At 46.4% G+C, this 245,742-nt stretch overlaps 1 protein-coding gene across 4 annotated transcripts; it reads left to right on the top strand.

Annotated features, from left to right (window-relative positions):
- Nucleotides 1-25,492: 25,492 nt before the first annotated feature.
- Nucleotides 25,493-143,377, top strand: Rnf144a (ring finger protein 144A). Of its 4 annotated transcripts, none has more exons than XM_036170738.1 (10): nucleotides 25,493-25,703; nucleotides 45,835-46,106; nucleotides 51,047-51,232; nucleotides 103,110-103,255; nucleotides 116,646-116,750; nucleotides 116,913-116,973; nucleotides 123,612-123,819; nucleotides 127,083-127,230; nucleotides 132,006-132,095; nucleotides 139,327-143,377. In XM_036170738.1, exons 4-10 carry the CDS (start codon nucleotides 103,121-103,123, stop codon nucleotides 139,456-139,458), a joined length of 879 nt encoding a protein of 292 aa, XP_036026631.1. In that variant the 5' UTR covers nucleotides 25,493-25,703; nucleotides 45,835-46,106; nucleotides 51,047-51,232; nucleotides 103,110-103,120; the 3' UTR covers nucleotides 139,459-143,377. The 4 variants fall into 4 exon arrangements, with proteins under 4 accessions (XP_036026631.1, XP_036026629.1, XP_036026632.1 ...); XM_036170737.1 differs by lacking the exon at nucleotides 25,493-25,703 and adding an exon at nucleotides 45,148-45,374; XM_036170736.1 differs by lacking the exon at nucleotides 45,835-46,106.
- The last annotated feature ends 102,365 nt before the right edge of the window (nucleotides 143,378-245,742 follow it).

The following is a 245,742-nucleotide window of genomic DNA, read 5'->3' as shown; positions in this document are numbered from 1 at the left end:
CAGTCTAATTTTTTAGCACTTGGTGTATTTTGGTTCTATTTCTTCATTGTTTGCGTGTGCATGTGTGTGTGTGTGTGTGTGTGTGTGTGTGTGTGTGTGTGTGTGTGTGTGTGTTTGGATCAGAACTAAGAATTTGATAAGGAACTGGATTTTTCTCACAAAAGATGTTCGTACTTCAATTAATTCATTATAATTCAACTGAGACATACTTTTGTCTCATCAAAAATAGGTCAGGTGTTCTGTATTTTCTGTTTTGTTTGTATGTGTAGTTGTTGACCTATTTTATTTTTGCTTGAAACTATATATAACGATGTAGCCCAGGCTGGCCTGGAACTCATGGTCTTCCTGCTCTAACTTCCCAAGAGCTAGGGATTATATTTGTATATCACCTGACTCCTATGTAGACATTTTAAAGAGAAAATTGAGTCACATTTTCCCCTGCAGATTTTGATAATTTTCAGTTAAGTCTTGTGTACTCAGTTCACCTGGGAAAGCCCAGAGGACATGAGCAGATGCCCACTTGGTCATGTGACAGGAAAGCAAACTTGGAGCCGAGGCTCCATCTTCTGGGTTAGAGGGTGTTTTCTTCTAGCTGAGGGACCTATACGTCTCTTTCCCCTAAGGAAAACCAGCATGAAAAGTGTACACTTGGGAAACGAGCCGTTCTAAATGCACTCCCAAGTGTTTCTCTGACTCCTAACCCCTTATGTTTGCACAGGAAGTATGAGACCTCTATGTTTAAAATATTCAAATATCCTTCTTTCTTAAAGGGAAGAATTGTGATATTTTATCATCGTAGTAAAAATCAGACTTGGATTAGATCATGGGTTGGTTTGCTTTCTCAGTTTCAAATCTGGGTGTTCATTTTGTGAAACACATGCTCTTTACTGGGAAAGTGAAGAGCTATTTGGTTGACATTTATTTGCTAAGTGTTACGGACAGATAGTTTGTGTCAGGTTGACTTAGGATGGGCATGCTGTGAAAGGGAATTTACTTAAGAACTTTGGAGGGCAGGACATCCAAAAAGCCCCTAGTGTTTCTATTATATAGTATTAAATGATAAAATCATGGGCTATTTTCTTGTATGCTGGATGCCAAATGGTGTTATTTGACCAAATCGTCTGAAAAAAAAAAAGGTCTCAGGTTTGGTCTGCATTAGGTTTGGGGGTCTAATTGTTACATAGAGCAACAGCCAAACAATCAAACCCAGCCACCATTGGTTCCTTCCAGCAATAATTCAGCTCATGCTCTACCTCTTGATGAACTGATATTGTTTAATAAGCTCTTTTAAGACAAAGGACAGTAGTTCAGGTGACCACACATCATCTGAGTGTGTTCAAATAAGGTTTAGTGTTGGGAGATAGATGTATATGTGTTCCCCTGTAGAATTACACTGTGTTTTGAGGCATTGGTCTAATGTATAGTAACGTGTATTAAAATGTTCTGTCCATGACCTAAGATTCTGTGTTCGTCTCTCTTTGGCATGTTACAGTCACTGTGCACTTTTACATAGTGAGTTTGCTAGAGGTGAGTTCACATTAAAACTCAGCCAAGTTATGGATATGATTGACTCAAGACAACCCACTCTGCAGCAGGGCTGCATGGAACTGAGCCACTGGAGAAAATGTTCCAGCCTAACATGCAAGAACATGTTTGGGAGCCCAGCAATCCAAACGCTGATGATCTCAGAAGGACACTGTGAGCTGGTCAGGGAGGGTTGCCCCCAAGCCCTTGCTATGGCCACCAATGTGAAGGATACTACTGCTTGATAGAACTTGGTCAGCAGCACAGACCCCAGAGCTGAACCCACTCTTCTAGGCTGTCTCCCTGAGATGGCAGGGTCCTGACTCTGACAACTGTTGTAACTAGACTGTCTCAGCAGAAGTATGAGACAGCCACCGTCCAGCTTACTGCAGTCAAGCAAACCCAAAAGATGTTCACCTCTGTAGCAGCAGTCCATGCAGAAAGGCCTATTCCCAGCACCAGACCTGGACTGAAGATTTTAGAAAGCTTAGCCGTAACCATCAAACTCTGCTGATTGACAGGCACCTCTCCCAGGCACTTCCCCAGCCTCGACTCTGTTGAAAGCATCACTGAGAGATGCAGATATTCATGGAGTTCGCAAGAAGAGACTCCTTTAGATTCCTATAGCGCACACACACACACACACACACACACACACACACACACACACGGGGGAAGGGGGGCAGGCAGACAGAAAAAGGGACAGAGAGGGGGAGATAAAACTTCAAGAAACAAGACTCATTCTCATGTTTAAATGCTTTTACATTTTATTTTAAAATATCACATACAGCGGGGCAGTGGTGGTGCATACGTTTAACCCCAGTACTCAGGAGGCAGAACCAGGTGGATCTCTATGAGTTTGAGGCCAGCCTGGTCTACAGAGTGAGATCCAGGTTAGGAACCAAAACTACACAGAGAAACCCTGTCTTGAAAACAAACAAACAAACAAACAAAAAACAACAAAAAAAACATACTAGAGTGAACCATTTAGATGTGTCCTCCCTTTGAGAAATTGTTGTGTTTGGATAAGTAAATTTTTCTCAGAGCTGTCACAACATACTGTGGGAGCCCAGCTGGGAAACCTGCTCCCACATTTTACGACAGGGAACTCTTGAGGAGAGAGGGATAAGAGATATGAGGTTAGAAAGACCGAGGGAAGGGAAACAGATAGAAACACAGGATAACCTTGGGAGGGCCTGGATCCTTATCCACCAGCCCCTTCTGACCCTTCTAAATGGCTGTTTATAGGAATGCCAAGCGGTGGAGCATCCCCCTAGCTCAGCCAAGTGTAGACCCTTTGAATCACCTAGTAACTACTCACATGGTCAAGCAATCCTCTAATGCAGCCCTGCTGGGCAAAGCAAGCTCAGATCTCACTAGAAAATCTTTGTGGGCCTCCACAACATGTGACAAATAGGAGTCCCACATTGATGGCACAAAAGACACACATCAAAGAAAGGCATTTCCCACATATTTGACCAACAAAATGCAGGATGATGGCCAGCATGCTGGCTCAGCACAGAAAGGCATGCTACTGCAAGCAATAATTTGTTAACTGATGAGAAAAAGTTCAATAAATCAATAAATTGTGAAAATGAAACTGGGAAGTGTTCTTGAACGGACACACCACAAAAGATATCACCCAAATGTCAAACTGGCATTTAAAAATGTATTTCGCTGCCCCTGGCATCTGGAAGCAGGAAATGTATACACAACCAAAAGAAACAGAAAGCTTAACAATGACACTACCAAACAGTGGGGAGAATGTGGAACAGCCAGGACCCTTTATCACCCCTAAGACCAAACACAATGAGAAGATTATATGTAGTAAGATAGACATATGTGACTCTTATCAGCCAAGGATTCCATTAAGCCATCACCCGTATGGATCCATGCTTCTTCAAATGGAGGCATGGGAGAATGTCTTTAGTGTAATGGTGAGACACCCCGAAATACACAATTCTTGGTTACAATAGAGTAAGTGAAATGTACTGTGCAGACAGTGGAGCCTTTGTAGCTAAAGGGATGAGCAAACCACAATAAGATGGATAAATACAAAAATAAAGCACAGAGTGAAAGGAACTGCAGAGAAGGATGGTGAACTATAAGTGAATCCATGCAGTTTGACTGAGCTGGAACACGGCTTGAAGAAGCGAGACAAGCTTACCTCTGTTTTTGTTTTTGTTTTTTTGTTTGTTTTGTTTTTTTTTTGGGGGGGGGGCTTTTGTTGTATTTGTTTTTAAGAGAGCATCTTATTATATAGCTCCAGATGACTCAGCACTCACTGTGTGGACCAGGCTGGACTCAAACTTACGAAGAACCACTTGCTTCCACCTCCTGAGTCCTAGAGTTAAAGGCGTGTACTGCCATGTCTGGACTGGGGTCGTCTTTTGAGTAGAGGTAAAGGTTCGGCCAGAGAGAACGTACACAGAAACCATCCGTTCTGTGAATGAGTGTTGTGTTCCTATCTGTCACACCTCCTCAGTGCTGTGACAAAGTGCCTGAGAAAAGCACAGTAAGGAAGGGAGGGTTTGTTCTGGCTCACAGTTCCAGAGGACACTGCCCACCCTAGCAGAGAAGGCACAGCAGGGGTTTAATCACACCCTGCATGCATCTGCAACCAGGAAGCAGAGATAATGTGCATACTCATTCCTCACCAGTTTTTGTCTTTTTAAAAACAAAGCTGGTTTTGTCTGAGACCACCCAGTCCACAGATGGCGCTAGCCACATTCAGGATGGATCTTCTCCCTTCAAGTCATCATCTCTTCAATGCCCTCAGAGACACACTCAGAGGTGTGTCTCCTAGGTGACTCCAAGCCAGGCCCAGATGACACCAAGGTGAAGCATCCCAAAGCTGTGCTTTGATCACAGGTGCGCTCCCCCGTGATAATTCCATGACATATTTCCTAAAGACTATGACGTTCACAACTCAGCAGACAGATTCCATAACCCAGCAAAGCATCACAGCCCCTGCTGGGGCACTATCCCCACCAGAGTGCATGGGGCATGTTAGGAATGCACAGGTGCTCAGGGGTAAGATCCCTGGCTAAAGGGAAATGTTGGTGCCTCTGGCTACTGATACAATGTGTTTGAATTGTTTTCAGTATGAGACTCCCAAGGAGAAGAGAGCCAACAGGGGCCTCTATGATGCCAGCCATGGCCCACACCCACCTTCAGAGGTTTGCAGATGTGCTCACCCACCTTAACTTTTGCAAACCGTGACTAGGAGTGGATCTCAGTCCCTGGAGGCTGCTGGTTTCCTCCTGGGAAGACACAACAGCCATATGACAGCCTTTGCTAGAATATGGAGGAGGAAAATGGTGAGGGGGGTGGGGGAGAGTCCTGAACAGATCTAGAATTGGCCACCCTCGTCAGGCCTTAGCTTTCAAGGACCTGTCTTTGGAGGTCCCTAACCAGTACTTACAATCGTCCTATGCCTTAAGACAAATGCTTATGTAAAGTAGTGAGTCCCAAAGAAAGTCTACGCTATGGAGACCTGACTAAGGGTAATAGCACTTGTCACTGAAGCCTGGAGACCCCAGTTCAGACTTTCACAACTTATACAAAAGAGCACATGGTAGTGTATGTCTGTAATCCCAGCACTCCTACAACATGGGATAAGATGGGGCAAACTCCAGAAGCTCAAGAGCAGCTATCAAAGTATGTACGGTGGGGAAACCTTGTATCTGACCTCATACCCCAGCCATGGGACATGTAACTTACACTCACAGACACACTGGTCTGGAAAGATGTCTAAGACACACCTGGAAATAAAAAGACAATGTGCAAAACACATGCATAATAAGATTACATCTGTGAGCAGGACTGAAGACATACAGTTCTTCTAGAGGACGCAGGAGAAAAAGAGAAAGGGCGTCAGTGGTCAATTTAATCCAAAAAAGAATTGACTCCACACTTTGTCTCTGCCTGTACAAACTTAGATTTTTAGATGTTAATAATCTTTGACACAGTAAATTTTACCCACTACATTTTTTGTCTGACAAAAAAAACCTCACATATGCTACATGTAACATACCACAAACTCTGAGTTAAAACTCCACAGGAAGGGACTAATTCCTTTGCATTCCTGGCCACAGAAAGGAACAGGGATTTCCTCCTCTTCCCCCCAGTGTTCACTCTGACTTACACACACACACACACACACACACACACACACACACAAAAAAAAAAAAATTCTGATTTTGTTCTTTTGATTTTAAGTCTGCCCTTCCTCTATCTCTACTCTCTGCTGAACAGGAGTTAGGAGAGCCCGGGCCTGCACTCAGAAACAGCAAATGACTGACTTGTGAGCTCTCCACACCAGGGATTCACTTCCTCAATTGTATTAGTTACTGTTCCCTCTGTTGTGGTCAAGTGCCTGACCTGAACTAACTTAGGGGAAAAGAATTCCTATTGGCTCAGGGTGTGATGGGAGATGGTAGGGAAGGCATGGAGGCAGGAGTATGATATGATGCGGCTCAGTCACATTGTGTCTGGGGCTAGTTACATTGTGTCTGGGGCTGGTCACATTGTGTCTGGAGCTGATCACATTGTGTCTGGAGCTGACCACATTGTGTCTGGAGCTGGTCACATTGTGTCTGGAGCTGGTCACATTGTGTCTGGAGCTGCTCACATTGTGTCTGGGGCTGGTCACATTATGTCTGGGGCTGGTCACATTGTGTCTGGGGCTGGTCACATTGTGTCTGGGGCTGGTCACATTGTGTCTGGTGCTGGTCACATTGTGTCTGGAGCTGGTCACATTGTGTCTGGGGCTGGTCACATTATGTCTGGGGCTGGTCACATTGTGTCTGGGGCTGGTCACATTGTGTCTGCAGTCAGGAAGCAGAAAGAGATGCATGCTGGGGCTTGAATCACTTTCTCCCTTTCCTCCTTTTTTCAGTCTGGGCCTCCTGTCCATGGGAAGGTGTCATGATCATTAGGAATTGGTTGTTTTTTCTTAAACTTTCCATAAATACTGAAATACACACAACCAGAAATGTTTCCTATGTGATCGAAATCTATAGAATTGAAGAAGACTATCGCACACTCAAGCTTCATTCATATTAGCTATGGTTATAGAATATACTCATGGATGTGCTCAAAAAACACACACAGAAGGAAAGAAAGATGAAAGCATATATGATACCTGAATGAGTAAAGAATAAATGAATGAACGAATGAATGAATGAATGAATGAATGAATGAATGAAAGAAACTGGCCTTCACAGAGAAGTCTTACCAGCAAAGAGAAGGTAACACCATTATGGTGCAGTGTGGCCAGTGTTTAAACACCCATTGCAATCTTGCTTCCTGAGTGAGGTAGGTGTGCTAAGCTGTAGTGTGAATCAGCGTGCAAACTACCGCACAGCACCAGGCTCATAGGGAAGCAGACATTCCTCACTCTATCACAACAATCACTGCTCTTCATGCTTAACCTGCACCAAGCCCCTTGATATTATGATGCCATGTGTGAGCTAGGCACGCCTATCTGTGTTTCCCAGATGTATCAGAAGGTCAGGCAGATGAGTGGCTAGGGATGTGGTAGAGCACATGACTAAAATAGAACACTGATCAGGAATGAATAAATCAACAAAAACCTCAGATAGGAAAAGAATTCATCCGGATTACATCATAGCCACCAAGCAGGATTTAACCTTTAGATCATTTTTCTCCACCCAGGGTACATGGCTGTCCCTCTTAGCACCAGGCCCAACAATGCCATCATATGCCTATGTGGTAGAAGGAGTTCCTCAGTTGTGCCAGAGATGACAATATCTTTGCTTCTGATAGTTTCAAGTACTTGTGTGGGGTAAGGATGTCTTCATTAAACATACTACATTTGTTTTTAGTTTCCCAGGAGAGAAAAAGCAGAGGTTTCTGTTTCCCTCCACAGCAATGGCTTCTGTTCAGTGCAGGCGGCGTTCTGTTCCTTCAGGAAAATAAGTTTCCCTCTTCAAAAAGATCTCAGGATATGTTTGTTGGGGAGAGTAAAGTCCACAGTGCAATACCTCAGTTGCATTATACAGACCCTGGGCACAGCACCTCAGCTGCATTACACAGACCCTGAGCACAGTACCTCAGCTGAATCACCCAGACGCTGAGCACAGTACCTCAGCTGAATCACCCAGACCCTGAGCACAGTACCTCAGCTGAATCACCCAGACCCTGAGCACAGTACCTCAGCTGAATCACCCAGACCCTGAGCACAGTACCTCAGCAGCAGCATCCATCCAGCTCCTGAGCATGAGGTCTCTGATTGCCAAGGTTCGGCCCAAACTATTCCCATTTCCACCCAGACAGGCCATTCTGGTAAAAGTGGAATCAGAAAACAATGATATTTAGGACTCCACAGTGCTTCCTAAGAAAATGTAAAACCAGAGACCAGGCAGATTGTTTTTCAAAGTGACCATCGTGAACTCACAAAGGGCAAGAACCTGGAGGCAGGAACTAAGGCAGGGTGGTGAAGAAACACTGCCAGGTCATTTTCCAGGGCTTGCTTATTATTATTATCCTGTCTTCTTGTGCATCCCAGCACTGCCTGCCCAGGGGTGGCCCCACCCAGTGGGCTGGACCCTCCCACACCCATCAGCCATCATAAGCGCCCCACAGCTGCACAGCTCTCCTGTCCTGAATTCTCCCTGTCAAGCAAACTCATTCACCATCTCTCAACAGGTCCTCACACAGGTACTCAGAGCACAGGCAGGGTAGACAGAGCATCAAGTGAACGGTCCCTCAGCACAGTTCCTGATGGAATCCCTGCTCCCTTCCCAGATCATTAGCCAGGCCATCCTGCCTACACGCCTCTCAACATTATTATCTTCCAAGTTCACACAATAACTCATCATTGAGCTCTGCTTCTAGCACTCAACATCTTTTCTAGCCCAAAGTTCCCAACCCCTCCACACCCTCCCGCACTGCTGTTCCAGAGGCCCTAAAGCCACGGACGCCATCACCCTCATCAACGCAATGGCCCTACTTCCCGGGACTTCACCTTTTCTGTCTTAGCGCTCTCTGCTGTCATTGTGATAACAGAGCGACCCTGACGAAATGACTTCAGTGAGGAAGGGCGTTCGGGGCTCACACGTCCAGGCTACAGTCCATGGTTACAGTGAAACAGTCGAACTTGAAGCAGCTGGTCACACTGTTTCCACAGCAGCGAAGAACAGAGAGCGATGACTTCATGTATGCACGTCAGTACTGAGTTTTCTCTCTCCTCTTCATTTCCAGTTCGGGACCCAGCTCATGAAATGGTACTGCGCACAGTTAGGGTGAGTTCTCCCACCCCAATCATTTTAATTATGGAAACTCCTGACAGACATTTCCCTGGGGCAACCTAACCGAGACAACTCCTCATTGAATCTTCCCCTGTGGTTCTCCTCATGTTAAGACCAACCACTTCAGTCCCCATTTGTATTTTTATTCCTTAAGGACTAAAGCACTGTGCCCTTGGGTACCACTTTACCCTCCTCCCTCCGCCAGCTCTTTATGACTCCTATTCTACTGCCCATGGCAGTGGGTTTAAACATTCACATTACACACTGCAGATGAAGACAGAAATCATGGCCAGCACTCCAGGTACGCTGTGGCCTCCCTGTGCCTCCATGGGGACTCCAAGCTGGTTCTCTGATGTCCACATTATTAGGCTTGCCTGATTCTGTGCTGTGGTAATGAAATCACACGGTGTGTAACACTGCTCTGTGGGACCTGACTCCCTCAGCTCTACTTCTACCGGCTCATTATCCACAGCAAAGACAGTCTGCCTTGTCATCTCACTGGGACCTAGATCAAGGTCTGGTCTTTTACCACCGGGAATACTGTGGTGATGCCAGCCTCTTCACTTTCCTGGCTGAAAGTATGATGTTGCCTTCAAATGTAGCCTTCAAATTCCCCTGCCCACCTAATCTAAGACTTAGATAGTGGACAAAACCTGAGTGTGAGCCTTGACATCAAGGCCTTGGCAAGTTCACTGTCTCTTCCACATCTTTCCCCCAGATGCCTCTGGAATTGGCCTTCTGCTTTGAGCATGCATATCTAAGTGACTCAGCATAGCCTACAGGACCCCAACAATACATCCAAGCACATCATACATGTGTCTACACAATCCTGACACATGGCCCCATGGCTGGAGCTTACACACATCACCCACTGTTGTCCTACACACTGGAGTAGCAGCTGTATACACAGGGGCCGCACAGTGTCCCACCAGAGCCTCAGCTCTTCTGGAAAAACACAGGCTTGAGCAAACAACAGAATTGCTCTGTCAAATTATTCCTCCAAGAGCTGTGACCAGGGGACAACACAGAAGCACAGCTGAAGGTGGAGCTTGGTGTCAGGACGCAGCCATGGACTCGGGTGCTCGGCACACTTGTCAGTCAGCCAGCCGAGGTGCTCCTGGAAGGGACTGGCTTCTGTGTGTTTGGTTTTGAGCTTCTGTTTTCCCTCGGTTTTGTTAGAGACCACGTGTGTTGTTTCCTCATCGGGTGTGACACCCTTTTAGGAATTTACTTGAGGTCAAGTTTTGGAACATCTTGAATTGTTTCAAATAACAGGAAACTGCCTTATTTTGACTCTGGTTTGTGCTTGTTAAATACAGGTGACGTGAACTGAGGCTTGAAATAGAAAGAAACCCTGCTCTTTGTGATATTAGAGAACCGCAGTTGACAGGGTCTTCAAGACCCTCAGCTTCTATCATCTGAAAGGAAATTTAAGAGAAAGAGTACACTCAGCAACGTCGAAATTACCATCAGAGCTCAAGTTTGGCCATCTGCTAAGAACACCTCAGCACCGAGGATGCCTGCTCTTCTCAGGCAGAGAAGGCAGGAAGTAGTGAGGGAGAGAGGGCATCACAGGAAACACAGAGCAGAAAGTGAAGCTGGAGAAGCCAGTGAAGGGGAGCCAGAAGCTAAGATAATTTACAGTGTATCTGAGCTCCAATAACGACTGGCTTGAGAGTTCTTTGTACATGGCCTTGTAGAGTGATCTTGTTTGCTGCCTGGTTCCTGCAGGCTATGTCTGGGTTTTCTCAGCCTCTGGGTCAGTTGTACCTGACAAAGCACAGGGAGTCTCTAAATATTCATATTGTAAATCAAATGTACAAGACGTGTTAACTGGAGCTACCGAGCCCGGAAAAAAAAAATGCTAGATATCGCCGGGTGGTGGTAGCACACACCTTTAATCCCAGCACTCGGGAGGCAGAGGAAGGCGGATCTCTGTGAGTTTGAGGCCAGCCTGGTCTACCAAGTGAGTTCCAGGAAAGGCACAAAGCTACACAGGGAAACCCTGTTTCGAAAAACAAAACAAAACAAACAAACAGAAAAGCTAGATATCTTCTACAAAGTAATTTTATCTGTGTGATGGAAAGAGAAACAAATCTGTAACTGTTTTGTGTAAGAACGCCAAAGACATTACAAATAATTTTTAAAACTACTTTTGTGATCTCTATGCAATAATAAATGAGAAATTCTCCCTTAAATACAGGAACACGAGTTTGTGCAAACATGTGTGCAATTCTAAGTGATTGAATTCAATAGCTCCATCATTTATATGCGTATCTGTATTTGGATAGATATTTTATGTAAGTACTATGCCTAGTTCACATCTCAGTAACCTATGCACACACAAGAGAGAGTGTGTCACTAAAAATAAGAAAACAGATATAAACACATGATTTTTGCATAAAGAGTTCTAATGACCAGAGGGGTTGGTTTTTTGGAAAGAAAAAAGTAGTAATTTTTATTTATTCTTTGGGGATTTCATACATAATTCAATATAATTCTACAGACTCTTTAGTCACCACTCCAGCTCCTCCCAGGTCCCCCGCCTGTGGCCCTCTCCCAACTTGATGTCCTGATCTGTTGATTCTTAAATAATCCAGTGAGTTCAATTTGTGCCGTCCATATATTTGTGTATGTAACCCATCCCACTGGAGAATGGAAAAACTGCCAAGGGCCATACCCCTAAAGAAAACTGATTCTTTGGTCCCACCAACTGTCAATGACTCTTCAACTAAGAGTGGTCTTTATAGTCCCCCATCCACACTGGATGTTGACTAGAAGGTGGGTCTTCTCTAGGACACCACAGCCTTGTGAGTTCATGAGAGCAATGGTTGTCCTGTCTAGACATCTCCCCAGCCTTCCTTGATCTCTGGCTCTTACAATCTTCCTTCCCTATCTTCTGAAAAGTTTGCTAAGCTTGGAAGGGAGATGATGGGATGTAGATGCTCTATTTATGGCTGAGTGTTCATGGTCACTTGTTCTGTGACTGTAATTTTGACCAGTTATGAGTCTTTGTTTTAGCTATATCTACTACACAAAGATGCCTCTCTGATAAATACAGAGAACTGTTTCAATTATCTAAGGGTACAGAGAGATATGGTCAGAAGGTAGTTTGATGCTATGTTTTTTTTTTAGCAAAATAAGGGTGGTAGGTTTGCCCCTAGGGTCTGTGAGCTCACCAGCCATGGGATCTTTGCCAGATGTACAGTACCAGGCATATGTTTCATTTTCCTTCCTTCTAATGTGCATTAAATCTAATCAGAAAGAGGTTGGCCACCCCCATAATATTCATGCCACTCTTATATTTGTTGGGGTATCTTGCCTGGGTGGCCATTATTGTATTTTTCATGGTTCACAGCTGCAGAAGACAGTTGACTTCACTCTGAAGTAGCTGGCATAGCCCCTTCTGGGACCTTGAAAGCTAGAAAGAATGGAGGAATCTTCTAGGCTAGTGCCTACTTGATTTTTGTAAGTACTGTTGCCAAAGTTTGTGGTGGTTTCAGCACTAGGGTCTTATTGTGAAGTTCTTCTGGACAGCTAAGAACAGTAGCAATTGGCTGTGTTGATTTAGGTGTTCCTGCAACCAATAATTCAAGGGGAGATATTCCACACCTGGCACAGGGCTTTGTATTTGGCAACCTATGGCTTCTGGGAGGCCCATTATAAAGTAACATACATATATATGCATATGTATGAACTTTTGTATATGCATGTGTGTATATATATGAGTGTATGTGTTTGTATGATGTTTATAAAGTTGTAGGTTTACATATGGCTTTCCCTAGCATACTTAGTATACAAAGTTTTTGGTATTAAACCTGTAGGCTAGTATTTGGACATTATTGCTATCTCCTTTGACAGCTTTGATGACAAAGTCAACTGATAATTTTATAAGTTGAGTAAAATGCAAAAGGAATAATTTATCAGTTTTCAGTGTCCTTAAAATCCATGAGGAAAAAGGCTGTGGGCCTTCTCTGATGATGTCCTTTTTGTGGTGACTTCTATGGGGTAGCACAGAGCCAGTTAGCTCTACTAGAAACTGTGTGGCCTGCAGAGCAAGAAATGAGAGCTGTGCTTGGGGTGTGGTTCAGTTAATAGAGTGTCTGCCTAACAGACAGGGAGCCCTGGGTCTGTTCTCTATCTTTGCATAAAACCAAGTGAGTGGATCACACCTGTAATCCCAGCACATGGGAGGTCGAGGAAGAAGGATTTTCACAATGTTCACAATTGCAAGGTTATCTTCAGCTACAGATTAAGTTTGACTCCAGCTTGAGTCACCTGAGACCCTGTCTCGAAAAAGAATAAGAGAAATATTTGTTGCCTGTTCCTCAACAGGAGGAAAATACATCGCTGAAAACTTCACAGTGGACATTCCAGCATTATCTTGATACAAACACAGGTGACAGCCGTCTCCAGTCCTTCCAGAGCAATATTAGGATGTTCAGGGAAAGCTCCCCTTATTTCCTAGGTGACCTATTACAGCGGGGCTTCGCCTGTGTAGTGGAAAGTGGGGAGATTCCCCGTACAGTGGCCACTGTTGTGTGGCATGTCAGAGATAAAAATATCAGCTCCCCTGATAGCAGCTGAAGGGGCAGGAGAAGGAAGCCCGAGGTCCTTGTCAGAGAAAATTGCCCAATGAAGTTACCTTTCACCCTGAGGCAAACAGTCAAGGCTGCCTGGATAGACTGGACCATTCAGAGTCAGCCCCAAATGCATGCAAATTGGATGGGAAACATTGAGTTCAGAAAATGCAAGGTGCACACACACAGCAGAACCCACAGCAGAGCACACACTGAGTAGTGTATGTTAATGAAACTGAAGTTTGATTCTGTCTTCCACTACATGGAAGACTCCTTCCGTATTCTGGAGGAGTATGTGAGAATTTCCATGAGCTATACCATCACTGGAAAACCAGCAGCTCAGAACACCAGGGGTGTGCCCCAACGAGCACACTCTGAACACATCTGCTATGCCCAGTGCCTCTCTGGTGGCTCTATTGTCAGCATGGTACAACCCTGGCTTCACATGCCTGGTTCTCTCTCAGCTCAACTCAGGGCATGATCCTGGACCTGGATTGGTGTTAGCCACCACAAGATGACATCCCAGGTAGCCAAGCATCTGCAGATGTCATGAGGGTGTCACACTCAGTAGAGCCTACCACAGTGTGGTCTGGCATGGGGTGGAGGGCTGCACTGTGACAACACACGGTCACCTCCACTCCACACTGTCTTGGGGAACACAGGGGCTGCCAACATCTCCACTGCAGATGAACCTTGACAATGGGAGGAAGTCTTATTGTCCCCTCCAGACATCACCCCCATGATCTCTGAGGCCATTGCCTCCAAAGGAAAACCCGCCCTTATTAAAAAAAGAAGGCAGGTCACACTTGCTTTCCTCTTCTTTGTTGTTATTTAGAACTTTTGGATTTATAACTTCTGCTGATATTCCCAGCAGAGGACAGAGAATTCCATTTCAGGCTCTATTTTTTGTTTTGTTTTGGTTCTGATTTTTGTTGTTTTGGTTTGCTTTTTTTTAAAATGTGCTACAAAAGGAACCAAGGGTTCAGTACTGACCTTGGCATTTTGAGAACTATTTGTTACAACTTTTGTGTTTTGCCATTTTCAAGTAAATCAACAAGAAATTGTAGCAATTTTGTTTATTTATTGTCAGTTTGAATTTTATATCATCTAAGAGGGAAAGTAACCCAAGAAATGTTCGGTCTAAAGTTAAAAAAGAAAGAAAGAAAGAAAGAAAGAAAGAAAGAAAGAAAGAAAGAAAGAAAGAAAGAAAGAAAGAAAGAAAGAAAGAAAGAAAGAAAGAAAAGAAAGTTACTTTGGAGTATAAATTGTCATGATTGGCTGGAGATTTTAGCAATATTCCCCTAATAAGCTGTCTGATCCCCAGAGTTGAAACATACATTGACAAACCAACATTAACTTCTGTCAATAACTAACTGTGCCTCAGTGTGCACCACCTGATGTCCTACAGAACGTTCAGTGTAGAGACACACGAAGTGTGAAGACCTCCTTCCTGCCACAAAGCTGGAAAGGAAAGAGTCAGAGGAAGGCAAATGGATAGGGTGTGTTGGGGAACTTCTGTCCTTGGCCCAGCTCTTTGCCACCTCAATAGCCTCTGTCTTATCCCATCAGGAGAAGTCTCTGTGAGGGTTCACATTGCACATCGCACTGCAGCCGTTTGACTGAGATCCTTCAGCTCAGCCTCTCCACCACACGGTGACCACTCTGCTGTGCTCTGTGCTCTCACGTACCTCAGTGCACAATGTCTAAACAAACTCAGATGTCTGCATTTAGAGGAAGTCTGTCCTGCTGCACCCTGCACTGCCCTTAAAGGTCCATGTCCCTGGGTATCAAGGATATACTTCGAAGCACACTCTACTGCTCTGCATGTCCAAGCCACTCTGTCCATGGGCAGGAGTATGTGAGTGGGGGAATTCAGAATCCTGCTCAGCTTTCAATACCTATCTGTTGACACGACTGAGAGGTCAGAAATGAGGTTTTATGAATACTCACAGTTGTCCTAACTGAACGTTAAACCATAGAAAGGATAGCAGTTTTTATCCTCAGAGTCCATCTTGGTTGTTGGAGTGGAAGGTGAGATGTGGGCATTAGGTCGGGCCAGAGGTGAACTGGTGAGGGTCAGAGGGAAAGGAGAGCATCTGTGGGAGCCCACACACAGTTGCAAGGTCCAGGGCTGACTCTGCTGCACATCACATCCGATTGTCTGTGGATTATTTTTATTGAAAGGTGTCCTGATAGTTTTATGTCTAGTTGACACAAGCTAGAGTCATTTTGGAAGAGGGATATCAATTAAATGAATGCCACTATATTGGCTTATGGGCAAGACTGTGGTGCATTTTCTTGCTGGTTGATGTAGGAGGGCCCAGCTCTCCGTAGGTGGTGCCACTCCTGGGCTGGTCATCCTCTGTACTATGAGAAAACAGAGTAAGCCATGAAGAGCATGCCAGTGAGCAGCACCCCTCCGTGACCTCTGCATCAGCTCCTGCTTCCAGATTCCTGCCCTATATGAGTTCCTTCAGTGATGAACTGTGATAAAGAATAGTAAGCAAAACAAACCCTTGCTTTCCAAAGCTGCTGCTGGTCCTGGTGTTTCATCACAGCAGTAGCAACCCTAACTGAGGCAAAAAGGCAATCTGGCTTTTTCAGCTCTAACTGTGAGAGGTGTACCGCTCTGCTAGAAAGCACAGACAAGCCACCTGTGCACAGGGCTGAGACTGTGATCCACAGAGGCACGTGCGAGAAGGATGTTTCACAGATAAGAGCAGGGAGAAATAAAGTGGTCCTTTGTGTTTTCTTTGAGAATTTCACTACAACTGCCCTCTTCTTATTTTGAAGCTTTTTGCTTTCTTTTCATTGGAGGTGTCAGTGCTTTCCTGGTTGATCTGCTAGTTGCACACCAGGAAACCTCACCAAATGGGCCATGCATGTAATTACCACTGCCTGTGTTAAGACTTCCGTTCTCTGCTTTGCAATCTTGGAGTTTTTACTCAGAAGTAGAGCAAGAGTTGACATGCATCTCACAGAGCCATGAGTAAGAATCTTTTCTTTTTGTAAAGAGCATCTGGAACTCCCCGGGAGATGCTGTTCATGGCCCCAGCACCTGATGATGTTGCATGAAGGATGACTGTTCTACACTGTCACAACTCCTTCAGGATTCCTTACAAAACCAAGAGATGCTTCGCCTTTCATGACGTGGCCATGAGGATGGCACTTGCACAGCCTCGCCCTCCCGGGGATGAGGCTGCCCGAGTCCATCATACTAAAACAGGAGTTGGAGTAGAAGAAGGTCATTATCTCACTTTGAAAAGCAACAGTGGCTGCGTTGGTGCATTCCGCTGAAGTCATGGGAGCATGGGCAGGAGGGACTCTGCCGGGAATATGGAGTGTGGTTGGCTTGGTATAAAAGCACCTGTGGCTCCATAGAACATTTCCCAAGGAACTCCGAAATGAGGCCCAGTCAAGGTCAACACGTGAAGAACCAGGTCCTTCTCTTTACCCAGTAGTCTCAAATTGAAAGTCACTATGCTCTCTAGCTTTTTGTCAACTTGACACAAGCTAAAGTCATCTGAAAGAAAGGAAATTCAACTGAAAAGAATGCCTCCATCAGATTGGCTTGTAGGCAAGTCTGGGGGTCAACTTCTTGATTTGTTGATTAATGTGGGAGGGTCCAGCCCACTGTGGTGGTGCCGACCCTAGACTGGTAACTCTGGCTGAGCAAGCCATGGGGAGCAAGCTAGTAAGCAATGTTCCTCCTTGGCCTCTGCATCAATTCCTACATCCAGGTTCCTGTCTTGAGTTCCTGCCCTGACTTTCCTTCATGGTGGACTATAAGCTGTAAGATGAAATAAACGCTTTCCTACACAAGTTGATTTTGGTCAGTATTTTATCACAACAATAGAAAAGAAAACTAGAATAATCATGTAGTCAAAAGCCTCTTGCTGTGGAAACAGTGCATGAACTTTACTATGTAACCTAAACAGCATTCCAATTGCCTGTTTCCAAAAGCCATCACGAAAATGCTGCTGCAATTCCAGTCTCTGCCACTAGAGGGAACTTAGCCAGTTGATTCCCTTGAGTATTTTCCAGAAATTCTCTACTTTTTAATCTACTTTTCCATATTTGATGATTTTTTTTCTCATATAAAATATTGTTACTTCACTGTAATTCAACTAACACGTGCTTGTGTGTCATATGGAACAGGACAGTTTCCTGTACTTTGTAATTTTTAACTTTTTTTGTTTGAGATGGGATCAGTCTATCTATGTGGGAACTCAGGAGCTTCCTATGAGGCACACATCACCATGCCCAACTTTTACAGGTTTTTGAGAGGGGGGGGAAGAGAGGGGAGAGAGAAGAGAGAGAGAGAGAGAGAGAGAGAGAGAGAGGCCCTGTGGAGTTTGATATTACCTAAGCTAAAATGGCCTTGGGATAATCAGCTTACATGTAAAACAAATCTAGTTAAACCCAGTGTGCTCGCTTTAGGGATGAAAGCCCCCAAGACACTGACTGATGCTCAGTGGGAGATTAGGTCATGTGACCATAATGTAAATTTGAAACTGAGGCCAGAGCTCCTGTGTTGATGGTATTTTTTTTTCTCTCTCATTGAATTTTTCTCTCTCTGTATTTCTCTCTCCCCTAAAGGGGAAAAAAACAGTATGAGCCAAGCACATGTGCTAAACGAGGTACTTTAAATGCACCCAGCTGCTTCATCTATCCTGATTCCACGTGCATGCGCAGGATGTGTGTGGCCTCTACGCTTAAAACATTCAAAAACCTTTTTAAAGAGGCAAATAAGAACATTTCATCGTGAGAGTCAAAATCAGCTTTGGATTAAAGAGTGCTTTTGCTTACGTCTTTAATGAGACCTGAGTATTTTTTGGTGACACACATGCTGTCTCCTGGGAAACTAGAAGATAGTTTGATTTACATTCTTACGTGTTGCCCACAAATGTTTTGTGTGAGATTAATGTCCCGATTAGGATGACAATCCTGTGACTGGGATTTTATAATAGGAAGCTGAGAGGGTAGGACACAAATGAGCACGCTGTGCTGGCTGGTTTTATATCACCTTGACACAAGCTACAGTCATCTGAGAAGAAGGAGCCCCAAATGAGAAAATGTCTCCATAAGATTGGGCTGCAGGCAAGCCTGTAGGGCATTGTCTTAATTAGCAGTTGATGGGGGAGGGCCCAGTCCATGGTGAGTGATGCCATCCCTGGGCAGGTGGTCTTGGTTTCTCTAAGAAATCAAGCTGAATAAGCCATGGGGAGCAAGCCAGTAAGCAGCACCCCTCCACGGCCTCTGCATCAGCTCCTGCCTCCAGGTTCCTGCCGTGTGTAAGTTCCTGTCATGACTTCCTTCAGTGATGGACAGTGATATGGAAGTGTAAGCCAAATAAACCCTTTCCTCCCCAACTTGCTTTTGGTCATGGTGTTTCATCACAGCAATAGAAACCCTAACTAAGGCAGCATGTTTGTGGGGGCACTTTTTTCATTATTAATTGATGTGGGTAGTAGCAGCTGGTCCTGGGTTTATAAGAAATCATGAGCCAATGAGCCAGCTAGCCAGCAACATTCCTCATCAGTTTCTGCTTCAAGCTCCTGCTTGAGCTCCTAGTCTGTCAGTGATGGACTGTGACCTGGAAGCGTAAGCCACATAAACCCTTCTCTCTCCTAATTTTCTTTTGGTCATTGTGTTTGTCAGAGCAGCAGAAAACAAGCCAGACTGCCTGGGCTTGGAGTTTGCACGCTTGTGCCTCAGAGTTACCACTGGGCCATTTTGCAACCCCAACTAGCCATATGTTTAGGAAGCCAAATCATTCAAGTCTTGGAACATTCAGACCCACAGCAGATTAAGGAAAACACCAGCACCACCACAACAAATGCTTTGAGCACACAGTAATTCAAATGAAGTACTACAGGATTTTCTCCAGAGTCCCAGCCGCCTTGGTCCCAGTCTCACTCCCACAATCCCCCAGATCTTTTCATTGGCAGGTGGTGTCCAGACCCTGTGGATAGATCCTAGTTCCAGCCTGCCTGCCACTGTGGTCTAGTAACCATGAGGACATGTGCCCGAGGCTCCCTTAGCCATCTCTCTCTGGGGCAAGGGGAGCTTGCTTCCCCGACTTAGCTCAGGTCTCTGAGGAGGAGTGTGAAACAGACATTGGTTGGCAAGAACTCCTGTGGAAAATGTGAGGGGAATCGGAGGGCCTGGATGCATTTCTGTGCAGCTCTGAACCCGAAGAAGCCCTCTGTCCTCCTTCAAGGCAAGGAATGCTGGGTAGGCTTTGACTCCACCAGCAGTGCCTATTGGAAGCATCTTTGGGTGGGGCAGTTTCTTTTGGCTCCCTATAATGCCTAGGAGGGGAGTCTCCAGTATCCAACACACCAGTCAGCAATCAGGGCCTGGAGTACCTGGATTCTATCTATGTGGCATGCACACAAGACACTGGAGCATTCATTGCATTATAGAAATCTAAACCAGTTATATATTGCAGGGCATGCATTGCATTCTTAAAAACTCACTCAAACTTGGGTGTGGAATACCATATGATGTCTATGATGTCTTCTTGTTATCTTTGTTTTGAACCTTGAGGGTCACTTGCCATGGGGCAGTGTCCAACGTGAATGAAATTGGGGTGCTGAGTTGTCAGGGACACAGCCCTGGGGTTCTTTCCTGCATTCTCTTCCTGTCTGTATTCTGCCCGGACTCCTTCCAAATTCTAATATTTGAGATGGTAGCTTCTTTTTGGGGGTTTAAGATTGGCAGATGTGACTTGCTCATCATTGTTCTTTGTTTCTCTCCAGAGACCCGAGTACATACAAATCAATGCTGCTCAAAACTAGTACATGATGAATGTGTTAGTTTGGACCAGACTGTGCTGCAGTGATTTCTACAGCTTAACACATATGGACTTCTTAAGGAGTAGCCAGAGGACCATTGACTTCTCTGGGGCTCCCATGGACTCAGTATACACAGCTCGAAGGCCAATATGACAGAGTTCAGTGAAGTTGAGCATTTCAGACTCCCCTCTTTGTCTTATCCAGAAGTGCAGCTCCTATGTATGTACACCCAAGAAAGGAGCTGTGTGTCCTAAGGGCAAGAGAGATGGAACCCAGAGGGTGAGACTTTAACTCTCTGTCACAGCCAAGTTTACCTACATGGAATGTAATGTAATTATTCCTTCTGAGTCGAGAAAGCCTTTAAATTTGTCAAGCCATAGGGGCCAAATTCTATTGATTACTCTGGAAAAAGCAGTATAATAAAGAGCAAAAAGACGGCTGAATAAGCCAAGAACCTTAGGTAGCAGCATGCTGATGCCACTGGCTGGCAGTCATCTCAGAACTGTCCTAGGCTGCTTTGTGCCTCAGGCTTTCATATGAGTGATGAAAAGCCTGAGCAGAGGTGTCTCTGTTTTGTATTTTGGCTCTAACTAGATTCTACAGCACTTGGTTTTGAGACACACACACAGAGCTACAGAGGGCAGGATCCATAGACTTTTCTAAACAGGATCTCACATAGCCTAGGCTGTCTAAGCAAGGCTGACCTTGAACTTCTGATCCTTCTGCCTTGACCTCCCAAGTGCTGGGATGACAGGCATGTGCCACAACTTCTGGTTTATACAGTTCAAGGCATCTGAGCATGCTAGACAAGCACTCTACCAACTGGACTACATTGCCAGCCCCCACTTCCTTCCTTTGACAAATATGTATTGAATGTCTGGAACTTTCCCTGTCGGTGCTGAGAATGGCAATGAATAAGATACACCACGCCTCCATTCTGGAAGAAAACCAGAGATAGAAAGGCCTTGTTTTCATTCACAGCTCACCCTTTTCACTAAGTTCCATCGATTTTCCTGCCTTCGGGAGACACTTTTATTTTTAATACCACACTTTCCTACTAAATTTTAGTTACACGTGGGCATGTTCCAGGTGCTTGCCTTAGCTTGCTGGGTAAATCGGTGTCTGAAAGGTACAAAATTTATCGTCTTACAGTTTGGAGGTAAGTTGATTAGCTAGACTGGATTTCCCATAGAAACAAAATCACTAGAAAAATATTGTATACATTATATACACATATAGAATAAAGTCCATATGTATCTATATAATTATGTAGAAGTCCAAGATCTAGTGTGCACATTAGAACTGGCTCTTGTGACTATGAAGAGCAGGGCTCCTAAGATCTTCTATGGGCAAGCAAGATGCCTTAGAAGTTGCCTTTGAGACTCAGTCTGAGCCCATGGGCTGGAGAATCAGGATGGAGTTGTAAGGATAACGGGGAACAAGCCAAGGTGATTCCTGGACTCTAATGTTCAAAGGGCAGGAGAAGATGGAAGTCCATGCCAGCAGAGAGCGAACTGTCTGGTGCTTACCTTCTGTTCCCTTTCAGCCTTCAGTGGGTTGGACCATGCTCCTAGTAGGGGTGGGCCTTCTTTATCTAGTCCACTGGTTCCAGGGCCAGTCTCTCCCAACACTCTCAGACACAGCTCCACGGACATCCAGTAGCCCAGGCAAATTGACGCTATGCTAGGAGCTGGAAGTGTGAGCTGCAGGTATAAGCAGGGCTGCCTACCAAGACATCGAGTAAGCACCTGCTCCGGGCATCATCTTTGAGGTGTCCTGGTTTACAGACCTCCCATCCCCAGTTCTCAGTGCCAGCCCTGAGGAAGTGTGAACTCGTATTCTGATTTCCCCATTTCCTAAGGACAGCACTCATAATGGACGCGGACCCACTCTGCTCTGCCATGACCGCCCCTTAACCAATGCCACCTGCCTGCTGTCACCCTCTTTACCAAACGCTCATACTTTGAGATGCTCATGTTGGACTTTACACAAATTTCTTCAGGGTCAGGGTGGACACAGATGCATCCGTGGCAGTGTGGCTTAAGGACTGCCACAGAGAAATGGCCGCTGTGCTCACATCTTCTCCAATGTCCTCCACTTGGAGGACAGTATCTCTGTCTTATGTGCATGTGGCACCACAGACAGGTTTTCCTGAGATGTCAAAGCTGAGCAAGAGGAAGGCTCTGAGGCAGGTGTGGGTGTGGCTGGGAACCCCACCCACGAAGACCCGATGAACCGAGAGTCTCACGAACTTCCCTCCTTCTTGAGGCTTTGTCCCCCTGGGGTATGCTGTGTGCATCACCTGAAACAGTGCACCCTGCAGAAAAGCACACTGTGCCCTTGCTTCTGAGTGCCTTTCAGAATGAGACTAACAGGCCCAGATGGGCCAAGGGTGGGAGAGGGTACCCCCTGTCTCCAAAAACACGAAGACCCTCGGGACCCTGGGTTTCCCTGAGGAGAAGCTGAAAGAGGAAACAACACTCAATGCTCCACTTCCCTCTAGACACAGAGAGTCAGCTTAAATAAAAATATCGACATTAAGCTGGCGCAGGAGGGCACATGTTTGAGAGAAGCCTGGGTTAGATTGTGAGTTCCAGTGCAGGGTTAGACTGTCTCAAAAGAAAAAAAGAAATGAAAGAATGTGTATTCTATACTTAGAATGTGTGACCAGAAGTTTAAACAAATTGCATTGTCCATTTTGTCGTCCCCCCCCCCCCCACGCTTTTAACTGTAAAAGCCACAACCTAAAACTTCCTTCAATTGTGTCTGGGAGAAAGCTTCACAATGGGTTTCCATTGCTTTGGCCTCTAGACCATTTTCATAGGCACCGGTGCTCTGGCCCACTCCCCACCCCACCGGGCATCCAGTGCCCACTGTGAGTGATCATAAGGTCCCTACCCAGTGAGCGACAGACCCTAACAGTAAGGTCTTTCAAAGACGCCCAAAGTGAACACCTTGAGAGGAGATGGTCAGTCTTCCCCTGGCAAGGGGCTGGACTGAAGAGCCACTGTGAGGGAGAAATGACTTGAAGAGCCAGGCAGCCTTCTGGGTAGAAAGGCATTAGCTGCTGGGAACTCAGAGGAGCCAGCTTCATTCATTATGGAGCACTTTTTACGCTCAGGCTCTGTGTGGGATTTCATGGAAAGATTCTGTAGACTAGTGTTCTAAGCTTCGGAGTTAATACCCAACACAGGCAGCATGGTAAGTACCGTAATCTACATAAAAACAAAATAAATATATACACATTTGGAGATCCAGGGATTCCAAAAGCAAAGGCAGATTCAACAGGTTTCACAGAGAAAACTGGAAATGAGCTGCACAGTCAGCTGCAAACCCTGATTTCAGTGCCCGTGTGGCGGCCTCACTCCATCTATCCAGCGATGGTCGCATTAGCCAACCCATCAGGTCATGGGAGTGAGGATGCATAGTGACCACATAAGCACTACTAGGTGTCATTAGCGCCGTTTGATGATGGTGCGTTTTCCACCTTCCCCTAGATGTTCACAGGCAATATGTTTCTATTCCCTTGTGTCCTGGACAGCACAGAATCCCCCAATACACCTGCTTCTCCTTGCTGGGAGCTTCCAGTCTCCCCAGCGAAACTTCTTAATCCTTCATTCATAACTCTGCTCCCCAGCCAGGCCTGGGGAGGTGTGAACACATTTCTCTCAAAGCTCAGGCCTTTAGGCAAAACTATTTCCATCTTCCAGTGAGAGGCCGAAACAACAAAGTGTCCTTGTTAGGATCCTTCACACTGCGAGCTTTCTCGGACAATGGCGTTTATACAGAGTCTGGCACAGACCAAGGCACCAGAAGGCCAGCGTGGGTCCTTGTTTTGTTTAATCTGACTTTTTGCCGATTTGACATAGGGTCTCACTCTCTAGTCAGGTGGCCTTGAATTTGTGGCACGACCCTTCCACCTCAGAGCAGAGCTCAGAATGCTAGGCTTGCGTATGTGAGACACCTCCTCCACCAAGTGCATGATTTTGAAAACTAGAGACATTCAACACAATAACTGGTGAGGATGTGGGCACAGGGGCTCAGGAAAGCTCATTCACACAGGCCTGAAGATCCAAGTTCAATGTCCAGCATCCATTTAAAAATACAGGTGAGGTGCATACCTATCATCCTAGCCCTAGGTAGTGGGGGCTGAGGGTAGAAACATAAGGGCTCCTGGAGCTCTCTGGCTAACCAGTGTAGCTGAACTGGAGGGTTTCCATTCAGAATATAAGGGAGAGAAAGATAGAAGTGGACACCCCAATATTGACCTTTGGTGTGCATGCATACCCATAAACACATGTATAAGCACAAACGTGCACACACAGACGAGAATGTACCAGCTGAAGAGAGGCTGTACAGAGCTTTAAAATCCTGCTGTGGGGCAGGGAGTGGAGAGGAGGGGGTGGGGCAGGGTGGGTGACCAGAGAAGTCAAGCTAGCTAATGGAGTCTCTCCATTCCCCAAGCCAAACGGTGCCGTCTGCTTGGGTCCAAATGCTTCACAGAACATCTTCATAGAGGGGGTGTGTATTGGTCTGTTTGTGTGTTGTGTCCCCCCAAGGGACTTCCATAGTTAACTCTCATCCTCTGACATTCCCAGAACCTTCCAAAATATCCCTACCAGCTGGGGGATACAAAAATTCAAAACACTTGCCTGTGGGGACTTTTCATTTTAGCTGTCATTCATAATCACAGGCTTCGTTCATGTCTGCACGTTTGCCGTGGATTTAAGGCATGTACTTCCAGGAACTACCAGAGGGAGTGCGAAGACAATAACATGGGGATCCCCATCCAGTGGTGGATCTCGGGTTCAAAGAGAAAGAATTGCCATGTCGTGCCTGCTGCTTCCCATAGGTGTGCGGAGCCTCAGCCTCGGGCCATGCAGGTTGAGGCTTCTTCTCCATCCAACTGCATTCAGGTGTGAGGGTGAAAAGACGATGCTTGTCGTTGGCTTACAGTCTTCATCGTAAAGTATTCACAGACAGGATCATCAAGCAAGTCCTGGCAAGCCCAGAGGCTCCAATTTACATGGCCGAACTCCATCGCAGGTTCCCAGATGCCCAGCTGAGTGATATTCCCAGCTCCCGCCTAGTAGGGTCAGGCTGCTTCACGCATTTCTTTCTAGCTGCTGGTACTTGCTTTTATAGTATTGAAGCAGGGGTCCACCTTCCTGCGGCCTCTTTGCATCCTTGCTTTCTTCCAGGGCAACCCCATCCGTGAGCTGACCAGGGCTACCAGCCGGCTGGTCCTGGTGCATGGACTTTGCGGCACCTCTGGACAGCAGGGGGCGCTGACGTGCGAACTGGCTCTGCCTCCCGCGCCCGCGCTTAGTGCGCGCTCGCGCCCCGCCGACCCCGCGAGCACTTCTCGGGGCGCAGGGCGGGGAGGCATAAAGGGCGCCGCGCTGCGGGGCGGGCTGCGCGCGGGAGGCTGACGGGGCAAGCGGCACCCGCGAGCCGGCACCGGGCGGGGCCATCGCAGCCGCGCGCAACGAGGCCGAGCGGGAGCCCGGACCGCGCGGGACCAGGTGGGTGACGCGCGCGTCCCCTTTGTGTCGGCATCGCCCGAGCGGGCCGCGCGGGACAGGGCTGTGCGGGGGCTGATAATCGGTCCTCCCCAACCCCTGCTGCCAGGCGGTGACCCTCAGGCTCCGGAGCGGAGGTTGGAGGGCTCTGCTCCCAGTGTCAGCTCGGGTGGTGCCCGCGTCCCCCCGGCCGCTCGCACTTGGGGATTGTGCGCCGCGGGGCAGTCTCCAGCCGCAGGCGCATGGTGCCCTGGGCTGGAGTGGCCCGGGTGGGCGGCCGTCTGCAGGCCTTGGGTGGACTCCCGCCGCGACCTGGTCGTGGACCGGGTTGAGGGCGTGGGGAAGGTCGGGTCCGTTCCAGCCGGCGGCAGTGGCGAGTACCCCGCAGTGCTGAGCTGCGCCTGGCCGTGGTCATCGTCCTCTGCTGGCCTCTGGCCCAGGAGTCTCTGTGTCCCTTGCGCCCCGCCCGCCCTAGGAAGTCCCCTCAGGTCTCGTGCATCCCGCGCTCCGCAGCGCTCCCGGTTTTCTACACCATCTGTGGAGCCCAGAGATTTAATCGCTCGTACTAACAGGAGGCTTCCCGGCCGCAGGGCGGGAAGAGGCGAGTTCTTTACCTTAGGCGGGTCCCTGGTGGTCGTTTCTAAAGTTTGCTCTAGCTCTTGTTTGGTCTCTTTTTTCAGAGGGCATTTCAAAGGATGCTTCTTTTGAACAGTTACCTGCAGCCTGTGTGGTGGTGCGGGGTCAAAGGCCGGGTAATGAAGAGAAACCCTTCCCAGGGTGCCTGTGACCTAGGATGGAAGGACAGTCCCATCTTGCTTAGGACAGTTTTAGAAAGGAAGTGCCTTCCAGGAGTGGTGCCTGGGAGACAGATCCTTCTCAATGACACTGGCCAGGGTGAGAGTTTAGACTGCTAAGAGATGTGAATAATACAATGCCAGATGGAAGGCAAGGTGATCACAGCGCCCTGGGGTGAGAGGGCAGAGCCTTTCTAAAGGAGGGACGTGGGGTCAGATGACCAATGAGGCATAGCCAGGGTGGCCGGAAAGGCCCCAGCAAAGGAATGCAGAGTGTGAAGGACCTTTCCTACAGGGTTGCACCCTTGGCTCCCACAGAGCCCCAAAACTTGTTCCTTACGCCTTCATCAGTGATACCAGAGGTCCGTTCCCACCCGCCCCCCCCCCCAGTTTCTTCCACAGTTTTGCTTTTATTACATTTGAAAGACTGCTCAGGAAGTATGTCTAGAGAGGTTTTTGAATTGCAGGCCAAGACTCTGGACTTGCCTCTGTGGAGTGGGAACCGTGGGTGGTCTTTCAGAACAACAGGCAGTACCCACTTGGCTTCTGAGAGGCTATAGCCAGCCGTGTTGAAGAGGGAGGCCTGGGGCCGGGTGCCCCTTGTGGCCTCTAGAGCCAAATACCAGCCTTTCCCACACATACCTATTTCACTCGCCAGGGTTCCATGTGAGCCTCCTGGGAAAATGGGTGCCCGTAACTCAGCTACATGAGGAGGGAAATTTTCCAGACCCCACACAATTTGAATTCTGAAGTAAACATGTTGATATAAACGCTCTTCTTTAGTTTTTACTAGTGAATTTTTGTAGGCTCTCAAGCTCAGGCTGGCCCTATGTAGCTGAAGATGTTCTGAACTCTTCAGTTTGCACCCCTGGCATACTGGAGTTAATAGAATGGACAGCTGTACTCAGTTTATGTAGTATGGAGGTTCGAACCCAGGGCCTTGTGAATTGTGAATGCTAGTAGACACATACTCTACTAACAGCCCCTGGAGTTCATGTTTCTAAAGACGTTCCAGGTCTCATGTCGGTCCCCCAACCCCATCACAGGGAACTGCTGAAGGACGAACTCAGAGGCATGAAGCAGGAGTCCACAGCCCACGAGCAAATGGAAGCTCTGGACAGTCCTGGGCGTGTACTTTACAAGCATCTCTCAGAACTCCGTTTGCAAGCTTGCAATGCCTGTTTCCAGTCTGTTCCTAGACGACGTGGCTTCTCCTCGGGCCTTATTGTGGCTTGGGAGTTGGAAAAGAAATCACACACCGAGTTACAGAAGCTGCCATGTTCAGGGCTAATGTGCCGTTCTGCTCTCAAGCAGTGGTAGGGACCCACGCCAGGAGCCACGTTGCCTGACTGAGAAGGCTGTTTTTTCCACTGTGGTTCCTCACTTGGCCTTTCTGCCTCCTTTTTGTCCAAATATCTCCTCTGGAAGGCCTCTTTCTATAGTGGCAGAGAGAGCAGGCAGAAACCTGTCCTGAGCCACTGAGGGTTACAGATAGAGATGGGTCCCCAGCCCTCCTGTGACTATGAGGGCACTGTGGCTGGAGAGGAGCAACCGGGTGCCCTGGCTGCATGGGGCTGTGGTGGATCTGGCCTGGAATTAGTTCTTCTGAGTGTCTATGGTCCTTTCCCTCTTCTCTTATTGGAATAGGACAGGGATGTGTTTGCTCTCCTGGGGGCCTATGATCCTGAGCTATTTGGGAGATGTTCTTCTGACTTAGCAGCACCTCTAGTCCCCTGGGGTGTTTCCATATTGGGGCTGGTTCAGAGACTGTGTGGAAGGCTTTTTAGGAAGGCAGACTGTCACATCTCTCCTGGGTCTTTGTGGAAGGTGCCCTTCATTCCTTCTGGGCTGGAGAAGTTATTTGAGGCTAGCCTCCGTCTTTTGTTTCCCAAATGCAGATACACATGGATACTTTTTCTTAATTAGCTGGAGAAATTAATTGAAGCTATTGTTCACATGTCTGCAGGGCATTGGTTCCCCTCAGTGTTCCTATCCAGCTGTCTGACCTTGGCAAGTGTCTGCTTGTCTAGATGGCCCCAGTTCCCTCAGGAGAGCCCTAATGTGTTGGCCCAAATGTTCTCCTAGGTCCAGTAGCAAAGCTGCAGTAGTAGTTTCTAGAAGAATCGATGCTATAGACTAACCTACAGATGCAACTGTTTGTGTAGACTTTTACAAGGAAAAGGTGTATTTTTCACTCCCTAAAGGGTGGCTGTTCTCCAAGGCTGTGGGGTGAGTAGTAAGCTAGGGAAGGTAAAAGAACCTCCTAGCTCAGCAGAACTGGGGAAGGCTTCCTCTAGAGCAGTTCTCAACCTGTGGGTCTCGACCCCTTTGGGGGTCGAATGACTTTCTCAGAGGTTGCAATCAGATATCCACACTGTGATTTATAACAGCAGCAAAATGACAGTTATGAAGTAGCAATGAAATAATTTTATGGTTGGGGGTCAGCACCATATGAGGAGCTGTATTAAATGGTTGCAGCATGAGGAAGGTTGAGAACCACTGCTCTAGAATGTGTATTTTTAAGCTGGATGCAGCATTAGGGAAGAGTCTGCTTCTAGAGTCAGCTTCCTGTTGGCCTGAAGTCATGTGTCAGCCGGTGTTTGATTGTGCACTCTATGTCAGATGCTGGAATGGGAGGAGACAGAAGTAATGTCCACTGAGCCTTGGTCATGTGCAGGCTTTGAGCATCATATAGACCATAGATGCAGCTCTCACAGCCATAGGACAGGTATATGGTCTACTCCCACCTGATGAGGGCAGGCATATTCCAAGATCTCATGGGGTACACGTGGAAATCAGGCTCAGAAGTCTGCAGAAAATGAAGAATGTATGCCCTTGATCTACAGTGTAGATCAATGTGGTAGACTGTGGTAGCATCATGGGCTTTGGGATCAATGTGGTAGGCTGTGGTGCATCATGGGTTTTGGGATCAATGTGGTAGACTGTGGTAGCATCATGGGCTTTGGGATCAATGTGGTAGACTGTGGTAGCATCATAGGCTTTGGATCAATGTGGTAGACTGTGGTAGCATCATGGGCTTTGGATCAATGTGGTAGACTGTGGTAGCATCATGGGCTTTGGGATCAATGTGGTAGACTGTGGTAGCATCATAGGCTTTGGATCAATGTGGTAGACTGTGGTAGCATCATAGGCTCTGAGATCAATGTGGTAGACTGTGGTGTAGCATCATGGGCTTTGGGATCAATGTGGTAGGCTGTGGTGGCATGGGATTCAGGATCTTCTTGGGCCTCCAGCTTTCCAGCAGTGGTGGGATTTTTTTTTTTTAAATCTGTTTTCTGTCCCTGTGTTAAAACAGCATGACCGAGTAACTTAATGAAGAGAGTTAGCTTATGGTTCCAAAGGGATAAGAGTCCATGATGCATGTCAGCAATTGGCGGGCATGATTGGCCAGAGCAGGAAGCTAAGAGCTCACACCCCCAACCACAAGCAGAAAACAAGGTGAAATGCAAGTGCTATGAAGCTTTGAACTACCAACGTCCCTTCTAGCGACACACTTCCTTCCGCAGGGCCACATCTCCTGAATTGCCTCCAAGAACTCCAGTGACTAGGGACCAATTGGTCAAATGCCTGAGCCTATGGAGGGCATTCTCATTCACACTACCACGTGATGGCAGCTCGGAAAGGCCTCAGAGTCTGATGTGCATGGGGCTGGCTGTCTCAGCTGGGCTGTTGATGTCTGACTAAGGTCTGTAAGCATTTCATAGAAAGGCCTCAGAGTCTGATGTGCATGGGGCTGGTGGGCTCTGCTGGGTTGTTGATCTCTGACTAAGGACTGTAAACATTTGATACAGTGTTATGCTTCTGGGAGATGTGCTAATCTTTCAAAGAAGGAGTTTTCATGCAATCTCTGGATCAGGGCATGCTTGGGTTTGGGGTGGTAACACAAGAAGAGGGGGTGGGTCTTGAGGAAGGAACTGTGTGATAGATACATCAAACTAGGATGGCCCCTGACCTATGAACTGGCCAGGCAGCCCATCTTGGATTGTGGAACTTTTACCCGACCAGTGGCCTGGGAAGCTTACAAATTCTGTTTACCACCCCCGCTATGCGGCCCATCCCCATTATGGGCTCCCTGCACCTTCTTGTAAAGGTGATTTTTTTTTTTTTTTTTCTGGCATCCACCACTGGATTTCCATATCCTTCCCTGGGCTCCTTTATACCCTCCCCAATGAATCTGCTGTCATTCCCTGAAGGAAGCTAGCCTGCTGTCAGGGGCCACCACTGTCCCCAAGTCCTCACAGGACTGTGGGAGGAGAAGTTTCCCTTTATGGAAACGTTCAGCGCTTGGTATCACTGGCCCCCCCCCCCCTTCCCCACATTTCCACTCTTGAATAGGAGCAACATAGGTATCACTGGGCTTTCGTGCAATGCCTTGTGTTGGTCCCCTGCTGCCCCCCAGCCTTCTGTCCACTTACTCCTGGTTACTCCCTGCTCAGACACCTCCAGCAACCCCATGGCCTGTGAGGATCCCCTGGACCCCTGGGTTGAATAACCTGTGTAATGATATAATGTGTACCTCAATAAAGCTTGCCTGGGGATCAGAGGACAGAGCCAGCCACTAAATTAGATATAGAGGCCAGCCAGTGGTGGCACACACCCTTAATCCTATCACTTGGGAGGCAGAGATCCATCTCTATCTCTGTGAGTTCAAGGCCACACTGGGCTACATGAGAGAAACAGAACCAGGCAGTGGGGACAAACACCTTTAGTCCCAGGAAGTAATATGGTGGCAGGACACAGACAGGTATATAAGGCATGAGGAAACAGGAACTTACTCTCTTTAGGCTGAGGGTTTTGTAGAGGTAAGAACTAGTGGCTGGTTATTCTGCTTTTCTGATCTTTCAGTTTTCACCCTGATAGCTGGCTCTGTTTTTTTTTTTTTTTTTTTTTTTTTTTTTTTTTAATTAAAAGACCATCTAAGATTCGAACAACATCTAGCTCCCAGCATGGGGCAGGAACCCATGACCCGAGATTAAGAGTCTCATGCTCTATGGACTGAGCTAGCCGGGCTTTGGCTACAAACCTGTAATCCCAGGGCTGATCTCTCAGTAGCTGCCAATTTGGACCTTTTTGCTGCCGTCTGTGTCAAGACCAGACTTCAAATGATCTGCCCATAGATAACACCTTTTTCCTTCTCTGGAGAATTACTCATGCGTATTCACTTTCCCTGACACTGGTGTTTTGCAGAGAAGGAAGTAGAAGTATACTGAGAAGAAGCGGGACTACAGAGCTAAGGCCCAGGCCTAGGCCCAGGCTCCCCCGGGCTCAGAGTTCCTGTAGTCCTGGCTTCCCTAGGCTCAGGTCCTCCTAGGTTTACATTGCCCGAGGCTTAGCCCCCACCCTCCCTCCTCCTGTAAAGTAGATTTTCCCCATTGGGTACTTGATAATAACTTTCCCTCAGAACCCTCTCTTGCATTTATCTATTTTGGTGATCTGTGTAACTTATTTCCTCTACTAACCACCAGCACTGCAAAGACAGGAACTTACTCATTTGGGAACCCTCCCCTCCCCAAGGCCCATTATACCCTTCCTGCTCTTCTGTGCAATGAAATGATTGACAGTAACTCCAGAGCAGCTCGCTAGATGGGGTCTCTGGGTAGATCATAAGTGAAAACCAGGATCTTTGAACTGTCACTCTCCAGGGTGACTACAGCACATCCCATGTTACTGGCCCTTTGTTTGGAAGGTTGGGTTGGAGCCAAATTCACCTCAGCAGGGCCAGTCAGATTGGGGCGCTGGCTCTGGAGGAAGAGGGGTAGAATTCTGCCAGAGTGCACTGTGGAAGCTCTGGGGTCCTGGGCTTGGTATGCTGAGTGTGTAGACAACTCCATTCTGACAAGTGCTGAGGGTCTGATAGACAAAGGCTGCACATAGTGCAGATGAGGCATGAGGTATGGTCCTCCTCCTGAGGCATCCATCGTGTACCATTGGATGAGATTGACACATTAGATTAGGAGTAAGATACGGGCTGTACTCAGCAGGCTGGTCTGAGGGGAAGCCTTCTGAGGAAATGCTCGGTGGCCCTGCATTGGGTGTGATGGTGGTCTCTACAGGTTAGGTGTGAAGACAGGTGCTCTCTGGTGCCAGGACTGACTCAGTAGCAGCAGGTTTCCATTTGAAGGTGTTGAAGAGATGGGCTGGCATGTGAATCCCAGGAGCAGCAGGGTAAAGGAGTTTCTCGCCCTTATGTATGGAAATCCTTCTGAAACTAAGACCTGAGTAATCACCTCAAAGTAGTGGGCTGAGCTGTTCACAGGTGTGCTTGCCAGCCGAGGAGGAGGAGGGCTTGTTGTGCTATTCCTTAGGGAGAGAGCTGCCACGCAGACATACTCTGCCTTAGGAGAGAACAGCCTGTGGCCTCTGAAGAGTCCATCCATGAACTTGTGCACTCACAAGCATGGGCAAGTGTGTCCAGGACCTGTGCATTGGAAGTGGGCAAGTATGATCAGAAACACAGATTCATTTTTCTTGATCATCCGCCATGGCTCTTGGTGGTCTGAGCCTTGGGGTCTGTCACACTCTAAGGCTGAGCAAAGCAAGGCCTTCCAGATGACTGTGGGGTTTGGAAGTCCAGGTTGGGGAACTTTTCAGCTAAAAAGTGTCTATTTCTTCATGACCACATGGCCATAGCCAGGGTTTGGCACTCCAAGTCCTCAGGTGGGTGGGTCAGAATGGACTGGGTGTGTGTGGAGACCCTAATTCCTTCTTTGCTGCTTGGAGATGTAACTGCCATAGGCAGTCTGGAAGATAAAGGGACCAGATGTGATAGGACATTGAAAAAAAAGGGGAAAAGATTCCATCTGTTTGAGGCCCAAGAACCTGCCTGTCAACATGTATCCCCAACTTCTGTCCTTGCTCTCGGCTCTCCCCAAATTCCCTGTCCCTAGGCCCAGCACTTTAGTGCTTAGAGAGGAGGGAGAATGTCCCTGCTGTCCTAGGGTGAGAGCTGGCAGTTTGCATGGAGTGAGATGGGGGTAGGGGGTTGGCAGCCGCAGGTGATGGGCTGGAATCCAGGTCAAAGTGTTGCTCTGGTCCTGTGATCATCTTTGCCTCTGCCTCTTGTCTTCTATCTGTCCCCATAAGGGCACAATGATTGAAGGCCCACCCTGCTTGATGGCATCTTAACCTGCAAAGACTAACAAGGACACATTCACTAGTGGCCTATAGCATATGTGTGTGTGTGTGTGTGTGTGTGTGTGTGTGTGTGTGTGTGTGTGTGTTTGTGTGTGGTTGATGGATATGTGTGCCTGTGTGTAGTGTGTGTATGGTGTGGTATGTGTGCTGGCTAGTTTTAACTGTCATCTTCATACAACCTAGAAGGCATCCCTTGGGATGAGAGTCTCAGTTGAGGATTTACCTAGATCAGGTTGGCCTTTGGGCATGTCTGTGGGGGGGATGATCTGGATTGTTAATTGAGGTAGGAAGGCCCACCCTGGATGTGAGTGGAACTGTTTCATGAGCTGGATTCTGCACTGTTGAAGAGCGAAGGAAGTCAACTGAGGAGCTCGAGAGCAGGTAGCATGGCTGACTCTGTTCACTCTGCTCTTGACTGGGGATGTGGTATGACCAGCTGTCTCCAGTTCCTGCCCTGCGTCTTCTCTGTTGTAATGGACTGTAACCTGGAATTGTAAGCTGAAATAAACCCTTGCCTCCTATCTACTGCCACAGAGATGAAAACAGGAGAGTATGTACACAGCCTGGAGTACACACACTCACAAGCACATATGCACGCACATACACAGTGGGGGAGGGAGGCCCCTATACCCCTAAGTAACTGTTAGTGTTTGTATGTATTCATATAAGTCACCATATATTTTGGTAGCAGCAGAGTGTCTGCTAACAAGGATTTGAACCCACAGGTATCTGTTTACTCATCACAAGGTAGTGAGGGGTCAGTGGTTGGAGGCTGAGGTAGCTGCTTCTGTGTCCCTAACCATGCTCCCCTCTTTGCTTCTCCATCCTTAGGCCTCAGGATACTGGCTTTTCTTGCACACCAGTCTTAGATGGCTCTCCTCAGCTGTGGGCTTGTGTCTGTATTTCTAGGAGTCATGTGTGTGTGCATGGCATCTGCCCCCTTTCATCACAAAAAGTTTTCCGAAACCCCTGCAGTTGACTCTGGTCTGCTGTCGGGCTGGAGCTAGGAGTTGAGACATACAGAGACTCTGCAAGCATGCGGGAGCTCCAGAGGCTAGGGTGAGGCAGAGTTCATGGTGACAGCCAAGGGTGTGCTTGGCTGTGCTGGGCTTCCATAAACAGCTTTCCCTGTTATTCCTAGAAGAGCAGGAATCCATAGGGCGCAAGGTTCAGGTGGATGTTTGTACAGCTTCTGTGCTCTCGATGTGGTGGGGGCCCCTGTGTCTTTGTCCCCGGACCCAGTGTGAGTTGCAGAGTCTTTGTATCTATCAGCTGCATGAGGCCCTCTCCAGTAGGATTTAGTTGGGAGTTGAATCTGCATCTTTTCCCACCAAAGCCGTGTAAGTCCAAATGCAGTCTCAACTATTCATTATATTCGTTTATGCTATTAGTTCTTACTTTATTCACTTGTCAGGAAGTCCTGGTTCTGGGGATTTGAAGACTGGTTGAGGACTCTATAGAAAGGGTAAGGACTTACAGAGAAGTGGGGATGAGGGATTGCTGAGGCCTTTCTGTAACAGGTAGGGCATTATATTCTGTGGTCTGCAGAACATGAACTTCGAAATGATTAGCATTTCTTGCATTCCACTTGCCCTCTAGAAATCTGTTCAGCTGGAACCCACAGAAGCCGTTTTCTTCAGAGCCACACACAGCCTGTCCCTCACTGATGGCTGTGGGGTGGCTGACCCTGCAGGTGCGTAGATTTCCACAGGCTGAGTAAAAAAACGACAGAGCCCCACCCTCAGCCAGGCACTGTAGTATCCTGGCTTCTCTTGCCTTTGAGGCAGTCCAGAAATTCCTGCAGGCCAATTGGCTGCCCAGAGCAACTCTTATCTCTTAATGCCTTAATACTCCCTTGCTTCAGCCCTTTCTGGCTCTCAGCTCTGCTTCCTTGACAGTGACCTTGTTTTCGCTCTGTCCTGGATTCAGGCAACAGGTCCAGCTCCAGCTAGGAGCAGCAGCTCAACCAGGCCCATTAACGACAGATGTAGGCCTTGAGTGGGTCCTGCCTGTCTGGCAGATAGGGACTGTGTCTCTGGGTGTCAGGACCGCCCTTGTGTGGCTGGCAGCCATAAACACAGGCAGATGGAGGAGATGGGACAGCCCTGGAGCCTGTGTGTTGTGGGGCTTGGCAGCTGGCTGCTCTGGCTTGTCCTCTTTGCGCTGTGTGGAACGTGGGTGAACAGTGTGAAAACACAGTGTGGAGCACCCGTAGGGATTTCTCTATGAATCACATGTTGAGATAACTGTATTTTGGCTGCATTGTGTTAAATAAAACACGTTACTAATTGGACCAGGGAGATGGCTTGGTGGTTAAAATACTTGCCATATAGGCATGAGGACCAGAGTTGGAACCTCAAGATCTGGTTTAAATGCCAGGTGGGTGTGGCAAACCCAGGCTTCCCGGAGCTGGCTAGCCAGACTGATTGATTGAGGGACCCTGGACAGGTCTAACATCAAACTTCATATACTGTCATATACATTTGATAGGCCTTCATAGACAACATGCACCCACATACATGTGCTCACACATATGCACACTTACAAATACCTATGTGTGCACCACACACACAGACACACACACACAAAGAAAAAATACAGTACCTAAAATCACTTGGGACAGTGTCCCCCTCTTCCTACATTTTCTCCCCTACTTCCTCTTCCTCCTTTTCTTCCTCCTCCTCCTCCTCGTCCTCCTCCTCCTCTTCCCTCTCCCTCCTTCTCCTACCAGAAAATACACGTTCACCTGTGCAGCTGGCCTCCTCTTTCCCTGGACTGTGGTGCTGCTATGGAAGGAAGGTCTGAGATAAGCAAGCTCTCAAAGCTAATGTCCTTCTGACCAGGCCTGTCCCTCTCTGGAGAAGCCACTTTCCCAGGAATGGGCAGGCTGCCTGGTGGGTTCTGGTGCTGTGTTTTCACGGATAATTGTGAATTGGGTCTAGTTGACACTGTGGATTCCCACCCAGCTTGGCCGATCTGTGCAAGCCTGCAGCCTCTACCATGGGTACTCAGCTACTAACTGGGCTCAATTCAGCACCAAATTCGAGTCTAGAGTTCTTCAATTTATTTATTTGTTTGTCTGTTTTTAGTGTGGGGAGCATAGCCTTTCCCTTAACAAAATTCCTCAACTTTGGAATATACCTGACTGTTCTTCATCTTTGCCTCAGGTTGGTTGTCAGGTGACCCAGTTTTCCCTCCTCTCTCTTGCCAGCCCCTTACACAGCTGCTGGGGACTTTTTTTTTTTTTTTTTTTTTTTAATCATTCTGGCCTTCTAGGTTCAAAGCAAGTAGTAGCCATTGAGGGTTCAGGGTAGCTGGTGGAGAGGAGCTCCTCTCCCCTGTGCTTGGCCCTATGTAGGCACACATTCCTCTCCCCTGTGCATGGCCGTCATCCCAGCCAGCTGCTCCATGACCCAGATTCTACTCTCCTTCTGTGACCCCTGTGCTGCTGACCCCCTTTCTGAGAAGACTTTTTCTCGGAGTCGCTGTGTGCGCTTTCATAGCTGCCCCATATCTTATCCACGTCTCTGAAGCTCAGGGCTTTGCCTGGCGTGTGCACTGTACCCTGGCTCTGATGTACAACTCCTGGCTCTCCCATTTCCAGTCCTGTGCAGTGGATGTGTGTGTGTGTGTGTGTGTGTGTGTGTGTGTGTGTGTGTGTGTGTGCACGTGTTTCCAGCAGGAGTCAGGGCCTCATGGCTTCCCCAGGTGGCTCTGGCATGGTAAAGACAAATGGGGAGGAAGTCACGATCCCTCTGTTCCCTAGGTCAGCAGAGGGGCTTTGCCAAATGGGATATTTTCAGAGCCTGAAAATAAGTGCATTAGTTCTGAAGTACAGAGAGACAGACCTGGGACACATATGTTGTATTGTATCAACAAAATAGAGCGCATATGGGACTGAAGCCCAGGTACAGTGAGACAGATTACCCTGAAATGAGGTGCTGCTCAATGTTCAGGTCAGAGCTGGGGCGGCAGGGGGTGAGGAGGGGGTCAGGAGGGGGTCTGGCACACCCCTGCTCTGAACACTGTTTTGACCTGTCTTCCCAGGCATTGAAGAGCAGCTCAGATCTTTGGGTAACAGAGCAGCCGATGGGCTCCCGGGACAGAAGCGTGTGTCAGGTCCACTTAAAAATTTCCATCATAGGACCTTGTAAATCAGACTTCATTGTGCTGAGCTTCTCCCTGAACTCTAGGTTGAGCCTAGTGATGTCCTAATACATGGGACACTGAGACAGGAGGATAACAGTGAGTCCAGACCAGCACCAGAATGAACTCTAGGCCAGCTTGGGCTGCATTGCATGGCTCTGTCTCAGAAACCAAAAAGTAAGGGCAGGTTGGAGGAAAAGGAAGAGAATCCATTAAGATCACATGTAATGGGCTAAGGGTGTAGCTCAGATGGTGGAGTACTTGCCTGGGCATTACCTCTTTGGCACAATCCCTAGCTTTGCACACAATTATAATCTCAGCACTCAGGAGGTAGAGGATGATGATGAAGAATTCAAGATCCTCCTCAGCTACATAGTGGGTTCTAGGCAGCCTGAGCTCCATGAGACACTGTATAAAACAAAACAAAACAAAACTCTTGCTTGGAGGTATATGTTGGTGATTTTCAAAGCTATGCACAGGTATAAACTAACTCCTGATGAGCAAATAAGAAAAGTCACTTAAGGGTCACACAGTCCTAGTGTGTGTTGACTTGCTTAGATTTGAATCTCTCCATGTGTTGATTCCAGTTTGCTTTCTACTGGGTTCTGTTTATGCAGAAATGAGGTATAGTTATAGTGTTACTGTGGGCAGCCACAGTAAAGACCATGGGAGATAAGATGAAGGGTTTCTTGGTAAACATGAAATCATTAGTACTTAGAGTTTGTTTTTGTTTTTGTTTTTGTTTTTTAAAGGAACTAGCTTAAAGGAGCTTACTTTTTTTTTTTTTTTTTTTTTTTTTTTTTTTAAGATGAACTAACTGTGCTCTGAGAAGAAGGTGAAATGCATCATGCTGGAATGCTGGATTGGTCAGAGAAATAAATCTCTTGGCCTGAGCTTGGAGAAGGGCTAGATTAAGGAAGGATATATTATTTTTCTTTGCCATCTAGCCAGCCCCGGAAAACCATGCTAAATGTGGAGAGAAATAAATGATTTATTCACAAATGCTTAATGTTTTTATTTTCGTTTTTTTTAAATGTAATAGCCCCAAATGGAAAACATCTAAATGTGGCTAAATAAACATCATTCACTAATTAGATAAGAGTTTTGGAGATTTTGGCCCTGGGAAAAGGGTTAGCTTATGCAGCAAAAATGATTGTGAGACAGGATTTTGTGTAAAATACGGTTTGGTTTATCAACATGGAAAATATGCTAAAGGAAAGACTCATAACTCACAAGGGACAGGGTTTTTTTTTCCTGGTTCTTGACTTTTTTTTTTTTTTTTCTATTGTGGTTTTGTATTTGGCTCCCTGTATCCTCACTTGGGTTCAGCCAACCCTGGACTGAAAACACTTAGGGTTAGGACCTTTTCCTGTCTTGATTTTGCTCTTGATGTGATTGCCGAGGTTCACACTGTGTGAGGCAACATGTAAAGCATAGAGGGTGTGAGCTATGTGGAGCATGGGTGTGGGTTCTGTCATCAGTGCTGGGGACACAAACACAGCCCTTACCCCCTCTCTCTCTCTGCAGGACCCTGGGGAAGTTCTCTTCCCTTAGGGGACCCCCATGTTTGCAAAACCAGGACTCCTGGCTTCATAGATCAAGGAAAAGGGTTCCATGGTGCACTAGGATGAAGCAGGATTGGGAATTTACCAACTGACATCTTAAAGGTAGCTCTCAAGCAGGGGTTTTTAGAGAGACTGATGATCTGAATGCGCACCAGGAGGATGAAGGTGGGCTTCTCTGGGGCAAATCACGATAGGTTTTTTGACAATGGGTGTATATAGTATTCTGTTGGCTCTGGTGCTGGTCACATTTTTTTTCTCACCTTGACACAAGTTGGAGTCATCTGGGAAGGGGGACATCAGTGGAGGAATTGCCTCCATCAGTTTGGTGTGTCAGCAAGTCTGGGGCATTTTCTTGATTAATGATTGATGTGGGAGGACCAGGTCTACTGTGGATAGCCTCCTCCTCTTCAGGTTATCTGGGCTTGTATCAGAAATCAGGCTGAGCAAACCATGGGGAGCAAGCCAGTAAGCAGCACCCCTCCATGGGCTCTGCTTCAGTGCCTGCCCTGAGTTCCTGCCCTGACTTCCCTCAGTGATGGACTGTGAACTGGAAGTGTGAGCCAAATAAACCCGTTCCTCCTCACATTGATCACGGTGTGTGTCACAGAGGAGAGAAGCACACTAGGGTCACTCTCCAGTTACATCTCTAACGGTTGCTTGCTAAGGCCCCTTTTCCCCCTTTGTCCAGAAGGGCCACTTAACAGGAAGAGATGTTCAAGGATATTCATTTGGAAATGGAATTGTACAGTAGATTAATGGACATCGTTTGGATTTATGACAAAGAGTAGGAATTCAAGGTTGACACTGCTTGGGCCCTATGTCAGCACACTTCGCTTACTGTCCCTGAAGGGTGTCCTAGGAAAGTGTAAGTTGTCTCTGTGGGTAATTTGGGCTTTCTGGGCATTTCTGATGTTTTCTTATTCCGACAGCTGGAGGTCAGCTGGGCCAGCTGGAGGTCTTTCTCACTCTCTCCCCCATCATCTTCCGGCCTTTCTCTCCTGCCTCAGCAGAGACTGACAGTTTATGTAAGGACTGGGGCATGTGTAGATTTTGGTGTCGGGGAGGCAGAAGCTGGAGCCATCACTGGCTTGATCCCAAGTGATGACTGTATTTCATTTCAGAGTGAAATATATTATTTTAGTTAAAAGTGTTAAAGAAATTGTAAATTATATACTTTATTTTATATGTGTATGTGTATGTATTGGTGTGTATATGTGCATGCATGCATGCATCTGTGTGTGTGTGTGTGTGTGTGTGTGTGTGTGTGTGTGTGTATGTGTGTGTGTGTACAGTCATGCCATATAGCACGTCTGTGGAGGTCAGAGGATTTGCAGGAAGTTCTTTCCTTCTACCATGTGATTTCTGGGGATTCAACTCAGGTCATCGGTCTTGGCACAGACGCCTTTGCCCACTGAGCCAGCCTGCCAGCCCTCTACCAAAAAACTTTTAAATGTAAATTAAGGCTCACCCCAACACACATATGGTATTATCTCATACATGGCACACATTTCAGCAGATGAGCCAGAGGTCTAGAGGTAGGCGTTTTGCTGTGGTGGCTTAGAGAAAAATGAGTAATAGACCAGGAAGGAAGGAGCCCCGCTGTTATTAAACCAAACAGCAACGCAAACATCAGCACTGTTTTGGAAGGGCTGTTCGTTGGCTCCTGCGTGGGTCAGGCCCCTGCAGATCTGCCTGGGATGGTGAACCTCAGAAGGGAGACATAGCCTGCAGAGTCAGCATGCATGGCACCTCCCAGTGTGGCAGCTGTGGTCAGGGATTGTGCAAGCTGAGACAAGATGAGGTCAGAGAAGAAGGGTCTTGCCCAAGGCCTCAGCCCCAGTAGGACTTATGCAGAGGCCTTTGACTTCCACAAATGTTTCCAGTTTGCTCATGTACATGGTGAGAGTGGTACCAAGTTTACTCTCTTCATGGGGCTCCTTTGAGGACCGAAGACATTATGCCTCTGAAAATGTAAAGGGAGATATTAAAGAACAGTCCAAAAGGGAAATCCAGGGTGCCTCTTGGTGGGAAAGAAAGAGACCATAGCATGCATAGCAGTGGGGAGAGCATGGGCCTGGAGTTGTGCAGAGTACTTGACGAGAGGTCTATAGGCCCTGGGCCCCAAGCCCAGCACTGCATAAAATGAGCAAATCAATAGTAGAAATTAGAACCACTAATTATTGTCTTTAGTTTTCAGCTAAAGGTAGAAATACCTAAATGAATAACACCCCATTCTCTTTTTTTTTCTATTTTGAGCATTGTTTTGTGCTAAGATTGTAGTAACATCTGTAGCCCATGAATAACGTGTGTGTGTGTGTGTGTGTGTGTGTGTGTGTGTGTGTGTGTGTGTGTTAAGAGTGCAGTAACATCTGTAGCCTATGAACAATATGTGTGTGTGCAGACATCTATTTTTTTTTCTCTCTCTTTCTTTCCTTTTTTGTCCATACACTGATTGTTTCTCACAGTGTCGAGGGTAGCCTAAACATCTCCAGGATGGGGCTTTCCTTGGTATCCTTTGGCTACTGATTTGGGTTTCAAAGCAGGGGCACGAAATGATTTCTGTGTTTTTTTTTTTTTATTTATTTGTTTTTATATTTATGTGTCGCTTATGGCCTAGGATGTTTCATGGGAGCCAAGTAGAGTTCAGATGGGAAGATCAAGTTGATTGTTGGTGTTGTTCAGATCATCTTCCTCTGTTCTGGGATTTTTTTGTTTTGTTTGTTTTCTTTTGCTTTGTTTTGTTTTTGTTTTGCCTGCTGAACTTGTCCATTTCCCGTGGACGGTGTTAAATCTCTATCTAATGGCAGCCTCTCCTCTGCCATTTGACCAGCTTTGCCTTACGTGTTTTGGCACTCTGTTGTTGAGTGCGTACATGTTTTTATGTCTTCTGGTAGAATCTGCCTTTTTACGTTTTGCAGCCTGATAGGTCTTGTTTTAAACTCTTTGTCCTTCTGTTTTCTTTTGATCGGCTTTAGCACGGTGCATGTTTCTCCAACCCTTTACATTGAATCTGCTCCTGCAGCTTTTCAGTGAGTTTCTTAGAGGTAATGCAAAGTGTGATTGTCTTCTTTTCACTCCTGTACTCATATTTGAATGTCTTTAACAATTTGAGAATTTTGTAAACGTATACAGTGTATTTTGATTATATTCATTTCCCCCATCCCTCCCCTTATTTCCTCCCAGGTTTATCCATGTCCTTTATCCTCTCCTAACTTGGTGCCCTCTATTTTTTTTTTTTTTAATTTAGTAACCCACTGAGTCTAGTTTGCGCTGCCCATTTACTCCTATGTGTGAGGCCATCCATAGGAGCAGAGTGGACCTATCAGGGGTGACACCTTTAAAGCAAACAAACTCCCCATTCCTCAGAAGCCATCATTATCTCCTCAGCTAGGGTAGGGGCTGGAGTGTTGATTGGCTTGGTGGTATGCAGGCAACCACAGCAGCCCTGAGTTCCCGAGTGTGGCAGTCCTGTCAAGTCCAGAAGATACCAGGCCTCTCCAGCCCCTGGTTCTTAGAGTCTTTTTGATCTCTCTTCATTGCCCTGAGCCTGCAGGGCTGTGGCATATGAGGTATCATCTGTGACCAAGAACCACGCAGACACTCATTCTCTTTACTTTGACAAGTTGTGATTTCTGTATGAACAGCCACCCACTTCACAAAGGAACTTCACAGATGAGGTCTGATATCCACATGTTTTAACTGTGTGTGTATGTTTTTTTTTTTAAAGACCACTCGTGTTTAAAGTGATTTTTGATATGGTTGCCTGGCAGCTGTAATACCCTGTGGATGGATTATCAATTTGTTGTCTATTTTCCTTTTTGTTTTCTGACTTTCCTGCTTGAATATGTATGGGATTGCCAGGCTACCACTATTAATAGCCCATCATTATACTTAAAAAAAAAATCAGTTTTTGCCTTATAGTTTGAAGTCTGTATTTATAAATATAACACCCTTTCCAAAAGCATGGTGCCACCAGATTGTGTAGAAAATAGCCCTTACAACAGCATATCTATCCTTCCTAGCTCCTGCCCCTGTGATGGGTCATAGCCATGAGTCTGATTTCACTTCTCTATAATGTGGCTTTGTCCTGGGTCTTTATTTTCTCATTGTTGTAAGAAGTCTCTCTTTTGTGACTTGCCTGGCTTCTGCCTGTGACGATGGGAGTTTCAACCCTGTAGGTTTCCACACAAGGAAGCTGGTGTCTTTGGTTTCTACCTCGATTGTGTCAAGGTAATGCCGCATCACAGTGTCCTGCAGTCCCTGGCTGTGATGATGGAGAGGGCTCATGTCACACAAGGCTCAGAGAACTGTCGTGAGAAGCTGGGCTCTTTGGGAATTTTGAGACTTGACCTAACCTGTAAGCAACTTTAGAGATGACCTTGTTCTCCTGGCTTTGAGCCTAACGTTATCACTTCAGAATAGCTCTGGCACTTTTACATTGGTGAGATGTTTAAAAGGCTCTGAGAAGTGGGCAGTTACCAGCTGCATGCTCTTTGCATGGAGAGTTTCATCTTCTGTCATCTGTGGGGTTAGATATAACTGATTTAGACACACAGATAGCCTTGGAGAAATGTAATGCATGGCTTTGATGGAACTTTCCCAAGAAATATGTCATTTCAATTTTAGCTTTTAAACAGGAACTACAAAAGGAGCCAGACTTCAAAGGTTAGATTCTATTTGTATGAACTTTACAGAAAGACGCAAGACCATGGGTGCATACCAGAAGATGACTGGCTTACGGTGTGAGAGATCTGAGGGGTTTTATTTTAGATTTAAAATTTTCTTTATTTATTCATTTACTGGATATGCACGTATTCGTGCTGGCTGTACCCTCTCACTGGCCCTGAGGTCTTGTTTTGAGGTCATGTAGATGATGGTGTAGCTATATGATCCTGTGAAATAACCAGCCACACTGACTTGTAAACACTAAAAGCTCAATCTTATGTTATATGAATAACATGAATGTGATACATTAAAAACGCACATGCCGGACAGTACAGAATTCACAGTACAGAAATCCTGTCCAGGCCTTCCGTGTTTGGATACAGAACCATCCATGCCTGCATGGCAGTCTTCTCCTTGTGAGGGGCCCCATCTCTTCCAGCACACATCTGTTTTAGATAGAAAAATAACTCATCTTGCTCTTTTCAGAAATTCCCCCCCTGCTCAGCAAACACAAACCCACCTCATTCTTCTTAAAGACACGTCGCCCAGGGAACTGCTTTCTGAGTCCTTTAAAGTCACAGAGTGTTTTATTGTCGAATGTCTCTAAATAAATTAGTTTTTTTCTAGTGTAGCATCCCGATGGCAACAAGATTCTTATTTTGTCCTTGCTTCAGCCCTCAGTCGGGTAAATCAATTGGTTCTTTGTGAGCATCTTGAAGCTTGAGAATCAGTTTTGTTTTTTATGAGTGATTTCTTTGAGTTAGGAGTGATGGTTGGATAACCAGAGGCCTTTCTTTTCAGCAAGAGAATTAAAAACACAAAACAAAACAAAACAAAACAAAAACCCCAAACAGCTAACCCTCAATTTTAATTGATATCCAATAAGCCAATGAGAGTGCTTCAGGGCTGCCTTGAGAAATGCTTCAGTTGCTTAATTTACCCCAGAGAAGGCAAGTGTTAAATAGGTCCCTTCAAGACAACTCAAAAGGGATTGCTGTGGCGCACTGGGTAGCTTCCCAGTGGACAAGACTCTCAGTATAGGATGCATACAAACAGAGAGGTGCTTTATTGAAGCCAGACAAGATCCCCATTCATATCGAAGGCCAGAAGCTCACACATGTGGAAACCTCTGCCTGCAGCCGCTGTGAGAACCTCCTCACGAACAGTCGCACTGGGTTTTGAAATCCTGACTTTCAGGATGAACAGCCGCTAGAAGATAGTCCTGGGCTTGGGAATGGAAAGACCTGGGGAGAAGCAGCCGGGGCCTTTGGGTCCTTTCTGTCGTGTGTTTGTGCAAGGAGTCATAGGTCTTTCCTCTCCATGTGCTTTGTAGTGATAGCCACAAGCAGGTGAGCGGAGACTAAATGTCAATGTACCGAGTGTGAGTGTGTGTGTGTGTGTGTGTGTGTGTGTGTGTGTGTGTGTGTAGATGGGGTAGGCAGCAAAAAGAAGAGAAAGCAAGCCCTGTTCCTCTGTGGGGCCAGGAATGCAAGGCAATTAGGCTCTTCCTGTAGGGTTTTCACTCAGTTTGTGGTATGTTATACATGGTGTATGTGATGCTTTGTCAGACAAAAGGAAAAATGAGAAGTGGGTAAAATTTACCGTGCCAAAGATTGTTAATCTCTGAAAATCTAAGGTTGTTCCAAAGAGGAGCAAAGTGTGGAGTCAATTCCCTTTTGGATTAAATTGACCACTGACGCCCTTTCTCTTTTTCTCCTGCGTCCTCTAGAAGAACGGTATGTCTTCAGTCCTGCTCACAGATGTAATCTTATTATGCACATGTTTTGCATGTTGGCTTTTTATTTCCAGGTGTGTCTTGGACATCTTCCCAGACCAGCACGTGAAGGGCCAGCTCTTTCTTACTCATGGGGATGGCTGTCACTGATTCAGCCCGTTATCCTCAGTGACGTCTCCCAGTGTTTGTTCCTGCAACGACTCCCAGGGCTGAGACATCACACTTCACCATCGCTCCTCCCGTGTGAGGGCTCCCTGGTCTGGTCCTGTCCCCAGACTTCCTAAAGGGCCCTGGGCATCGGTTTGGCCACATCGATTGCTCCTGGCACCCTATGCTGTGTGTCCCTGTGAGTTGTCATTTCGAGGGGTAAGGCACATCTGCGCACGTCTGTTGTCCTTTCCTCTGGTGCCCATGCTCGGATGACTCTTGGCAGTCTCCTGACACACAGAGTTCTTCTGTCTGGCACAGAGCAGCCCAGGGACCCGTGCTTGCCATCTGCCTAGAGCCTCACAGGTGTACACGTGGTGTGAAGTGCTCTGCCACTCACAGCCAGGTGCTCCACGGCTCACAATGAAAACCTGGACGCATCTTTGGCCTTTTCGCTTCCTCCCTTTCTTTTCTTTCCTTCCCCACTCTCCTTCCCTCCCCCCTTCTTTCTCCTCCTTGTCCTCACTTCCGTCCCTCCTCCCTCTCCGTCCTGACCTCCCCTCTTCTTTCTCTACAGTCAGTTGCTCCGGAAACTCACTTCAGAACACATCTAGCTTTGGTTCCTCTGGCCACAGCTGCTAGGGCTCCCCTGAGTCCTGCACACCAGCCTTACTGAGCTGGTTCCTTCTCAGCTGTCTTTACACCCTGCTTCCTCATTTCAGTCATTCTGTTATCACTCTTCAGAGACCGTGAGACCAGTCTAAGAAATGGCCCCCTTCCCATGCAAGGCTTTACCTTACTCAGCCACTTAGGACTCACAAGCGTACACATGGGCGTGCTTACATATGTGTGTGGATATGTATGCCTAGGCACAGAGACTGGGAAGGTTTAGCAGGCCTGTTCCACCATTCCACAGGGCAACAGATTGTCATCTACAGAGTTTACATTTGTGCAATCAAATTACAAAATAAAGTTGAAAAAAAAAGTCTCATAATGTTTGTAGTAAGTATGGTTTTTTCTTTGTTTGTTTTGTTTTGTTTTTGTTTTTGAGCTGGGGATCGAACCCAGGGCCTTGCGCTTGCTAGGCAAGCACTCTACCACTGAGCTAAATCCCCAACCCGCAGGTATGGTTTTGTATTAAGCTGGCATGGCTATCCTGGGGCACACACAGCTCCAGAGCTATGGTTGGATGTGCTGGGAAAGGTGCCAAGTGATGATTCCAACTTTGTATTCTCCTCACAAGCATGGTTATTTTAGTGACTGCCTTTATTTAATAAGGCACAATCACATATGACACTTTTATATAGAGATGTGCATATACCTGGTGAAAGGAATCAGTGAGATCATTTCTTCATGTTTTCTGCATAAGCTTGGCCTTTGGGGGCTTTTATATTTGTGGAGGCATCCATGTTCGTATGAAGGAATGAATTAATTAGATGCTATTGGGATTGTCTGCCAGGAAATGAAAAGGCTCACTCCATAATTTATTATATTCGCTCACTGGGACAAACAGAAGTGAATTTTGTTAATTTCTAGAAGGGTCATGGGAAGACTTGGGGTTCCATGTTGTGGAGAATTCTTTTTTTTTAAATGATTTATTTATTTATGTATTTTATGTATATAAGTACATATATTCCTGTATGACAGAAGAGGGCATCTGATCTTATTATAGATGGTTGTGTGAGCCCCCATGTGGTTGCTGGAAATTGAACTCAGGACCTCTAGAAGAGCAGTCAGTGCTCTTAACCACTGAGCCATCTCTCCAGCCTCCTTGCAAGTAAAATTCATAAGTTTAAGGACTCCTTGCCCATCACTACTCCAGTCATACCTACCTGTCTCTCAGCAGGAGTCCAAGTACAGGTGAGGGACAGAGGGTGCAACCAACGTGTCCATTGCTGGTATCTGCAGAAGGGTTATGGAAACTGGCAGGGCTCATTGGATGCACACAGAGAGGGCTGAGCACCCACAGGTCTCATCACTGGCTCATGTTGCTGGGCAAGAGGTGCTGGATACTCTGGAGTCACAGTCCTTGCATGGGGACTGTATGCTAGAATATGTGTGACAGACAGCCAAGGAAGAGACAGACACCGGCACTTTAAAAAAAAGATCAAACTTTATTGCTCTTTATGTATTCTCTTCCCTAAATCAGTAAGCCAATGAGAGATAACTTAAAACACCTTTACCATTTACCACCATTAATAGTGTCTTCTGACAACTTAGCTCTAAAAATGCAAATGAGGGGCTGGGGAGGTGGTTCAGTAGTTAGTAGCTACTACTGCTCTTGCAGGGGGCCAGAGTGTTGTTCTTAGCACCAACACTGGGCAGCTCACCACTGCCTGTCACTCTAGCCCTGGGGAATCTGATCCCTCATTCTACTCTCCATATACACACATACCTGCCCATAAATAACAAAATACATTTAAAATGCAAATGACTCATCACTACATCTGTACATAATACATGTGTTCTATGCGCCTCATTAGCATATGTTAATTATACATAGTAACAGGGTTCCTTGTGGCACTTTTCACACGTGCATGTATATAATGTATTTTGGCCATATTCACCCCGTTTCCCTCTCTTGTTTCACTCCCACCGGTCTCCTTCTCCCCCATCGATCTCCCTAGTATTCCATGTCCCACTTGTGCCCGTTTTCCAGGGTAGATGCAAACAGGCTTTGTGAATGAGGGAGCAAGTGGGCTTTGCAGCCTGAGAGGTTGGAGAGTAGGGACACAGGGCTCCTAACTCTGCGCCTGGGCGGGTTTACAGCTGGCTGGCCTTGGCAAAGCTCATCTTGATGCAGCTCAAAAAGTGGCCAATCACCAGTGTGCTGTCTGAGCAGAATGCCTCTTTCCTGCTGGAGTCTCAATGCTATTTCTAGGCTCTTCCTATGTGGGAACACCAGCAGCAAGGTACATCTCTAGAAGGAATGTGTTGTCTTTTGTCTGAAGAGTCAGAAGTTATTGCCAAGTGAAGGCAGAGAATAGTCCAGTAGCCTAGTTGTGGCATCTTCTGGAATAGGCGTAGTGAAGCCTTTCAAGGCCAGTTGCATGCAGGGGAGAGGCTTAGGGGTAGGGGGTTAGGGCTCTGCCGGAGAAACAGGGTGAGTGTTGAAGTCCTTGGCCTTGAGCAATCAGCTCATGAGTGTTACAAGAGACGTGAGCATTTGTATGCTGTATGGGAAAAGCCTGATGTTCTAGTGTAAGGGAAGAGAGAAGGAAACACCAAAGAGACACGGGTCTGTCTACCAGGATGTCACCTACACGACTGCTCTCAAGGCCCTCATTGAAGGGACCAGGAAGTCTTTTCCTTCAGGAGCAGGAAATGGCCACTGGTGGTTTGTGCCCCATGACCGTAAACCCATCAAAACAAGCACAGTTCCTTCAGGAGTGTTGCAGTGAGCAAAGCCATACTTGAAGAAAAGCAAAAGTTTTAGAAATTCTGGTGCAATCTTACCCTATACTCCTGGCTTCTTCCAGGGGCTTGTGCTTACCCTCCCTCCCTCTCTTCTTCCCCTCTTCCTCCCCCCCCCCCCCTTTTTTGTGGTTTTTGGAGACAGGGTTTCTCTGTAGCTTTGGAGGCTGTCCTGGAAATTGCTTTGTAGACCAAGCTGGCCTCAAACTCACAGAGATCCACCTGCCTCTGCCTCCTGAGTGCTGGGATTACAGGCGTGCGCCACCACCGCCTGGCCTTTCCTCCTCTTTTAAGCTAATAGTTTTCCAGTCCTGCCACCCATAGCATGAAACTCATTGTCTTAGAGCCCCCCATGCAGGCGTTTTGAGTATGTTTGCAGATGGTCTTGTGACAATCACCATGACCTCATTCCAGAATGCTTTCAGTGGTCTCCAGTAACCCAGGACCATGCAATGCGTCTCAGCAACCCAGGCATTGCCTTTCTCTCTCCATTGATTTGTGTGTTGGGACATTTGGCACATGAGTGGTTGTATATAATGAAAGGCTCCTGTGCCCAATGTCTTTTACTTAGCATAGTGAGTTCAAGATTGACCTTCAGGCTGGGGGAAACGGCTCAGTGGGTAAAGTACTTGCCGAGGACCCAAGTTCAACCCCTCAGAACACATGTGAAAACCCAGCCATGGCTCTTGCAACCCTAGCACTGGGAGATAGAGACAGAAGAACCCTCAGGCTTATTGCCCACCAGTCTTGGCCAAATGGTGAACTTTTGTTAAGTGAGAGACCCTGTGCCAACTTTTGTTAAGTGAGAAACCCTGTGTTAAAAAAAAATGGGTGTGATAGTGATTTAAGAAAGACATTCCAGCATCAACCTTTAGCCTTCATTACTGTCTGCACAGGTGAGCACACCTACATACCACACACACACACACACACACACACACACACACACGTGTCTTAGTGTGAATCAGTACTGTAGTTCCTTTCCAGACCAAAACAGTTGCATGGTCACGCAACACTCACCAGTTATTGGACATGTGGGTTGTTTTCACCAGTACCCTAGTGTGAGGGATGCTACTTTGATCATGTGTGTGCAGGACTTAGTATGTAGCCATCCTTTTATTTATCTCAGGCATTTCCTGGGTCATAGGCCCCCCTAGCTTTTAAGATCTGCAAAGTGTTTCCCAAGCAGGCCTCACTGCTTCCCACCCTCCACCAGCCCTGTAGATTTCTCTGCATCCCATTAGAGCCATTTAATATAATTACTAATGGAGGCGTGCCTGCCTTCATGCTGTTTCCCACAGCTCTTGTTTCTCCTAATTCTGTTTTTCTCATTATGCATTCTCGAGTTGTGTTTTTCAATGTTGCTTTTCTTGATGGGAAGAAACTTTCCATTGGGTGTCTAGAGAGCAACACTGCCTGTCTCCCTGTAGGAATCCTGTTGGGACAGAGCTGGCTGGTTGAGGACTGGAGGATGGTCCTCAGTGATGGGCTGATCTGTTAATTCTTGGGTGGAATTTGCCATGGTTACCTGGTGAATCATCATTGTTTTTCTAGCACACTGTCATGTTACATGGATGCTTCCTGTGCTAAGTTCTCAGACAGCTGTTTACCCCGCTTGGGCTTGGAATTAGGAAGATCTGTGTGTCAGTGTGTCCTCCTTAGCATCTGAGCCTTGTCACCCTGCAGCTATTCCTGTGCTGACCTCTCCATTCTCTTGCTCCCTAGGTACCTTGTGCTCTGCTGAGTCTGGCATACCCAGGGCTCCCGTTCTCAGCTGGAGGGGCCCTACCTAGTACAGAGACCTCTTTGTTCTACTTAAGGGAAGAGGAAACCTGAATGCTCAGGAGCACAGCGGTACCCCAAGACCTGGCAGGAAGATACCGCCTCTCCTCACCTCTGCCCTTCTCACAGGTACCTTTGGACTCTGGAAAGGAAGGCTTAGAGCCCTCTCTTATCTCTTTCTCACTCTTAAAGTCTCAGTGGGGGGGACAGTTGGCCTGCCTCAGTAGACCTTTTAACCCTTCTTATGCCATGTAGGTGAATTCCTTGCAGATCTCTCCTGGATGAGTTTCAAGGAGTGCTGTGGATGCACTTACGTTACATTTATGCTTTAACATGTTTTGCTCTTTGGCTGCTGATTATTTTCACAGTGTGAGGCTGATGTCACTAATCTCATGTTGGAGCTAAGTGACAGGTTCAGAAAGCTGTTGTCACTTATGTGACTCACGGGGGTGGGGGTGTCTACTGTATTCATTCATGCTCTGGCAACATAAAGAATGAGTTGTCGTGTGTACCTGGTGCTCTTCTGACACAGCAACACCAGGGAGGGCTGCCTCTCGCTGTCTGTCAGGTGGTGAGAGGACAGGGTAGGAACAGCCGTGGGAGACGCCACCTGTAGCTGATGGTGTGAGGAAGTGACTTATGATGCTTGACAGGACACAGGTGTTGTAGAGAAAAGAAAATACAGGGAAAGCTTTACAAGTACACACATAGCAGTTTTTAATGGGTGGCCAGGACTTTTTAAACGGGTGGGATCTGAACTCAGACCTCTAAGGGCTGCATGCTTTAGCCACTTAGCACCTGGGCAAGAACGTTGCCGAGGGACACTGAGGTCACCAAGGGTGAAAGCAGTGCATCCTGGCAGCTTGCAGAAGCTCCATGGAAGACAAGAGTGTCTCGAAGGGAGCCTGGGAAAGCCAGAGTCAGGCTGGGTTCAGAGATGGCAGGAATCTGGTTTGTCTGACATGGCGGCCATTCAAAGATTTCAGGTTGCATCATGGGAAACCTGTGCAATTTTACTGAAGCAGAGGAGGAAGGGAATCCATATCCCACCCAAGTAGATTCACTTTGGTAGCTGAGATGGCGTCGACTCAGAGGGTGAAGGACAGACATACAATCTAGGAGGTGGTCCCAGCCACCAACCACTAGAAGAAATCACTGCGGCATCAGGGCAATACACAATGGCAGTGTATTATACAGGCACAGAAGACGTAGAGAAAAGTGAGCAGTCACTAGATATATCTTACAGATAGATTCCATAAGATGTCATGAGAAAAAGGAAAAAGGTTTATGAAATATGTCTTCATACAGCTGACCAGGAGGGAAAGGGTGACTGGGGAAGGTTTGGATTCCGGAAGGAACTGGAAAGTTCCTTTGTAGATGTGTTGAGTTTGTGATGATTCTGGGATACCCTAGTGTGGATGTTGCACTGGCCGCTCTCCCCAGAGCCTACGTTAAGAGACAGATCCACACTGAGACAGAATAAATGGGATTCTGACCAGTGGCCACTGTTTGAAGGAATAAGATGTGAAATGCCCGGTGAGGGAAAGATTTAGAAGTTGAGCTGTGGGACCTTCTAGCTTCAGGAAGAGCATGAGTGGAGGGTTGTCCAGTGAAGGAGACCTGCAGGAGACAACCAGGAAGGAAGGGGAAGCAAGGGCTGGCCACGTGAAGGCATTTTTCAGAAGGAGCCACCAAGGAGCTGTGTCAGGTGCTCATGGCCTGGGTGAGGTGAGTCAGACTGATGGATGCTGGGATCTGAGCCATCTGGGTCACTGGTGATGCCAGTGGTTTGGTCTGGTGGCTGTGACGGTGCTGGAAGGAGTGATGGAGAGAGTTGGGAGGTGCTTTGAGCAGCTTTACTGCAGAAAGACCAAGTTCAGAAGAGTTATTTATTGTTTGGCTGGGAACAGTCTGTGTGTGTGGGGGGGGAGAGGTGGGGAGTGACTGCGTCTAATGACATTGTGAGCGTACTGCTGAAGGCATTTTTGTCTCTGGCTGAGGAGGCACTGGGGCTTACCATGGGAATGCTGTTGGGGGATATGCAGCTATGCTGCGTACTGGGTGGAAGAAATCTACAGGTCTGCAGGTGTGTTTCTTTGTGAGCTAGGGTGACAGGTCGTCCGCTCCGATGGTTAATAGATGGTTAATATTGACTGTCAACTTGACAGGATCTAGAATCATCCAGGAGACATATTTTTGAACGTGTGTGTGTGTGTGTGTGTGTGTGTGTGTGAGAGAGAGAGAGTCTCTAGATTGGATTAATTAAGACAGGCAAACTAACCTTTAATGTGGATGGCATCATTCCATGGACTGAGATCTTGAACTAAACAAAAAGTTGAAAGCTGATTGGGCGCCAACATTTGCAGGCATCTCTCTCTGCTTCCAGACGTCAGAGGCAATGTGACCAAGCTACACCACGTTGCTGCTACTGTGAGCTAAAATATTAAACCTGGATGGCCCAGCTGGGGAGTCAGAGGCACACAGTAGGTCATGAGCTGAGTTGCTGTTTGGCTAGACAGTCAAGGGACAAAATGAGAGAGAATGGAGCTGCTGGCATGCAGGAGAGATGGGGAGTCTGCTCACAGTGGAGGCTGAGATGATGTAGTAAGAAGGGAACTGAGTCTAGTGATCAGAAGGTTCACACCCTGGGAGTCAGGACTTAGAGGAGGTGAGTGTGGGTACCACCCATGGCCCTATGAGTGATGAGGGACCAGAAATCAAACATCTCCATGGTACTTTCTCTGAGCCCCAGAAACACAGGCCTTCTTCTGCCATACACTCTCATTATTTGTTCTTTAAAAGGCTCTGCTTCAGGAATTCCATATCCATCCTCCATGTAACCATGTTACCAGCTTGCTCTTTTGAGGACAGTGATGCATTTCTTTGCTCAGTCAGTACCACCGTCAGGTGCCTGGTGACATCAAAGGTGACATTTCAAGGGATATCCCACTGCCTGTCTCTTCCTTGGAACAGTGTTGTGAGCTTGTATCTTCTCATCAACATTTTAGGATCATGGCAGCGCTGTCTGCAAGGAACTTATTGGTCCAGAGAAGCAGGCTCTCCCAGCTGTGGGGGTAACCATTAGGGAGCAGACCCAAAAGCTTTCCAAGGCTGAGCCGATCCTGCATTCCATCCAGCGTCCACCCACACCCATCTCCTAGGATGTTTGTTTAGGAATCTGTCTCAAATTCCAAAAAATATGAAATGGCTTCATACTCAAAAAAAAAAAAAGAAAAAAAAAAAAGAAAAAAATTCGGGCTAAAGAGGCCAAAATACTAGAAAATGACCCTCTGGCCCAAGCAAAAATTATTTAGAAGTATTTAGGGTTGAAATGACACAGTTCAAGATACCTCCAGATAACCTCCGTCCACATCTGGAGTCGGAGTAGTGGAGCGATATATAAATATCTGCTTTTCTTCGGATTTGCTTCCCTCTTCCTCCAATTTGGAGACTAGTCTTCATTTTAAAAAAGGGTGGGGCAAATCTGGCCGAGAAAGTTTGGCTGGGCCTTAACCATCCTTTGACCATGGAGACGGCTGGAAGTGAGAGAACCACATCTGGTTATCCTAGCTCCCTGCTGCTGTGCACTGGGCTTCCTAGCCTGCAGGGCCAAGGCAGCTGTGGACCTCCAGCTAGGTCGGCAGGTCTCTGTGTCCTGCTTCCATGGATTCAGGGCCATGGACCTGGAGAAATGAGGTCAGACAGGGTCTCTCACTAATCTGAAGCTTGATGTTCCAGCTAGGATGGTTGGCTAGTGAGCTCCTGGGGTCTGCTGGCCTCTACTCCCTAACACCACGCCCAGCTTTTCATGAAGATCGGGGGAATTGGTGTCAGGTGGTGCTTTCACACTGAGTGCTCTGGCCCAATGAGTCAGCTCCCGTGATCCTGTGGTTTTTTTTATGTGACTTTATTGTGGGGAATTTCTGGGCTACGCTTGCAGATAGACACAGGATAGTGATGGTACGTTTTGCTGCTTCCATCCAAGCAGCAACCTGAAGAGCAGAAGACCCAGAAGCTGGGGCATGTGCTGAAAGAAGATGAATGTGTCCTTCCTTTGACTTTAAAACTACAGTTGATTTTATTATCCCCTCAAGGCCAACAGTAGAGTTTTGTAGACACACATTCACATTGGCAGAAGTGCCGTGCAGCCTTCTCTCATACTCTCTGCATAAGTAACTCCCCACTTTAGCCCCATTTACTATTACCACATTAAATATAAACGAGAAAGCCATTAGTATCTTGGCCTTGTCCTGTGCTTCGGAGTGGATAGCACAATTCAGCCACTGCAACCTCATTTTAATCCTGACTTTATTGCTTATAATAATCATCGGACAAGTTGTGCCTGGACATGGATTTCTCAATGTTTTAGGGCCCCCATCTCTAGCGTTCATATTATATACATGGAATATATAGTAAAAATGAAACATCTGAATTCAAAATTTAGGTGAGGCTGCTTCTGACAGAGTACAGGTATAATGGATAGGTTCGAACATCATCTTCTTCCTCTTATATTTCTGGAATGATCAAAACAGCCAAATGGTCCTCACCAGCATATCATTAAAGAATGTTTGCAATAAAATCACAATCACAAGCTGAATTTCTCCCCTCCCCCCCACCTCTTTCTGTGTATATGGACCTGAAAAGTACATGTTTAAGAGACAAGTCATGGATACAGTTGGGTTATTTGCATAATTCCCATGCAGCCTTTTGATATGTTCCAGCTTTTTTTTTTTTTTTTTTTTCTGTTGCTATGACGAAACACTGACCAGAAGCAACTTAGAGGAGGAAAGGGTTTGTTTCAGCTTGTACTTCCAGGTCACAGTCCATCACTGAGGGAAGTCAGGGCAGGAACTCAAGCAGGACTTGAAGGAGAAACCATGCCACTCCTGGCTTTTTGTGTAGATTCTGGTATCTGAACCCAGGTCTGATGCTCTTCTTCCCCACTGAGCCAACCCCCCAGCCCATGTTCTAGCTTAATCCTAGGATTCCTTATAGCTATAGTTATGACCCAGGCACTCTCCTGTCACACACACGTGGGTTTTTTTTATTGTTCGTCTCGGCTGCCACAAGCTCACTACTATCAATATTCTTGTATATCTTTCTCACTTGCAAATGCATTTTTTTCCTTGATCAAATACCACCAAAGGGCATCTGTGCCAAAGAGAAGTGCATTAATGATCAGTTACGAGACCATCTTGGTGATTTCCTCAAGCATGCTAAGCTCTATGCTTGCTCTTACCATTGACAGAGTTTCCTTCCTTCAAAGTTGTGCTTTAAAAACATCCTGTTGTGCTGTACTGTGGGGCATGTTAGTTCTTCCCCAGTTCGTGCTGATGTGACTGGCATGTCAGCTCACACCTGCACACTCCATCCTTCCTATGGCTACTGGCTGTTTTGTCCTACTTCTGTCCTTCATCCGTTAGGCTGCATGTTCCCTCCCTGACTTGAAACCAGTCTTTATACATTCTGAAGACTACTGTTAGTGTTGCCTGCTAAAAATAGCAGCTCCCAGTTTGTGCCATTGATTATCATTTTCTGTGAAGTATCTTTTTGATGGTTGCACAGTCTTGACTACAGCATGCAGAATCTTATCAATTCTTCCTGAAAGTTAAGGACCCGACGATTAAGGGCATGTACCCGAGATGCTCTATATCCTGAGGTCCCAAAGTGCTCCTTTATTGTTTCTTTGGATAGTTTTGTAAATTATTGGGCACTACTTTGTGTGTGGGGTATTGGGAGCTGACATGATTTTTATCCATGGGGGACATACAGCAGGACTCTATTGATTAACCCCCATCCCTTTTTCTCCAACAATCCTGATGACATGCTGTGATGGTCTGAATAGGAATGTCTCCCATAGACTCGTGTGTTTGAATGCTTGGCTCCCAGGGAGTGGTACTATTAAAAGGTGTTGCCTTGTTGGAGTAGGTATAGCCTTCTTGGTAGAAGTGTGTCATTGTTGGGGTGGGCTTTGGGGTCTCAGAACCTCAAACTATGCCCAGTGTGGGACCTTCATCACTAAACTTGTTACCTTCAGATCAAGATGGAGAATTCTCAGCTACCTCTACAGCACCATGTCTATGTGCTGCCATGTCCCACCATGATAATAATGAACTAAACCCCTGCAATTATAAGCCAGCTCCAACTAAATGTTTTCCTCTATAAGAAAACATTGGTGGTCATGATATATCTCTTCACAGCAGTCTGTGTGTTGTGTATTTGTTTGGGGTTCCTCCTGTCACTTTATCTGCTCATCTCTGTGTCACTGCTTCTTATGGTGTCACCGTAGCTCCTGAGGAGCTTCCATATTTGGACTCCAAGAAGTTGTAACCTCCTCCTGGCTCTTTAACATTCTACAAAGTTATAGAGTTAGTTGATAAAGCATCATAGCATCAGAAGCAAAAACAAAGCAAAACTCACACTGACCCGGACAGCTTTGTCAACCTGACACACTCTAGAATGAACTGAGAGAGAAGTTCTTGACTGAGGAATCATCCAGATAAGATTGACCTTGGCCAGGTCTATGAGAGCTATAGTATCGATTGTTAACTGATGTAGGTGTGTGTGTGGCCCCATCCCTTGCTAGGCTGCATAAGAAAGCTCACTAAACTTGAGCCATAGAGCAGCCTCACAAGTGAGCCAGCTTGTGGTGCTTCTTCATGCATCCTGCCTTGAGTTCCTGCCTCGACTTCCCTAAATGGTGCACTGGGACCTAGGAGTGTAAGATGAGGTAAGCCCTTTTCTCCTCTAAGTCGCTTTGGCCATGGTGTTTTACCACAGCAAGAGAAAGGAAGCCAGAGCACAGCCTACACCATAGCAAGGACATAAAACCAAACCCAGCAAACCCTACTGAGGAATTGACTGGCTCGTGTTAACTGTGCAGGCCGACAAGACCTTACGGCCATTTTTTCCCCATTGAACTTTCTTATGGGGACATTGGGTCTCTATCATATGCCTTCTTAACAGCTTTGTTTACTTCAATCTTGTGCTCTTCTATAGATGAGCCTTGCCCATCTGTGCAGTCTAGTCGTATGTCAACTTGACACAAGCCAGAGTTTGAGAAGAGCGAACCTCAGTTGAGAAAATATCCCTATTGAGTTGTCTGTGGTGCATTTTCTTGTTTGATGATTGATATGGCAGGGCCCAGCTCTCTGGAGGTGCTGCCATCCCTGAGCTGGTGGTCCTGGGTTCTATAAGAAAGCAGGCTGAGCAAGCCATGGGGAGCAGGCCAGTAAGCAGCACCCCTCCATGGCCTCTGCATCAGCTCCTGCCTCCAGGTTCTTGGTCTGTGTGAGTTCCTGCTCTCACTTTCATGGATGATGGGACCTGAGAATCAGAAACTGAAATAACCCTTTCCTCCCCAGGTTGCTTTTGGTCATAGTGTTTTATCACTGCTGTGGAAACCCTGACTGGGACACACTCTGGTGTGGAGTTTGTCCCCAGCTGCCTGACTTGGGGAACGACAGCTATCAGAGTCCGCCTACACATTCATTGATTTTTTTTTTTTTTTGGCTGACCCTGCATGGAATTACTTTATTACATCTGTATTTAAAGTATTCTTTAAAATCTGTATGAAGATTCCCCTACCTATAAAATTCAGTTGTGAGTAATGAGAAATAGGTTACTCCACTTCGTTTTCTGTTTGTCATAGAGGAATTTCTGTTGGGGGGGGTGGGGGGGAGAATGAAAGCCGTGAAGGTGTTCTTTCCTTGTGACTGATTTTAATTAAAGCTGTTTGTTGTCGCTTTTCTCTGTGTGTTGGGTTTAGTAGGCTAAGGAGGTACCCCCCCACCTTTGGTTTGTGTTTCAGAGCTCTGTCTTCTGTTTTTGATCACAGATGCATGTTGGGGTTTCCCTCAGTTTGGTGGGATCAGACCCGTTTCCCACCGAGTTTTTTTTTTCTTCTTCCTGTGTTACGTGACACGTTGCTTATTGTAATGTCAAATTCTCTTGCTGTCCTTGGAGAAACATGTTTAAATACATGTCTCACGCACATCTGGATTCTATTTGCTCATATTTTGTTTTAAATTTTTCTCCCTTTACTCATGAGAAAGTCTGGCCTACACTTTTTCCTTTCTCTAACTGCTTTTTTATCTGATTTAAGAAAAAAGTGGTTTTCTTAACTCTCAGTTAATCACTCTACCCCATTTCCTCAGAGATTCTTTTGATGTAATGTGAATTACATGCTCCTGACTGTTTAGTTGGGCTCAGTTATAGATGAAGCCTAGTGATCCATTATGGGGAGACACTGTTGGGAGCAGCATGTGGGTGCTGGGAACTCAACTCTGGTCTTCAAGGTCAGCGAGTCTTCTTGACCTCTCAGCCAGCTCTCTAGATCCTCAGTACTTCATGTGAAATTCACCTCAAGTTTGTCCATTTTTTCTTTAGAACATCAGAAGGAAGCTGATTTGTCTTGATTGTTTATTGAATGTTCAAGAAGCCCCATGGCTCAAAGCTGACTTCATTGTGCAGAGCATGCACGATGGTGGCAGCCCTTCTCTGCTAGGAGGTATCTCACAACCATTGTGTACATGGTCAATGAAGACAGAATGACTAATAGCCAAGGTAGAAGAAGCATTTTTGATGAATTTGAGCTAAGTGGGAAGTTCAGATCTCACACCTGTGTAAGAGCAGGGTCTTCTGCCTGTGTCCTACACACATGAAGAAGGAACATAGTAATTGTAAGATTGGTAATTTTCTGACCAGGGGGATGGCTTAGTCGTTAAGAGGCTGCCATATAGGTCTGAGTTTGATGTCCCCAAATTTATGTTAAATAAAGTCTTAGTGTGATGGCATGTCTTGTTATTCTGGGCTGGGGGTGGGGGGCGGGGCGGGACAGAGATGGGTGAATCCATGGGGCTTGCTGAAAAGCCAGTCTAACAGAACTGGCAAGCTCTGGCTTCAGTGAGAGATCCCATCATAAATAGTCAGTGAGAGACCCTGCCTCGAACAATACGATGGAGAGTGATAGAGGTACTTGATGTTCAAATGCAGTCTCCACACCTTCACGTGAACACATGTACAGAGGTGGGTGATTATCAAGTTTAGTTCTGGATTTGTTTCATGGTTTCATATTGCCTGTTTTTTTCTTTCATCATCATAGAGGGACCTGAGACCTTCATCTTCCTCCTAAACAGTGAGTAGTGTATTTGATAAGTGCAGAAACTTCTTTGTTCCACTTTTTTCTCCAGTGACTTGAAATTTGGGCATACATCAAGGTTTCACAGCCAGATGCATTTACAAGGTGCCCATTGGATGGAGTGGGGTCCCTTTTTTCTGTAGGTCTTACTATGAGTTAATGTGCATCTAAGTGTGGAACCACGGAAAGTTCATCTTAGAGTGAACGGTTAAGATCATCCCATGCAGTGATTTCCAGACACTATTTTGGGCATGGCCATGGAGTGATCCTTTCTCACAGGTTACCTTAAAACTAAGTTCAAACAGCATTCCGCCCAGGCCCAGATTGGAACAAACCCCTGTGGCCTGTGCTCACCATGGGTCTCCCAGCTGATGCTCCCAAGACAAAGTCAGAAAACCTACAAATTCCCCAGGAACTTAATTTACTCTTTACCCCATCTCAGCAGAGTAGGAACTAGATGCAGAGTGGCTCAGAGTGCCTTTCCAAAGCCAGGCACAGTGGCTCCTTCATGCAAGGCAATTAGGAAATGGTTACATTTCCACTTTTATTACTCTCCCTTTTCCCCCCAAAGATTTGTTTATTTTTGAAAATTTTATATGTTAGCATGTGACCTATGTGTATATATGTGCATTGTGTGCATGCCTGATGCCCATAGAGGTCAAAAGAGGGTGTCAATTCCTTGGAGTTACAAATAGTTGTGAGCCATCGTGTGGGTGCTAGGAACTGAACTCTGGTCCTCTGGACAGGAAGCCCCTGCTGTTAACCCCTTGTTGCTTCTTTAAAGCCAGCCTCCTCTCAGGACAATTGCTCACACTTATTGCAGCCTGGCCCAGTCATCACAGTTCCAGTTCTGAGTCTGGTGTGTCCTAGACTTGGGAAGCCTTCCTGGTGTCCAGGGATGGGCATGGGGACAAAATTCCCTGCTTTCTGGCCTGTCCTTTATTTGCTGGTCCATGCTGGGCTTCTCCCTGTTTGTCACAGGGAGTTGGTTCTTCCCAAGCAGACAGACCACATGCTATTTCTAGGCTGTAAATTTCCAAAGCTGTTTCCCCATCCACCTCTCCAACCACACGCTGGAAAGAGACGTGTGTTTCCAGCTATAATCGGTACACTTAAATACTGGTTAAATTCAGGGGGAATGCAAAATCCGTACATATCCTGACCCTGAACGAGGCTATAAAAATCTGCCATGGCCAAAAACCCTCTGGGGGCCTTTCAAAATAAGGTGATCCTTTTTAACCTTTTAAGAGCTTATTGGGGGGTTCCAGAATAGCACAGACCACATTTAAGGGGTTGTCTGATTCATAGGGGACTGTGTCTGACCACTGAGGAGTCCTGGATGCTCACTGGCAAATTCCTTTCTTGTTTCTATTTTTACTAGAGATGAGGTGCCCTGAAAGGAGATCTTGCTGGTAAACTCCTGAGGGTACTCCCTAGCCTTGGGGTCCTTGATATGTAGTGCTGGGACTATGCCTGAAAGAGGTGTGACATGGTGGGCGGGGGTCTCAGGAGTCAGAGGCACCCCTGAGGAAGGCCTTGCAACTGTCTGCCTTACTGGCCTCATTTGTTGATGGGTGTGCTTTGGTATTTCAGTCTAGTGGTTACAGTATACATCCCTTGGTGGCTTGTGGGAAGCTGCCTAGTCACAGGCAACCACACTGAGGTACCCTGGGCTTCATATGCTTGCTTGGGAGTGTGATTGGCAGTTGAGTCTTAAGTCTGAGAATCTCTTAGACCCATATTCCCTCTGTTTCATAGAATCCTTGGGTTTGTCTGATACTCTGTCTGTTACAGTGGTATCTACAAGATTGCTCGGCTTCCAGCCAAGAACAATCATCCATGCTTCTAGAGGCATACAGGCATAGAGGGCTGCCCCTCGCATGTGATCTGATAGCCGTGCAGACAATTGACACACTGTGGAGAGAGCACAAGATGCTTTCCACTCACCCCTCACCTTTTAGAGTCTTCTCAGAATTGTCTGTGAAGCCACTCAGCTACTTCCTTCTTCTTAAAAAAAAAAAAATTACTTTATGGGGCTGGAGAGAGTTCTCAGTGTTTAGTTAAGAGCACTTTCTGCTCTTGCAGATAACCTGGCTTCAGTTCTTAGCACCCACATGGTGACTCAGAACCATCTGTAACTCTAGTTCCAGGAGATCTGATGCCCTTTCTTGGCCTTTGTGGGCACCAGGCACATGGTGCAATACATATATGCAGGTAGAACATTCATACACATAATTTTTAAAAATTACTTGTTATTGGTGGTGGTGGTGATGATTCTCTCTCTGTCTGTCTGTCTGTCTCTGTCTCTCTCTATCTGTCTCTGTCTCTGTCTCTCTCTCTGTGTGTGTGTATGTGTGTGTGTGTGTGTGTGTGTGTGTGTGTGTGTGTGTCAGGGACAACATTGTGGAGTTGATATTTTTTCTTCACACCTTGACATGGGTACCAGGCATCATACTCAACAGCAAGAGCCTTTATCCCTGAGTCCTCTTGCTGGCCCTACAGAATATTCTTAAATGTCAAAGATCTTGAGACACCTGTAGTTGAACACTCCCATCAGTGGCTCCCAGGACTGGGTTAACTAATTTGGACCCATGAAGCAACTCCTAAGGAGCATCCTCTGCTTCTCTAGGCCACCAACACATTTTGAGTGTCCTCCAGAGACTTCAGTTCACTCTTCAGGTCACAGGTCTGAGATATACCCGATCTTTGTACAGGTGTCTCTGGGAAGTGTGGGAGTGGCTTTTTGGAACAGTATCATGAACAAGATGGTTACTGGGCAAGCAGCTCATCTGATGTCCCGTGGGCATGGGCAGAGCTGGGACCAAAGAGCCATGCTGCACAGGTTGATGGTACGGGGAGTGAGCACCCTGTGCTGTCCATCCTGAGCCTGGTTCTAAGTAGCTTCGCATAGTTTACCCAGAGCCGCCTCTTCATGGTGTACCCGGGTTTGACTGGTACAGCAATCTCTTGGAGCAGCATCTGGACTCAGTGATGCACCAGTTCTCATTGTCCCCTGATATCTGGGAGAACACCTGGAGGCACACCCCGAGGGCCACCTCTTTGCAGATGCTTCTATTTTTAAGTATAAGAAATGTCTTCACTCCCTCCCACCCCGTTTCCAATCTTAGAACCGCGGATTGTCTCGTAAGTTCTGCAGGCCACCACGCACTCCACTCCCACCACCCTCCCAATCTGTCTGTTTTCGCCAGCTCCCTGTCAGATTCTCAGCTTTTCTTCTGAGGTTACAGCTGAGGCTTCTAAAGTTGGATGTATGCAGAGTGGGGATGGGAGAGCCAGCCTGGGATTCCAGGGATACACATGGATCGCTGGAGGGCTGCTGTCACCCTTGCTCTGAAGGTGACAGATGGGAGCATACGCCATCTTCTCTAGCCACAATGTAGGGAGGACATAGGGTCTTGCCCTCAAAGTTGGGACTTGATCACCACTCTGCTTGGCCTGAGCAGGCTCTTTCAACACTGCTGAGCTGGGCTGTGGTCCCTGGCACACACGCTGGTGGGGTGCTGAAAACAGAATGTCAAGATCTATCTCATCCAGTGAACTGCAAAGACAGGGACAGGGTACTGCAACACACCAGAGCAAGCCTTTCTCACGGTCTCACTGTCTCTGTTTCTGGGTGCTCACTCAGTCTGGGTAAGCAGAAGACAGTGGTATATATCCAATAGATCAGTGTACTCAAATGAACGTTCCAGATCCGGGCATAGAGATCTCCAGCCCCATCAGCATCTATCTTTATCAAATACCTCTTGCAATCCACAGCTACTCTTGATGTATCACTTCCCTTAGGGAGTTCTTGGCCCTGGGCTGTGGCTCCCACCTCGTGTCTCTTACATGGGGGAGCATTCCCGTGTCACAGTAGTAAGATCATGGAACTTTAATATGGTTTTTTGTTGTTGTTTGTTTGTTTGTTTGTTTGTTTGTTTTTGGTATGCCAAGTCATAGCCTTCTGTCCACCATTCTGGGAAGGTCTGTGTGACCACGATCAACTTCCTTGATGGCCTGATTCTCAGTCTTACAGTTATCTAGGTAGACGTCTCAGGGGCTGGAGCTGGAGTAGATGTGGGTTGTTCCCTAGGTTTGCCTGCAGCACATGGACATACCAGGACTCTTTCACCTTCCCTTGTCACACTGGCTTCTGGTAAGTAGACTCACTGTGTCTGGAGGAGTTCATACTTGCAGCAGCAGGGCATAGTCATTGTTTCTGATCCTAGTGCATCTCAGCAACATCGGCAGGTATTTACTTTGAGTGTCTGAGACACACATTTTCTGACCTCGTCCTCACAACAAGCATCCCTTCTCTTAGTTGTAGGGATCTCCATCATCTGACAGGAGCCACCTTGCTGAGATGTACTGGTCTAGCTTAAGCTCAGGTCTGCCTAGGCTCATGACTTCACTCACTTTCTCTTGCTCTGTCTGTTTTCTCCTGGGCTAATTCAATGCAGGATCTACCCATGAAGGTGCCTGCTGTATAAAAAGCATTTGCTAACACTGTAGGACAGGGGTTTCCTCAGCAACCTGGAAGGGACAACAGGGAAGGCTAAATCAGGACCTGGGTTTGGTGACACATGTGCCATGAATGATGTGCTGTGCAGAGGGCCAGGTTAAGAGCAGCCATTTGGGAGGCCTCTGGACGGACCTCTGGACATAGCCCAGGAACTAAGTGCATTCCACTAAGCAGCAGCTCCCAAGTTACTCTTCCGATGATCCTGTGTTTGGGGTGTGTTCGAGGTCATTGCATAAGCTGTCTGACCCTTGTTACTACCCTTGAAGCAGGCATGTGGGGTGGGGGTGTACATTCCCTCCAGAAGGACTGAGGCAGGCCATGTGGCACCTCTGCAGATCTGCAGCTCCTCTGAGAAGGTCTGATCGTGGGAAGCCTTAGAACTTTGTAATCTGCTCTTCTAGCATGATCTCTGTGGGTGGCCAGGAAGTGGGAAATGGAGAAAGGAAGCAGGGGGTGAGGTGGACATAGGAGGTGAACAGGGCCTCTCTTCGTACTCGTAGGGAGTTAGGAAATGGAGGACCGTGGCTCATTTCACAGCACAGTCAGATGGGGCATTGCTGCAGCAATTAGGTGAGGCCCCTGAGTGCTGTGGGCTCCTGTGACTTACCTATCACTGGGGTCAGGGTGGAGTTGTCTGGTCTCTGGGGCCTGCATGTACCTGCCCTGCCCTCATGGGAATCATTGTTCTCTGTATTCCTGTCCCTCTGATTCTTGGTTCCCTGGTACCCCCTCAGTCTTCACGTTCTGAGATCCTAAGAAATAGTTTTCCTTAGAGATGTGCAGTCCATCCCTCCTGACTGGGAATGTGTTCTGTGGCCGTGGAACCATTGGAAAAGTCAATGGAAACAGGAGGAGGGAAAGTAAGCTCTGCTTTGCTTTTTGCCAGGAGACGATTTTAAATCCTCTTGTCTCCTTGGAGAAGCCTCAGGAGATACCCATGCCTTTGTGGTGGAACCTGTGCAGCCCAGCCAAACCCTCCGAGGTCTCTAGATGTATTCAGAATGGGTCTTACGGTCTCCATTTCTCATCCAGCCTCGTTGAGGTTTGTAGCTGGCACTTGGGAAGGAACCTTCTTTGTCCCTTGGGCAGCCTTCACCGGGAACATCCTGTGGGCTGTGAGTGTGAAGAGGAAAGTGAAGACCAGAATGCAGAACATTTTTTTTCCCTTTGAGACAGGGACTCTGGTTGCCTAACCTGGCCTTCAACTCACTGTGTAGCTAAGAATGACTTTGAACTTCTGATCCTTCCTTCAGCCTAAACTTGCTGAGTGCTGCTGGGTTTAGGTCAGTGCTCTACCAGACCTGAGTTTGCATGGCATGCTGGGAGCCCTGAGCCCACAATTGCATGCCCACTCTGCAGACATTTTACCAACTGAGCTGTCTCCCCCACCGCCTGTACTCTCATGTCATCTGAAGGAGAAAGCCAAGGTTTAGGAGAATTGGTGGGGGTTAGAAGGGTCCCCACTCACTCTCTGCCTAGTTAGGCATTTTCTTCAACTCACCCGCCCTTTAGTCTCCTCACATGGCTGATGGGCATGTTTTGGGCATTTCCTTGATTGCTAATTGATGTAGAAGAGCCCAGCCCACAGTAGGTGGTGCTGTCCCTAAGCACGTGGGCCTGGCCTGTATAAGAGAGGTCGCTGAACGTAAGGAAAACCTGGAGCAAACGAGTGAGCAGCGTTCTGTGCTTGTTTTGTGTTTCTTCAAGCTTCTACCTCAAGTTCCCTCGCTGGACTATAACCTGTAAGATGAAATGAGCCCTTTCCTCTCCAAGTTGCTTTTGGTTATGCTATTCATTACCACAACAGAAAGCAAACGAGGATATGCCTCTTTTCAGGGACACCAGCTCTTGATATTTGGAGCTGCCCCCCATTGCTTTCCCAAATGGCCCGTTCACTTCCTTCAGCTTGGTGGGAAAGCTGAAGCCTGTAGGGTTCTGCCCTTGACATTGAGATTGGCAGTGAAGTCACTGGTTGGTGTAAGGCTGACTTAAACGATAAGGGAGCACGCACATCTGTAGTCACGTGTGCATGTGCTTGGACTGGAGAGCTTTGCTTAATGTTTGGAGTAAGACCTCGGAGCCCTCAGCTGCCTCCCGGCATGCGGATTTATGGTTTGTCTTTTGTATGCCTTTTCTGGTAATTTCTTTTGAAAACAGCTTGTGATGCTTTTGCAACTGAGAAAGAAATAACAAATGATTTCTTCTCCTGAGGCTACATCAGACCAGCCCACAGTTTCTCATCACCTCCTCTTGCATCATAGGGAGGCCTGTGGTTTCACAGATATTTGGTTTCTGCTCAGTTTATATATATAGAGTCTCCCATTATACACAGCTGTGAATGGTGATAAAGGCCACAGGCAGACCCGATCTGGCCAGGAAAGTTCAGACTCATCTGAAGGCAGAGGTCATGAGCTTCTCAGACCCTTACTGAGTACCTGCTGTTTCCTGGATGAGTGAGAGGATTTCTCGGGATCTAGGGAGACCTTTCTACATTTGGCTGGTTAAGCTTTTAGGTTTTTGAGCAGCACAGTTCAGCTGAGAGGCATCTAGTCTGAGAAAACAGGGTCAGCTGAGGAATTGGCAAGGTGAAGTAGCTGTGGCTTGTTCTGCTTCTCTGATCATTCAACGTTCACCCCAATACCTGCCTCAGGTTTGATTTTATTAATAAGACCATTTAACATTCATGCTACATCTATACCAAAGGTGTAGAGCCAGCCTTTGGATATTTGAACATGCTTGGAGAGACGGGAAGGGCATAATACAGATGTAACTAATGTTTTATGTTTACAGCTGATGGTATTCAGAGAGTTAGGTCTGATGGTGCATGGTTCCCCCAGGAACAGAGCTGGGCATCTTCTACCACTGTGGGACTTTCTGCTCCTTGTGCCTGGAAGCCTCTTCTACTCACAGAGGAGAGCCCTCCTCCAGCCTGAAGGCCTCCATAAGTAGCATGTTTGAGTGAGGCTATCCTGATGATGTCTCCTGGCATGCTCTGTCCCTACTCCTGGGAGTGAATGAGAAATGTGGAATATAATTCGAGTGTAGAGGGGTTTTTTTGTTTGTTTTGGGTTTTTTTGTTTTGTTTTTTAAACTGTGTCTGGTCTCAGCTGGTTTTAGCTGGAAATACTACTGTATATCGGTATTGGTATATTGGTATATCCAGGTGTAACCTTAAAATCCTAATCTTCATGCTGCTTATTCCTTGGTGCTGTGATTATAGACATGTATGGTATACCATATATGGTTTTATGCATGCTGGGGATTGAACTCGGGGCTTTGTGCATGCATACTGGGCAAGTATTCTCATCAACTGAGTGACATCCTCAGCTTCCTAAAAATGTCTTCATTGTTTACTAAATATACCTAAAATGTTGTGTAAACTATTGATCTCTGGCTGTAAACTATTGATTCCTCACTTGAAAGCCTATGCCACTGGCATGCGATCGGTTAACTAAGGTGACAGGTGAAATGCAGGACCCTTCCTAGGCAGCCAATAATCCATTAGTTATTTGCCCGTTTTTCTTGGTTACATAGGCACCTGTGTCCCTTCATCCTATCACCTGAGGCTGGGGGATGTGGACCCAGGACTGGCTGGCTCCAGAATTCACTTGGGGAAGTTGAACTGGCTACAGCTAGAAGGCTTTGAGATCTTTGGGACCATCCATGTCTTGTTGATCCCCTGGGATGATGATTTTAAGATATGGATGAGGGCTGGGGAGGTGACTCAGTGGGGAAAGTGCTTGCCCCACAAACCTGAGGACTGGAGTTCGGATTCCAGACTGTGTAAAAGCCACACAGGCATGGTGGCGGCCTCTACTCTCAGCACTCTGGAGGCAGGGACTGAGGATCCCTGGGACAAGCTGGCTAGCTCGATGAGCTGGCATGGGTGAGCTCTGGGTTCAGGGACAGACCCTGCCTATCTGAATGAAGTAGAGAGCTATTGAGGAACATACTGGTCATTTACTTTCCCCATTCATGCGTCCCTCACACTGTGTGTGTGTGTGTGTGTGTGTGTGTGTGTGTGTGTGTGTGTGTGTGTGTGTTCACGCTTGCATACATGTGAATATACATATATATGTGCATGAAAATCACACACACATACACAGGAAAGGAAGAACGATGGAAGGGTGAGAAGTCAGAAGGCCTGAGGAGAGTTGCACCAGCTTGCTTCCTCACTTCAAACTTTCTCCATCCACAGAAAGCCTTGATTTCTCTACTTGGGTGTAAGAAACAGTGGTGGTTTAAGAGGGTCATGTGAGTACACATGATATTAGCCAATAGTTTTAAATTGGAGTTACTCTTTAATGTTAGCTATTTCCCTCACCCGCCTACTAGGATGCAGAATGATTGACCTTGTAACGACTCAGCCATCTGTAGTTGCCATGACTACCGTGTCTTCCCAGAACCCGAGGTGGCTGTGTCCTGAGATTTGATTGGGGTGAATGATAAGTTACCCGTGGTCCAATCACAGTTACTGCTGTGTGCAAGGTGGTCACTGTAGACAGCAGCATTTTAGGTGGAAGCTTCTGGAACTCACTTCCAGCCTTCCCATGGCAGCCTCTATTCTAGCGCTTCTGAAGTACAGTGTGAGAAGATGTGGGGGGAGGGCATCCTTTCTGGGGTTCTGGGACTTGACTGTGTCACTCAGAATATTTCTGAGCAGTGGGTTGTGCAGCTGGCAGGAAGTGGGTGGCAGGGCAGGTGCCCAAGATGCTGTTTCAGGTGATTGCTAGGAAGGTGTTTCTCCAGGGCAGTGTTTCTCAACCTTCCTAATGCTGCAACCCTTTAGTACAGTTCCTCATGGTGTGGTGACCCCCAACCACAATATCATTTCATTGATACTTCACAACTGTAATTTCGCCACCGTTATGAATTGTGATGTAAATATTTGAGATGCAGGATATCTGATATGCAACTCCCCCACCCCCAAAGGGGTTGTGACCCACAGGTTGAGAACCACTGCTCCAGGGGGACAACTTCTAGCTTCCTCCAATGACAGTCTAGCTCATTTGATAAATTACTGCAATTCACCTGTCTTAGTTGCTGTTCTATAGCTCTGATGAAATACCACGACCCAAACAGCTTATGAAACAAAGCATTTAGTTAGAGAATTGCTTACCATGTCAGAGGGTTAGTCCGTGATCATCATGGTAGGGAGTGTGGTCCAGGCAGGCATGGTGCTGGAGCAATAGCTGAGAGTTTACATCCTGCTCCATAGGCAGCAGGCAGAAAGAGAGATTTGGCCTGGCATGGGCTTTTGAAACCTCACCCCTCCCTCAACAAAACCACACCTCCTCCAACAAGGCCACACCCACTAATCCTTTCCAAACAGTTCCATTAACCAAGCATCCAGGCATAAGAACCTTTGGGTGCTGTTCTCATTCAAACCACCATACTACACTTGAGAATGTTAAAAGAGACTCAGTTCCTCACCCAGAGACACAGCTCCTGTTACAGTGACTTTCTGTAGCTGTGATCGAATAGACAGACAAAAGCAGCTTAAGGGAGAAAGGGCTAATTTTAGCTTAGAGTTCCAGGGCAACACAGCCCCTCTCAGGGGAGAAAGTGTGGCCACAGAGGGTTAGGCTGATTGGTCTCCTTTTGTCAACAGTCAGAAAAAAGCAGAGACAGACAACATGAGGTGGATGGAGTTGACTAGGAAACCCCATGAAACTACTTCCTCCAGCAAAGCTACACCTCCCCAAGGTGCCCCAACCAACTCAAACAGTGCCACCCACCAAAGACTAGCTGTTCAAACGCATGAGCCTGTGCGGGACACTGCACATTCAAATCATGACAGCTCCTTTATCACATTCCTCAAGAAATATTCCTGGAGGGGGGGGGTGGAGAGATGGCTCAGAGTTAACAGCACTGACTGTTCTTCCAGAGGTCCTGAGTTCAATTCCCAGCACCCACATGGTGGCTCACAACCACCTGTAATGAGATCTGGCACCCTCTTCTGGCATGCAGGAATACATGCAAATAGAACACGGTAAACATAATAAATAAATCTTAAAAAAAAAAAAAAAAGAAAGAAAGACATACTCCTGGGGCTCCCTAGAGCACCCTGTATAGGAGGAGGAGACTGTGAAGAGAGCAGCTTAGTGTGTGAGTTGTGGGGATGCCAGTCCACCACTCCTGCCTGCCCTTACCTTCGGTTTCTGCTAGCCTACTGTGGGAACAGGCATTTGCTTACATGAGAAATGTCTCTGGGGAGCCCAGGCTGGGGCGGAATGGCAGCAGGATTCATAGCTCAGGCTCAAATGTAGAGCATCCTCAACTAATTGATGGTCAAGTGTACCGGATGCTGCCAATCCTTGCCTCCTGAAAGGGCCGACTGTGGGACTGAGTGTGAGTTGGCATCAAGCGTCCCCTAGGATTAAGCCTCCAGTAGCCACACTAGTCGCTCAGAAAATAGCCCCTTCACTGGCTGGCTGTCCTTGTCTGCGGCACTTCTCTATGTCTGTAACTGGGTTCTGTGGGAAACACTTCCCAATATCATCTGCCTACACTTGAACCATTGTGGGCTTTTGGGAGAGGTCCAACTCAGAGCCCTCTGCAGATTTCTTTATTCTTAAGTGTGAAGTGAGTATGCCCGGGAGCTTGTTGGGCACATGATTAAAGAACAGAGAATACAGGTGTCCCTTTAAACTCAAAACACTAAACCTTCTCGGTAGGGCTTTTGTTTTAGGTCTGAGTTCTATTTACAGTTCAAGGATCATAGAGGTTTTCCAGAAACCAGTCTGCGTGTTCTGTAAATTGTCCATACCCCTAGGGCAGGGGGGCATGGTTGCTTCTTCAAAGGATGCTTCTTTCTGGGACACCTCTGAGACCCTTTTAAACTGCACACTCCCATCCTATGGCCGACCTTTCCAAGGGTATTGTAGCCACGGCTGGAGAAAAAAGGAGATTGCAGTTGAAGGCAGAACGTCACTTCCCAAGGTGATGTTGTCCAGGGACAGTCAAGGTCAACATGGCTGGATCCAGCGCATAGATATCTTGTCTGGCCATTCCTTCAAGTTCTCTTTCCTCTAGAGATCACTCTTGAGAAGGGTGGGTGAGGCATGATCTGGCACATTTTGGTTGTCTTTAATTGCATTAGAAATCCTAAAAGAGAGTACTATGTGAGATGATTTTAGAGTCCGAATAGAGGGGCGAGTCATTTTGCAGGGGGTGCCAGTTAACACACAGGGCTTAGCAAATGGGTCAGCATGAACCACAGCATGGGCTCCTGACTGGTGTGGCCAGCTCTGCCAATTATTCCTTGCTTTCCAGCTGGGGGAAGCCAATGATTTATTCTGGGGACACTGAAGAGACTCCTGGAATTGAATGAGCTCTTGTGGCTGTGGGAGTAATGAGGCCAAGCCTGTGAGACAGACGCCTGGCCCCGAGGACTGAGCTCTGAGTATCCTTGCTAGGGAGGTGAGTCTGCCCTGAGCACAGGAAGCCAACACACTTGACAAAACATTCATTTTCTCTAGTTCTCTAAAATAGCAGCTGAAATGACCTGTCCATTTATTTATTTTTGTTTTGTTTATCTTTACAAATCAATTTAGCCACAGTGTTGGGGGAAGGAAATGGATTCTTCTGTGGAACAGAGTAGATACCCCAGTCTGACAAAGCAGCCACCAGCATGTCTGAGGATCATCCTCAGAGTGATGGTCAGCATTCACAGGGTCCTCTGTGGACCTGCAGTAGACCTGGGAGGCTGGTCAGTGGGGTCTAAGGTCAGTGACACTGTGGCCACAGCATGACTAGAGAGACCAGCACCTGGACTCAGGCATACTCTGATTGTTGCCTCAAAGCACAATATCCCATTGCTACCTTAGGAGATGCTTATCCTCGGGGTGTGGGGGGGGTGAAGCTCCTGGAGATGGCGATGAGATGGAGTGGGGGCAGCCATTCTGGAGCCCCCTTGATTGAGCCCAATCTTATGGCCTCATCTGTAACATTTGGATCTCCACTGGGGGATCGATGTTGGTGTGGATAAATTGCAACCCCCTAAACTTCAGGATTCATACTGCAGTCCTTACCCAGGGTCAGGATCTAAGAATTTGAGCTGATTTGGAAGGCAAATCTTGTGCAAAGGTTGTGAGGTTGAAGGTCACTTACTGTAGGGTCAATGCTTCAGTTGGGTCATGCACTTGTAAGTGGGAGACATGTAGAGACAGACACAAGGAGGGAGGAAGATGTGAAAGAGACCCTGAAGATTGCCACATTGCTCCTCCAGGTGCTCAGAAGCCAACTTGCAGATGCCCCACCCCCCTTTAGCTCTAGGGTCTAGAACTGTGGGACAACTCACTTCTATTGGGTTTAAGCCTGTGTGTCTGTGATAATGGGTTACAGCAGCCGCAAGAGACAAAAGTATGCAGATACCATTTTCCTCATTGTATGGACCAAGGCCCTGAGAGTCAGGGGCTTTATGAAGCCTGCAGAGAGTATGCTAGGCACTGTGGGACCCATGCCTAGAGAAGTTAGCCATATGTCAGCTCCAAGGTGCTGGGGCCAGTTTTCTCCCAATGGGTGATCCCTGGGCCGCCAGGTGCTTTCCTGCCAATAGTCTTTTTCTTTGCTCAGAGTTTGGAGCCCCATTTATTGCTGCAAAATTACAAACTACACAGAATTTAGTGCCTAGAATTTACTCCCCCAGCTTTTAAAAATCATTCTAGTGAAGTATGTTTGACATTTAAGAAGCTATACCCATTACCGTCTACTACTCTGAATTTGCGGATGAGTTAACACACATATAGAAATTACCATTATCTGAGGAATAAGCAAATCTATCATCAACCTTGATTTCCTCCAGCCTCACCAGTGATGTTTTTTGTTTTACGATTAAATACTGAAAGGCAAGGAGATGACTCACTGGCTAGTGTCCCCACATAGGAGGATCCAAATTCAGATCCCCGGAACCTATGAAAATACAAAACAGGCACTGTCCCTGCCCCTCACCAACAAGGGTGGTGGTGGTGGAATATGATGCCAGTGGTGGCCTGGGCACAGGAGAGCCGGCCACGCCCCTCGCAGGAGAACTTGCCCGGCCTTTCATGGGATAGATGGCTCTGCCCTCATATAACTGGCCCTGCCTCTCGTAGGAGAACAGACCTCACCTCTCGCAGAACTTGCACTGCCCCTCAGGAGAGCTGGCCCAGACCCTCACCAGCTTGCAACACTGCAGTGCATGCGGTGGTGTGCATACTGGAGAGCTAACCCCACCCTTCTTTGGCCTCCACAAGCTCTCCTCAGCTGATGGCTTCTGGAGCACATGCAGGTGGGGAAGGACTCATCGGACTGGCCACTGACCATGCTCCAGTGAACATATGGACAACACAAGATGGACTTTGGTTTTTTTTTCTGAGGGGAGGGTCACAGGGTAGAGGGAAGGACATGGGGAGACTGAGGTGAACATGATTGGGGCATATGATGTGAGATTACCAAATAATAATCATCATCATAAATAAAAGGCACCATAGTATGTATGTGCCTTCATACACATATGTATACAAATAAGTCAGTACATGCCAAAAAGCATTTTTTTTAATGTCAGGCAAAGATAGGGGAGGTAGACAGATCCATGAAACTCATTGGTCAGCCAGCCTAGTCCACCCTGAGCTCCAGGTTCACTGTCTCAAAGGGTAAAGATGAAGAGCAGTCAAGGAAAACACTCAACTTGAGTTTGGTCTGTTGCCTACACATATGTCCACATGTGTGTGGACACACATGTACACCAATGCACATATACACCCCTAACTCAAAAAAATACTTAACAAGAGATTTGCTGTCATATATCATCAAGCATTATTAGCAATCCTTCTTTTAATTAATATTTTAGTACTGGGAATTGTATGTTGACCCTTCTGCATGCTCCACAAAATTATGACAATAATCAAAGGCTCGGCATATGAGTTCTGCATACGAGGATCACTCCTGGCTCCACCACATATCCCTAAACATTTTGGGGAGCCACATTTTTTTTTCTTTGTTTCTTTTAAAATTAAGTGTGGCTTCCTAGAATTCCCAGTAACCATAAAAGAGCCAACTGCTACCATTTTATCTAACATTATGAATTTTTAAAGTACGTGTTTGAGTGTTTTGCCTCCATGTATGTCTGTGCACTGTGCACATGCCTGGCTTCTTCCAGAAAAGGGGATCTGGTCTCTTGGAACTAGAGTTAAAGATAGCTGTGAGCTGCCCTGTGGGTTCTGGGAATTGAACCTGGATCCTTTGAAAGAGCAGCCAGTGCTCTAACCTCAGAGCCCTCTCTGTAGCCCCTACCTCCTCTGGGCTTCCCACTGTCTTTTCGCCTGTTTTTTATTGCAGACCCTGTCATTGGCTGGATTCAGCAGCTGGATTTAGCCATTCACCAGGAAGTCACATGGGTTCCTCTGGGGACAGAGTGCAGAATTCCCCCGACCCCCCTTCCATTTCCAAGCCTGGAACCCTTGCCTGGTCTGCTATTGTTCCAGCTGTCTGGTTTCTTGAGACTGGCTATTGTCTTTGGCACTTGGGGCCTGGTCATGGTTGTGGGGAATGTCATGGGTGGGGACGCCGTGGCCAGCCATTCTTCTGGAGATGGTAATTCTTTGTGTGGTTCAGCCCAGACCCACAGAAAGGGAGAGAAGTAGGGCAAGGTGAGTTTACTCAATGCCAAACATAAAGCCACACCCAGAGAGTTCTGTTGGCAGCTGACATGCCAGGACTCCTAGAAACAGATAAGAAGACAGGAGTTCAGTTCCCAGGTCATCCTGTACCTGCTCACCACAGGGCGTCCACCTGAGTCCATAGCTACCCACTAGGCTGTTAGCAAGCTGCTGAGGACCACTGAGAGAGCGCATTGAGGTCAAGATGTGTGAAAGGATGAAGGTCCAGGAGAGCCTTTCTTTTGTATTGAGATGTAGCCCAGCTGCTAGGGTGCTTGTCTAGCATGCATGGAACCCTGGGTTCCATCCTCAGCACCACAGAAACCATGTGCGATGGTTGCATGTCTGCAAAGCTCAGGAAGTAGATGGAGAAGGGGCAGATGTCCAAGGCAAGTCTGTGGGCTGATGAGAGCCCATTTCAGAAAACACAACAGGAGGGCAGAAAACTCTGCTCATCAGGGAACTGTCTGCTCTCAGCAGATCCCCAAGACCCCAGTTGCCTGTCCCTGCTGATGAGACAAAGGCCTGAACCCTCCACATTTCAACTATGCCTCATTTTGCTTTCTCGCCTCGCCTGATTTTTTTTTTCTTGATAGTTTGCAAAGCGCAGGCATGGCAGGTTGGTTTTATAAGCAGAAAGGCTTGGAGAAGGAGCCCTTTTTTTCTACACAGCTTTGGGGGTGAACTGCTTCCCCCCATAAGGTTCTTATCAGTCCCACAGCTTTATGCAAGTGACTATAAATTAGGCTGATGCTGCTGGAACCCTCTCTCAGAGCCTCAGCAGAAGCCACGAGTCACGCCAATTCAGATCTAGCGTGGTGTCCACCTCCTCTTCTCTGCCACCCCCTCACTCAGAGCTGGGACTGTGGGCAGGCTCCCTTGGCTGCATTGGGTGCACGTTAAGCGGAGGGACTTGGCTGTCAAACTTGGGGAGCTAACCTTTCCTGTTGCTGGGAAACGAAAAGTGACGTTGTATAATTTCCTGCCCGCAGCCCCACCCTCCCTTCAGTCTTCATGAGGGCTTGACGATGATCTGATCTTCTGCTTTCATATGACCTTCCGTGTAGGTAGGGCTGAAGGAATGCAGCCCCAGATGGGTTGTTCTTGTCTTAGCTGATTCTTGCTTCCTGGGTCTAGATGAAAGGGTTGGGAGGGCTGTCTTGTCTGTCCCTAGTCCTCTCTGCTCCTTCCATTCCTTCAGAATGTGGACCAGTCTGTCTGTGATGGTAGCTGTTGGTTGCACTTGTTCCCAGGGACCACAAGCAACATGGCTGCAAGCTGTGGCCCCTGATCATGTGCCCTCCTAGTCAAGGGCACCAGATGTGCTGTTGAGACCAAGGTTTGGGTTCGTTTTTGTGGTTGCACCTAGGCCCATCCTCGCAGCAGAACCTTCTTGCAGATTTGGGTGTCTAGACAAGGCAATTTTGCGTGATGAATGTGATATGGTGTGGTGGTTTGAATAGGCATGGCCCCCATAGGAGGTGGCACTGTACGAGGCGGGGCCTTCTTGGGGAAGTGTGGCACTGTGGAGGTAGGCTTTGAGGTCTCACAAGCTCAAGTCTTGCCAGCCTGTCTCAGCCTTCACTTCTGCTACCTGAGGATCAAGATGTAGAACTCTCAGCTTCTCCAGCACCGTGTTGGCCTGCACGCTACCATGTCCCGCCATGATGATAATGGAGTAAACTTCTGAAACTGTAAACCAGCCCCAATTAACTTTTAAAAGAGTTCCCATGGCCATGGTGTCTCTTCACAGCAATACAACACTAAGGCATATGGCCAGCTGTTGGTTAGTCAAACCCAAGTCCTCTCCTGATGGTGTTGTGATGTCAGAACCCCAGGGCTTCTATTATCCAAGAGGCCCAAGAGCTGTGGGGTGTTGGGGCGGGGATTCACAGCCAACTTCCCTGTGCTTCAGACTCCGACATCGACTCATTTTGTGACATTGGGCTCCTGGTAGGATTCCAGCACCTTAGCTTTCCCAACCTTAGACAGTGTGGTTGCAGTATCACAGGGACAGATGGAGGACTCTGGGCTTTAGTGGAAACTTAGTAGCTGAGCTGTGGTCAGAGCCGGCTGCTTTTGATGCTCTTGGCTGTTTGCCGAGACTCTCACCAGTAGGGAGACTGCTCACTTCCCAGTACCGCATTAGGCTAAGGTGGCATCTTCGGCTGCTTGTATAGTCTTGACACTCTTTTCTCAGAGTCACCAAGGGTTTCACCACAGACAGCTTGGATTTGTTCCCCCAGCCTTCCTGAGTTTCTCCTCTGCACACTGTTACCATTAAACCTATACACGAAGTACTTCCCTAAGGTGGCTGGACCCAAGCAGGCTTATCCCTTCCTCTGAGAGCCGCACGGTGGGGGAATTTCTGTGTCAGGCTGGGTGGCAGTGCAGAGTCCAGTGGCCACAAGTGGACAGATGGTTCAGAATTAGGTCGTGACTGTCTTTATTCTGGGCTCATGGATTTGGAACCCAAGCCTCATTTCAGAAACTCGGTGGCATGACACATAAAGACTTGCACAGAGGGAAAGGCTTGGGATGGAGGTGTCTTTTTGAGAGTCACTGGTCTCCACCCCATAGGTTGGTATCTAGCCACTCACCTGCCTTTATAAATAAGTGCACTTGGACCCCAGCCAGGGCATGCGTTACACATTATCTCTGCCTGCTTTTATGCCGGAGCGTCAGGGTTGAGTGGTCCACAGGGTGCTGTGGTTCACCGAGCCAGAAGTATTGACTGTGTGTTCCATTATAGATGCAATCTGCTGACTGGTGGCCTTCCGGGTCCCACTCTTGCCAGGTACTCACCAGCTGAAGTAAAGATGTGGATTTCAGGACAGACTCAGGTCCAGCTCATTCCAGATTTGGACTTCACACACCTCTTGACTGTTGAACAGTGTAGAATTCTAGCCGTCTGAGCTGGGTCTTCATCCTGACGTTGGGAGCCACACACGTGCTAGTGGCATTTCCCAGTGGAGCCACCGAGAGTGTGGTGACCGAGAGGGTTTAGGGTGTTGCCACCGTCAAGGGGATCCTCATCAGTTCATCCTCTTCCTGTTTCAGTTCCCCGCCATCAAGTAAGGTCACAACATTAGCGTGTAGCTCCGGCCTATCATCCCAGCTGCTGGGGAGGCTGAAGCAGGAGGGTTGCCAACTTCCAGGCCAGCTTGAGTTTGCAGAAGGAGTTCAAGGCCAACCCAGACAACTTCATGGGGTCTCTCAAATTCTAAAGTTGAAAACAAGAGTGGAGCCGAAAGGCAAAGCCTGAACTGCAAAAGGCCGCAGGTTTAATGGGTGCCACCATGCACACACAGATGCACATGCAGCGATGCATGCCTAGAATCGCAGCATGGGGGAGGAGGACACCAGAGGGCCTTTGAGGCTTCCCAGCCAGCCATTCTAGATGAGTTTGTTGGTTCCAGCTCAGTTAGGGACCCCCACTTGGGGAAATAAGTTGGAGACCCACCCACCACTTTGATCTGGTTCTGCTTGGTGTCTGAACGTGTTGTGTGGATCAGAACTTCAGGTCAGTGCCATCGCTCAACCCCCATCAGAGAGGGATTAATGACCTCAATAAATGGTAATTAATAAGGGACCCCACAACTAGCCAACACATAGAGAATAAGGACTTTGGGAGTGCCCAGCCCTAAATAGGATGTCTACATCACACCCCTCCCCTCAAGGCTCAGGGATCTAGGCTGGATAGGAAGCAGGAAGATTGTAAGAGCCGGAGGCAGTAGGTGACTCTAAGGAAACATTCGACACAAGGTAGATGCACGTATGAACTCAGGAGACTGTAGCGGCGTGCACAGGGTCAGTACAGACACAAACAAGACAAGTCCCAGCATGGAGAGGGGCACGTGGGCATGAGGTCCTACCCCCAGCCAAGAAGTAGTTGGCATTTGATTACTACTAGGTGAAGGAAAGTCACCTTTCATGGAGTGAGTGACATGGGACGCACTGACCACACTCCAGGGCAGGCCTCACATCCAGTAGTCGACCAGCACAAACTGTGCTCCATGTGTTTGTTGTTGTTGTTTGCTTGTTTGGTTTTGTTATTTTTAAAAGAGAGAACATGAGATTTGGTAGGTTGGGAGATGGGGGCATATGAGAGGAGTTGGTGGAGGGGAGTGAATATGGTCAAAATATATTTATGAAGTTCTCAAAGAATAAGTTACTTTTAAAAAAGAGCTGTAGAACAATTGAGAAAGCCACCTGCTATCAGCCTCTGGCCTGTAGCCAGGGAGCCCCAAGGATCTACCTGTCTCTGCCCCCCACCCCCAAGTGCTGGGGTTACAGATTCTACATGCACCCCACATGGCAATGCGTCTGACTTTTCCATGGGTTCTGGGCATCTGAACTTAAGTCCTCATGTTCGGACAATAGACTTTTACTTAGCTGAGCCATCTCCTTAGCCCATCTAGTCTTATTTCTTAACTCTTATTAGAATTATGTTGCTTTTATCCCCCTCCTTCTTCTGTGGAAGAATTAAGTCTCTTTCCAAAGGCTGCTGGGCTAGAGGTTCAACTTAGAAATGAGAGACTCTTGAGTCACTGCTTAGCTCTGATGGGGATGAGTCAAAGGCATTGTTCTTTTTGACAATAGAGTAAATTTTGGATTTTAAATTAGGAAAAGACGCACAGGAGAGCGGATGTACATGGACACTTTTGGAACTCAGAATTAGCTCAGAAACGCGTAATACTGTGTCAACTGGAACTTGTGATTTAAATAATACCAAATGATGTCTCCTACATTCCTGGAAGAGCCAGACCGATAGAATGATTGGTCACCAACCTTTGGTTGAATTAAGAAGACAAGTTATAGACCATCTATTCCGAATGACCATAATGGCCTTCTTTTATTAAAATCTTTGTAACTTCTAGAATCTATGAAGTTCCCTGTTAAACTTCATTAAAGGTGTATATTTAGAATTCTGGCTGATCCAGTCAGTAAATTGCTTGTTGTGAAAGCATAAGGACCTGAATTTAAACCCAGTGCCCATGTGAAAGGCTTGTTCTAGTAGCATGTGCCATGCCTGGAATTCTGGTGCTAGAGGTAAGGAGGGAAATGAGAGGTTTCCTCGAGATCAGTGACCAGCCTAGCCTAGTTGAACCTGTGAGCCCCAGGTCCCAGTGACAGACTGTCTCAAAATATAAGGGGGAGAGTGCCTGAGGAATGATAATTGACCTCTGCCTATTATGTGCATAGACATACACACACATAAACACACACACACACACACACACACACACACACACACAAGTGTGCATATGTAAATACACATCAGCACACATAAATAAAAGCGCTCTCTGTTGGGGATCTTGCTGGCATTTGCATGTGACCATTCTGTGCCTGGTCCAGCCCTCCCCACTTCCTTAGGTACCAACTTCAGTTAACATTTTGACATCTTGGTCTAGTGCTTATACCAGTAAACACAGCATATACTGCGTATCACTGCATGCCTTGCATCTTTTACACACATGTTCTGCAACTTTCCTATTCTTCATCTTTCCTCGAGTAGCTGTGGTTGAAGTCATGAGCCTTTTCCTTGAGTTGATTTTTGTTTCTTGGCATTACAAGCAGGGACACAGTGACTAACTTTGGCCCAGTGCTGAGAAATGAGGTTACTGGGTCAGTGAGCCAATAGGTAAACTTTGGGTGATATTGCCGCACTCCTGGGTTCATAGCTCCTGTTATTTTGAACCACTCTCAGTGGGGTGTTCCAGAAGCTCATAACCTCACCAACAGTTTCTCTTGGCAGGCATTTGGATCGCTCCTCATTTGCTTACTGGAAATTGCATCTTCTGGCCATTTGATTCTTTTTTTCTGTGCACATTAATTGTTCTGTGATTAATAACCATTAAATCATTGCTATTGATTGGCTGATTTACTTTTTGTTATTAGTTTTTGTGAGACAGTCTTGCTTCAATGCTTTGCCTATTCTGGAACTTTATATGTAGCCCAGGCTGCCCTCAAGCTTTAGGTAATCCTCCTGCCTCTGCTCCCTGAAAATTGGCATGATAGATATGCCTTGTGCCTAGTCTTTTAGTTGATGGTTTTTGAAGCCTTGTATGGATTAAAGATGAATATTTTTGTTTTTTGAGACAGGGTTTCTCTGTGTATCTCTGGCTGTTAAGGAACTCACTTTGTAGACCAGGCTGGCCTTGAACTCAGAGATCCCCCTGCCTCTGCTTTTTGAGTGCTGGGATTAAAGGTGTGCATGACCACTTCCCAGCTCAAAGATGTGCTTTTTGCCTATGATCAGTTTTGCATTGGTTTTACATTTAAAAAAAATCTCATTGGCTTTGAAGTTATTGAAATTTATTTTTACAGAGGATGTTGCAGAAAGAAAAAGTCTCTCCTTTTAATCAGATAGTTTTCCTTCTGTGAGCATGCCTCCATCCCTTGCAGTGACCCCACAGTGAAAACCCCCCCTCAAAGTACTGGCTAACTTTTTTTCTACCCCTATGGTATGGTACACATTTCCCTTTTCTGCTTTTACCAATCCCTTTAACAGGCACATCACACTTGGAGCTTCCTAATATCATAGGAAATACCGTAAGGCATCATCCTCACATCCCTGATTTGTTCTGTAGATGAATTCCCAGGACAGGGGCTACTTAATGATAACATAGAATCATTTCTGAACCCTTGCAATACTGCCCATTGCCTATCAAAAGTGTCATTTCTCTGGATTTTATCATCCTCTACATTTGTTTATTAATTTCTTCAAGACTCTAACGAGGTAATTGCAACTTCATAAATGCTGGTTGATTTTACAGGAGGCCACTGGGTTTAGGAGGGAGCTAAGAGGTCAGGTCCTGCACCATGTGCACAGAGCCTGCCAAAGACAAGCCTGAGGGCCAGAGCCAGGCTTGTTCCTCATGCAGGGTCATCCCACCAAGGCTCAGATGACTGGACATGTTTCTTATAAACATCTCAGTGTGTATGGAGCCTAATCACACTGAGCCTTCATGTGCCTAGTTGAATGAGCATTTTTGTTTCCTAGAGAAGATGATACCTATTCCCGGCCATATACTCTGCATGTGTGCTCACACCACATGCACCATGCTAACTAGCTGGCACCACAGGTGTGTCCTCCTACTAGGAGGAGGTGAGGACACTCCAGCCAGGTCTCCTTCCTAGGTAGAAAGTTCTAGGGTGTCAAATGAATGTTACAGACAAGTGCCTACTCTGTGCTACTGTTGGGATACATTGCCAGGCTACCGTAATAACCAGGAACAAGGTGTGTTCAAATCACTAAGCTCTTGGAGAGTCTGACTCCAAATGAGAAACAAAATCAACATGGCGGATTCATAACAATGGACATCAAGAGTGGGAGGGATCAAGTCTGATAGTCACTGCCATTGGAGTCTCTGGGACAGAAAGACTGATGAAATGGTGTCACGGCATCCATGTGGCCGTTCGGACACCCCTGGGAACTACATCCCAGCCTCCCATCCCTCCTCATCTTCTCATATGGATCCATGGACTAGTGGAGAAAGGAAGCCTGCCATCCATTGTTGTCCTGGGGACAGGGAATCAATCCTGGAATGTCAGAGCCATATTGGTGGCCTTCATGTGGCAGAGGGCCATGGCAGCTGTGAGGGAGGCAGACATTGTCTGGACCGAGTGACCCTGTTATTGTAGAGGCTGTCATTGTGCGTTAATGGTTCTCAGGTGGGTCTCAGGAACACCTGGTCCCACTAGACCCATTACCATTTTTACAACTGTGTCCTTTCCCCAGATGGGGCCTCCAAGCACAGGGACATCTGGCCATTGTTGTAGGAATATTAACCCCAGGTTGAAGTGGGGTTGTAAATAAGCACCTTTTCTAGACTCTTGTTAAGTGGGTATCCCCAACAGGCATGCATCTAGCCTTGGGGACTGCGCCCAGGCTGTCTTCAGGTTTTCTTTGGAATAATTGGAAATCCACACCTCTGTTTCCCTTAAGGAGGAGTTGCGTCAGTTCATCTGGTTGCGTTCAGTTCCCCTAAGGTTGGGTTGCACACAGAGCTACACGCTTGGATGTGCACAGCTGCCTCTGTGGTCTGAGTCCTGACCGTTGGTCTGGGTTTTGCTTCTCTGTGAATATTCTCAATCAAGTTGTGCTCCACTTCTGCACCTGTGGGGACTGTCACCATGTCAGAACTCATTCTGAGTAAGTTTTGTAGTTTGCTTTTCTGTCTAATAGAACATTACAGAGTATTTTCCCCCCAAATGAAGTATTGTCTTCTAGGAAAAGGGGACACAGGGATCTGGCATATTGTTGCACTGTGACTCTTTATTGTGACCTTTCTACCCTTGCAAGCTTGTCTGAACTTGAAGTCTTCTCAGCTAGGACCCAAGGGTAGAAGGATTGGAATAGCCGTGGTGTTCCATTAGTATAGACTGGCAGACAGGGTCCAACAGGGAAGGGACTGAGGAGTGTTGGAAAGAGACATCTACTGAGCTCCTGGACAAGGAGGAGAGGAACTCAACTCCACCCTTGGTCAATCCTTTCTAGAGATGTATCGTCCTCCCAGCCTTTTTCAGGGAGAGGCAAGGATTAGCAGGTCCCCTTGAACCTGTGTGTTAGGACAAATGTTCGCTGGGATTGCCTGTGAGGGAAGGGAGAGGACTTCTGTGAGTGTGGTTGAAGATGTTGAGCCCTGGGTTTATAAGTCTGCATCTTGGTAAATTGGTTATTAGCATACCAAGGCTTCTGCTGCCAGCTGGAGGACATTTTGGTGAGAAGCATATTGCTGTCTCAGAGTGTGACCGCTTCAGTGTGTCTATGGATGAAACAGTCAAATAGCAAACACCCATGTGTAAGGAAATGAGAGTCAGTGTTTGTGAAAAGGATCCAGGGAGCCTGTAGCAATGGGTACATTGTCTTCACTTGGTAGACAATGAGTGTAGGAAATGGGCCCAGATTAATGAGTTGTTGAGGAAACTGTGTTTATATCATTCTTGCACCTCAACATTTTATCTGTTGACAGTGAACACAACTGATCTAAATTTGTCTCTCTGTGATTCACCATGTTCACTAGGAACTACAAAATACAAGATGTAGTGAAATGTGAGAAAATACTACAGATAATTCTAAGTGTGTCACAAGATGATAGGCAGCATTCTGGGTTAGAAACTGGGTGCGTGGGTGTTGCAAGTAAGCAGTGTAATAATACAAACTGTTACACTTATTTATCACTAAGTTTACAAGCTATGCCATTCTCTTCAGCTTCCCTTGGCTGGGTCCTTGAGGTCTCACTTGGAGTTGTAACCAGGGCAACTGCAAGATCTTTGTTCCTTTCTAATCTTACTCTCAATGTGCATATCAGCCAAATCATGGATCACAGGTTACATGTGGTGTATTGATTACAGAAAAGGCTACAGAGGAGTCAAGATGAATGGAAAGAGTCAATGCAGGTGGTTAGTGTCCTAAAGAAATAAAAATGATCATAGAGATGTGGGGGAAAGGGCATACAGACAGTGCCAAAGTGGGTGGCAGGGTTAGTAGGGAGGATTGCGCGAAGCTGAGTCCTGCCTGTCAATCTATTTAGCAGAGGCTGTGAGAAATATGTGGAAACAGTCACTGACAGAGCTCCAGGTGGGTGTGCCCTACTGCACCCTCCTTAAGTGTGTCTGACAACCTGCCGACTGAGAGTTAGGTGTGCCCAGCATCTGCTGGCTTAGGCTATTTGCATAGATAAATGGCAGCACACTCCACCTTGAGAGTTATTCTGCACATGGGGCAACTCCCAGCCAGCTGTTCTACACGGAATGGATGGGACAAGCCTCTGGTCTGTGTAGAATGCAGTGATTCTGCGCAGTGGGCCCTCTCCGCCTTATGAATGGCCAGGGTCCTCTCCGCCCTCCTCACCTAAGAAGCAGGCGTTGCCCAAGGGAGCCTAGTCCAGCTCTAGATCCCGTTAACAAAGGAAAGAGCAAAATGCAGCAGGGTGTTTCTTTCCCCTCTGAGAAGTTTCATCTTTTGTTGCTTCTTAAAAAAATACAGGTAATGTCAACACCAGTTCCCCAAGGGGCCTTTCTTCCTCAAGGCAGAGTGGGGCACCAACATAGGCCACTAAATAGATATCTGGGGTGTCAGAGAGTGTCTCTGGGTGAGATACAGAAGGGAGGGGCAGAGGGTGAAGGGGGATTGGACTGCTTTCAGCAAAGAGCAAAGAATCAGGTGCTGAAGGAAATGGGGGTTTGGAAATGTGAGGACCTCCCACATTGCAGACATCATGCTGCTGAGGTGACGGGGTTCTTCGAGCTCGCTGCACCTTTTTTTTTTTTTTTTTTTTTTTTTAAGAGAATATATATAAAAAGACAAAAGACTTAGGAGTTGAGGCTCCATGGAAAAGAATTCCATAGAAGGGCTCAGATGGCTTCATTTGAGCATGTGTGAGGACTTGACCTGAAGTGTGTGTCTGCAACCCCTCTGCACAGAATTCATGGAAACTGGGGGCCAGCTAACCTGGTGCTAGTGGCTCATTTCTTTTTCTGGGATCTGACCTCTCACCCACTGCCCTGGAGGATGTGAGGGCTGGAATTTCCTGACATGTGTATAAGGTTCCATTCAGGAAACCTCCCCTGTGCCTCCCCAGCAGCCCTACCCCAAAACCAGGGAGGGCAGATCCCTGAAGCAGGGGTTAGCAGATTGTTTCGTGCAGGGCCAGAGGGTTAACTATTTTGAGCTTTCACAGACTTGGTTCCTTTGTTTGCCTATGTTTTTGTTTACTTGATAATCTTTAAAAATATTGTGTGTATACTTGTTGGTGTGTGTGTGTGTGTGTGTGTGTGTGTGTGTGTGTGTGTGTGTGAGAGAGAGAGAGAGAGAGAGAATGAATTTATTTGACAATGGGTGTTTTCTGTATTTCTGTCATCACTATCATCATATGTGTGCACACATTTGGAAGTCTGTCTGTCTCTTCCCATCCTGGGTCCTAGGATCAAACTCAGGTTGTCAGGCTTGTGCAGCAAGTGCTTGTACCTGCTGAGTCCTCTTGCCATCCTGGTCTGCTTTATTTTTATTGTGTCTTTGTTGGTGTTTTTACTTGTTAGTATGTCTGTGCACCATGTGTGCGCAGTGCCCTCAGAGGCCAGAAGAAGGTGTTAGATCCCCTGGGACCGGAGATGCCATGTGGGTGCTAGGGATGGAACCTGGTTCCTCTGGAAGCCTGCTCTTTGCTGCTGAGTCATAGAATTTCCTGCCTAGTGCCCCATCTGGGGTGCTGACCCTGAGTCTTTAGTAAGAGAGGACCAGCATCCAGAAGAGGACATGGATGTTCCCAAACCCCTGTAAGTAGTAGTGATGCCCCTGATCCTATCCCAGCCTGCTGGGGATGGCAGCAGAGTTCTTCCTTGGGCTTCTGTGTCTCTGAGACTCAGCCTTTCTCACACACCATCTCCTGCTGTCAGCTATTCTTTCAGGGTGTCTGTAGAACAGATCTACTTGCCATGGGCTCTGATTACCATGGTACCTGTGGGGATACTCTCCCCACTTCCCATTGTCTTACCTGGACTGTCCCCAGCCAGCCACTGGGCAAGGCAGATGTCTTCAGGGACGGGCTCCTGTATTAACATATTGTCAACTCATCTATCTGTTCCTTTCTCTTAAGTTAAAGCTTTAAAGTGCAAGCCCAGCATGCCCAGGGGCATTCCTGTCTATCATTTGTGTCTTTTACACCTGTCTATGATCTTGGTTGGTCACACCCAGGAGTGACCAACTGAGCATGCTCAGGAATGGGCTCACCCTTCTATGAATATGTATGTACAGGTCCCTTGAATAAAATCACCATGCTTCTTTCATTCCAGGAGACATGGCTGTAGAAGAGACTTCCTTATCTCTTGCCCCCTGGCACGCTTCTGAGTCTTGACTCTGCTTATGTTCCTTTTTCACTCATCAAGAGGCAAACCCACTGCATCTGGTTATGCCTTTGTCTCCCATCAAAAACACCCTTTCCCGGTGATGCCTTGTCATTCTCCCTGGTGGACCCACGGCCAAGGCTGTAGTCACTATCCAGAATTCCATCCTGTTCCACCAGTGGATGAGCTGCATGATTTTCAAATTTGCATTGCTCTTGTCTATCATAGAATGTAAGTTCCTAGAGGGGGAATATGTTTGTTTTGTTGCCTCTCATCATTTCTAGAAACCAGTTTAGGGGCTGGGTCGAGCACACTCTCCTGATGGAGTTGGTGGGGTCAGAGCCCTGCCCTGGAAGCCCTAGCTGGGCTCTGTCACTCATCTTCAGCGAGCTAATTAAAGAGACAAATCATCATGAAAATCAAAGAAAGACTTGTTCCTTATGGCCACATTGGAAAGAGGCACAAATAAAGGGGTCCATCTTCAGATATCTGTCATGAAGTTTAGGTTCAAAAGAGGCCAAGCGACATGTGTAACCAAGCAGTCCTGGTTGAGGCATGGTCCTGCCCATTGTTGACTCCTCATTGTCTGGGCTCCTGTGAGGTGGTCTGAGCAAACTGTGAGTGACCTTGAGAAGACACGTTTCTCCTCTGGCTGGGTCTAGGCATCAGCCTTTTCCTTCTCTGGTTGTGAGACTCCTAGGGAAATTCCAGTTTCTTGGGGGCCACTTTTCAATGGGCTGTCAGTTGCTTGCCTCAAGAGTTTCTGCTCCCGCCAGGAGGGTTGTACTTTAGAAGGATTAGTGGACGAGCACCCTCTGTGGTAGAGCGTGTGAGATCAGTACAATCTTTAGCTCTGTTCCAGTTTTATTTTTTATATTTTAACCTGGCGCAAAAGCTGTACAAATCGATGGAATGCCAACATAATATTCCATGCCTGTGGATGCCATGTGATGTTTGGGCCAGGGGCCTCCAACGCCAGTTCTCGTGGTAAAATGCTTGCTTGCTACATGCTCGGGGATAGAAGGAAAAAAGCACACAGATGTTTGTGAGCGTGTTTATATTGAGTATTCCCCTGCCTCTGGGCCTCTGCATAGTTCTGAACACATGGGTGATGCTGGAAGATGAGGTGGCTTCATAAAAGGGACTGTTTTTGCCAAAAAAAAGCACTAACTCTTCCTTTGGGCTTGCAAATAGCCAATGGATCTCCAGCACCAAGGCCCAATTGGCTTCTCTGCCTTTGTTTGTGTCTGTCTCCTTTGCCCTAAACCTTGGGTTAGTTCTTGCTCAGCTCTGTAAGGAAGTTGCTCTACAGGTCTCTGCAGGAGACCCTAGCTGCTGCCAGGGTCCTCCTGAACCTGGTGATCTTCCCCCAAGCCTGGAGATGCAAACAGAGAGCAACTGAGCTTGTTCCAACAGGCAGCTGCCAGCTTTTATTTACAACATCCTGTTCCAGACCCCTGGAGTGGTGCCTAGAAGGCTTTAGTCATTGTCTGTACCTTCTAAGAACAGGAGTCCTTTGTAGACATCACCCTAGTGAGAGACTGCTCCTCCTGGGGGCCAGAAAGCAACCCCCATACCTCCACATCCCACATTAAGTAGTTTCTCACTGCTGTGGCAAAATACTGAATAGAAATAACTTAAGGAATGAGGGGTTTATTTTGCATCACAGTGTGATGAGGCAGTTGAGTGCTTCTCAACCTGTAGGTTGTGACTCTTTGGGGGGCAATCAAATCCCCCTTCCACTGGGGTTACCTATGGCCATCGTAAGATTCATAACAGTAGCAAAATTACGGTTATGAAGTAGCAACAAAGATAATTTTATGGTTGGGGGAGGCACAACAGGTGGGGCAGTATTAAAGGGCCGCAGCGTTAGGAAGGTTGAGAACCACTGGTGTAGTCCATCGTGACGGGTAAGTTATTGCAGCAGGCCTGTGAGGGGCTCAGAATAAATTTCAAATTTTCTGGCAGAATCGTGTCAGGTGACAGACACTGCTCTGTAACAAAATAATAGCAAACTTAACAGCCCTCCGGGTCCTCCCTTGTCATTTTGTCCCCCTGCCCTCGGCCTTCTGATGATATTTGCCAAGCCAGGTGCTCTGATTAGAGTAGGCAGAGAGTTCCCTTCCACTGTGCTCTGTGGGTGACTCCTGGCCTTGTTGGCTTTCGTAAGTCTTCATCCACAATACTGCTCCAAGCTTCCAAGATGCCTAATGCCCTTTGCTTAATACCTGCTGGAGAGTAAGTGGAAGAACTGTGTGTATGCAAATGTAGGAATAAGAAGAGGAATTGTGTGGCGTAGTGGCCCAGACCTGTTGTCTCAGAGACTGCACGAGAACCTGCCTTGATATCTGTCTCTGTCTCTCTCTTTCTCTCTCTGTCTCTCTGTATGTGTGTGTGTGTGTGTGTGTGTGTGTGTGTGTGTGTGTGTGTGTGTGTCTCAGTAGGAACTGTGAGGTTGCCATTTCAGGAGGCTTGGAAGGCACACAGTGTGGTATGTAGGATGATGTCTGAATAGAAGACAGCTCAGCCCATAAGAATATATCCATTTGACCCTGACCTGTTAGCTGAGTTTAAGTTTTGCAAAGTGTATCTTGTCTTCATGGCCTCTCCCTTTGAGATGGTTCCCCTTTGTATGAGGAGCACAGTCACATGACTCCAGGGAGGCCAGAAGCTGAGTATTTCCCAGCTCTGAGAAGATTTTGGCTTTGAGGAATGGAGCCCTCCCCAGCCAGCCTTCTTGGTGGTTACACCCGAGGCCACTGGTTTGTGAGGGTGCAGGCCCAGCTCCAGGTTCTCATGGTCACCGGTTCCCAAAGCTGAGGTTAGACCTGAGTTTTTTTCTGAGTCTTCTTAGAGTCCTCTCTCACCCCGATTACCTCCTCTCCACTCGGCTGCCTCCATTCAGTTCTGTTCGCCTCACTCAAAGGACCTAGGAGCTCTCAACCCAGAAATTTCCCAGGCTTGTTGCCCTGGCAGCAGGGCTTCTGTTTGTACCCTAAACAACTATTGTGCTCCCTCCTGGGCTGGCCACAGGCCTGTTCTAGACCACCGCTCACAAACACCCAGTTAAAGGAACCACAGGAGCTGCAGATGAGAAGACACCCCTCCCCCACCCCACCAATGGTTCTTTGTGCAGCCGAAAGTGTGCCAAGTCCTGTCACTCCGGGCTTTGCATAGCTGTGCCCGCGTTCTCCTGCCAATGTCTCAGTGTGTCATTATCTGAAAATAAAGCAGAGCAAAGGGGAAGGTGCAGTGCCCCCCGCCAGGTCTGAAATAATACATCAAAGGCCCATTTATTCCCCAACATGTGGAATCGTGGAATAGATGCTGAGGTGTCTTCCTGTGAGTGCTGAGGGAGTCTGCAAGCATTTGAAGTTGGGGAGATTCACTCTGGAAGCAGAGGTGATCTAGAGAACCCCCTTCAACCTCAAACATGTAATGACTCAATGCTTGATGTTTAAAGTGCTGCTCTCTGGTCGCCAAGTGTAATTTTTATCTGAGTACCACGAACTGCTGTTGAAATAATTAGCCCTTTATGTGTTCCTTTGCATTTTGTTCCTGGACATGGGTCAGGGAGCTTTGGCCTTCCGTGGGAAATAAGCTGTGATAATAACAATACCAAACGTGAATTTTTTGCTTTATTTTTGAGATTGTAGTAGTAGTATTCCATCATTTCTCATGCTCCCAGAATTCCTTGGTTGCCCATAGTTCTTTGTGTAGGGTTAAAGCCTTGCGGGCTTTCCCTCCCCACTCTGATGTGTTAGTTGCTATTGTCCTTTTCAGCTCCTATTTAGGTGGTCATGTTGGTGGGAGTTGACGGGTACAGGCTCTACCATCACTAGGAGACAGTCTCACAGCCTGGTCTCTGGCCTCTGGCTTTTACAGCCCTTCACCTCTTCTTCTGCAATGTTTCTTCTGAGCCTGGGCTTCAGGAGTTCATTTATAGATATATCTGTGGGACTGGACTCCACAACTCTGAATTTTGATTGGCTGTGTTTCTGTGTGATGGCATCCATCTGTTTTCAAAGAGGCGTTTCCTTGATGAGGCAATGAGGACTCTATCTGTCAATATAGGAACACATATTTAGAGAATATATGTTGGGGGATTTATTAAAGTTGTAGGTTCTCATTCTAGATCCTTGACTTCACTAGCCCTGGGTAGTTGGCTAGGATTCCTGTATTAGGTAAGATTTCCCTCCTTGAGTGGATCTAAAATCCAATTAGAGAGCTGTTGGTTACCGCTAAGGTATGTGCACTGCCACCACTGGACCCTTGGGGTTATTGTGCCATACAGGCTGGTTGTTGTTGAGGTTCATAGATGTCGTAGCTGAGGATGACAATTCATTGTTTAGCTCCTTTGGAAGCTTGCAAGGCACCTTCTGGTACCCTGAAAGCTAGTTCTTAGGGAAGGGGGGACCTCTGGCCCCTGTGTCTGAAGCACGTGGTCGTGTCAGCAATAGAAATTGATCTGCCACCTCTGGGGGGCCGCCAAGGACAACAGCAGTACTCAACCTTGCCCAATTGTGGGGGCGTGTTGGGAATTTTTATCACTAATGTTTTGGGAGTCTCTTGGCTAACCCTGACCAACAACTCAAGGCTTCTGTTTACTAGGTGGTTTGGCCTGTTGGAAGGACCTTTGTTATCCCAAATCAGAAAGTTTTATTTAAACTATACGTGTCTGTTTATATACAGACGTAAATGAATTGCAGGGGATTTTTCGGTAAGTAGTTAACAGTTACGATTCTTTATAACTTTCTGGCATCCTTACTGATATTTTACATTTCTCCCTTCTTCTTCTTCTGCATTTCTCTCTCTCCTCTCTATTGCTTTATGTATTTTCTTTAGGTTTGGTTTGTTGGGTATAATTTTTCTTAGGCTGCTTATATCATGGTTAAGTTTTCCTTTTGCCTTTCATTACTTAGCAGATAGTTTTGCCGGGTATATTGGTCTAGGCTGGCCATGGTTAGCAGTTTTGCTGGGTATTGGTCTAGGTGGCCATTGTAGTATTTTAGGACTTTGAAGGCATCTTTTGGCTCTCAACGTTTTCATTGAGAAATCAGCTGTTACCCTGAGGGTTTTCCTTCATATGGCACTTGCATTTTTTTTTTTCTCTTGCAGCTTTCAAGAGGAAAAAAAAAAACGTTCAGTGCTGTGCTGGCTGGTTTTATGTCAATTTGACAAAAGCTGGAGTCATCAGAGAGGAGGGGACCTCAGTTGAGAACATGCCTCCATGAGATCAGGCTGTAGGCAAACCTATAGTACATTTTCTTAACTGGTGACTGGTAGGAGAAGGCCCAGTCCGTTTTGGGTGGTGCCATCCCTAGGGTGGTGGTCCTGGGTTCTATAAGAAAGCAGGCTGAGCAAGCCATGGGGAGCAGGCCAGTAAGCAGCACCCCTCCATGGCCTCTGCTTCAGCTCCTGCCTCCAGGTTTCTGCCCTGCTTGAGTTCCTGTCCTGACTTCCTTTGATGATCAATGGTGCTGTGGAAGTGTGAGCCCAGTAAGCTCTTTTCTCCTGGAGTTGCTTTTGGTCATGGTGTTTCATCAGCATAGAAACTCGAACTAGGACAAATACACTTTCTTTGTTACGTATGTGAAGTGTTTTCACTGTGATATATCATGGAGATTTTCTTTTCCGGTCTTGTCTACTTCATGTTCTGTGTGCTTCTTGGATCTGTATGGGCGTGTCTTCCCTTAGTTTGGGGACGTTTTTGCCTATGATTTTCTTGAAGATCTGGTCTGTGTCACGGACTTGGGGTTCTTCTCCCTCATCTAGCCTTGGTTTTTTATCGTGTCCCACATTTCCTGTACGTTCCTTTCCTGTGTTTTGTTTTGCTGATTTAATTCCTAGCCCTTGCTTATTTGGTCTAGGTTCTTTCTCTCTTTTATCTCTGAATATATATTCTATTTTCTACTTGATTAATTCTGCTTGTAGGACCTTTCCTTTGAGATTCCTGGTTGTTATTGGGTTTCTCAACTCCATCTCCATTTCAGCTTGAGTCTCTTCAGTGTTTGTATCATCTGATTGAATTCCATTCCCAAGTCTTTGTCATTTTCATCAGCCCTACGGTTTGTTTTTTTCTTTTTGTTGGGTTGGGGAGCATCTTTCAGACATTAATTCTCCTTAATTTAATTGAGTTGTTACTTAGTGTCTTCTTTAAACTCCTTGAATTCTTTGATGAAATCTATTGTTGTTCATTCAAATTCTGTGTCCTGGGGTTTATCTAGGTAATTCTCCTTGCCTGAGGACAAGCTATAGCAATCGGCTCCCTCCAGCTATGTGCAACTGTTTCCAATTAGTCTGTTTCTATTTTGAATGCACTAGTGGGTCAGAACCCCCATGGTCTAATCCACCCTGGGATGGCCCTCACAGACACACTGGGAGGCTTGGTTTCTTAATCTCCTGTGAGTCTCTCAATCTCCGTGTCTGAAGTCAAGATTAACCATCATGATGCTTCCTCAACCTGGCCTGCTGGAGGCTCAGGCTAGTGTTGGACATGCACCCAAAGGCTGTTCCAGCATGGTTTCTTTCTGTGTGTGTGGCTGTCCCTTTGTTTTTATAACCTCCTGTGGGCAAAAAAAAAGAAAAAAAAAAAACAACAACAGCAGCTCTGGAAACCACATGGACATTTCTCTTTTGTGGTGCTGATGATACAGGTGCAGATCCCTGAGCACTCAAGTGGAGGGGAAATGTGGTCTGCAAACAGTCCCCTGCCATGGTTATGTATCAATGTACACCCCATCCAGCCCCACCCACCCACCCATCCCAGTGTCCAGTCGAGGCTGCTGTTCATGTCCTTGAGTTCCTAATGACGGACCTGTGACCTCACCTGGACAGGTGTGTGTTAAAGGTATTCCATGGCACTGGCTGTCTTTTTAGTGAGTGGTCTATGCCCAGCCCTGAGCCCTGTGGCAGGTGGGCAGGCTGCCTCTTTGGTCCTTTGCTCTTGGGTCTGCCTGGCTCTCCCACTGCAACACCTTAATTTAGGGATGGGCTTTATGGTGCAAAGCCATACATACTGGTGAGTTGTCTTCTTACAGAAGGTATTTCACAATCTAGTTGATCCCCAACATAGAACCATTTTGCATGTATCACACATTATTCATTACCATATCAAACAAAACCTTAATGGGTGTGATCATTCAAATTTCACTAAGAGACCTATAAACTTTGTTTCCTCTCGATTTTTCAGATTTTAGTATCATCTTGGGAAACCCTAGCTTAGAATGTCATTCTTCCCTTTTGAGTCTATATTTCTGGGATGGGGGTGGGGGGCTTTTAAAAATACACTTCATTTGGTACAATTTAGGTTGAGATTGGTAGGTTTGGATCTAGAGGTAGAAAAAGGTCAAAGATAGACCAGAGAGTTCCCCAACACGCGCGCGTGCGCACACACACACACACACACACACACACACACACACACACACACACTTACTTTCTTCCTCCTGTGACACCTTGGGTTATTATCATGGTCAACAAACCTATGCATTCCTCACTGAAACCTTCATGTTATTCAGACTTCCTTTACTTTGACCCATAATCCTACCTTATCTTCCAGGGTCAGAGTCACTCACACTTACATGGTTTCAAGGAAGCCACTGGCAGTTTTGAGGATGATTGGCAAGACTGGTGAGGATTCTCTAGAATATTTCTGAGCCATTATTTGCAACATTCTTCCCCCTATAAGACTGGGGTTGTAGGGTTAAAGGAGAGGGCCATGAGGCAAAGTGTCAATCTCATCCAACCCAGTTAGGGATGCACACTGTCACCTTGCCTGACCTCTGTGACACCCACAGTGTGTCTCCAGCAGAGACAGTGTGACATCACCCTGCCTGCCACCCTGCTCCCTGTACACCTGGGCAGGTGGTCTCTGTGTGCAGCTCACCCGAGTCTGAATTGTGCTCCATCTGCCCAGGGGAAGTAGCTACAGAGGCCAGCAGAACTTTCTCACACAAGATATGTGTCTTTTCTCTTTTTTTATTTTGAGACAGGGTCTCTCTCTGTAGCTTAGCCTGATCTGGAAATCACTGCCCTCCTGACTGTCCTCTGAGCAGTGGTGTGTCAGCATGGATGGTCATGCCTAGCTTGAGATTTGTGTCAGATTCCCTTCAGCTGTTTATCTGTTTAGTATTTTTTTTTCTCTGTAGCTGCAAGGGCATTAGATTTGTATTTGGGGTTCACAGTTCAACAGCTGCTCAGAGCGCTTAGATGTTGGCTCATTCAACTTTTGGGTGGCTTTCCATATCACTAATGCAAGTGGATCATTTTGAGCTTGTCCCTGTTTTGTGGCACCATGGGGTTTTCCGTGCTTCTCAGAACCCCTTTTGGTCTCTGCTAGAAGCAGCCATTTATCCTATGCATGCTGGTTTATTAAACTGAACTTCTTACTGGACTGAGGATCTGGGCATGGCATGTATTTTGTATAGAGTCCCTTTCCCTCTGTATCCTCTCAGCTGGTGAACACGGAGCACATGCACACGTACCAACCAGTGTGTGTGCCAGCCTGTCCCCTAGAAATGCTTTCCATCTGCTTCTATAGTAATCTGAACTTGAGTTTCTATTTAAGTTCCCAGTTCTGTTCTGTTATCCCGGGATTTCCAGCCTCTTTGCCTTGCTTATCTTTAGCCTCCTACCAAAAGGGGTACCTTGAGTTCAGTGCAGATGAGGAAGTGATGAATGAGAAAGATTAGCACAATTTCTTGAGCAGCTGTGTGCTTATGTGCACACAATGTAGAGGCCACAGGGCCCCATAGGGTGTCCTGATCTCTCACCTCCCACTCCATTCCCTTGAGATGGCATCTTTCACCAAATCGAGTTCATTTTATGACGAGGCTTGTTACCAGGGAAGCTGAGGTTCCCTTTTGGGGTGCTCACCAATACCATAATTTAGAAATGGACTCATGAAGCAAAGGACAGTTTCATTAGAGCTTAAGAGAAGCTGCTGGGAAAAAGAGACTGAGAGACCCATGCTGTTTCTGTTAGGCGTGGAAAAGAAGCAGCTTATTAAGAAAGAAAAGGGCATCCCCAAGAATGAGTTTTCCTGCTGAACTGAGAAAAGTACCCCAAAATTATCAAGCCTGGTAGCAGTATACTGTCTTTCACGGCCTTTGTAGATCACGGGCTGTGTGTTGTGCATGCACGCCCTATTCACTGGATGATGTCACTGGAAAGAAGGGTTTTGATTCTTCCACAAACTGCCTTCTTTCACACGCTAGTCTTGATGTAGCTGGTTTTGTTCCTGCTCTCCTATCCCAGACTTGCTGGACAGAAATACCCAGGGACCCCCCTCCAGTGCTGGGGTTACCGGTGGGTATGGGCTTTTGTAGGTGTTGGGGACTCCAGGCTCAGGTCCTCACATTTGTGCATTAAGTGTTCTTACCCACTGAGCCATCTCCCCAGCTCCCATTGTCTTTTATATCTTTGATTATTATAATTATGGACTACCTGCCTATGGAGATCCCAGTCTAGAAGAATGGATCAAACCACTGACCATTGCATAATCTCACTTGAAGGTAAGGAGAGAAACTGGCAGGTATCATAGAGTTCAAATACCACACCTAACCAGAGAGAGTCCTGGTAAAGAATGGTTGGACATTACTATGTATATTCAGCTCAGTGCCTGGAACCCTGAGCCTGTGTGGACCTTGAGTCATGTGGATGTGAGTGGGGACTCTCACATGAAATGATGCTGACCAGTGGTGTACAGGCTCTAGGGGGCGTCCCTATCTCCTAAAAACTCCTGACAGAACAGCCTACTGTGGCTGCACTCACCAGTTTCTGACTTAGTAGATCTGGGTTGGAGATTAACAGAACACTGGACAAAAGCGACTCAAGGAAGAAAGATTATATTTTGGCTCACAGTTCAAGGGTGCAGTCTAAAATGATGGGGTTGCAGGCATAGCAACCAAAGTCTGAGGTGGCTGATCACACCCACAGTCAGGAAGCAGAGAGTGAATGCTGGTGCTAATTCTCTTTTTTATGCAGTCCAGACTCTGAGTTCATTGAGCGGCACTGCCTACAGTTGGGATCTTCCTACCTCCATTAACCTAATCTAGATCATCACTCACAGGCTGCCAGAAGCTTGTCAGCTAGGGATAGTGGGCCCTGTCAAATTGATCTCACAGGTTCTCTGCTGCTGCTCCAGAGAGTGAGAGAGCACCGTGGGGCACACATCAGAGAGAGAAAAGAGGCGATAGCTGAGGACTCAGAGATGTCATGGGAACTCTGTAAAGCACCAGGCACAGAAGCTGAACACAGGGGGCAGCTAGAGTTTAGAGAAGTGGTGAGTGGGGATGGCAAGGGAGCTTGAATAGGAGGAAGAGACATGGCCTGGTTTGAGAAGGTCGTGAAATAAAGGGAAGATTACAACGCCCTTTTCTGCCCCTTCCCCATCTTTGCTTTGAAGATGTTTAGGTGGAAGGACCAGCAGATGAGTTGATTCTGGCAGACATTCCCATCCACGTTCTGTTAGTGTGCCAAATGTCTTCCATGGTGGGCAGTTGGTCTCTTTCAACTATTTCTTGCCCTCGAGTCCATTCCTGTCCCACCACAGTGCCCAGCCTCGTGCGTAACTTCAGTTGTGCCTAATAAATATCTTGTCCTACAAACATTTTGAATTACTTGAATCATGCTTGTAATTGACAAGACACCCTTAAAATTGTTTGTTTCCTAGGACTTGACATTCACATTAGGAAAAACAAAGACTTTTCTTTTTTTTCTTCTTTCATGGTGCATTGTGATTCCCTTAGCAAATTCCTATTGTAAGTTTGCAGCTGTGTAGTGCTTACAAAAATCATATTCAAGCCATCCCGTGTGTGTGTGTGTGTGTGTGTGTGTGTGTGTGTGTGTGTGTGTGTATGTGAGAGAGTGTGTGTATGTGAGAGTGTGTGTGTGTGTGTGTGTGTGTGTGTGTATGTGAGAGAGTGTGTGTGTATGTGAGAGAGTGTGTGTGTGTGTGTGTGTGTGTGTACACGCGCGTGCGCAAAATCCCCCATGGACTCGCACAATATAGGCATTTTTCTTGTGTCCTGTTGTTGCTATTGGAAGTGTGGTTTGTGTATAGCTCAAAGTCTATATACATAACAGGAAACAATACAGAAGTGGCACCTCAAATGGGAATATGACTTGCTTTTGAAATTGCTTATGAGGAAGGGGCAGGGGCAGAGGCAGAGGTAAGGGCAGAAGCTGACCTGTCCCATGCCCAATGCCGTGGGAAGCCTCATTGTCTAGGGGTCAAGAGCATGGACAAGCGAGAGAGGAAGCCAGACAGTTCAAGCCCTCCCAGCTGCTCCAAGGGAGGCTGTAAACAGGAAGAGGAGCCAGAGGAGCCGGGTGCTGAAGCTGGGGTGGGGAGGCAAGTCTTGGGAACAGCTAAGATGGGGTAGGGCAGTGGCCTGAGACAGAGGCTGTAGAGGAAGCAGGAAATTGCTCTACTTTAGGCCAGAGCCTATAGAGGGTGTGGGTGTGGGAACTCCGGTCTCCGTGCATTCAGTTCAGCTCTACTAGTCTGCATTCTGTAACCCACCTGGGCTGATGATGTTCCATCTTGGGCATTTTGTACAGCTAATGACCAATCAGGGTTCTGGTGTTTGCTTCTTGCAAAGGTCTCAGCTGTTGGATGGACTGTCCTGGAAGGGCCTCTTGTCTGGTCCCTTCTCTGCTGTTGTCTTTTCTTCCCCTTGCAGACTTAATGGGTTATTTTTCAAGTTCTTTGACCTGACATATGTAAATGACTCTTGCTTACCAAGCTGGCATTATCTGTCTTCTCGCTCTGCAATTCAATATGTACAGTGACTGTACATGCATTTTACAAGATGATAGGAGGTTCCATCACCTAACATGTGACAGAGTATTGAACCCAGGCCCATTTAATTCCACCCCGGTGAATGCCCTGCCACAGTGCTTTGCAAAATCGGGACCCTGTACCTATCTGGCGTTGTCAGCAGCAACCTTTTCCCCTGCCTCTACCCTCCAGGACCAAGAAATCAGTTAGCAGAGGCTGCTCCCTGTCTTGTGCATGAAGCGTACCAGCCCTCAACTTGAGGGAGTCTTGTTAAGGTTTGTGAACCCTTTAGGACTAGTGACCCTGCTTAATCAAAACCTAGTCACTTTGTACAGTGTGAAGTATAAACTTGTAAAAACAAAATTAGGGATTTAGACAGGAAAGATGCAGAGAGCTATAAAATAAGCAAGTAATTAGCAAACTATGGTCTAGGATCTGTAGACCTCAAAAAATAAAAACAAAAACATGCTGGCATTTAAATAATAATAATAAACTTTTGTTGCTGTTGCTCTTTTTGCTCTTTTTTGGGGGCCCTACCACCCTGTTTCCAAATAAATCACACACGGAGGCTTAGTTTTACTTTTGAATGCCCGGCCTTAGCTTGGCTTGGTTTCTAACCAGTTTTTCTTAACTTTAATTATCCCATCTACCGTTTGCCTCTAGGCTCTTCCCGTTCTCTTAATTCTGTAAATCTTACTCTTACTCTGTGGTTTGCTGTCTACCTGGGTGGCTGGCCCCTGATTCCTCCTCCTTCTCGTGCCCTTTCTTCTCCCAGATTTCTCCTTCTATTTATTCTTTCTGCCTGCCAGCCCCACCTATCCATTCTCCTGCCTTGCTATTGGCCATTCAGCTCTTTATTAGACCATCAGGTGTTTTAGACAGGCACAGTAACACAGCTTCACAGAGTTAAACAAATGCAACAGATACAAAAGTAACACACCTTAAAATAATATTCTCCTACAATAAACTCAGGGTGTATGGATAGGCTCTATATGAACACAACCTCAGGGTTGAAGAGGTCCATAGTCATAGTGTCCTCTTGTACCCCCAAACACTTAGAAACCTTGAGATCCTCTTGTGCTATTGGCTTAGGCTACATGAGGACCCATGTTTAACTCATCTCAAAGCCTCCACTTCATCCACCTAAAAGTCTCTTTATCTGTGTCAATGAGTCCTTTATACCAATGGAAAATATACTTAGTGTGGAGTAAGTTAATTGCAGCCGTTGACTGCCCTGGAAAACTGCTGGTTCATCCTCGCTGCTGCCCATTCTCTGCCCTGAATGCAGGTTGGTAGCTCTTATTCCTGAGTGATTCCTGAGCTGTGTGGCTATTCCTCTGTCTCCTTGGGCTCTGCTCCTGGGGTCAGGGCTCCCTGTGTGTCTACCCTGTCCCCACACCACTGGCCATTGTATCTTACCTGTCTTGTGCATTTCATGCTGGCTCCTTTTGCATCCCAGATACTTTGTCTCTCAAGGGTATCTGGTATCGAATCCAACTAGCAGTTGGCCCTAACTGAATGTTTACACACAGGCACCCAGTGAGCCTTGGCTGACTGAATGTGAGGGAAAGTGTAAACATGTAGACTGGATCTGACACCAACTATAGAACATGGTGGCATCATGAGAGTCTTCTTAGAGTTCTCAATCTGTGGGTCATGACCCCTTTGGGGGTTGCATATCAGATATTTACATTGCGATTCATAACAGTAGAAAAATTACAGTTACGAAGTTGCAACTGTGGTGATATTGTGTTCCCCAATATATTGTGCACCCTAATAAACTTATCTGGGGTCAGAGAACAGAACAGCCACTAGATAGTCATAGAGGCCAGAAAATGGTGGCACACACCTTTAATCCTATCACTCTGGAGGCAGAGATCCATCTGGATCTCTGAGTTCGACGCCACACAAGAAACAGAGACAGGCAGGGTGACACATGCCTTTAATCCCAGGACTTGAGATCTCATGTCTTGCTTGGGAAAGACACAGTCCTTTAATCCCAGGAAGTGATGGCAGGAAGCAGAAAGATGTTTAAGGCTTGAGAACAAGGAACTAGAGGCTTTTAGGCTTTTAAGCTGTTAGCAGTAGTTCAGCTGAGATCCACTCAGAGAGGACTTAGAGGCTTCCAGTTTGAAGAAATAGGATTGGCTGAGAAGTTGGCGAGGTGAGATTAGTTGTGACTTGTTATGTCTCTCTGATCTTTCAGAATTTACCTCAATACCTGGCTCCCAAGTTTTTTTCTATTAATAAGACCATCTAGGGTTTGTGTTACAAGCAACCTAATAATTATATGGTTGGGAGTCATCACAACATGAGGAACAGTATTAAAGGGTCACAGCCTTAGAGGATTGAGAACCATTGTCTTAGAATGATGAAGCCGTGTTGGACATGAGACATGGGGGTGGGGGAGACATCTGTATGTTCCCTCCTTATCTCACCCTTCCATGAACTGGGATTGTCAACCCCTTCGCACACATGTGCAGACTGAAGTCTACATGGGTTGAGGACCTGCATGCTACTATTTATAGGTGATAGTTTGGAAACATTAGTTCATTCCTAACCCAAAGCACACAGGGTTCTTCCTCAAATGCCAAGCCCTGTCTTGCCTCTGATTGGACTGTGTGATGGTCAATCTTTGTAACTAGGCAGGACCTGGAGCCACCCAGGAGACACACGGTGTGGCTTTGAGGGTATTTCCAGTGAGGTTTTGATTATAGAGACCGAAGTCCCAAATCAGATGAGAAGATCTGTGGTTAGAAATCCCCTGAGGTATCTGTGAATCTTTCTGGGATGCTGAAGCTGTTGTTTGCTGATAGTGGTATCATATTTCTTTCATTTTTTCTTTCCTGTATATGTCTTTGTCATTGTGTGTACAGCCCTAAGGGGTTAGAAAGGATACAGTCTTGCTCTCTGCTCTCACTTGGGGTATGCAGGTAGTCCTGTCTGACTGCCTCATTCAGAGTGGGATTTAGATGAGGAAGGTTATATGCCCTACCTCTGCATCAGTGTTGATATTAATATGAGAAGTGGCGAGTGTTCAGATGACTAGAGGTAGTTTTAATGGGATGCTATTCAGCTCCAAGCTTAGCAAGCATGAGTTTGGAAAGCGGACTACTAGAATCACAAAGCACATGTGTCATGGGTACCAAGTGGGTACATGGTGCTTAAAATCAAGTGGCAAGGACTGTAAATGAGAATTAAGATCACTAGATGCAGGAATTGGTTTATGCAAACAACAGGCAATCCCTGAGGGTGGGGTGGATCTTTAGACAGCTGTTGACCTGAGAGCTTGAAGGTCCACCTTTTTCCTCTCCCCATAGTCCTCTTGGATGCCTGGCTCAGCATCAATGATTAAACAGCCAACATAGCTAATGCAGCATAACCACTGTGCAACAGGCAAACACAGATGGGCAAGGGACACCAGCCCTAGGTGGCTTGGGGTGTGACAGAGGAAGTCCTGTGGTATGGGGAGTGAGCGTCACTGAAGGTCTACTGTACACATTTTGACTCCCTTATGTGAGCCTGACTGCCAAGCACCCCCTCACTGTCCAGAGCTGAACATTCTAGAAAATGGGCTTAAGAAGCACACAGGACTGAAGGTGTGGCTGGTAGGCCAGTGGGGAAACTGCACGCCTTATGAGGGCAAGAAGGGCCTTGGAGACGGGCTTCATTGCGTCCTTCCCCTCAGATGTTTCTCCACCACAAACTGGGGAAGAGTCAAATCCAAGCAGTTGACTACCTTAACCAAAGCCTCTCTTCTGTGGTTGCTAAACTTGACCCTTCCAGAAGGCACTTCCCTCAGAGGGTCGGAGGGAAGGGTGGTGTGTGTGTGTGTGGTCCTTTTCCAATTCTGAGGATTAGCACCAGACTGTAAAATTACCCCACACAGACCTGAGGTGGGGACCCCTGGATAGACCTCCCCAGAGGAGACCTTCTCTCCATCCACAGTCACGTGCTGTCCCCTCCCCAACCTGGTCCCATTAGAACCAGGAGGTGCGATTCGATTCTCAACTGTGTTTCTGTGGAGGCCACGGGAGGGACGTCTTGAGCGTGTACGTTTCTCGTTTCAGACTGTTCTGCGATGACCACAGCGAGGTACCGGCCCACCTGGGACCTGGCGCTCGACCCGCTGGTGTCCTGCAAGCTGTGCCTTGGGGAGTTCCCAGCGGAGCAGATGACAACCATCGCCCAGTGCCAGTGTGTCTTCTGTACCCTGGTTAGTCTCTCACTCAAGTAACGCGTTCAAGGAGGCTATTGCTCTCGCACCCAGACACCCCACGCCACACTTGGCACTACATTTTCATGGGATCCTAAGTGTCTATTCAGACTCTCACATATGAGGGGAATTCTTCAGGCGGGTGGCCAGAGAGGAAGCTTTCTGTGACAGTCGCCTGTAGTGTGGCGCACAAGCCGTCACTTAATCCAGGATTGTAGAAACCAATTAAAAATGCGCAACACAGCACACATTCTTCTGGTTAGACAACAGGCTTTTCCACACCTCGTTTTCAGTTTAAATGATAAGTACACACTTGACATGGTGGCAGGGCTAACCCGAGGGTCGTGGGTTGCTGTAACATGCCACCACCAGTGCCATCTTTGCCTGCAGAATGCTGAATGACAGTGTCTACCACTTGAGGTCAATTTTCTTACAGTTTCTTGGGGTCAAATGAGCTGTTCTCAACAGGAATATAGAGACTCCTAACTCAAGAGCTTTGGGTTTGGGCCTAATTCAGACATGATCGTTTTTCTTTTTTCTTTTCTATTTTGTTTCTGAATATATATATATTATGTGTGTGTGTATCTGCTATGTGTGTATTTGTGTGTGTGTGTGTGTGTGTGTGTGTGTGTGTGTGTGTGTGTGTGCTGTGTATAGGCCAAAAGAAGTCATCAGATCCCTGTAGCTGGAGTTATGGGCAGTTTAAGCCCCTTGGTGTAGGTGCTGGGAATCAAGCCTGGGTCCTCTGGAAGAGTAGCATGTGCTCTTAACTGCTGAGCCATCTCTCTAGCCCCAGACTTAGAATTTTTATCCATCATAAAAGAAACAACAACAACAAGAAAAACTTAGTAGGAGAAAAAAGAATAGTTTAAAAATGAAGAAAACATTGTTGACTTGGTTTTTCTGATTTTTTTTTTTTCCTGGTGCTTAAAGAATAGGAGTGGAGGAAACATTAATAGAGTAGGTTGGGGGCTGGAGAGATGGCTCAGAGGTTAAGAGCGCTGACTGTTCTTCCCAAGGTCCTAAGTTCAATTCCCAGCAACCACATGGTGGTTCACAACCATCTATAATGAGATCTGGCGCCTTCTTCTGTATACATAATAAATAAATAAATTTAATAAAAAGAAATAACACATTTTAAAAAATCAAGCAGAGGAGCTGGTGGTGTTTTATTAAAAAAAAAAAAAAAAAATTGAGCAGGTTAGACAAGGCGATGTTGCCCAGAAGGTACAGGTGCAACTGTGTGACCTGACTCTGATGTGTAGAGTGTCGGGATGGGTTAGACTGCTGTGCTGAGTGTGAAGCTGTGCTGTTCCAGCCCGAGTGTTCTCACCAGGGTGAAAGGCAAAGCACAGTAGCAACTGCAAGATTGTGATATGACCTTTGTTGATCCTTTCACAGTGCAGGGCTGGGGAGAAGGCTCAGTATGCACAGGGGCTGGCCATGCAAGCCTGACAACCCGAGTTCAGATCACCAACCAGAGCTCACATACAACCAAAAGCACAGCATGAGTGTCTGTAAGCTAAGATGGGAGGTGGGGACAGGAGGGTCCCTGGAAACGCCTGGGTCACCTGGACTGGCTTACACAGAGGAAAGAAAAGCAGCAAAGACACCCTGTCTGAAGCAAGGTGGAAAGTGAGGACCTACGTCATCTGAGGTTGTCCTCTGCACACACCCGCATTCGCACACATGAATGTACCTGCTACACACACACACATGGAAACATCAAGTCAGGCACCTGAAGTGTGCTGTTGGTGTTTTTCAGGTACATATCACTACAGCTGGATGGCAAAACTACAGTTACTTTAAAAAGTATAGAAGTGGGGAGAGAACCCTCTATAGACTATTCTTTGAAAAGGCCCATTGCTTCTGAATTTGACTGTTATTCTGACTGCAGAGTGTGGGCAGCTGCCTGTGGAGTTGAGATGAGAACATGGCTGGAAGTCTTTCCTACCTCCCTGCCTGGGTGTCTTCACTGTTCTGCCCGTGGCCTGCACCCTCTGTTTCATTTATGCCTTCAGATCTAGGAGCCTGAGCCTTAATTAATCCCACGTCTTATTCCCAGCAGGTTCTAGGCTGCCTCTCGGAAGCAAAGGAGACTTTCTGGTTCATTATGTATCCCCTCAACCCATAGCTTAGTGCAGGACTCATAATAGCTAATCAATAAAGGCTCAGGACATGAACCAAAGTGATTTGATCTCTCTCCGAGCTCAAATTCAGAGATACGTGCCTCATTAAAGCCCTGAGAAAAACTAGCATCAACCTGCTGAAAAAGGAAATTGCTTCTGGTGCTTTCGGGAGGTGGGGCAGAGCAGCTGGGGGAACAGGAGACTAGAAGATGATGGAGTGGTTCTCCCCATCTGATTAATGAGGGGCTCAGATCTCAGCCAGTTGGATGAGCTAGGATGGGAGCTTGCCACGTTGTGCTGAAAAGTTAGCATTCTGCAGAGTACCTTCTGATTGCCTGAAGGGAGATTTCTTCAGTTCCCACCAGTCCCCCCAAACCCCTCCGCCATCAGGGCTTTGGGGCACACCTGCTTCTCTCCAGTCACCTGGAGCCGTCAGAGCCACCGTGTGCTCTTTCCCCTGGGAAGACTTGTCTTCTGCCCTGGTGCCAAGCCTTTCGTTTCATTCTTGTTTTTGTTCCCGAGTCTAGAGAATTCTTGTAAAATAAATGAACAACTCTAACTCACGCCAAGGGCTTCATTTAAGTCGAGGAATGTAAGAAGCAGCCATTGTTTTCCTCAAAGAAGCCAGGCCAGAAGTACCAAGGAGTAATGTAATAATATGGCAGTTGTGATACCCCCCCCCCCCACCTCCCCACACCCCACCCCACTCCCCTGCCTCCGTACCTGTTTTCTAAAACTGAGAATGTTGGAGACAGGCGTCCTGTCTGTGTCTTGTCTGTAGCTCTGGGGTGTGATGTAATAGGGACACCTGTGTGTTGGCTGAGAAGGGTAAGTGGTGTCAACATGTCATATCAGTTACACATCATCTCCTCTGCTGGGGTCACTGGAGTCACAGCAGTGTGGATAAGCCATCAAGGAGCTAAGATCCCTAATCAGGCAGCCAGGAAAGCAGTACAGTTGTGTCACACTGAAGGAAGGTGCCCTGCTTCAAGACAGAGCTGCACAGGGAATGGTAATGTTGGATCTGGAGAAGGAAGATATTTTCCCACAAGACCCTCTTGATGCATGCATGGGTCAGGCTGACCTCTGTGGCTGGCCATTGTGTGGGGCCAAAATGTTACTGAGCTTAGGTACTGTGGTGGTTTGAAAGAAAATGCCCCCCCCCCCAAAGGAAGTGGCACTATTAGGAGATGTGGCCTTATTAGAGTAGGTATGGTCTTGCTGGAGGAAACGTGTCACTGTGGAGGCGGGTTTTGAGGTCTCATGTATGCTCAAGCCATGCCCAGTGAGACAGACCACTTCCTGTTGCCTGCAAGCAAAGATGTAGGACACTTGGCTACTCCTCAGCATCATGTCTGCCGGCATGCTCCCATGCACCATGATGATAGTGGGACTAAACCTTGGAAAGGGTAAGCCACGCCATTAAATGTTTTCCATTGTGAGAGTTGCTGTGGTCATGGGGTCTCTTCACAGCAATAGACACCCTAAGACAGGTACTTTTGTGTAGATGCACATCACATGGAAAACTGATGAGTGTGAACAGACTGTCCTGCCAAATGGAGTTAGGAGCTAAGAGCCTCAGGGTTAGCCTCACCCTGCATCCTAGTGCCCAGAGGTCAGGCCTCAACTCTGAATCAGAGAGGGATGCAGATGGGAGAACCAAGGAGCAGAAGAGGAGAGCATCCTGGTGTTGGTCCACCAGGTGGGGAAAGGCTAGCGGGATGACTTCAGGTGCAGCAAGTGAGTCTCTATGTCAAGAGGCTGCCCAGGGGCCTGAACTGACTTTTGCGTTCTGTGCTCTGAATAGCTTCGTGACCCAAATGGACTCCTCAAATTCTCTCGCACAACTCATGTGCCACAAGCAGAGCATTTCCATGTCCACCTCAGACTTAGGGACTTAGGGTTCTTGTAATACTCCTTCATTAATACTTCCCAGAAGGAGTTGGGGATAACACACAATGATGGTTTAAGGTGGTGCTGGTTGTTTGTTTTTTTGTTTGTTTGCTTTTTTTTTTTTTTTTTTTTTGTCAACTTGACATATAAACCTAGATATATCTGGGAAGATGGAACCGTAATGGAGAAAATGCCTCTGTAAGATTAGCTTGTAGGCAGGTCTGTGGGGTACCATCTTGATTAATGATTGATGTGAGAGGGCCCTGTCTGCTGAGGGCAGTATGCTACCCCCAAGTCCTTCATCCTGGATGGTATAAAAAAGCAGGCTGAGCAATCTGTGAGAATCAAGCCAGTAAGCAGCACTCTACATGATTTCTGCTTCAGTTCCTGCCTTGAGTTCCTGCCCTGACTTCTTTCAGTAACAGAGTGGGACCTGGGAGTTGTAAGTTGAAGTAACCACTTTGCTGCCCACATTGCTTTTAGTTGTGGTATTTTATCACAGCAACAGAAACTGAACAAGACAGAAATAGTACGAGGCACGAGGTATTGCTGGGACGGACCTGACCCTGTGATTTGGGAGGAACTGTGCAGGGACTTTGGAACTTAGGGATAGAAAAGCCATCAAGTGTTCAAAGCCTGCTGAGCTTCGTGGGAATTTGGAGGATAATACTGGGAGAGATGCAGACAGTGGGAGGCTTGGCTTGTGAAGTTCCAAAGGGAAATTTGAGAGTCCCCTAAAGACTGTAAGGGTACTGGTATAATATTTTGAATTCAGAACTACTAAAATGAGACCTCTGTTTTGCTGGGACAATAAATGCTGGTCATCTGAAGCTGAATAATCAGCAGTGATGAAGAAGAGAACAGAATCATTTAAGTAGTATCTTATGGGAAGTGTTTCCTCAGGGTCGCACACAGAAGTTGTGGTCTAGTGAACGTCAAGACTGTACCTCGTGCTAGAAGCCAAGCTTGGAAATGTGTAAGACTCTTCCCGTGTGGTACTGGTTTGGGAAACATGAAGAGGTCATGGAGGAGTGCTGAGGCTTGTCACTATGAGAGGTCAAGAGAGGCCATTGGTGGAGGAGGTACAGCCTTCGTTGCAATATATGCCTAAAGACTGGGTCATGGAGAAAAGTTGAGGCTTGACATGGTTTAGTTTCCCTCAGACAGCCTATGAGAGGCTATAGGCAAAGGTGCAGCCTAGTTATTGTAGAGACCAGAGCATTTTGAAGATGCCAGTACCTTAGGATGATGACCAAAAACGGCAACTGTTGTGGAGGAGATCTAGACCTTGGAGACAAGCTGTGTGTCCTGTGGATGGTAGAGCCAGGGAAGTGGAGCTCTCCAAGCCCTTTGGAGCCCAGAATATCATGAGTGGGTCTCACACATTAAACACTGGGCTCTTCACATTGTTGGACCTTGGTTTTGCTTTGGATTGATTGTGACTTTGGTCTGATTTTTCTCTCTTGGTGTAAGAATGTACTTGGATTATATTAGAGAGTCTTTAACATAAAAAAAAGACTTTGGATATTTTAAAGAGACTGAACTCTTAAAGTGTTTGCATTTTTAAAGACTAGGACTTTTAAAATTTGGAATGTTTTATATTATAACATTGATATTAATGTGTGATCATGGGATTAGCAAGAAAGGAAAGTTTATAGCTTAATAGGTGTTGTGTTTGTATGTCAAGTTGACAAGGAGTCAATTGTGCTGGTTGGTTTTTGTCAACTTGACACAAACCTAGACATATCTTGAAAGAAGGAACTTCAAGGAAATGAAAAATTGAGAATGTTCCTCTATAAGGCTGGCCTGTCGGCAAGTACAAGGAGTACAGTCTTAATGATTGATGTAGAAGAGCCCGGCCCATCGGGAGTGGTGCTGCCCCTGGTCTAAGAAAGCAGGCTGAGCAAGCTGTAAGGAGCAAGCCAGTAAGTAAGCAGAGTTCACCTGTGGCTTCAGCTCCTGCCTCCAGGTGCCTTCTGAGTTCCTTCTCCAGTTTCCCTCAGTGATGTAAGGGCCCTGAGTGTTGTAAGCTGAAATATATCCTTTCCTCCCCAAAGTTGCTTTTGGTCCTGATGTTTTATCATAGTAATAGAACACTGACTAGACAGGGCATGCTAAAGGCTCTCCTGTATTCCTTCTCTGTTCTGCTCCTAAAAGCCTATGGCATGGACAGATTTCTTTGTCTGGTATAAAGGACCAACAGATAGATGGGGAGGTTATAATGGGCTGTCAGGAGTGTTGCTCAGTATGCCCAGATTTCCAAGTCTGTGCCTCATCAACTTTAATTTTACATGGGACACCAGTGAACTGAAATGGCAAAAGTGAATACACACACACACACACACACACACACACACACACACACACACACATTCTGTAAGTGATCCCCTGGCAGCCATGCTGTGCTCTGTCCCACTGAAGTCCATGTTTCGTCCTGACAACTTCTGTTATGCAGAGTGCAGCCCATAATCCTGACTGAAGCAAGACAGTTTATTGAGTGTCCTTAGTGTTCTCAGTCCTGTCCTTGATTCTTCACAGTCCCTCCCTTGATTCTTCACTCATAGCCTTCGGGTGCTTTTGGTACAACCTTCCAAGCTGGCATGTCTGTGTCCTAATATATAATGTGACAGTCGCCACAAGCTTGAACGTGAGGTTCTTTGTGCAAGAAGAAATGACAGTTCGTGTCCTGACAGCAGAACACCACAGCCCATTCTATTGAATAGTCACTGTATAGTGACAGCTACTTGGCACCAGAACCTGAACATCAGTATGCCCTCTCCCTGTGTATTAGAAGACAAAGAGGGACAGTCCCTGAAGCTCTCCTGTCTGGTGTCCACCACGGCCCCCAAGGAAAGCTGGGTTCCTCTGAGGCAAAGCTACCTTCTAGCCCTTGCTTGTCTGAACTTGACTATGGAGACTTTGCCTCTACCTCCTAGTCCTTTTTTGTGCCCATGGGATCTGGCCGTTACCTGATGACATCTCCACAGATCTCCTCTGCCCTGGCATTCCCTCTTCCCATCCTTGCTACCAGCCTATCCAGTGACATCTTCTGTGGTAGACAATTGCCCTGTTAAACAAAGCTGAGTGGCATGTCCCAGAGAGGAATGCAGTATCTCTCCATATCTCATGATGGTCTTTAAGAATGTGTTACCCCCATATCACTTTAAAAAAAAACATAGCAAGGAACTTGGGGCTGCTCTTAGGCATTTTCTCACCCACTGTGGGTCAAAGTCACAGTTTCTTCCTACAGCCCACAAGCCCAGGTACCTTCTGAGAGGGAGCCAAGGTTACCTTCCTCCTTCCTGCTTTGGGGACAAGTCTGTCCCCAAAGTGACCCTTGTGTTCTTCCAAGAGGCCTGTCTACAACATGTATAAATAGATCCACCTCATATCCAGTATTGAGAAGACACTCTGAACAGTGTGCTCTGTAGTCCCCCAGTCCATTGCCATGATGTAACAAACTTAAAACTCCACTTTTCAGTATTTGGTAGAATGATTGTCCATTGTGTAAAAAAAATCATGTCTCCCTTGGTGAGGCTGAACAAACAGAGTTGAGGCCTCAGTGTTACCAGTCTGAGAAATAATGTGTGATCATGTGTCATGTGGTGATATGCTCAGACTTCCAGTCTCACCACACAGCCTGTACCCCTCCCCAGGACTTGTTACCATTCCACAGGCATAGAGTGTTCCTCTGGCCTCAGCCCCTTCCTCAGGTCCCAGCATACTTCCCTGTTAAAAAAACAAACAAACAAACACTTGTCTGTGTTGAGTTGACCTTGAACTCCAGACAGGGAGCAGATTAGCACCTGTTCCAGCCAACCATCAGTCCATACCTTCACTGGGCACACATAGTTCAGGCCCTCTGTAGACGCTAAAAGGTCTTCTCAGTGGGCACCCACAGCCATGAGCTTCTATGTGCAGCCTGGATGGGTGTCTTAGTTCACTCTTCACCGGAAACCTGCAGTTATAGGCCCCAGATATCCCATTCTTTCCTGGACATCAGAGAAGTCGTGGCTCCTGTGTAGAGCCTAGAAGGGAAACAGAGGGATGCAGATGCTACCACCTCTCACACTACCTTGTGTGTGAGAGAGTGAGATGTCCTCTGATACTGGATAGAGACACTGGATACTCCTCAAACACCAGGCTGGTTATGTCATAACCAGGAGGCCCACTCTATTTTGGACTAGTGAGCTGAGTAAGGCTGGGAGGTAGGAGTTTTTGTTTTAATAATCGAAACATTTTAAAAAGTAAAGCTGAAGGTAAGGAGTTATAGGAGGTAAATTGGTAACTATTTATGAAGTGTCTCCATGGTGAGAGGTGATACCTGCCCTTCTAACAGGGGGGGTTATCAGCACAGATGAAGCGATGATTGGAACAGGCACATAAGAACCAGACACTGGCAGCAGACATGCTTGTTAAGTACCCGTGTGCAGTTGAGATAACTCTTCTTAGAAGCCTTGGGAAGGTACCAGGGGGGTTAGTATCTGTTGATTTTTTAACAAAATCTAAATGTTTTAAACTAAATCTCAATCATTCAATTTTACCAATAAAGACTCAGGAGCCAGATGCTGGGGTGAAAGCCTGCTAGCTCAGAGAGGCAGAGAAAGCAGCCAGCTGACCTTCTCCTGCTGTCATCTCAGAAGGAGACTTCTCCCGTCCCATCTGAAACAAAAAACTCCAACCGGATGTCTCTCCCTTCTCCTTCCTGTGCATTTCTCTGTCCATCTTCCCGATTCTCTCTTACTCTGTTTTTTTCTTCCTGTCAACTGGTTGCTTGCTCCACCACTAGACCCATGGTTGACTTTATTTAATCTTGTTTACAATATTCAAGCAGAAAGCTCTTAAAGGTTAAAGGTGTGTGCTAGGGCTGAGCCACATCACAACTAGAAACAGATTTTTTTTTTTTAATAAGTGCAATCTCGGGGTTCACAGTGTGATCAGATATCCTGCAATAGGTACCCTGGTGTAGCAGATGGTGATGTGAACTTGACCAGTGGTAGAACTGAGCTCCAGAGAATGCAAACTACATTTACTTTGGAGACATGGTGTCCCTGTTTTGGCGGGAGCACAGACTAATAAAAGAGGAACAGTTTCCTTCTTATTTTTAAACAGGTAAAGTCTGGATTTTATTTTTCTTTCATTAATTTTCAGAGATGTTTCTATTTTGGAAGCTTGTGAGTGACATCAGGGCCTGTGGTTGTGGGGACTGCTCTTGCCGGAAGAGATGTGTGGGCAGTTTGCGCTAGCTCCAGGGCCATCCAAGGTTCTCATGAAATTGTCTTAAGAATGCTATGCTGTTCAACCGTCTCCTGATGTGCACAGTGCCAGTCTCGGACTCAGCAGCTCAGCTCACTGCAGGCCTGTGTTGGCAGCGTGCTGCGGGCTCAGGTTACCAAGTCTTCTGCAGAGACACAGCATGTTGGTGGCTAGGTTCTGGCTCAACTGTATGTTGATCTGTGCAGCACCAATTCCCCACTGACTGGCACTGTTGGGTGTGGATAATAGAAAGGAGAATGCTAAGCCATTCTGACCTTCAGAAAACTTGCCATCCGATGGAGGAGAAACAAAGAGTTCCTTTACTGCTAACTCCGGAAACGCTGGGAGAATGCTGACGTCCAGCCATCACCTGGGGCAGTGTGTCTCTGCAGCTCACATGCTGGAGAATGACATTTCCCATGTCTGCCAAGCTTAACCCACACCCTGTGGCAGAAGGCTCCCAGATGACGGTTTTAGCCATTTTGACAAGACTGGTTCATGGGTGAGCCAGGATCCAAACCCAACTGTGATTCCAGGGTCCTTGCTCCCGAAATGGTAATCTTGGGGTGCACTGCTTTTGTCTGCATCTACCCCCAAGTGGTCTTTGTAAACCGCGATTTGTGATTACTCAGGCCACCCGGGTCCGAGCAAGCCACAGTGTCTGGGATCTTGTCATTGCAGTGGTAGTAGCCAGGCAAGCCTTCCTTGGCAGGAAGCTTCTAGTGGAGTGGGAGTGTCCTGGCCAATCTGCAGAGCTGTCTGTCTTTTCAACTCTTTCAAAGAGTTGGAAGCCACAGTGGAAAGTGTAATGCCTGGAACATTCTGTGGCCGGGTTCCTGCTCTCCACTCCTTTCTGTAGTCCATGCTGCTTTCCTGAAGTCCCTCTTGTCTCCCAAGCCTTCGCTGACACCAGGTGACACTGTACCCTGATGTCTCGCTTTGTTTTCTGTTGCTGCGAAAAACACCGTGACCGGAAGAGGAAGGGATTTATTTCACAGGTTACACTCCATTTTTGAGGGAACTCTCTGGTAGGGCAAGAACTTGAAGCAGAAGCTTTGGAGGAAGGCTGCTTGCTCACTGGCTCATGCTATCTTTCTCACACAGCTCAGGCCCACCTGCCTAGTGAGGGCAACACCCAGAGCGGGCAAGGCCTTCCTATATCACTTGGAAATCAAGACAATCCCTCTTAGACATGGCCATGGGGTGATCCGATTGAAGCAGTTTTCCAGTTGAGGTTAGCTCTTCCCAAGTGACTAGGTTTGTGTAAAGTTGACAATAAAAACTATGTTTGTTCAGATGTCAGTTTAATGGATATAGTCTTTGTTCTGTGAAAATTTTTTGATGTAACAGAGAGGCTTCAAAAATGATTGCTTGTGCTATGAGAGCCTCTGTGTGTGTATGTGTGTGTGTGTGTATGATATAGTGTATATGTGTGGGGTGTGGTGTGGTGTGTGTGTGTGTGTGTGTGTGTGTGTGTGTGTGTGTGTGTGGGTTCTTTGAGATAGTGTTTTGCTATATAACAAAAGGAACTCACTGTGTAGCCAGTATGACGTTGAACTCATTATCTTCTTGCCTCATCCACTAAAGTACTGGGATTGTGGGACTGAGTCACCAGACCCAGTGTAAGGAGTTAATTAAGGAAGGTAAAGAGGAGGAAAATCAGACAGAAAACCTGGAGCCAACCTTGGAGTTAGGCACATGTGTCTGGGGCTCAGTGCTTATGTTTGTAGCAAATGGCCTTGGGTGACGATTAACTCCTGAAACCACACTTTCACTATGGTAGTGGTATCACCCCCCACGGTTTTGGTTTTAGGACTGTTTATTGATCCAACAGGCAACACCACAAACAGCAGTCTGATATTTGGAAGGCATTTGATTAAAGAAAGATGATACGTATATCAGAAACTGCGTCAGTTCCTATCTGGGGCATGTTTGTTTATTGTAACAAAAGTTTCCCTGGTTTTCTGATTTGTGTGTGTGTGTGTGTGTGTGTGTGTGTGTGTGTGTGTGTGTGTGTGTGTGTATGCATGTGCTCATTTTAAGACATCTTTTTGCCATTAGATTGGAAAACAAAGATTGTGAGTCATGACCCACTTAGTATCTGGAAGGGGGCCGCGGCTGGTTTTGATGGATGCAGGAGCAGCCACACTGTAGTAAGCAAATCAATGTTCCCATGACATAATCACAGTGTGTGCTGCTCAGAGATACAATCCATTGGTCTGCTGAGCTTGCTCTTGGGGCTGCTGTCTCCCAGACGTGACTCACAGCGAGCCTTTGAACAGTGTGGTTGTGAGACATCCCGAGGGCACACATCTCATACCTGGTTTAATTGTTGTGTTCCCTGTTTAGAGAGAAAGAGGCTGTGTCATTATATCGGACTCCAGCCAAAGTTGTCCGAGTTTTCTGAGTTCGGTTGGTTTAAGACACTCCAGGATCCTCCAGAGACCCGATTAGATAGATGTAATTATAGACAGTAAGTAATGATCTTGTTGCTAAGGATTTGGGCTTTTTTATGCCTGTGACTGTAAAAAGGCTTACCACACAGACAACAGCCCCTGCTTACTTAGCTGCTATACCAAGATTTGTGCCAGGCGTCATGATATTCTTTCTTTCTGTCAAGAAAGCCTCGTAAGGCAGGCATCCCAATTTTATTATCTAGGGAACTAGGGGCCAAAAGTATCAAGGATGTACCTCCCCCCACCATGGCCTCAGCGGAGGGACCAAGACTGCCTGAGTCTGTCTGACTCAAAAGACTGCAGGGCCATATTCCCTTTACATATTGCCACCATGGTCAAGGCATAGCACTTCCATGCCTTCCACACACAGAATAGACCTTCACTGCCAAGCCAAGTGTCATGTCACAGCAGGTCTGCAGTGCTGTTTAGGTTGGGGCTGGGGCAGCACTGTCACCCTGACAGGACTTGGTGATGCTCCTATATTTACCTGGCGACCTGCCCTCTCTTGTCTTGGGAAGGCCTCCCATGGATGACAAAGAGTTTGTTTCTGATAAACCCCACCATCTTGTACCTCCAGCAGATCTCCAAAGCCTCTCTCATCCACAGGTAGATGTAGGTGGGCCGTGTGCAGAGCCAGAGTCCTCATCAGAGCCCTGGCAGATGCATGAAGCTGAGGCTGATGGACAAGGGCCTCTGCTTGGAGCCGTGGTCCTCAACCTTCCTGATGGTGCAACCCTTTAAATGCAGTTCCTCATGTTGTAGTGACCCCCAACCTGAAATGATTTTCATTGCTACTTCATAACTGTAGTTTTTCTATGTAAATGTATTTACAATGTAAATATCTGATATGTGACCCCTGTGAAAGGGTTGTTTGACCCCCCCCTCAAAGGGGTCATGACCCACAGGTTGATAAACACTGCCTGAGAGCCCAGGGCGATATTTTGCACATGATATCAAGTCTCTGGAAAATAGATTTGAGAATGGGGGCTCTTAGGGAACTTGGCCTCTTTCTTCCTTCCTCACTTCTTCTCTCCCTCCATCTTACCATTCTCCCTCCTCCCTTCCCTTTCCTTCCCCTCCTTTGTCCTGCCATATTTGGTAATAGCCGTTTCTCTGCCTCTGGCCCTTACAGTCTTTCTGCCTCTCCTTCTCCAATGATCCCTGTGCCTTGTGAGTAGGAGTATGGCATGGCTGTCCTGTTTTAGAGCTGAACACTTTAATGTCTCTTATTCTGTGCACATTGGCTAGTTGTAGGATCACTCCCTACTGAGGAAACTTTTCTGATGAAGGTTGAGAGATGCACTCCTTTATGGGTATGAAAGTAAAAACTTAGGGAGCTGTTTAATATGATGTCCATTTAGCAGAAGAGTCATAGTCAATTTTATTATCTAGGGCCTATGACCTAGACAGCCACGTGTCATATGCAGTTCACAGTACCAAGTATGAGTTCCATCTTAATGACCAGACTTTAAATCCAGTCAGAAAGTGTTTGGTTGTTCCTGTAACATTCATACCACTATTGCCCCAATAGGCATATCTTGCCAGGCCAGTAGTTAATGTAGCTCTCAGGGTTAATAGTTAGCCATTTGCTCAACACATCACTTTGTCTCCGGTATTTGGGAAGTCCAGGTGTTTACACACTTTTCTTTCTTTCAGTGCCTGAAACAGTATGTTGAGCTCTTGATCAAAGAAGGACTAGAAACTGCAATTAGCTGCCCGGATGCTGCATGCCCTAAAAAGGGCCACCTTCAGGAGAATGAGGCACGTTCAGGGAGGGAACACACGGTTTTGTTGCCTGTGTATGGTGGGCTGTAGCTGGCTTCTCCGGACCCTGTTGTTTTCTGCTTGTCCTCATGTTGGGTTACATTCTAGCCCTCTGCATATGACAATCCTGACATTTATTTTATTTTTTCCTTTTTGCAGATTGAGTGTATGGTTGCAGCTGAAATTATGCAAAGATATAAAAAGCTACAGTTTGAAAGAGGTAAGTGGCCTGCTGTGTTGGCCGGTTTTGGATCCTACAACAGAAGGTGGATAATGTTTATGGAGCTTTCTCTTGGGAGACATGAGTGTACATCATTGGATGGGAGTGAAAAAGATTCAATAAGGGCTAAAGCATGGTATAAATTGCACTTCTGAAATAAGGTTGGCGTGGAATCCTCTGAGCCGCTCACAGCCTGGCAGCCTGGGCTTGTGACCTATTTGGCAGCCAGAAGGACTCAGGAGACACTATTTATATACAGAGATTGGGACTTCTTGCTGACTTAAGAAGATCCCTAGTCCATATTTTTCTTCAGCCGGGTTTGGGTCTAAAGGTGTGGCAAACTCTTAGATCCTCCCTGCTTTAAAAGACCCAGCAGTGTGTGAGGAAGTCCTGAAGCTTGATATTCCTGCAGGTACTGCTGTCAAGCACTGAATCGACATTCACCCTACTCATGATTCACTACCCCTTGAAGGCTTAGATAGCAGTGCTCATGAGTTAGTGAGCCTTGAGTATCAGTGAGTATCCCAGGCCTGACATACCATGGTCCACTGTGCTCACACCCATGGCAGCTAGGTGACCTCCATGGTTTCTAACTCTAGTGGGGGTCTGGCCACATCTCCAGCTCTGAGAGCCAACTTCCCGCATCCTGTTGGGCCCTTTACGGACCTCTCCTTTCTAGATCCAGTCCTGGTGAGGACAGAGATAGATGTGTGGAGCACTAAGACAGGCTGGATGCCTGGTGAGCCCTTCATCCTTGCACTCTGGAGATCTGAAATCATAAAATGCTGTTTGAAAGGACCTACAGACCCCATTTGCTCTGCTGTCAGGGACTTGAGGTCACCTGCAAAGAGCAGATGGGAGACAGTGTGATGCACACGGCTCCTGCTGTAGGGCTTCTGGGAAGGCACCAGTGAGTGCTGGCCCTGCAGGAAACTGCTGTGCCCACATCCCCTCTCCCTAGACACCGTGAGCCCGTATCACAGGTACTTGTGTTGAGCCAGATCCCAAATGATAATGCTTAGGTGGAAACACAAAATGCAGAGCAGGATGCAGCAGCAGCAGAGTGCGTGTGGATCTGCAAACGTGTGGGGTTTAAAAAGAAAACAGGAGGAACGCTAGAGGTCACCTCTAATATATACATGTGTGTGTGTATGTACTTTTGTATGTATTTGCATGGATAACTTCAAAAGCCAGTCGGGGTTGGAGAAATGGCGGCTCAGCAGTTGAGAACACTTCACAGTTCTTGCACGGGTGGTGACTCATGACCAACTCTAGCTCCAGTTCCAGGGGGTCTGATGCCCTTTTCTGGCCTCCATGAGCACGCCAGGTGGGGGGTTCACATACATCCATGTAGGCAAGCACATATACATTGCATACATGTACATAAAATTAGATTAAATAAATCTTTTACAAGGTCAATAAGGATTTTTGATGGCTTCAAAATTTGTTTTCCAGAGCCTGTCTCTTTAGATGGCATACATCATTCACACTGGCACAGCTTACCTTCAGTCTGATGCTGTGCAGCATTAAAGGGAGACTGAGGAGTTCTACAGTCGGTTAATTTGGATCTCTGAGAACCTCAGGCTCTTTTGAACTTGTTTTCATGGGATCTGAACAGAAACTGGGAGTTGTTTCAGTCACAGGAGTATGAACTTTCTGTGACATCAAATTTAATTCAGAAGTGCAGCTGGATAGATTTTTCTACCAATTAATTATAATCCTCCTTTTCCTTCCCAGTACTCTGGCTTCGTCTAAAAGATTCTGGCTCTGGTGTCAGAAATGAATTACCTTAACGTAGGTTAGAAAAATACTAAAATACTGAAAACTATCACTAGAGAACATCTTAGCAGCCAGACGCTGAGTGAGGCTTTAAAAGGATTTGGACTTACTAGCACAGAAGTGCTGGCCAGATGGAATGTTAGAAGTGGCACCTAAGACACAGCTGTGTACTCTAGCCAGCACCTCGGACGAACCTAGAGTTGTGATCAGAAAGCTAGCTTGGACTTGCTTCATTCCTTCAAAGTCTAGTCCATGGAGGATGCCTTAGGAGGAAACTCACTTAGATGACTTTCTAACATTGTTAGTTATGGAGAAGTCCTATGGTGAGTTTAAGCTTCAAAGGGCTCTTTATTTAGCCCTGGTATGTCTTAACTGACCCAGAAGCCTGGATTTTCCTTTTAGATTCTTGGCCTCTGCCCCTGAAGTCTTTGAACATGTGGAGGCCAGGGAGTGTTCTGGGGTACTGCCCTTGCTTTCTGGAACCTTCTGTCCCTCCGGGCTCACTCTGGCACCTGGGTGAGGAAAGGCTCTAGAGAGAGGTCCACGGAGCATGCCCTTGTGCATGCCTGCCCTGAAGCATCTGAGTGTATCTGGAGTCTGTTTGGAGGCTCATGGTATCCCAACTTGATCCTTTGGTGCATTAAAAGAAAGAAAATCTTTGAGTGATTAATAACATGGGCAGGTCCATTTCCAGCTCTGACAAGAACCAGGATCCTCAGTTTGCAGTGTCTTCCCAGCAGGACCAGGCCTACCACCACAGAGGAGGACCAGGGCACTAGGTGCATCAGTCAATACAGCAGCAGGGAGCACATGAGAGTGTGTGGGGTGCTGGTCCCTTGGAATACTTTCGCATACCATTTGTCTTTAAAAAGTAAACCGCCGTTATGGAAAGTGGTCGGACATTTTCTAATAGAGCTCTTGGCTCACTGAGGGTCCTTGAGAAACTCACGTTAACCTGGTCTCCTGAAGAGAAGTATGTCTTTGGCAGACTGGAGTTCTGATTGGATTCCTCGGCTCCCCCAGAAAACATCGCTTGCTTCATGTTAACATCTCTCCTATACATACATGTGTGTATGTAATATAATAGATATAATATACACTCTGTAAGATGCAGTGTGGACAACAGGTTATTAATAGATGCTGGTGACAGGAAAGCTGAGTGACACTTCCTATACATTCTAAGAGAAGCACCTGAGTGCTGTCTGCTCTGAGCTTTGTTACTGACTGATGCCTGCTTGTATGCACAGCTGGCAGAATCGAGCAGCGGGAAGAACAATGAGAGTATTAATAGATTCCTGCTAAGGGTTGGGGCTGCACTGTTGGCCTCACAGGGCACGGAGGATGCTTGTAGTCCGCTCAGAGGCAGATCACTTTGCCTGTAGGGAATCTCCCCGAGTGACAGTCGTCAGGGTCATCTCATGGCCCTGAGTAAACCAGTCATAGACTTGGAGTTGTTACCATGGAAACCTTCCTTAGGTCTCCCCCTCCATGCCACAGTCAAATGGGCCTTCTGTGATAAAGGTGCAAGGAAGCCTCTCTCACTGTTGTCAAGGAGTTGTAGCGCATGCCAGGAAGTGTGTGAAGAGAAGCCTGCCCCAACCCCCACTGATGTCTGGGCCTTCCAGAGCACCGGAGGATGAGCAGGCAGGACATGGGGGTTCCCAGGGTCTGAGACAGGAAGTGTACTCCCAGCAAGGTTCGACTACAACATGTTATTAAACAGCTAGCCAGAGGCCTGTGTCCGCGTCACATGTTCAGTACATTCAGTCCCTGTGTCCCCTCTCCCCAGAATGCTATTTGTAGTACATCATATGTGGTCTGGGGCCAGGCTAGCTCCCCCATCTCATGCATAGAGGACTGGTAGGTAAAATGGAAGTTATTGTGTGTTGAAGGCAAGAACTGCTACCAAAGAGAATCCTGAGGGTTTGGTGGCTGTGGGAGCTCCCTGGGGATTTCCTCCCAGCACGTACCTGAGATCTGTGAGTATTCTGGGTGAGCTCTCGGCATCCCAAGCCTGCAGGGCCACATTTCTCCATGTGCACCGGTTCTGTCTCCACACATATCCACACGTTCACTGGCCATGCACCTTCCTCAGACAGCAGACATTGACAGCCACCCAAGCTGGACAGTAGCTGCTGTTCACATTGACAGCCACCCAAGCTGGACAGTAGCTGCTGTTCACATTGACAGCCACCCAAGCTGGACAGTAGCTGCTGTTCACATTGACAGCCACCCAAGCTGGACAGTAGCTGCTGTTCACATTGACAGCCACCCAAGCTGGACAGTAGCTGCTGTTCACATTGACAGCCACCCAAGCTGGACAGTAGCTGCTGTTCATTTTCTCAGTTTCAGGGGCATCTCAGAGGTTTTGCAGTATTGTAATGGAGTCCAGTCGGTGTGTAATTCAGGTTCTCAGTCCTGGAGTTCCTCGGGGGTCACAAGTACCATCTCTGGCCCTTGCTGTCATATCAACAAGATCCTTTTATACTTTTGATGAACTTACCTTCATAAATAAGGCAAGGAGTTGCATTGGATTAAAGAGTCAGCCAGCCGTGGCTAGCAGACCAACCAATCTCTGCCCCCCAGCTGCTTTAATTTATGTTTCCTCAGGACCTTCATTTATGGGTGGTAGTCTGCTCTTAACCCCATTGCAAACCAAGTAGATGTTACAGAAACCCCCAAATCACATGGTCCTTAGGAATATAAGTAATCCCCTCCCTGCCCTTTACAGAGGTTGGCCAGCCTCTACTACAGTGGGTAAGGTCGTTATTGAGCTTATACCTGACAGACGTGCTCCCTCAGCACTGAACAGAGTGCCCCCTCTTATTGAGGGGCCTGGAACCCATAGAAAGGCACACAAGTGTATGAGGTCGGACTTTGCGGCTTTAGACCTTGTCAGTGAGGATTTATTTGCCTCACAGTTGGGAGTTCTGTAAGTCCACCGCGGTGGGGAATTAGTGGTGGCAGGGACATGAGGCGCCTGGTCCCATTGCATCTGCAGTCAGGAAGCAGAAAGAAAGCTCGATGGCTCCTTTTTATTCAGTCTGGGACCCCAGTTCATGGGAATGATAGAAGGAGTTGTCCCATTTCAGTTATCCTAATTTAGAAGCCACCTCATAGATGTTCCGAGGCTTGTGTGTGTGCTAGGTGATCAAGGCTCCTGTCAACTTGACTGTCGGTACTAATCATCACAGCCTTCTCCCATGGAGTAGAGCTCCTGTCCTTTTTGATGAGCCACAACCATGCCTGGCTTCCTGGGTAGGGCCCAGACATTTGCAAACAAGCACCCTTTGCCTTGCACGTTAGCAAACACCTTTTACACATTTCCTCATCACAGTTCATGTTCTCCAGATTGCCTCTCAAGATCAGCCCAACTGCAGAGCTGAGAGCCAGTGGCCCATGCAGCCTTGTGGAGATGGTCCTGTAATGGGCCATCTGGCCTGCTGTGGTCCCTGTTAGAATGTGAGCCTCCTGTTTGTGTCTCCTACCACACCTGATGAAAGTTCAAAGTCCACTAGAGAGGAGGAAGTGAGCTGCTGGGCTGGCTCACTATGGAGGCCAGCTAGGGACGAGTTATAAATGAAGGTTTGGGGTCAGGATGTGAAGGAAGGAATGTCACCATATCCTGTTTTTAAACTAAACTATTTGACCAATCCCATTAAGAAAGGCTTTGCAATAGCTTGGGCTTAATATGCAGGAAATGCAAGCTGCTAGTTTTACCCCAGTTTAGACTTGGCAAGAGAATCTGTCGTGGGCATGTGAATCACCCTATTAGAAGACTAACTATGAACAAAGTAAGACACCCAGTTCTGGAAGTGCCATAGCAAAATACAGTTTTGTACGCCACCTTAAACAGGTAGAAAGGCAAGACTAATCTTCCTCTGCTCCTTCCTTTTCACCGTTCAACAAAAACTTTCAAGTGGCTATGTGTTAGCCTGGCACGAGATGAGGTTTCAAGACAAGGCTCTCACCTGACTTCAGGAAATGCGTCCTGGTTGTTGTGGGAACATGGAGGGGGGTGGGGGTGGCACAGACAAGGGCCTGGTGATGTGGGCACTCAGAGACACTGGGCTGGGTGAGCACATCTCCTCTCCAGAATGGAATGGAACTGGAGACTGAGATGGCGGCTGTGGGAGCCCTTGGCCTACCAGGAACAACAGTGAAAAGATGGAACAAGCTTGGGTGGAATTGGATGAAATTGGGGGCACTGTGGATCAGTTTATCTGGAGCGTGTCTGGCTGGGTCACCTGCATGTCCTCCATTGTGACTTCCTTAATTGTCATGCCATTGTCAGGAGCCCCCAGAGGCCACCAGGAGTCCAGGAGTCTGAGTTCCTATGCAAAAGCAAAGAACCTTTATTGCAAGCTTGAACTCTGTCCATTCCAATACAGTGATTGCATCAGGGAGAGTCTCTAGCTCAGTTAAAGCGGGGGTGGTGGTGGTGGTGAAGGAATAAAGGATGAGGGGGTAGGGGAATTCTGGATTCAGATGGGGGTTGAACTCATGATTGGACAGGAGTGAGGTAGCACAAGCTTTGACAAACAGGGATTGATACTGGCGTCGCTGCAAGGAAATTGGCAACCTTTATACAGATTATATAAGCTATCCTTAATGTTCTGGAGCATCTAGTACTTATGTGTCTCAATTCTGATTGGTTCCCCACAGGGTACAGTTTGTGGCTTCTCCTGGTTATTGTAGTGGTGAGGCCTCGTCCCGGTATTGTTAGTCTGCAGCCTGTCATATCCGCACTGATGTTACGTTAGGCCTCTTCATCGTCAGTGCCCCAGAGGGTCTTCTCCGTGCTCACCCTCTCCAGTGCTTGTGAGGTCCTGAGTCTGACTTTTGTCTCCTTGTGCTAGAGGTTCTCTTTGACCCTTGCCGGACGTGGTGCCCAGCATCCACCTGCCAAGCTGTGTGCCAACTCCAGGACGTAGGACTGCAGACCCCTCAGCTGGTGCAGTGCAAAGCCTGTGACATGGAGTTCTGCTCTGCATGCAAAGCCCGCTGGCACCCTGGCCAAGGCTGCCCCGAGACCATGCCAATCACCTTCCTTCCTGGGGAGACCAGGTACCACTATATAGGAGCTGTGGTAGAATGAGTGGGCCGGGAGCTGAGAGCCGTGGGCCGGGAGCTGTGGCTGGCGGAAGGTAGTCTTCCTTCTTGTAAGTGACACCTGAGAGCATGTGGCCATAAATCACTGGCCTCAGTCCAGGGTCCACCTTTCTTTTAGACTTGTGGTTTACTTGTGAGAACATTTGCCAGGTACATCGCAAGTCCCTGGGAATGTAAAGATGTGTAAAAACCACTCTCTACTCCCTGCAGGAAATGATAGCTGCATTGTGGGCTACACACCTAGATTAAGTCCTTTGATAGCTGCAATTTTTCCATAGCTACTCTCTATGGGGGGTCTGAAATAGGAGTATAGGAACAAGAAGACTGGCCATAGTGAGTGCTGCTTACAAGCAAGATCACTAGTAGGTCCGCAGGTACCCGAAGCTAAGAGCCCCACATCTCTCTAAAACTGAGTCTATGAGCATATGGCAAAACACAACTGAATTTCCTTCCTCTTGTTCCTCTCAGTCAGATAAGCTCAGCTGCTTGGTCAGGTAGACTCTGTCAGTTAATTCCACGAACCGTAAAATTCAACAGAGTGAACTGTAAGAAACTGGTTCTATCAGGGGCATCTCTCCCCAACAAAATGTAAACTGTCGTGTAGTTCAGCTAGGCAAAGTGGCCAGCCGTGCTGCCGACAAAGAGACTATCATGACTGCCCTCTCTCTGCCCAAAGGGGTCTTCCCCACCTGGTCCCTGATTTCCTTTGTTTTCCCATCCTCAGGAAGATGCCCCCGCCATGCCCTGGCTACAGATCCTCTGTTGCTCTCCCAGCACAGCACTGTCCCCTCTCACTTTATACACTGTCCCTGGGCCCACAGGTCCTTCTTCCACCATGTTCCTTCCCAGATCCTCCTCAATGCCCTTTTCATAGGGCTCCCATCTCTTTGGTCATCTGTGTCTCCAGGGTAGGGTTGGTGACTGCATCCTTTGCTTTCTTGCTGCAGTTTGGATGCATTGACCACCATCCAGGACTTACTACTGTGTTGTAGGTCGCTGTTCCCATGGCTGATGCTTCTGCTGTCGGGGGCTCTGCGTGCTTCACCTTTGACCTGGCATATATCAGGCATTTGATGCAAGCAGGGATCACTGAATTTAGATGTAGGGTTACCGAAGTGACCAGACTCCAGGAAGAAACATACCTGCTGTGTGGCTTGGTTAAAAGTGATCAACAGAGGTTGATGTCCAGGGAGGGGAGAGCTAGAAGCAGATGAGGTGTCTACTCAGGGAAGCAACCCAGCTGTTTATCTCTAAGAGTAATCCCTAGTGAATGAGTGAGTGAGTCCTGCCTCTCAGCAGGAGAACAGGAATGGAGGACCCTTTCTAGTGGAATAAAGGAGGCTCCCAGCCCAGGCATTTTCCTTACCACAGAACTTCCTCAGGGACTAGAGAAGAGCTTGCTCAGTAGACTGCTTGCCTAGCATGCAGGAAGCTGCATGTTCAGTAACCACCACTGCATACACCAGACGTGATGGCACATACTTATCATCCTAGCATTCAGGTGGAAGTTGACACTGAGTATCTTCCTGGATTACTCTCCATTATATATTCTGAGGCAGGGTCTCTCAGTTGAACCCAGAGCTCATCAGTCAGCTAGACTCACTAGCCAGCTTCCCTTAGGGACACCCTGTCCTTATCTGTCTCTAGTGCTGAGATTATAGATAGATGCCACACCAACCCAGCTTTTATGTGGGTCCTGGTGATCCAGACTCTATCCCTTGTGCTTGCATAGCAAACACCCTTCCCACGGAGCCATCTTCCCAGCCTTTCTCAGAATTTCTTAACCTATCCCCTTCCACTGGTGGACAAAACAGAATCCCCTTCACTCAGCACACGAGCCTCATTACACTTAGGAAGCAGGTGGACATGATCATGAGGAATGTTCACCGCTAATCATCACACAGGTTGTGCTAAGGCGTCATTTAACTCATGTATATACTGTGGCCTTTTGGAATGCTCCTCCACCAAGATGCACACTAATAGCAGCCCTGCCTGACTTCAGCAACTGTGCATTCAGACAAAACACTGACTGGCATCTCTTTCCAGATCATACTGGAATGGTGGGTTCTCACATATGAACCCCCATAATCTATAGTCTATTCTCTTGGCCTTTACCATTTACTCTTCCAGATGTTGTCACATATAAGAGAATAGCCATCCCCCTTAAAAAGGGGGGAAAAGAATGCTATGGGAGATCTTCCTCTGCCTAAATACCTGTTTTACTTTCGAAACATTAATTAACAATGTTGACTTCTAGCTAGTTTGTTGTTGTTGTACCAGTTACTATCTTAGTAATGGTTCTATTGCTGTGAACAGACACCATGACCAAGGCAACTCTTATAAAAGAAAGCGTTTAATTAGGGGCTGGCTTACAGCTTCAGAGGGTTAGTCCATGATGATCATGATGGAAAGCAGACAGGCATAGTGCTGGAGCAGTAGCTGAGAGCTTTACATCTTGATCTGCAGGCTGGGGATTGGAGGGGGAAGAGACACTGGGTGTAGTGTGGTCTTTTGAAACCTTAAAGGCCGCACCTACTCCAAAGGCCACATGTTCTAATCCTTCTCAAATACTCCCTGGTGGCTAAGCATTCAAGACTATGAGCCTATGGCAACCCTTCTCCTCCAATCTACCATAGCTACTTTGCAGGGTACTTTCTTAGGCTCACACTGAAGACTGAGGCTTGTAAAGGTGTCTGAGAGCTGTTCTGTGCAGGAGCCAGTATCTGCTACTAGACTTGAAGCTGTAATAACCATTGCACATCCCTCCTAGGTCCTCAGGGAAGCTGTAGTGACAAGCAGGCCAGGTAGACCTTCTGAAGCAAGCCTGTATCTTCATGTGTGTGTTTATGACTGATTTTTTTTTTTCTGACAAGACCAAAGTGCATAAAATTTATTATCCACTCTTTGGAAAATGCACACATTTCTGAAGCCCCAGCACCATTCTTTGGGTTCCCCCAGTGCAAGTTTTGAGATTTATATGAGAGTTTCTATAGAAATCTAAAGTTAGGTATGTGCTGATATTGCCTTTTGTTTTTGTTTTGTTTTACCTTAATCAGGTCGATGTGTCCTGTTTGGGCTGTTTGTTTTCCATGGGCTTTAGTGACAAGAGGTCTGGGGTCCCTGCAGTAGAGAGGTGCTCCAAGGTACCCCCAGCACAGCCCTGCTGCTAGGTCTCTCTTGACCACCACTGCATGACCCTCATAGTGTGTCTCCCACAGCTCTGCTTTCAAGATGGAAGAGGGCGACGCACCCATCAAGCGCTGCCCCAAGTGCAGGGTGTACATCGAGCGGGATGAGGGCTGCGCACAGATGATGTGTAAGAATTGCAAGCATGCCTTCTGCTGGTACTGCCTGGAGTCTCTGGACGTGAGTACTGCGCAGCAGCCGTGAGCTCTGGGTTCAGACATGTGGGAGAGGAGGCTGGGGGCCCGTGCTGGTGAGTGAAAAGCACCAGGGGGTGATTCTCCTGTGTTTATGGGACTCTTGGTTTTTGGATGTGAAGCTTGGTCACTAGTGCTGGGTGTGGAAGCTTAGGGCAGGCTTGGGGTTCAGCTCTATACTGAAGAGTGTCGGGGTCTCAGAACAACACCAGGGCTGGCAGAGTCATGATCCACGTGAGGTAAGAAGGAAATCTGGTTCAACTTGATTTAGCCAGTGCTGGTTCAAGCTTCTAGAGTCTGACCCCAGGCAGTTTTGTCATATTTAAGCACAGTACAATTTGGGAAAATGTTTCCTGGTGTAACACAATCCTGTGTACACAAGGAGACACAATTACACTCATAGTGTTCTCAAGTACATGTCACTTTTCTGTGGAGATGGGTTCTAGAGATAGGCCCCATGTGTTATCTTAAGGGCCAAGGGGAGAAAATGGAATGGTCTCGGTTGTGCAGACAGCTCAGGTCCTTTTGCTCCTAACAAAAGAAGAGATCCTGAATGTTCTAGGGTGTCTTAGGGTCTGGCTCTTTAGGGCCAATCCTGATGAGCTTGGATGTTATGATAGGATCCCACAGGCTGTGTCACAAACAACAGACATCCATATCTCACAGTTCAGGTGCTGGAGAGGTGGACTATGGCCCCTGGCAGATGGGGACCTGATGAAGGCTCCTTTCTGATTCTTTGATGGCTGCCTCCTCCCGGGCCATGTTGGGAAGAGCAAGCTCTGGTCACTCCACAGACACTAGTCTTGTCAGGGACTCCATCCTCAGGACCTCATCTAAACTTAATCATCCCCCAAAGGCCTACCTCCTGACACCACCATACTGGGACTTGGAACTTCCATGAATTCCAGCATTTGGGTGGTAGAAAGCATGTTCAGCTAGTGGGGTAGCGGGAGAAAATGAAAGTGCATACAGCAAAGCAGGCCAGGCATCGGGAAGTGCCTGTGCTTCATCTACATGGAGGGAAACATACATTCCCTTTGCTGTCTGATGTTTCTAGCCTACTGTAGCAGACTTCTCCCATGTTCTCTCTGGGTCAAGCCCCTGATGCTGGTGCTGCTGTCACTATAATGGTGTCATACTCTTTCCCTCTCTAGTCTCCTCTCTGCTACTGTAGTAAAATGCTCTGCTCAAAAGCAATTTAGAAAAGGATTTCTTTTGTTTGCATTTTAAATTTTACAGGGAAGCCAGGGCAGGTACTTGAAGAATCCATGGAAAAATGCTTGCTGCCTCACTCCCAGCCGGGCTAGCTGATACAGGCTAGCTGATACCACAAGCCCAGTAAACCCTTCCTTCCTTATGTGGCTTCTTGCCAGGCGTTTGAGTGAATCAAAGAGTGAAGGAACAGTGCAGTCCTTATGAAAGTCCCTGGGTGCATAAGAAAAGCCTCCTTCAGTATGCGTGCATCGTATTCAGTAGGCCTGTTCTGCACCTGGGCAGTTCCCCACTGGCAGATGATGGGTAACTATGCATGATATCAGTGTGGAGGAAACATCAGTTGAGTGTTTCAAGGAGAACTCACATCAGGTGGAAGGGGCCAGATGCAGTTGAGGGAGCCAAGGTCATGGTCTTCAGGGTCCAGCCCTGGATGGGGAAGGGGGTTCTTTTGCCCCGCTCCTTGGCATTGTTATAAAAAGTCTTTTTGAAGGCAAAGAAGGGTCCAGCCCTTCTCATGGGGTATACTTGCCGTGGAAACAGACTTCTGGATCTGTCTGTGAGGGAGGTTCTAGATGGAGATAATTGAGGCTAGATGTGGGCTGGAGTCCTGGACTGAACAAGAGGCAGGAAGCTAACTGACTGTGGCTTCAGTGTGACCCCACTGCCTCAAGCTCCTGTGTGAAGCCATGATTTACAGATGTGGTGGTACTGTGTTCCCCAATATATTGTGTACCCTAATAAATTTATCCAAGTTCAGAGAACAGAACAGCCACTAGATATAGAGGCCAGAAAATGGTGACACACATGTCTTTAATCCTAGCATTCCAGAGGCAGAGATCCGCCACACTGGAAACAGCCAGGCGTGGTAACAAGAGCCTTTAATCCCAGGAAGTAATGGCAAAAAGCAGAAAGGTATATAAGGTGTAAGGACCAGAAACTAGAGCCTAGTTAAGCTTTTAGGCTTTGAGCAGCACAGTTCAGCTGAGATCCATTTAGATGAGGACTCAGAAGCTTCCAGTCTGAGGAAACAGGATCAGCTGAGGAATTGGTGAGGTGAGGTGGCTGTGGCTTGTTCTGCTTCTCTGATCTTCCAGCATTCACCCCAATACCTGGCGCCAGGTTTGTTTTTTATTAATAAGACCTTCTAACAATTCTGCTACATACAGAACCTTCAAACCATGAGCCCAAAGGGACCCCATCTTAATAACAAAGTAGCTAACACACACTGCCAGGCAGGAGATATTCTGGCATATGGTGAGGGCACATTCCAGGGAGAGGCTAATTTTTGATGGTCCACTACACAGAGTGACATGGGAGCAGAGGCTGGGGGGTGTGGGTGACTGGAACGTGAATGTTGAGCAAGAGTGTGTTCACTGCCAAAGAGAACAGGAGGTGTTGAAGGCAGCAGTTACCAAAGAACTGGAAACAATGAAAGGACGTGAGGGTGTGTGTCGCCTGACATGGCCGGAGATGCTGGTGGGAGGAGCCGAAGCCAGGGTGAAGTCGTGACCTTCCCTGTCTCTGTGTGTGAAGTTGAGGGCTCTGACCCCCAGCAGGGCCTGATTACCTCGTAAAGCAGCCATGCCAGGAGTCGTCTGGGAAGTGGGCATGCCCTTTGCCTGTGGGTCAGTATTATTACTGGAGCTGTTAGGATCAAAGTGTGGACTTTGGGTAGCTCTTACAACTAGGCTACTCAGCCCCAGTACCCCAATTAAAGACATAAATGAGAAGCAGAGAGATTTATTCAGTATAGTCACATTGGGAAGAGGAAGGGATAAAGGAGTTCAGTGGTCCCCACCCCCCACCCGCTCCCATAGACTCTTAGCTTTCAAGTATCAGCATGAGGTTTAGGTTTAAAAAGGGGGCAAGAGATAAGACAAAACTTAGCAGCCTTGGCCAAGGTGTGGTCCCTCCCATGATTGTCTCAGCTGCAAGGTAGCCTGGCAAGTTGTCAGGAAGGTGTGAACTCTTCCTGAGTGACATCACCTCCCAATCTCCTGCCAGGATTCAACCTATTTCTTCTAAGACTCCTGGGGAAATCCCAACTCTGTGGAGATCATTGTTTTCTGATAGCTGTATAGACACAGGGTTTGGGGGTGGCTCAAGGGTCTCTCTTTAGAATGGTTCCACCTCTGCCAGTGTGGTCACAGCATCTGTGGAGTGTGGCCTGGGAGGCTAGAAAGCCAGTAATTGCCACTGGCTTTCGAGGAGGTTTGGATAACCAGTATCCACTTTCAAGGATGAAAAATAATAAAGACTTGAAAGTAGGTGATGCCATGTGGCTTGGTGTGAGCTTTTGAAAAGGACTTCAAAGCCTTTTCGAGAGCCGCAGAGCAAGGGCAGTGTGATAGGCAGATTGGATAAACAAGATAAGTGCACTTAAACTCTTCTCTGGGTAACTGTACATTAACAGGAAAGGGTAATTCAGAGTCCAAGGGGAGAGCTCACAGCAGGCAGATATGGCCGGCCAGAGGGGTTTCAACAGAAACACACCTGGAGCTACAAGAGGCTGTGAGCTCACCTGTCTGGGGAAGGTCCGGGGAAGGTGAGACAGCCGCTGAAATCTGCCCCCAGTGGTCATTGTTTGGAACTGCATCATAAAAGCCAGGGTTTACTGCCACACTGCCATGTATTTGGACCCTGAGAGGCTTGACCTCAAGTCAGCAAACTCCAGGGTGGTTCCCTTTCCAGCACCAGAGACAGAATGGCTTCACTACCCCATAGCTCTAGCAGAGTTGACCTGAGGGGGCAGAAGTTGCTGGGTGGTATCCTAGGTTTCTCTGTTTTTTTCTTGTCCTTTCAGTCATATTGGACACTTTACTTCAAAGGATGCTTCCCGTGGTGGCCTTGGTTTCTTACCTGTTTCCTGTGGATGATGGACAGGCAGGGCCTCCTGTGTGCGGGGTGCAGAGTACCTGTCCCTGATACTCAGTGGTGCTGATACACATTGAGGGTCCTTGAGGGATAAGAATCCTCAGAGATGACCAACACAGTGAGCCCTCAGCCCAGCAACCCAGCAGTCTGGAAGAGACTGTCCTAAGAATGTGAATTCAAGGCCACGTGCACTGGGAAGGGATGCCTGCTCACTCTAAACAGGAGGAGACCGTGTAGGTAGAAGGTGGTTGCTGGACTGGTTCTTGAGTAAAGAGAAACACTGTAAAATGTTTCTGGAAATCTGAACTGAGGGAGGACTGGCCTGGTGAGAAGCTGGTCTGGTCTCGTGGGATCTGACACAGGCCGGCCCAGAGGAAACTCCATCTTCCTCTGCAGTCATCTGTGTTGGTACAAGTTCCAGAGACTGGCCCTATACCCAGGAGATGCTTCTCTGGCTCAGTACTGAAAGCTGGCCCCAAGACTTCCTCTATGGGACTAACAGTTCCCTCTGGCTGCTCTGTGGAAAGGGGTGGTGGCCCAGAGGAACAGTGTCCAGGTTTCTGCACATTCCCCTGCTGTCACTCTTGCCCAGGTCCACACACTGTGTATCTGGAATATAAAACATACCAAGAGCGGAGTCCAGCATTCACTGTTGACCTTTTTTCTTCGCAGGATGACTTCCTTCTGATACATTATGACAAGGGGCCCTGCCGCAACAAGTTGGGCCACTCCCGGGCATCAGTGATCTGGCATCGGACACAGGTAAGAGGCTGCTCACATCGGACTTTGATCTCCAGGAAAGTGTGTGTGTGTGTGTGTGTGTGTGTGTGTGTGTGTGTGTGTGTTTGGGGGGGTGTTGCCTGCAGTTGTAGGGTTGTCCGCATGAAGATGTATGATGTACAGCATTTCAAAGACACATAGGCCATGGGAAAGGGAACACAGGCCATCAGAGATTAGACAGGGATTGAAATGACTAAAAGCAGTGAGCAAACCAGGGATCAAGGATGAGGGAGGTTACCACAACAGTGACCTGAGTGTGTGAAGTGTGAGAGGCCAGCTCCCACCTTTTAAAGGGCTCCTATGAAGAGGAGAGAGGGATAAGAAACTTTTAGATAGAAAGAGAGTGGAGAGGAGACAGATAGAAACACAGGGTAGCTTCGGGAGGGCCTGGATCAACATCCACTGGCCCCTTCTTTGCCTTCAAAAAGACTTTTTATAACAATGCCAAGGAGCGGGGCAAAAGAACCCCCTTCCCCTTACTAGATCAAAGCCCACGGCACAGCCAAGTGCAGACTGTTCCACATACCTGGTGTCCACGCCCGTGGTCCAGTCATTCCCTTAGGTAGCCCTGCTGGGTAAAGCAGCTCAGATCTCACTAGGAAACCTCTGTGAGTCTCCACAGTGAACTAGCAGAAGCAAAAGGGAGACATGTGGCTGTCCATGAGGGAGACTGTGTCTAGGGAAGGTCTCTCCCCTCTACCTTGTACATTTGCAAGCAAGGCTAGGTCCGATGTTAGGTTCCCACAGCTTTCAATTTTATCCAAACCCAACACACCACAGAGTGTTCGTGACCTCCAAAGACCCCTTTATTCTTGTGGTTTGCTTGGCTTGGTGGCTTGCCTGGAGAGGCCTTGTTCCCCTGCCAGCCTCCTGGTTCTGAATCCAGTTGCACCTCCCCCATTTCCTCTTTGGACAGGCTTCCTGTCTTAGCTCTGCCTCCACAGACTTGTTAATGACACGGAGAGACAGGGTTTTATCTTTCATCAATATACTCATGACATCTTTATTGGGTGTTTACAGAGTACCCAGTAGTATAAGAGGGAAACTTAGGAATCCAGTCTACATCTTTCCCTGTGCTTATGGGCTTGGCAAAAAATACTCCTGTGCTCTCCTGCATCTGCATAGCCTTGGCCTTCATGACCCCTGAATCTCTGCTTCCTGCCCATGTCCAGCTCTGAGAGTGCATCTACACTCTCTGCAGCCCATTTAAGCCTTACATCTCTGACTCAAATATGTGATGTCATCCCCCCTCCCCCCCGTCCCTCAGGCATAGGCTGCACCCCTGTCGTGCCAGTTGCTTTCACATCTGCCTTCCCTTCTGGACCCTGCATCTGTCTTGCTTCTTGTTGTACATCCGCCTGTCCTTGAGGTGTTTGCTCATCCATGTAACCTCAACGCCTGGGTCCTGTTCCCAGAGCAAAGAGGTGCACCAGAATGGTTATCAGATGAAGTGAAGCATGGACCTTAGTGTTGCTTCATGGCCATGTCCCCAGCTTTCTTCCATTAGCTGCTTCCTGCATGGGTAGCATGTTTGAGATAGGGTAGTCATGATCCTTGTTCTGGCTCTTCAGGGTCTGTTCCTGCTGGACTGACAGAGGTGGAAATAATGAGCTTGTGGGTTCCCACCCAGAGGAGGACTGAACACCGGGGCATGGGAACAACTGAACACCGGGGCATGGGAACAGTGGTGACATTCCTTGAGAGTCTGGTGAAAAGACAGACAAGTTCCAGTGAAGGACATGAACCTGGATGTAGCTGTAGTTTTCTCCAGTCCCGCCCAGGCCCGCAACCACTCAGACCCAAATAAACACACAGAGGCTTATATTAATTCAAACTGTATGGCCTAATGGCTCAGGCTTCTTGCTAGCTAGATCTTACATCTTAAATTAACCCGTAATTCCTATTTATGTTTAGCCACATGGTTTGATACCTTTTCCCAGTTCTGCCTTCACATCTTGCTTCCTCTGTGTCTGGCTGGCGACTCCTGACTCAGCCTTTCTGTTCCCACAATTTTCTCTCTCTTTGTCCCGCCTATACGTCCTGCCTGGCTACTGGCCAATCAACACTTTATTTATTAACCAATCAGAGCAACACATTCACAGCATACAGAGCAATATCCATGGCATCTGAAGCAGTTGTGTCAGGGGAAGCAGAGCCCAGTGACAGATGTGATGTGAAATATGACATGTACACAGTGGCTGGAGAGGACATCTGTGCTCTCAAGACGCCCACATACACCTAGGTCCACCTTTCAAAAGTGGGTCCATCCAAGAGATGGCCTCTACGTCCTCTGCCTGCTTCTCGAATCCTGCAGGCCACTGGTGTTCTAGCTTGCTGCTCCATTGCTGGTCATACCTTCCCATTTGTGATGCTTTGAACACAACCCAGCAACCCTGCACATCCTGATTGAGCCTGTTCACAGGCTGGAACCCGGGGGTTCTCCTAATATTGCAAGGTGGTCTGAGAACTGGAAGCAAGGATATACCTGTTGATGATTCAGGCTAGAGGACGGTAATAGAGCAGAATGAAATGGGTGTGGGTGGGACATTGCTATATAAGATCACGCATTCTGAAGGCTGCAACTTGAAAAAAAAAAACACTTTAAAGGAGGAGAAAGTATGGGCAGAGACTCGATATGATGGATTAATGTCATTATGCATTTGGGGTGCATCTAATAGTAATTGGGATCAGACATGAACTGGGAAGGAAGAGAGAGGGTGCTATGGCATAGGCTAGGGTTAACATTGGGAACCCACAAGTTTCAGAGCCCCAAAATAAAATGCTCCAAGGGGGTCTAACTTAAAATCGCGCCTATCACATTGAGCATCATCTCTACCTCTACAAAGCAGGCTGGAAGCCTCACAAAAGCCCGATGACCTCTCTTGCCCTGCCCTCCCACTCACACCCCTCCCATCCATTTAAAAAATCTGCTCCAGTCCTGTCTCTTGCAAGGCTCGGGGTCTTGCTCACCTCAGACCTCCATGGCATTCATGATCGACCTCCAGTCTAGGTCTAGTGACCACAGTGTTTGAGGGTGTTGTCCTTAGTGTGAAATATGTTGATTTTGTGGGTTCCCGCTCCCTTACTCCTTTGTTATTCTAGCAGATTTGTGTGTGTGTGGTGGGTGGAGCCTCTGCTCCTTGCTAGTCTTTTATCAGTTTGCTGAGCACAAAATACTGTACATTACATTTTACTCAGCTCCCCAACCCCGCCTCGTCACATGCTCCATTCTAACACAACTGCATGCGCGCACACACACAAATAAACACACACACACACACACATGCACATGGTTATACACACACATTTATTCTGGCAGACAAGGTCTTCTGCAGAGATAAACAGGAGTGAAGGTGGCAGTGTCTGGGCTGGCTCTGGTGCTAATGGCACAGAAAGACCTTATGAGCTAGTAACTCAGTCTCAGTTGATAATGATAGCTATGCCCAACATCCAACCCTCTTTTGAACATTTAACATAAACTCCACCGCTGGGTCGTGTCTGTCGGCTTTGCTCGGTCGCCATCCCAGACACAAGCTGAAATGCAGAAGAGCTGGACACTTTTTTTTTTTTTTTTTTTCCCTCACTAGAGCAAAGCTCATGCTTCAGGACATGGCCATCTGCCAGGAGAGCCCTATCCAAGCTCCTCCTTTCCCTGTGGGTAGCGAAGAGAGACTTTTCCACTCAGGTCTTGTCTAGCCAGAAGGCAAAACTCATTTCAGGACATTGGGCCAGCCAGTTTTTGACTATGCATTCCCTTGTGTATGAGGATATGCACGAGGTCCTCCCCACCACCACCCCCAGGGTGAAGGACTGGGGTTCCTGCAGAGTCGCCTGACCATCTGAGGCTGGAGCAATATGGACCTTTGGAAAAGCATATTGGGTCATAGATTTTGCATCTGTAAAAGAAAAACATGGAAAGCTACATGCAGTAGTGCTAGTCGAGACTACGGGGAAGTGGAGACAGGGTCTTGCTGGCCACCCAGTCTAGCCAAATCCATGAGCTCAGGTTTAGTAAGAAACCCAGAAAGAAAAATAAAAAGTTGGAGAGCAACTGAGGAAAACACCCAACTTTGGCCCGTGACCTCCACACACGTGTTCACATACCCACAAAACTGTGCACACACATAGAGAAACAAACTTTAAAAATGAGAGAATTGAACTGTGTGTTAATCCAGACACCCAGTGAGACTCTGTCATCTTAGGCCACTGACATTTGCTCTGTCAGTGAGTGACGTTTAAGACACTGGCCTACCTTTTCCTGGCTTTGATTTGGACTCGGTCTTCCCAAGTTGGAATGCAGTTGGAGTCTCTGGGAAAACCATTGACCATGTGCTATTTTTCTGTCCAGTTGGGTCATCCTGGGACATCTGTAATCAGGGGGACTTGACGTGTTGACAAAGCTTGTGCTCTGATATAACAGTATTGGCTTATGAAACTCACATGGAGGCTTGTGGTGATTACCCATGCTGCTGTCACCATGTGTGTGACATCACCCTCTAGGGACCCTCGACCCATCCCTCTAACACCCACATACTTAGGGCTTGACTATCGTGTTCTGATTCATTTATCTAATTATTCTTATCAATAAAAACACAAGAGTCAGATGTTGTGGGAAGAACCTGAATGATCGGAGAAGTGTCAGAGAAGCAACCAGTGACCTCCAATCTTAGTCGTTCCTCCATCCAAAAGGACCAAGATCCTCTCTAAGCCCCGCCTACTACTTCCTGTGTCTATCTGTCCTCAGTCCTCCAAGACCTCTATGGTTAATGTTGGTCAGCTATTTCTGGCTCTTCCCTCTTATTCAAAGCAGACTTTATTGTCAGTCTCTGGAGCGACAGAATTCAAAGTGTCACACAACAGTGTTCCCTGAGTGAATGTTTGGTTTTGTGTAACCACTTTTGTCTGTCTTTTTTTTTTTTTTTTTGGTTTTTTGAGACAGGGTTTCTCTGTAGCTTTGGAGGCTGTCCTGGAACTCACTCTGTAGACCAGGCTGGCCTCGAACTCACAGAGATCCATCTGCCTCTGCCTCCCGAGTGCTGGGATTACAGGCGTGCGCCACCACTGCCCAGCTTGTCGTTCTTTTCTTCTGGTGATTTTCACTTCCACCTTTAACCGGCTGGTAGTGGCTTGGTAGGGCGACTTACCAAACAGCAAATGGAGATAAGGCAGGCTGAGGAGCTGAGATGAGCTGGTGCCTTACTGGAGAGGCTGTGAACGTGTGCTCATGGGTTTGTCTGTGGAGGATGTGTGGCTCCTTCAAGGCTGGCAGTCACCTGCTGTGAGGCTGGGGTTTATTAGGAGCTCCAGGTGACCTCACTGTGCCCTTATGGGCCTTAAATATCAGTATGAATGTGGTTTTTTAAAAATATTTTTAAACATTATTTGCCTGTGTGTGTGTGTGTGTGTGTGTGTGTGTGTGTGTGTGTGTGTGTGTAGCTCACCTGAGTGCAGAAATATAAAGAAAACATCAGCTTCCCTTAGAGCTGGAATTACAGGCACTTGTGACCTGCTCAGCACCAGTGCTGAGAACCCAACTCGGGTCCTCTGTAAGGGCAGTGTGCACATCTAAGTGCCAAGCCATCTCTCTAGCTCCCACCGTCGTCACGTGATTTTAACATATCACCTGACCTGCTTGGTGCAATCCCACCACCAATAGTATTCTTGTCAAATGAGCGCTCTGGATGAGACTCGGCATCTGCATGGCCTCATTTTCCAATGCAGTGTGATGTCCGTTATCAAATATGGTTTTATTTATAAATGTGGGCATGTGCATGCATGCAGGCACTGTGGTGTGGTGTGTGTGTGTGTGTGTGTGTGTGTGTGTGTGTGTGTGTGTGTGTGTGTGTGGTTTGTTTCCAGGAAAAATTCTAGTGAGGGAATTTTTTCCTTCATTATGTTGATTGCTTTACAGTAGAGTGGACCCTTAGAGATTGTTAGTTAATTCCAAAGAAGACAGGCTTGGGGAAGTCATGTTATTTCTCACCTTGAACACTAGGTGGCAGTCTAACTCCACATTCAGCTTTCAGTAGGAAGAGTAGGGTTGATCTAAGTCAGGTAGGACCTGTTCATTTCAAACAGCCCCACTGGCTGGTGTAGATGTCAGCAGGTCTTCATTTGAGCCTTATACCTAGAGGGGAGAAAAAGACCAAGTTTTTAAAAAATCAAAATATAGCCAGTTGGTGGTGGCACATGTTTTTAACCCCAGTATTGGGAGGCAGAAGCAGGCTGATCTCTGTGAGTTAAAGGTCAGCCTGGTCTACAGAGAGAGCTCCAGGACAGCCAGGGCTACACAGAGAAACCCTGTCTTGAAAATCAATAATATGATAGTAATAATAATAATAATAATAATAATAATAATAATAATAATAGCAGTCCATATTAAGTTTTAAACTCCAGAAAGGCAAGGGTGCCTCGGGGTGATATCTGATGTCCCATGTCCCTGCCACTCTAGTTCCTTTGTTTGAAGGTTTGTCCTTGCCCTCTCACATACTAAACCATCTGGGCATCTTTGTCATCTCAGCTGTTTCCTGTCCTCCTGGAAAAGTAGGTCTCTATTTCTTGGATGGAACTGAACCCACTTCCTGTTACTAGCCTTTGATGAAGTCTTGGTCTTCCCATTAGATGACATTTTCCTGGAGTGTCCGGATCTCAGGTGTCTTTGTATTTGTAATAGCTGGCCATTGTCTAATCATGGTTGCTCAAGGAGAAATCAGTAATTAGCTGAATGCATAGCAAAAAATGGATGCGGGGGCAGAAGGGATCCACAAAGGGAGAAGAGAAAGCAGGGGAGGGAGAGAAGTGAGGAAGGAATACAAGCAGATGAAGCAATGATGGGTTGGAGAGATAGGGAGAGAGATGGGTATGTGGGTGATGGTTAAAGAAGTAGATGAGTGGGTGTGTAGATGGTAGATGGCTATGAGCATGGCTCGGTGGATGACTGGATGGGTGAGTGGCCAAGTGAGTGCATAGACGGATGGGCAGTTGAGTAGGTGAATACATAGGGTGGGTGGGCAGACTGTATGGTGGACGGACGGATGGATGGATGGATGGATGGATCGATAGATGGATGGATCGATAGATGGATGGATCGATAGATGGATAGATGGATAGATGGATAGATAATGATTGGATGTATTGGTAGAATCATGGTTTCAACTTCTGCTGGGGAACCTACAAACCATCCCTCCTCACCTCTCCTCTGTTTCCCTTCTAGGTGGTGGGAATTTTTGCTGGATTTGGGCTCCTGCTCTTAGTGGCTTCCCCTTTCTTGCTCCTGGCCACACCCTTTGTTCTTTGCTGCAAGTGTAAGTGCAGTAAAGGTGACGATGACCCACTTCCCACCTAGAGGACTGCGTGATGCTGGAACAGACCCCTGCTTCGGGACGTGTGGCTCCCCTACCCTCCACCACCTCTCTCTCACTAAACCTGTTTCTTGCCTTATGTGCCCCTATGAGCTTCAGTGTCCGGCTTGCTGCAGAGATTTCAGGGATGATGTCAGCAAGTGGGCCGAGGCCTCAGGTGTGGTCTCCAGGGTGTGGGGGGAGGTGAGGCAGAAGTGTGTGGGGCGCATCCCACATCTGTGTCTGCAGACATGGCCTGAGGTGGCATCAGCCACATATCAGGCAGTTTTATTCCCTGGCCATCGTAGCTTGGGACCCACTCAGACAAAGGGACACCTTGGCTTCAAGATGGCACCATGTTGTCAGGAGAAGTCTTCAAGAATTAGGACTCTCTTCAGCCAGCACCTGATAATCTGACTTGAGAAAATCTCTCCGTTTGTGACAGCTGTTTTTACTCCTAAAGGCGTTTAGTAAAACCCTTTTTAGAAGGCTTTTTCCCCCTTTCTGTCAACTGAATAGTGAAAATCAACAAGGTGCGTATAAACCATCCTATGCCTTTTTTGAAATGTGCATTTTATGATGTTACAGATAAATGACTTTTCTGGCCTGACCGTCTTTTTTTTCCAGGAGCTACAGAAAGCCTTATGCACACTTTGTGTTTTTCTTGGAACCTGCTGTAATTACTTTTTGAATGCTCTGAGCTGTATACTGTTACCCACATGGGCCCCCTGTTGTTGCATTTCCTTGAAGATACCAACACATTTAAGAACTGTCTGTAGCTTTACATCACCCCCCCCCCCACACACACACACACCACTTCTCCAGTTCAGCTCACAGGACCCATTCCTCCTGTCTCCAGGTGGCAGCCAATGCCTTTGAATATCTTCAAACCAGATGTTTTACTCTGCCCGACTCTGCTCTGACCCCTTGCCCCACTCTTCAGGTAGGTGGCGAGGAGAGTTAGAGTCATCTGTCCCTGGGGACCTCTTGGAAGTTGGGTGGGAACTTTCTGAAGTCTCAGTTTGTTCTTGCTAGGGAAAAAGAAAATGAAAGGAAAGAAGGGTGGAGGAGGGAAGGAAGGAGGAAGGACCCTTCTGTTTCGTTGAATTATTCCGCTGTGGGAAGTTGGTGAATTGGTCTTTCCTAGGCTATGTGTTTCCATGTCGACAAAGTGCAAGATAATAAGAAGCAGGTCCTTCTCTAGTTGCCTCTGAAGACAGGAGAGAGTCCTTTCTTTCAGGATTGACTGTCAGAGCCCAACATGCTTCCCAGGAGCAGGGTGGAGGTGTAGAGGTTTGCAGGGAGGCAGTAGTCTGAAGGCTTATTAAGCATCCTACAAAGGAGTAAAGGGAACCCAGAGTCCTATCATCTCAGCCATTGTCTTTGCAAGCGCATCATATCCTTAGTGGCTGTCTGTGTGATTCAGCACTTAGGGGTCAGTGTCAAGTCCCAGCAGATGCTGCATGTGCGGAAATGATGTCATTTTCTTTATTTTAAATAGACAGTGAATGAGGTAAGACAACCACTGGCTTCTCACCCTCTAGGATTGATTTTCTTTATTAAGTGAAAGCCATTTAGAAGAAGCTCAGTCCATATCAAAACCATGCTCAGAAAGTCATCTGGTAGTTGAAATTTAAAAGTTCACTGATAAGGTGTGACCTCTGAGACCTTCATTCTGGCTGAAGCCTGGCCTTGTGCCTCTGTGGTTAGAAACATGGGCAAAGGTGGCCTGGCTTTTCTGGAAAGGTCTGACAACTTTATGTGACTCAGTGGCTGAATTTGAGACCTCAAGCCCATGATTTGTATGTGAAACCATCCGGCCACCACCCTTTAAATATGCCTTTCTGAGGTGGTGGCCAGCCGGGGCGCTGGTTCCAGCGGTGCATAGGCAGACTTCACACCATGGTCCTTCCTGCCTTGCCTGACCACCACTACTGTTTGTTTCAATGTTTCATCCTCTGTCCTTGTGGTGGGAGTGACAGCCTCCTGGAGGCTGTGTTCCCACTCTGCAGCTCAGGCTCTGTAACTGGAGATGGAGTCACCTGGTATCTGGGACGCTTCTGAAGCTTTGCACACCTCTGTAACCCCACCTACTCACACCTCAGCCTATGGCAATCTTCCCAAGCACATGACTGGACACAGGCAGGCACCATAGGGTTGCTATTGCCGAATGAGTGTGGACAGAGTATCCCTGTCTGCCCTGAGCCTTTGTATCAAGCCTACTTACTCAGTTAGATTTCCTAATAAAAGCTAACTTGTCCATTCCCTTTAGAAACACCAGCAAGATCACACTGAAATACGTAAGCTTGCCTTGTTCCCTGTGGGAGTCCTTTTAGCAGAGACAACCGCATCCATTTATTATGGACATTCAGCTGGAACCATGTGTGATGTGGAACCGCACATGGAATAGCAAAGCTGGCCCCCAGGTGCGATTGGTCTTGCTGTCAGTCCAGGGTAGCCTCAGGTGCTCTATGACCAGGAGTAGCACCATTTCTCTTGTTCAGTATAGGTTTTTCAGAACTGAAAATGGAGTTCCCTGAGACAGACCCTGTTCCTGATGGAAGAAGACTGTTCAGTCCTGAGCTTGTGGAAAACCCTCTTAATGACGGGCAGCTGTCTGGTAGGGCTCTATATCAAGCAGGGCTATCTGTACCAAGGGCCTGCTGGCCTGTGGGTTATCTGAGGCCATTCGGTGGCTAACCATGCCATAGTCTTACTGGGTGTGCTAATCCCTGCCAAGCTTAGCCCTCCAGTCTGTGACTTCACATACTCACCAGGGTGATGGCTTCAGAGGCAAAGTCATGATAGGTGTTTCTGGAGCTGGGAGCCAGCTCCTGTGGGGACACAGATTGGGACTGTATGAATTCTGGACCACCTCAGCACCTGGGAGTAGCTCCGATTGCAGGCCCAGCGCCTTCCCCATTTTGGTCCCTATCTTGAAGAGAACAAATACTCTCTATAGTGTATTTTTCCAGAAAACAGGTATGAGACCTTGGCCAGGTTCCCCGTTAAACACAGCCCCCATAGGAGGAAGGATCATCAGGCGTGAACATCTGACTTCCAGATGAATTCATCTTTTGGAATTAGAAAAGGGGAAAGGTTATTATTTTATGAATTAGAAGTGTTTCCCTCAGTTGCCTTTAAAAATTAGGGGATGGGAAAGGACGAGGGAGGACTTATTTTGTATACTTCCTAGATTCCTACGGATTAATAAACATACCTGTGAATATATATATATGTAAATCACACTGAAATCATCAAGGGAAACACTTTGCATGTATACAATTTCATGAAGGTTTTCTTAAAGAAAAAAAAAAAAAGATACCAAAGCTTGTTTCTCCCTCACAACGAGCCCAAACCCTTGTAAAGTTAAATAAAGTAAAGAAATTGTGACTGGCTCTTGCCAAAAAACTCAGCCAGGAGGGAGGGGCTTATGTTCAAACAATTGTCATTGCCCTGTGACTAGGAGAACCTGCCCTTTTGGTAGTTAACCCCTGTGGTCTCCAGCCCTCCTGACTTGTATAATCCTGTCTTCCAAGATCCTAGGGCCCCCCAGTTAGGTGTAGCTGTGTGCCACGTGCCTGACCTTTCTTTTATACTTTGCCTCGGGTGTATTTTAATCTTGTGTAAAAACATGCATGTGTCAGTCATACGCACGTGCACACATATACATTCTGTATTTGACAAGTGGTGGTAAAACCCAACACACAGACACACACACACACACACACACACACACACACACACACACACACAAGATCAATTGAAAAAATTGCATTTGTGGTTTTGGAAATGTGAGTACACTTTGTACCACTTACACTGTGATGTATAAGAGCTGTTTGAATGCCTTTTCATGTTGTGATTTGTACTTTAGAATCCTATGGAAATGTCGGATTTATAATTTCAATACATATTTTAAATGTATTGTGTCTTACGTCCTCTGTCTCCCCTTCCGAAGGGACTTCTTTTTAAAGATATTTTGGCTGGAATACAGGTGAACTTTTGTAAATCCTGCCTGTCTCCATCCTTTGTAGCTGCTCCAGTGACTAATGAATACGGCTAGAGGTGGGAGGGGAGGAGGGTGAGGCAAGAAGGGGAGGGGGGATGCTGTCACTTGGAACACAGCATCTATATGCTGAGGCTGGCTTCATTCATCGCTGTGAGAGAACACCGCACAGAAGCAACTTCAGGACCATTTTGGACCATGGTTGGAGGGGACGCCAGTCTCTTACCAAGGAGAGCAGAGGGTGCAGGCCATGCCAGCCTAAGTATTGCCTGAGACTCTCTACATTTCAACCAGGTTGGAAGCAAGAGAGGGACCTGCTGGCACCCGGTTGATTTTCTGCTCTCTCCCTATTCATTCATTCATTCATTCATTCATTCATTCATTCATTCATCTAAATCAGGGTTTCTTACCGCTATAACAAATCCCTGACAAAAGCAGCGTAGGTGGGGCAGGGTTTCTTTCAACTCCTAGGTTAAGGGCATGGCATCAGGAGTGTGGGATAACTGGTCACATGGCCTCCACCCACAGTCAGCAAGTGGGGTTGGGGTGGAGAGTGAGCCTGGGAGGCAGGAGGGGAATGCCGATGCTCAGCTTGCTTTTTCCAAAAATCTGCTTCATGGCCCACATTCAAGATGAATTCCCCCTTCAGTTAATTCCTGATAGAAACACCCTCAGAGATTCACCTAGAGGTCTGTTTCCATGGTTATTTGATGAAGATTGACCATCATACCAGCCCATGAGATCATGTCTCCCACATCCACCAGGGTGGACTTTTCCCCTTTGTGGGAATGTCTTTATAGACACACAGGTGTGCTTCACTAATGATGGAGCTGTTTCGTGGTCCACAAGTTGACAATGAAGATTAATAATCACAGACTCTTTCCAGTAGTGTTTGGGACGTCCAGATGGAAATGTCTTGGAACCTTCTGAGGGCTGTGGCGAAGACTCACATATACCTCTTTGCTTCCTCTTGGTGGTAGTATCTGGCAGCCCTGGGCCTTCTCCAGCTTGCACATATATCACCATAGTCTACCTCTATCTTCCTGTGGTGTCCCCACTGTGTACCTGTGACTGGCATTTATAGCCACAATGAGAGACTCAGCTTGATCAGTCAAGGGGATAAAGTCACGGATTCATGGGTTCCTGGGGTTCATCTTTTGGCATGTCTTAAGGGAGTGTAATTCTGCCTTAAACTGGCAGCATAGTTCACAGAACACTGCCCCACAAATCACCCCAGTAGCTCATTGATTCAGCTAGGCTGGTGGACCAGTGAGCTGCCAGGACCACCTACCTCTGTCCCATAACACTAGGCTAGAGACATGCTGCCGTCTCTGGCCTTTACATGGGTGCTGGGAATCTCAACCCAAGTTCTCATACTTGTACTGTGGGCACTTTACGGCTGAACCATACCCTCAGCCCCCAGGTAACAAGTTCTTAACTTCTGTTTACACAGTAGATGAGGAACTCCAGGTTAGGCAGGCAGACTCTCTCCCATGACAGACTCTCTGGGGATTTGACTTGCTGAGTCCACCGGGTACACAGATCCTCAATCATAACTCATTTGGGATCCACAGAAGGACAAGAGCCCAATTGTGCTCAGCTCTTCGAGGAGATCCCTTCAGGGCCGAGAGAACGAGGTTGCCCAGAGCAGAATGCGCTCCTCTGCAGAACTCCTAAGGCATTGTCAGAGCACAATGGATGGTAAATGATCACCGAGTGTTTTTATTAACGACAAAGGAGCAATCAGAGCCGTAGTGAAACTTACAGATGAGTCTAAACTGGGAGTTATAACAAATACCAATTAGGAGACCGAGACAATGAAAAGAGACCCCCCCACCCCACCCCAGAGAGAAAGTTACAACAAAGCAAGTTTCCGGTTTTTGCAAAATTACCACAAATGCACCTGCAGAGGATGCATACTGTGGGGAAAGCCCAGAGTGCTGAAAGGCAGACAGCCCCCTCCCCCTACGACAGGCAGGACAATGTCAGACACAGAGTGTCACCCGTGTTCCTCACTGAAGCATCAGTACAGCGAAGCCATCTCATTTGGGTGCACTTGGGAAGCTATACCCGACTTCAACTGTCCAGGTCCTCTTCTGTTTCTTGTGGGTGCACTGGGGTTGTCTTGCAGCTCTCCACCTCTGTTTTAAGGATCTTCCCGATGCTCTTATGCTTCTGCTGAAAGCCCTTGAAGATCACCATGCACCGGTGTGGCTGAATCATATTCTTTACCTATAAGACCCTTCCAAATAGGCCCACCTACTGGCTTAGTGTTCATATGACCTGCAGATGGGGGGCGGGGGCAGATGAAGTGGGAAGCAGTGTCTCTGTCCCCTAGAAGAGGGAGGAAGGGGGGCACATATCTGGTTCCTCCTAATATGTCTTCTGGCCTCTGCTATTGTTCCTCAAATATACAATAGCTTTCCGTCTTCTCTCCATAGGGATTCGACTTGGGGCCTGGCAAAGCCCTGCAGACCCCCCTCCCCAAGTTCTCTTGCCTCATGTCTATCCTCATATTGTAAGAAAGAAAAGACAGTGAAACGTTTGACAATAGGATTCATGCTTTAGGTTTGGTTATGACAAGGAGGGGTGACTGGATCCACTGGAGCGGCCAGGCTTATGGCAGTGGGAGCTTCCATCTAAGACCCCCTTACATCCTGGATGCACCAAGAATTAGAACCAGCGAGAACCCATCCCTACGGTGACCCACTTTCTCCAGCCAAGTTCTGCCCCCTTAAGATTCCAGGACCTTCCCAAACAGCACCAGTACCTGGGACCAAGTGTTCGAGTGAGATCCCACGGGTGGGGTTCATTTTACATTCAAACCACAAGGGATTTTGAATGCTAAGCCATTAGGGTAAAGGCTGAGGGCATCAGCTTTGCGTGTGAGAGGAGGAAGTCTCACCTGCTCTGTGGAGACTGGAGTGAAACCTTATGATTCCTAATACTTGGGGAGAACTCAAGTTCTGTCTGCTGACCATCCATTGAGGAAACAAACCCGAGACCTCTCTGCCAGCACATCAGCAGTCACTTAGGATGGATGGAAGGATGAAATTTGAAGAGAGTCACATTTTCTCAGAACTCTGCCCACCCAGAGTGGGGGATTAAGCAGGGGGCTGTGGTTGGACACGATGCCTTCAGAGAGCAGACCCAGCACAGAGAGTACTTCCTGAGGGGTAGCTAGGAAGTAGAGGTTAAGAGGTAATGGTGAGGGGAAATGAGAGGACAGGAGAGGCTGAAGCCGGAGGTTTGCCATGAGTTTGAGGCCAGCCTGGGCTATGTAGTGAGCTCTGAGCCAAGGGGAGCTCCAGAGTAAAACCTTGTCTCCAAAGAGAAAAGAAAGACATGGAAAGATAGAAGTTAGGAAGGAAGAAAAGAAACTTTGGATTGATTGTGTAACTGGAAGTACTTAAAGCCCACTTCCTGCTTTAAATTTTTTAAATGATTTGTTATTTTTATTTCATGTGCATTGGTATTTTGCCTGCATGTGTCTGTGTGGGTGTCAGATCCCTTGAAAGTGGGGTTACAGACACGTGTGAGCTGTCACGTGGCTGCTGAGACTAAACCTTGGTCCTCTGGAAGAGCAGCCAGTGCTCTTAACCCCTCTAGGCCCTACTTCCTGTTTTTGAATGAGGTTTTAAAGTCACTATTTAGTGCTCTAAATGTCCCGTGGAAGAAGTACTGCTATGTGTGTTTAAGGTCTTTAGTTGCTGTCAAGGAAAAATTGAAGTACTGTTCTCCATGACATGAATTTTTGAAGAATTATCTGTCCATCATCTGGAAGTTTCAGCCAATTAGAATAATATTCCACCTGTGTCCATTTCCTTCAGGAACTTGGTTCCTTTGGGAGCAGAAGGGTCCTGAATCGGCCCCTTTGGTTTCCATAGCGTCTCAGTGAAGGAGGCACAAATGGCTTCTGAAGAGGTGGATGGAACCTGTGGGATCATCTGTGGCACAGATCTGCTTTGGGGGTGACATCAGCAATTAGTAATTGTACTCTAGTTACCTTGACCACCCCGCTCCACCCCGTCACAGGTGGAAAGACATTGTCATCTTTTCAGACCCTAGCTTCAATCTTAAATCCAAATCAACAATCGGCATCCAGGCATCCAAGCGAACTGGAGCGCAGTATGTTCCCTGTTCTCCTCAAGCTTCTTCACGTCAACATTATTTTGCCTGGTTTATGCCTCTAAGTTGGTTTATGGTTGCCAGTGTCAGCGTGAAACCCTGATGGGAGCTTAGCTTCCCACCAGGCTTCAGTCGAATGTGTATGAATAGCCCATAGTAACTGCTTCTATTGTTCCTGGAAGACTTCTATTATGTAGAGAGCAATTAATCATTTTCTGAGGCAGCTTGAGGGAGCCAAGCACACAGTGAGGTTGATGATGGCTTTTTCTTCCAAGATGAACAAAATAAAAACCCCAGCCAAGGCTTTCCTGAAGACGGGCTTATCTCCCGCATCGATCGGCAACATTTCCATGCCAAGGTGGAATTCCATTACCAAACAGCCAGCTTACCAACGCAGCTGAAGGTTGGACCCCTGCTGCCAGGATCTGTGGACTCTTGGCACAGCTAGGCACATCGGCTCTGTGGAGCTCATGATTCAGGCTCAGTGCTGAGTACCGCAGCTTCCTCTTGCATTTATTGCCTTTGATAAAGGTATCATTGCCCCCTGGATCATCCAAGAATGAGGAACATTGCTAGACTTTGGGTGGTTGGTAGGAAGGGGTGCTTGGCACTTAGTGGAGTGCTAGGTAAAATTACCTGTACCTTAAAGATGCATGTATTTTATGCGTATGAGTTTTTCCCTGCATGTACAGGTATGCACTATGTGCATGCCTGCTGCCCTGGAGGCAAAAAGATGCCCTGGAACTGGAGTTACAGATGGTTGTGAGCTACCAGGTAGGTGCTGGGAACTGACCCTGGGTCCTCTACAAGAGCAACAAGTGCTATTAACCACTGAGCCATCTCTCCAATCCCACCAAATGGCTCACAGATTTTAATAGAACGTATATAATAGCCGTCATTTCCCATCTTACTCTGATGTATTTAAAGAGAGAGAGAGAGAGAGAGAGAGAGAGAGAGAGAGAGAGAGAGAGAGAGAAGAAATGTGCCAGATAGCTGCTTATAAGGAAGGCACCACTCCAAGATTCAGTGGCTTCAGTTGGTAAGCATCATTCATCACCCACAGTTTAGTGCATGAATTCTCACCCTCTGGATCATGGCCATTGAAAAACACATGTGTTCCCCCCCCCCCCAACCATAAATTTAGTTTTCTTGCTACTTCATAACTGTAATTTTGCTCCTGGGTGGTGCCTCAGTTCCTAAGACTATTGGAAATACATGTTTTCCAGTGGTTCTAACCCACAAATTGAGAACTGCTGGTCTAGCGGTGTCTGCAAGAGAAGGCAAAGTGCTGGGTGGTGGTGATGCACGCTTCTAATCCCAGCACTCAGGAGGCAGAGGCAGGTGGATCTCTGTGAGTTCGAGGCCACCTGGGCTACCAAGTGAGTTCCAGGAAAGGCACAAAGAGAAACCCTGTCTCGAAAAAACCAAGGGGAGAGAGAGAGAGAGAGAGAGAGAGAGAGAGAGAGAGAGAGAGAGAGAGAAAGAGAGAGAGGTTTATTTGGGAGACTTCAAAGCTGCCATGGCTATTGGTAAGGGAACAGAGAGAATAGTAAAAGGCAGTGACAGCCTTGCCAGTTTTAAGGAAACAGATTGTGAGGTGGCAAAGGGTGCAAGCCAGAGCAGCATGAGGACTTAGACATGTTAACAGGGAACTAGATACCCCATTGCCTCCGGTAGTTGTGGTTGGCTCTCAGGGAAGGGAAATGACTCTTCTGACAGACAGAAGGCCACGTCACAACTTTCTGAGGAGTGCCGATTTTAGGCTTTTGTTTATCCGCTTGTGGTCCTGTTTGCCAGGTTAGAGTCCAGGCTGAGCTGAGCCCAGGCTGTCACTTACGACATTGTCAATGGCACTGCCATTCGTGGGCCCCACGTTAACCCAACACTAACCTGGGGTGCTCTACCTGTGAAACAGGTGACTGACACACAAGTGGTGGTGGCTGTTGAGCTAGTGGGACCCTGGATTCAGTTCATGGAACCTGGGGACTCTCCTCCACCTGAGCCTCCATGTGACCTGAGCTGTTGATGTCTCCTGCCTCAGGGCAACCAGGGCACAGGTTCTAGAAAGAGCAGAGGTTAGCAAGAAACTCTAGTCTTGGGCTTGCACTTCATATTTTAATTCTTCTGCTTTCTGTTTTTCCTATTGATGGCATTTTTTTTTTCTTTTTTCTTCTCTTCCAAAATGAATCTCAGAACCCAAGAGTTACGGAGCAGCATGGTAGTGGTAGTGGGGTGTACGTTTTCCTTCCTGGTGGAGGCTGATGGGAAGCCCTGTTGCAGGGGCTTGTGGGAAGACGGAGCACTATGAATCAACCCCAGATGTATGTGAGAAAGCAATCACATCCATGTCTTCTGGATACCTAGGAAAAAGAAAGAAACAGAAAGGGTGTTTTCAGTCCCAGCAAAGTCACCGTGTCTGTGAGAGGAAGGGCATAGAAACCCACAGTAGCCCAAGAATATAGACAGGGAGACTGTGCTGTGTCAGGTTTGTGCACACACTGTCATCAAGAGGGTGGAATGTGTGCAGGAGAGAGAGCAGGAGGTGTGCATGGGAACGAGAGCAGGAGGTGTGCATGGGAGAGAGAGAGCAGGAGGTGTGCATGGGAGAGAGCAGGAGGTGTGCATGGGAGAGAGAGAGCAGGAGGTGTGCATGGGAAAGAGAGCAGGAGGTGTGCATGGGAAAGAGAGCAGGAGGTGTGCATGGGAGAGAGAGAGCAGGAGGTGTGCATGGGAGAGAGCAGGAGGTGTGCATGGGAAAGAGAGCAGGAGGTGTCCATGGGAGAGAGCAGGAGGTGTGCATGGGAGAGAGAGCAGGAGGTGTGCATGAGAGAGAGCAGGAGGTGTGCATGGGAGAGAGCAGGAGGTGTGCATGGGAAAGAGAGCAGGAGGTGTGCATGGGAGAGAGAGAGCAGGAGGTGTTCACAAGGGGCTTTTACCAACAAGGAATAGGCTCAAGGCAGAACAACACTGATGGACAAGCAGAAGAGGGGCCATAATTCTTAGAATTGCCGAGTGGTGGAGGGTGATACCGTGAGTAGCAAGTAGAACACTGGGAAGGAGCTCTGGACTCTCGTCTTATGTCACAGAGGATGCCTCTCTGGGGTCTTTTTGAATGCATCCCTCATCTCTGACTTTAAGGAATTTGTTGATGATCTTGTCAAACTCATCTTCATGGAAGGGGGTAGAAGCCAGAGACTGGTTATGAGAAATGGTGGACAGAGGATGGCTAAGGAGACACAGTACATATCCAAATGGCTGAATGAAGAATGAAAGAACTAGATGAATGTGGGATGTCTTTCTATGGGCTGTGAATATGTGTTGCGCCCACTGGTTAATAAATAAATCTGCTTTGGTCTATGGCAAGGCAGGATAAGAGCCAGGTGGGAAATCCAAGCAGAGATATAGGGGAAGAAGGATGGAGTCAGAGAGAGACGCCATCCAGCCTCCCAAGGAGCAAGATGCCAGCAGACCAGTAATGCCATGGCCACGGGGCAAAATAGAGATGGATAGAAATGGGTTTTAAGTTATAAGAGCTAGTGAGACAGGGCGGAACAGAGAAAAGCCTCCCATTACAGATGGATGCCTGGAAAGAATCAGCTTTTTGCAACAACAACAACAACAGTAAAATGAAATGTCCCTGATACGTTATAAATGCATGTGCTAAATAACCAGGGGCAGGCATTTGGAGGAGGTCCTTCAGTGAGGGGGCTTAGGAGGAGGGGGGTCTTCCACCATGACTAGAGGGTCAGAAAGCCCAAGGAGATAGGGGCTGGTAGAGTAAAAGACAGCATTAAAGGAAAGCCAAAGAGTTCCAGCCTCTGACATCTACTTTTTGGAAGCAGAGGTAAGAAGAAGATATGTCGTGTGCAAAATTATTTAAAACAAACAACAAAGAAGTAAAATACATAAAATGAGGACAGCCAGCATGCAATGACTCATTATGGCCAGCAGGGGGCGCACAAGCACTGTGTTGCAACTTTTGAGGCCGTGCTTTGCTTTTAACGGTTAGATTAGTTTGTGTTTGCTTTTTTTGTTTATTTCTTTTTATTTTCTTCTTTATGGTAAAAGACGTGGATTTTGTGTCTGCTCCGTCTTACACCCACCGAGTTCCTTTCCAATTTCTTGCAGGTTGTATTCTCTGTCCTGATCCAGGTCAGGCCCTGGCTGGAAGCCGGGATATCGGTAGACAGGGTAGGCCCTCCTGTTCTCAACTCACTAATTGGAGACCTCAGGACTGGATGGAGTTTAAGCTCATCTACTCCTGGGGTTGGATTTGCTGGGTGTAGTTCCATCACACAGGAAGATTGTTTCCCCTGAAATGAGAGAATGGACTGGGTGGAGCCAGGCTTGGAATCCTTCTCAGTCCAGAGGCCTAGGCAGGAGAAATGGACAGTTGGGGCAAGGGAGGAAGACCCCGAGTCAACACCAAAAGTTAAAAGAGGGCAGAGGATAGAGCCCACTCTGAGTGCTTGCCTAGTGCAGACGAACATACACAATAAACCACACACACACACACACACACACACACACACACACACACAGTGAGAGAGAGTATACTCAGGTAGGCTCATCTTTCTAAATAAAGCAGGTATGTTTACCTGGACAACCTTCTTGCAGAGTAGTTCTCTGCGCAGGTCTTGCAACCAGTGGCACAGTTTTCCCCATGCTTGGATGACGATGGCATCACTACCATCACCTGCTGGAACCTGGTCATTCTCCATTGCCTGGGCATTTTCAGTTAAGGATTTGCCACTGTTTGTTTGTCCTTGGGAACCAGGTGGTTTTGACAGCTTTATTCTGTCTGCGTGCAGAATGCCATCAATTTCCTCCCAAATCCAGGTTCTTCCCTTATCATCCTGGTCATGATTTTATCCTCATGCCTCTGTGAGACAGGTGAGGTTGATGTACTTGTAAAACACTTGGAATGAGCACCAGGCCCTGTGTAAACCTCAGCAAGGTGCAGGGGGTAGACAGAAAATGAACCATTCCTCACCTTGGACATCCTGTCGTTGTTCAGAACCAGGGTCGTGTGTTCAGGGGCTGAGTCGGAGTGCAAGCTCCAGGATGCTGCACACCAACCTGTCGGCCCTGCTGGGCGATGACATGTTTCCCCATCCACCAGCTTTGCATGCAAGCATTCATTGCCATGAGTCATTCGCCTGCTTCAAGGATTCTGGTTTCTGGGGCACCATAAATACTGGGCCATGAGAAGAAGACTCCGCTCGGATATCTGTTGTTGCTCAGAGTCAGGGTGATGTTGCAGCTATGCGGGGCATCCGCAGGCAGGTTCTGTGTGAGGTCCCCGCTGCTGCACATCCCCCATCCTCAAAGTCTGCTACTCCAAGGCTCGACAGGCTCAATCTTTGTGCTTGTATCCCGTGGGCAGCACCGCTGCTCCTCACCCTCCATTGCTCAGCAGGGCAAGGGGCAAGAATGGCAGCTGCAGCAGCTCCATGCTAGGTGCCAACTGGTAAGCTTAGGACCAGCCCTGTTCAGTCATGACAAGTTTCCGAGGGAGCTCCAGGCCACTGCACTCTACCCGCTGTGGAGTAAGAAGGACCAAGGGAAAACACCCTACCCCTGACTTGACCCCAGGACCAGTGCTTCCAATCCCACCAGTCCCTGAGCACAAAATCCCACCAGTCTCTGACCTTGCTCCAGAATCAGATCACAAACCCCACCAATCCCAAGACACCCTGGAAAAGCTCTGCCCCTCCCCCCAAGAAACCCTACGTAAGCGCTGTATTCTGTTCACTTTGATGTCGCTTCTCACCCTAGAGGTGGCCATCCTCCTGGATTTTGTGATTTTCGCAAGAACAGAGTCCAAACTGTATCTATCTCTATAGATATGAGGTAGATATGAATCTACTCTGAGAAAAAAGATAAAGAATAATAGGATAAATGGGTAGATCACCGAATCTACTGTAAAAAGAAAAAGGAAGATATGAAAATGACAAAAGGTAGATTACTGAATCTACATTTTAAAAAGGAACTACTTGTTTTAAACAGGATAAGTAATGAAAATTTTTTGTCTGAGTTTATCAAATGTTATTGGACTGGACATTGTTATATATTAATGGAGTTTTTATCTGAATCTGTCAAATGTTAATGGACTAGACATCATTAATGTAATTCTTGACTGTATAAATTGTATATACTTATTGAATAGTTTTTCTTGTATTAGTTATAAGCTTTTTTAAGATTTTAGACAAAAAAAGGGGAAATGTGGTATTTGTTTCCCAAAATATTGTACACCCTAATAAATTTATCTGGGGTCAGAGAAAAGACAGCCACTAGACAGATATAGAGGCCAGAAAATGGTGGCACACACATTCCAGAGGCAGAAATCCCTCTGGATCTCTGAGTTCAAGGCCACATTAGAAACAGCCAGGCACAGTGATATTCGCCTTTAATCCCCGAAAGCGAGCTTTTAATCCCAGGGAGTGACGGCAGGAAGAGAAAGATATATAAGGCGTGAGGACCAGAAACTAGGAGCATTTGGTTAATTAAGCATTTGGCTGGTTAAGCTTTTAGGCTTTGGAGCAGCACAGTTCAGCTGAGACCCATTCTGGATGAGGACTCAGAGGTTTCCAGTCTGAGAAAACAGGGTCAGCTGAGGAATTGGCGAGGTGAGGAAGCTGTGGTTTGTTCTGCTTCTCTGATCTTCCAGTATTCACCCCAATAACTGGCCTCAGGTTTGATTTTTATTAATAAGACCTCTTAAGCTTCCTGCAACATATTTATTTCTCAGGAGTGTAACACTTTTGCTAGGGACCCCCCCCCCCACGGGAACAGAGCTGTTACACTTACATTAGGACTGCCCACCCCCCCTCCCCCCCTCCCCCCACCCCCCACCACCACTCCCCCCCCACCCCCCACCCCCCCCCACCCCCGCCAGCAGAGCTGTAACACTTGGAGGTGGGGGCAGAGCTGCACAGCTTATAGAGACTTTGGTATTCCTTGGCTGCCGGGATACCTTCCCATCTGAGCTCCAAGGCTTACACCCTGGCCTTGATAGGTTCCAGCTGCCCCTCATCTGGGCCTACTAGGCACAACTGCCGAGCCTGTAGGCTTCCAGCTGAAGGAACCATCCCCGGGTAAGCAGCACAGGAACTCCAGGCCACCACACACCACCCTGTCCTCGGTGCACCGGCAGGCAAGACCTCTGTGCCTGCAGGCCACAGACGGCCCTGCTGCTCCTCGCCCTCCCCCAGCTCAATGACATCCAGCAAAGACCTGCTTTCCCGGGAAAAACCCAGAGGCAAAAGACAGATAGGTTAATTTTAAGTAAAGAAAAGCTGACTGGTAAGCCAAGGTAAGTCCAGGCATTCATAATGAAACATAAGCCTCTGTGTGTGGATTTATTTGGGAGCTGGTTGGTGGGCACCCCCAAAAGAGTAAACACAAACAACACTGGCCAGAGTTGTTAAGTGGAAGACTCTTACGTTGTCTCATGAGAGGTTTTTAAGGTTTCGCCTTATAACTCAGTATCATAATTCTTTATGCCATGACTATACTCTGAGTAAGTACTGATTTTTTTTCCTGTGGTTTAGTCAAAAGCCAGGTTTCAGGACTGTGTTGTTTTTGGCATGATGTTTATTTTTATAGCACTGAATTAGACCTGTGGCAGCTAGCTATGGTCCTAGTTTTAATTATTCTGCTTAAGTTTCTTATGTTAGTATTTTGTCTTTTTTTTTTCTTTTAAATGAGTAGTGAATGAATATTTTGCCATGGGTGTTTTTCTATTTATCCATACAGGATCTTTACTTCTTGCTTATACATGTAGGGGACTGGGGAGCCCAAAGCTTAGGTATGAGCTGGTTTGTGCTGGAAGCTTGGCTCTGTCCCAAGTTCACCCCAAGTGTGTTTGAACTGAGCTTCTGTGTCTAACATGGAAAGTGAATTGGTGGCCCCTCCATTCTGGAATCTTGATACAGATAAGGAACATGGTTTGCAAAATGCCAGGTTCCCAAAAGACATCAAGATGGTGTGCAACTTCTGAGGGCTGATGAATCCATTTTTATACGTATGCTGGGCTCACAAACTGTGGTGATATATTGTGTACCCCAATAAAGCTTACCTGGGGATCAGAGGATAGAGCCAGCCACTAAATTACCTCTATGAAATTCTTAGCCTCAAGAGAGCAAGTTCCTGTTTCCTCATGCCCTGTATACCTTTCTGTATCCTGCCATATTACTTCCTGGGATTAAAGGCATGTGTCACCACTACCTGGTTTTGTTTCTCTCGTGTAGGCCAGTGTGGCCTTGAACTCACAGAGATCCACAGGATCTCTGCCTCCCAAGTGATAGGATTAAAGGTGTGTACCAGCATTATCTGGCCTCTATGTCTAATCTAGTGGGGTACACAATAGATCACCACAACAAACCATCATGGTCATCTTTACCAGTGACCAAGTGTCATCTCCAAAGACAACATTCTGATCATTATTTCTTTGGTAGTTATGTGTATGAATGCTTCTGCCATGATGTCAGCGTTTCCATATCTCCATCACCCTTCCTATCTTGTGGCTGCAGCCTGAGAGTCCTCACCATTACTGATGTTTCTTTTGCTTCTGTGCTGTTAAAAGTAATTCTAAGCTGTCCAATGCCCACTGATACACCCAGTTTCTGTATCCTGATATTAAGTCTCTGCTGACACAGTAAGCCGACTCAAGCCGAATTAAGAATAAAAGACCAAGTTTATTGGGCAAAATATTTCTGGGTGATTTGCCTGCCCCCTGAGATCAGATGGGAGAGGGGACCAGACAAAGAAAAATGTGTGTTCACCCTGTAGGTGCAGTCTTGAGTAGCTCTAGGGAAGGAGCCTCCTCTTGGTATGCTTCCTGAGAGAGGGTGGGGTTTGAAATCAGAGAAAGAGAGGCTGGAGCAGAGCTTCTACCTTAAACATAGGTGAGGGCAGCTCTGCTCTGCTGCTACTTCCCAGCTGCCAAGAGAGTGGAGTAGCATGAAGGGGTGAGTCTCCACAGATACCTCAAGGTACTGGAAACTTTTTCTATCCTTTAAAGTCCAGCCAGAGCTTCACATCGTAAAATGCTAGTTTCTTTTTGTCCCAGAATGGGAACAGGGCACAGAGAAATGATGTTAGCACCTGGGTTCCCACATCCTAGAGAAGAAAGTCCTGATTCAGAGGCCAGGAGCCAGTACCCACCTGCATGTATTCTGCTTCCCACATTTGCAGCCTTATGTCTGAGCTAATGATCTGCATCCACAATCATCTAGATCAGGTTCTAAGACCCACTCTGTCTAATCTAAGACAGGACACTGTATCAGCTCTCAACAGGGTGAGACTGTGTGCCAATATGAGGCTTTTTCTGTGGGAGGAATTTTGAGGATCTCTATCAGCTCTGGGGCTTTGGCAGGCACTGACAAGCTGTTATTTCCCAAGGAATTATGCATTTAGAGAGTCTCCTTAGCCTTTCAAGTGACAGGACGAAAGTGCTTCTATGCCTGTGCCATCTGAGGCCAAGTGGGGGCTGAAGTTTGACCACAGCTGGCTAGCATGCTTTGGTCCAGCTATGCCTTTTCATTGTTGACGTGTATTTTAAATATTATATATGCAAAAATGTTTAAAATTAAATATGCACAGTACTTGCTACCCCCACAACCTTAGATGTTACTATTAGTTCAGGTCATGTCCCTGCCATAATCAGGATGCTTGAGAAATATTACCCTTTCCTGTCTGTGCTTCATCGTGATGGATGGAGTCCAGAATTGCACATGTGTGTAGGAGATGAGTCAAACAGGTCAGCAGAAGCTTGGAAGATTAATTGCGAGTGCAGTTTGGGCTGTTTATATTTATGGGCAAACACACCCATGTAGATACAGACTATCACACCCCACAATACTGAATGTGATCCTCAGGCCAAGTATACAGGTTTTTTTGTTGTTGTTTTGTTTTGTTTTTTTATGACAGACAGGAGGTCTTACCCTGGCTGACTGGTTTGCTGGGGCCGGGAAGGGTGCCATGTGCTCAGAAGTCATAGTGGGTCTGGTCAGAGGAAATGAGTGGCAGCATATTTTAGAGAAATATTTGTAGTTTGAGTGTGAGATATCCTGTACAGGCTCATGTGCTGCAGCCTTTGGTCCCCAGCTGGTATACTGTTTGGGAGGCTATGGAACCTTAGGGGGCTGGGGGTCTAGCTAGAGAAAGTAGTTCACTGGGAGACAGGCTTTGAGGTTCACAGCCTAGCCCTAAATAATACCCCTCCTCTTTCACTTGAACTAGGTGCTGCATGCACCGGGCATCATGCCTTCCCCACCATGCTGAACTGTATACCCTGAAATCAGGAGCCAAAATAAGACCTTCATCCCTTAAATTGCATCTTGTGACACTGTCTGGTCAAGGTGATGAGAGAAGGAGCTCATACAGCACCTTAGCTGGCCAGGTGGCTTGCTCCAAGTCATTGTCACACGCAGTGTGTTGGGAAGCAGCAGAAGCAGAGGCAAGTCAACAGAGAGAAAGAGCAGGAGGGAGGTAAGACCCCCCTGCCAGCGCTCAAGTGTGTGTCACTAAGCCTAGTCTATAAGGAGTCCCAGCTTGTTGCTACTGGTCGGGGGCTATGCCATGACAACTCAGGGGCCAGTCTGGACCAAGGCCAGAGGCCACATGGATGGGGTAGGGAAAGAGCAGAAATCCCCAAAAGAACTGCCTTCCCTCTGAGTCTGGAAGTTATCTGCCTGGTTCAGCTGGAGGCAGCTCAACCATCCAAGCCAGTCAGTTAGGAGGAGGAAAAGGCTCTTGTGTGGCTCAGAGGTGCCACACCTTTGTCCCAGGGCAGGAACACCTGAGCATGGGGAATTTTGGTACCTGTCATGAAGTGGATAGCAGCCCAGGAGGGGACCCCAGGGAGGCAAGGGCTCATGCAATGAGAAGAGATCAAGGGTGGCTACCGATGAGGGTACAATTTTTGCGTTGTTTCTCTTTTTAAAGTCTCTGAGTTTGCCGACTTCAAAAATGATATTTGGGGAATCTGAGGAGATGAGTTAGTGGGTAAGGATGCTTGCTGTATAGGTGTGAGGACCTGAGTCCAGATCTTCAGTACCCACAATATGCCGGTAATCCTTGGACTGGGGGGTGGGGAGTGGAGATAGGTGGATCCTTCAGGCTTCCTGGCCAGCAAGGCCAGGCAGAGTCCATTGTGTTCAGTAAAATATCCTATCACAAGGAGATATAGAGGAGAGTTATAGAGCAGGAGAACTGATGTCCTGTGCTCCTCTGGTCCTGTGTGTGTGTAGATATGTACATACATGCACACAGAGAGAGAGAGAGACGGGGGTGGGGGGAGAGAGAGAGAGAAAGGGAGAGAGAGAGAAAGGGAGAGAGAGAAAGGGAGAGAGGGAGAAAGGGAGAGAGGGAGAGAGAAAGAGAAAGAGAGAGAAAGAAAAAGAGAAAGAGAAAGAGAGAGACAGAAAGGATACTTTTAACTATATAGCAATATATCTTTTGTTGTTTAAATCTCTGCTCATAAACATCAAGCCATCCTGTTTAGCTGGTATGGAAGAGGACATGGAATTTCAGCATCAGTGGCTTTCCAGGTTGTGAGCAGCTCATGAGTGGAACACAGATGTGGATGGCTTCACCAATTGTGCTCTGTATTCTCTTAATCCCCTGGTACCCAATGTCCTCATTTTATCCAGGCTCCCCAAGGTCACAAAGGGGTTAGTTTCTTTTTTAAAGCAACCCATGGTAGTTGTGTCTGTCCAAACATTGCCAGCAGGCAGCTCAGAGCCGTGTGTGTGTGCTTGATGCAGGGGTATATTTGTGAGAGTGATGTTTACCTGTGCAAACACCAGATTTGACTTAAGGCAACCGGCAACCATTCCCATCGACCATACCCAAACACCCAGAGAGGATGCCTAGCTGGGTTCTAAAGCATGTGATGGAGGAGGTCAGCCTCTGAGGCATGAGGGGGCATAATTCTTTTCCATTAAGACCTGGAAACATCTGCTCTCCACAGCCCATTTAAAGGCTACACTTTATTAGGTATTGGTTAATGATCGCAGAGTCATTTGCCTTTAAAAACAGGTGCTCTTCTCTGCACTTAGAGCTGGTGTTTGAGGCCAATGGGAGAATAAATGAGTCTCTACACAAAATGTGGGTGTCCCCAAAGGAGCCCCAGAGAGTAGAAACAGTAGACTATCCAGTGGAGGATTCCCCCTCTGTCCTGTCTTCTAGCCTTCCTCCTCAAGACTATCGTTGCACTTAAGAGACAGATGCAGAGTTTGTGATTACGTCTAATACTGTGGGATGCTCTACTGGGACACACAGAAACAAGTGCCCCCTAGGGTGGGCCTAGTGAAGGCAGGCAGTTCCCCTACAGTCTCACTACTTCTGTATTCCTGTAGACCTGATCACTTCTCTGTGGTTGCTGGGACAGCATGAACTTGAGCTGCTGCCATTGGGCTGGAGACTGGGGATTCCCTTCAATGAGCTATGCAGTGCTTTCCCAAGTACGTTAGAGCTGGGAGGGCCTTCATGTTCAGGTGTGCCACCATTTTACTAGAAATCTAAAATGAAATTTTCATGATTCATGGGCTGAGTGCACTGCATGGTAGCAGGACAAGTGCCCAGTGTATAAAAGGCCCTGGGACCTGTGTCCAGCACCATCACTGCCAACAACAAAAACATCAGATGTTGAGATTCTTTGATCTTGATTTGTTCCAACTGTGGAAATGTTGAATGAGCTCCTACTCAAAGCCCAGTGCTCTGAGCAGTGTGTGATGGGAAATCAAGCTTAACACATTTTTAGAATTTCAACAAGTTTCAAAAACTTTTGGGTTCATCAAAACTTGACTCCCTATCTGTATGAATCTAGGCCTCTTACCCTTTTGACCTTGGTATAGACTGTAAAGGGGGGCCTTCAACATGCAGCTCTGGAACAAACATGGACGGCAAAAGTGGCTTCTTCAAGTGAAGGGTATGCAACTCTGTTGTTCAGTGGTTCTCACCTCAACTATGCATCAGAGCCCATGGGACTTTGTTTTCTTGTTTTTCTTAGGAATTCATTTTTTATTATTTTAACTTGTGTGTATGTTTCTGCATGTGGGTATGTGCACCTGAGTCCAGGGTCCCATAGTGTCCAGGGGCATCAGATCCCTAGACTGGAGTTACAGGCATTGTAAGCCCCCAGACATAGGGGGTGGGACCCAAACTCAGTTCCCTGGGAAGAGCAATACGTGTTCCTAACCATCGAGCTATCTCTCTAGCACCCATTGAACTTCCTACACACAAGGAAAAAGCCATATTCCAGAGACCGAGTCACAGAATGGAGCTGAAATGTATTCACTTCTTGGCCCCCAAATGATGAAAATATGTGACCATCATGGAGAGTCTTTGCCTCAGTGCTAAGAGAAAACAACAGGTGTGTCATATTAGAGAAACCAATTTGACTCCATTCTGAAGTGGCCAAGTTATTTATTTTTCAATAGCTTGGGTTGGCTATTGAATGTCATTTTTAGTTCCAACATCCAGCAACATAAAGCTCCTTGAACTTGAAGGGTGAACATGTGTTTAATTTAAATATGCATTCATGTGTCATTTATTCAATAATATTACTGAGGTGCTTTTTGTGCTAGGGAGGGTGCTAGATACAGGGATACAGGAGTGTGAGACAGTTGACCTCTGTGAAAGAAGTCCTTGATTTATTGAATGAAGTAAGTCAATGACTGATTCTATTGCAGGACAAATGAAGAGAAACTGATTGCATAACAATGGCCTCCATCACAGTTGATGAGCATCTCAACCCTGGCAGATGCACAGAGAACCCCAGCTTCAGATCAGGGTGTTTGATTCAGACCACAAATTGACCACTCCTGGGATGGCTCTGCTGTCGTAGGAGAATGTCCAACAACCAGCTCTTTGCTTTCTCGGTCCATTCTAGGTCAACACTCATCCACCTGGCTCAGTGCTGCAAAATCTACAACTCACTGTGGAGATACTATCATATATCCATTTTGTGAACAAGACCACATTGGTTTATTAGTTGTTTTTGCCTTTCAGAGTGTCGCAGCTCTGCTTTGTGCAAGAGGACCTCTTTATCTCTGACATTATTTCCATGAGCACCTACGCTCAACTACAGCTTTCATATTGGAAGAGGGAGATTGATGTAATCCAGTAAATGAAGACCACACACCAAAGAGCACCAACCTCTTATCCCAGACACAGACCACCTAGTGCACAGCTAACTGTGCCACCCATGTGTGAGCAAGGTTCTTTCTCCCATGGGGCCAAATGCCAGGCAGTGCGGAAGCAGCAGACACTGAGAACTCTCCTACTAAAGTACACCAGAACTTGACATCTGCAGGGGATTGGTTCCAGGATCTTCTGTAATACCACATTCGAATGACACCTGAATCCCTTGATAAAACCAGCTAGTATTTACACCTAAATCCATGCCCAGGCACGTTTTAAACCCTCTCTCAGACGACTGTAACAGTGTGACATTGGGAATAGTAATGAGATAGAAGTCGGGCATGTTCAGCACAGATGCATGTTTTGTGAATATTTTCGATTTGAGGTGGGGCCAGTCTTGTGGGGACTGAGGGCAGACTGTGTGTCAACAGCGCTCGATTCCTCTGAGGTATCTCACTTTTGCTCCTCTAAATCCACAGGTTCATGCAACAATTTTAAAGCCTCAGTCTGATTTGGAAAATTCACTTTTTAAAATTATTTTTAATGTATGTACAGGGCTCGAGTTTGTGGATTTGCGTGTGTGTGTGTGTGTGTGTGTGTGTGTGTGTGTGTGTGTGTGTGTGTGTAGATGTCAGAACAACCTTGGGTGTTTCTTCAAGCACTGCCCACACTTCTCTGTGGGGCTCAGGGTCTCTCTCACTTGGAAATTGCCAAGCATGCTAACCAAGTTAGCAGTGAGACCCAGGGATTCTCAGGGCTGGAAAACACTCGTTACCATGCTAGGCTTTTTTATGGGGTTTGGATGATTGGAATTCGGTCCTTGTGCTTGCAAGTCCAGAACTCTAAGCCTTGCCTCTGCTCTTTTCTTTTGTCTTAAAGCATTACAGTTGATCTGTTCTCTCATTGCTCTTCTTTGACTAGTTAACCAAGGCAGGCCTTTGGGTATTTATCCATAGGAACAAGACAAGGAGGGAGAGGCATGAGAAAAAGCTCCATGTGTGGTACATCTCACTCTCACTGGGCAACAGCAGCAAGAGGAACATTTGTATCAAGATTTTGTGCAGACATAATGGAGGACATGCTGTGGTTCCAGCCCTTGCTCAAGGCTGCTGCATGCCACAGCTGTTTGAACATTAGAGCTTGAGTTTTCTTCCATATAAAACAAGTGGTAGAGGTGGGAAACATGGGGTGGGTGGGTAGAGTAGAGATGGGAGTATGACAGTCTGTAACTTCATCTGAGGTTTCAAGGTCTACCCAGGCTGTAACAAACAAGGAGCAGATGGAGAAAACCCATGGCACCTCTGTTAAGAAGCATGGGGACACAGTGGTCAAATGTGTACCTCTGGAGGGGCTCAAGGTCACAGCCATCTCCATATACAGGCCTGTTCCTCAATGGTGAGGGACATGTCATTATGTCTACAGACAAAAGATGCTGAGATCTCCTGACTGTGGGTCTCAAAAAGCAGTTGAATATTAGATAAGCCTGAATCAGTGTGTCATGTGCCTGGTTCCCAGGGGGTGGTCCAGTGTCAGCTTTGTCTCCCGTTCCTTATAGTGCACAGTGGTGGGAGACTGAGCACTGGACACAGCCTTAAGGACATTTTCCCAACAGTAGCCTTTGGGTCTAAACATCTGGATTCTAGACAGCTGTAGCCAAAAGGCCCTTGCTCTTGGCTAATGGCTAAGGATTAACTAGGTGTGTGTTGGCTTTAAGAAAAAAAAAAAAATGAAGCAAACAGTTGGACCATTCCTGCTTTGTGTTTTTGGCTGGCTGCTTCCTGCTTCATAAATCTGGAGAGGGATGTGAGGGAGTCAGCAAGCTGCTCCCTACGTTCCCAAGCCTGGCTGTGTTGGGGTAGGGGGAGGCAGCCACAGCACCTCTCTGGACCAGCTGCCGTATCCATCTGCAGCTGGGCCTCTCCGTGATCTACGGCCAGAGCGCTGCGCCCAGAGCCTTTATTGCGGCTTTGTAGCAGCTGGTATGAATGGGAGTGGAAAAATAAACCAGTCTCTTCCCCAGCATTAGGAAAAATGCTCCCTAACACAAATAAACGAACACTCACCTTACCCCTGCTGCTGAGGACCAAGATTATCCATGTGCTGCTGTGAGACCCTGGCTTGCAGTTCGGTTTTTACCTCTAGAGCTGATGCATCCATGTTAGATGAGCCTCCATGGCCCCGAAGAGGTGTGTGAGAGTCCCTAGAAAGGGCTGGCCTTGAGTGAAGAGAAACATCGTCACTTTCACTGAGACTGGATCTCAGTTTGAGAGCTGCTCTTCGAAATGACAGATGGCAAAAGCCATTACTTAGCTGTTGACAGTACTGCACTTTATGGGACCAGTGAGGCAGCGAGGCAGCATTTGAGGTTACAGAGAGCCTGTGCACCATCCAGCCAGTCTTTATTCAGGCTTACAGACAGCAAGCCATGGCATGGCCTGTGATGCCTCAGTGGACACACACAAAGTCTCATGCCTCCATCACCTGATCAGAGGTATGCTGCACAGCTGAGGCGGGCATACACTGTCTATCCTGCAAGTCTTTCAGGTAGTTACTGATCAAGGCCAAATGTCTGGTGTGGATATACTACAGGCTCAGAAGTGGGTCAGAACTTCCGGCGAGGACAATGGAGCTGTGCACAGTGGTGCTCCCAGCATTCAGGCAAATCCTTACAGGGAACACAACAGAGTTGGCCAGCAGTGAGGGTCATGAAACAGGATCGTGAAAGACCCAAACACCCCACAGTAACACATAAGGGTATGACTGAAATCTCCTATACATTGTGAAATCTCCTATACATTTCTTCATGAAGCCTTTTCTAACTGGCACCTAGCTAAGTGATGATTTCTTCTCCTAAGCACCAGTATTTTAATCTATTTCCATTTGGTATTTCCTAGGGGGTTTAGCACACATCCTGTAAGGGCAGCAATAGCATGAATTACATTTCCTATATACATGACAAGGCAGTCACGTGTTCACTTGCCACCTTTGCCTAAATAAACAGCTGTCAGCTGAGTTCCTGGTGAGTACTGGGTGCCTCTGAAAACTCTCCTGGCCTGGTGAGCTTAGGGGCAGTCAGACAGACTGAGATGGGGCCTGGGTCTACAGGATGCCCACCCTTTCGTACTGTCTGCATCTACCCAGGTCCTTCTCCCAACACAGTCCAGAGTCCAGTGGAGAAGGAAAGAGGGGGCTAATAGGAGGAACTGTGCTAATGTGAACCCAGAAAACAAACACTGTCCCTGCAAATGGAGCAATGGTTGAGCAGCCCTTGGCTGATAACGTCAAACACAATAGCCACGCCCCCTGTGTGTTTTAATTTCACTCTCACAGGTGAAGAATACCCTCCTCCCCAATACGTGGTTTCAGCTCTTCAGCTTTTCATCAACTTCAGTCTGGAAGTGCTAGATAGACGTGATATGGGAAGCCTTAAATTGTGCTCCATGCTGATCAACATGTTGGAGCCCATGCCACCCCTCCTGGGGTGTGAGTCATGGACTCACTCCTGAGCCTAGTGTACCCATGCTCTGACCATCGCCTGCATGTCAGTCACAGGGCCAGTGTCTTAGTGATCACACTGGCTGTTGGGTGTCACCAGCCCTGAGTTCAAATGCCCTTTGCTTTACTAAATAATGAGCCTCAGGCACCTAGGTGTGGTGCTATCAAGTTTATTACAGTGCAGTTTTATAATTATTTGATTTTGTTAACGTTGATAATCTCATACTGCGTGTATTGTTTGTAAGATAAAACTCTGTCATAGGTTTGTGTGTCTAAGAAAAACAGAGCATATGAACTTGGGGTTGGCGCTGTTCATGGCATCCCCCTGGGGGTCTTGGAATACATCCCCTGTGGATAGGAGGTTACTCTAAGGCAGTGGTTCTCAACTTGTGGGTTGTGACCACTTTGGGGGGGGGGCGGTTCTCAGACCATTGGGAAATAGATATTTACATCACAATTCCTAACAGTAGCAAAATTACAGTTACGATGTAGGAACGAAACAATTTTATGGTTGAGGCGGTGGTCAGCACAACATGAAGAAGTGTATTAATGGGTCACAGTGTTCAGCAGGTTGAGAACTCCTGCTCTAAGGCCTTGGAGTCTTTGCATTTTGATATGTATTTCAGCAGTGTAGAGCAGCCCTCAAAGACACACCCATGAGGACACCTCGTTGGAGAATGGCATAAAGAAGCGTGAGTCAGGACTCATGGAAAGGGGTGTATAAAAAGAGACCAATGGTTTGTTTTCAATAATACCATCAAGTGTGTTAAAGACAGTCAGGACTAATGCGGGCTGGTGGGATGGCTTAGTGGGTAAAGCTGATGCTGCTGAGCCGGAAGAACGTCGCTCACTCCCTAGAGCTCACACAGCGGAAGGATAAACATGTACACACGCATGTCCCATGAACACACATGGGCAACACATGAAGAAACATGTTATAAAAAATTTGGAGAGTGCTAATGGAAGACTGGGTGACAACTGCTGACCTTTGTCCTACTCTTCCCCTTAGGTCCCCAAGTGAGCCCCTCAAATACCTTTAGTAATTTCCATTGGCTCAGAAGTTGGGATTTTTAAATATGTGTATCCTACTGCGGAGGTCGGGAGTCTAGAGGTCAGACGGCACACCCCACACACACCTCTTTCATGTAAAACATGACTTTTAATGGACCCAGAAATTATTATTTTTGCAAGAGTTGAGGCTCACTCTCTATACTTGAGGGTATTAAATATAATATGCATAAATCAAAGCGAAGGTCACAAGCATGCTCACAAGGACTCTACTACTGAGTTACATCCTGGGCCTGAATCAAATCCAGTTTGTTTTTTTGTTTTTTTGTTTGTTTTAATAAATTTCTTCATTTAAAGATTTATTTATTTATTATGTATACAGCATGTATGACCTTAGGCCAGAAGAGGGCGCCAGATCTCATTACAGGTGGTTGTGAGCCACCATGTGGTTGCTGGGAATTGAACTCAGGACCTCTGGAAGAGCAGTCGGTGCTCTTAACCTCTGAGCCATCTCTCCAGCCCCCAAATCCAGTTCTTAAAGTTTTCCTCTGTGTACTCTCTTGCCTCAGTGAGTTAGTGAGTGCCACTCCTCATTATAGATACAAGCTCACCCCCACCCCGTTGCAAATACCTGAAGAACAGTTTAAAGGGGAGGTTTGTTTTGGCTCTCTGCTTCCGTCTGTGGCTTCTTTGCTCTGCGTCATGGTCAAGAATAGCATTTCAACAGGTGAGCACAGAGGAGCATACCTGCTCCCTCCATTGGCATCCAGGCAGCAGAGAGGGAGTCTAACTGAAGCTGGGGACTACAAAGTTTATCTTTCCAGGGCACACCCCCAGTCATCTGCTTCCTCCAGCCGGGTCCTGCCTCCTGGTGCCCATTGCCTCCTACAATGCAGTCCGATTACAAAATCATGGAGGGATTAATCCTTTGACCAGTCAGAGCCTTGTGGATTCGTTCCCCTGGCTTGGAGACCAAGCTTCCAGTGCTTAAACCTTTGTGGAAACCTCATGTCAAACCAGGGCAGTTTCCTTCCCCTGTGCTCTTTCTTTCATACTTATCTTCTGCACTGAAGACTTTTCTCAACTCTCTGGTGCTTCTGGAATTTCTGTTTAAAAAGTCAAGACTTACCCAGCTAATCAGAGGTCCGAAGGAGCCGGTCTTGTTTACGGGCAAGCATCTGGGCTTTATAAGGTGTGCCCTTGGGCCATGCTCTTTCTTTGGGGCTTTCCTGGGGTGTGATAGGAACACATAGTTAGGGTACTTGTTCTACTCTGGGCACCTTCATGTGTCCCTCTGCCTTGAGCTAGACCCCCACTTCACCAGTGACATCTAAATCTAGAGACCGATTCAGTTTCAACGAGGGACTCCCATCCAGATGGAGGGAGTGCAGCCTCTTTGGAGGTGACTCTGCTTTAGGGCTCTTTGCATGAATGACTAGTTATCCCTTTCATTTCTAGACCGACTCCTTAACCCCTGCACGGAGCCTGAATCCCCCAATGCACCTTCTGTTCTTCCAGCATTCATGTCTCTTGGCTTCCACACTGTCCATGCCGTATGACCAGCTGCTTTGCGATCTACCTGCCACAGCTGGAGCTTTTCCTGCCCCATGACTTCTTTACTGTGAGGATCCCTCAGGCTGTGAGCCAGAACACACACGCCCTTCCTTAAATGGCTTTTGTCTGGAAACTAGGAAATTATCCACAGTGATAAAACAGACTTGAGCCGTCATCCTGTGTGCCGGACATCCCAGGTACAATCTGGGACAGGTGCTGGCTGAGGAGTCAGAGAGTCAGGGGCAGCACCTGGGGATTAGTAAGGAAGAAGTGGAGCAAGGTCAAGACCAAACCACCTCAAGAAGCGCCCATATTCCATGCCAGCAGCTGGGGTGGCTCCTGTGGGTGCTGAGATTCCCATCCCAGGAAGGAAGGGTGGAGGATACCCAGAGGACCAGGACACTCTTCACCTTCTGCTGCTTTTCTTCAATCCCTTCTTTCCTGCCTGCTCTCCTGCCATGGTCTTCCCGGTAAGCGATCCCACAAAGCACTTTAAGACTCACTGAGCGACTCTCGGTTTGTACCACTTTTAGTAACAAGCACAGAGGGTTTGATTTGTTTGAAGCCGTTTTCTCTCCCTTCAATTATTAAAATGAACATTTCGCACTAATCAAAAGAAGTCAGTATGTAGAGCAGCCGGAAATGGATAGACAGAGAGATTGGAGGGTGTTCTGATAGCTGAACAGCTTCAAGGTCTGTGTGGAAAGGTTGCTCAAGATGGCCTTATTTTGAAGGTTGGTAGAGCTCAAAGACCTGTTTAAAATAAGAAAGACCTGTCTCAAGTGCTGACTGTACTTGTCCTGTGTATAGACAGAGTCTGTTTCCTAAATGTCATCCAAGAGAGGGTCAGAGCTGCCCACCTGGTCCTCATTTCACCAGCTGTGAAAAGAGAAAGTTGTGACCAGAGAGCTTCCCAGAGATTCATGGCTTTGGCTGGGCACCAAGAAAACAAAGGAAGCCAGGTTTATTGAGTCTCTGTTATGTGCAAGCCCCTGCATGGCCTACCTTCCAGGCATTTATCTTTCTTCATGCAGGAGTGATGAGGGGCAGGTGGCGGCCTTCCCAGCTTCCAGTGATGATGAAGAGAAGAGAGGAGCTCCCCAAGCTGGAAAGACCCCAGGCCCAGGAGCATATCCAGGCTCGTCTGCACCCCACGGCTGCCTTTCAGGTCCAAGAGTTTCTGCTGAGCCGCTGTTGCCTCTCACTGCACACAGCTCCAAGAAAACTCCAGAACCCCAGCGCAAGCTGGGAGGGAAAGCAAGTCTCCTTGACGTTGCTGGTCGCTCGTGACAGTCTGTCTTCACTAGCTGGATGCCCAGGGTCAGTTTAAATCCTTGGATGTGCCAAGAACCCCATCTGTTCCTCCATCTGAAATGGGAATATTTTGCTCTTTTCTTTTTTAAAATCTTGATTTGGTCTTTGGGTGTTTGTGTTACAGACTCCAGCCCAGAGGCCAATTATGAGCAGATGTATTAAGCGATATCAGGGAATGAGTGGATAGGGCCGTGGAAAGAAGAAGATAAGGAAAGGGCGAATGAAGTCTCTATGTGACATCCCCGTCCAGAGGAGCCGGGGAAAGCACACTGGAGCCTGAGATGCTTCAACAGACACGGGGCTCTGGCGCCATGTCTAAGTGTGAAGGGCCGAGAAGACACCAGGGGATGTGACAGAAGCACCTTGAAGAGACAATTGAAAGTGCAGCTGTTGCCATGGGACCACTTCTGTTTATTCATATGCTCATCTTTTGTATGTGCCCGACTGTAACACACAATATGTTGGAGTCTGCAGACCTCTGGGGTCTCTCACCCTTTGGCCAAGAAAGCTACTACGTCTCTCCTGTACAAGAAAGTGGATGGCTGCAGAGTTATAGAGCCTGAAGTTATCAGGGATGGGGATGCAGAATCAGGGACAGATGGAATGAGTGTGTGTTAGACATCGCAGGAATGTGGTGAGGACCACCTGGGTTCCTGCTGCTCACTGATGCCCAGAGTATCTTCTTCAATTGTTTCATCTGGAAGGTGGAGTCAGGCATGAATATCCCAAGGCTCACATGATGAGCAAGGGTGCAGCCATGTTTGACTAATTGTTTGAAGCTAAGGTTATAGACACGATTACTCTAATACGGCAGTTTCCAACCTGTGGGTCACAATCCCCCTGGGGGTCCCATATCAGATATCTTGCCTGTCTGGTATATACATTACAATTCATAACAGTAACAAAGTTCTAGTTATGAAGTAGCAGTGAAATAATGTTATGGTTGGGGGTCACCACAGCATGAGGAACTGTTTTAAAGGGTCACAGCACCAGAAAGGTTGAGAACCATTGCTTTAATAGCTCTTTTTGACACTGTGACAGACACACACACACACACACACACACACACACACACACACACACAAACAACAGGGGGAAAGTGTTACTTCAGTGTTGGAAGGCACCGTGCCCTCATGTCAGGAGAGTGAGGCAGCGAATGAATCCTCATATGGCAGAAGGGACCAGAGAGCATAGGCTAGAACCGAGGTGTGTAGCCCCCAAACCCAGCTCCCAGTGACCTACCATCCAGACTCTAACTGCTAAGGTCTCCATATCCTTTGAAACAGAACAGTGCCGCCAACCTGTGGGGAGCATTCCAATTTCCGGTGGTAAGATGGCAGGGATCTTGCAGAGTGGAGGAAGGGCAGAAACCATCACCCTTTCCTTTAGAGGTTGTCCTTTTCATCTGCATTTGTTACTTTCTCTCTGTGAGTGGTCTGTCTTGGTTGTCACTGTGGCAGGGAGCCACATGGCAGAGAGTCACATGGAAGAGCTGTGGCATCCCACAGAGAATGAGGAGTCTTCAGGAGGCATCAGGAAGGTGGGCTCCTATAGACAGCAGGCTCCTGCAGGTGGATGTTTGTCCCACACTGCAAACTGTCCATGAGGTTCTTTGGTGGCTCGGACACCCCTTCATAACAAAGTGGAGGATTCCTCTTTTCTAACTTTAAAATTAGACTCCCTTGTAGGAATTTTTATTGGGGGGGGGGGGGGGGGGGGGTGGGGTGGGGTGGGGATATGAGAAAAGAATTTGTGGTGGTCTGAATGAAAATGGCCCCCACAGTCCCGTAGGGAGTGGCATTATCTGGAAGGACTGGGAGGTATGGCCTAGTTGGAGTAGGTGTGGCCTGTTGGAGGAAGTGTGCCACTGGGGTGGGAGGGTGCTTTGAGATTTCAGAAGCTCAAGCCAGGTCCAGTGACTCACTGTCTCTTCCTGCTGCCTGCAGATCCAGATCTGGAACTCTCAGCTCCTTCTTCAACACCATGTCTGCCTGCCCGCCACCATGCTTCCGGCCATGATGAAACTGAATCTGTAAGCCAGTCCTAATTAGATGAGTTGCCACGGGCATAGTGTGTCTTCACAGCAATAGAAACCCTAACTAAGACAGTATTCAATAAGTTTTGTTTTCCAAGTTTGGGCACTCTTGGAGTGGTGGTTTGAATAAGAAAATGCCCCCATTGGCTCATGCTATTGAACACAATCTTCATCCAGTAGTGCTCTTTGGGAAGGTTCTAGAACCTTGAGGTGCAGCCTTGCTGGAAGAAACATGTCATTTGGATCTGACTTTGATAGCTCATAGCCTCACACCACTTCTAGTTCATTCTCTCCCCACCCTGTGTGTGTATGCTTGAGATGGGATCTGTCAGCTACCTGCTCCCGCTGCCCTGACTCCCCATCATTAGACATTTCTCGGTGAGTTGCCTTTGGCCATGGTGTGCTTTTCTCACAGCAAAGGTAGCTAATATTTGAACTCTACTCCAGGTTCCTAATTGATACACAGCAATGGCTGCTGGTTCTCATGGTCTTCAAAGTGGCATCTTTAGGGATTAGTGATACCAGGTGGAACCTCCAGGTTCTAAATAAAAGCCGAGCTTCATTTCTTATGAGGTTCCTATGATAAAATAGCCTGACAAAAGTAACTCAAGGGGGTGAACAGGGAAGGGGGTTATTTCAGCTCAATGTTCAGGATACAGTCCATCATGTAGGAGAAGTCAAGGCAGTCTGTGCTTGAGGCAACTGGACACATGGCATCCAGTCAGGAAGCTGAGAGCAGTGCAGGCTTGTGTTCATCCCCCTTTCTCCCTTTCATACAGTCCAATACCCCAGCCCAGGGAATGGAGCCACCCACCTTTAGTGTGGGTCCTCCCTCCCCAATGAGCCCAGTGTATACAGGCATGCCCCAAGGCTAAGTAAGCCCTCACAGGTGTGAATGCCTGGATGCCCACCCCATAGATGATTCTAGATCTTGTCAAGTTGACAGCACAAGAGAAGGCCGGAACACAGAGATGAACACTTTGAAGGCATTTCTTCAACCACCTGGGCAGTGGGCCATTTTGTTATTCCTCTTAGTTCCTAAACTCAAAGTGATTCTCAACCTGTGGGTTGTGACCCCCACCTTGGGGGGGGTCACATATCAGATATCCTACATATCAGATATTTATATTACAATTCAAAACAGTAGCAAAAATACAGTTACAAAGTAGCAACAAAATAATTTTATGGTTGGGGGGGTCACCACAACATAAACTGTATTAAAGGGTCACAGTATTAGGAAGGTTGAGAACAGCTGTTATAAGGTAAGAACTTCCTCAGTCAAGAATTTCAAAATCCCACCTTCGTTAAAAGTTAAGGCGGATTAAAAGAATTCTTTCCCAAGACAGAAAACAAACTGAACACAGGCCTGGAGGCTGAATGCTTAGGGATGTTATGGTTTCTAGTGTTTTAAGATAAGAACAGTGATGGCCTTGCAACCTCGGGTGTCCTGTTACAGGGTGAACCAGGGTAGAGCTCATCCCTGTGTGGCCGACAGAGCTCAGAAGCTCCTAGCTGCGAAGTGGCACCTGTGGGGATGGATTCTCTAGGGGACAGCACTCACTCAAACAGCCTGGTCTTGGCCTTCATGGGGTGGACACACAGCTGGGGTTTCCCAGCCCTCCACTTCTCATGGCTCTCACTAAGAAGGCTCACCTCTGTTTAACTTTGGCAGAGCAAACCCACAGCTTTGGGTCATGGCACCCCTTAGCATGCTTTGCTTTTCAACCCCCCAAAACATTTCCCACAGTCCCCTCTTCTTCCTGCCCCAGGCCTCTCCTTTGGTTTGTTTTGTTCAGTACATCAGGGCTTATTCCCTGCAGAATGAATCGTTTACCAAGTAGGAAATGTGAAAGCCTCATGGACCCCCACAGAGAATTTCCTTGGAGAAATCACCAGCTTTGTTTCCAACAGCAGGTGGCAGTGTTGCTGTAGGAAATCCCATGGCTTCCTGGGGCCTGGGCCAGCTCCGAGATATTTTTACCCAAAAGAGAAAAGGCCCAATATGAAACAAAAACTTGGCAGAAGAAATTCCAAGAAGAATGCAAAGCTCCTGAAAGACTGTAAATTACCAGCACGTCCTTACACACTGAGCCCTAGCTTCAAAAGCCCTCCCACCCCCCACCCCTGTCCCCACCCCCGGACCCCAGGCCTTTTGGAAAAGGCAATCATCCCGGGCTATCTATCCCAAGCTGCTAGTGACCTCTCCACCTGGGCAGCACAATTCTACCCCTTCCCACTAGGCTAGGAAGTTCCCACTCAGAAGGATGTGAAGGAGCTGGGAGCAAATGCCCTCTTGTCTCCTGCACTATGGGCCTTGAGGGGAACAAAGGGGATTTTGCTGCTGTGAGCTCCAGAACTCCTGGCTTACATCTCCTGAGGCTAACTTCAGCAACAAGTGCCTGTGCTAAATCTCAGAGTTACCAGCTGGGCTTGGGGACCATTCAGGTGTGAGCACTGGAGCCAAGAGGCAAAGCTGTTTTTTTGTCACCACCCCCCTGTGGCTTGCAAAGCTCAGTCAGGTATGGATGGAGGTCTGGGATCCATAGCAACAGTATCTGAGGCTCCTCTGTTTAAAGTGCTGGTGTGTGTGTGTGTGTGTGTCTCCATGTAAGTAAAGGTCAGATGTCAGCCTCAGGCGCAGTTCCTCTGGACTTGACACCTTTAAAAACAACAACAACACAGGTCCTCTCCATGGCCTAGAGCTCTCTAAGTAGGCTAAGCTGGCTGAATAGTGAGCTCTTGGGGTTTGCCTGTCTCCTCTCTACTGCTGGGATCTCAAGCACATTCCACCATGCCTGGCCACACCCCTGTAATGTTTATACAGGTCAGCTCTGCTGGTTTGGTCTTGGCAGAAGTGGGTTTTTGTTGTTGTTGTTTGTTTGTTTGTTTTGTTTTTTAATAGAAATTTCACACATCATGAAATGTAAACAAAGAGTTTGGGGTGAATGGGAAGGCTGTTTATGCTCATAAACAGCACATACAGACCAGTCATAGAATTCAGTACATGATATCTATACACCGTAAGAAGAGAAAGAAAAATCAAGTTGGGATAGGCTGCCCTGGTTAGCTCTGATTACCAACTTGACCCAGCCTACAGTCATTGAGAGGAAAGTGTCTGCTAAAGAATTGCCTCGATTAGATTAGCCTCTGGACACATCTGTGGGGCTTGTCTTACTGTGAACAGATGTAGGAAGATCCAGTCAACTGTGGGCAGCCCCATCCCAGGAAGGTAGTCCTGAACATAGCTGATAAAGGCTGGCTTGTGTGCCAGCTAGCAAGCAGCATTCTCTCCAGTTCCCTGCTGTACTTGACTACGGAATGAGTTCCTTGGTCAGAGGTAGTACAAGCTGATCTGCCTTCATTTCCCTCAATATTGGGCTGTGATCTGGAGATGTAAGAGGAAATACACCCTTTCGTCTTCATGTTGCTTTTAGTCAGAGTGCTTGACCACAGCCATAGAAAAGAAGACCAAAACAGAGATGGGAACTGCTGAGTGAGTGTATGGGCAGAAATGGGTGATCATTTTAGTGGGTGGCTTGACTTCTCCAACCCCTGACGAAGCTAGTTATGAGGTGGGGGTCAGGATCCCAAGTAGTATTTGATAGACTAGAGTGATAGATAGTTGATCTTGCCAACTTCAGGCGTAGAGTCACCATGGAAACAAACCTCTGGGGGTGTCCATGAGGAGTTAACTGCATTAACCAAAGTGGAAAGACCCACCCTCAATGCTGGTAGCACTGTCCCCAGGATGGTGTCCTAGAGGAATTCTAAAGGACAAAGTGGGCTGGGCATCAGTGTTTAAGTCTTCCTGCTTCCTGGCTGTGACTGCAATGAGCTACCTCAAGCTACTGCTGCCATGTACTGAGGGACAGTGAGGCAAGATAGACCCTTCCTTCCTTGAGTAGTTTTATTAGGTACTTTGTCCCAGCAAGAGAAAAGTAACTAAGAGTGGATTTAATACCCACACCACACTTCCTAAGGATGCACCATGAGGTATGTGTAGCTGAAGTTTTCCTGGTCTTGCCTGGCTCCTGCGGCCCCATAGTCCTTCAGCCACTCAGACCCAAATGAACACACAGAGGCTTGCATTAATTATGAACTGTATGGCCTATTGGCTCAGGCTTTTTGCTAGCTAGATCTTACATCTTGAATTAACCCATTTTTTAAATTTATACTTTGCCATGTGGCTTGTGGCTTATTAGTACCTTTACATCTTGCTTCTCATGGCGGCAGCTGGCAGTGTCTCCTCGGCTTTCTGTTTTTCTCCTTCTTCTCTCTCTAGTTAGAATGTCCTGCCTCACCTTATTCTGCCTCACCATTGGCCAGACAGCTTTATTTATCAACCAGTCACCATTGGCCAGACAGCTTTATTTATCAACCAATCAGAGCAAAACATAGTCACAGCATACAGAACGACATCACCCATTAAGTATGACTAAACAGAAGGACCATTTTTATCAAGGGAAGAGAAATTACAGTATTTGTTCACTGAAAAATGGGCTCTGGACACAGCAGTGAGATTGAACACATGACCTCATAAGGACTGTGGCACTAGTTCATGTAGTGGGTGTTCATTCCACCCATGGCCTTTGGGTTCCAGCCCCCAGGGCGTGGCCTCTTGGATAGCTTAAGGTCTGGGGAACACATACTTGGACCCCTTACTCTCTTGTGCTCTTGGGTGGTGAAGACTGAGTCAGATGGTGTGAAGCATCGTGGGACCAGTTCTCAGCTTACCTTATACTGTATCCGTGAGTTGTTCCCCCATACAATTCATTAATAAATAGTCCCTTTCTCAGTAATCTGTGGATTTCCTGCATCAAGTTCGGGCCAACAAAACCCCATCGTGGATGGAGGAGGCGGCATGAAGTTCTGCCTATAGCTCAGAAGCTATTGCAATTGAAATCTGCTAGGAGAGAGTCAGTTCTCTTTAAGGGTGTGGTCCCTGCTAGGTTACTCATACTCCCAGAAGGCCACTCCACCAAGAGTGTATGTATAACACAAATTGGACTTGATGGATGTTAAAAAATGGGGGAACACAAAGTTGGGTGGGCAAGGAAGGCAGGGTGGATCTTGGAGGAATTGGAGGGGAGTGAATACGGCCAAAATCCATGTAAAAAAGTTATCCAAGAATTAATAAAGCATTGTAAAGCTGTAGATGCTTTCTTAGTGGGAAGAGTTAGTTTTCCTAGGGGATAGACACAATATTGTCCAGTAGCACAAACTCCAGAACCCCAGAGACTAAGTTTAGGCCTTTGACCTAGACCTGTGTTAATATTCAACCTTGGGTTAGTCATGTGTCCAGTGAGACTGACTGAACTTCCAACTCTCATTGGTTGTAAGCTAGTGTGGAGGCTAAGGGAGAGAATGAGCATGTGTGCCGAAGAAGAGTGGATGTTGGCTGTGTGGTCAGTAGGTGCTTGCTCACAACATGAGCAGATTACACCTTGGCTCTACTTCTGGATGCACAGAGCTGCACGGCTGTGGCTCTCATAGTCAGGGGTAGCAAGGTTGAGCTGTCCCCTCAGATACTTTGGTTCACATTATAGACAGTGTAAAGACTGTTTGCTGCAGGAGCTTGGAGACCAATTGTACTTACATGGGGAAGAATGTGATATTAGTGACAGGCATGAGCATGGGCAGGGGATGGGGGTGTGGTTTCTGTTAAGAGTCATATGCCACTGGGTGGTGGCTGTGGGGCAGTAGCAGCACACGCCTTTAATCCAGGCTCTTGGGAGGCAGAGGCAGGTAGATCTCTGTGAGTTCGAGGCCAGCTTGGTCTACAGCGCAAGATCCAGGACAGGCTCAAAGCAACACAGAGAAACCCTGTCTTGAAAATCAAAACAAAACAAAAGAGTCAAATGCCATCTCAGGTCAGCCTGGCAGGCTTGATCCAGAAAGCTGCACTGTGTATGAAACTCTCAAAAAACAAACACACAAAAGCTAGAAAAACAAAACAAAACAAAACCAAAAACCTAAAAATATACACTCTTTCTCTCCCTCTCTGTGCCGCTCCCTGAGCCTGGGGTGTAGGGGTTGTGTTGTAGATGTATTGATTGTGGCTGGGTACTTACTACTTAGTTCATAGTCAGTTTCCTGTGTTTTGACCAGTGGTGACTTTCTGTAATAGTTTCCATCTGATGCAAAAAGAAGTTTCCCTGATGAGGGCTGAGAGCGACACCATCTGTGGGCATAATGATAAGTATTTAGAATGCAGTCGGGAATTTTACGGCTTTGGGAAAATGGCAGTCATTACCTGGGGTCCCCGAGATTATGTGTTCTATATATGGCAGAGATGCCGTATCCGTGAAATCTTAATTGTATGGCTGCCTGAGCAAGACCTACACAATGGCAACTCCAGTTGGAGCACCAATGAGAAGGAAGAACTACACAGAGAGGGGGGATCAGTGTTCTCCAGGGATGAGCCCTGGATGGGCCATCCAAACACAAACGGTCATCCCTAAACCCATATGAATAGAAGCAACATGAAATGGATGTGGCAGTGTGTGTGTGTGTGTGTGTGTGTGTGTGTGTGTGTGTGTGTGAGAGAGAGAGAGAGAGAGAGAGAGAGAGAGAGAGAGAGAGACAGACAGACAGACAGATGGGGAAATTACATAAATTCAGTATTTATGTGTGAAATTCTCAAATTAAAAAAAATAAAAAGCAACACCCAGTGTTGGTGCTGAGAACTTTACTTGAGTTCTCTGTAAGGGCAGCAAGTGCCTCAGCTGCTAAAATAAATCCTTCCCAATTGGACTGATAAAGCAAAGTGACTTTATTTGAATACCCTGTTATGTTGGAGGGAACTAAATACCATTTCTTTTCCTTTTCTGTGTTTTCTATTTTTCCAAGTAAGCACACAACAATGCATGCTAAAAGTCATGAAAATTAAAGAAATAATAATAAAAGAACAATGTCAACATGAATTGGAACATATTTTACTTAAAACAAGAAATCAACATTTATATTTACATGTCTCTTTGTGTGTCCCCTTGTAAATATATGTCAAAGTGTGTGCAGTGCCTACAGAGGTCAGAAGAGGGCACTAAGTCCCCTGGAGCTGGACTTATAGGAGGTTATGAGCTATCTGATGTGGGTGCTAGGAACTGAACTTGGGTCCTTTGGAAAACCAGGATATATTCTTAATCTCTAAACCACCTCTCCAGCCCCAAACTGTTTGGTTTTAAAGAATGCTGTATTTATTTATTTATTTATTTATTTATTTATTTATTTATTTATTCATTCATTCATTCATTCATTCATTTATTTATCTATTTATTTATTTATTACTTGGAGCAGGAAAACTGTGATTACAAAGAAATGTTGCTAAGACTAATAACCAGAATGTTATAGACAGGGCATTGAGTGCCAGGGATTTTGTACTCTAGTCCTAGAGGTAAAGCTCCAGGTCAAACCCTGGAGACTTAATGTCTAGTGCAGGCATCATCCTGGCTTGCATATGTCTGTTGTCTCTGGGTAGAGAAAGAAAGGAGAAAGACCCGAGATGGGCAGGGGCAGGGGGAGAAAAAGAAGGAAATGTGTGTGTGTGTGTGTGTGTGTGTGTGTGTGTGTGTGTGTATGTGTTCGCGCGTGCGCACGCCTTCAGAGACCACTAGGGAAATTTAGATTCCTGCAGTTGGAGTGACATACAGTTGTGAGACACCCAGTATTGGTGCTGAGAACTTTACTTGAGTCCTCTGTAAGGGCATCAAGTGCCCCAGCTGCTGAGCCACGGTCCCTGCTCTGTTGTTTCAATTCTTATGAGAGCACTCATCTCATTCATTGGGTACCATCCTCATGACCCAGTTATCCCAAAGTCTTCATCTCAATGTACCATCACATGGAATTCATGGAGTATACAACCATTTATACAATCATATACTCAGTTCATAGAAGTAACTCACTCACTGGGTGTCTGTATCCTGGGATAATGTCTTCCTATATATCCCAGGCTAGCCTGCATCTCTTGATCATCTTGCCTCAGTCTCTGTAAGGCTGGGCTCACAAGTGTGCACTGCTCCATTCTTCTCTATCAATTTCAGTTTCAACCCCCCCTTTCCCTTCCTATGGACCAACTAACTGGTGATGGAATGACCTGGCTGCCTTAAGAACATACACAGAAAAACTGAATCTTTGTGGCAACTTGGGGCAACTATAGGTTCTGAATCAATAATTCATCTCTCAAAAAATTCATTCTTCATAACTACAAAATAAGGGCAATGCTGTTGATCCCGCTTCATTGTAATATCCTTGAGACAAGAGAAATAAACAAGATTCCTATTGGTCTAACAAAAATTGACACTTTGTAGAAATCCTTCTCAGATAACAAATTTAAGGTCTTTCAGATAGATGGAGGCTGCCTTGCTGGGAGGCAGTTTGGGAATCTGAGATCATCTACAAGCCAGTGTGCAAAGATTAATTAGCAGTCTGTCGAGAAGCAGGTCACAATGCTGAATGCCAATGTGCTAACGTGTCTCCTGGTTTCAAGACAGTCACACCTTTTGTCTAATTTGTTAAAATCAAGGGGCTCCTGGAGCTAAGAGAGATGAGTGAAATCAGTGTGAAAGACAAATTCTCACTGACTAAATCAAGCTCTGTAGTGGTGGGAACCATGCTACTTTGGTGAGCTTCCCTGTTGAGCCTGGGTGGGTGCTGTGTGGTGTCTTCCCACAGGTGGACTTTCACCTTTAAAAACTGACCTTTCACCCCCATCAAACATGGCGAAAGTTGGTTGTTGTGAACTTGAGAGTAGATGGTTGACCAAACCTAAATTTCTACTTGAGTCTTGTTCAGCTGTACAGATTTTTCCAGCTGGTCCAATATTCCATAACCCATGGCATACGTCATCAGAAGCCATGCACGAGTCTTTGCTATTTCCATTCAAAGATAGAGAGCGATTGAGCCCAGTGACTCTGATTGGAAAGATTACATGACCCACTTTAAAATGTAGTGATTAAACACACACACACACACACACACACACACACACACACACACACACACACACAAAGTTTTGAATTCAGTTGACCCTGGAATTGATTTCCAACTCTTGAGTTAGCCTTTGGCTTGATGGATGAGTTGGTAGCATTGTCTTTTTGGGTTTTGTTTTTGTTTTTTTCCACCTTACTTTCTAGGACACAAAAGGCACACATATTTTCTTGTAGATATCTGTTTCAAACAAACAAACATTCAGGAGTAGAAAGTGGGAAATGGCTCAGATACCAACTCTCCCCTTGAATCTCACTTTTCACACATTAGCGATATTCAGTGAGACATAGAGCTATCTAGTGAGCTCAGCAGAGGCCTACAAAAGACAGTACAAAGCCAGGGATGGTGATACATTTCTATCATTCCCTTACATGGAGGTTGAGGCAGGAATATACCAAGTTCTAGACCAGCCTGGGCTACAGAATAAGACCCTTTTCTCAGAAACAAAATCAACCAACCACTACCACCCCCAAAACCCAAACAACAGGAGTTGGTGGGAGTTTAGTGTATCAATATTTGTGGGGATCCCTTTTAGTGCATGCAAGGGCCATGCTAGCCAGGCCCCTAACAATTGAGTTTTATTTATTGGGGTTTTATTTGTTTGTTTGTTTATTATTTTGAGAGATAATGGTTCATGTAGCCAAGGTTGGTCTCAGACTCTTCGTGTAATTGAGAATGGTCTTGAACCTTTGATCTTCTTGTTTCTATTGCCTGGAATTACAGGCTGCAGCACCATGGTTGATGCAGTGGTGCTGTGGGATGAAACTAGGAAAACACTCTACCAATTGAAATATAGACCCAGCTTCCCACTGTGGCTCCAAATGGTATTGTATGCTGTATTTAACCTCTCTGTGTGCATGTGTCCAACCATAACCATAACCAAACCCCTGGAAGTCTGGCCAGCCTCTCACACCTCCGTATCACCTCTTTTGGTAACAGGGCATCCCATTCATTCAAGGAATTCCATGTTTCAGATAGAGTGTAAGGCCCAAGCAGAGGCAGCAGCAATACATACTGTTAGTCAACATAATGGGAGAAGTCGGGACCTTTGGCATAGCCTGGGTTCTGCCACGGGCAAGGCATACCCCTCCCTGTGGAGGTTGCTTCTCTACAAATCTTTCCTCTGTGTGGCCTTTATCCTGCCCAGGCTGAAGTTTGCACCCTGATGAATCACTGGTTCATCAGAGAAGCAAACAAGAGCCAGTAGCTTCAGCATCTGAAGGGCAGGACTGAGTTAGCATCAGAGCCTGTGGTTTCTAGCTGGGCTCATTTCCATGCTGATTAGAGTTTCCAGGCACTCCATGAGTTTGCCGGTGGGCTAGTCCTTAGCTGCATACACTTTTAGATAATTTACATTTATTCTATGTTTAGAAAGAGCATAAAATCTTTCAGTTGAGACATTAATATCCTCTGACACTTCGTGTACTTTTGTCACAACCAAATTTCAGGAGCCGCCTTTTACCTCCTTAAAACCGTTAGTTCATCCTTATGCACAGCAAAAATCTTATATCTCTGTGAACTTAGGGTTATAGGGGGATACTGGTCTTTTCCAAGACTTTTTAGCCATTAACTCTTTTGTTCCAGCAGCATGCTATTTATAGGGCACCATGCTTACATTAGGTCAAAAATTTATATTATGTATATTTTGATCCTGACCTTACGTTAAGGCTTTCGACCCTCAAGACAAACATGCAGACTTGAGAACATAGGATTATTGTCCTCATTGTATAGACAAAGGGGCCATGGTGCCTAGAGGTCCAACACCTTGTCTGAGGTCATAGAGCTTGCAAATAGTGGGAGATGCAATTCAGCAGAATGGTCTAATGTGTGCAGAGCCACCACAGTGCGGCTTCCCATTAATGGTGGAATTCATTTGTTCAAAACTGACCTGGGAGCCAAGACCCCTAACTTTTTTTTTTTAACTCTAGCCTCTTCCATTTCTGGAGCCACAGTTCTCACTCAGTTGGGGCTTTTCTAGATCTCATTACGTTAAATAACATTGTATCTCCTTGATGCATTTCCCCTACACACACCAGAACACTGAACTCCAGCTTTCTCCCTCCTCCCTCCCTCTTCTTTTTCTCTTTCTGCGTGCAATGGGTGTGTGGGCGTGCTTGTCTGTGCAAATGTACATGGTGAACAGAAGTTTATGCCCAATGTCTTTTGCCATGGTTCTTCATCTTTCTTTTTGAAACAATGTCTATCACTGAACCCAGAGTTTGCCATTTTAACTAGCTGGCTGGTCAGGGAGCCGTTAGGAAGTACCTGTCTCTGCTTACCCAGAGCTGGGGTCACAGGCACATGCAGCTCTGTGCAAGAGACACCATCCCTGTGCAGCTAGGCTATTACCTCTTGCACCAATTCCTCAGCCCTCCCCACCCTTTTTTTTTTTTTTTTTTTTTTTTTTTTTTTTTTTTGAGGCAGCATCTCATGCAGTTCTTGGCCAGGTAGCCCTGGATAATCTTGAACTTCTGATTCTCCTGCCTCCACCTCCTAAGAGATGGGACATAGCATGTGCCACCATGTCCCCCTGCTTTTGTAATCCTGGGGGTTGAACCCAGGGCTTTATGCACACTAGGCAAACACTCTGTCAACTGAGCTTCTCACTCAGTCCTGGACAGTTGGTTTTCAGGTATGTCCACTTGATGGCTTTTGATGAATATTTAAGTCAGTCCCCACTACAAAATGTCCACACCTGCTCCTCCTCATATCACAGAACAGCCTTCTCTATTCCAGTGACAAGCCATCCTGGCCCTCTCCCAGGTCAAGCACAAAATACCAGTTTTCTTTGACCCAGCTCCTGGGAGAAGCTGACCAAATCCGTCTTCAGGATATGTCTCAGTCACTTTTGCATTGCTGTGATAAAACAGCATAACCAAGGTGGTTTTCAAATGTTTAATTAGGCTTATGCTTTCAGGTGGTTCACAGTACATGGACGCCCAGCAGCAAGCAGCAGGAGCAGCTAAGAATTCACATCTTAGTCTGCAAGTGGGAGGCAGAGAGAGGGGGAGGAGAGAGAGGGGGAGAGAGAGAGAGAGAACGAGAACAAACGAACTAAGAATTGTGTGAGTCTTTCATGACCCTAAAGCCTACCCCTAGTGACACACCTCCTCCAACAAGACCACACCCCCTAATCCTTACCAAACAGTTCCACCAGCTGGCACCTATGAGGGGCCACTATCATTCAAACCACCACAGAATACATCAACCACCTGAGGCTGTTACCATTCCATTGGTGGTCCTGACCCAAGCTGCCATCATCCTTCTTGGATGATAGCAGCTCCCTCCCAAGATATTTTATCTCAGGGCATATCTTTCTGCCACATGTCATCACGCAGCTTTGTTTGAGCATCCCCTCTTGTTTAAAGGTGCATCTCTGACCTAAGGTACATGGGCATCAGGATGGATCTTCTTGCCTCTGAGAGGTCTCATCCCCTGCCATTTGACCCTGGCCTGCTCTGTGGGCCACTTTTTTTTTTTTTTTGCCAGTCCCCCATAACTCCTTAATCCCCTCCCTTTGCTGAGGCAGATCCATGCCTGGGACTCTTCACTGCCATTCCTTTCTTGCAAGGTCGCCATCCTCCCTCTCTCTTGCCACAGCTCTGCCTACATCTGGGAATTAGAGTCTATCCCTGGACACTCTGGAAATTGTGTTCTCCCTCCTTGCTGCTCTGGGAGCTGGGGTTTAAGCACTCATCATCTCATCGATGTTTTTAATGTAAACTCTGGGCATTGAATTAAACTAAGGTCCTCACATTTGCTAGGCAAGTGTGTCATTGAATGAACCATCTCCCCAGCCCTACCTCTCTCTTGTTCTTTCTGACAGTGAGCGGTCACTCGGCAAACCCCATCATTCGGCTCTTTCACTGTGTGCGTGCTCCTTCCTATATCAAAACATACCAGCATTCTGTGGAGACAAGGCAGGACCTGTGCTTCTGTCATTATTCCCAGACTTGCTGGCCATAAGCCTGTGCTGAATAGACTGAGTTTCGCCCTGAGAATCTTCCATTCAGGAATGACACAGACATCTACAAACAGTCCTCAGCCACCTGAGCATAGAACAGGGTCACAGGTATGATAAAGGCTAACAGACAAGAAGGGATGTTCAGAACAGATGACTCTTGACTGATGAGCCATGAGTCTACATAATATTTATCCTTCCTAGGGTAGGTGGCTTGGCTAGTAGGGATGGATGCTGGCATCATTTTATTGATCCCTGACTAAGAGCATTCAAGCTGACCCAGTTTAAATGTAGGAGGTAACATTTGTGGAGGAGACACAAAAACAAATTCCACTCTCTTTTGAGCAGAAGGAAGAATGTGTCTTCAGTCTAGAATGTGAGGAGAGCAAGGCAGCAGTCAGGGCCAAGCCCGGGAATAGCCAGAGTCCAGTGATGCAGAGTCAAGGCCAGCATTGTGTCCAGTGAAATCCTGGGGTCCCATCATCACAGCCTTGCTTCTTGCTCCAGTGGATCAGACCATGTTGCTCAAGTGCACCAGGTCACACCTGCAATCCATCTACACTGAGGTAGGCAGGCTGGGAACACGCAGCACAGCAGACTACCTTTCTGGAATCTTCCCCAGCTTCTGTTTATGGGATGCACCTCCTGTTCCTTCCCGTTTGTTTGTTTGTTTAAGGGACGATTAAATAACCTCACACAACATCATCGCACCTGAGAATAAAATGAATCTGGAGGTTTTTTGTTGTTTTTTTTTCTTTTGCAAGGAGATAATGAAGTAAACAAACGCCCTTGCCTTCTGCCCACTTCTCAGGTGTGCCTGCTGTCAGCACTCTCCTGCTCCAACCACCTTGCGTCTGAATGCATTTTTACTTAAAGGCATTGTTGGAGGAGCTCAGTGGATCCCACAGCCCATTTCTTCTGGAAGCCTTCCTTGTGAATTTCGCTGAACATTTATTTGCACAACAAACCCGAGCCCTCCCCTGCGGACAATGTGAATCATTGTCCACTCTTTTACTGTCTGAATTAATTCCACATTTATCATCTAGCCCAGGTTTCTATTCTGAGCCCAACAGTCGTGTAGACCATTGCACCTGGGTATCTCAAAGGGAGCCATGTTAAATTTGAAGCTGCCTTTCCACAACGGGTAGTACCTGCTTCTTTCTAGAACACCTTGTTTGGGCTAGCAACTGTTTAAACGCCAAAACAGTGTCAAAACCAGATACAGATTAGCCCACAAGTACAACACCCAGTCACATTACACATAGTTTAATTCTTCTGTAACAAAAACAATCAGTCATGTACCCTGGCCTCTAATGTGGGCTGGTAGAGACTGTGGCTTCTCCTCGCTCCTATCTCCAATTTACCAATGACCTGTTGCCTGTGGCTTCTTTCAGCCTCAGGCTGGTCTGTTTCCTCATTGACCACAGTCAGTACAATCACTTTCTATCCTTAAAAGATGTAAATATATAGAAGTCATGTGTTAAGTTACAGCAGACATGCTTTGAGAGAATTAGGACCAGTCAGAGACCAAATACCATCAGAGGAATATAGTAGACCATCAAGGTGCAGACATTGGATGACTGGGTAAAAGTGGTTCAGTTTTCAAGTTTCAAGATCACATTGAATGTTATGGTCCCAGCTCTGTTGAGACAGCCATAGATCTACCCACCGTGCCCATGGTTTCAACGAAACCTTCACTGGAAGGGAAAGTCAGAATATTCAACTCTCCTTGGGTGACTACAAGGAGAGTCGTTATGGTTTGATTGAGAACATCTCTCAGAGGCTCAGTATTTGAACACTTGGTTCCAAGTTGGTGGCACTGTTCAGGGAAGTGCAGCCTTGGTGGAGGAAGTGTGTCACTGGGGGTGGGAATTGAGAGTTCATAGTCTCACCCCTTCCAGATTGCTCTCTCTGCTTCCTGTTCGCTTTTGAAGATGTGAGTTCTCAGCTTCCCTCTCCAGACACCATGTCAGCCTCTTGCTGCTGTGTCTCTCTTCAGCCACGATGGAATCATAGGCCAACATAAGTTCGTTCTTTCATGAATTGCTTTGGGTTATGGTATTTTCTCACAGCCACTGAAAAGTAACTAATGCAGTCACCTACTTAAATGTTTAAAGATGAAAGCAAAAAGTATTCTTCCTTGAGACTTCACAAGCATAAGTAGAGCCTCACACAGGCTTGGGCTTCTGGTTTATGTTTCTTGTGAACAAAAGATGTCAAGTCAGAATTGGATGTCCCCAGCCACTGGAAAAAGCAAGTGCAATTCCTTTCTGGAGGTATCCAACTTGTTAGGTCCCACCTCAGATCTACTCAAAGAAGAGATATAAGCATAGACACATTCAGGAATTACAAAAGCAATGTTCCAATTCAGAGGAACTTACACCCAAAAGTCATATGATGCACAAGGACTCAGGTACCATGAGCCAAACAAAGATACAGCATAATAACTCCATAAAGATGGCAGAAAGTTGAATTGTCTTACTGCTTCCAACAGTGTGTGAATAATCCAGAGGTGTTTTTATTTGATAACAATGAAATCCTGACTCGGGAGGACCACTTACTTCTTAGCAAACTCAAAGGTGCTGCCACTGTGGCAGGTCTGTGGCCCCAGCAGTATGCAGTGAGGTTCTGATGCTCATTCTGTGATGCATTTGTTTCCTAGTGTTCCTGTTTACTGCAGTTTAGTCTTAAAGCACCAGGTATGTCAGCTCATAACTCTACAGGTTGGAAGTACACATTGTCTCAGAAGAGCTCTTCCTTCCCAGTTCACAAATTCTGAATGTAGTGGTCAGTGGCTCAAGTTCTGTGAGAAGATTATAGAAGAACCTCTTTCTAAGCTCACTCATTGCTGGTAGAATCTGTTTTTTGTTTGTTTGTTTGTTTGTTTGTTTGTTTTTCTCTTTTTTTGTGGTTAAGGCTACATTTCCTTCCTTGATGGTATCTGAGGGACCACTGATAATTCCAAGTTGCCTGTTTGCATGGGGACTCCAACATCTCCAAGACAGCAGGTGATTCTGGGATTGTTTGAGTCCTATCCATCCAACCTCTTCACGCCTCTCCATCTGTGGCATTTCTCTCTCATTTCCTGAAGAAGAAATCTCAATCTCCATCTTCCTTTCTGCTCCCTCTCTCCTTCCTCCCCTCCCCTCTCCCCCTCCCTCTGCCTTATGTGAGCAGATTGGGTCATGTCAATGACTGTGCTAGCTAGAGTCTTAATCTTACCTGCAGAGTCCCTTTGAATCTTCTGTAAAATAGTTATAGACTTTAGTGTATCGATATTTTATCTTGGGGCGTATCTTTACGCCACATGACATTAAGGGAAATTAGAATGTCTAATATCTACAAAACTAGGAAAATAAAAAATAGGTTTATTGGAAATACGGGTGTAAAAACAAAAACAGTGCAGTAATTGAAATAAAAAATCTGGTTGGGTGGTTAGGCACAGTGAAAGAAGAGTTAGAAGTGGTATGGTTGAGAGAAGAATGGGGGTTATACAGGAGAGCAAGGTGGAAGACAGGGTTGCTGGCAGAAAAAAAATGACCTTTGTCAGAGTTCGTGAGGGAGATAATGGAGAGAGTGGGAAAAGAAGCAATGTTTATTCAAGGACACATTGACTGGGTTGTTCCACAGTTCTTAAAATAAATCAGTCTTTACAGCAAGAAACCCCTCGAGACCCCAAGCAAGAATAATAAAAACAATATAAAGAAATTCTTACATGGAATATATTCTAGTGAAAGTGAAAAATAAAGATAGGAACAAAGAGATTTTCAAGTCACATAGGCTGTTGCCAAGGCTATTGGTTGCTGTCTGCAAACTGCTGGTAAGGGCCTATTGCTGAGGACACCACCTATGCAACTTTCAGGATATGGGGAAGTTGAACTGGTGTCTAAATAAAGCCTTCACCCTATGGACTATTGTTCACGGAACTGGAATATACGCTGCATGTTCCCAGCAGAGTAAGGTAAACACCAGCCCCAGCTATACCCTTTGATCGACGATGGTGACCTGCCTTTAAGTGCAATGGTGGTACAAAGCTTGTGGGTCTGACCAACAGGTACAAGGTTGGCTTTAAGGCACTCTCCATGAGATGGAGCCCATACCTGACATTGCTTGGGTGGCCAAGAAGCTGAGACTAGATAGGCCAGGGACCGAAGGGGAAAACAAATACTACCATTCTGCTGAAGGAGCCTAGCAGTAAAATAATGTTTGATGGCATTCTACTATACCCATGCATTAGTGCCCTGCTCGGCCATCATCAGAGAATCTTCCTTCTGTAGTAGATGGGAACAAATAACAGAGATCCACAGGTAGACAATGTGCAGAGTGAGAGACCTTGGGACACTCAGCCCTCAACGGGACGTCTCCATCAGATGCCTCCCCTCAGGGCTTAGGGATTCTGCAGAGGAGGAGGCAGAAAGATTCTAAGAGCCAGAGAGGATGGAAGACGCCAAGGAAACAGGCCTTCTAAACACAGCAGTGCTGAGGCACATATGAACTCACAGACTGCCAGCACCCACAGGGCCTGCACGGGTCTTTGTCAGGTGGGGGTCTCGGTGCTGAGAGAAGAAGAGAACACATACACCCATTTGTAACCTAGAATCTGTCTCCAACTGATAACCACTTACAAAGGAGAAATTAGATTTCTCGAATGGAGTCTCACTTATCACTCTTAAGGCAGGCCCAATGCCCAGCAATAAATGGCCAGTAAAATGCCTCAGTTCCAAATTTTGGAGGTTCTTTGTCTCATAATGTTTAGTCAGGGCATTTATTTATTGGTTTGTTTGTTTTACTTTACAGGTCATTTGCATATATATTATAGCTTCTGGTTTTGTGTTTCTATGGGATTCCCGAGTGTCTGAACAGGTGTATCTCTGCGTCTGTATGTCTTTTGTGCTTTTTTTTCTTTTTTATTAAGAAATTTTCTATTCATTTTACATACCAACTACAGATCCCCTCCCCTCCAGTCTTTCCCCCTCATCCTAACCCCCATTCCCACCTCTTCCAAGGCAAGTCCTCCTGTGGGGAGTCATCAGAGCCTGATACACTCAGCTGAGGCAGAACTAAGCCCCTCCCCCCGACCAAGGCTGTGTAAGGTGTCCCACCATAGGCAGTGGGCTCCACAAAGCCCACTCATGCCCTAGGGATGGATCCTGATCCCATTGCCAGGGGGTCCCTTAAGCAGATCAAGCTACATAACTGTCTCACCTAGGCAGAGGGCCTAGTCCAGTCCCAGGGAGGCTCCACAGCTCTTGGCCCCTTGCTCATAGAATCTTTCTTCTCTCTCTTCCACTGGAATCCTGGAGCTTGGTCTGGTGTTTGGCTGTGGATCTCTGCATCTGCTTCCATCAGTTACTGGATGAAGGCTCTATGATGACAGTTAGGGTATTCACTAATCTCATTGCTGGGGTAGGCTAGTTCAGGCACCCTCTCCACTATGGCTAGTAGTCTACGATGGGCTCATCCTTGTGGATTCCTGGGGACTTCCCTGGCACCTGGTTTTTCCCTATTCCCATGGTGTCTCCCTTTATCATGGTGTCTCTGTGGCCTTTTTGCTTCTGTTTGTCTGTTTCGACTTGTTCGTTTTTGTTTTAACTTGTCCTACTTCATTTTACTATTGTTTTCCTATGCTTGTTTGCTTTCTAACAAGAGACAGGATGGGTGTGGATTCAGATGGAAAGAGAGGTTGGGGGGGATCTGAGGCATTGGGAGAGGGGAAACAATAATCAGAATACATTGCATGAAAATAATCTGTTTTCCATAAAAGAAATACGGAAAAAGGAAATAAAATAAAAAGGTAAGATGATGTTTACCCAAACAGCAGTTTCATACCTGACTTCTCCAAAGGCCATAGTGGAAGACTCTCAGAGTAACAAGAGAACATAGATATCAAGGGACGGTACACACAGAGTGAAAGGACCTACAGAATGCACAGAAAAGAGTCAACATTAACAGAATGTGGTCATGTCTGTCCAGCAGAAAAGGACATTTCTGAAATGTGGAACATAGGAAGAAGAACGATTGTCACCCGTGAAAGTTCTGTGACTCACAAAGGGCCTGATAAAGAGGGTGGTGAGGGTGAGACCCCACTGTAGGTGAAAGCCTACACAATATCAAAGATGAGTAGTGAAGAAACCAGTGAGAACCAGCATGAGCAAGAGTCGGTTTGCATCAACAGAGAGGCACAACACAGTACCTTTTAAATTATTATTTATTCTTTCATAATTTCATGTGTGTGTTTATCATATTCTCCCCTCTTAATCCCTCCCCCTTCACCGAGCTCTCTCTTCTCAAGTTCCCCAGGAAGCTATTATTAACATCTTAAAAAAACATTCTTAATATGATGTAGAATAGTTTATGCGTAAAATGGAAGAGAATTATTAGAAAATGTAAGATCTCAGTGCTTCTAATGTGGAAGTTAAATTAATTTTGTCTCCGAACAGTTATGTATGCCGTGAATTCTCTGCTGACGGAACGGGATGTGTTAGTGCCAAGTGAGCACTGGGAAAAAAAAAAACAAAAAAAAAATGAGAATGTAATGGTATCAGTTCCTTTTTTTGCTGCTGCGATGAAGCACCATGGCCAAGACAATTTGTAGGATAAAGAGTTTGCTCTGACTTCCAGTTCCAGAGGGTAAGAGTCCACTATGACAGATGAGCCTAGCAGGAAGTGGCAGGAAGCTGAGAGCCCACATCTTCAACAGCCAACGGGGAGCAGAGAGAGCAGACTGGAAGTGGGGTGAGGCTATGAACTCTCTGAGCCCGCTCCCAGTAATGTCCTTCAGCGATGCCGTGCCTTTCATAACCTCCCCGGACAGCACCACTACCTCGGGACCAAGCGTTCAAATGCCCAAGACTATACAGGACATTTTTCATTCAAACCCCACAGTGACCAATCAGTTGTAAGGTCAAGTAAGACAGAAAAAAGCCAAGAGTCACCCAGTATCAGTGAGCCCACACAGAATCTGCGTGCATGTGTGTATGCGTTAGTGTTTATATTAACATAGCTGGAAGCGAACTAAAATGTTCAGTTAAGCCTAAGATTATTCGAGTTGATCCAAGTTGCTTTTAATTTCTTTAAATTTTTTTTTTGTGTGTGTGAACATAGGGGTGGGTGCCCATGCCACAGCACACGTGTAGAGGTCAGAGGACAACTTTGGGAATTCAGTTCTCTCCTTTCACTGTACATGTCTTAGTGTCTGACTCACGTATCCTGGCTTGTTAGCAAGCAAAGTGTCTTACTAGCTAAGGCCCTATGTCTTAGTCAGTGTTCTGTTGCTGTGAGGAGACACCATGACCATGGCAACTCTTTAAAGGAAAACATTTAATTGGGGCTGGCTTGCAGTTTCAGAGGCTTAGTCCATGGTCATCATGGTGAGAAGCATGGTGGTGTGTAGGCAGACTTGGTGCTGGAGAAGGAGCTGAGAGTTCTACACCTGTATCTGCAGGTGTTGTGGGGAGAGAGAGAGAGAGAGAGAGAGAGAGAGAGAGAGAGACAGAGACAGAGAGAGACAGACAGACAGACACAGACTGGGCCTGGCTTGAGCTTCTGAAACCTCCAAGTCCAACCCCAGTGACATACTTTCTACAACAAGGCCACGCCTCCTAGTAATGACACTCCCTATGAGTCAATGGGGGCCATTTTTATTCAGACCACTACACCCTACAATTGTTTTTTTTTTTTTTTTTTTCATAGAGAGATGTGTTCTATTTATAAAAAACACATCTGAGATAAAGCAGGGCAAGATGGGGAAAGTGAAGGCAAATACCACTCCCAGGCTGCATTTGAATCCTTCTTTTCTTTCCTTTCTGTTCTTGGATGAAGTTAGGCTTTTCCAGCCTGTATTGTTCAGAAATAGATGAAATCGAGTTACGTCCTAAATTGACATGCGGAGCTAATGTTGGCATTGTCATCTGCCTTGCAGAGAAAATGTTGGTTGTATAGTTGAGATTGTCTTCATACAAGCATGCTCAGCCGTGTGTAAACAGTATCTGAACCTTGGACTGCCATTCATCTCCAGTGAATTACACGCATCACAACTGGGACATGCCGCTGAGTGAATCTAAAATTGTGTTATGTGTGCGCCGTAAAGTGTGGCTCTGAAATGGTATTATGCTCCCCTACTGAAAGCAGGGGAAGCTGTTCATATGGCAGAGATCGGACGCTTACCAGCTCGGCCACAGTCTCAGACAATGCAGTCACAGCTGATGCATGCTGGCAAACACAGCCCCAAAGGACACACAGGTTCTCAAGCTGGTAGAGACTGTTGATGCTAAAGTGTGCTCTGTGACTCGATTCCTCCCAGACTCTCAGTTCCTTGGTTACCTGAATAAAAACTGGCTGCCTCCAGCTAGCATGCCAAGGCAGCTCAAATTCAGTATTTTCAAATTTGATCTCATGTAGTGCTTCTTTTTGACTATTCTCTGAAACATACTGCTATCTGTTACTGACCAAAGCCAGAATCCTGTGCATCAGGGGGCAAATCCAGCCCAGAGCCGATTTTTTAAGGCTCAAGGACTGAGAATGATCTAAATCTTAAAAGTATTTGTTTAACAGAAAATACATTGAAAGAGAAAGAAAATCAAGAAAGAGTCCAAGTGAGGATTGCAAGGGCTGAAATACTTACTCTGTGGACCATGATGGAGAGAGCCCATCAACTCCCAATTTAGACTGTGAAGGCTCCCATGGCTGCTGCTTTCTGGATGATGTTTGGTTCTCTGGAAGGGAATTTCAGCTCAAATAAGATCCAGAAGGAAAGCTCGCTGAGGTTAGTGGCAACCATGCCAAGCCGCAGAGCCTAGAAGGTGATGTCAAGTGCCAGGGCAGGAAAACAAGCCATTGGGTAGGGTGGAGGAGTGAGGAGGGTCAGATGAATGGCCCAGAAATGTAGATCAGGAGAGCATAATGCCTATCCCCTCTGTGGCTGTGATAAAAAACACTCTGACCAGAAGCAGCTTTGGAAACAATTTATTTCAGCTTACACTTCTAGGTTACTATCCCTCTCTGAGGGAAGTTCAAGGCAGAAGCTCAAGACGGGACCCTGGAGGCAGGAGCTATGGAGGACTGCTGCTTGCTGATTTGCTTACTCACAGGTTCACGTTCAACTACTTCTCTTATATATCGTAGGCCCACCCACCTAAGGATGGTGCCTCTCACAGTGGGCAGCTGGTCTTTCCCATGTCAGGCACCTAGACGATTTTTCAATTGAGATAAGAGCTAACCAACAGAGTAACTATGAGATTGTTGTGGGTTTTCTTTGACACTTAGATTTTCTTTCCCACGTGGACACACTCTGTGAGACCGTGTCTTCTCTGGCTTTGCTGAGCATTTCACCCCTGTTGAATGGATGTTCCGATGGCATCCTTGGTTTCAGTGCAGGTCATCGCTGGTTCCACGTTTCATGTACGTGTGTCCCTTCCATGTTAGATGCCACTGTAGACTGGAGTTTGTGTGCCAAGGGATTCTGAACTGGAGGTGATGTTAACTGGGACAAATTGTTAAAGATTACCAGAGGCAACACAAATAGACAGGAAATATGGACACATTCAAGCTGTCCCAAATGTTGTCCTAGGTCACACTGGTATTAATATTGTATGTATAGAAGGAGCATTTATAGATCATACCCGAGAAATCTGAATTCCATTTGTGTTTTAGTCTGCCGACCGCTTCAATGGTCACACACAGCTTAGAATTTCCTATGAAGAAGGTCTCACTGAAGGTTGGCGACATTGGGTTGGTCTGTGCACATGTCCGTGGGAGTTTAATTAGTTCATTGGTGTTGGAATATCCAGCCACTGGAGGCGGCAGCATTCCCTAGGCCTGGCACTGAACTGTTTGAGGGTGGAGAAGAGGAGCTGAGCACAGCAAAGGAAGGGCATAGCATATGTCTTCACTTCTCTCTGCTCTTGACTGTGGGTGGAATGTGAACTTCTGTCTCAGGTGCCTTCCTTGACTTGCCCACAAGGATGGACTGTAACCTCGAACTGTAAGCTGAAATAAACCCCTTCCTCACACCTTGGTTGCTTTTGGCCAGGATGTGGTGTTACAGTGACAGAAATGAACCCAGGACATTGACTATACACTCCCAGGATTTGAGCTCTCTGTCACAATAACCCACTCAGAGCCACTCTAAAGGGGGTGACCAGAAGCCAGTGTGCTCCCTGTATACATATTGGGCACTTCGTGGTGAGCTGCCGTTCCTTTTGATGGGTGTGTGGGTGGGGTGAGAACAGCAGAACAGAAAAGCTCACCCTAGAAAACAATCACCTTGTTTGAGGAGTTCATGCCTGAGTGAGCCTGGCTATGAAGCTATAAATGGCTTTCTTCTTAAAACGGCCTGAAAGAATTCAGTTTAACACATTTCCCTCCTCTTATTCCTCTGGACAGCTGGAGTTTGTGTCTTTGTTGTTGACAACATTGGTCATTTTCCTTGAGCTATTCCAAATATTCTGGCTTTCCAAAGAAATGCCCAGGTGTGAAACAGGTATGGATGCAAAATTTTCTCCCCTCAATTTAAAATAAGCCTGAGAGGTTTTTACATCAAACAATCCCAGCTGCTGTGGTGTCAATGTGTGTGGAGTTAATAACAGGAAGAAAAGTGCTAGCTGCAACCTAGGGAGAAAGTTTGTCTCAGGCAAGAACTTTCTTTGGAAGATTGTACCCAGCATGGAAACATTTAATTCCCCTACAGTCACACCATGGGGACCCACAGAGGGTGCCATCAGCAATAAACAAGGAGATGCTGGCTACAGAGCCTTGGAATTACCATCCTGAGTTACAGAGAGGGAAATGACAGGGAAGAAAAGAGCTTTATTAGCCGTGTCTCAGCCTTCGTAGAAGAGTGTGAGATGAAAATCATGTGTGTGGATGGGTTTCCATCTTAAACTGGAGCTCTTATGCACAGTAGGTCACCAAGAAGTCTTCACAGTGGGACTGAGCAGATGGTTCAGCTGGTTAAATTGGATCTACCCAAAGAAGGGAAGATCACTGGGAATGGTAACTAGTCTGGTGAAAATGTGAAGATGTTCTGTTAGTTTTGAAATGTTTCTGAAATATCCTTAGGTGTTTAAATAACATGTCTTGGGCTTTACAATGCACATGATACAATGTTCTGCAAAAAAAAAAAAAAAAAAAAAAAAAAACCAGGGTGGTGGGCTGGGGAGATCATCCCATAAATACAGTGCTCACTATACACTGTACAAGCACAAAGACCTGAGTTCACTCCCCAGCACCCATGTTGGGCATGCTAGTGGATGCCCTGAGCCAGGGAGGGCCTTCTGCTAGAGAAGTGGAGGCAGCAAGTTCCTTTGGGCTTCCAGGCTGGTCAGCCCTACCTAACCTGTAAGCCCTTAGTCCTAGTGAGAAATACTATAACAGAAGCAAGAAGCAAAGTGACTGAAGAAGGGTGACATCCAAGGTTTTACTCTGGCTTCCAGGAAGGCTCATGTGCACCATTTACACACACACACACACACACACACACACACACACACACACCCCGCAAAAACAGGATGAGAAGGAATACATAGAAGGATCCTATGCTTTGTTTGCTGTCACTTGACCCTGTACACATTACTTAAAGTCAGGCTGTTATAGTTGCACATGCAAATTAAAATTGAAAGGAGCCACTATACAAACTATACCAAAAAGCTGTGCTAATAAGCAAGATTGATGGAAATCATATGCTGTTGAAGTAGACTGGCAGAAATCATGTAAAATATAATTCATCTAAGGGAAGGTGAAGAAAGAAGAACAAGGAACAGAACAATCAGTAAAACAAACAACAATACTACACACTCAGCCAAAGGATAAACATCCCACTAAGTGTAAATGGTCTTATCAGAGACTGAGACTGTCAGAGTGGAGAGAAATCCAGATCCAGCTCTATCCTGCAGGACTGCTAGTGTTTTAGTGTGGGTGAACAGACCAGAGCGACAGAGTTGGAGACAGTTGTAAGACAGAAGTAGAGGGATTGTCTTATAATTCGTGTTATAGTCCAGAGGAGTAAAAATGACTAGGAAGAAAGAAGCTCTTTTTCATCACAGCCTAGAAACAAGATTGCCAAAAGAATGGAATAATCTAGAACCCTCATTAATCTACCCCAGAAGAAAGCTTCAAAAGTGTGCAGGGACAACCACAAGAATGAGTGACGGTTGGAGTTGAATTTCAGTGTTCCTTTCCTCAGAATCTGACGGAAGTTAAACATGCCGCTGTCTCCCTAAACCTCTGACTTTGTGAGAAAAATGGTGTGGTCTCATGCAGATCCACCAGCCCCATGTTCACAGGCTTGAATGTGCACCAGAACTATTTGTTTCCTTGCCTGACTCCCAACAAAGAATGTTTAAGGAGGGAGACAAGGAAGAGAGCACATTTGGATCCAAGCCTTCCCAGGAGTGTCCGGGATTCACTGGTGTGTGAAACAGCCCAGGGGTTGCATTCTGTCCTCACACAAAACCTGTTGCTAATTAAAGATTTAAGAAATACAGCTGGAGAATTCAGAGCAGCCCAGATGGCATTTCACGGAACCTCTGGTGAGGCTGAAGGCCGACAGTAATTCTGCATGATTCATTGCCCAGGTGGGACATGGGAGGCTTAGCCCAGCACACTCCAGGTGGAGAAGTACACCCAAGGACAGGAGACTCATGGCCACGCAGATGGCAAACCCTGAAATCACTCAGGGATGATGCAGCCCTCAGCTCCAACCCCTCTTGTCTCTGTCATGGTGTATTTGTTCACTTGGTAATGGAGGAATGAGAAGTTTCATTATTCAAGTTTCATGTGGCTTTCCTAGATGACTTATTTAGCCTCCTTATATAATAATAATAAAACGAATATGTGATTAACATTTCATTATAGAAAGAAAATTAGATTAGATTTATGGAATGCAATATTGACCAGAGTCTGAACAATGGAACACCAATTATTTTAATGATTCTGGAATAAGATGTCTTAAAACAAGCAAAAGGAGGTTGGTATCACAAAACATTGATTAAAGAAGGACCAAGCATGGTGGTACATACCTGCAATTCCCAACAGGAATCAGAGGTAGGAGGACACAGTGAACAACATAGTGAATTCCAGGTCAGCCAGAGTTATAGAGCATGATCCAGTCTCTAGCCCGCTCCTAAATCTTGGATGCCTTGGTGGCTACAGTGCATGTCATGGACACATGAGGACCAGAGTTTGGGTCCCCAGAACTGATGGAAATTCTGGGGGTTGCAGGCATGGCACCCAGCACTTGGAAGGTGGAGACAGGGGATCCCTGGATCAAGCTGGCTACCTAGACTAGTTCAATCTAGCTATAGATTCAACCAATAGACCCTGCCTCCATGAAGAAGGTTGAGAGAGTTCAGAAAAGACCAATAATGATACTTGTTGCCAACTTCAGACCTCTGCACATAAGCACACACATGTACCCACATACATGGGGGCACACAGGTACATACATCATCAACATTCATAACCAAAATTCCTACCTCCCAAACAAGAACAAAACCCCAAGTGAGATGAGAAATGGAATATTTGTTTGGGATGAAAATATAAATAATTACAAAGGTTTTAAACATTAGAAATTTTAGTCTTGGGCTTTTCTAGGCAATATTTTGGCAACTGACCAGACATGCTACATAAAAATTCTTCCATATTAAAGAACTTCACCTTCCCATCAAATCTGGAAACATGCCCAGCAGTTTTCAGGGTCAGTGGGATGGAGGAAAGACTAGACATTCCGGATCTAGCTATGTCAGGTTCATGTTCTTGGTTGACTCCTCTGGCCTCACAAGCCTTCCCAAGGGGCCAAGGACTAATTACCATGTGTCATAGGCTTTCTATTGCTCCAAAAAGCAACTTGGAGAGGAAACATCTTTGTTTTTGTTTTACTTCTGTATCATGGAGACCATCATTGAAGAAAGTCAGGGCTGGAACTCGAGGCAGGGACTGGGAGGCAGGAGATGATGCAGAAGCTACTTCCTGGCTTCCGCCTCATGGCTTGCTTACTTTACTCTCTTATGCATGAATCATTTCACAATCTACAAAGGACCATCTTCCCAGGGATGGCACCTCACATAATGGCCTGAGTGGTGTCACGTTGATCATTAAGTTACAACAGTACTCCACAGACTTACCTACAGGCCAAGACATTATGGAGACATTTTCTCATTGCAGTCCACTATTCTCAAGTAACTAGTTTTTCTCAAGTTGACAATGAAATTAGCCATCACACAATGGAACAAGGGCATACAAATACCGCAGCTACATATCTAATATCAAATGGCAATCTGAAAATCATCAGACATAATTTGTAACCATGAACACCAAGTATTTTATTTAAAATAAGCCATAATGCACCTTACCAGATGTGTATAAATCTTCCAGGGAAATTCTGGAAGCCGTACTGAGATGTTGGTCTACCTCTTAGGAGGTAAACTTGCTGTCTGCAGGTTGCCATTCCCTTTCTGCTACATGGCCACACTGGGGCAAACTGGTTTGGGGGTTAAAAGCAATGTTGGTTTCTCCTTTGAATAGCTTTTTAGTGAATTTCTGGGGCAAAATAGTGCTGAAAATGATCACCCATGAGTCTGCTTTCAGCCAGCAATAGGAGAAGCATGTAGCAGAGATTCTGGAAAGAATTGAAATCCTGAAAACATAGTTTGATTTTGCTCAAACTGCCTCAGTGCTAGCTGATAGCATACCAACCCCATGATTTTCAAAGACAGTCCAGAAGAACAATCAAAAGGGAGCCCCCAAGTTCTGGGCTTCAGAGTCCAGATTCAAAGGATGGGATGCTTTGCTGGGATGACTAGCCAATGACATTTCATAAATATCAGGATGTGCGGGGGTGGGTGGGGTGGGGGACCATAGCCAGAGAAGTGTGACTGGGGACACAGGAGTGAAATGAAGCCCAGGAAAATTGAGTGAAGGGAGATGAAGGCCACCATCCCAGCGAGGACTCTTAAACCACACACACACAAAAGTCCCCCGAGGGAAGTGATGGAAACCTCCTTGCTTGAGCCATTTCAAAATCAGCAATGCAGTGGGGGAAATGGACTATGGGGAGCAGTCTGGTGCCAGCAGGGAGCAGACATGATGACTGAATAGTTCTTTTTTGGTCTTTCACGTCCACGTTCTGTGAAATTGTATTGCGGCTAAGAAATGAGACATCCAGAATTCCAGCAGGATGTTCTGCAGCAGAGAGCTGGAGAGAGAAGAAACACAGTAAAAAAAAAAAAAATTCTGTCCATCCTTCTCAACGTTTTTGTAAGTTAAGGTTTCAGGTGTGACAGGAGGTTGGGGTGTAGGCTGAAGTTTCTCTTCAATCATCTTCTACTGTGAGGTGGTTTTGATGAGCCTGGTGGCCAGAGGAACGCTGATCAGACACACTCTGTAGGACGCATGTACATTTCTCATGGTTGGACTTGGTTTTATCCCTTGGTCTGCACATAATACAGGAGTGCAGGCATGTGCCTCTGTATTGAAGCTGCAGATCCCTTTGGTATGCTGACCCAGTGCTGAGACTGCTCCTGAGGGCTGGCAAAGGGACACCGTGTTTAGAGGAGAGTCCTGCATGTGCTGTTTGAGGATTTGGAGTCTTTCCTTCATTGCCTTGATCATCTGTTTATGTTGCTGTGATGATAATTCAATCCTATTTTATTCATGTTACTCAAAGGATTCTGGCCTCTGTGACAGGAGTGCTTTCAGATCAGTGTGTGTGTCCTTTCCTGCTGCTGATCCTATCATTTTCATACATGTGTGTCCTATAACTGTGACATGCTCCAGGATTATCTTGTGTTCCCATGTGTGTCCTACAACTGTGACATGTTCCAAGATTGTCTTGTGTATTCTCATGTGAATTATACAACTGTGACATGTTCCAGGATTGTCTTGTGTGTTCCCATGTGTGTCTTACAACTATGACATGTTCCAGGATTGTCTTCTGTATTCTCATGTGAATCATACAACTGTGACATGTTCCAGGATAGTCTTGTGTGTTTCCTGTCTTTGTTCTGGAGACAAAGACTTCTTGGAGGAATCCTAGTTCCTTTCATATCAAGAAATTCTTACAAACCAAAACCTAAAGGTCAGATATGCTTATTCATCCCCAGATGTTAAGGTCCTCTCAGTCGACTGAAGGTACATTTTAAATTTGTATGTTTTTATCCAGACATGTCATCTCTATAGACATGTTGTTCATTTGTGTGGATATATAGGCTGCATCTCTCACATGCAATCACACACATAGGCTCATGGGGTTCATTCTAGTCTCTTTAGTCTTTTCATTGGTCTGTACACACACACACACACACACACACACACACACACACACACACACACACACACTGATGGAATTCACTATGTCTTTATCATTTACCATTTAATACCAACCAGTCATCATACCCAGGTAACTCAGGCAGGCTCCTCTTCTTCCCCTTGGGGAGGTCATGTGATAAACCTGTAATACAGACAGATTAAGTTGGGATTTTAAATTCCATCTTTGGATCATCTAGTTTAATTTTTGTTTTATAGCTTGCACATACTCCAGCTTATTCTTTCACTATGCAATCTGTGGGTTTTCACAAACTTGTAGATTCACATATTTATTGCACCCATGTTACACACAGATATATAAAAAAAAAAAAGGTCAGTGATGGACTGTGAGAGTCAGCTCCTATAAAACATTTTGTGGAGTTTGACACGCACATTTGTAGCATAATTATCTTTGCTCTCAACATTGTAGTGCTTCTTGAGAAGTCTGAGACTGAGAGAATGGAGTATTCTCCATTCCCCACTCTGGTCCTAGTATTGTCGTCCACCTTTCTTATCTACGACCGAGGACAGTAAAACACACTGTTCTCATTATGGTGAGCAAATGGTTATCTTCCAGATCCATTGAAACCGAGGAGAACAAATGGTACCGTTTGCTTTCATTTTTCTCCCTGAAAGTCGACTTCCCCTTATGGGGAGACATGGGCTCCCTACCACTCATTTTCTTTCTCCTTGAAGAAATCTTATATATATATAGGTTTTTTGAGACAGGGTTTCTCTGTGTAGCTTTGCGCCTTTCCTGGAACTCACTTGGTAGCCCAGGCTGGCCTCGAACTCACAGAGATCCACCTGCCTCTGCCTCCCGAGTGCTGGGATTAAAGGCGTGCACCACCACCGCCTAGCTATAAATATTTCTTTTAAGGCACGTTTGCTGGTGACAAATTCCTACAACTTTTATTGGTTTACAAAAGGACTTAATTATTTTGTAATTTTGATGGATAATTTTACTGTATATGTAATTCTTCATAGATATTTCTCTTCTTTGTTTAGAATTTGTTTTATTTTCAATTTTGTAACTGTATGCATGTGTGTGTGTGCATGTGCATGCGTGTGTGTGTGTGTGTGTGAGTGTGTATGTGTGTGAGTGTGTACATGTGTACATGTGCATGCGTGTGTGAGTGTGTGTGTGTGTGTGTGCATGTGCATGCGTGTGTGTGTGTGAGTGTGCATGCGTGTGTGTGTATGTGTGTGAGTGTGTACATGTGTACATGTGCATGTGTGTGTGTGAGTGTGTGTATGTGTGTGTGTATGTGTGTGAGTGTGTACATGTGTACATGTGCATGCGTGTGTGTGTGTGTGTGTGTGAGTGTGTGTATGTGTGTGTGTGTGTGAGAGTGAGTGTGTGTGTGTGTGAGCATACGAACACGTGCGCTTGCTTACAAGTGCACATAGAGGCCAGCGACAGTATCAGATTCTCTGGAACTGGAGTGAAAGTGCTCTTAAGATGTTAGGTGCTGGGAATGGAACCTTCGTCTCCTGCAAGAGCAGTGCATGCTCTTAACCACTGAGCCCTCTCTCCAGGCTTTCTTGCCTGCCTCCTTCCTTCCTTCCTTCCTTCCTTCCTTCCTTCCTTCCTTTTCTTCCTTCCTTCCTTTTCTTCCTTCCTTCCTTTTTCTTTCTTTCTTTCTTTCTTTCTTTCTTTCTTTCTTTCTTTCTGTCTTTCTTTCTGTCTTTCTTTCTGTCTTTCTCTCTGTCTTTCTCTCTGTCTTTCTTCCTTCCTTCCTTCCTTTCTTTCTTTCTTCTTTTCTTCTTTCTCTCTTTCCCTCCCTCCCTTTTTCCCTCTTTCCTTCTCTCCTTTGACAGGTTATTTTACTCAGCTCTCTTCTTGGTTTCATGGTATCTGAGAAGAAGTCAATGATGTTTATAGCCTTAGTTTTCTGTCCACAAAGTATCCCTATATCCTGGCTTCTTCCACAATTCTCTTTCCCGTTAACTTCATCCAGTCTGAATAGGACACGTGTGGGCATTGATAGATTTTTTTTTAATTTGGCCATAGATTTGTATTTAAGTTCCCTAAGCTTGTTGGGTTTATGGTTTTATGTCTGACAATAATCGTGGACATTTCCCAGTCATTACTGCTTTACAAAGTTTCCCAGTTGTCTTTGTTGGGGTTCCTACCACTGTGGTAAAACACAATGACCAAAATCATCTTGTGGAGAAAGGATTTATTTCAGCTTATCTATCTACATCACAGTCCATCGTGAAGGGGAGTCAGTGCAGGACCTCAAGGCAGGAACCTGGAGGCAGGAGCTGATGTAGAGGCCATGGAGGAGTGCTGCTTACTGGCTTGCTCCCCATGACTTTCTCAGCCCACCTTCTTATACCTCCCAGGAACTCCTGCCCAGGGTGTGCACCACCCTTAGTGGGCTAGGCCCTTCCTCATCAATCATTAATCAAGAAACTGTCCCATAGACTTGCCTACAGGCCATTGGTGGTGGCATCTTCTCATTGGAGGTTCCCTCTTCTGAAATGACTACCTTGTGTCAAGTCCACAGAAAAACAGCCGGCACATCATCCTTTATCTTCCCTTTTACTTCTGGCAGTTCTGTTATAAACATGCCATGTTCTTTGTCATATCTTCACATTCCTGGAACATTCTACCTTCACCCCTTGCTGTTCTCTTCCTTAAAAAAACAAAAAAACAAAAACAAAAAAAAAAACAAAACAAAACAAAAAAAACACACACACACAGAACAAAACAGAAGACTCTGCAGTGTCTATTGACATAATGCTAGGTTTCTGATCTTTCCTTGGCTGTTTCTTCTTGCTACTCAACTTCTGAAGGCCATACTCATCCATTACAATGTTTTGGGTTTCTAGCATGTACATTTTATTTAGAGTTTCCACTCATGTGTTTTGTTTTTTAAAATGTTTTTAGATTTTATGATATGTCTATTAGTGTTTTATCTGCATGCTTGTATGTAGAAAACAACCATATTTGGTAGCAACAGAGCTCAGAAGAAGGCTAGAGTACATCAGGACTAGTATTACAGATGGCTATGAGCCACTGTGTAGGTGCTGGGAACCAGGCCTCTATAACTGTTGAGCATCTCTCCAGCCCCCACACCCACCTGTTGCTGATGCTTTCCCTGATTTCCATTTGATGGCTTTGCCTGTCACTCTGTTATTTTAACTTCTTAGCCTGATGTCCTAAAGGCCTGACATACTTGAGTCTATCTCCAATCTTTGCTTCAGTGCTGTGAGCTGTGTTTTTGTATCTTTGCATATGCTTCATGCCTTTATGGAAAGCTCAATATGATGCCGCATAAAAGAAGTTGAGAGAGGTAGGCCTTTGAATGGGGTTTCATGTTTCTCTGGCTGGAAGTCAGCCTATGCTTGCTGTTTGCACAGCTACAGGCACCAGGGGCTGACATTTTCTCTAGTGTTCTAGTTTCTGACTGTCTATGTTTCTGTAGAGACTCCTTATTAAACTGTGTCTTGGATTTGCTGCATAATTTCCTGTCATTTCTGTGTGTCTCATGGTGGTAAGGCATGAGGGCCATGAGGGGCATGAGGCATTTCTTACTATATTCCTGTGACCCAACCTCAGTCTCTTAGGAAGCCCATGACACTAGGCTGTGACTTTTGTAAATATTTTTTACTCTATCTGTACCACAAATCTTAAGGAGTCTTATTAATAAGATCAAACTCAGAGGCCAGTTATTGGGGTGAACGCTGGAAGATCAGAGAATTAGAACAAACCACAGCCACCTCACCTTGCCAATTCCCCAGCTGATCCTGTTTCCTCAGACTGGAAGCTTCTGTGTCCTCATCCCAATGGCTCTCAGCTGAACTGCTGCTCAAAAGCCTGAATGCTTAACCAACCAAATGCTTAACCAGCCAAATGCTTAACCAGCCAAATGCTTCTAGTTTCTGGTCTTCACGCCTTATATATCTTTCTGCTTTCTGCCATCACTCCCTGGGATTAAAGGCTCACTTCTTGAGATTAAAGGCATGTGCTACCACTGCCTATCCTCTATGTTTAATATTGTGGCTGTCCTGTTCTCTGACCTCAGATAAATTTATTAGTGTGCGAAATATTTTGGGGAACACAGTACCACCACATCTATCCACATCCTTAGTCTCTGTAGGAAGTTTAGCTGGAAGGGCCTGAACCTTCATGTGTTTTTCCCCCCCACATGAGTCAGACTAAGATCAAACCCAGAGATGTCCGGCTGGTTCTTTTAGGCAATTCTTAGTCAGGGGTTCTCTGGGTGGTCTTGAACACAGTCTTTCCCCTCCCCTGCCTAAACATGAGAGGGCTCCTTTTCAATCTCACATAGTTTATTCTGGGCTAGGTGATGGGATGGGGGTAAAACACATGTGCCTCGGTTCCTCCTTGTAATCTAGACATAATGGGAGTTTTTAGCTTTCCAAGCAGTATGTACTGATTCACAACAGTCTCACAAGTTCAACTGAAGTTTTCCTCTCAGCAAAATACAAAACATCATTATTCATTAGACGTGAATGTGCATTAAGTACAACTGTACTAATAATTTGTATTTTATATATTATGCACATGCATAAATGCCCATATATATATAATCATATAAGTAACAACTATGCATATGCACCTGCATATGATTCTGTGACATGTATATGCCAAAGAATTAATTTTGACACATGGGAAAAGAAGAACTATTGCCAAAGCAAAATGCAGACTTCTCTAAGTCCTGTGTTCTTTGCCTATCCCGCCCTCTGTTGTTAGTGACCCTCTCTGCCTGCCCTTTCTTTGTACCTACTCCAAGAGCTCTTGAAAGGCTCCATGATACTCTCTGCACTCTCCTGGTGGTGGTTACAATGGAGACAAGTTGTCTCATCCCATGCTTTTGAAAACAACGGACTCTTTCAGAATCAGGGGTATTTTTAAATTCACTGACCATCTTTTCACTCAAGGGAGGTGTATTATTCTGTCTCCTTTGTTCTCCTGTTTGAAATGCTGCAGTTTTGAAAGGCTGACCTCCAGTTTTTCTGTCTTTCTTGTTGCTTATAAGGGAACAGGCAGGAGCGGAGCCTTGCCGCAGACCACTCGGGCCCCGTGATGCTCTCCTCTCACAAAGTAGCTACCCTATTGTGCTGGAATGGGTTTTTAAAAATATCTCATCGTTCCAGAAATATTAATCAGATGAATATTCATAGTGTAGCAGTGTAAGCAGGTAGAATTTACCAGGAGAGTGCTTGACCCGAGGGAGACTTCTGCACAAGGCAAAATGCAGAAAAATACTTACAAAAGAATTTAAACTGATCCAGTGCTTTTCATTTTACTTGTTTAAGATTGGTGAAGAGGATGGAAGGAGCTGTTACTTGTTTTCTGGATGTGACCAGTACTCCCATTTCAAATCTCCCATCCTGTCTTTGTTCAGCTTTGTAGGCACTGGAAGCCAGTAACACAAACCTTCTTGTTTCAGTTGTTTTTTTTTTTTTCAGGCACGCCACTACCCAGCTCCTGGACAGCTTGGATGGCTGATGACCTTGGGAGGGAATCAATGCCATCTGCACTGCTGAAATCTTATTCACCCTGAAGCTCTGGGTCAGGGTCATATGACCCTTCCACTGAGTGTGGGTAAACTGAGGCATGTGTGACACACTGTTTTGTCACAGTTGTGGTTGGTGGATTGAATTATTTAAGTCAGTGTGGACCTCTTTCCACTCCCTAGTCTGGCAGAAGGGCTTATTACAGTAAGGATCCCAGATGACCTGGAGCTAATGCTAAATCATTTTCTTATTAGCTATAAATGACAGACCTTCTGCCAATCAGCAGAAGCATTGTGCGTCCTCCAGAGCATTCTCACCCTTTCTCATCTGCCTCTGTGTCCCACACTGCAGTGAATGAGAAGATTTAGGGGATGGTCAGGCACGTGTGATTCATCTACCTCCTCATTGGACCGTAGGGACCTGCACTTTGTCATTTGTTGAACATTAGTACAGGACTAGTACTCCAGAAAGCTCAGTGTGGTCATTCTAAGACAGGAAAACAATGGGATTCCCCATTATGTTTTCCATGCTAACTGCTGTCAATCTCTGTCTGCTCATTTTGGTTTTTGTCTTATTTCACTACTTGCTTTTCTAACAACACAGACTTAATGCTGACATTACTCTCCCCTCTTACTTATCAAGTGATGTCCTGGTCCATGAGGCAACATAGGTCTTGGATGTAGAGTATGCTGTGAGAGATTCAGAAGCAGAAAGGGGAAGGAAGTTGCTTTTTCATGTTTCTGTGCCCAAGACCTTGAACAACCTAATCAACACTTGCTCTCTCAAGTCCCCACTGTCACTTTCCAGCCAGATATGTCGTATGGGATCTCACCTTTCAGGCATGACCTGGTTATTCCTGTCTTGGAATGATAACCACTGTAATTATCCACACAAACCCCTCACAAGATACAGATCATTGACATAGAAAGAAGGCTTCATGAGGCTTACATGTAGTGTATGAGGGGGCTCATGTGCTGTATGAGGCCCTGTCCATTCCAGCGACCCAGTTTTGGTGGTTTAGTTGCCCCCAAATTGCCCATGTATGGATGAATGGACGAATCTCTCCCGCTTGCCTATTCCCAAATAAGCAGTCAGAGGCTTAATATTAATTACAAACTGTTTGGCCTATGGCTCAGGCTTATTACTAGCTAGTTCTTGCATTAAATTAACCCATTTCTATTCATCTATGTATCACCACATGGCTGGCAGCTTACTGGTACTTTCACATCTTGCTTCTTGGATGGCTTACTGGTGTCTCCTTGACCTGGTCCTCTTCTCCTTGGATTTCCCACCTGGCTCTATTCTGCCTTGCCATAGGCCAAAGCAGCTTTATTTATAAACCAATGGGAGCAGCACATATTCAGAGTACAGAAAGATAACCCACAGCACCCTGCTAATAAGAGTAAGCCCAGTAAGTTCATTGGTTCTCCTGTCTAGAGTTGGGCAAACTTGTTTCTTTGCTTTACATGGGTGTCCTATTTGGAATGACCAGACATCTGTTCACATCTCCCCAAGAAAAGTTAGCATATCATATATGTGGAAATAGGTTTTTAACATTGGAAAGTGTGATTGATGTTCTGCATTACATGAGGAGGCTGTAATGTAAGGACAGTAGCTAACATTTATTAAGATATCATAGATGATAGGAACTATGAAACAAGGGCCTTTGGTCTCCTGGAAACCTCCTTTGAGTAGGACATCTCATGTCTAGTCACAGAAGGGGGAAGAGCAAATGAAGATCCAAAGAATTTATGTGTCTGTCCCAAATTTATATTTTGTATGGAAGGCACAGGCAGGATTTCAGTTTCAAAACTTCTTCTCACATACTGGATAGTACACTCAGGGCAAAATGAAACTACATCAGTAAATTGAATGCCTGAGGCATCCAATGATAGTTTAGAGGACAGCTCTATGTCTGTTGACTGAACCCATCTATGTGGTAAACTGACCAACTGTGCCTGCCTTCCTTTCTTTGCACAGACACAGAATGGGAGAAGCCTCTTTCCCCTTGCTGACCACTTCACAGTCTTTCCTTTGGTTGGAATATGGCTTGCCTTGCCATGATGTACTGGAGCCATGAGCCAAATGAAGCCATTCTCTCTTAAATTGTTTCATTCATGGTTTCTTGTGATAGCAACCGGCAAATAGTCATCAACAATTCATCGTTTATTCCCTTGTTTATATGATGTCTATTCTATATTGATGTCCATTCAGTGCCCAAGCTGATTGCAACCACTTGGGCAACAGTTAAGCCTGCGACCCAACACTGGAAGGAGTGTAGAGGAGACCCATGACTCATTCCCCTGGCATGTTAAATCTTGGGCATCAGGGTCCAAAAGCAGTTACAGCCAATGACCAGCCAAGACAGGGGGTAAAGGGTGTCTCCTTCAAAGAGGATTCTTGCTAACTGAGGATGCGATTGTATGATATGAATGTATGCAGAGTCTACTCTGTGTCCTAGATCTGCCAGTATAAATGAAGCAGATGGGTCTCATGGATGGACATGTCCTGGGTCAGGTCCCTGAAGTTTCAGCCTTACACTAATTCTATGAGAAGACACCCTCCTTTGTCGTTGATGATTACATTTTCTTGCTGCATAAAATCCTCTGTGGGTTTGGGCTTCAGACCTAGCAAGAGTTAAAACTAATCCACACATCGATCGAACCCAAGAAGAGAGTGAAACGGGAGTCAAGGGAACAGCATCGGAAGTAGTAGCAGTTTCCCTGTGACTGATGTGACAGTCTTGCTCCTTCCATCTTTGGACTCCTCTTTAAGGTCCATTTGCATGCTAGGTGGAGCTGGCCAGTTTGTCACGCAAGCACAGAATTGCAGAGCTTTCACAAGAGAACCCTTCCTTTAAAGTCTTCCTGTGTAGTTCCAAGACCCAGGGAAGCAGACCTGTTTCCCCAGGCACTGGGTGTGGTGTGGTGTGTGTGTGTGTGTGTGTGTGTGTGTGTGTGTGTGTGTGTGTGTGTGTAGGGGAAGGGGTCCCCCTGCTCTGCAGACCTTTTATCTCTCTCTGGGAAAGCTGACACTTTGTACAGTTCAGCTCGCCACATATACCGCTAGATCCACAGCCAAGACACAATGACGAACTGATTTACCCTCCCAGCTTTTGCTTGGAGACAGGACCCAGTGACCACCCTGCTTCCCCAAGGGAAGGAGACATGATCGGCCTTGGATCCCTGCTGGTGTCTGGTGAGTCGACTCCCAGCCCTGGACTTGGCCTGTCTCACAAGAAATTCACCCATGGAGTTTGTTTTGCAGACCAAGGATTACATGGGTTGATGAGATGGAGAGTTTACACGTTTAGTCCCAAAGTCAGCAGAACTGAGAAATCTGTTTTTCTAGTTATTTCCAAATTCCTTAAGCATTCTGTGGGAAAATATATTTACCACAGCTAATAAGACTCCGTCTCTCCACTATCATTACGTTTCTGCGCAGCGTCTCCAGTAAGAGCACTCCAAATTATCCCCCCTCAGCTCCTTCATCTGTTCAGTCAATAAGCGTCATTTTATTGCTTTTATGAATTAAGCCCTCTGCTTCCAATCATTTTGCACACATCTGTACAGAGACAGTCTAGGGAGCTTTTGAAAAGTCAATCAGAGGAGAACAGCTTTCACTTCATGTGTTGGGCTCCTCTCTCTCTCTCTTTTTTTTTTAAATTTTAATAACGTGTTTACACATGTTTGCTGTGCCTGAAATGGAAACACGGTGGTGGCTGTCGCTGCGGCGGTACAGAGTGCGGGAGAATGGTCACGGGCAAGGTGACGGTGGCCTCTGGGTGAGGCTGAGGCTGTGGATGCTGCAAAGCAAGGTGGAGGTGACTCTTGCTGACTGATGGACAATGCCCTCTTTCCTTTCCAGCCCTACTTTTGTGAGTTCCCCCAGAGTAAGTAAGAAGAGGGGGGAAAATGTCCAGTGACAGTAGGGTGCTTGGGGCTGGGTATGCCACCTGAGGCTGACTGCTGTGGTAAGATGACAAAAAAAAAAAAAAAAAAAGAAAAAAGAAAAAAGAAAGAAAGAAAGCATGGTGCTAGCAAGATAGCTCACTTGGTACAGTACTTGCCTTGCAAACAGGGGAACCCGAGTTTGCTCTCCAGAGCCCATTTAAAAAGGCTGGGTGGGTGTGGTGTTCACACGTGTGGTCCCAGTACTGGCGAGGAGGAGACAGGTAGATCCTTCACACTCCCTGGTCAGTCACCAGAGCCTCCTCGCCAAGCTCCATGCTAGTGGGAGACCCTGTCTGAAGAAAACAGTGAACGGCACCCCAGGGAAAACTGCACACTTGTCCACATGCACAGGTGCACCCGTACACACATGGACATTGTACACATGTGCACAAACACACACAAGAAAAGAAGAATGGAGAAGGCAGACAGTGCTTCCCAGGGCTGGTGTGTTGAGGCTGAATTCTGGAGAGGAAGACTGGGTCTAGGTGCTTCAGGAAGAAGTCTGAGTTCACTGAATTCTAGAGACCTGTGGTGCATTTATTTCAGTCCTTTTTGTTCATTTGTGCCTCCTTTATATAGCCTGGATGAATTTTCACTATGAGTTTCAGTGTGTCTCAGCCTATGTGGTTTTTCAGGGCACTTAGACACCATATGCCTCTTCCTGTTCTTTGCGTGTGAGTGAGGCTCCTTTCTTATGTGAGTTTCAACTCCTGGGGCTGCTGTGTACCCGGTGGTGGAGAGGGCAGAGCAGGATGCACAAGCATCAGCAAGGAGAAGGAGCTGAGAAGCAACAAGACCAAGGCAAAGATGCGGAGGGAGAGCAGGCATCAGGGAACCGTTTCCTGGGTAATCTCACTTCCTGGAGAGCAGTCTGTGGCAGATACAGGAGGTGCCTTGTTGGGAGAAAACCTCAAAAGATGTGTGACTGTTCTTCATTTCCAGTTCTGCTTGTCTGTCTGTCTTTGCCATTGATGGGTTGAGGAGTTTCCTTCTGTCTTTCCCCCTTCCTTCCTTCTTCTTCCTTTCTTTCACCCTTTCTCCTTGCTTCCCCCTTCCTCTCTCCTTCTTCCTCCCGGGATGGGACCCTAAGGTCTCTTGTGTGTAGATAAGCACTCTACCCCTGAGCTACATCCCTAATTCAGAGTTTCTTTTAGGCAGGGCAGTGATGCTGTGCATTGCTTCCTACCACAAGAAAGAGTCACACAGAGAGAGGGAGGGAGGTTGGTGAGAGGAGCAGAAGGCCATTTTAAACAGTGAAGGGATCCAGAGTAAAACAGGATATGGGGGAATGCATGCTGCCTTCTAGATTACATCTTGATAGTTGTGGTAAGATCATGCAAGACCCAGGATGAGAGAAGGTGGAAGAAAGGTCTATAGGAAGGACTGAGAAGAAGCAAAGTGTCTAGACAACATGACTCTAATGTTTTCTCCATATCCATCAAGAAGAAAAGCAAAGGACTACTTCCATCTCTGAGCTCATTCCTCACTAACCAGGAGTACAGAGGCCTTGGTAAGGGCCCTGGCGGTGATGGACATGCATCTATATGCATGGATGGGAAGCAACACTCTGAAGCCCACACAGAGAGAGGGTTGAACATTTTTGGAAATCTCTGGCTGCCCCCTGGCAGCTTGAGAATAGCTGTGAATCCAACAAGCACCCTTGGCTCAGGATCTTTGCAGAGAGGTTGTGTGGCCCCCAACTCCCTGATACCTCTGCTGTCTTTGATGGAAGGTATTTAAATCACTCCAACATCAACCCCAGTGGAAACTTTTAAGGAGTTGCAACCTGCTTTACATTGAAAGGAAGCACAAGGTTTCTGTACCCATTCCTGCATTGAGGAAGTCAAGGTCCATTATTGAACACTGGGCACAGATGTGGATACTTGCACTTCACTTTGTCATGCATATTAGAGGGCTGAAGTTTACCATTACATAACAAACAGGAGGCTCCCATGGGCAGTGTTCAGATGGGCTACCTTCCTTCTTAAAATTAAAGATTGCTTTGACGGATACTAAATGAATTTTTTGTAACATGAGGATGCTTCTGTTTGGACTGCTAATGCATCATTACCTTCATTTATTATTTAATGCTTTGTAGCTCTATCCTAAAAATTGGCAAATGGGAGTAGTGAGGTGTTCTGCTTGTTTTGCTGTTATTTACAGTGTGACTAGCAAGAACTGTTGTGGGTATAGCACCGACCCTTGGACGCCCACGGCTGCAGATGTCTGTCTGGCATTGCTGTTGGACACACTAAGTGGGAGAAGTCTTGTCCCTTCATCACCATGCACTGCCACAGATGAAGGACTCTCCAGTGAGACTCTCATGTCAGGTGTCTTCTGTCTTGGCCCAGCTCAGTTGCAGCCACTTTTTGATGACTTCAAATTGCACAGGTATTCTAGGACATGCATGTAGTCCATGGTTTGCTCCCCACTGTTTGCTCCTTGTTCTCTGGGGATGACTAGACTTCTGCTGTGGTTTGTTGGATGTATGTGTTCTGAGGGACACAAGGCTCCTCTGTCATGTCCAGAATTCCTCTATTCCTATAAGTCACTGAACACTGGCTTTAATGAACATAAGTCCTCTGAGTTCTGGCCATGCCTTGCTCTTTTTTACACACCACTTTCTATCCTCTATACTCTGTCTTCACCTGGATCCCAGAACACCATCACCTATGACTTCTGCCTCTCTCTCTTCTTAAAATGTTTGTTCATTATATTTTGTATGGCTATATGTATGTGCCTGAGTATATGTATGAGCACCCTGTGTGTAGAAACCTGCAGAAGTCAGAGGAAGGCATAGGAGCCCATGGACTGCAGTTACAGGTGTTTGTGAGCTACCATGTGAGTGCTGGGACTTGAACCTGGGTCTTCTGCAAAAGTAGTAAATGCCCTTAACCACTGAGCAACCTCTCCAATCCTCTGCTCTGCTGTTTGGCTCTTTTTCTGGTCTCCTTGGACAGATCCTGCTCATCTTCCTGACTCCAAAAAGCTAGGGAGCTCTCAGGTTCAACCCATGTTTTGTTTCCTGACTTCTGTTGCTAGCTTTATGATCTCACGCCACCCACAGCTTTAATTACCAGCTAGTTAGCAATGACCTCCAATTAACATTTCCGACTTGGATTCCTGTCTAATCTCCATGCTTCTGTTTTTAATTGCCTATTTCAAATCTTTCCCACTGTGGGCCTTATTATGATCTCCAAAAACATATGTTGGGATCCCATGAGCATGGCCTTGTTGGGAAGTAGGGTCTTTGCACACATAATCAAATTAGGATGAGGCTACACTGGATTAGGGTGGGCCTTACCTACTTCAATGACTGGTAACCTCGCAAGAAAGAGCTTAGAATGTAGGCACAGGAAGAGTAGCACGTCACATCAGAAACCGGAGTGCTGCATCTAGAAGCCAAGGGCTATCAGGAGTGCTGGACACCATTAGCAGCTGGATGGAGCCAGGAAGACTTCTCATCTGGAGTCTTCAAGGAGAACATCTGGATTTCAGAATGCCAGTCTCCGAAACTAGGAGCTGATAGTTTTATTGAAGTTCAAAGATAGCCCAGACACTTTTCTATAGTAGCCCAAAGAAGCCAAGTGGGTCCATAATCCAAATCCTGAACTTTTCTTTTGTTTTCCTGAGATATGGTTTCATGTTATAGCCTAGTTTTGACGGGCTAGCCTTAAACTCAAAGTAATCCCCCAGTTTCAGTCACCTGGGTGCTGGAATTGCAAGTGTGAACTACTGTACCTGGCTGAAGCCTGATAACAACCCTCGCCCACTCTCTTCATTTTGGGAGTAAGAGTGATTGCGTATTATTCTTGTTTCTCTGCTTAGAGGTCTTGGTATTACTATCTCATTGCTCATTTGGGTTCTCATGTACATGTTTGTGTGTATGTGTGTGTGTGTGTGTGTGTGTGTGTGTGTGTGTGTGTGTGTGTGTATGTTTGTGTTCGTACCTCTTGATGTATGTATGCATGTGTATGGGGAGACCAGCGGTTCGTGTTAGGTTTCCTTTCTAATTGCTCTCTGCTTGCCCTGTTCTGAGGTGTGCTCTCTTGATGGTCTCTAGATCCTGCTGATTTGTTTAGACTAGCAGGCCAGCAAGCCCCAGGGACATTCCTGTCTCTGCCTCCCCAGTGCTGGGCTTACAGGCACGCACCGCCATGACTGCCTGTGTTCTAGCGTACTAACCCCATCCTCTTTCCTGCAGGGTGGGGACTTCACCTACACAGCTGTCTCCACAGCCCTGGTTGTAGGAACTCTTGCTGGGTCTCACTGTTCTCCTCTGGTCAGTGTGGTCTGTTGTAGCAGTTGATGGGCAAAGCATGCCCTGCTCGGGTCTTCCTGTTGTAGAATATGATTTTAGGTGCGTTACTTTTGTTTATGTTGCATTTGTTTAACTCTGTGAAGCTCTGTTACTGTGCCTGTCTAGAACACCTGATGGTCTAATAAGGAGCTGAATGGCTAATAGTGAGGCAGGAGAAAGGACAGGTGTGGGGGCGGGGGGGGGGGGTATGTAGGAAGGGTAGGCAGATAGAGAGAATATTTAGAAGGAAAAATCTGGGAGGAGCAAGAAGAAAGAAAAGGCAAGAAAACAAGGAGAAGAGGATGCTAGGGGCCAGCCACCCAGCCACCCAGCCACCCAAGCACCCAGCCACCCAAGCACCCAGCCACCCAAGCACCCAGCCACCCAGCCATCCAGCCACCCAGCCATCCAGCCATCCAGCCACCCAGCCATCCAGCCATCCAGACACCCAGCCACCCAGCCACATAGCCACATAGCCATCCAGCCACCCAAGCACCCAGCCACCCAGCAACCCAGCCACCCAGCCACCCAGCCACCCAGCCACACAGCCACCCAGCCACCCAGCCACATAGCCACACAGCCATCCAGCCACCCAAGCACCCAGCCACCCAGCCACCCAGCCACCCAGCCACCCAGCCACCCAGCCACCCAGCCACCCAGCCACCCAGCCACCCAGCCACCCAGCCACCCAGCCACCCAGCCACCCAGCCACACAGCCACCCAGCCACACAGCCACACAGCCACACAGCCACACAGCCACCCAGCCACCCAGCCACCCAGCCACCCAGCCACCCAGCCACCCAGCCACCCAGCCACCCAGCCACCCAGCCACCCAGCCACCCAGCCACCCAGCCACCCAGCCACCCAGCCACCCAGCCACCCAGCCACCCAGCCACCCAGCCACCCAGCCACACAGCCACCCAGCCACACAGCCAGCTATGGAGTGAGAGTGAAAGTAAGACATACAGAAGCAAGAAGCAAGAGAAAGGAAAAAGCCCAGAGGCAAAAGGTAGATGGGATGATTTAAGAAAAGCTAGCTAGCTATAGGCCAAGGTAATGCTGGGCATTCATAAGAAAGAATAAGCCTCCATGTATGATTTATTTAGGAGGTGGGTGGCGGGGTCCCCAGAAGAGCAAAACCACCAACTACACACTCCCTTAGCGCAGTGCACTAACAGGTACTCCCCCTCCCCCAGGGGGAACTTCTTTTTGTTTGTTTGTTTGTTTTGTTTGTTTTGTTTGTTTTGTTTGGTTTTGTTTTGTTTTGTTGAGACAGGGTTTCCCTGTGTAGCTTTGCGCCTTTCCTGGAACTCGCTCTGTAGACTAGGCTGGCCTCGAACTCACAGAGCTCTGCCTGGCTCTGCCTCCCAAGTGCTGGGATTAAAGGCATGCGCCACCTCCGCCCGGCAGACTTCTCCCTCTTGCTTGTTTCTCTGTTCCTACCTGTCTTCCTTCACAAAGATATAATAAGCTCTACAAAGGTGAAGAGTTTGGTCTCTTTCCTGGCTGTGTTCTTGGTGCTCAGGTCAATACCTGGCACTCAGCACATATGTTAGTCGAATGAACGATGGCCTCAGCACCCTGTTTAGATTAATCATGTCTGTCAGTTGGGTTGCTCTCCTCTCTGCTACCTTCCCTTGTCCTGTTTTTTCATCACTTTGAATTCTCGACTGGGAAACCAGGCTCAGGCTCCCTAACTGAGGAGTCACAGGAGCCATCATATTAGAGAGTTCAATTTGCAGGAGCATGAGGATCATCTGGCCCCCTCTTATTTAATGGTACCCCAGCTTGGACCAAGTACCACAGCTATGTGGGATGCCAAATTTTCTTTGTTGCATTTTACCTGAGAGGTAATGAGTTATAGTAAAACCCAGAACTCTCTCCCTGATGATTTGTGTGAATAAGTGTCTGGGTTCTAGGATTTTTTTTTTTAAGGCCAAATTAAATTTCCATTTTTCTGACCTTGCTGTTTTTCACCCAGCCTCCAGATTATTTCCTTCTGCTCGGATATAGTCAGGGGATTGCACTCTAACAATGAGCTTCTGTGGGGTGGCTTATGACGGTGGGTGTTCATCTTATGTCTTACATGATAAATTGCAATTAGTGGCTCAGCAAGTACTTATTTATTAAATGCTATTTATGTCAGCATTAAGTTGGGCTCTCAAGTTCATTTAACAAGGAAAATGGAGACTTGGCAGTTGAGTCAATTGCTTATGATCCTGACTCTGACTGGAAGTCTGCCTGGCCTATCCCAGATGCAAACAAAGGAGTGAAGTGAGCAGGGACAGCCAGCCTGTGTCATAGGCTGGCTTGGCTCTGTGGTCTCATGGGTTGCTCCCAAACAAGCCTGGTCAGTTGTCTTCAGGTCTCCTCCAAGGAGATCAAGAACTCCAAATGCTAGGAAGCTGGCTGAAGTTCTCAAGGCTTTCAGAGGCTGAGATAGGGTGTGAAGTCAAGTCTGTGAGGCACAGAGCCATCTACTTGCAGATGGAGACATTTCAAAGAAAGATATTTGAAGGAAAGGCACCTATACTCTTTTACTGGTGGTACATCTTGTCTTCTGGTAGCCTTTGGATCCGGCACATCTTCAAAGGCTTCCATGTTGAAGACGTTGTCTGTCAGGCAGAGCTGCTCTGATCTCATGGTGGATTAACCCATCGTAGATTCAGAGTATGGTGGACTACAGGGAGGTGATGGAGATTATGGGCTGAGTTCTAGGTGGAGAGCGATGGTCAGCCATTAGAGAACACTCCTTTGAGCAATTTATCTACTTCTTGGTCCTTACCGTCTCCATTATTTCCTGTCTTAGTCCTCATCTTCTTCCTGGTCACCAATAGAGATGAACCTTCTTTGCTCTTTTAATCCCACTTTTGATGGTCTGCCTTACTACAGGACCAGAAACACCAGAGCCAGTGACCATGCACTAAAAACCCTGAAACCACAAGTCAAGATAAGTCTTCCCCACTTCATATTTATTTTCTCAGTTATTTTGTCTTTCTTGACATTTTAACACAGCTTCTGTCTGGAGACACCTGCACACATTTAAAGTCAATGCTCATCCAATGTGTTCTAAGGACATTCCTCCCCCTTCTTCCTGTTTCTCTCCCTTCCCTGCCTGGTATCCAGCCAGAGAGAGTGAGAGCTATGTATGCCCGAATGTTTAAAGTGATATTGTTCTGAAAAAAAGAAAAAAGGTCAGATTCACAGATAATGCAAACATCCCATTGTCCCTCAGTAGCTACAGCAGACTTATGAGAAGCGCAGAGTAAATAACTTTTGAGAAAATGAGTGGTTGCCAATAAGGAGAGAAATTTAGTTCCTGAAGCTAAATTTCAAAGGAACAAGGATTGAAATATGCACAGGATGGTAAAGTGCATATGACCGTTGACTTGGGCATCTGTTATCATAGTTGAGCCATCTGTGAGTCTTTCCACCCTTCCTCTAAGCTAGCTACATCTGAGCACAATGAGTTAGAAGACAGAGCTCTGACCTAGAGGCCACAGTACAACCATGACCAATATTCTCCACTATCTGCCTACACATATAATGGCAACACACCCTGTGTGCTACCAGCAAGGTGTTAAGCAATTCTCTGGTTATTTCCTAGGTCTCTGTGGCATGTCCACCAACCACAGAATGAAAGTAGTGAGGGGTAGGTGACATGGCCTCCCCACTGCCAACCTTCCTCAGAACCAGCCAACTAGAAACCAAGTCACAGCCAACAGTTTAGCTGAAAGAGAGTCTTGGAAATGAGTCTTTAATCTTCCCAGACCTGGCATGACAGAAAGTCTGTGAGTTGGGTTGAAAGAGAATCTACCTATTTCCCCACAAATTTCAGAGAGAGTAAATGAATGAAAAATGGCTGCCATATGTTATATATGTGCTATATAATGTGTTATACAGCACCAATTGAATACAAGCCAGATTATACATTCAGAGTGAATGAATAACATATTATTAAACACTGACCATTTCTCTTTGGTTCAATTTGTAATCCTCCTTTTATAGACAAATGTTCAGAGAGCTGAGTTCATTCACCCAAGAGTATTCTGCCTGGATTTGAACCTGATCTGGCTACCCACACAGCTTATTTCCTTTTACAATATCAAATTACCTTTCAGCATCTGCATGAAGAATGGAAGGATTCATCTTCACTGTTGCTGAACATGGCCACCTCCCCTTCCTACACTCACCTGTGTAGGTTGTGTACTGTGCACATCTTTAAGGGCACCACTGACTGGACACACTCCAGAGCTGTGCATTTCTGAGCACTTAGAATATAGGACTCATTCTATATAATTGGTGTCTTCATTGGGGGCCAATTTTACTCACCCTCTCCTCGACTCAGAGAGATGGGCATTTAGATGTAGAAATGAATGTGCTGCTGTTCTCTGGCTGTATTCATTGGGGCTGCAGTGAATGCTCTTACTGGAACCTGTTTTTGGAATCCAACAGCTTTGCACTCAGGAGCAGAGTGCAAATGAAATGGCATGGAATATTCTGTGCATAATGAATTGGACATCTCCTATTCATCCTGCTGATTCTTAATGTTTTTTGAACATGCACCTGAGAATTCTGCATATTTTCCCTTGGAATCTTAGAATAAAAAAATCTGGAAACAAAAGCAGAAGGGCCATAGCTAATGTGAGTTACATCACATTTGGCATCCATCTCTCCCATTTCTCCCCCACCCCCACACCCCACTTCCAGAGCCTTTCAGAAATGGAGACTTTCCTCTGATAGTGGGTCTCTCAGCTCAGGTTGGAAAAGCAAAGAAAGCTGGGGATTCCGAGTTTGGTTTCTTCAGCTCTAAGAAGGGTTGCAAACTGTCCTGACTGGGATACAACCCATGCAAGCTCATGTACACACACACACACACACACACACACACACACACACACACACACACACACACCTGCTTTCATGGTCTTCAAAGGTGGACTGGTAGAGACATTCTGCTGTCTCAGTTTTCACATCTAGACTGAGGTCCTGGAGATCCTCTGTCTAGCCTCCCTCTGGCGTCTCTATGACCCACTTTAAACTCCAACAGCTCTAATCTTACCTTTGCCCCAGTTCCACTTTATTCTGTACACAGAAACAGCTGGGGAGCCAAGGGCACGAGACAAAGTGGTTTTCTTTTAGCCTTTTTAAGTTAATTTTTTTTTCTGTGTGTATATCTGTACATTTGAATATATGTGGGCACATGTGTGGGAAATGCATGCTCACATGTATATACATGCATGTGAAAGCCAAATGGTGAAGTCAGCTGTCTTCCTTGGTTGTTTTCAACCTCATCCATTGAGGCAAGGTCCCTTGCTAAGTCCTAGAGCTCACTGGTTAGACCAGCCTATCTAGCCAATTTGCTGGGGGGAAGAGGGTGTCCCCTCCCTCTGATTCCTGGAGGCTATGATCTCAGACAGACCACCACACCTGCTCAGCATTTACCTGAAGGCTGAGGATTCAAACCCTGGTTCCCACACTTGCTTGGCAAACACTATATCTGCTGAGCCATATTTCTAGCACCATTGAATAGTGTTTCTAGAAGTCATACTATGGGGCAGAGGGATCCAGGCAGCGGTGCTTGTCCACTCTTGGTATTTTCTTACTCTTTCTTCCCAGGCAGTATTGATCCATTGCCTTCCTCATTGTCTTCCAAGTAGATACCCTCAAATGCCACACATATCCTGGGGTTCTGGATCTAAAAGTTCATTAACATGAACACACATGTTCTGCTGAGTGAAGCTGGTCCCCTACCTCAAGCGCCATTTGTTTACTTGGTCTCCTACTGTTTATCCAGCAAACTAGATGATAGTCACTTGTCCAAACCTACATTAGGATTTTCATTCCTAGCAGCCTCATCCTCTGGTGGAAGAAACTTAAGTGGGAATTATGGGAAGATCTTCGCATTTCTGCCAATTACATTGGGCCTTAGAAGGTCCCCTCGTTCCTTTCTCACCACTATTAATAAATATCTGATAGAGACGACTTAAGCCAGGAGTAGCTAGCTTTTGCTGATGTTCATGGTCTCAGGGGAGTTTCAGTTTATTAAGATGGGGAAGCCTGAGGGCAAGAGAAGTTGACTGCTGGTGGGACTGTGAGGTGGATGCTGGTCATGTGATGGCAGGCAGGAGGCAAGCATACATACCCTAGCAATTCATATGTCTCCATCTCCCTAGCTCTAGGATTGCAAATACATGCCATCATGTCTGACTTATTTTACAGGGGTTCCTGGACTCCAACTCAGGTCCTCAGGCTTACAAAGAAAACACTACTGTTCTTTCTCTCCAGCTTCCTGGATTTCAATTTAATTGACTATGGTTGGGTGGATCAGCCAGTTAGTTGGTTACAGTTGATCTATTTTTGTTGGCTACAGGGTCTCCTCACTGACCAAAGCTCTGTTGCTGACTCAACTCAGTCCTAGTTGGGTCTTTGGCCTAGTGAAGATGGAATCCACATCCACAGTCTTCCATAAATGTTATCTAACACCTCAAAGCTTCTTCTCAGTCTCCACTGGCAGAGGTCTGAACATGTGTAAGTAGAACATGGCTTCCTGCTGAAATTAAAATTGTTTTAGCTCATGAGTTTGGAGATTTTTGTTCTATATTGACTGACTCATCATTCATGAATCTACGATAAGGAACATCATAGCAAAAAGGAAAATAAAAACTGCTCGCTTGATAGAAACTAGGAAGCATATGGATAAAGGACAGAGTATATCCCCCAAAGGCATGCCCCAATGACCTATGTCCCTCACATAATGATGAGTCCATCATGGACTAATTCAGCATTCAGAGTAGGGTCCTTATGACCCAGATACTTCTCTATAATGGCACCAACTAGAGACCAAGTCCTCAACACACAATCTTTTATAGGGTGGTTCATATTTATACCACAGCAAGTGGATATTGAGCATACCTTTAGGGAAAGGTATGAGGGTAATCTGCAGTGGAGGAAGCAGTTGAAGAACCAGCCATCAGTCTAACATTTCCCCCTACCCCCAGGTGGGGAGTCTCCTCCATTCCAGACATGTCACAGAATGCAACAAGCACATATTCCGAGTGTGAGACTGACCTGGAACTTCCGCTCTGCCATTTACAATGATGTCTACCTCACAAGGTTGGGTTAAAGACCAGGGAACCAGTGTGTTCACTCACAGTGAGAGTCAGCTAGTGGTACTGCAAACTCTGCAAACTTGTTGTTTGCTGACCCCCAGGGATGCCGTGAGGCCTGAGCCAGCTTCTCCCTGGCTATCTCCAAATGGATGAGAAAGCCCTGCAAGAGACCATGCAAAATGAAGTGTTGTGATTTCATGCGGGGGTGGGGGGTGCGCGGTCGTTCCAGGCACACCGCTGTGATGAGGCATCCAGCTGGGCCGGGGTGGGGGGCGCTGCTATTACAATAATCTTATGTGTCCTTGCAGTTCATCTGAAGACAATGACTGCCAGCTTCAGGATTTCTTCTTGCTTCTGAGCATGTTAGGTCTTAAGAGAGAGTATTCTCTGTATTAAAAAAAAAAAGGCAAATTGAAGATTGAAGAGGGCTTGTGTCTGAAAGCATTTGCACATAGGAGACTCATGAAACAGTCTTGATGGGCTAATGCTGATGCTGGCAATCAACAGAGTGCTTTGAGCAGAATGAAATGTGCCCAGACTCACTGACTCCCCACTCGATCTTCCCCTTATATCCCAGTGCCTTGGGTGTAATCCAGCATCTCAGAGTTTCTCTGGGAGGGCGATGTACTGGTATAAGTGCCTTTCATCAGAAGCATTTCTCGGAGAGGATCACTAGTCCCAGCCATGCTAAGGGATGCAGCTACAGGCCTGTCATGTCAAAGATGAGTGTGGATGGGGCATTAGCTCAGTGCAAAGTGTTGGTTTTTGTGAATGTGAGGGCCAGAGTTTGGACCCCCAGCACTCAAATAAAAGCAAGGTAGTTGTGCTGCACTTGAGAGGTAGAGACAGCATTCTTGAGCTCCAGGTTCAGTAAGAGACCAAGCCTCAAGGATAAAATGGAGAGCGGCTGACTTCATGGCCTCATATGCCCTAGCCCTGGACAATGCCGGAGTCCATGCCAGCTTTCAGTAGAGAATGTTCTGCATTTCCAGTGCAGATCATACTCTGTGGTTCACTGTGCCCTGGGGTGTGCCTACTTAGAATATTATCAATATCTTTCCCTTATCTTAACCTTTTGTCTTTAATTTTTTTATTCATTTTACTTTGTGAGTATTTTGCCTGTATGCATGCATAAGGACTGTATGTATGCATAGGGACCATATATATTCATAGGGACCTTATGTATGCATAGGGACCATGTGCATACTTGGTGCCTGTGGAGGTCATGTCAGACCTCCTGGAACTAGAGCGCTGGATCTCTGTGAACCACCAAATGAGTGCTGGGAATCAAACCCGGGGCCTTGGCAAGAGCTGTCAGTGAGCCATCTCTCCAGCCCTTAACCTTTTGTCATCATAGTCTTACTTTTTCAAAACCTAAATATTTCTCTCTCACTTACTATTATTACTGTTGATTCATTTTTAAAAACAGTCGGCTGTGTCCTTCATTTGAAAAATTGCCTAGGCACACAGGAAGTCACACACACACACACACACACACACACACACACACACACACACACACGTGCTGCAGGCTGGGGAAAGTACACAGGTGAGTATACTCATTTCTTCGGGCTGTATTAACTGAGATGGTTTGGAAATAGAGGCAGAATCATGGAGTAAGTCACCGGTGCTCAGACCTTGGTTCTTACCCAGGTTTCAAGAGGAAAAGGAACCAAGGGCTCCACAGACAAAAATCTTAGATTTGAGGACTCAGATGAGGCTGCCCCACCCCCCTTTTCTTTTTTTGCAGTGCTTGAAAATTAAAAGGAGACAAACACTCCACAGTGGTGGGAGAGTGCCTCCATGGTAAGGGAGCCAAAAGAAATAATTTTGCATTTCCATAGCTGCAAACATTTGAGCAACACAATAAACAAAGTATTATTATGTTGTAAACAAGAATCCTATTAATACAAATAACTAAAAAGAAAAGGCCAATCTATTAAGTATCAGGTAATTTATCTAGCTATGGCATCCTCTCTATGACAGCATACAGCTCCCCATTGTTTGGATATGGATTAGTGTGTTCATCTCTGTCCAAAGAGCACAGCTGGGAACAGATTAATTCTTGTAGCAGAAATCTGAAGGCCATGACCTCAGCTTGGAGATCACTGTCAACTCCATCAGTAAGTTCTGTGATAACACCCACACTTTTCCTGACAAGGTGAAGATGGTTGGTCATTTCTGTTGTCTTCTCCCAAGAAATAGAGCCCGGTCATGAAGAAATCAAGTCAGCAAAATCCCAGCTCAGAGACATTTTGTACCATGCTCACTCCATGTTTTTCAAGACCATGGAGGCCATCCAAACCATGGAACATCAGAGGGACATCAAGGGTAGTAAAAGCCCAAGAAGACACAACTCAATCCATGAGTATCCCTTCACTGGATCTAGAAACAAGAGTTAAAGCAACAGCTAAGATTCGGATGGGGACATGGTTCAGTTGGTAAAGCACTTGCCATACAAACACAAGGACCGATGTGTATGCTCCACAATCCACACAAAACATGAGTACACAAAAACCCCAGTGTGCTGGTAAGATTTTTCCATCTCAGAGCTTGCAAGCCAGAGAGAGGCAGATTCCTGGAGCTTGGTACTCCAATCACCATAACCTAATTGGTAATTTCCAGGTCCCAGTGAGTGTCCCCATCTCAAAAATCAAGCTGGAGAGACAAGGATGAAGCAACCCAAAGTTGACCTCTGACCTCCACCTACATGTATGTACACATGTACTGAAACACACAGACACAAACACATCACAAACACACATTTTTAATATAGCTAAAGCTATGGGACTAAATAACAACCCTTAGTTGATAATAGTAATAATGATAAATCAATCTGATTTCATTATTATTACTACATGTAATATCCTAATGTAAGATGTTAGTGGCAGAGATGGGACATCTGGAAATTCCTTGTACTGTATTAGAATTTCTCTATAAAGTTCATGCTATGTTAATATAGAATTTTTAACAAAATGGTATTTTATTTTCTGGTCTTTTATACAAGCCTGGCTTCACCTCAGTCTAAGTACTGCTGCTGTAATACTGAATGGGAGAGAGAACATCCCTGGCCTGGTATAGTATGTTTTCTACTGGGACAGATTTCTCGGGCTTTCTTTATATTGTCATTAAATTTGGATCCATGCTCCAATTAAATTTGCATGAATGCTATTTTGAGACGTTCACTTCCCTCTGCCATTCAGAAACTTCCTCAGATGTCAGGCATGACAAGAAGTGAACATGAATGTAGACAATGTCTGCCGCCGAGGCTCCGCCAACAGTTGATTCAAATACCAGGCGTGTTCCACTTGCTGAAGCGAAACTGTGATTGTTGATTGAACACAAATCCTACTTCAGGGGGATTTCTCAGGACTTAGCCCATAAAAAGGTGCCCACTGACACCTTCTCAGCAAGAGGAAGGAGGAAGGGTAAAGGAATCAACATCAGGAGGCTGAGAATGTTCCTGGTTGGCAGAGTGCTTGCCTAGTGTCCATGAAGTCCTGGATTCTATTCCCAACATCACACACACACACACTCAGTATGGTAGTGTATGCCTATAGCTCCAGAAATGGGGAGGTGGACACAAGAGGATCAGAAATTCAAGGTGATGCTCTGCTACAGAGGCTTGGATACGTGACAGTTTGTCTTAAAAGCAAAAAAGAACCCTCCTCCAACACACAAAAACCAACCAGCCAAACAAACAAAAAAAAAAAAAAACACAGATGCTGATATGAACGTATCAGCAAGTATGATTGTCTGAAGTCCTTTGGTATAGACTTCAAAGATGGTGACTCCGTAACAAATTATAATAACTGATGGTCATGGGATCTTATCATCTGGTACTCTGAATTGTTGAGTTTCTATGACAAATAACCAAAGTAGTCAACTTATAAAGAAAAAACGTCTAATTTTGTCTCATACTTTTAGAGGATTCAGTCCACACCCAATTGTCCCTCTCAATTCTGGTCTCATAGCCAGGCAATGTATCAGGGTTGAAAGCACAGTACAGAGAGTCACTTACCTACTGGCCAGACATCAAAAAGAGAAAGAGAAAGAAAGGTCTGTGGTCCCACTGTGCCTTTCAGGGGTCACACCTCCAATGCCCCAAAGACTTCCCACTCGAACTCAGCTTTTAAAGCTGGAATCAAATCCTCTATAATACACAGGCCTTTGGGGGACACGGCATTTCAAATGACAGCCTTGGGAACCAGCGTGTTGTCGAATGACACTGGACAGAGACCAGCTGTGTGTATTGTATCTGCCACAGTGGCTGTGTCAGCGAGAGTGCTCCTAGACTAGCTGCCATTTTCTATGTCTGACTTCTTTCATTTAACCTCCAGATTCATGATGATAGATGACCTCCTCCTTTATTGAGTAGGGTTGAGTGTGATGTCAATGTCGTGTTTCCCCTACCCATCTCTTGATGGATACTTAAGTTGATTTACATCTTCATGATGCTGCAGTACTATGGGATGTGGAGATCTTTGGTGGCAAACACCATCTTCCTACCCACCTCAGCCGTCTTAACTCCCATTTCCACCAACAGCAGGAAGGGTGTCCCTTCTCTCCCCGCCCCCACCTTTGCTTGGACTTGTTATTTTTTGGTCCTTATAATTGTGGCCAGTCTGACAGGAGGGAGGAACTACCCCATTGTGGTTTTAATTTTCATTTTTCTGATGGGTAGAGACAGGGTGTTTGCTTTATAAGTGAGAGACACTTAAAATTAGCCACATAGATTGTCCATTTATATGGAAAGCAAGTCTCATTTTGTGAACAGACCCTAGTCATGGTGGGAAGTGTGCTCTAATTCTGTACTGACCTTTGCAAAGCTCATGCCAGAAATAAGGGGGGTGGTTGGGTTTGGAAATGGATGGCACATGTGCTATCATTTCCTGGGCTGGTGACTTTGTGTCTTTGTTGTGTTTTGCTCATAATCATCAAGGTCTCAAACACCTGTATCTCCATTCCCACTCACAGGTGTCCTCCTGATCCATGATCTTGTACCAAATTCACCCTTCATAATGAGCATGGGTTAAGTTGGCCGTTTAAAGAATGTTTCCCTACACACACCTCTTGGGGCTATGCTTCTGAACAGAGGCATGGAAGAAGACTGCAGAGCAGTATAATTTTCATTTAATAGGTGTGAGAACAGCAAGGGGGGCTTTTGGAGTGTGGTGCATCCGTGACAGTGACAAACAGCGATGTGTAGATAGTTCCAGTGATGTCTTGCTGTCTGCTAGAAGAGACTTGTTGACCTCATCTAGGGACAAAGAAGAAAACATAGATCCCAAAACCCACAGGAAAAGATTTTGTTTTTGGTGAATAGCAGTCACCTTGAAACTGAAACAAAGCTGCTTAATAACTGTGCCTTCTTTGGGGACAGTTAAACACAGTTTGCACATGAACACTGCTGGAGGATAGGACTTGTCTGGAGGCAAGGAGCTGTCAAAGCCAGTGTTTGTCAAGGAAGCCCGAGCAGCATCCCAGTAGAAGAGAATGTGTCTCCACCCTACAAACGCTCCTGCTTCTCAATGCCCTTGGATCCATACCACCAAAGACTCTCTTAATTGTCTGAGCCTCCATTGAGAAATTCTCTGCTCTCATCAAGAGCCATTCACAGCACATATTTCCTCCAGTGTCACCATGAAGAGACCTGAGTGTGGGACTAGGAAGTGCTTTCCAGATGTTGCCTCAGCCGCTTGAGAGTCCAGAAGCATCTGGTGGCTTGCTGTCATAATAGGCTGTACCCAAAGATGGGAGTGCAATGAGTGTGGTGAGTGCACAGCTTGGTGTGGATTCAGCTTCCCTGTATGAAAGGGGAGCCCAGAGTGGGAACTCCAGAGGGAAAGAGTCAAAAAATTCACAGGAGGGGAGGATTCAAGCTGTCACTCATCCATACGGAGCACCTAATGTGCCCTAGGCCCATGCTGCTCTGTGTGTGCGTGTGTGTGTGTGTATGGGTATAAATACATGCATGTATATATGTGTGTGTGTGCATGTGTGCACGTGTGTGTGTGTGTGTGTGTGTGTGTGTATGTATGGGTATACATACATGCATGTATATATGTGTGTGTGTGCATGTGTGCACGTGTGTGTGTATGTGTGTGTATGTATGGGTATACATACATGCATGTATATATGTGTGTGTGTGTGCATGTGTGCACGTGTGTGTGTATGTGTGTGTATGTATGGGTATACATACATGCATGTATATATGTGTGTGTGCATGTGTGCACGTGTGTGTATGTGTGTGTGTGTGTGTGTGTGTGTGTGTGTGTGTGTGTTTTAGGGGAAGGATGCATCGTGTGTGCGTGGATATTTTCTAAGGTTCTTAGTAGTGTTAGCTCTTTACACAATGAGAACCAGACTCCAGAGCCCTGTGCCATTGCTCTGCACCTTGTGTGTTTGTGTGACAGACAGCCCCCTTCTTAGACCAGGTGAAAGTGTTCACCTTTTCCTTCCCTATTAACCCCGGATACATGGTATTTATCACCAGATTAGCTATCTATACTTACTATTAACTTAGGTTCGTAAATAAAAAAATCCTATTCAATTAATACAGCATATTTATGAATGCCATCCCCATAGCAGGCCCTGCTATAAATGCTGACTCCATCGTGACAAATAGAAAGGATTCTAGCCCCTCTAGAGTTTGCAACATGTTGGAGAAGATGAGGGATGCTGTGTACAGTTAGAAGACACTTCTGTAAAAATGCACATTTGAAAAAATGCACTCAGAGATAAAAGCCCTGATTTCTGAATGTACTATTTTAAGAACTTTCACCACATTTACTGTCAGCAAGTTAATTTGGCAGGTAATAAATTAGCATGCTATCACGATTGAGCCTGCATTTAAAAGTCTGACTTCCCTGAAATATCCCAAGTATACATAGTGATGGAATTCGGTTTCAGTAGCTAACAGTCAAAGTTAATTTGCAGGAAACCCAATTACATCCTTTCTTCTGACAGCATTTCACACTGTTCATAGAAATCGGGGCTGACCAACAGCATTTCCCATGTGGCCAGCAGGGGCTCCTCTCAGGAGGGGGACAGTGCAAAGGCAAGGGTCTGCTTCAACCAGAACCTTGAACTCCAGGACTGGCTAGAGGTATATGTGGCCATGGGGCAGAACAGTTTCTGATGAGCCCTAGACCTGCAAGGGAGGGGTTCCTCACAGAGGGTGCCGTGATTGTCAAGACACCCAGTGGAACTCCCCCAGAGTCCTTTGACTTCTGCACCCACCAGCTCACCTGGAACTCTGTTCCCTCTACACCCTTTAGTACTTTCTCCTGAGTCCCCCAGAGAGAGTGCTGGTGGCCAGCAGTAGGATTGCATATTTGTAATGTTTTCCTGTCTATGCAAGGAAGGGGACACAAGCGCACAAGCCATTATTGACACTAAACCTCCTGGTATGCTGCCGTGAGAGATGAGGTCTACATCATAAGGCAGGAGAGACATTACTTTAAAAGCAAAGGCAGATTATATAAGATGCTAATTGCTGCATCAGAGAATTCTAATTTTTATATTTAAGGGTGTATAGCATGGATGATGGGAGTGAAAAGAGTGATGTGTGGTACGCCCCAGATGAGCCCTCAAAGGAAGAGCTTAATCAATGTGGCACCTTCTGTGAAGTCTTAAAAAAAAAATCCAAGTACAGTACATTTCCCTCCCCACCCCTCCCCTCCCTCCTCACTGTCTGCTCCCTTCCATTTTGAGGTACCTGCCGCTGTTCAGGAGGGCGGTTGCTTTTCAGAGTGTGCCTCACAGGCCTTCCCTGCTGTCCACACGGCCTTCTGCGCGAGTGCTAAAATCTCGTTGTATTTTTCCGCTGTGTCTAAATAGAAATCGTTCATTCAAATCTTATTCAACTTCCTAGATATAAAATGCGGCACGTGGCAAGGGCCCAGCGCTCTCTGCAGTCCGATGCAAATGTATGCAAATTTCTTCATATTAGAATCATTGTCTGGATGTCATCCTCGTACGGGGCACATCAAAGCCATATGACCTGATTTTTGCACCTGCTGTTTAATTAAATTTACAAGGCAGACACACTCTCCACTCCCACTGTTACACAAATCCGTCTTTACAACCACAGCTTCTAATTTACACGGTAGTTCACTGCTGAGTTTTTTTCCATCCATAGCTGCCCAACTGCTCTTTGTTAGACTGAAGATTAAAAAAAAAAGGAAAGAAAAAAAGGGGGGCATCATTTGGGCAGATGGATTAACAGAAATATTAAAAATTAGTTTTCTTTTCCCATCCAAGGCTTGACTTTTAAAGCTTTATGGGTACATAATCCACATATAGCGAATTGCATCTGTTTAATGGCTGTATGCTGAGGAGTTTGGCATGGGCACACACCCATGGTATTCGCTGTGAAGATGCAAAGAAGAGTATGAATCCATGCTTTAGAGCAGTCTTAGTCCTGTTGGCTTCCTCCTCGTATTCAGGAATGCAGTGGCTTTTATGCAGTTTGATGGTTCGAATCTGGAGAGGGTGAGAGTGATCACTCACAAGGATGGAGAAGGTAGGAAGATCATAGCTCTAAAGGTTGTGGGTGTTTTCAGAGAGAGCTTTATTAGTGAGAGTTCTGTCCCGTGAAATTGTCCCTTGGTGTGGGTCCTGGGTATTTTAATCTCCACATCACAAGTATCTAGACAACAAGGAGAAAGAAAACAGGAACGCTAAGTCCTCACGGCTTTCACCCAATAGCCACAATGCTCTTCTCTCTCCAAGAGCCCGTGGATAATGTACATATGGTCTCCCAAAGAGGCTAGTCTGACAAGGGAGCTGGGGAAATGTTTTAAGAAGTTAGAAGGGGTGAGAAAATACTTCTATGTCTGTTTTTACTAATTCTTCCAGGCTAGGGACCTTGGTAGTAGAATAATGCCTCCTTGGCTACTGGAGAGAAAAATAAATTGATAGGACATTCTATTTATGTTAATCCAGTCCAAAATCTTTAAGACCATCAAGGCTATCATTTTAATGACCTAACTTGAAATGCGGTTTTCAGAAAAAGGAACGTGAACTTATGAGAGCAGACCCATAGGTGGCGCCACACATTCACCAAAGCAAGGACCACTGCAGTGAAGTTTGCAAAAGTGGGCATAAATTAAAACCTTGAGCTGCACTAACTGTGGGACATATGGGTTGCGTCCCAGGCCTGCCCAAGAATAACTTTGAAGAAAATTTTGTTTTCTGGCAATACAGATGCTAACACACCACAGAACCTTTAAAAAGAATAAATATGTAGATGGCTCAGAACTTTCAGAATAATTTAACCTTCCCCCAAAAGTTAAGATAGGAGCATAAAAATAAGATAATATAAGCTTTGGTGCTCTGCCTGGGGAGGAAAAGAGACAGTTTGGTGACCATGATGCTCGAAGAACGGTTTGCCAGTTGGCATGCTGCTAACGGTGCTTTATTGTGTTAACCTCCAATAGAGAGGGAAAGAGTAGTGTATCTCAGAATAAGCCGACCCTCGATGAATAAATAATGTGAAAATAAGGTCCTGTAGGTAGGAAATGCCTAAGTTGCTAAATTGTGATTTTTTTAAACTCTTCTTTGTTCTTTGATATGAACTGTCTGCTCAGTTCTGGATCAATTGTAACACATCAGAAGGTGTTGCCTAGAGCGAGCAGTTTCTCACAAAGCAGTATTTACCAGCTGCAACCACAGCTCTAAGATATTAGCATCTAAAGGAGAAGCACGCCTTTAATTCTTAAATGTCCTGATTGGTCTTTAAAGTGACCAGCTGCAAGTTAGAAGCAACAGGCATGTCTGTGGGAGCTGTGATGGCCAGTGTTACTATTGACAGAGGACCTGCTTGCTTGAGAGTGGACTTCTGGAGAGATGTACAAAGCACACACAAAAGAGAGTTATGTCCAAAGTTAATGCCGCGCAGTCCCTTTGACTAAGACATCCCCTGTGTGGTGGAGGCTTCTAGAGAGCAGGAAGGCTCAGACGGCCTCCTTGACATGTTCCTCAGTAGGTTCTGATGGTTGGCTACTGGCAGCAAAACTGATTTCCATTTACCCTTAAATGAAAATGGTGCATGGAGTGCTGGAGATGAGGTTTATGGGTTAGGGGTTAAGAGCACTTGCTGTTCTTGCAGAAGACCTAGGTTCAGTTCCCAACACATGTGTGGGCATCACACAACCACCTGCAGCTCCAGTTCCAGGACATTTGATGCCCCTTTCTTGCCTCTGTGGGCACCAGGCATTTATATGGTACATAGGCTCACACATGTACACAAAATAAATGAATTTTTAAAAGAGAAAAATGGCGTGGGTGCTGAGAATGTGGCTCAAGAGATAAAGTATTTGGGGTGCTAATGAGAGGACTTGAATTTGAACCCCAGAACTCAGGTAAAAAGATGGGCTCCAGGGTGCCTGCTTGTAACCCCAGGGCTGGGGAGGTGAAGCTAGGCAGATCCCTGAGGGTCACTGGCCAGCCAGCTTATCACATTTGGTGAACTCCAGGCCAGCAAGAGATCCTGCTTCCAAAAGCAAGGTAAATGACCCCTGAGAAACCACAGATTGTCCTCTAGCCTCCACATGTATGTAACATGTCACCATGCACAAACATAAGCATATACATATACATACTCATACACATATACACAGAGAAACACTATTGCCCATATATGAACACACACAGATATACTATGCATATACCTGAACACATATACACACACACACACACACACACACACACACACACAACACACACACACACACACAGACATAGACACACATGAACGCTTTCTATAATGGTACACTTAGCAATGCTGATTGTCTACCCAAAATGGACAGACCAAACAAGACCATTTCTAATATGTTTTAGTGTTTCAGCCTTCTACAGACAGAAGACACTGACTATAATGATCAGGAGTCTGATTATTACAGCTTGTTTTGATTTTTCCTTTCATTACCTTATCACATGCAAAATTCAAGTAGAGACCAAAACTTGAATGTTACTGTATACAGTGCTTCATGCCACATGGTTCTTGATGAGCACATGCATATTTAAACAAAGGCGTGTGTGTGTGTGTGTGTGTGTGTGTGTGTGTGTGTGTGTGTGGAGAGAGAGTGTGTGTTATCAGTCCCTGCCACATATAGATACATGCATATGTGTGTATACATACAATTGGAAAAAAAAGTCAAGTGTACTTAAATCTGAGTCTCAAGGCAAGAATTGCCAATACAAATCTCTTGATTAGGATATAATCTAAGCAGAATGTTACATTTTCTCTCCCGCCAGGCACATAGCCCGGAATCTGTGGATTGGTGGGATCTTGTTTTTCTTTACCATGTTTCCCCTGATGTACCTTCCAGATGTTGACCACTGTCTGGTGTTACATGAAAATGTGGTCTTGTCTTATGGTGTTCACGCTTGTATTGCAGAGACAGAGGAAGCTGAAGAGATGGAGGTGTGGTCCTGGTGGTGTGAATGAGCCCTTGCTGTTGCAATAAGTGGTTTCTTCATTTTCAAAGTGAAACAAAATCAGTTCTTTACCAAGTAGCTGGAAGGGTTAAGTAAGACCAGCATTCAGAGGATTAGACATTTGATGGGGTTCACCCTGTGTCTAGACTCCTCACCTATTCTATACATCTTTTCCAATTAATTCAGTCACTCCAGAAACCCCTGGGCTGCCCCAATGTCACCTCCATTTTGCATAGGGAAGTGAGAATTTCTTAGGTGTATTTTTCATTCCCTTTAGGTTAAAGTTTTTTTGTTTTGTTTTGTTTTGTTTTTTTGTTAGTTTGCTTTGGTTTTTGGTGTTTAAACCCTGTTTCACTACCTGCCCACAGTCTCATGCTAATTTGCAAAGCAATATCAGGCTCTACTTTGGCTAGTCCCCTTCTCACCAGAGGCCCTGTACTTGGCAGCTAGCCAAGGTGGCTGTATTCACTTCTAATGGACCATGGAGTCTTCCTGTCAGAACAAACTCTTGCTCTAAGTGGGACTTCTTGGTGATGGGAGTCTCTCTGGTCCCCCCCTTTCTACTACCCAGCTAAAGGTCTGAGAAGTCATCAGGATATAAACGCAGTCCTTGGTATTTTGCTAAGGACACACTTGTGCATAATCCAAGGAATAGTGTGGTTCCTTATTGTGAAAGATTGGAGATACACCCTACTTGAAGTTAGTTGGCAAGGAAAGTGACAAGGCACCAGGAGGGGCAGTCACAAGCCAGGGGTGTGGGATATGGGGGTACAGGCTGATATGTGGCCAAACTGGGGGTGATAGGTAATAGGATACTGGGACATTTAAGAATCGCAGATGCAGTAGGAAGGCAAGCCATGGAAGCCTAGGTTTTGTTTATCTGCTGGAAGGCTATGTAGTAGGATGGTCCCATATATGACAGTGTTGGAGATAATCCCTCTGGCTACCACAATGAGAAAGAAATTGTGATTTCAATGAATGACACAATTCCTCCTGTATCACTCCAGCATTCCATCACCTTAACCACAAGTGAGATGAGAGTTGTCATGTACCTCCCCAGGCAATTAGGAAATCTGGTGAGGCAACACCCATGAAAACTCTTCATAAACTGCCACACACAGGGAGCTTGCTGAGGATACAGGATGGGAAGCGTGGCAGATACCTGGTTGATCTTGTAAATGGGGTGGGGTGGAGCTGATTGAATGGAAGAAAATTCAAAAGAGTAAGTTGGACTTTGGGCCTGCAGCATCCAGCTGGGCTGTGCATAGACCATGGCTGTTCCACTGATGAGGGGACACTAAAAAGTGTTACTCTCCATTGTGAGCGGGTAACAAGTAGGTGACGTTGGTGCTTCTAGTCCCATGTAGAGGCTACAGTGTCAGTACAGAAAGACAGAAGGACCCTGGGTCCCCAGGATGGTTCTGCAAGACAATGAAGAGGTGTTTCCATGTCTCCAAGCTCAGCTCTCTCTAATCCTTCTCTCTGAATGTTCATGTGCATGGGAAGGAAAGCCACCCAGCTCCAGGCCTCTGCCCACTCTTTAGTTAGGGCCACACAGTATTCAACTCAATGGACTAAATCTCAGCATCTTCTTCATTAAAGTGGATAATCCCATCTTTATGGTAGATGATGAGGGGGGCAGGTCAAGTAGACTGTACATTTGTCCAGTTGATCCGAGTATGGTCTGTTATAGTTCTGAAGTTTCTTATTGACTGGCAAGCTTCCCTGAGGGAAAGGACCATCCTCAGGCATTTTTGGATCTCTGGCCTTTACTCCTACTTGATGACTGATCAGTCTTTTTCCAGCATCAGTCTTGGAAGGTGACTTCCAGGTACTTCTTAGACAGATAGTCTACAGATGAAAAGGCTTTAGCAGAATGTGTTGAGCTGGGCCCAAAGGCTGCTTCTGTTGGGATGTGGAGGAAACTCAAGGAGCCTTGCTTTGGAGAACCTGAGATCCAACCTTCTTTTCTGTACTTGCTATTGCTGTGGAAGGAGGAGCCAGTTTCCAGGAGACTGAATCAAGCACACTGCAAAGACTTACCATATTTGTGGCAGGGTGCTGTTCTCTCTGAATGCTGTGTAGTTCTGTCCTGCAGCTAATCTTGACTGTCAATTCAATGGAATTTAGAGTCACCTAGGAGACACACCTGTAGGTGTCCATGAGGGTGCTTCTCAAATGAATGAGAAGGAAAAAGTGAGCTGAGCATCAGTATGCTGTCTGCTCTCTGAGAGTCGAGGCAATGTGACCATCTGCTTCAGGCTTCTGTTGTCACACCTTTCCCGCCACGATGGCCCACACCCTTAAACTGTGGGGCAGTATTAACCATTAATACTTCCTTCCTCCAGTTGCTTCTGTGAGACAGTTGTTTTAGCATTCTGAAGAGTAGCTAATACAGTCAGCATCTTACCCAGCAGTGCTGCTCCAATGGGTTGTGCTCTAAGGTACCATCCAGGGCACCAGGACCCTCATCTTCATTCACATCCAGGTTTCTGTAGGATCACATGGGTCTTGTTGAGTTAAGGACACTATTCTGCTACCTACTCAACTCAGCTCTCCTCTTGAGAAAAGCATCTGGCTGATGGCCTGACAGGTATTAAACCCTTTCCAGACAGGCCTGGGCCTCATGGGAAACCCAACGTTGATAGTGTCACTCAGTGAAACTCCTCTTGGGAAGGCCCATTTTTATTTTATGAATAACCTGCCTCCCCCAATGTCCTTACCAATCAGTCCTCATACGGATCTATAGAAAGAGCAAATTCTCTTTATACCATGTGGCGGGATTTTAGCATCTCAACACTTTTCTTTTCCGGAAGGTATTGTAGGGAATTTCATGGACTTGATTGTCATGATTCAGACCATACATATTGCTCTCTCCTTCCCTCTCCCAATTCCAGTGAATGAGAAAATAGGGACTCCATTGTTCACTCTAGGAAACAAGCAAAACTACCAGGCAATTGGAGCCTGGGCCCAGTCTGTCCCCTTAGTTCCCCATCCTTCTAAGCTGTCTCATCTGCTGACAGCTGGGAAGACTTGAGGTGGTACATCTCCAGACTTTTGTCTACCTCTGGCACATATTTGCTCAAATTGTCTCTAGGAGCCAAGAGACACCCACAGAGGCTCTGGAGCTCTCAGAAGCCCATTGTCTGCAACTGTTGTGGAGTATTATTTTAACTGGGCAAAGATGTGTTGCACTTGTTTATGCTGAAGACTATTACTTGAACTGTGGGAAGGTGTGTTGCTTTTGTTTGTGTTGCGTTTGTTAAATTATAAACAGATGTGCTGCATCTGTTTCACCTTGCCTGCCTAAGGCAGCTGATTGGGCTAGTAAAGAGCTGAACAGCCAATAGCTAGGCAGGAAAAGGCTAGGCAGGGCTTGCAAACAGAATAAATAGGAGGAAAAGTCTAGACTTGAGCGAAAGAGAAAAAAAAGAACAAGAGAAGAAGAAAGAGGGGGCAATAAGGGATACGCCTGGTGTAAGAAGCCAGGAAGATGCCAGCCAGCCAACACGAGAAGTAGTGAAGATATACAGAAGAAAGAAAAGTCATAGGACCCAAAAGGTAGATGAAGAGGAACAGGTTAAGTTGAAAGAGACAGCCAGAAAGCCTGGCACACCCTCCCACAGAGCTGTCTTCAGAGCAGCCTGCTGTGAAAAGTAGACAGAGGGTGGCCTTCCAAGGAAGCTGGGCATCTCCTTGTACACAGCACTCTGAAGTTTCTTTGAGCTACAAGCATGAGGTGAGGATACATGACATCTCTGAGCTGTGAAGAGGGGGAAACTTTTTGTTTCTTATTCAAAATAATATTTTTATTAATTGAGAATTTTCTACATGCATGCACATTTCCAATTCACCCATCACTCCTCTCCATGATTTTTCTAATATCTAGTATCTCTCTATCTCCCAGCTCTTGTCTTTTTTGTTTTTAACGAATCCATTGGTTCCACTCATACACTCATGGATTTTCAGCTATCCACCACAGCAAAGTCAACCTGCCAGGGACCACACCCATAAGGAAGCTGCCTCTCTCCCCTAGCAGCCAACAACTGTTAGTTGCTCCTGAGCTTTGGGTGGGATAGCTGGGATGGTGACTGTCTTGTGTTTGTAGTCACAGCTGCTCTGCATTGAGTCCAGAGAGCAGGTATAGCTCAGAGTGTAGTGCTTGCCGATATGTGACTCAGTTTCTACCTGTCCTTTTGGATCCCAGTAAAAACTTGAGAGAGCAAAGTGTGCATACCAAAGCTAAAAATTTTCCCAAGGAACTCATTGACATGCCCCATAAGTTTTCATGCCAATATGTTCCAGTGCACTGTGATAGTAACTACTCACCTCCAGCCTCCCCTAGTTTGGCCCCAGAGCCTTGGGGCCAATGATGGGACCTCATGCATAAGGTGGCAGCTAAGGCTGCTGGGAATCGAGACTTCGATGGTGCTCTCCTTTCTCACTGAGAACACAGGTTGTGAGGCCAGAGGACCTCAGCCGATGCAGCTGATGTGCACAGTTGCTGAGCAGGCAGCTGTTGACCTTCATGTTTGACCTCCAGGCTGCCATCCTGCAGTGCCAGAGCTGTTTGAATTTGACACCTTCAGTGAACTCAGGATTGCTCCTTGCAGAGACATGTGGCATGGTACAAAAAAGTTCCAGAAAGGAGTTGTAACTACCGTTTACCCAGGTTCAAGAGTGCACTAATCCAGGTGACAGGTCCGACAGTGGACTAGTCTCAAGCTGGAGGCTGTGCCTGGGTGGGGTAACAGGATTCCAACACCGTGGCTAGCCGGCAGGTGACCAGAGTCACTGCATGACTGAGAGCTGGAAAGAAGGGCTACCACAGACAAGGAGTGGGGAAAGCAGGTTCATTTGGCCTCCCATGTAACTTTCAGAAGCAAACAGCCATCTCAGTGCCAAATACCTGCTTGTTGGAGGTTTTCAAAGCACAATAAATAAGCTTAAGTTGGAATAATATGGTTGCAATGTGCATGTAAGGTCATTAAAGCTGTGTGAAGCAGGGGATTTTAATATTAAGTGCCTGGCTCGAACAACTGTGCACAGATGTTGGAGGAGGGCTGGTGCTTCAGTTTTTTTACTCTCCGGATAGAGAAGGGCTCATGGACGAGCTTGTAGAGGGATCCTCAGGGAAGGACAGGGATTGGTGCAAGGAAGTTGATATTGGCTGGGCCCATGCACGTACCTTCCCTTTGCTTTTCTACATCTCAGTCATGAAGGGAGGCTAGCCTTTGGCTTCCTTTGCTGTCTTCTCTGGAGCTTTCTTGTTCTGCATTGCAAGTGCTGGAGGATTAAGTTAATGCTGCGGCTGGTGATGGAGGTCCCGGGCCTCCTTCCTGGCATCCAGCCCCAGTTAATTTCTTTGAAATAAAGAAACAGGCTGTCTGACATCAGGTGGGAACCTAGGTGCCTTGAACAGCCTCAGGTTGGAGAACATCTTTGTCTCCGGTGACAGATGGGTCCCATAATACTCCCAGACCTCTGGCTCCAGCAGCACCCCACATGTGACATCAACAGTTCTGACACTCCGTCATCCATTCCCATTAATGGATGACAAGACCCAGTCAGTCCAGCTGCCCACCCTGTTGGAGAAGCCATAGAGAGCAAAGATCACACTTGGTCGCCTCGGTGACCTGATTTTTGTCCCCTCCCAAGCCACGCTTCAGCAAGCATCTCTCCCCAGCATAACAAATCCTTTGCGTTCGTAGTTGTCGATGATGTTTGAGTGGACCCTGGGATACCATTTATCAAATCCTTGTTTCTTCTGGAATCCTGGCAGGCATGCTATGTGTTGACTTTACAGTGTCAGCAAAGCACAACTTTGTTTTTGTTTAATGCTACTAAATTTGAAGGAGGTGTGCTTGTGGGTGACTGGAGGCTCTGCAGGAAAGTGTGTCCTATTTTTGTATAATTTTGTATGTCAGGTTGTTATTCTCCATTCTGTTGTTTATTGGGCTCTGTTCGTCTTTTATTTTTTGCTTTATTTTTTATTCCTTGTAGCTTTGCAACTGAGGCTTGTGTCAATTTTAAGACTCTAGAATTCTGTTTATATCATAAACTTTCAGGAAAGAGTCATGAAGCTGTTAGAAGTGGTAGAGACTGCTCCTTTGTGGGAAACTCGGTGTCTACTGTCTTCTAGTCCTTGGCTACAGAAGTTATAGTATTACATAGTTCTTAGAGTGCTCTGTTTCCCAGTGTTTCTTCCAATTCAGAAGAGGGTAGTTCTTGAGCTCTGGAGAATGAAGTGCAAGAGGGTACAACCTGTAGCTTTGGGAGTTACAGTTTCAGTGGAGGAGGTAAGCCCTTCTCTCCATCACCACCCTCCACCCTATCCCCACATGAATATATTCCTTGGGCCATGATGATGAGGGTGGTACCTAAGAGATGGCAGAGCAGTGGTCTGGGGACACCTGGTCCTGAGATGCCTAGGGCTTTACCCAGCCAACTCTGCACTCTTTTTGTCATGGGGGAAATTAAATACTGAAGCCCAAGCCATTGTTTTCTTAGGTTTTATGCTACATGGAAGCACACATAGTTTTTGCTACTATGTTGATAGCATTTCAAAGTTATGTTTAATTTTACCAGCAACAGACATATCTCTTTCCTTCTTCCTCCTCCCACACAGGGTCTCACTACATAGCCCTGATCTTACTATGTAGACCAGGCTGCCCTTGAACTCACAGAACCCTAACTATCTCTGCCCCCTAAGTGTTGGATTAATGATGTGTGCCACCATGCCTATTTAGTATCTGTTTCTTAAGCAAAACTAAGCAGATCATCTCCTGGTTGTTCTTAGGAGATCATGGCACCTCAGGAGAGTTGTCCTTGCAAAGTTTTCCTTTCTTTACCACTTTGCTTAGTCTTTCCTCTGTCTCCTCTTCCCAGATTTATCGATTGCTTCTCATCTGCCAGTGGTTGCACCTTATACCTATGGCATTTTAATCTGGTGAGGAAAATGGAATTTACATTAACAAATTCATGTAAACATCAAGAAGGGTCTAGGAAGGTCTGGCATTGAGAGGCAGACTCAGTGTGAATGGCCTGGACAAGGGAAGGACAGACCTCTACCTTGGTGAAGGAAGGGCAGAAAGGCTTCTAAAAGGAGGATGGACTACATGAAGAACCTGAAATTAGAGCTTCACAGAGAAAAGAGAATGCTGCAGGGCAGCTGCTGCATACGTGTGTGTGTGTGTGTGTGTGTGTGTGTGTGTGTGTGTGTGTGAGAGAGAGAGAGAGAGAGAGAGAGAGAGAGAGAGAGAGAGACAGACAGACAGACAGACAGAGACAGGGGGCAAGAAGAAAGGAAGAGTTGAGATTAGCGAAATGCCCATACAGACCCAGTGACTGACCATTCAGACACTGAGTCAAATGATCATAGTTCTGGGAGTCCTCTCACCACCTTGAAAACTCAGACTTCACTGTGGAAACAACAGGGAACTTTGCTCTGCAGTGTCAGACACGAATCTGGCCCACTTATTTGGACATTTTACTGCCATGCTGTTTGCAGCAGCCTGTGGAGTGAGAGCAAGGATGGTGAGCAAGGTTGGTGGGAAAAGTCCTTGGAACCTGCCCTATCTCCCCAGTGATGTACCAGGTGGTGGTCTTTCTGCCCCCAAACTCATTCTCTTTGTTGGCCTGCACACCTCTCCTCATATTTTCATGCCAGTTGCCCAGCTGTGTTCACAGGCACCTGCCTGGAACAAGCCACTCATTGCCTTCTCTGAAATGTCCTCTTCCAATCCCAGTGATGCAGTCACGAACTGGCCGAGAGATGTTGCTCTGAGTGACATTCAGCAGTCAGTATTTCTGTTGTCATTCCTTGTTGGATCCACTTAACAGAATACTTAGTTTTAACGGTACCTTGTCCTCCAGTCTTCGGTGGGCCCAGTGAGCCCAGGGGCAATGCTTTCATGTAACATTGTAGATAGCAGCAGGGAGCACATGGATAGGGCTCATGGTGGCCAGGAAGCAGAAACAAACAGACAAACAAAAAGATGATATGGCCCTAATTGTGGAGGCCCCAATTAGACTTGGCTTCCTCAAGTCCCAAGCAGATCCCATAATGGTCTACCTGCTGAGATTGGGCTTCATTGTGTAATATCCAAAGCGTAACATAGTTACTTCTTTGTAGCACATGACTATTCCTGCTATGATACTTTGTTATGTTTTGGAGGCCGTGAACAACATGACATCACAGCATCCTCTGGATGATTCCTTCACCTTGCCAAGGAATGGATCCTCAATCAGCTTATTGCATTTAGGCCATTTTGTTCTCTGCCCCTTTGAAAGAAATTGGTGTCAATTATCGACTCCATCCTCCCAAGTGAGATGCGAGAACACCAAGAAAAGTTGGGAAGAAGAAAGTTATGTTCCCACATTAAGAGAGAAACCCTACAGAGAGGACAGTAGAAGCCTAGAATAAATGATAATTTAAAACTTCAGATGGGCAGTTGATAGTTGCTCTAAGTATCTGTGGGACTGTGATTTGTAAGCTGGTAATGGGATAGTGTCCATTTTATCAAGGAACCAAGCAATGCAAGAGATACGGATGCCTTGCACTGAGGGCTGTGAAATTTTACATAAAGGGAATGAGATAATGAAGACCCGGCCTCTCACTTTGTTGATGTATAGGGAGCTGTAATATGTGTCGAAAGAATAAGGAATCAAATAGAGCTGGTAAGACTTTATGTCAGCAGAAGACCTTAATTTCTGTAGTGTTAGATGATGATTCTTTCACTAACATTTGATATGCGAACACCTCTTACAACAATCCCGAAGCCATCAAAAAAGACAATTACAGTTTTTATTTACTTGTCACTCATTCTAGGTGGACCCTACAAAGTTCCTGGGTACTTGGAGTTAGTGACTTGAGTCATTAGGCCTAGAGGAAATAGGATTTTGTTCCCCCCAAGTCTCTGGTCACATGTTTATACATTGATCAGTGTCTGATCTTGTGTGTGTGGTTCTGTTTATTGGCATCTTTGGGGGTAGTCTATGTATTGTGAGCTGACACTTGCTCACAGCTGTCCTGTAACCAGCATATGTGTTCTCACCTTGGGGTACATCAGTCTTCTTACACATGGATGCCATAGATGCCTTCTGCACCAGTCAGCTTTAGTGGTCAACTTGAGACAGCCCAGAGTCATCTGAGAAGGCAGTCTCAATGGAGGATTTGTTCAGATCAAATGGGCCTTTGGGCATGGCCTTGTGGGGTTATCTTGATTATTAATTAATGTAGGAGGGCCCAGCCCACTATGGGTGGCATCATTCCCTGGGATGTCTAAGAAAGACAGCCAGACATAATCCTGTGAGTGATCCAGCAAGCAGTATTCCTCCCTGGTCTCTTCTTCAAGTTCCTACTTTAGTTCCTTCCCAGCTTCCCTCAGTGGTGAACCATGACAGGGGAATAGAAGCCTATAAGCTCTTCTCTACCTGAGTTGGTCATGGTGTCTGTCATAGCAAGATAAGGACACTAGAACACCTTCACCATTGCCCTAACATTCAGTTTAAATGGTGGCATCACACAGACTTATGACATGAGAGCTAGAGCTGGAAGGCAGAGTGAGGCTTGGTTTAACCTCAGCCAGGAACCTGGGTGTCAGTGACTCAGCTATTTCGCTGCTCTGCATGTACCAGCAAATAATTAGGGAGGTACAGCAAGGTTGTGCTTTGGGGTCCCAAACAACATAGTAGAATTAATACTACTCCATATGGCAGTGGGATGCCCAGAAATAAAACTGGAAGCCCACCAAAATGGGCATCTATCCTGGTTCTCTTCCTAAATGTTTGTGGGGCCACATGTCAGCATACTCTCTCACATCAGTTACAAGATAAAAGCATGGCCAGCATTGAGATTTGATTGACTGGAAGTCATGATGATGACACTTTGTGTCAGGAGTAAAAAGCATATTTTATGTCAGCAGAAAGCAGGTTTCATGACAACAGATTTGTATGGTGTTTTGCTCAAGAGTCAGCACATTCGGTGATGCTTGGGAGATGAATAGGTTTTCAAAGTCATGGTTATTATGTGTTCAGCTGATCTGGGAGGCTTTCCTGCTAAGATAACCAAGTCTGTGAAACCCGGTGTAGCTCTCTGCTTCTCATCTATCCAAGAAGCAATTGTTTGAAGGTTTGTGGTCTCTGAGGACCCAGTGCAGTGAATACATATCATGAATAATGAAAAATATAATATAGATGACTAATAATGTTTCAGGGATTCATTCACCATTCCTAAGCATTTCAAGGTACTGTCTCCTGAAAACAGTCCTTTGGAGTCATTGATACTGTCATGGGCACCTGTGTCTAGACATATTGTATCACTGAGAGGTTGTTGACATTATCCAAGACCACACATGTTGAACAAAACCTGGGGATCCACCACTATACTGCCCTACCTTCAAATATACATTGGAGGCAAGATGTATTTTCCCCGAGGAAGCAAGGGAAAGACATAGGATTAGGAACTGTCATCCTGTCAGGATCCTCTGACTGTTCTCACTGGCTGGACATCACAGACATGCAAATGTCCACAGAGGAAAACTGACTGAGAATGGAGCATGCTGAAGCCCTCAGAGGGCTCTCCCTGAATGAAGTGTGAAGATGGCACTTGACTGGTCTTCATAAATGAAAGGAAACACTTGAGGACTGCATGACCTTTTTTATTTGGTATAGTAGAAAGGTCATAGAATGTACTGCAACCCCCACTATAAAGTGAGAATTTTGTTATGATAATGCTAATGATCAAGACTGCCTAGGCAATGTATGGTACCCAACGCACTGGCTGTTGCCTTTGTCAATGCAAGTATGAGAGGGACCGTTTTTCTTTGTAGATCTAGTTGTTCACATTCACTACTGGTTGAAGGAATGGTTCCTGCCACAGTATGCATAGCTTGGTAATAACCTGATCCACAGAAACCAGCAGGACACACAAGGAGCCCTTATGTTGTCACTGAGGAAAAAACTAAACACCTCTCTTGATTTCTTAAAAACAAAAAAACCAAACAAGAAAACATAACTCTGAAAAGAGTCACAAATCAGACTGTCCATTTTAATTCAACATCAGGTTTTATATTTTCATGGGAAAAAGTATCTCTACAATACATCCGAAGATGTAATTAGCCTGTTTTCACTACTTCATCCCTAACTAAATTTCAGTGATGCGGGGAAGTTTGATGTCAGCTTCTCATCATCCCTCTCTCCCCTGGGTAGACTTGGACCCTTTGTCTTCATGTCCTAGACTGAGGTTTCCCCATCCCATAAATCAGGGAAATTGGAGATCAGTAACTATAGGGTTTAGCCAGTTTCATTATTAAATTCTATAAAGCTGTGGAAGCTGGCCCTGGTCTCTAATCTCACTCCAGTGTATTGTAATGTCACAGTAACCCAGGTGCAGTCACGGTGATTCCATCAGAGAGGACACAAACAATGCCCAGCCTGGGAAGCTGGGTATCAGCCCAACAGGTGTTTGTTTTTGTTTGTTATTTTCAAGATCCAGTTTTAGAATCTGCATTTAAAGCCACAGTTCCATTAAAAAGGTGGACAGAAAAGCAGTCTCCTGCTAGAACCAGTCAGTTAAGAGAGCAAGAATTAAATATCCTGGGATACAGTGAGCAGGGCTGGTCACTAGGGGATCTGAGGCTTTGGGGATGGGAAGTGCACAGGACAGACTTTTCCAGAAGATGAGAGCACTCTGGGAAGGAGCCCCACGCCTCCAGACTCTCCCCGACTCCCCAGCTGACAGCAGCGAAACCCTGATTAAAGGGCTGCTGTTTTTTCCTAGTGCTTCCCTGGAAGCCAGCTTCCTTGATTAATGTATAGGGCTCGTCACTGGGGAGGTGCAAAAACATACATTATGCTATTCCGATGCTAAATATACGCACCTTAATCTCTGTTATCCAGCCCAGGGAAGAGCCCACCAGAGAAGAAAATCAAATTATACACTGTACACAGGCACCTCCTTCCCCTAAAATCCTGATTACTGATTAGAGAAAGAAGAGAGAATAATAGGATGCTATAGGAAAATGCACACATGCAAACTATGGATCAATTTCCATATCACTTCTCTCAGGGATATGAGGCATGTCTGTATATTTCAATTAATGTATGAAACATTTAAGTAAATCCTACAAAGTTCTGAGTCAGCACCTTAAAAATAATTTTCTCTTTGTTGAAGCCCAATGCAAAGTGATTGATCTGACCGGGAAGTGTGGACTTTGTGGGTCTGTATCAATCCACCATTTGGAGACCCTGCTCCAACAGTTGTATTTGGTAAGGAGAGTACTAGAGGGAAATTCATAGAAACTAAAATGCTTGTCAACAGATGAGGCATAAATGTACGATCCGAAGCTGTTTCTGGAATGAGCCATTTGGGGAACTGCCACACTGCTTGAGATATCTGAAAGAAAATGTAGGAACCACGTGACAACTTTAAATAAAACACAAACGCCTTTGCTAGTAGGGTCGGTCTTACTCTTGCTGATCAAGTAGGTTTCCCAGAAAATGGTATTTTCTTGGGGATTAAACACAACTATTCTGTGAATGCAAATCATGCTTCCAATTAATTACTGATTGAATCAAGCAAAGCACAGTCATGTCTTTGTCTTTTGAAATACAATAGAGGAAACATTTGTGGTCTGGAGACTCACCTTATCAAAAAGAGCCTCCCTTTCCATAGAAGAAAGAGGACTCTCTGTGTGTCCAAAGATCAAAGGCCGACCAAGTCGGATAGTTGAGGGGATCTTGTATGTCAGAGGAAATTCATTTTCTTTCCTAACTCAGAAGGATTTGTGATTAGCTGGGAGTGCTATGTCCCATTGTTGCTATGACTACAGCAAGACCTCATTAGGCCCTAGGACTGAGAAAGAGCCAAGGGGACAGAGCCCTTGACAGACAAATGCTCCTATGCAGCACAAGTGCAGCCAGCTCCCCCACCCCCACCCCATGAGCAGAAGAGGAGCTCAGTGAGGCCAACTTATGTTAACATATAAAGGATTTTAAAAACGAAGTCCACAAGATTGTCAGCACACTGTTACCTTTGACCTCTTCTCC

Source organism: Onychomys torridus, chromosome 21, assembly GCF_903995425.1.
Source record: "Onychomys torridus chromosome 21, mOncTor1.1, whole genome shotgun sequence".
In the NCBI taxonomy this organism is placed as follows: domain Eukaryota; kingdom Metazoa; phylum Chordata; class Mammalia; order Rodentia; family Cricetidae; genus Onychomys; species Onychomys torridus.
Note: the sequence above shows the minus strand (reverse complement) of the source record. Positions and strands in the feature narration are given on the sequence as shown.

Coding starts and splice junctions, on each gene's coding strand:
- Rnf144a (XM_036170739.1), top strand. CDS start 103,121: ATGACCACAGCGAGGTACCGGCCCACCTGGGACCTGGCGCTCGACCCG. Junction 103,256..116,645: donor AGTGTGTCTTCTGTACCCTG/GTTAGTCTCTCA, acceptor TCTTTCTTTCAG/TGCCTGAAACAGTATGTTGA. Junction 116,974..123,611: donor AAAGCTACAGTTTGAAAGAG/GTAAGTGGCCTG, acceptor TCCTTGTGCTAG/AGGTTCTCTTTGACCCTTGC.